The sequence below is a fragment of the Nuphar pumila genome, chromosome 14 (genome assembly GCF_984573655.1).
Source record: "Nuphar pumila chromosome 14, dmNupPumi1.hap1.1, whole genome shotgun sequence".
In the NCBI taxonomy this organism is placed as follows: domain Eukaryota; kingdom Viridiplantae; phylum Streptophyta; class Magnoliopsida; order Nymphaeales; family Nymphaeaceae; genus Nuphar; species Nuphar pumila.
This window is the reverse complement of record NC_143262.1, coordinates 54,674,181-54,962,538: the sequence shown is the minus strand read 5'-3', so window position 1 is coordinate 54,962,538 and position 288,358 is coordinate 54,674,181. Positions and strand designations below refer to the sequence as shown.

General features: G+C 37.2%; 2 protein-coding genes across 4 annotated transcripts; both read right to left on the bottom strand.

Annotated features, from left to right (window-relative positions):
• Positions 1–56,711: 56,711 nt before the first annotated feature.
• Positions 56,712–59,627, bottom strand: LOC149816844 (uncharacterized). Its single transcript, XM_089987762.1, has 3 exons — positions 59,520–59,627; positions 59,314–59,443; positions 56,712–56,975 (listed from the first exon to the last, which is right to left on the bottom strand). The coding sequence occupies exons 1-3, from the start codon at positions 59,596–59,598 to the stop codon at positions 56,876–56,878; spliced, it is 309 nt and encodes a 102-aa protein (XP_089843888.1). The 5' UTR covers positions 59,599–59,627; the 3' UTR covers positions 56,712–56,875.
• Positions 59,628–138,487: 78,860 nt separating this feature from the next.
• SS2 (starch synthase 2) lies at positions 138,488–258,212 on the bottom strand. Of its 3 annotated transcripts, none has more exons than XM_089988183.1 (9): positions 258,042–258,212; positions 257,353–257,824; positions 233,651–234,299; positions 233,377–233,441; positions 232,378–232,455; positions 232,166–232,276; positions 192,941–192,985; positions 174,408–174,581; positions 138,488–139,717 (listed from the first exon to the last, which is right to left on the bottom strand). In XM_089988183.1, the coding sequence occupies exons 2-9, from the start codon at positions 257,743–257,745 to the stop codon at positions 138,761–138,763; spliced, it is 2,472 nt and encodes an 823-aa protein (XP_089844309.1). In that variant the 5' UTR covers positions 257,746–257,824; positions 258,042–258,212; the 3' UTR covers positions 138,488–138,760. The 3 variants fall into 3 exon arrangements, with proteins under 3 accessions (XP_089844309.1, XP_089844307.1, XP_089844308.1); XM_089988181.1 differs by lacking the exon at positions 258,042–258,212 and adding an exon at positions 257,924–258,024; XM_089988182.1 differs by lacking the exon at positions 258,042–258,212 and having other exon boundaries at positions 257,353–257,906.
• Between the last annotated feature and the right edge of the window lie 30,146 nt (positions 258,213–288,358).

Below are 288,358 nucleotides of genomic sequence, written 5' to 3'. Positions count from 1 at the left end.
GGTAGGGTCCAATGACCCATGCCGTTAAAGGAGATGGGTGCCGGGGCCAAATGGCCTTTGTCGAGTTTTGCTCGACAAGAAAATGGGACAGGGACCATAGGCCCCTGTCGGTCTAGAGAGGGGTAGGGGCCATTGGCCCCTGCTGGGTTTCAAGGAAAAGAGGGGGAGTGCGGGGGCCAAAGCCCCCCCCCCCCTGTGGCTAATCAGGAGAGGTGGCAGGGGCCAATGGCCCCTGTCGAGCCTCTGCTCGACAGGAAAGGGAGACAGGGGCCAGAGGCCCCTGTCGGTCAAAGGAGGGGCAGGGGCCATCGGCCCCTGCTGGGTTTCCAAGAGGTGAGGCAGGGGCCGAAGGCCCCTGCTTCCTTTCTTAAGGAAAGGGTATGGGCCATCGGCCCCTACACGAAGGGAAGGGCAGGGGCCATGGCCCCTGCCAGAATATTAAAAAGGGCAGGGGGGCTCCACCCTCTGCCTGCTAAGAAGATGAGGGCAAGGGGGGCGAAGCCCCCTTGCCTGTCGAAAAAAGAGGAAGGCAAGGGGGGCGGAGCCCCTTGCCTTTCGAGAAAGAGGAAGGCAAGGGGGCGGAGCCCCTTGCCTGTCGAAAAAGAGGAGGAAGGCTCGGCAGGGGCTGCCGGCCACCTGCCGGCCTTCCGGCGAGCCAACGGAAGAAGAGAGGGGGAGGGGTGTTTACCTGGGCTGCCGAGGAGAAAGGAGGTCGTCGGGGAGGGGCTCGCCGGCGAGTGGATGCCGTGAAGGGGAGGGGTTCGCCGGAGAGAGTGGCGCCGTGAAGAGGGGGGGGGGGGGGTTGGCCTGCGTCGGCAAAGGGAGAGGGAGATGGAGTCGGGGGAAGAGAGAGCAGAGAGATGAGAGAGAGAGTCGGGGTTGGGGGAGGCTCGTAAGCCCTCCCCTTTTACCCTTTTTAAAGGGAGGGGCGCACACAGGGCTCGCCCCCTGTGTCGCCGGAGACCCCCCTGCCGTGGGCTGCCAGTCCCCTCGAAAAGGGTTTTCGAGGGGCTGGCACAGGTTGGATCCGGGTGGGGTATGGACCCGACCTGGGTCCATTTTTTTTTTAATTTTTTTTTAACTGGTTTTACATCCAACCCTCCTTAAAATAATTTCGTCCTCGAAATTAAATTGAACTTAACGATCAAAGTACAAGTCAGGGTATTTCTCCCTAATAGCAGAGTCAGGCTCCCAAGTACATTCCTCTATTCCATTGTGCTTCCAACGGACCTTTACAAGAGATATTGTCTTAGATCGAAGCACTTGATCTCGACGATCAACGATCTCGACTGGTCTTTCCTCAAAAGACAAATCCTTCTGAATGTCTACATCATCATAATGGATGATGTGTGATGGGTCGTGAACGTATTTCCGAAGCATGGATACGTGAAAAACATTATGGATCTGAGCGTACTGAGGAGGTAAAGCCACACGATAAGCTGCTTCACCAATTCGTTCCAGGATCTCGAACGGTCCGACAAATCTAGGGCTTAGCTTTCCCTTTTTCCCAAAATGAAAAACGCTCTTTGTGGGAGATACCTTAACAAAAACCATATCTCCTATCGAGAAGGTGAGCTCTCGACGACGACGATCCGCGTAACTTTTCTGCCGATTCTGTGCAGTACGGAGTCGCTCTCGTATCATCTGCACCTGCTGAGTGTAGTGTTGTAGCACTACAGGAGATTCCATCCTTCGCTCGCCAACCTCGTCCCAATAGAGAGGCGAACGACAAGGCTTTCCATACAAGGCCTCGTAAGGGGCCATCCCGATGCTAGCGTGATAACTGTTGTTGTACGCGAATTCGGCCAGACTGGTATGAGAATCCCATTCTCCCTTCCAGTCCATCATACACGCACGCAGCATGTCCTCCAAAGTCTGAATTGTGCATTCAGACTGTCCGTCAGTCTGAGGGTGAAAAGCGGTACTGAACTTTAAATTCGTACCCAACGCGATTTGAAGTTGTTCCCAAAACCTCGAGGTAAACCTCGGATCACGACCGGAGATGATAGATACCGAAACACCGTGCAACCTCACAATCTCACGAATGTAGAGATCCGCCAAACTGTCTAAGGACTGACTAATACAGATAGGAAGGAAATGAGCCGATTTGGTGAGTCGATCAACGATCACCCAAATCGCATCGTTCTTTCTTCGTGTCCTTGGCAAACCGACGATAAAGTCCATAGTGATGTCTTCCCACTTCCATTGTGGGATCTCCATTTGTTGCATCACTCCGCCAGGTCGTTGATGCCCGATCTTAATCTGCTGGCAAGTCAAACACTTAGAGATGTATTCGGCCATGTCTTGCTTCATTCCGCTCCACCAATATCTGCGCTGCAAGTCTTTGAACATCTTCGTGCCTCCCGGGTGAATCGTATATTTGGATTTATGGGCTTCTACGAGAATTTCGTCTCTCAAAACGAGATCATTTGGGACCCAAAGACGATTTTTGAGCCAAATGCTTCCATCGTCCTTAAGTCGGAAAGGAGTATCGGTCTGTTGTGTACGAGCCTTTAACTTCTCGTACTGCGCATCAGTCTTTTGCCCAGCAAGGATCTTGGCTAACAGCTCAGGTTGAGCTATCAGATTAGAAAGACTGATAGAATTTGATGAGACTGCAAACGGTTTCCAGGAAACCAAATCCTCAATCAACTTCCAACCAACGTATAATAGGTTGACGGAAATGCTAGAAGCCTTACGGCTGAGAGCATCAGCTACCACGTTCGCCTTTCCTGGATGGTAGGAAAGGGTGAAATCGTAATCCTTGAGAAATTCTAGCCACCGTCGTTGCCTCATATTAAGCTCCTTCTGTGAAAACAAGTACTTGAGGCTCTTATGATCCGTAAAAGCCTCGAATTGTTCCCCATACAAGTAGTGTCGCCAAATCTTTAATGCGAAAACCACTGCCGCTAATTCCAAGTCATGAGTCGGATAATTCTTCTCATGAATCTTAAGTTGATGCGATGCGTAGGCGATTACCTTACCATTCTGCATTAGGACGCAGCCCAAGCCTGTCCCAGAAGCGTCAGTATAAATTACGAAGTCGCCTTGTCCCGAAGGCAGGGCTAAGATAGGAGCGGTAGTAAGTCGTTCCTTCAGCAACTGAAAACTGTTTTCGCACGAATCGTCCCACATGAACTTAGCCTCCTTCTTTAGCAGTTTTGTCATAGGCAGAGAGATTTTGGAAAAGTCTTGGATAAATCTTCGATAATATCCAGCTAATCCAAGGAAACTTCTGATGTCACGAACATTCCTCGGTTGCTGCCAGCTTAGTACGGCCTCCACCTTTGCAGGATCTACGGATACGCCTTTCTCGGATATAACATGTCCCAAAAACATAACCTCCTTGAGCCAAAACTCGCTTTTAGAGAATTTAGCAAACAAACGCTCCTTCCGCAAGGTTTCCAAAATGATGATCAGGTGTTCGCGATGTTGATCCCAGGTCTCTGAGTACACCAGGATGTCATCAATGAACACGATGACGAAGGTGTCTAAAAAGGGTTTAAACACACGGTTCATGAGGTCCATGAAGGCTGCAGGAGCGTTGGTGAGTCCGAAAGACATGACAGTAAACTCGAAATGCCCATACCTGGTTCGAAAAGCCGTCTTGGAGATGTCATCTCCCTTAATTCTGAGTTGATGGTATCCTGACCTAAGGTCGATCTTTGAGAAAATCTTGGCATTCCGCAGTTGATCGAACAGATCTTCGATACGCGGTAACGGATATTTATTCTTTATCGTGGCCTGGTTGAGCATTCGATAGTCGATGCACAACCGCAATGATCCATCTTTCTTTTTAACGAATAAAACAGGAGCTCCCTAAGGCGAGACACTGGGGCGAATGAATCCTAGATCCATCAATTCCTGTAGCTGCTTCTTGAGTTCCTCGAGCTCGGCTGGCGCCATACGGTATGGAGCTTTAGAAATTGGCGCAGTACCCGGTAGCAACTCGATGTTGAGTTCAACCTCTCGTGGTGGGGGAAGTCCTGGTAGCTCCTCTGGGAAGATGTCTGGAAAATCCTGAACCACCTTTAGATCTCTAATCGAAACTAGTGTCGGTTCAGACTGGACGACACTGACTAAAAAGGCAGTGCATCCCCTTCTCAGGTAATGTTGTGCCTTTAGCGAAGAAATCATCTTGCTTGCACGGACCGCCTTCACGAACTTGAATTCCACCTTAGGCATCCCTGGTGGAGATAACACAATTTTGCTTTCATGGCAAAAGATCTTGGCATAGTACTTGTGCAGCCAATCCATGCCTAGGATGACGTCAAATTCGGTCATATCTAGAAGGATAGTGCAGGCCGGATAATGTCGATCTGCCAAGACTACGTCCAAAGCTGGCACGTAGGTCGCACAAATAGTGCTCTTCCCAATCGGGTTATAGACGTTGAGAGCATTATCTAACGAACTTACAGGTACGTGCAAGAGTTCAGCAAATTTTACAGAAATAAAAGAATGAGTGGCACCGCAATCAAAGAGTACGATAGTTGCTTGGTTAGCAATCAAGATGGTACCTTGCACAAGCTCGCCCTTGGTCAGCTGTTCGACCGTGGCAGTGTAAACGCGCCCCGGTGCTTTCTTCTGGCCGCTGGACTGAGGTTGTTGCGCCTGATAAGAATGTTGTTGTTGTGGTGGTTGCGGCGGTGGTCGGGGGAGCAGAGGTGCTCCATTATTCCTTCTGAGGTCGTCAGCCGCCTTCTTGCGGCACTCGCGTGCAAAGTGGCCCATCTTGCCACAGTACAGGCATCCGCCTGTAAGAAGAGGGCATGCTTGCCCGGGGTGAGGTCGTCTGCATTTGGGGCAGACATCGCCCGCCTGCTGCCGGGCGGGAGGGTTGCCCTGAGGACGTTGACGTTTGGAAGGAGGATATGACTTTCTTCCACCTTCCTTGTTTATGAAAGAGGGCGGTCGCTTGGCTTGACCGCCAGAGGGATATCTCTTTTGATCGTTACCCGCAACGGGTGGCTTCTTGCTTTGGGTGCTCTTGGAGCGTTCCCAATCCTCAGTCAGAAGAGTGGCTGCAGCAACAGCTGCGGAGAGAGTTGATGGCATGCTGTTTAGGACCCTTGGTCGGAGTCCTTCCTTTAATCCGCGGATGAATTTACCCGCCCGCTCCCGATCATCTGCAAATAAGTTGGGGCAATGACGCTCCAACTCCTGGAACCTGGAGATGTAGTCCACCAGACTTGACGAACCTTGGCAAAGTTTCAAGAACTCCACCTTTTTCCTCTCCCTCGCATGAGGAGGAAAATAGTTCTCCAAGAAAGCCTTCTTGAAAGCCTCCCAAGGAATAAACGAGTCTGTCGGGAACTGTATGTTCCGAGTCGTGTCCCACCAATGGCGGGCGGCACCCAAAAGTCTGAAAGTACCATAAAGGATCTTCTTGTCTTCTGGGACTATCAAAACTTGGAAAACTCGTTCTATTTCCAAAATCCAGTTTTCAGCTGCATCGGGGTCGGGCTTGCCTGCGAAGGTTGGAGGATCGAGCTTTAAGAACTTTTCATATGATACTGTCGCAGGGTGGCTTGGTTCTGGGGTAGGTACTTGGCTGTGCGCTTGATTTCGCATGGTGCTAGCCAATGCGCTCAACAATTCCATGATGAATCCCCGTTGATCTGACCATTCGTCAGACGAACCTTCGTTCGACCCTCGAACCATCCTTAAAATACCCAGATGATACATAAGTCAATACTTTGAAAGAGAAGAGTAATATCAAAAAGTTTATCATATTTCCGAGTAATAGAGATTACAAAAAGCCCAGCAGTGCTGGTATAAGAGGGCACTTACAAAAAGTTAAAACAAAAACTGTCCACGGGTACACAAACCAACGAGTTTATATCTTTTAGGGATGATGATGAGAGTACTTCCTCAAGTACTCTCTTGCGATACCCGTGTGCCTTAACCCACGCAGAGGGGGAAAAGGATGCAAATCCTCATTCGGGACTTCTTGCCCGTGAAGAGGAGTAGTGGGGGAGTAATGTGGCGAGGCATCCGGTGCATAGGGCGGCGAAGCCGGAGTGTACACCGGAGAATTTGGTATGTACAGCGGTGGAGCTGGTGTGTACACCGGGGAATCCGATATGTATAGCGGTGAAGCCGGAGTGTTTACCGGAGTATCTGATATATATTGTGGCGAGTCTGGGGATGGTGTGTAAAGTGGTGAGTTGGGGGAAGGCATATGAGTGGGTGGAGCGATGTCCTGAGCACTCTCTAGGGGTAATATTTGTCCATCACACGATGGTGTGTCATAAGTACCCTGGACAGAGGATGCTGTGTCTTCCAGATCTTGTGCTGCAGTCCCCCTTCTATCGTATGCTTCCCTGAGTTGACAATTATCCATCGTATGTCCTTCTTCGCCGCAGAAATTGCATCCCATCTGGGCTTGCCAGGGAGATTCTGCTTCAGAGAATTCCCGAGAAGTGTGTCGATTAACTAAAACATGATTTGGCACACGACTTCCTTCCCGAAAGTGCACTGCTGCCCATGTCGCGGCTAGCGGTGCCTGGTAGGTATCCGGAAGCGTAAAGCCCCAAGAATCCGCAAAAGTGGGAGGGGGCGGCCCGCTGGTCCAATGATCTGAACCGATAGAAGAACGCTAAAGTCTTCCTACCACAGAGCTTCTGCCCCTCACAGAACGACAGCGCTTTCTTCTTGCGCCCCTTCTGCGTCCCAATCTTTCACCATCCGGAGGGTTCATTTTCTTTGGACAAGAAAAAATCTCAAATACTCATGTAAGGTATACTCTAGTCTAATAGTATAGAAAAAGAGAAATTAAATTACTTACAGCGCGATGCGGATGCTCGATGACCAAAAATCACTGTTTCGATCTGCTCTGATACCAAGTTGTAACGCCCCAAAATTTCGAACCTTATAAATTCCTTGAAATAGTTGGAAAATACCTTTTCTTTACAGAGTTTATTTCTAAATCAGCGGAAACGATTTCTTTTAAAAGAAAAAAGACGGGTTTGACAACCTTGGGCACGTTAGCGAGAAAACAAAGATTTACCATGAACGATCTGCAATAATACTTAGGAAACCATTCCTTCTATTTAAAGAGAGTATCAAGTTTGTACAAAATTTGGGTTTCCTCAAGGGAAAACCGTATCAAAAACCAAAAATGTCCAGGAGAAACACTACGAGCAGAAACAGTGGATCCTTAAATCATCTCGCAGTCGCGCCATCGCCTGATGCACCAAATCGTCACCTGTGCCCATGAAATGGGTTAGTTTTGCGAAAAACTAGCAGGAGAGTACAAAGACAGAAAGAACTAAATTAGGCATAGATAATTTATGCAGCAGGTAGTAACGAGCAAACTAAGCAGATAGACTGGAGGAATAAGCTAAGTACAACAAACTGAAAAGGGTGTGCATGCTCAATTTAGTTATTACTTGATAACCGACCATGCGGGTACATACATGGCACGTGAGTCGAAACAGTCGAGTCCAAGCCGAGTGTTCATTATGTTAAGTATTTTAATATACCTCGGTTGTCTGACTGAATCCTATTCCTATGGAGACGACCGATGGTCGAGAGAGTAAGTCCCCAAGGCCTGATAAGGATGCATCCAACTTCTGCAGAAGTGTTAGGCTAACTTATGTAGCCCCTATCCCTCCCCCTAACCTCCGATGATAGGGGAAAAATGGGTCTTTTGCCCTTTTTGAAAGCCATAAATGGACTGTCTATCGGAGTTTGTACCCTTCGTCCTCTCTCTTGACGAAGCAAGGTTGAATTGAGCGCGATGGGGTTTCTTAGCCGTTGCCTCATTCTTCATGCTCTGGTCCATTAGACCGAAACGAGCATCTTGCCTATGAAGGCGATCCCACTCTTATATGTGTTTTCAACAACCTGCACTAAGCATTAATCGAGGTCATAAGACTCTCTCATCCAATCGTCGTAGTACTAACATGCCTCGCATGTTTAAGAAGTACACTTACGAGAAAAGGGATACAGGTCCTTAATAGGAGCCTCGGGAGTGTGTTTCGCAAAGATATAATGTTTTTTTAAAAACTATTTTAACATATCAAATCTTTCGAAACCACACACAATCTTGCCAACATAAGGCATGCGATTTTCTCGAATCTGACATCCGATGATGCAGTGTCTGGGTGCTATGTAAGTCACGACACTGGTTTTGGTAAATGGGTTTCACAAAGGAACCTATCACCCAACAACTTGGTCTTGCCCCAAATCAAGGGTTTTCCCAAAACATATCGGGTGGAAAGAGGAATAGGTATACCTCTCGAATACACTGAGTCTATGGCAAGGAAAAGAAACAAAAGATAATAATGCGAAAAGGAAGTGCCTAGGCGCGAAGCGCGACGGCAAACAGGAACTGCGAAAGCAAGGGACAAGGATCGCGAAACCGCGTCCTTGAATTAAAAGACAGTAAGTAGTAAAAAAAGCCTGGGCGCAAAGCGCGACGGCAACAGAAACAGAAAGTGCGTAAGCAAAGGACAAGGACCGCGAAACCGCGTCCTTGAATTAAAAGACAATAAGCAGTAAATACGAAAGTAAAAGCCTGGGCGCAAAGCGCGACGGCAAACTGAAATGCGAAAGCAAAGGACAAGGATCACGAAACCACGTCCTTGATTTAAAAGTATACTTATATACATATAAGTATATAAATATATCATTAAGTCCTTTCGATTATCAATTATTTAAGCTTGATTTAATTATTTAAGTCCTTGTGCAACTTCTCCTACCTTGGAGTATTGCGAGAATGAAGCCGTCTACGAACGTAAGTGATTGTCGGTTTAGTTCGCGGGGCGCGAACGGGCTCCGTTGCGTAAACTGCAAAAATACGTAGTTTAGCATGCATAAAATGAATATAGGTAGGGAGAAAGCTCGGTTTCTCCGCAACTCAATGCAGGGGTCATCGGCCCCTACCGTTGTGAAAGAGAACAGGGTAGGGTTCAATGACCCATGCCGTTAAAGGAGATGGGTGCAGGGGCCAAATGGCCTTTGTCGAGTTTTGCTCGACAAGAAAATGGGACAGGGGCTACTCGCTTAATTTGCCTTCATCTTGACAACAATTGAGAGATCCCTTTTGCAAATATTTGATTGCAACTTAGGTGACTGAGGATATATGGATTGGGTAGGATATATGGATTCGGTAGGTTCTTTTTACTGCCCAGGATATCTCCACTATCTTACTGGCAGAAGAATAATCTTTAAGAATGCGCCACAGCTATGATCAATATCAGTTCACTTATGGCTTTTCAACATCATTGGATTTTCCTTTGCCGGTCATATCAAAGATTTTTCTTTATCCTCTTGGTTGACCAACAGAAACAGCTTGAATTTAGTTCTTATTTCGCAAAAGTCTCACTCTTTTGGAAATAATACTAAAGGTAGCCTGAGATAATTCTTTGTGTGATGAAAACCTTGAGATCAACAATGACTTTTGATAGCAAATTGGCAAAAGTATTCTATAAATCCCTGATGAAAGAAAATCGCTTGATATCGAGTTGACACGTCCGTGACAAAATTCTCCTCTCTTTTTCCCCAAAAAGAGAGACTCAGGCTTAAGCCCTTACCTGAATGGGAAGCTGGAAATACTCCTCTCTTCCCTGAAAGAGTAGGTGTTTGCAAAACGGAACTTTCGAAGAGAAATTAAGTTTTCGTCAAAACTTCCTATCTCTAGGCTTCTCTTATGGCAAGGCTGCCGAGAAACAAAGTTGAGAAAGTATCACAGAGGAACGAGTCTATCATACTCCCCCTAGAAGAGGGTCCTCTGTGAAGGGTTTGGCCAAAGATGATAAAAACAGGGGCCACAAAAGAAACGAGCTTCCGTCGAAGCTCTCCCTGAAAAAGGGTTCTCTTGTGTAAAGTTGGTTGTTGTTTTTGCAAACTGTTCGCGAAGAAAACGATTCCCTTCAAACTCTTCCTGGAAGAGGGTTCTTGCGAATGGAAGATGGTTGCATGCGAAAGGAACAAGCTTCCTCGAACTCTCCCTGAAGAGGGTCCTTCGCAAGAAAAAGATTGATTTTTGATAAGATGATGACCTAAAGGTCGAGATTGAGAACTTATAGCTTGAAATGATGATGTTTGGTTAGTATAAAGACTGAACCTGGAGGGCTAACTGATCAGTCAGCCAGACACTAGCACGAGTGCTAGATACGCCAGTATGAGCACTGGATTTCAAAAAGAATGCCGCAGTACGAGCGCTGGGTTTTCGAAAAATGCACATCAGTACGAGCACTGGGTTTTCGAAATGCATACCAGAATGAGCACTGGGTTTCGAAAACGCCCCAGTACGAGCGCTGGGCTTCAAAAGATGCATACCAGTACGAGTGCTGGTTTTCGAAAATGCATACCAGTACGAGCGCTGGTTTTCGAAAAAAATGCACACCAGTACGAGCACTGAGTTTTTCAAAAGGAGGATTTGAAAAATGAGACCGACATTCGAAGATACTTGAGAATTGAGCGAGAATGATTGTCGGTGTTTCAGGATTATCCCTTATCCTGAAGGGGAAATTCAAGGAGAACTCCGCTCCACAAGTGAGCATTAAATTGACAAGGAGATCCAAGTCGGAATTTTGAGAAAATGAGGATATACAAAAGCGAAAATCCAAGTCAGGACTCAATTTTTCAAATATAAGAAATGGGTGAGAATTGATCTTGAAAAACTTGAATTCTCCACATGACAATTCATCCAATACGAGCATTGGAAAAAGGAAGTTCAATTCGAAACTTGAGACTTCAAAAATAAGAATATACAAAAAGGAAAATCTGAGTCGGAACCTGTTTTTTTTTTTTTTTTAATTACAAGAAAGAAAGTGAGAATCGGGTTTGAAAACTCGGATTCTCAACACAATGAATTGTCCTACACGAGCGTTGGATTCAAAAGGAAGTTCAAGTCGGAACTTGAGACTTCAAAAATAAGAATATACAAAAGGAAAATCCGAGTCGGAACCCAGATGAGAAGGAGATAATTCCTACCCAAGAGTCAGATTGAAAGGATTGACAAAAAAGCATGAATAGATTCCGATGATTACAAAGATTTATTCAAGACTCTTGACCCAAGATGGTCTAAACTTTGATTACTTCAGGATTTTCCCTTATCCTGGAGAAGAATGAATAAAAGATTGATACGAATTGAAGAGTTTATGGGAAGTAGTTTAGGTTTTTATCCCTTAACCTGAAAGGGATGAAAAATAAAAGATCGATAAAATTTAAAAGTTTGATAAAAACTTGATAAAACTTGACAAAATGATAAAAATGGATAACAAATCGATGAAAATTCAATTAAATCGGAAAATGAAATAGATGCAATTTAAATAAAAATAGATTAACTGAAAAATTGATAGGTTTTTCAAAAAAAGAGTTCGTCTAATCCTGCCTGCATATGACGAAGGAAGACAAGTATAGATCAGAATAAAATGCCCTAGTATCAGAGAGAAGATATGAGAATTTAATAGAAAATCGTCGCTTTATTGAGAGAGATTTTTGAAGAGTACAAAAGGCTAGGAATTTAAGTGTAAAATCTCTTCAAATGTAGGGCATTAATAGGATCTGGCAGTTCCGCCCCATCTACGTTGATCAGACGATAGGAGTTGCGAGGCAATGCTTCTTTAACCACATAAGGGCCTTCCCAATTGGGTGACCACTTGCCCTTCGGCCGATGCTTGAGATGAGCTGTCGATCTGAGCACAAGATCATTAACTCGAAACCTTCTCTCAATAACTGACTTGGCGTAGTGCCTAGCTATCCTCTGACGATAGGCCTGAGTGTGCTCTGCTGCCTTGAGTCTTTTTTCGTCTAATAGATCAAGCTGTACCAATCTCTGCTGCTGATACTAATCAAGCGAAAGTTCAATGAGCGACGCAAACTTGAGTGCGGGCTTCTGAACGTGTAGAGGTAACACCACCTCCGTTCCGTAGACGAGCTCTGAAGGAGTGGCATTGGTTGGAGTTCGAATAGTGGTTCGGTACACCCAAAGTGCATCATGCATCTTCTCATGCCAATCGCAACCCGTTTCCACTGTTCTTTCCAGAATGCGGATCAAAATCTTGTTGGTGGCCTCAGCCTGGCCATTCCCTTGGGGATAATAAGGAGCTGAGAAGTGGTGATGAATCCCGAACTTCGAGCAGAAGGTCTTCATCTTCTCATTCTTGAAATGACTGCCATTGTCTGACACAACATCGTGTGGGACGCAAAAACGGCAAAGAAGATTCTTATGGATAAACGAGACCACATGTCGGCCTTCTACCGTTCGCAGAGTGATAACTTCGACCCATTTGGTGAAATATTCTGTAGTTGCGAGGAAGTATCTGTGGCCATTAGATGCTGAGGGGGTGATTGGACCTACCACGTCGAAGGCCCACATCGAAAAAGGCCAAGGAGAAACCACAGACTGCAAGTGTGCGGCAAGCGCATGAATGGAAGGTGCGTGTATTTGACACTTGGCGCATTTCCTTACAAATTGATGGCAATCCTGCTGCATGGTTTTCCAGTAATATCCTGCGTGGATAATCTGCTTGACGAGCGTTTGATAGCCGGGGTGGCCACCACAAATTGATGGCAATCCATGGCTTTGTCCTTATCTAAGCATCTGGCATACTCAGAACTGAACCCACGACGATAGAGAGTGTTGGCAAGGATGAAATAGCGGACAGACATGCGTTGAATCGCGTGTTGCTCCTTTCTTGGCATTTCCGCTGGAAATTCACCGGTTTCGATAAAGCTTTTGATATCTTGGTACCAAGCCTTTTCTTTCTGCGCGGCTTGGTTCACTTGCTCAACTGGAATGTAGGCGGGTTGATCAAGTCTGCCGATCTCGAAGGAACGACAGGATTCACTGTCTTTAAAAGACAAAATAGAGCCTAAGCAGGCTAAGCCATCGGCTATGTGATTGTATTCCCTCTTGACATGATTGAGCTGAAATTCTTCAAGGTTGCCTATGAGAGCTAAGGCAATCTTCTGATAAGCGATTAACTTTGAATCCTTGACTTGCCATTCAGCATTAACTTGACTGACAACAAGTAATGAGTCACCGAAGGCGTGTACTCTTTTGACATCAAAGCTTTGCAAAATTTTGAGGCCTTGTATTAGAGCTTCATACTCGGCCATGTTATGAGTACATTGGAAATTGAGCTTGAGTGAATAAGGGAGCATCTCCTTTTCGGGAGTGATTAACAAGATCCCAATCCCTATACCGGACATATTTCTGGCCCCATCAAAGAACAGAGTCTAGACTGGAGATTCTCGGATGTTACAGATGCGATCGTCGGGAAAATCGTCTTCCGCCTTGATCTCTTTTGTCAACGGGAAATCCGCCAACTGATCTGCGATGGACTGACCCTTGACTGATTTCTGAGAAACGTACTCCAAATCATACTGCATCAGGAGGACTTGCCATTTCGCAATCCGTCCAGTAAGGAAAGGTTGCTCAAGGATGTATTTGAGAGGGTTGAGCCTTGACAGAATTTTGATTTCCGATGCCAGGAGATAGTGTCTCAGCTTCTGACACATCCATACCAAGGCTAAACATGTCTTTTCCATCTGAGAGTATCTCTTCTCATAATCGATGAAGGTCTTGCTGATGTAGTAGATGGCATGCTCTATCCGGCTGTCTTCCTCATACTGCGCAAAAAATCCACCACAAGCATTGTGGTTGACGAAAATATATAAAAGGAGTGGTTTTCCGAGTTCTGGCGGCTTCAGAATAGGTGGATTGAGAAGATACTGCTTGATGCGCTCAAATGAGAGCTGGCATTCTGGTCCCCATTCAAATTTCACTTCTTTTCTTAGCAAGTGATTGAAGGGCTCGCATCTCATGGCCAAATTGGAGATAAAACGCCGAATTGACTGAATACGACCTTGAAGGCTTCGCAGCTCTTTAAGATTGGTGGGAGGCGGCATATCAATGATCGCCTTTGCCTTGGCAGGATCCACCTCTATGCCTTTTTTGCTAATCATGTAGCCAAGCAGCTTGCCTGACTCTACTTCGAAGACGCATTTCTGTGGATTGAGCCTCAGCTTGTAGAGAATAAGTCTTTCAAAGACTTGGCCAAGAGCATCAAGATGATCTTCTCCTTCTTTTGACTTGACCAGGATGTCATCCACATAGGCATCCATGTTCTTGTGCATCTGATCATGAAAGATCACTGCCATAGCCCTCTGATAGGTTGCCCCGGCATTCTTGAGTCCAAACGGCATGATTGTATAGCAAAAGGTACCCCAAGGCGTGGTAAAGGAAGTTTTGGATTGGTCACGAGTGGCCAACTTGATCTGATTATAGCCTGAGTATCCATCCATGAAGGAGAACATGGCATGGCCTGCCGTGCTATCGATCAGAAGTCGATGTTGGGGAGTGGATAATCATCCTTTGAGGTGGCTTTGTTCAGATCTCTGAAATCGATACAAATCTGAACTTTGCCATTCTTTTTGGGAACCGCTACGATGTTCGCCAACCAATCTGGATATTCAATGGTGCAAATCAATCCTGCCTTTAACAAATCTTCTAGTCCTTCTTTAACTTGTGGTGCTACCCGAGGATCCATCTTTCTTAGTTTCTGCTTGATTGGTTTGCAATCCGGCTTCAACACAAGGCGATGCTCGACTAACTTGGAGTCTAAGCCTGGCATATCATCATAAGTCCAAGCGAAGACTTCCTGATGTTGTTTGAGGAAGTAGATGAGATTTTCCTTCTTATCTAAACTTAGACTGGAACCAATTTTGAGGATTCTTGGATCGTCTTCTGAACCAATATTGACATCCTCCGTTGGATCTTGAACCAACGACGATGGTTCATCCTACTTCTGAATGCTGGCAAATCTTGAATTGTCGAGTCGAATTCTGCCAACTCTTCAATCTGCTCTGTCATTTTGTTGACTTCTGCCCCTGTCTTTGCCTTGCAGATTCTGGCCGGTTTATTTTGAAAAGGGTTGGTATTGATAACGAGCTTTTTGAACGATTTAGGAGCCATAATTCCGGCAATCCTGAAAGCGAAAAGAAGGCCTTTTGAGAAAAAGAGGTAAGATATTTTTATTTAAAAAAATAGCCTTTTGTACAGAAACGCAGAATGACAACATAGACAAGGATATAAGCAGAGAATTTGTGTACACCAAGATGAACAGAGAAAACAAACTTTTCATTGATGAAGTAAACTTTGATATTTACAAGCGATCGTTTGGAGAAAAGAAAGGAGTTGGGGCGGATCTTGCCCTTACAAAATGACAGAAAGGAAAGAAAACAGAAAACACTGGCATTGTCTTCATCACTGGGCTCCCTTGACGAAGATGGTCTTTCTGCCTGATGACTGACCTGTGAAACCCAAGCCTGTGCCGGTGACATGCTGAGCGGGGACGATCGGCTCCAGAATGCCGTCTTCATCTCTGCCCAAACCCCTGAAGGGTTGGTAACCGTGCTTCATCAGAAGATCAAATCCTTTCCTTGATTTTGAGAATCGAGGAAACAGAGGGTGATTTTTAAATGAAGTGCAATCGAGGCGTCCCCCTAGCTTGAAGAAGCGAGGTCCCTGCCACTGAACTACTGCGGTGACATTTTCTGTTGGCTGGTCCTCTTTCAAATTTAGCATATCCAGACTTTCACTCAGATCAATTTCTTCGGCTTCCCAGATGCTCGGGATGTCGGCAGTGAAAGTAGGATGGGGAATCATCGGCTGCGGGAGTCGTTCTTCCGGATCCTCTCCTAGGACCGTGGTGATCATGCCTCCCTTTGACCACTTGATACACTGGTGTAAAGTTGATGGGATCGCATTGGCGTTGTGGATCCAAGTGCGCCCAAGCAACAGATTATATGTTGGCGGTACATTGACCACATGGAAGAGTACAGTGTGCACCGAATAGTTGATGAAGATCTCAAGAAATATCTTCCCCTTGGCTGTCTGCCCATGGTTATCAAAACCGTAGATCGTGATCGAATTCGGGGTGTATTCCTCTTCTTTTAATCCCAAAGCCTTGGCTGTCATCTCTGGACAGATACTGAGGTTGCTGCCTCCGTCAACGAGCACATGAGGGACTGTCATGCCCCTGGTTCGCACGACTATGTAAAGTGCATTGTTGTGGAATGAATGAGGTTTTGGCAAATCCTCATCCGAAAAGGTGATTGAAGCATTCGTGTGACGATTTGAGCCATGTCTTGTGGAGTCGTGCTAGGCTTGACTTTGATCTTTCTGAGCAAATCTTCTAGCACTTGCTGGTGCTCTGGTGAAGCGTGGGTCAGGTCCAAAATAGACACATTGGATAAAGCAGTGATTGACTTCTGAACTGACCCTGAAGCTTCTTCTTTCTTCGAAGCTGTCTTGATAAAGCGCTTCGGGATTCTGGGGACCAACTTGGCAATTTCTGCTGTTGCCTTCGTTGGTTTACTGGAAAATGCGGTGACATCCGCCCTCTTGGCAGAAGACTGTGCTTGGCGAAGGACTAGGACCTGATGTTGATCCTGAATGTCCTGCCTAGAACATGGCTGGATACTGCCTTGCAGAGAGAATACTTGCTCTGTAACGACTGAAGCTGAATGTTTAGGAAATGGTTTGGACAAGATTTCTGGTTGCTGCTCATCCTCGTCCTCAATCAGCATGTTTTTGTCAATATAATCCTGAATGATGTTCTTAAGAACAAAGCAATGCTCGATGTCATGTCCCACAGTCCGGTGAAACTTGCAGAACTTGTCAGTCCATTTACCCATAGCGACGGGAGGGTCCGCCACCTTGGGAAGTTTGATCATTCCTTTCGACATCATATATTCTAAGATGTCTTCGCGGGACTACTCTAAAGCTGAAAACTCCCGATCATAACTCCAACCTTCGTGCTTCGGCTTTTCTGGCTGCTTTACTTCTGGCTGGGGCACTAGTTGGACGGGCTGTGGCTTAACAAATTTCCCTTTCTGGGCTGCCGAGTTTATTCTTTTGGCCCTGGGATGCCCTGAGTTCTTGCTGTGATTCTTCTTGCTTTTCTTTTTGTCAGAACTACCGTTGTTGTTTAAAAAATCAGTGGAATAAGCAGCATGAGCCTTTTTCTTCTACTCAGGGTTTCCTCGGACGAAAGGGTAACCCTCATACAGGCCATTATCCAGACCGGTTTTGAGCCACTCGGCTCTCTCAATCAGTTTGATGAATAATTTGGCCGGCGAAGTGGAGATGAGGTTCCTCAGAGGCTGGGCGAAATTATTCAGAATAATCTGTAGGGCGTGCTCCTCTGGGATGGGAACCTTCATTCTGTTACAGGTGCTCCACCTGTGGATGAACTCGCTGGCTTTCTCATTCTCCATCTGTTTTAAATTGTACAGATGATTGAGGGTTGGTGAGGCTTCGACATTAAACATGAAGCGCTCAATTAACAAGTTGACGACTTTATCAAACTCTCGTAGTTTGATAGGATTAATGTGGTCTGCATACCACCTGGCCGCTACCCCTTCAAGGCTGCGAGGAAAGCATATGAATAACGCCCGATTGTCTTTCCTGAAACAGCCGCATTCGGCATAAAAGGTGGACAAATGAGCCTTGGGGTTGCTGGTTCCATCAAATTTAAGGAACTTCCGAGGGAGGTTCTCGAGATTGTCATCCCCGTCCAGGCCATGGTAAAAATCTTCACCGGAGTAGGTCTGTTTGCCCTTGCTTTTGGCCTGAATATCCTTGATAGCCCGATTCATTTCTTTCATCTGTTCTTGCATTGGGTCATTAACCGGAACAGGCTTGTTGATTGATTCAGGCTCTGCAGCGGTCTTTACAAACTGCGGTGGAGGATTCTGATGATAAACATATTGCTCTTCCTCTTCCGATTCTTCAGCTGATTCTGTTTCTTCAGAAGTGGTGTCGGGCTGTACTTTCTTTCTAACAATCCTGACTGGTTTTTTTACAGCCTTCTTCTTTGGCTTGCTTTTTAGAGCAACTTCTTTCTGACTGGCCTCCGCTTGTTCTGACATCATTTTGGTCATCATTCTTTTGAAGATGTTATACATGGCAGGATCTATATCATCTGCTTGATTCTGTCCCCTGACTGATTTGGGGGAATCCATCCCTTCGGCCTCGCTGTCGCTGTGTCGAGGAGCTGTTTCTTTTCCTGCTCTTGTTACAACCATTTTGTCAATGCCAGTGATTTCCTGTGAAGGTGAAAGGAATGGTTAGGGTTCGGAGGAAATTTTTGAAAATGTGATTTCTTTTAGGAAAAGACACGAAGGAAGGAATTGATAGACATTTTAGATAAGTTATTCCATCACCAGGGATTGGGTCATCACAAATTTTTGTGATGATTGTGTCACCCTTTTATGGCGACAAAAATGCGCCTTAAGACCTAGGCGAGGTCGTCTATCATGACGAGAGATAGTCGAAGAAGGACTATATAAAAAATGGGTCTCATCACTGGGGATGAGTTCGTAACTACATAAAACAAAGATAAGATTTGGCCATAAAAAGCTTTTTATCCGAACAAAAGTTTGCATTTTCATTAATGACAAAATTTAAATACAAAGAGAAGGTGGGTAGACAGTTTGCCACCATTCTCAATACTCTGACGATACATTAGGACTGGAAAATATCGACAAAGGAATGAAAGAGTCCCAAGTGTATTTGGCGGTGTGGTATGCTCCAGACCACTGATCCGACCGTAGATCGAACTCTGGCATGCAGCCTGTCGGGAAGTGAGTGTTGACACGAATCTGCCGCTGTGAGAACTGTCGAAGACACCTCTCTGGCTGATAATCGACACAGAAGAAAGGGCTGAGCAATCTGTAGCGTTTGTCAGGAGCATAGGTGTACCGAGGAACGATCTCTCTTCTGTTGAAGAAGTCCCAAACGATTTCCTCCTGATGCAGACTCTCGATCAAGGCTCGATACTGAATGGCTGACTTCGGCTGCTTGTTGTTGAATCTGAAAGAACTGGCTTTTGACGGCACATGTCGCAGAAACCACGACTGTAAGGCGTACGTGCATCCTTCTACCAAGATGGTTTCTCCGAGGGCGAAACGAGCTAGACCTCTGTAGAGAAAGGCTAGAGCTGCCATGGATACTGAAAGCTGACGGGTCTGCTTGCTTCCCCATCTTCGAAAAAGTTGGGCGACTCTGACATCGATGAAATTCTAACCATCCTGAAAGAATGCTAATCCTACTGTGCATAGGACCATGGCATGCTGGATTCTTTCTTTTGTTGCCCGGGACAAGGTATCAACTCCTTCATAGGCTCCATACTTGTTGTAGAGTTCGAACAGATCGATGAACTGACTTCCGTTGATCTCTGTGAGAGGCCAGGATCTGCTCCCTGTAGCTCTGGCCAATGCTTCTCGAACATCTACCCCTTTGACATTGATCAAGAATTGCTGCTCGACTGGATCATTGAACTCATCCATTAGCAAAGTCATCTCTCCCTATGAAAACCAAAACGTGTAGGTACGCGGATTCCACCGCTCTGCCATAGCTTGAATCAGACTGTCGTTGATGGTTCGCTTGCCAAATGTCGATGCCATCTCCAATCCACAATCATCCAAGTGGTCTGGGAACATACGCGAGAAGGCGGTGAACCAAGAATAGTACCACCGAGAGAAGAAGGTACGAGACTGGATGACCCGATGATCTGGGGTTCCATCCCTTATTTGATAGAAGACATGATCCCAAGGAAAGATAGCATCGGGAGATTCGGATACCATCGGAATGATACTGTGACAAAAAGAGGAAGGGAATCAGATAGAATGCAGGACTTACGGATAGACTTTTGATGAAAGAAGAGGATAAACACAACTCCTGGAAATTTTTGAAAGACCAAGTGGTTTAGGAAAAGACTTTCCAGGGCTTTTAAGAAAATTTTTGACACACAAAAGAAAAAAGAATGTAGGTAAAGGAAAAATATACACCTGGTGTTTTTGGAAAATAGAGGAAAATTTTGAATAGTACACCCAGGGTTTTTAAAAGAGGTTGATATACATAGGAGAATACAAGGAAAACATCGCATAATCATAGTTGCACAAACAAGGATGTGCACACAGCACTCCCTAAAGGCTGACTCTGTATGCAATATTTGAAATAGCTTGTAGGACCTTAATCCTAACTCTACGGTTCAGATCATCTGATTCCAATCAAGGTATGCCGATATACTCAAGCCGAAGCTCGAAATACGTGGCATATAAGATATTTCTCCGGTTCTAAGGTAAGGGCTTCCCAACATCCTTGAGCACCTACCGATATACCTCGGACTATGGCCCTTAGGTACGTGGTAGGGGGGCGCGAACCCAAATAAGTGGTCCAGTTGTGAGGCTCTCTCCCGAACTATGGTTCAGTGAGACAGCCCAGCAACGTGAAGACCGGGACAATATAGGTAGGGATGTTTTCAAAATATGATTAACATGCAATAAAATCAGAAGGCTCTAATGCAAGTCCTAAAGAGATAGATTTAAATGCAGAGAAGCATACACTTGCTTACATTGTTTACATTCAATCCCTAAAATTGAGGAGAGTTGTTTTTAAGATCTAAGTCTAATGTGATCATGGATAATCTCCTCAATATGGTCCTACCAAACCATACTTAGATCCTATATGCAAATAATGTCAGCTTAGGACAAAGTCTAGGCTCCTAAGGTTTGCATGGAAATGTAGCTGACATAGAAGAATAAAGACTTAGAAAATATTAAAGCAAAGCAAAGGCATAGATCCAACCGGACGAAGACGGGTCCCATCACAGTTGCCAAAACTGTGATCATCGCAAAATTTTTTCTCTCTTGTGGTTTTCTCTCTCTTCCTTCTCTTTTCCTTTTCTAACCTCTATTTCCTCCTTTTTGAAGGGAGAAGAATAAAAGAAAGAGAGAAGAGAAAAGGAAAGAAAGAAGAAGAGGAGAGGAACTATTTTGCGCGGTTTCACTTGACCTTGATTTGAAAATATTTAGCAAATAACTCGCCTCCGTTTTGAAAATTTGCGGGAAAAAGATGGAGAGACGGCATTCGCTCGTCGGTACGAGGTTCGACCGTTCCTGGCGCCTTTACCAGGGGTAATCGAACCAAGGATCGAATCTATGCCTTTTGCTTTGCCTAAATATCATCTAAGAATTTATCCTAAAGATCTAAATGCACAAAGAATCATGCTTGTGCAATGCAAGGATGTATGCTCCTTTTAAAAGATGTTTTGAAAATTTTCAAGTTTTATGAGATGAACTTGGTATGGGAGTGAAGAAGTGATTTAACTTAGAACTTGAGATAGATCAAAGAAGTTCTAAGTACTTGAAGTAATCAGAGTTGGAAGAATAAGTCTTGATTTTGAGAAAGAATAATTTAAAGCTTTGAAAGGAAAAGAAATTTAAGTTTCAAAGTCAGAAATGGACTTTGAATTTTGAACTTGGATTTAGGAAAGGAAATGGATAATTAGGATGGAATTGAATTTGGATTTTTAAGTTTGGAATGGATCTGAGATAATCAAATGGTACTTAAGAATAGAAATGGATTTATGGAGTTTTGGATGAGATCTGAAAATGGAATTGGATTTGAAATTTAGAATTGGGAATGAAATTGGATCTAAAGATGGATTTTAAATCTGAAATCTGAGATCCGATATAAAATTGGGTTCTGGATCCTAAGGTGGATTTGGATCTGAAGTCCGAGATCCAATTATAGAATTGGTTCTGGATCCTAAGATGGGTTTGGATTTGAAGTCTGAGATCCAATGTAGAATTTGGGGTTTGGATTCTAAAGGAGAATTGGATCTGAAGTCTGAGATCCAAAAGTGAAATTGGACTCTGGATCCTAAAGAGGAATTGGATCTGAAGTCTGAGATCCAATATGAGTGTTGAATACTGTGTTGAATATTGGATCCTAAAATGGATTTTGGAGTTATATTCAGAAGACGAGTTAAGAACTTCCAAGTTAGATTTGAATTTGGAAAATGAATTTTGAATATACAGATGAATCCCAAAGTCAATTTGGACCTTGGATTTGAAGTTTGAATTTGAAATTTAGAAAAATGAATCAAGAATCTCAAAGTTAAATTGAACTTTGATTCTGATTGGAGTTTTGAAGATAAAATGAATTTGGAATTTCAAAGTCAAATTTGATTTTTGAAATCTGATTTGAATCTGAATATGAAATGAATTTGAAATCTCAAAATTAAATTGAATTTTGAGATTAAAAATAGAATTTTGAAAAAAAAAATGAAAGGATGAATCGGATTTGATAAGGATTGAAGATAGATTGAGGGAGATATTTACATTTACTTGGAGTTTTTGAAAAGTGAATTTTTGAAAGTATGATGTAATTCTATCCTAAATGATGAATGAATTTGGAGAATTTGAAATTGGATTTTGAAAAGCTATTACATTCTTTAAATTAATCAAAACAAGATTGAAGATATAATATATTCTTGACTATGGTCATTGAATGTATTATATAATAATCTATATTTAGATTCAGGTGAAGAATAAAATACATTTGGTGCTTTTATAGAATTTAAAATAAGATTAACTCTCAATATACCCTGGCTATGGCCATTGGTATATATTTTGAGTCAATTTTAAGTTAAATTCTAATAAAAGGAGAAAGTATTTAAGGAAATATGATGAATTTTGAAAATGGATCCAGTGTGGATTCAGTGTTACTTCGTAAAAGATAAAAATCCTAAGTTTTGTCCACACCCTGACTATGGCCATTGATGTGGATCATCAACTTAGGATTGATTTACCTCTTACGAAGTGGTGCACGTGCCATTCGTGTTTCACCAATGTGAGATTTTGAGAAATAAAGACAAAAAGCATGAAAACAAGTAATTCATGGTATTTTACAATGCTCATTCATTCTAATCTATGGTTGGAAATGTAAAATTCTCATTATGATCTAATTTGTTACAATCCTTGAATCTTGGGGAAATAACATCCCTAATCTAAGAAGGTGACACAAGTCTCCCATGACTTCCCTGCAAAGGAATGAGTTAGCACAATGTAGGAGAAGATGCTTTGTTGATAGCAAAGTTGTGTGCAATTTGTATGAATCCTAACGCAAGGTGCTACGTTCATGCTGAATGGAAAAGGTACATGGCCTACCCTACATTGGTTAAAAAAAGAAAAAAAGAAAAATACACACATATATATATATATATATATATATATGTATATATATAGACACATGCATATATATGTATATAAGTATATATACAGACAATGCTGTGGTCAAATGAACATCTTCATGCAATGAGTGAAGGCAAGGGTCCGGATGGTCCGAGGTGAACCATCGTGAAAGCCATAGCAACTCGTGATGGAAGATCCGAGTTGCCCCTTGAGAGATTTAGAAGAAGAAATGTTGGTTACAACTATAGTAGTTTTTGATGAATTACTATAACAGTGGAAGACCATAGTGGTTCTGTGTGAACCACTGTGGAAAGGAGGACAGTTATAGTAGTTTTTGCTGAACTACTATAACAGTGGAAGACCATAGTGGTTCTGTGTGAACCACTGTGAAAAGGAGGACAGTTATAGTAGTTTTTGCTGAACTACTATAACAGTGGAAGACCATAGTGGTTCTGTGTGAACCACTGTGGAAAGGAGGACGGTTATAGTAGTTTTTGCTGAACTACTATAACAGTGGAAGACCATAGTGGTTCTGTGTGAACCACTGTGGAAAGGAGGACAGTTATAGTAGTTTTTGCTGAACTACTATAACAGTGGAAGACCATAGTGGTTCTGTATGCCGGGACTACTGCATATCATGAGATGAAGTTTAGTGCAACTATGCTTTTATTAACATATAAGTAACCAACGGGAAGGGACATTATGGATACTTACAGGACTACAAATATTTACGTGAGCCTAAAAGGATCACTTTGGACAAATGATTGCTATCAAATAATCTCTTGTGAAAGCAAAATGGTCAGTGAGAAAGGTAAATTGAGAACATTTGATGTAAAGAAAAAAAAAAGGGGGATAATCCTGAAGTCGATACAAGGGTTTGGTGATCCCAGCTAGCCTACATGTGCTCAAACACCATTCTTGAACTAAAAAAAAACTAAAGTGGAACAGGACCTAAAAGTCTTTCCCTATATAGAGGTGGTAGACATAAAATCAATGGCAGGAGCATTAACATTATCATGCATAAGAGATTGAGGGCGTGACTGGCACCCCTCGGCCTGAGTAGCTGTAACAAGATTCCTCATGGATGGAGGAGGTTCTGCAGCCTTTTTTTTTTCTATTAATGAACCACCAGGTTTAAATTTTTTTCCAGATTTGGCACGTTCTCTTTGTAGAGTATCCTTTTTAGCACTGTGCTCTGTTACAACTGCGAACCTGGGCTCATTCCTAATAGACCTCTGCCGTCGTGAACTAGTTTCTCCTTTTGGATGAGACATCTATCCTATTTCTTTGTGGAGTGACAGATGCTCAAGACTTGGAGCTTTCTATTGATGTTAGTGAGAGGGGCAACATTGTGACTATGAAAGCTTTTACCAGTTTTCCCTTAGCATTGTGTTTCTGCTATGGCAAGGAAGACGACTAAGAGTTGCTAAAGCAGCAAACAGGAAGGTAAAATAACTTTGATTCAACCTTTGAGAACAGTCTAACAGGGCTGTGGACCGATGATTCAGCTGGCAACCGTGAGATAAATATAAATGCAGGGAGTCAATTCTGTCAAATGAAGAAAATGGTTACTTTATTAAGTTAATACTAATGCCCTCTAAGATTGATGACTGCTTGAGGTTAATATCCCAAGCACAACTTGAGCACATCAAAGACAAATAAAGAAAAAAAAAATAATGAGTGAAATATGTTATCTCTAACAACACAAATCTCCTTCCTGAATTTTACAACAGTGATCTTGTTTAACCAACACAATGCTACAGGCACGGTAGATCAAGAACATGATATAAAAAAAAACAATGATAGTGATAAGAGAGCAAACATACCTGACGAAATTGCAGAAGCTAGCAGAGGATATCTGCATTAACGTATGACAATGAGTGAGAGGGAAAAGAGTATGCCAAAAAAAAAAGAAAAAAAAAATAATACAAAGTGTGACAAGAGAAGGTTTACCCGGACAAGTTTACCAGCTATGAGGTTAATCGATATTTGTCCCCTTTGCTTGTTTTTTTTTAGAAGGAGCTGATATCTCAGGGAACATTATCGGCGTTGTTACCAAGATTTCTCATACTTAGCCTATTCTGCAGGGATTTTCAGGTACTTACCTTAAGCAAACCAAGAGACAAATATACCACTCAATTTGGGATCCACTGGTTTAAGATGCCCTTCCGGCAGTTTATCTTCTGATGATACTTTCATATAGAGGAATGAGAGCCTTAGATTTTAGTATAGATGAATCTACCCTTGGAACAACTCTTTTATCTAAGATGCATTTATGAAAAACAATCTCAAAATACACGGATATTCAGCATTAGAAGAGACATTCTCAAAAGAGGCATGTTCAGAGGAACGTGGATCTGATGTAACTGGTGTAACTATAATGCTAAATTCAAAACATTTGAATAAACAACATGAGGATATAGACATGATATATGAATATACTTATATTGCTGGAATGACCTGAAATTAAATATCGTGATAAAGCGTAATGCGAGTAAAGGCTGAATTGAAAACCCACGAACAGAACTCACGCATTTGGTGCTGATGAAATGGGAAGTTATGGGGAGAATGGTACTAGCGAAAGCCATAAAAATGAAAGAATACTGATATAGCTAATAGATCTAATGCTCGTATGCGTGGAACACGACAGAGCTAAAAAAAATGTGGATGATGGTCTGGCATCGAGACGTCAATGGAGTTAGATGCAGTGACTAACTCGGCTGGGGATGCATTCGACTGAGCAATCGGATCTTACATTTAGAAGACTCTGCTAAAAATTCCAAAGGGGATATATTGATGACCCTTCTTACCAGTTACATTTGCCTATTACACCCATTTCTAGCATCATCTTTCATGTACAGTCTCTTATACAGTCTCCCCTCCTTGTTGCATCTATTCATCCTCTTACATTCATATCATTCGTACCTACAGCAGCCACTCGTTACGGGATGATACTTTCTCTCCTCGCTATATCAAAGCATCATCTCCCACTTTGTATTTCAACTCAAATTAAATGCTTAATCTCATACATGCATCATGTATATAAATACAAAATCATATTTTGGCATGAACACGATATCCATATACACCATTTCCTCTCCATCTACTATATCAACATTCCTCGTTTACATAGAGTATGACACCTCAAACAAGTGTATATAGATTAGCCTTTTTCCCAAGGCATTCCACATTTCTCTCTCATATATTCATGTATATTTTAATCTCTTTTTTTTAGCTTAGGATATCATACATGCATTTGTAACATAATGCTTTCCATTTTTTTTTTCTATATTTACATTTTGATTTTGCAGGAGGCATGAGAGAAGTACTGTTTTCTTTCTTAGCTTCAAATTCAATTCAATGATGTAATAGTTAGATGATCATGAGAAATTTTACATTTTCCAGCTTTTAGATAGAATGAATGAGCATTGTTAATATCATAAATTGTTTATTTTCATGCTTTTTACTTTTATCTTCTAAAATCTCACAATGGTGAAACACGAATGGCACGTGCACCATTTCGTAAGAGGTAATTAATCCTAAGTTGATGATTTACATCAATGGCCATAGTCAGGATGTAAACAAAACTTAGGATTTTTATCTTTTATAAAATAACATTGGATCCACACTGGATCCTCTTCAAAATCATTATATTTTCAAATATTTCCTTCTTTTATTAGAGTTTAACTTGAAATTGGCTCAATATGTATACCAATGGCTGTAGTCAGGGTAAATTGAGAGTTAATTTCATTTTAAATTCTATGAAAGCACCAAAAATGTATTTTATTCTTCTTTTTGAATTTAAATGTAGATTATTATATAATACATTCAATGACCATAGTCAAGGATGTATTATATCTTCAATCTTATTTTTTAATTCATTTAAAGAATAAAATAGCTTTTCAAAACCCAATTTCAAGACTCTTTAAATTCATTCATCATATAGGATAGAATTGCATCATATCTTCAAAATTCTTTTTCAAAAAAACCAAGTGATCTTGAATATCCTTCTTCAAACTCTATTTCATATCATCTATTCTATCTTATTTTCAGAGTCCAATCTGACTTTGAAAATTCAAATTCATTTTATATTCAAAATTCCAATCGAATTCAAAGTTCAATTTAACTTTGAAATTCTTGATTCATTTTCTAGATTTCAGATTTAAGCTTCAAATTCGAAGTCCAATTTGACTTTGAAATTCATTTTTCAAGTTCAACTTCTCAAATCAATTTTGAAATTCCAAATCCTAAAGTTAGAACCCAATCTCATCTTGGATCCCAGATCTTGAATCCAGTACACCTTTAGGATCCAGAACCCAATTTTACCTTGGATCTCAGACTTCAGATCCAAAAACCATCTTAGGGTCCAGAATCCAACTCCACTTTGGATCTCAGACTTTAGATCCAATTCCATTTTAGGATCCAGAACCCAATTCCACTTTGGATCTTAGACTTCAAGATCCAATTCTATTTTAGGATCTAGAATCCAGTTCCACCTTTGGATCTCAGATCTCGGATCCAATTGCATTTAGGATCCATAATTCAACTTTTGGATCTTAGACTTCTGATCCAATTCCATTTAGGATCCATAATTCAACTTTTGGATCTTAGACTTCGGATCCAATCCCACTTAGAGCTCCAGAACTCAGATCCAATCCTATCTCGAATCTCAAATCTCAGTTGCATCTCAGATATCAGATCAAAATTCCATTTCAAATCTAAATTCATCTCCAATTCTCAAAGCCAATTTCAAAATTTCTTTCTCAAGTCTAAAATTCAAACTCCTATTTTGATATAAAATTCAAAATCGATCCTTGAAAATCGATTCTAATTCAAAGTCTATCCTAACTTTGAAAATCTCAATTCTAAATTTCTCTTTCCACAGATTTATCTCTCCTAAATCCAAGTTCAAAATTTAAATTCAAAGTCCATTTCTGACTTTGAAATTTCCTTTCTTTTTCTTTTTTTCTCAGCTTCAAATCATTCTTTTTAAAAGATTTATCTTCCCAAAGGCTCTGATTATTTCAAAGACTTAGAATTACAAATGTCTCTCCTAATCTACCCCAAGTTCTAAGTTAGATTCTACCATTCAAAAACCATTTCTTCACTCCATTTACCAAGTTCATCTCAGAATCATTTATAAATTTTCAAAATGTCTTTCAAAAGAGCATACATCCTTGCATTGCACAAATATGATTCTTTGTGCATTTAGAGTTACAATAAATTCTTAGATTATATTTAGGCAAAGCAAAATGGCATAGATTCGATCCTTGGTTTGATTACCCCTAGTAAAGGCGCCAGGAACGGTCGAACCTCGTACCGACGAGCGAATCCCGTCTCTCCATTTTCCCGTGAATTTTTAAAAACGGAGGCGAGTTAAATTTCTAAATATTTTTCAAATAAAGGTCAAGTGAGACCACGCAAAATAGTTCCTCTTCTCTCTTTCTTTCTCTTCTTTCCTCTTCTCTCTTTCTTTTCTTTCTTTTATTTTTCTCCTTTCAAAAAGGAGGAAAATAGAGGTTAGAAAAGGAAAAGAGAAGGAAGAGAGAGAAACCACAAGAGAGGAAAAATTTTGCGATGATCACAGTTTTGGCGACCGTGATGGGACTCGTCTTCGTCTGGTCGAATTGATGCCTTTGCTTTGCTTTTATATAATCTAAGTCTTTATTCTAACATATGTCAGCTACATTTTTCATGCAAACCTTAGGAGCCTAGACTCTGTCCTAAAGCTGACATCATTGCATATAGGATCTAAGTATGGTTTGGTAGGACCATATTGAGGAGAATATTCCATGTTCACATTAGATTTAGGTCTTAAATACAACTCTCCTCAATTTTAGGGATTGAATGTAAACAATGTATGCAAGTGTATGCTTCTTTTCATTTAAATCTATCTCTTTAGGACTTGCATTAGAGTCTTCTGATTTTATTGCATATTAATCATATTTTGAAAACATCCCTACCTATATTGTCCCGGTCTTCACGTTGTTGGGCTGTCTCACTGAACCATAGTTCGGGAAAGAGCCTCACAACTGGACAACTTATTTGGGTTCGCGCCCCTCTACCACGTACCTAAGGGCCATAGTCCGAGGTATGTCGGTAGGTGCTCAAGGATGCTGGGAAGCCATTACCTTAGAACCGAAGAGATATCTTATATGCCACGTATTTCGAGCTTCGGCTTGGGTATATCGGCGTACCTTGATTGGAATCAGATGATCTAAATCTTAGAGTTAGGATTAAGATCCTATTTACCATTTCAAATATTGCATATAGAGTCAGCTTTAGGGAGTGTTGTTTGTGTATCCTTGCTTGTATGTTTGTGATTGAATAATATTACGTATATATATCCTCCTTGTATTTTCCAAAACCCTGGGTATATACTTCAAAATTTCCTCTTTTGTTTCTAAAAACACAGGTGTATTTTTCTTCTTCTTCTACATTTCTTCAAAAATTCTTCTGATCCTGCCTGCAAGTTCTTCAAATTTTAAATCCTTACCATTTATTCTCAAATTCCATTTTTCCTTTTATTTTCTTCTGTTTTTATATTCTTGTTTATATTTTCATAAAAATCTCTTTCCGTCAAGAGATATCCTTTTCAAAATGGTATTTTCTTTCATATTTTAGTTGATTACTCTCCCTCGTGGAGTAAACAACACAATTGTCACAAATTTTGTGGTGACTCAATCCCTAGTAATGGGATACAATTGTTTATATTTCAAACCTAAATCCTCCCTCTTGTCAAAACTTCTCCAAAAAGTTTCTTCGGTCTAAAAACCTCCTCTTTCCTCTACAGAGAGCACTGATATTAAAAAATGGTTACGACAAGAGCGGGAAAAGAAACAGATCCTCAACTCAGCGACAGTGAGGCGGAAGAGATGAGCTCTCCTAAATCAGTCAGGGGACAGGGCCAGAACAAGAAAGATGACATCGACCCCGCTATGTATGACATGTTCCAAAAGATGATGGCAAGGATGATGTCAGAGCAAGCCGAGGCCAAGCTGAAAGAGGCAGTTCCTAAAAGCAAGCTGAAGAAGAAGCCTGTGAAAAAGCAAGTCAGAATCATCAGGAAGAAGGTACAGCCAGACACTACTTCTGAGGAATCAGAGTCAGTCGAGGAAGAATCGGAAGAGGAAGAGCAGATTGTCTACAAACGGAATCCTCCGAGACAGACTGTAAAGATAGCTGCAGAAGAGCCTGAATCCGTCAACAAGCCCAAGTCTGAGGCTCCAGCAGAGGACCTGATGAGCAAGCAGATGAAGGAGATGAATCGAGCAATTAAAGACATTCAAGCCAAAGGTAAGGGCAAGCAGACCTACACTGGCGAAGATTTTTACGATGGTCTAGATGGGGATGATAACCTGGAGAATCTTCCCCGCAAGTTTCTCAAATTTGACGGGACTGGCAACCCTAAAGCCCACTTAGCCACCTTTTATGCAGAGTGCAGCCGTTTCAGGAAAGATAACAGGGCTTTGTTCATCTGTTTTCTCCGCAGTCTGGAGGGTGTAGCAGCCAGATGGTATGCTGATCATGTGAATCCTATCGAACTACGAGAGTTCGATAAGGTAGTAAATCTGTTCATCGAGCGCTTCTTATTCAACACTGAAGCCTCACCTACGTTAAATCATCTTTACAACCTGAAGCAAGGAGAGAATGAAAGAGCAGGTGATTTCATTCACAGGTGGAGAAGCACCTGTAATAAGATGAAGGTACCCATTCCAGAGGAGCACGCACTGCAGGTGATCCTCAATAATTTCTCTCAGCCCATAAGGAGCCTCATCGCCACTTCCCCGGCGAAATCCTTCATCAAGTTGATTGAGCGAGTTGAATGGCTCGAAGCAGGAATAGAAAGCGGACTTTACGAGGGCATGCCTCTGGTCAAGAATGTCCAAGATCAGAAGAAAAAGGCACAATTTGCTCATTCAGTTGATGCCTCCTGCAATAATCTTGGCAGCAGCAGCAAAGGAAACAAGAACAACAGTGGCAATGGTCCGAGAGTAGATCAGAACAAGGAGCAGAAGGAGAAATCCTTTAAAAACAATGATAAACCGCTTCTGATTGGCCTTCAGCAAAAGGGTGATTTTCAAGAGAAGCCCAAGTACATCAAGTGGGAGAAAGATTGAGTCTTCACTCCATTAGATCAAACTTTGGAAGCAGTTTTGGATTACCTTTTAAAGCATGGGATGATCAAACTCCCTAAAATAGCAGATCCTCCCGTAATCTTGGGAAAATTCAAAGATCGATTCTGCAAGTTCCATAGAGCAACGGGGCATGACACAGAGCACTGCTTCGTCCTCAAGCACATGATACAAGACTGCATTGATAGAAGTATTTTGATAGAGGACGAGTAAGAAGAGAGCTCAGCAGTCTTGACAGAGCCATTTCCAGATCACTCAAAGAATTGAGGATGCCTAAAGTTTTTCTGCATTGTCATTTTCCCTTTTTTAGTCATCTTGTAGGGGCAAGTCAGCCCAGTCTTTTTGAATCCTTTCTTTTCGAAGTTCTTGTAAATATTCAGTCTTGTTATCGAACCTTTTGCTTATCAATGAAATGTCAGTTTCTTTTATATCTTTTTGCTTCTTTTCCCTTTGACATACTGGGGCATTTAAATTTCCTGCTCTTTTCAGAATGCGGGACAATCCTGACATCATTCATGAGAGAAATGATATTACCTATGAGGGCTTTTTCAAAAATCATGAAATTTTGAAAATCTTCGTTATGACCAAAGAGTTCAAATATTCTTTGGTCCAACCTTTGTCAAAAATCAACCCTCGTGTTGATCATGTTTTCTAAAATAGTTTTTTTTTTGAACCATTGCATTTAAGGATCAACCCTTGTGTTGGTCTTATCTTCCAAAAATAGGTCTCAAATCTTGTGTTGATCATATTTTCCAAAAGCGATTTGTCAAAACCGTCATATTCAACGATCAACCCTTGCATTGATCTTATCTTCCAAAATGGGTTATAAATCATCATATTCAAAGATCAAACCTTGTGTTGGTCTTATCTTCCAAAGTGGATTTCAAATCTTTATATTCAAAGATCAACCCTTGTGTTGGTCTAATCTTTCAAAATGGGTTTTCGAATCATTCAAAAATCAATCCTTATATTGATTTTAAATCATTATATTCAAAGATCAACCCCTGTGTTGGTCTTATCTTCCAAGATTGGTTTTTTTTAAACATTATATTCAAAGATCAAACCTTGTATTGATCTTATTATCAATTTCGAACTATTGTTTTTAGAAATCAGATCTATTGTTGATCTTCTTCTTCAACAAATAAGTTTTCAAAACCATTGCCTTAAAAAATTAACCCTCATGATGATCTCTCATGTTCGATTTAAAGGATCAGATCTCGCACTGATCATTCTTTTTATGGTAGATTTTCCTTCCCCCAAAATGATTTCTCATTTATCCTTTAAATAAACATTTTCCTTCCAAAGATCCCATATGCAGGCAGGATCAGAAAAACTCCTTTTTCTCAAATCTTGTAAATCTTCAGTTAATTTTGATATCTTTATCAGTTTCATTCATTTTTATATCAAATTTATCAAGTTTTTATCAAGTTTATCAATATTTCTTCAAATCCATTAAATTTTATCAATCTTTTACCCTTTCAGGTTAAGGGATAAACCTGACCCTCGTTGTCCGAGGTGTACCCTTTCAGGTTAAGGGATAAACCTGACCCTCGTTGTCCGAGGTGTACCCTTTCAGGTTAAGGGATAAACCTGACCCTCGTTGTCCGAGGTGTTCCCTCTCAGGTTAAGGGATAAACCTGACCCTCGTTGTCCGAGGTGCTCCCATTCAGGATAAGGGAAAATCCTGAGACCCCTCGTAGGAGCAATAATGCTACCTATAAGGATTCTTTTATAAATACAAGTTTTGTTAATCTTTGTTGATTTTCTAGATTTATATCAATTTCCCTTTATTAAATCTCTTTAAATTCCATTCTTTTTCCCATTCAGGATAAGGGAAAATCCTGAAACCCCTCGTAGGAGCAATAACGCTACCTATGAGGATTCTTTTGTAAATACAAGTTTTGTCAATCTTTGTTGATTTTCTAGATTTATATCAATTTTCCCTCATTAAATCTCTTTAAATTCTATTCTTTTTCCCATTCAGGATAAGGGAAAATCCTGAAACCCCTCGTAGGAGCAATAATGCTACCTACAAGAATTCTTTTGTAAATACAAGTTTTGTCAACCTTTAGTGATTTTATAAATTTATATCAATTTCTCTTCACCTTCTTAAATTCTATTCTTTTCTCCGAATAAGAGATAATCCTGAGATCACTCATAGGGGCAACCATGCTACCTGTGAGAATTCTTTTTACAAAAATAAAATCAAATTTTTCTTAAATGTTCTACATTTTTTTCAAAGTTCTATATCTTTTTGTCTTCTCCAAGTTTATTCTTTTTATATTCTCCGTCACATACCTGGTCCACCTAAATCATAGGTCATAAATTCTAAATCTTGTCATAAATTCAAGTATCAAGTTATCTCTTCACAAAGTTCTCTTTCCCTTTCAGGTTAAGGGATCAAACCTGAACCATTGTCCTAAATTCTCATCAAATGTATATTCTTTTTCCCCTTCAGGTTAAGGGATAAACCTGAATCATTCTTTTCCTAAATTTCTCATCAAATGTCTATTCCATTTCTCCTTCAGGATAACGGATAATCCTGAAACCCCGGCCATTCCTCTTGCTTCAAATATCTTAAATAGGCCGATCTCCTTCCCGACTCTCAGTTGAAAAACTCGGTGCTCGCACTGGTTATTTTGCTAAAGTTTTCAAAATCTAAAGATCAAGTTCAGTCCTCGTGCTGTTTGTCTCTCAGAAAGTCTCAATCTTAAATCAAGTTATTAAATGAAATGTCCCAGCTACTTCGCTGGTCGTTAAATGGTTAAATGAAATGTCCCAGCTACTTTGTTGGTCGTTAAATGATTAAATGAAAAGTCCCAGCTACTTCGCTGGTCGTTAAATGATTAAATGAAATGTCCCAGCTACTTCGCTGGTCGTTAAATGATTAAATGAAATGTCCCAGCTACTTCGCTGGTCATTAAATGATTAAATGAAATGTCCCAGCTACTTCGTTGGTCGTTAAATGATTAAATGAAATGTCCCAGCTACTTTGTTGGTCGTTAAATGATTAAATGAAATGTCCCAGCTACTTCGCTGGTCGTTAAATGATTAAATGAAATGTCCCAGCTACTTCGCTAGTCGTTAAATGATTAAATGAAATGTCTCAGCTACTTCGTTGGTCGCTAAATGAAATGCCCCAGCTACTTTGCTAGTCACTAAATGAAATGTCCCAGCTACTTTGCTGGTCGCTAAATGAAATGTCCCAGCTACTTCGCTGGTCGCTAAATGAAATGTCCCAGCTACTTCGCTGGTCGTTAAATGAAATGTTCCAACTCCTTCGTTGGTCGTTAAAAGAAAGGTCCCAGTTTTTCTGGTCATTAAATGAAAGGTTCCAACTACTTCGCTGATCGTTAAATGAAAGGTTCCAGCTCCTTTGCTGGTCACTAAATGAGAGGTCCCAGTTCACTGGTCAGAATGTCCAAAATCATAAATTGCAACTAAGGGTCGTATCAAAATCTATATTGAGTAAATATTTCACATAGAAGTCATGAAAACTTTGCCAATCTGCTAAAAATATTTGTTGAATCCAAATAAATCTTACTGCACAAAAGAATTACCTCGGATTACCTCTAGTATTTTCTTTATAAAAGGTAAAACTCTTTGCAAAAAAGAGGTAAAATTCAAATCTTTTTCCTGTTGATCAACCAAAAGGATGAAAGAAATATCCTCGGTATGATTAGTGAAATAAATATTCAATGACATTGAAAAGCCGAAAGCGAATTGATATTGATCATAGCTATGATGCATGTTTAAAGACGATTTCTTGGGAATTAGACAGTGGAAATATCCTGAGCCATAAAAGAATCCATTTAATCCATATCACCTTATCCAGTTTAAAGCTGCAATCAAATATCGGTAAAAGGGATCTCTCAATTATCGTCAAGATGAAGGCGAATTAAGCGAGTAGACCCCCGGGGCCAAAGAAGATTTGAAACATCTCCAAGATGACGGAGTTTGTGACGGATCCTTCCAGGGAAAGTTTGGATCACCGTCGAGATGAAGGCGGATGTAATGGACCTACCGACAAACCCTAAATGATATTTGATTTCTGCTATCACCTAAAGACCTTTTGAGCCACCATCATACATAATCCCTGAGAAAATGAAGGATCGGAACATCTCCAAGATGAAGGAGTTTGTGACGTACCCTTCCCTGAAAAACAGAGAAAAGTCAGAACATCTCCAAAATGAAGGATGATGTAAAAAGCCCGAAAAAGCCCAATGACTCAAAAAGAGTGCAAAAAGATCATCATGGGAAAAAACACCCAGATATCAAACTGCCGAAATTGCCAGAAATCATATTTTCTCATGCAAAATTCTTTTATCAATGTCTTTTCACTACTTGCTTTTATGAAATTGAGAATATTTCTTCTCCTCTCATATCAAGGAAATGGATAGCTTCCTTGAAGAAAATCATCAGCGCTAAAATTTTGAATTTGACTCTTAAAACTGAGGAGTTAACCTCGTTGGAGAAATACTCTAGGTAAAAGAGGGAATATCTTTTGCACACATATGCACATTTTCAAGCGTTGAAGTCAACTATAAATTTATCTTATTGGCAAAATTTTCTAGATATTCTAAGAATGAAATAAGTAGTCAATATCCATTTTGATGCAACCTAGCGTTGTTCATATCTTTCAGGAGAGTTACCCCATTCAGTCGAAATATCTCTCCTGTCCCATCACGGTTTCGAGAAATCCGTATGTTTGTTCTCACTCAGGTTAGGGGTCAAAACCTGTACTTCTTGCGAGAGGTCATAAAATTCAAAAGTTGATTTCAGTCTCAGCAATGAGACACCCAAGTTCACCCCTTTTTCAAAGCTTTAGGGAACCCCATTTCCTTCCTCCTTTCACAAACCCCTTTCGGATTTGTTCGTCCAAACTCCGAAGGTCCCATCATGGTCTCTTCACTCGAGGGTTCCGTATGGTCGTCCTCTTCAGGTTAAGGGTTAAGCCTGAACCTCGCCCCTCGAGGTATCTTCCTTTTTCAGGTTTCGGTTAAACCTGAATCTCGTTTCAACGAGTTTCCCTTATTTTCGACGAGGTGTTTTCCTCCAGTCTCATCATGGTTCTTCCCATCGAGGAATCCGTGCTTTGTATATTCATCTAGGATAGGATCCTACTTGAGCTTTATCTCACGAGGCATTTGCCAAAAATGTCCCATCAAGGTCATCATATATTCCTTTCCCCATTCAGGATTTTTTGAGATATATTCATCCCATCCAGGTTAAGGGCTAAACCTGAGTCATTCTGAAAAGCTGATTTTGTCTCACCCATGAGACTTGATCGAAATTCTTATCTTTCATCACTTCAGGATCTTCACCCAAAGTCCCATCACGATTTCCTCATCTCTATTATTCAGTCATATCATTTCTGAGGATTTTGTCTCCCCCAAGCCATTCAAGGATAAAGTTTTAAACCTGAAAAACCATGTCTTTCAAATAAATTCTTCCACACCCAGTTCAGAACTGCTGACTGGGCATTTTCAAAATTTGGAGTATTATCTTTGCCACTAAGCTCGGCTTTCAACCGGCTTAGTAGCAAAGAGGGGCATCTGTGAACACCCCAAATTTTTCAAAATCTTTTAAATATTTCCTTTTTGCCCCTGATATCATTTTCTGAGCAATTGAGCCACTTTTTGACCTAAATTCCAGTTCATTTCTCAAGTTTTACTGAAATTAAATCCATTTTATATGTCTGACTTGATTTCGGATCCGGATCCATTGTCCAGATCCAAAATCTAAGTCTCGTTATCCAATTTTAAATTAAATTTACAGAAAATACCAAAAATAGTTTTTAAATAGCTTGAACAGTTCGTCCGGTATCCGTTTGGATCCACCGCATTGTATTTCTTGATTCAAGGTTCAAAACCTGAATATTTTCTCAAAACCTAGATCCAAACCCATTTTCTAAAGAAATTTTCCCAAAATAAACTCGATTTCTCAGAAAACCCTTATTTTATAAATATTTTTGAAAATTTTGCAAAATTAGTTTAAAATCCTTAGTTTTTAGAGTTTTATTTCAAAAATACAAAAAAAATGTAGAAAGTTTCAAGAAAAGAACAAAAAAAAATAAGGAAATTGAAAAAGAAAATACAAAAAAATGGCCTTTTAAAAGCACTTGTTTTTTTAAAATCGAGTTGTGAAAACACTTTTTAAGAAAGAAAAAAAAAAACTTGTTAAGGACCTTGTTTTTGGAAAATTTGATAAAAATGGGGACCCGATCTGAGAGGGGCCTAACGGCCACCTCCAATAAGATCGACCCTCAGGGGGGTCGATAGAGGATCGTTTTTTTACCTCTCCATTGTTCTTCTCTTCTCAAATACCCTCTCTTCTTCATTTCAGTTTTGAAGGGAGTCCGATAGCAGGCCACTTCTTAACCCCAACACCATTTGACGCTTCTTCTGCTTCTCCCTCTCTCCCTCCCCGAACTTTATTTTCCCCGATTGATAAAGGAGTTTGATTGAATCAACAACAATCTTCAAAGCCAAGGTAAGAATCTCTGTCTTCTTCCTCCTTTAAAATTTCTGTAGCGTTGATCCCTTGTTCTTTCCTCCCTTTTGTTTAATTATGGTTACGTTTTCCACTATTCTTCTTGGCATTTTCTGCATCTTTTGCTATTAATTGACTAAACACCGGATTTGCAAGCTCTCTGGCTTCATATTGGTGTCGAGGTCATATTCCATCACATTGGCACCGTGATTTGTCTGTTGCTCTTACAATTATTTCCTTTTAATTCCATGACATTTATCCATCGATTTCTTTGGGTTTATAATTTGAATTTGTCCATTTTCTCCTCCATTGGCCACTTATGTATGGATTCTTCAGAGCATTTTGATTTTCTGTGTTTAGCCTTTTTTTTGTGGGTTCGTTGTTTTATTTAATACATTTCCTTACCTATGGTAACCGGTGATGCCTCGCAATGGCATCACCGATTCACTGGGATTTTATTTTTATTTTTATTGTTATTTTTTATTTTATTTTTGTTTTGTTTGTAATTTTCCCTGTTTAAATCTTTCCGTTGAAGCATCGCTATAATGCTGGTTCATTTACAGTGGAATCAACTTATATGATGCAAGATTAAAGGAACATCTGTATTCCTACATTTGATTTTTTTTTTCTTCATCTTACTTCTGTCTTTTCTTTAAATTTCTTTAGGATTAGAGAATTTGAATATCAATCCGTCCGATACCTTCTCTTTGTTTCATATCATATTTTCCCTTTCTGTAGATTTTCATTTACCTCTGAGATTTATATTGGGTTGCATATATGGTACTTATCTTCCAATTTCAGCAATATTTGATGGTATTTTCTGTCCATTCGGTTAAATGAATCCCTCACCTGCGTTTCTGAAATGTGGAAATAATTAAAGAGGTTAAGTGTGTAAGAAGGTATAGAAGGAAAATGGTTTGGCTAGTGGTGTTCTCTGTGATCTGGATGAGACACCACAGACGACATCTCCCTGTCCAGATGAATGGTTGCTACAAAACATACTTTCTGGTAAGTTGTTCAGTCATGACTCTGTGTATTTCCTTACTTATATGTAATAACATTTCACGCATCCTTCAATGGCATCGGATCATCTGAACATAATGTCCCTCCTATTTTAAATTGCTATATCTTGGCTTTTAATGTTTTCATCCATAGGTCATGACTGTATGTTTTCATACTTGCCATTTCCTGTGTAATACTACAGCCACATAACCACCTCACTAGGCTGCATTTGTCAGTCCATACATCTTCCCCATCCCAACGTCCATATCCCTTTTTTTTTTTATCACCCAACATGCTATGAACCCTACAGAAAACTCAAGGTAAAAAAATGGAGACTCCAATAGGCACACTCATGCTCTGGTTCACAGAACACGTTGGGAGCCACCTGCTATTTGAGACCTTTCTATCAGCTGCTATTGTAAGAATAAAAAGGTAACTTTGATTATACGAGTTTTGGATATGAAGTAGGGTAGATCTCAGGATTATGGTGAACGTCAATAAAGTATATCTGAATTGTTGTTCATATATGATCGATCATGAACTCTCATTTTGTGGTGTATCCATCAAGGCTCATTCAGTGAATCTGCCAAGAGTTGATCAGCAGAACTGACCTGTTGGGGTATTTGAACAAAAGATCATGGTTCAACTATAGCTACGTTAACAAACAGACTATTACAGAATCTTTTTTTTTAAACCCATGAATAACTCACACTTTCTCGTTTGCTCATTGATCCATTATGGCATCAGTATTTTGTAGATGGTTAAGCTTAATCCTGGATCTGGTTTTATTTAAAGTCATCCTGCATTCATATGATTAATTCCCTTCTTATAGATCAGATAGCATCAGCCTTGTTTTCTTACTTTCACTAGTTATTCATGATTGGACGTTGAGTTCATTAAGTTAATTACATTAGCTTATATCTTATGTACTTTTTCTGGCCCTCTATGAGTTGAATTCCATTAAAGGTTCACTGGAGTTACCTTATTCTACTGATCATCACCTGTCTTTCTGCATATTTTTGGTCAAATGTTTGGACCTCTGATGTAATACTGAACTCACGTTTTGGCATTAATATTTATACTGATAGGTTGGAATAGTCTACTTGTTTTGTTCTTTTAAACTGCAGACCTGCAAAAGTATGACTCACATACCACCTTTCATCACCTATGTGCCCAAAACTCACGGCAGATATTCTCAGCCACCTTCTTCTCTTCATATTTATTCACTATCATACAATTGTATCCCCCCCCCTAGCTACCCACCAGATCATTTTCTTTAATATCATGTATTTCTGCATCAGTTGCACTTCAGACCATATCTTATCACCCACTATGATTCATATAGCATCATTCATGCTGCCATTTTTTTTCCTTTTTCATCTTTAAACCCATTCACTAGCTATACCTCTCATTTCACATACCTTAAACCTTCCACCATCTACAACTACACTGTCCATCCTCTGTAGACATCTTCCTGTCCAGCTATCACCCGTCACTTTCTGTTGTGCCTTAATCCAATGTCCACCTATCACTTATTCACAGTTGCCTCACTTCATCCCTATCAACCTTCATATCGAGTGTATAAACCTCCCAAAATCATCTCTTTCCCCTGTTTACTGTGATTACAAAGGTATATCCACTGCCTCTCTTCTCTAACTACATTCAACCACCTCCCTGCTCATCATCCTTACTTTGGTATTGTCATTATAAATCAATTAATTATACTGTCTTGCATTATCATATATTGTTCTATACTGTCCTTCACCTCATGAGTTATGCATTTGAATAAATATAGGCATCAACATCATTTTGATAACCTCATTAGAACAGAATCATCATCCACTGCCAATATTCTTTCCAGTTACATTTGCCTATTACACCCATTTCTAGCATCATCTTTCATGTACAGTCTCTTATACAGTCTCCCCTCCTTGTTGCATCTATTCATCCTCTTACATTCATATCATCCGTACCTACAACAGCCACTCGTTACGGGATGATACTTTCTCTCCTCGCTATATCAAAGCATCATCTCCCACTTTGTATTTCAACTCAAATTAAATGCTTAATCTCATACATGCATCATGTATATAAATACAAAATCATATTTTGGCATGAATACGATATCCATATACACCATTTCCTCTCCATCTACTATATCAACATTCCTCGTTTACATAGAGTATGACACCTCAAACAAGTGTATATAGATTAGCCTTTTTCCCAAGGCATTCCACATTTCTCTCTCATATATTCATGTATATTTTACTCTCTTTTTTTAGCTTAGGATATCATACATGCATTTGTAACATAATGCTTTCCATTTTTTTTTCTATATTTACATTTTGATTTTGCAGGAGGCATGAGAGAAGTACTGTTTTCTTTCTTAGCTTCAAATTCAATTCAATGATGTAAATAGTTAGATGATCATGAGAAATTTTATATTTTTCAGCTTTTAGATAGAATGAATGAGCATTGTTAATATCATAAATTATTTATTTTCATGCTTTTTACTTTTATCTTCTAAAATCTCACAATGGTGAAACACGAATGGCACGTGCACCATTTCGTAAGAGGTAATTAATCCTAAGTTGATGATTTACATCAATGGTCATACTCAGGATGTAAACAAAACTTAGGATTTTTATCTTTTATAAAATAACATTGGATCCACACTAGATCCTCTTCAAAATCATTATATTTTTAAATATTTCCTTCTTTTATTAGAGTTTAACTTGAAATTGGCTCAATATGTATACCAATGGCCGTAGTCAGGGTAAATTGAGAGTTAATTTCATTTTAAATTCTATGAAAGCACCAAAAATGTATTTTATTCTTCTTTTTGAATTTAAATGTAGATTATTATATAATACATTCAATGACCATAGTCAAGGATGTATTATATCTTCAATCTTATTTTTTAATTCATTTAAAGAATAAAATAGCTTTTCAAAACCCAATTTCAAGACTCTTTAAATTCATTCATCATATAGGATAGAATTGCATCATATCTTCAAAATTCTTTTTCAAAAAAACCAAGTGATCTTGAATATCCTTCTTCAAACTCTTTTTCAAAAAAACCAAGTGATCTTGAATATCCTTCTTCAAACTCTATTTCAATTCATCTATTCTATCTTATTTTCAGAGTCCAATCTGACTTTGAAAATTCAAATTCATTTTATATTCAAAATTCCAATCGAATTCAAAGTTCAATTTAACTTTGAAATTCTTGATTCATTTTCTAGATTTCAGATTTAAGCTTTAAATTTGAAGTCCAATTTGACTTTGAAATTCATTTTTCAAGTTCAACTTCTCAAATCAATTTTGAAATTCCAAATCCTAAAGTTAGAACCCAATCTCATCTTGGATCCCAGATCTTGGATCCAGTTCCACCTTTAGGATCCAGAACCCAATTCTACCTTGGATCTCAGACTTCAGATCCAAAAACCATCTTATGGTCCAGAATCCAACTCCACTTTGGATCTCAGACTTTAGATCCAATTCCATTTTAGGATCCAAAACCCAATTCCACTTTGGATCTTAGACTTCAAGATCCAATTCTATTTTAGGATCCAGAATCCAGTTCCACCTTTGGATCTCAGATCTCGGATCCAATTGCATTTAGGATCCAGAATTCAACTTTTGGATCTTAGATTTCTGATCCAATTCCATTTAGGATCCAGAATTCAACTTTTGGATCTTAGACTTCGGATCCAATCCCACTTAGAGCTCCAGAACTTGGATCCAATCCTATCTCGAATCTCAAATCTCAATTGCATCTTAGATATCAGATCAAAATTCAATTTCAAATCTAAATTCATCTCCAATTCTCAAAGCCAATTTCAAAATTTCTTTCTCAAGTCTAAAATTCAAACTCCTATTTTGATATAAAATTCAAAATCGATCCTTGAAAATTGATTCTAATTCAAAGTCTATCCTGACTTTGAAAATCTCAATTCTAAATTTCTCTTTCCACAGATTTATCTCTCCTAAATCCAAGTTCAAAATTTAAATTCAAAGTCCATTTCTGACTTTGAAATTTCCTTTCTTTTTCTTTTTTTCTCAGCTTCAAATCATTCTTTTTAAAAGATTTATCTTCCCAAAGGCTCTGATTATTTCAAAAACTTAGAATTACAAATGTCTCTCCTAATCTACCCCAAGTTCTAAGTTAGATTCTACCATTCAAAAACCATTTCTTTACTCCATTTACCAAGTTCATCTCAGAATCATTTGGAAATTTTCAAAATGTCTTTCAAAAGAGCATACATCCTTGCATTGCACAAATATGATTCTTTGTGCATTTAGAGTTAGAATAAATTCTTAGATTATATTTAGGCAAAGCAAAAAGGCATAGATTCGATCCTTGGTTCGGTTACCCCTGGTAAAGGCGCCAAGAACGGTCGAACCTCGTACCGACGAGCGAATCCCGTCTCTCCATTTTCCCGCGAATTTTCAAAAACGGAGGCGAGTTAAATTTCTAAATATTTTTCAAATAAAGGTCAAGTGAGACCGCGCAAAATAGTTCCTCTTCTCTCTTTCTTTCTCTTCTTTCCTCTTCTCTCTTTCTTTTCTTTCTTTTATTTTTCTCCCTTCAAAAAGGAGGAAAATAGAGGTTAGAAAAGGAAAAGAGAAGGAAGAGAGAGAAACCACAAGAGAGGAAAATTTTTGCGATGATCACACAAGGTTTTTGAGATTTATTCTAAATCTCAAAATTTGACTCTTCCTAAATTTTAAATTCAATCTGGGTTTTCAAAACCCAGACCCTTCTTTAAAAGTCCCATTTGGACTTTCAAAATCCAAATCCAAAGTTAGAAACCAATCCCAACTTGGATCAAGATTTTCAAATGCAATCTCCACTTTTGGATCTCAGACTTCAGATCCAAATTTCATTTAGGATCCATAATTCAATCCCATCTTGGACTCTAGATCTTGGATCCAATTCCATTGAGGATACAGAATCCAATTCCATCTTGGACTCCAGATCTTGGATCCAATTCCATTTAGGATCCAGAATCCAATTCCATCTTGGATTCCAGATCTTGGATCCAATTCCATTTAGGATCCAGAATTCAATTCCATCTCGGATCTTAGACTTCAGATCCAATTCCATTTAGGATCCTAGAATTCAACTTCATTTTGGATCCCAAACTTCGGATCCGATTCCATTTAGGAGCCCAGAATTCAACTCCATCTTGGATCTCAGACTTCAGATCCAGACTTCATCTAGAATTCCAGACTTCAGATCCAAATTCCATCTAGGATTCAGATTTAGAATTCAAATTCCAGCTCAAATCCCAGATTTTAAAAACTAATTCCATTTTCATATCCCTTAAATCCAATTCTATTTTTTAAAAACTCAATTTGGATTTCTCAAGTCCCATCCTGATTTCAAACTTCGAATCTGGGATTCAATTTCATTCCAAAGTTCATCTCCCTTCTAAATCTAGATTCAAAATCCAATTTCTGACTTAGAAACTTCCTTTTATCTCATCTTCAAATCATTCTTTTCAAAGTCAAGACTTATTTTCCCAAAAACCTGATTATTTCAAAGACTTAGAACCTCAAAATATCCTTCCTGATCTATCTCGAGTTCTAAGTTAGATTCAACTATTCAAAAATCACATCTTCATTCCATCATCACATTTTCACTTGGAAAGTCTTAGATTTCCAAAATCATTCTTTTCAAAAGAACATACATCCTCGCATTTCACAAGCATGATTCTTTGTGCATTTAGATTTAGAATAAATTCTTAGATAATCTTTTAGCAAAGAAAAGAGGCATAAATTCGATTCTTGGTTCGATTACCTCTGGTAAAGGCGTTAGGAACGATCAAACCTCGTACCGACGAGCGAGCCCCGTCTCTCCAATTTTTCCCGCAATATTTTCAAAATGGAGGTGAGTTATTTTCTTAAATATCTTCAAAATTAAGGTCAAGTGAGACCTTCGTAGAAGATTTATTCTCTCTCTTCTTTTCTTTTTGCTTCTCTCTTCTTTTATGCCTTTTATTTTCTCCCTTCAAAAAAAGGAGGAAATAGAGGCTGGAAAGGAAAAGAGAAGGAAGAGAGAGAAACACCAAGCGAGGAAAAATTTTGCGATGACCACAGTCAGCCACAACAATTTGCCTTTGTATAGAAAATATTGGAATAATATAACGCAAATCACGATTATAGTAACATACTATCAATTTGCAAGATATTGTTTTGTTTATTAATATCGATTTGTAAGTTATTATGCTGAATTTTCTAATCGATTTGTAATATATTATGCGATATATATATCAATTTATAACATATTATGTGTTTGCTAGTGTCGATTTGTAAGATATTTGTATTATGATATTGAAACATGTGTGTGCGGCATTTACATTGTTGCGCGATTGCGGTGGCGATTTGCGTATTCAAATCACTGTTCATTTAGCGATTAAAATTGAAATCGCTTCACAACGTCGTAGTTGTCATTAAATCGATGTCACATGAATCGCTATCATCAACACACATATACGATAAGTCATTTCTTTTATTGGCACGATAAATAACAACTTGATGCATAGTATAGTATGATGCAAGTGACGATCATGACAAGTAACATGAAGAATGATGTGCATATAGATTTATTTTTGCATGGTCAACAGGAAGAATTCCTTTTGCCTCATAAGTGCGTGTATGTACACCCTAAATTTTTCTCATCCATGCTTAGACAACCCTCCTCGTGCAGTGCCAACCCTGTTAGGTTAGTGTAGGAGTCAAACTTCGAGTCTGTTTCAGAAAATCTACCATTTTACCCACTTTTATTAGGAAAATTATCATTTTACCCTTAGGTCATCCCGGACCTCAGTCAGTCAGAGTCAACCAAGCTCATTGGTCAGTTCAGAACAGTTAGAATATCAGTCATTTCAAGCTCATCTGAGCTCACAATGAACAAACTATTTTCATTTCTGACCATTCCTTCCAAAATGTGATCATTTCTTCAGAAATGAGCTCATTTCTCACTCAAATCCAAGCCAATTGTCTCTGAGTCAGTCATTCACAGTCAATCATATTCCCCTGAGTCTAGCCTGAGCTCACCAAAAGCTCAAGTGCTCCAATTTTAGTTCAAAACCATTTCCAAGTGTCCAGGAGCCCATTTTAGCTCGTTTCAGCTCTTTCAGCTAAAATTGAGCTAAATCCAGTTAATTGAGCTAGTGTTTGAGCTTCAATTTTAGTTCTTCTCAGTACTACCAATCTTTATCTCAGCTCAAACCCAACTCAGATTCGTAATTCACTTCACACCAATGACCATTCCGTACCATTTCTCTAAAAATGGCAACTTTTCTTGAAAATTTAGTCGGAAAGGTCAGTTGAGTCAGTGTCTCATCAATTCATTTGAGTTCTGAAACTCTAAAACCCAGCTCAATCGAGTTCATTTCAGTTCAAATTAGTTCAAACCCCAATTTTCGGTGTCACTCTACCTCGGTAGAGCCTGAAAACCATTTCTTCAACCATTTTGCAAATTTTATCAATTTTAATGTTTTTTAAACTAGTACAACTGCCAATCGGGGTCTAACATCCAAAATTCTTCATTCAGGGTCTGCATTTCGCATAGCATTTCATGTCATTTCTCATCATTTCATATCATTTCTCAGCATTTCATAACATTTCATTTCATTTTCGAAGTCCAGAACTCCAGTTTTATAAATTTCAATCCAGATTGAGTTTTAAAAGTTTTCAGAAAACAATTTCAACCCTTGGGTTTCCAAAATTGACATTTTTACCTCCAAGAGTCTAAATTTGGAAATATTTTCTCGAGAAAAATAATCTGGATTCATTTCAAACTCAAATTTTCAAATTCTACACTGGATTTGCTTCTCAACAGGATATTGAACTTCAAATTTCGAGCTCATTTCAAAAACTGCCAAAAATAGCTCATTTCTTCAGAAATCTTTTTAAAAAGACTATTCTACCCCTATGATTCTCAAAACGAATTTTAAATTCGAAAAATGAGTCCACTCTGAGATGGCTTATTCATTTGCATTTCCTTTTTATTAAAAAAAAATGTTCTTTTATTCCTTTCAATTTTCTTTTTATTTGTTCATTTTTATTTTTTTTATTTTATTTTGTGTTTTAGAGAGGTGGGACCCATAAGGTGGTCGCCCAAATCTCCAGCCCCCTCTCCCTTCCTTTCTTTCCTTTTTCTTTTTCCCTTCCTCTTTCCCTTTCTTCTTCCTTTCTTTCCTTTTCTTTTTCTTCTTTCTTTCCTTTCTTTTCTTCCCTTTCTTTCCTTCTTCCCTTCCTTTCCCTTTTGCCCAGCCATTCACGTAAAGGATTCTCTTCCTCTTTCATTGTCTCATTAAACCCTAGGTAGAGGGCAATTAAAATCTAAGTTAAAAAAAAAGAAAAGGGCTCTCACGGCTACCCCTTTTTCAACCTCTTCTCTCATAGCTCTCTCTCTCTCTCTCTCTCTCTCAAGTGGTTTCAACCACCTCCTTGCAGCCATCTCCACCTTCATCAAGAGTCCAGCCGGCAGCACCTTGCTTCATCATCAACACCTAGCTTCAACCTCCAAGGGCTCTTTCGGCATCTCCACGGCGAGATCAGGTAACCTCAGCTACCCCAGCCACTTCCATCTTCCAGCCACCTCAAGCAAGCACAGTACCTCCAGCCAACCCGAGCTAATCCAAGGAACATTCAAGAAGAAGATTTTATTTTCTTATTTCATTTCAAATTCAATGTAATATCAAATGTAATAATTTGAAATAAGAATTTACATTTCTACTTAGAATAGGACTGCATTGCATATAGTTTAATTTCAGCAATTTTCAATATTTGATGTATCATTCATGCACATTTTTCCAAATTCACTATGGTTGACACGAATGGCACGTGCATAAGCTCTTATGGAGTTTATAAACTCGATGGGATTCGTATTTATGGTCATAGTCAGAATACGAAGAAAACCAAGATTTATGATCTTCGTATTAGCCACATTCAGCCTACACTCTTAGGCTAACTTTAAAAATGCACTACATTTCTCAAAGTTTCAAAAGGATTTCCCAATTCCTCAATTGAAATTCCCTTTCAAATTCATATTCATTCATTCATATCATTCAAATTGCATTATTTTCAAACTCATTTTCCAATTTCAATTTCAGAAAATTCAATTTTCTCAAGGATTTTCTAAGTCTTTCCCAAGATTGGATTTTCTCAGAATCCTAAGTTTTCAAATGACATTTCAAAGCATTTCTTAAGTTCAAATCAATATTTTCCAATGTTTTAACATTCTCAAATTTCAAAATCCCAAGTTTTCAGAAATCGACTTTCTCAGAGTTCCCATTTTCCTGAGAATCCATTTTCCATTTCAAAAGTCATTTTCCAATGAATTTCCTGACTTTCTCAGAATTCTCAAATCCATTTTCTTAGAAAAGCAAATTCCAAATCTCAAATGTCGATTTTCCCAATATTCAAGTTTTCCTGAGAATTTATTTTTCAATCCAATTTCTGATTTCCAATGAAATCCAATGATTTTCCCAGGAATTCCGTTTTCAAGCACTTTTTCAATTATTTTTCAAGCATATTTCAATTTTTCAAAACAAACATCATATTTTCTCAAACTTGCATCTTTTCAAAATTTTATAGCACAAGCCTGATTCTTTGTGCATTCTAGGAAAAATAGAGCATAATTTAGATATTTGAGTCAAGTTAAAGCACATAATTGATCCTTGGTTCAATTACCCCTGGTAAAGGCGCTAGGAACGGTTGAACCTCGTACCGACAGGCGGATCCCATTCCACGGAATTTTCATGCAAACTTTCAAAATGGAGGCGAGTTAATTTTCAAAACCATTTTCGAAACTTTGGTCGAGTTTGACTCGCGAAATTCGTTTCTCTCTCGCAAGAGAGGGGAAAAATTTTGCGATGATCACAGGTTTGGCGACCGAGATAGGACTTGTCTTTGCCTGATCAATTATGTGCTTGACTTAGCTCAATTATCAAAATCGTGTTCTACAAAATGTCAGCTTTTATTTCAGATATCATGTGAACCTAGGAGCCTAGACTTGAACCCAGCTGACATGGATTGCATGTAGACTAGGCATGGTTTGGTAGGACCATATTGAGGAGAATTATGCATGCTCACATAGACTTAGGTCTGAAAGACAACACTCCTCAATCTAGGATTTGTATGAAAACAGTGTTTGCTACTTCAAAAAATTTCAAAATCTCTATCTCTTTAGGTTTTAGAGCCCTCTGTTTGTCTGCATGTGATCATTTTTCAAAAACCATCCCACCTATGTCTACCCGGTCTTCACGTTGCTGGGCTCTCTTCTAGAACCATAGTTCGAGAGAGAGTCTCACAATTGGGCCACTTATTTGGGCTAACGCCCCCCTGCCACGTACCAAGGGCCATAGTCCAACGTATATCGGCAGGTGCTCAAGGATGTTGGGAAAACACAAGCCTAGAACTAAAGATGAAATTTTATGCCACGTACTTTGAGCCTCGGCTCTAGTATATCGGCATAGCATGATTGGACACAGTTGATCTGAGCCTAGAGTCAAGATTAGGATCCTAAAGCTCTTTCAAAATTAATGCATTTAGAGTCAGCTTCTTAGGGATTGCTATATGTGCATAATTGTTTGTGATTGAATCTATGATATTCATTTTCGTCTTATTTCTCATATTTTTCCCAATTTTTCCAAAATACTGCACAATTTTTCAAAATACCTCATTTTCCATCTTTTGTGAAATATCTCCTTTTTTCTCAAAAACCTTGGACGATTTTTCCAAATTATCCACCTTTTCTTCAAAACTCTAGGTGATTTTCCATTCTTTCGTTCCTCTAGACTTTGAATTTCTAGCTTTTTATTTTATCCTGCCTGCAATTTTCAAAATTCTTGTATTTTTCTAAAGTCTAATTTCAATCTTTCTATCTTTCAGTCCAATGGCATCTAGTCAGCTCGATTTTGTTTTTCCCGAGGGTCACATCTCCTACGAGGTGCGACAAAGTCTTCCTGAGCATCAAACCCTTCTTCCCCCGGTGGTACTATATTTGGTTCAAAAACTTCTCTCGTATGTTTTCAGACCACTTGAGTGATTGTGGGTTAGAATTGGCATCCGCAGTGGGAAAGTTGACAGTTAACGGCAATCTGATCTGTGCATTAGCATAGCGGTGGAATCCGCGCACTTGCACATTCTGGTTCCCATGGGGTGAGATGATCTTGTTGATGGATGAATTTTCAGAGATCATGGGATTGCCCGAGCCAGCTGGTCAGCCTGAAGATCCATTAGAGCAACAATTTCTAATCAATGTCAAGGGTCTGGACCCCAAAGATGCTTTAGCTCACATGACAGGGCATATATCTTGGCCACTGATTGAAGAAAATGGGAATGAATATGTGAGCCTGATCAAGATCCACCGATAGTATGGGGCATTCACTGAAGTCAGCTTGCTATCCATGACAGCTCGAGAGAGAATTCAGCATGCGATGGTTCTGTGCACTGTGGGACTCGCTTTCTTTCCAGACGGACAGAATTATGTGGATGTCAGAATAGTACAACTTCTGAGAAGATGGGGAAGTCGACAGACCAATCGTCTTTCGATAGCCATGACCGCGCTTGCTTTTCTATACAGAGGATTGACTCGCTTCACTCTTGAAGAGTCCATTTTAGTGAGGGATGCACTTATGCACTTCAGTCTTGGTTCCTTCAGCATGTGCTGACCAGAGCTAGTTCGTTCAGACATAACGGCAAGGAGCTCCTTCCAGTTGTGCGGTACCGGTTCCTGATTGATCATCTGCAGGAAGAAGAAGTGGGATGAGACTATTTTGACCGAGAGTTATCACCTCCCAGATACACCTATGCGTATGGCAAGAGATTCAAGTTGCTTGGTCCATTCTCCTATACATGCTAGTATCCAAAGCGATGCGTCAAACAATTTTCTTAGAGAACAGAAGCGCGTAAAAACTTGGCTACTATCGGGGGTTATGCCAGAATTCGACCTTGCATCAACGCAGTGGTCTGGAACATACCATTCTGCTAGATATGGCTGAGATTCTTTCATCATTCTCACTCTTTTCCCCAGTTCTCGTGTCTCTGCTGATCATTAAGAGTGGTGGCAGACTGTATATATGCCCCTTCTTTCTCAAGTCCACTATTGATGCAATCATATTTTTCCTTCAATAAAAAAATCCTTCAATTTTCATTCTATCACGTTTTGACGACCTCGCCTAGGTGACAAGGCATATTGGCAGTTGTTCGTTCTCCTCGCAAAGAATGGCAACACCATTGTCGTAATCCCAACGACGTCTCAATCCCTAGTAATGGGATATTCTTTCAAGTATCTACCAAATTCTCATCAAATATTTTTCCTATATTTATTTTTATCCTGAATCTTCATCATCGAAATTTAATCATCTATCTCATTCTGTAGAGAGCATCAGTATTCTCAAGTGGTTCAGATCAGATCAAGCAAGAAGACACCACTGTGTCAGTACATCAGTGATTTTAGAAGCAGACAAGAAGAAATGGATTCTCCAAGATCTGTCAGAAGACAGAGTCTGAATGATAGAGATGACATTGATCCTGCTACATATTAGATGTTCAAGAAAATGATGATTAGGATGATGTCTGAGCAAGCTGAAGACAGTCTCAGAAAGGCTCCCATCAAAGAGAAGACATATGTCTCATTCTCTCAGAATATCACTGGAAAGAGCAACAAGTGATTCGGCGTGTGTCTGCCCGATATTTTATTCTTGCCGATGTTCTCTATTATCGTGGATTCAGTTCTGAATACTCCAGATGCCTAGACGAAGATGAATCCAAAGAAGTCGTGCAGGAAGTACACTAAGGCATTTACGATGGTCACATCGGCTACCAAACTCTTATCAAACAAATCATCTGGGCAGGATATTATTGGAAGACTATGCAGCAAGATTGCTACCATTTTGTGAAGAAGTATGCTCTATGTCAGATACATGCACCTTCTATTCATGCGCCAGCAACATATTTGCAAACCGCCATCTCTCCATGGCTATTTTTTATGTGGGCCTTTGATGTGGTAGACCCTATCACTCCTTCTGCTTCAAATGACCATAAATATTTTCTTGCCGCAACAGAATATTTTACCAAATGGGTAGAAACAGTCACTCTATGTACAATAGAAGGTCGACACGTGGTCTCATTCATCCACAAGAATATCCTATGTCGTTTCGGCATACCACATGATATTGTGTCAGATAATGATAGTCATTTCAAGAATGAGAGAATGATGACATTTTGCTCAAAGTTCAGAATCCATCATCATTTTTCAGCTCCTTATTATCCTCAAGGGAATGGTCAAGTAGAGGCCACCAATAAGATTCTGATTTGAATCCTAGAGCGAACCTTGAAAACAGGCCGTGATTGGCATGAGAAGATCCATGATGCATTATGGGCATACAGAACAACCATTCGAACTCCAACTAACGCTACTTCGTCAGAACTTGTCTACAAAACTGAAGTAGTACTGCCTCTACATGTTCAGAAACCTGCCTTGAAGTTGGCATAACCGCTGGAGTTATCGCTTGATTAGTATCAGCAGCAGCGACTGGTACAACATGATTTGCTCAATGAAAGAAGGCTCCAAGCAGCAGAGCACGCTCAATCATATCGGCAGAGGGTAGCCAGACAATATGCAAAATTTGTCATTGAAAGGAAATTCTGAGTCAATGATCTAGTGCTCAGGTCCATGGCTTATCTCAAGCACCGCCCCGATGGCAAATGATCACCGAATTGGGAAGGGCCCTATGTTGTTGAGGAAGCATTACCCCGCAATTCATATCTGCTCATCAATGCCGATGGTGTGGAATTATCAGGCCCCATCAATGCTCAACATTTGAAAAAAATTTATACTTAAATCCGCTATTACATCCTTTGTAATTCCTCAATATATTTTCTTCAATAATGGTCAAATTCTTCTTTCCCAGTTACACTGGGGCATTATTTTGAAAATTATCTTCAAAACGTCCTGTATGCAGGCAGGATCAAATAAATCTCTCATATTGCACGCATGTGCACCCATTTACATCATTTTGCATTCATTTGCATTTGCATGCATTCATTTGCATACATATGCATCATCTTCATTTCCCCTTTAGGTTAAGGGATAAACCTGAGTTTCCCATTCAGGATAAGGGATAATCCTGAGACATCGACAAAGTCGTCCAAAAGTCATCACGAAGATGAAGATTGAAAATCTCCCATCGTGACCAACAAACACTTTTCAAAACATCAATTTTTTTTTGACCTACGAGTCAAGTCCTTTATCAAAACCATTTTTGTCAATCTTGTCAAAATTAACCTTCGGGTTATGCCTTTTCTAAACCCAGTCTAGCACCTGGTCCTTCCAAACCCGATTTAGCATCGGTCCTTCCAAAAGTCCAATATTTAAATTGGTTCTTCTAAACCCAGTTTAGCACCTGGTCCTTCCAAAACCCGATTTAGCATCGGTCCTTCCCAAAAACCAATCTTTCAATTGGTCCTTCCAAACCCAGTTTAGCACCTGGTCCTTCTAAACCCAGTCTAGCACCTGGTCCTTCTAAACCCGATTTAACATCGGTCCTTCCGAAAAACCAATCTTTGAATTGGTCCTTCCAAACCCAGTTTAGTAGTTGGTCCTTCTAAACCCAATCTAGCACCTGGTCCTTTCAAACCCGATTTAGCATCGGTTATTCTCAAAGTCCAATCTTTGAATTGGTCCTTTTAAACCCAGTCTAGCACCTGGTCCTTCCAAAACCCGATTTAGCATCGGTCCTTCCCAAAAACCAATTTTCGAATTGGTCCTTCCAAACCCAATTTAGCACCTGGTCCTTCTAAACCCAGTTTAGCATCTGGTCCTTCTAAAATCCGATTTTGCATCGGTCCTTCCCAAAAAATTAATCTTCGAATTGGTCCTTCCAAAATCCGGCTTAGCATCTGTCCTTCCCAAAACCAATCATTGAATTGTTACTTCCAAAAACCAGTGTTCATGCTGGTAATTTTTCAAAAAACCAGTAATCGTGCTGGTAATCTTTCAAAAACCACTGTTCGTGCTGGTAAAATTCTAAAAAAAAATACTCAGTGATCATGGTGGTAATTTTTCAAAAAACCAGTGTTCGTGCTAGTAATTTTTCAAAACCCAGTATTCGTACTGGTAATTTTTCAAAACATAATGTGTGTACTGGTTCATTTTCAAAATTCGATGTTCACACTGGTACACTTTAAAATTCAGTGTCCACATTGGTCCAGTTTTCCTTCAGGATTCGAGTTCCGACTCGAATTTCTTTTCCTTCCAAATTGATCTATTTTTCCTTCAGGAATCGAGTTCCCACTCGAATTTCTTTTCCTTCCAAATTGATCTATTTTTACTTCAGGATTCGAGTTCCGACTCAAATTTCTTTTCCTTCCAAATTAATCTATTTTTTCTTCAGGATTCGAGTTTCGACTCGAATTTCTTTTCCTTCCAAATTGATCTACTTTTCCTTCAGGATTCGAGTTTCGACTCAAATTTTTTTTCCTTTCAAATTGATCTATTTTTCCTTCAGGATTCGAGTTCCGACTCAAATTTCTTTTCCTTCCAAATTGATCTATTTTTCCTTCAGGATTCGAGTTCCCACTCGAATTTCTTTTCCTTTCAAATTGATCTATTTTTCCTTCAGGATTCGAGTTCCGACTCAAATTTCTTTTCCTTCCAAATTGATCTATTTTTTCTTTAGGATTCGAGTTCCAACTCAAATTTCTTTTCCTTCCAAATTGATCTACTTTTCCTTCAGGATTCGAGTTCAGACTCAAATTTCTTTTCCTTATACAATGGATCTAGTTTTCCTTCGAAGATTCGAGTTCCGACCCGAGTTTTCTTTTCCTTCTAAATTGGTCTAGAAAATTAGAGTTCCGACTCGAATTTTCTTCCAAATCCAATTCAAATGGCTAAAATTGGTCTAGAAAATTAGAGTTTCGACTTGAATTTTCTCCCAAATTCGATTTGCTTAGCTTTTCTTTAAAGGTTTGAACTCCTACTCAAACTTTTCTGCAATTTAGTAATTGGTCTATGTTATCATCGCAAAATTTTTACTTTTGCGAGTCAAACTAACCTTTGAAAAGGATTTTGAAAATAACTCGCCTCCGTTTTAAAATGCGGGATAATTCCGAAGAATGGGACTCGCCTGTCGGTACAAGGTTCAACCGTTCCTGTCACCTTTACCATGGGTAATTGAACCAAGGATCAATTGTGTGCTTAGCTTTGCTCAACTTGTCTAAATCATGTTCTATTTCCTAAATGCACAAAGAATCAGGCATGTGTTATGGATTTCAGAAAATGCATATTTGAAAACATGATGTTTGCTTCAAAGATTGAAAAATATTTGGAGAATTCTTGGAAAAGATAACACTTGGAAAATCATGAACTTAGTGAGAGAATATTTCTGAGGAAAGTGAAAATCGATTTATGAAGAATCCTTGGAGTTTTGTGAAAATCGATTCTGAGAAATGTGAAATAACTTTGGAAATTTTGATTTCTTTGAATTCAAACTTTGAAATTGAAAATATAACTTAGAAAATCGAATTTGGAACTTGGGAAATGCTTGAAATATCATTGGAAAATCAATGTTTTGAGAAAATCGATTTTTGAATAAGACTTAGAAATTTTGAGAAAATCGATTTCTCTGATTTGGAATTTGAACTTGCAAATGAATGAAATGAATGAATATGGACTTGAAAGACTTGATTTTGAGGAATTGAGAAAATCCTTTTTGTATTTTTGAGAAACGCAGTGCATTTTGAAGTTAGCCTAAGAGTGTAGGCTGAATGTGGCTAATACGAAGATTACAAATCTGGGTCTCATTCATATTCTGACTATGACCATAAATACAAATTCCACCAAGTTTGTCAACTCCATAAGAGCTAGTGCACGTGCCATTCGTATAGACCATAGTGAATTGGTAAAAATATGCATGAATTGGCATACATAATAGTTATATATCAAAGCTTAAAACTATATGCAATGCATCCTATTCTATACAGGAATTGAAATTCTTATTCCAAAATTAATTACAATTTACATCACTAATCAAATTTAAATACAGGAAATACAGGAAAATAAAGTCTTCAATGTTCCTGCAAAACTAGAAAAACTGGTTAGTGAAATTATGTTGGCTTTTCTAAATTTATCCAGTAATATCTAGAAATTACTCGATTTTGCTAGACATAAGCCATTTTCCATGATTCTTTGATATAAACTTAATAAAATATGAAATAAAATAGAAGAAATATGAAAATGATGTTTGAAATTTCAAAATTAGGGTCAAAATGACCAAAATATCCCTGAGAGCAAGACTATGGCCTTGAAATCAAGGTTTTCAGAAAGATATTTTGTAAAATGCAAGTTTTAAAATTAAAATGAAGATAAATTAAACCAAATATGATGTGACATAATTAAAAAAATGAAAATTAGGGTTTAGAATTTCGAAATTTAGGTCAAATGACCAAAATGCCCCTGATAGCAAGACTATGGCCTTGAAATCAGGGTTTTCTAAAATAGATTTTGATAAAAAACTTGAGATTTATGATTGAAATAAACATAAAATCAAACATGAAACACCCTAATATGATTCTAGACATGAAAAACCCTAAAAATACACACTTATGAACAAAAATCAAGAAATATCACAAAAATTGTGATTTTGGCAGTGTTTCAGGATCCTGCGGGGCCCTATTTTGCAATTTGATCAATTCACTACAACAAAGCAGTAGATTAGCGACGACCACATTCCGTCGTTAATCCGTCGCTAACCATGTTAGCGACGGATTAGCGACAACGCGGCGACAGTATGCTTACGTCGCGAATATTTCGACGCTAACTGGCGACGGAATAATTTCGTCGCCAAGTCCGTCGCTAATTGCGACGGAATAACGAGCGCTATATTCCGTCGCCAATCCGCCGGTACTAAACGGCGACCACGGCTTGGCGACGGATTTAATTTTGTCGCTAAGTCGTCGCTAGATTAATATGAATAGCGACAGAATCATCCGTCGCAAAAACAAAAAAAAATCAAAAAAAAATTATTTAAAAATTAATTACCGAGAACTGTACAATTTATATTTCCTGTACAATTTATATTTCCTGTAAATAAAAAACAAACCACACAAAAAAATTCATATAACAAGTATCTATAATAATTAATCGTTCCACCTTAAAACTAAGAAGTTTAATTATTTACAATTCAACAATTACAATTAGGAAAAATAAAAAAAATAGAACTTCTTCAACACAGTCCTCTAATCATCGCCAAGATTTTGTGCGTCTTCTTGTTCATTGTCTTTATCTGTCCCTTCAGCTCCACTACCCTGATTATCGCTAGCAGCCTACACAAGAAAAGAACAGTCACTATTGATAAACAAAATATAATGAAATAAATTACACACTATATGTGATTCTATCATGTGCTCATGTGTGATCTAAGGCAATAAAAAAACTCTATATGTGATTCTATCATGCTCATATGTGTGCTAAGGCAGTCAAAAAATTGAATATGTGATTATAGCATGTTCATATGTGTTCTAAGGCATATAAAAAAACTCTATATGTGATTCTACCATGCTCAGATGTGCTTTAAGGCAGGCAAAAAACTATATATGTGATTCGATCATGCTCGTATGTGTGCTAAGGCAGTAAAAAAATTGAATATGTGAATATAGCATGCTCATATGTGCTCTAAGGCATGCAAAGCCAAAAATTTTATATGTGATTCTATCATAAATGATATATAACATGTTCATATGTGTTCTAAGGCAGTTAAAAAACTCTATATGTTATTATAGCATGCTCATATGTGTGCTAAGGCAGTCAAAAAACAGAATATGTGATTATAATATGCTCATATGTGTTCTTAGGCAGTAAAAAAACTGAATATGTGATTATAGCATACTTATGTGTTCTAATGCAATCAAAAAAACTTTATATGTGATTCTATCATGCTCATATGTGCTCTAAGACAGACAAAAAGTTAAATATATATATATATGATTCTATCATGCTCATATGTGTGCTAAGGCAGTCAAAAAATTGAATATGTGATTATAGCATGTTCATATGTGTTCTAAGGCATATAAAAAAACTCTATATGTGATTCTACCATGCTCAGATGTGCTTTAAGGCAGGCAAAAAACTATATATGTGATTCGATCATGCTCGTATGTGTGCTAAGGTAGTAAAAAAATTGAATATGTGAATATAGCATGCTCATATGTGCTCTAAGGCAGGCAAAGCAACTTTATATGTGATTCTATCATGCTCATATGTGTGCTAAGGCAGTAAAAAAATAGAATATGTGATTATAGCATGTTCATATGTGTTCTAAGGCATCTAGAAAAACTCTATATGTGATTCTACCATGCTCAGATATGCTTTAAGACAGTCAAAAAAACTATATATGTGATTATACCTGAGAGGGACCTGGAATCGAAGATCCCCTATCCTGAACAGCGGCCTTGATCTCATTTCGGAGAAAGGGGGCGACGGTGTATTGGAAGTAGTTATTCAGTGATTCATTAATGATCTCGCGTACATCATCACCGGAAAGAATAGTCGGCTGCTTGGAGCTTATGTCGGCGCAAGAAGTCGGTGCGCCGTAACTGGAAGAACCAATAACTGGTGAAGTGTTCATATTACTCCCAAACCCGAACACGCGACCTTTTTTGGGTTCACCTGCTGCAGTCACCCATGCTGTAGGATCAAATGATGGATGCTGAGTAGCGTCTTCGCCATATCGCTCTACCATCTGTTACTCATATGCCTCCTACAAAATAATGTTTAAAGTATTCATTAATAATTAATGATAACATTATGATAACTTGCATATATATTGCAATGATTATTAATAGAATTAATACATACCATTGTCGTTCTCGCCTTCTCTGATACGAAGACTCTCGTGGTCTTCCGTTTATGTGTTTCTACAAACACATTCTTATATGGTACACTGCCTCCTTTTTCTGCTTCCTGCGAAGTTAAATGACAAAAGATTTAGTACACAAATTTGCAACAATACTTATAAAATTAATATTATATATTGATGAGTTACCATTTTCTTTAGGTGGCTCCCAAATGTCTTAGATCCACCTGTGTGTAGATGGGCTTCGGGCATCTTCGATCGATTTTGTGAAGCCTTCGCAGAGCGATTTTTAAATGCATCTCCCGCCCACATATCGCACATTTCATCCCAGTAATCTCTCCTGATAGTAATAGGACCATGGCCCTTCCACAGTAATGGATCATCTACTACGCCAGATGCTTTTTTTGCTGCAGTCTTCATAGTGTGCAGCATGTCTGCAAATCGATTGGCAGCCACCTTCTGCCACACCTTCCTTGCATCATTTTCTTCCACCGTAGTTGCAAAGCGATTCGAAGCCTACAAATATTTTCAGAAAGTTAGTAGACATTGCTTAAATAAATTAAATATGAAACACATTAACTATGAGGAACAACTGTATACCATGAATGAGGACCACAATCTGTCTAACACCTCCTTTGGGTACTCTTTCCATTGAGCAACTGGTCCTGGTAGATGTTGAAGAAGTGAATTCCTAATCTCCCGTACTACTTCTTGTGGCTCAACCCTCGTGCTGCACATGAATTGTTACACAGTAAATATCAATATAAAATATTTAAAAGATATGCAATAATTGAAAACAAAATACTTACGGTCGATTATCGATATACACTATTCGAATGAGTCTTCTTGTGCCAGCCTGAGAAGACCCTGTTTCCTGTGTTGGCTGTTGACTTGTGCGATCAACTGGTGTAGGTGGGTCGTGTACAGGCGCAACATCATCTGTAAAAAAATACATTAGAAATTCTCAGAATGTGCATTTGAACTAATCAAGCATCTAATTAGTTATATGATATACCTATCACAGGAGCCCGTGAAGATGAAGGTTGAGCCTGGCTACTACTGGATGAGCGACCACTATAACCTCCACGAACCATATTCTAACAAATAACATATGTCATACAATATATTCAAATAATTCACATCAAGTATTATAATGCATTCAAGTCATTCACATCAAGCATTGCAATGCATTCAAATAATTCAAATCATTGACATCAAGTATTGCACTAATTCAAATCATTCGTTAATTGCATAAATTATAATACATTCAGATAATTGAAATCATTCACATCAAGTATTACAATGCATTCGAATCATTCGTATCAAGTATTACAATACATTGAAATAAAATTTTTAATCATTCACACCAAGTATTGCAATACAACTCACATCAAGTATTACAATGCATTTAAATAGAGGTTTGTAGTATAAGATTTTGCTCACTAGCTTGAGAATTCTTCCTCGTCACTAGTTTGACTTTCTTCTTCTTCTTCTTCTTCTTCTTCTTCTTCTTCTTCATTGTTTGCTCATCCACTTGGTACATCATTTGGATCACATTCCTCTATGAATGTTTCATCAGCCAATGGAGATATGACATGCATATCATGCGCAACATCGTGACCATAAGCGAAGTCACAGACATCATCTGATTGATAGTAATCACTGTCTTCAGCTAACTCATCTTCCTGTAACTGATCATACTCGGGGTATAGTTTGGATTTCACCTTGCAAACTGCCCACCATTCATTTCTATCTGACTTTTTTATACTCGGATATGAAGTATAATAAACTTGTTGAGCTTGCGAGGCTAATATGAATGGTTCATATGTTCCAAACCTGGATTTATGATTCACCTTCACAATGCCTGAAGCTTTGTCGAGTCTTGTTGCAGTTGGATCAAACCAATGACACTTGAATACCGTAACCCTGTTATTCATGCCTAAGTAAGTCAACTCCATTATTTCCTCTATAACACCGTAGTAATCATGTTCATTTTCACCGTAGCTGCTACCCTTGACACACACGCCACTATTTATCGTTGATTTGTTTATACCGTAGTCTTTTGTATGGAATCGATAACCATTTACGATATACCCGTTGTAGAATTGCACAACTTTGGTCGGACCATTTTCTAAATCACATATTCCTTGATCTTTAACATCACCATTGCGAACCTACGCACAAACATAAACAATGATTGTGATCACGATCAATTAAGTAACTTAGTGTTGTTTATAAGTACAAAATTTATGTTAGCTTCTTTACCAACTGTTTCAACCACTCCACAAACTTAGTTTCACGTTCTTTTTGTACTTCTGCATCAGTGAGATGTGAAACTTCGTTTCGCAACTCTAGATCAAATCGTCTGCAAACCACAAATACTTATATTACCGAGTCATGTATCCACATGTAGAACATAAAAGGATTTATAATTGAGTTGCATATACATATACTTACTCGATGTATGGGTCGATCGTTGAGCAATTAAAAAGAATATAGATGTGTGCTGCATCTTGCTCTCGATCTGTCAATAGCCTTGATCGGCAACTACCAAATGCATGCCCAAGTGGTTGAAATATCGACAGCTTGTCAGCTACAGTTACTTGTTCTCCATCATCGTTACGGGGCGGGCATGTGTAACGTGTTGAAATATGAGGTTCGAAGTACATAGATGAGAAATTTGAAATCTCTTCTAAAGTGTACGCCTCACAAATAGAGCCTTCTACTCTTGCTTTATTACGAACCTTTTTTTTAGGTCGAACATGCATCTGACAAGAATATACATTTCAAATTTTAAATATCTGTCATTAAAGAGACAAATATAAAAAAACATATACCTTTCAAATGGGTACATCCATCGATATTGCACAGGGCCACCAACCCTTAGTTCATATGGCAAATGTATGATCAAATGTTCCATAACATCGAAAAATGCTGGCGTAAATATCTTTTCTAACAGACAAACAGTGGTGATGACATAGTCCTCGAGATTCTTTATATCTGATACAATGACCTCCGATGCGTACAATGTTCTGAAAAATCCGCTCAACTCAGACAATACCCCCCATATAGGTTTGTCTAACATATCATGGAATGCTAGGGGTATCAATCGTTGCATAAAGATATGACAATCATGGCTCTTCAACCCATATAATTGTCCATCGTCAATCTTCACAGCCCGAGCAATGTTAGAGACATATCCATCTGGAAATCTCAGTTGTCTCAACCATTGACATACATGTTTTATTTGATCAGGTCCGAGCACGTACTTCGCCTTTGGTTTCAGTACTTTGCCATTATACTCTTTGAGTTCCAATTCTGGTCTTTTACATATTAATTTTAAATCCATACGGGCCTTCGGATTATCCTTCGTTTTTCCTTTAATATTCATTATTGTATTGAACACATTATCAAACACATTTTTCTCTACATGCATCACATCCAAATTATGTCGTATCAATAGGGTCGGCCAATACTGTAGTTCCCAAAAAATAGATTTTTTCGTCCAATTGTGTTCCTTCCCAAATCCACGGAAGGGTGTAGGACTGCGGGCATCTGTTAATACATCTGGAAAGTATCGCAATCTTCTTAAAATCTCTATGCCAGACAATCTTGAGGATGGACCTTCCATTTCAGTTGTGCCTGCTGTAAATGCATTCTTTTGATGTCGGAACGGATGATCGCTGGGTAGAAATCGACGATGGCAATCAAACCAGCAAGGCTTCCTTCCATGCCTCAATCTAAAAGCTTTGGAATCCTCCATGCAGTACGGACAAGCCAACCTCCCATGTGTGCTCCAACCAGATAACATATCATATGCAGGGAAGTCACTGATTGTCCATAGAACAGCGGCCTTCATGTTGAAATTTTGTTTTTTGTGGGCATCATACGTGGTAACACCGTCATCCCACAGTACTTTTAATTCATCAATCAATGGCCTTAGATATACATCAAGATTTTGGCCAGGTGAGGTCGGACCAGGGATCAACAGAGACAAGAAAAGATTTGGACGTTTCATACACAAGCTTGGTGGAAGGTTGTATGGAGTTACAAATACTGGCCAGCATGAGTATGGAGTTGATCTACCCCCAAATGGATTAAATCCATCTGTACATAGACCGAGTCTAACATTTCGCACTTCCATTGCGAAGTTCTGATGAGTACGATCAAAGTGCTTCCAAGCTTCAGCGTCAACAGGATGCGTGATATTGTTTTCATCGTGTCGAACTTTATTTGCATGCCATCTCATGTGTTTAGCTGTCTTTGAAGACATATACAATCGCTGCAATCTAGGAGTGATAGGAAAGTAGCGGAGCGACTTGTATGAAACTTCCTTTGATCTCGTGCTATCATTGCCTCTTGTCTTTGGCTTGAACCGAGGATGCCCACATGACGGGCATGATATGTCCTTTTCCTGCTCCTTGAAATACAACATGCAGTGATTTGGACAAGCATCAATCTTTTTGTAACTCATACCTAGAGCGTTGACCATAACTTTCGCACGATAGAAATTTTGTGGCAATTTCTCATCTTTAGGCAACATACTCTTCACAATCATGCACAAACGGTCAAAACATGATTGACTCAAATTATACTCGGACTTCAAATTCATTAGTTGAAGAACTGCAGACAAGATAGTGTGACTCTCACAACCGTTCCAAAGTGGCTCATCAGCATCTTTAAGTAAATCATAAAATCTACTAGCTGCATCGTTTGGTGATTCTTCATCTACGGCAGTTCTTACATCACTAGAACTCATAGCAGAACCCAGTTCTGTTCCTGCAGCATCAAATATCAAATTCGTATATGGATTATCGTGCACCACATTCACCCGTGCATCAAAATCGTTTCTAAATTCTTCTCCATGAAACGTCCAGTTCTGATAATCACTCACAAAACCCTTCCTGTATAGGTGATGTCTAACGCCATGAGGTTCTACAAATCGATTATTCTTACAAATCTTGCAGGGACACCTAATCCGACCTGTGGGATCTACCGTACTGACACTCGTCGTTGCAAATTCAATAAAACTATCGACACCATCCATATATTCATGCGATAACTCATTGTCCACTATCCTACGGTACATCCATTCACGGTTTGCAGTCATTCTGTCGTATGATGTTACGAATAGTATCCTAACGAATTAAGAAAAAAACAATCAAAATGCTACGATGAAGAAAATATCAAATTTATCATGCAATATACTATGTCAAACAATAACAAGAATTTTGATGCATGCATTGATAACTTAATATTTTCATGTGCAAACTATTAATGACATGATACAATCATTTGAAGCATGCTTTTATTATAAAATTTCACATGGAAGTCAAAATCAAATTGAAAGTAACTACATGCAAGCATGGATACAATTACATCAAACATTGCAATACATCATAATCATTCATATCAAATAAATGGCAAACATGTACCTGCAGCAAACACACTTCAATATCTCACTAACTACTACCATGCTTAGCATGGACTCCGTACTCCAAAAATAAGAACACTTCCATATTTCTACATTAAAATCATGCTCAGCATGATCTCCGAACTCCAACAAAGCAGTCCTAGATATCAACAACTAAGTGAGTGTGTGAACAATAAAGTGCTGCATTCAATAAATTAAATAACATGTGATACGTTTGCATCACTTACTCACCACGGGTATTTACCCGATTTGCATTGTTTTTGTCATTTACTTACCACAGGTGGCCGAGCACGAGTTGGTTCCGTTGAAAAATCTGCACAAAAACAAAACAAATTAAGTAACAAACTAACTAATCATGAAACAAGATGAAACACTAACTAAAAAAATTAAAACAAATTAAAACAACTCTAACTAATTGAAAGAAGAGAAAAGAAAAATAGTATATATGTTAAGCCAAATCTAACTAGAAGATGCTAATTTAACAAACCAGCTATAACTTGTTGAACCAGTCGACTAACATAAAGTCATAGACAATTTCTAATCTGAACTACTTAGCAAAGGAATAGTAAATCAATCAATTAGTTTACTAGAAAAGATGTGAACTCCGTTTAACCACCACTATCATAAAGAATTCAAATAGCTCTAATCTAACTAACTGATTGTGAGAACATTAAATACCAATCTATCTAAGAAAAATATAATTATAAAAGACTAATAGATTGAAATACTCTAACTAACCAGATTTCAAGAAAACAAATTGAAGTAAAACTAACTACCAGTAGACATTAACAAACTAACAAATTGAACAACATGGACAACTTGTATATATACATTACAAAAAAAAATTCAACTTAAAATCCATATGGACAACATATATGCAAACTACACTTAAAACCATATGGACATCTTATATACACATATTACAAATTTTTTTTCAAGCTAATCACATGGACAACATAGGGATCACATAATAACTTTTTTTTTTTAAAAAAAGATCACATGGGCAGCATAGGTATCCATAACAAAAATTCTTTTCAAAACAGATCACATAGGCAACGTAGGTATCTCATAACAAATTTTTTTTCTTCAAACAAACACATAGGCAACATAGTATTCCTACTAAAGATTTTTTTTTTCAAACTGATTTACATAGGCAGCATATGCATTAAAAAACAGATTTTTTTGAAACCAATTCACATAGACAGCATAATATATCTCATAACAGATTGTTTTTTTCAAAAGCAATACACATCGGCAGCATGTTATTCCTACTACAGATTTTATTTTTCAAATGATTCATATAGGCAGCATAGGCATTCAAAAACAGAAATTTTTTTTTTTGACAAGTCACTTAGGCAGCATAACGCAGGGGGTCGACCCCCCCTGCCAGAAAGCACGGCAGGGGGTTAAACCCCCTGCCTTTCCGGCAGGGAAGGGGGTTAAACCCCCTGCCGGAAAGGCAGTTCCGGCATGGGGGGTTGACCCTCTGCCGTGCCTTTACGGCAGGGGGGTCGACCCCCTGCGTTTCCGGCAGGGGGTCGACCCCCCATGCCTTTCCGGCAGGAGGTCGACCCCCCTGCCGGAAACGCAGGGGGTCGACCCCCTCTGCCGGAAAGCACGGCAGGGGGTTAAACCCCCTGCGTTTCCGGCAGGGAAGGGGCGTACCCCCTGCGTTTAGAAGAAGAAGAAGAAGAAGAAGAAGAAGAATATTACCTGCGCGTCGCCGGACGGTGGCGGGAGGTTGACGGGGAGCGGCAGCTGGCGAACGCCGGCTGGCGAGCGGTGGACGGGGAGCGGCGGCTGGCGAGCGGCGGCGGCCGGACGGTGGCGAGAGCCGACGGGCGGCGGGAGGGAGCAATACAGCGAAACAGGGAAAAGAGAAAGAGGGATGGGATTAGGGATTTACGCGACATTTAGCGACGGCTTAGCGACGGAAAAATTCCGTCGCTAAGCCGTCGCGAAACCAAAATACCAAAAAAGCGATGGAATATATTCTGTCACTACTCCGTCGCTAATTAGCGATGGATTAGCGACGACAGAGTTCCCTCTCTAAATCCGTCGCTAAAATGGTGTTCTTGTAATAAAAAGTAGCGACAAAAACATGCAGTCGCTAATCCGTCGCTAAGTAGCAACAGATTAGCGATAAAAGTCGTTTCCTCGCTAATCCGTTGCGAATTAGCGACAGATTCTATCTCTAGCTAATCTGTCGCTAAGTAGCGACGGGAAAAATCCGTCGCTAATTAACAATTTTCTTGTAGTGATTTAGGCATCAAACGGATTCCAAATTTCATAAAAATTGGTACCTGCACTTGTTATGTCTCTGAAGTCATATTGAAATCATAAAAATAATTTTTTGACATTATTTTAATCTGAAAATTGCATTAACAACCTAAAATAAGCTATTTTAACCTAGGTCACAAACCAGTTTCAGAGTTAGACCCGAATCAGGGGTCAATCTTACATGAAAACTTCTGAATTTTTACATATACCAACTAGACATATAAGCAGAGGTTTTCCTTTTTACAGATCGGAAAAAGCATCTTTTTTTAGGGAGAAACACTTCCGGCAATCTGAACCAAAATCTAACAAATCTAACAGGGGTTAAAACAGCTACTTCGGATTGAAAATACAAAAATAAATAACAAACCTAATAAAAAATTTCTGAAATTTTAACAGTAAATAGTAGATAAAAAAATAACGAAAATCCTTTTTTACAGATCATGAATCGGATCTGTGGTTTGAGATCTATGGTTATTACAAGTCTGATTAGGGTTTTGGTAAACCCTAACGAGTTTTAAATTTAAAATCAGACTTTATGTCAGAGGAAAAATATTAAACAGAGACAAAAAATTACCAAAATTTCACAGTAAATAGACCATCTAAACATGAATCCACAACATTTTACGGATCTCAAATAAAATATTGGATGAGGAAAATAACATAATAGCAAGTTACCCTTTTGATTTTAACAACGAATTTAAAACTTTAAAAACCCGATTTGATGTCTGATTTTTCTGACAAGGTTTACGAATCCCAAAATCTCTAATCTTTTTACAGTAGTTCATTTACATATGCATGTATCACATATAAAAAAAACAGACATTAACAGTAAGTATTTCAGCCTTAAATAGCATGCTCTTTACTGTTCTAAACTTAAAACACACATAAATCTAAGAAACTTGAGAAAACATGCATTAACTAATGAAAAACAATAAAATAATCACTAAAACTGTAAAATAAAAATTATTTATATGCTGGAAAATGTGTAATAAACATGAATAAACAAATAAATAAATAAAAATTAGGGAACCAATGGCTGGAATAGCTTTTATCATGGAAACCATGAATTTAATCCATTTAATCAAATAAATCTCATGTTTTCTTGGTTAAGAATATAAAAAATAATGCAATAATCAATCCTAATGGATTAGAATCATGGAAAACAGCATGAAACAGGGTTAGATCATCTTCTTGAATTGAACTTGAGGTTCTTGAGGTTGAATCCATGGTTAAATCCATGAAAGGGGAGTTTCCATGGTGAAATCTATTGAAAAATCATAAAAAACCAATAAAAAAATAATAAAATAATATTAAATAACTCCCTACCTTGGGGCCGCAACAATGGAGGAAGGAGAGGATCTGGAGAGAGGAGGGAGACCACGAAAATTTGAGAGAAAAAGAGCCCTCTTTGACCCCCTTTAGGTCCCCTATTTATAGATTTTTTTTTACATTTGTTTAGGAAGAGTTTTGATTTTTTGGACTCTTTTTAATTGTTTTTGATAAACCACATGAGGAGGAGGATTTTTTTAGAGAATTATAACCTAAATGGACTCTAAGTAATTCCTAATTAAACCCTAGAAAGTCCAAATGTGGCACCACCTAGTATGGACCCACATTTGGTTTTAAAAACTTGAATTTAAAACCTTTAAAAACCAATGGTTTAAAACTTAAATAAAATGGATTTTCAAAATTGATTTTGACTCCTCTAAACCCCTAACCTAACTAGGACAATGACTAACCCTAGTCTAACCTTGACTTCTTCAAATGTGGCGCCACCCCGAGTGGGCCCCACTTGAATTTTCAAAAACGATTTTAAAACTTGAAAATGAGAGGTTTTTCAAAAGAGATTCAAAAGTAGACTTTGAGATTGAAAGTTTTGAAATGGTACAGAGTCTTGACTGAGTCAGAACTCCTCTATATACAGCGCCAACGGGGTGGGCCCCACATCGAAGTTTTGAAAAACTTGAAATAAATACTAAAAATGGCTTTAAAAAAGGGTTAAAATCAACAGTTGAAATTCAAAGTTTTGAAAATAGAGTTCTAAGCGAACTGGAACTCTGGGCTAGAGTCCTGGATTTATAGGACTCTGAGATTTTGGGTTTTAAAAGCCAAATGAGGGAGTTTCTGAAAATATTTTATCAAAAATGATGAAATAAGTCAGAAAATACTGTCAGGGTTAGACTCCTAACTCAATCAGGACTATGAAATAGAGTCCTGTATTAACTAGACTATACAAAATCACCTAATTTTTTAAAACAAATGAAAATAAATAAAAAATGGAGTAAAAACAAACTTCAAAACAGACTCCTGACTGGACTAGGACTCTAGGACAGAGTTCTGATCGGACTGAAACTCTAGATTTTTTGGTATTTTCTAAAAAAACAAATGAAAGAACTTGTCAAAACAATGAAAAGAATAATGAATATTGAAATAAAACAGAGTTCTAATTCAACTGAGACTCTGAGGACAGAGTCCTGATTGAACTAGGACTCTCAGATTTTTAGATTTTCTGAGAAAACAAATGAGAGAATTTTGAAAAACAGTTAAAAGCAGGATGAGATCGAAGTTTTGGTTCAGAGTCCTGATCTGATTAGGACTCTGAGAAAGAGTCCTGATTCGATCAGAACTCTAAGAATTTTGGTTTTCTGATAAGCAAATGATGAAATTTGGGCAAAGCTTTTGAAAACCAGTGAAAATGAAGTATGAAAACCAATTTTGGATAGAGTCCTGATTCGATCAGGACTCTGGGGTAGAGTCCTGATTTGATCAGGACTCTGAGATAAAATCTCAGAATTTTGAAATTCTTTGATAAAAGTGTAATAGTTTTGGTAGATTGAAAGATTTCTGAAAGATTCTCTTAAAATTGAAATCAGGATCAGAGTCCTGATCCAACTAAGACTCTCTGAACATAGTCCTGTTTTGACTGGAACTCTGAGTTTCTGACTCATTTTGAAGGATTGTGAAAGATTTGATTGAAAATGGATAAAAATAGCTGTAAAAGATTAGAGTCCCAATCTAGTTGAAACTCTTAAGAAGAGTCCTGATCCGACTGGACTCTTGAAGAAGAGTCCTGATCCAACTAGGACTCTGAAATTTTGGTCAAAATGGAGGAAATGGACAAGGGATATGACTATAACTGGTTTAAAATCAGAATGGTGTTTTGAAACGGTTCAAAAAGATGAAAATACAGAGTCCTGATCCAACTAGGACTCTAAAATTTTTGAGATTTTTTGATAAATAAAGGAATCCAGAAGCGACACCACCATAAATGGGCCTCATCTGAGAATTGAAATCAATTGAAATTGAGTTTGAAATGAATCCAGATTATTTTCTGAGAAAATATTTCAAAATATAAGGTCCTGGGGGTTGGCAAATGACATAATGTTGATTAAAATCCCAGGTTTTAAAATTAATTTTGAAAGAAAAGTTTTAAAAACCAAAGTTTGGATTAAATATTTTGAAAACAAGAGTGTTGGATCTCGAAAATGAGATGTAATGACATGCAATGCTATGCAATACAATGAAATGACATGTCGAATGCATGCAATGATATGCAATGACACATGAAATGTAAGCACTGGATGAGAGTGAAAATTTGGGGTGTTTACAGTCTAGAAGATCCAAGTTCCGACTCAAATTTTCTTTCAAAACCCAATTCATTTAGTTTTCCCTTGAAGATTTGAATTCTGATTCGAATCTTCCTTCAAAACCTAGTTTAGCACCTGGTTCATTCAAAACCCATAAGTTGAACCCTTCCTTCTTAAACTGTGATCTCTAGGCTAAATCCCTATGGAATTGATAGTTCGTAGGTCGAACCCCTGCGGAACCAATGCGATTTGTAGGTTGAACGCCTATCATACCAATATGGCTCATAGGTTGAACCCCTTTGTGAACCAAAAGTCCTTCTCAACCCAGTGGTTCTTAGGTTGAACCCCTTTCGAACCAATCTCATTCTCAAAAATTTGATCTGTAGGTTGAATTCCTACTGATCCCCGGTTCTTAGGTTGAACCCCTTTGGAACTAATCTCACTTACAAAAATTTGATCTGTAGGTTGAAGTCCTCCTGATCCAATATTCTTTATAGTCCTTAGGTCGAACTCCTTTTGGATTGATATTTTTCAGAAATGTGATTTGTAGGTTGAAGTCCTCCTGATCCAAGTTCTTAGGCTGAATCCCTATTGAACTCATGTCGTTCCCAGTGAACCAATATCATTCTCAATTGAACCAATGTCGTTCTTAGGCTGAATCCCTATTAAACCCATGTCGTTCCCAGTAAACTAATTTCTAATTTTGACCTTCGGGTCAATCAATTTCCAAATTCAAGCCTTCGGGTTACAATCTTACCAACATCAGTCATTTTCCTGCCTTCGGGTTACAACTTTATCAATATCTATCACTTTCTAAGCCTTCGGGTTATAACTTCATCAATGTCAATCAATTTTAAATCATCAAATTCAATCTTTCAATCAAAATCCTGCTTTTGAGCTGGTCGAACAACAAATCCTGCTTTCAAGTTGGTCGGTCAACAAATCCTGCTTTCGAGCTGGTCGGTCAACAAATCTTGCTTTCGAGCTGTTTGGTCAACAAATCCTACTTTCGAGCTGGTCGGTCAACAAATCCTGCTTTCGAGCTGGTCGATCAACAAATCCTGCTTTCTAGCTGGTCGGTCAACAAATCCTGCTTTTGAGCTGGTCGGTCAACAAATCTTGCTTTTGAGCTGGTCGGTCAACAAAATCCTACTTTCGAGCTGGTCGGTCAACAAAATTCTGCTTTCAAGCTGGTCGGTCAACAAATCCTGCTTTCGAGCTAGTCGGTTAACCCAAATCCTGCTTTGGAGCTGGTAAGTCAAAACAAAACCCAACTTTCGAGTTGATCTTTTATTGAGTCTTTTCAGGACTCAATTTGGTCACTGATGTGTCAACTCAGATATCAAGCAATTTATTTCACCAAAGACCCCAAGAATATTTTGCCAATTTGTCATTAAAATATTTGTTGATTTCAAAACCTTTATTGCATAAAAGAATTACCTCAAAATTACCTTCAGTATTACTTCTAAAAGGACAAAGATTTTGTAAGGAAGGATTCAAAATTCAAAATCTTTCTATTGGCCAACCAAAAGGATGAAGAATAAATCCTCGATATGTCCAGCAAAGAAAATTCAATGTTGTTACAAAGCCATAAGTGATCGATATTGATCGCAATCAATGACACATTTTTAAAGATCATTCTTGGGAAATAAAGCAATTGAAATAACCTGGGTGATACAGAAAAATCCACTCAATTTCCAAATTTCCTCCATCACCTAAGCTGCAATTAAATATTTGTAAAAGGGATCTTTCAATTGTCGTCAAGATGAAGACGAATTATGGAGTTAGACCCCCGGGGCCAAATAAGATTTGGATCATCTCCAAGATGAAAGAGTTTGTGACGGATCCTTCCAGGGAAAGTTCAGATCATCGTCAAGATGAAGGCGACTGCGATGAGCCTCCCGACAAACCCTAAAAGATATTTAATTTCTGCTATCATCAAGAGATTTCCAGCCAAAGAGCCAATAACCGTCAATATAATCCTTGAGAGAAAAGAAGGATCAGAGCATCTCCAAGATGAAGGAGTTTGTGACGTAACGTTTAAAAAAAAAAAGAGTCAAGACATCTCCAAAATGAAGGATGATGTAATCTCCAAAAAAACCCAAGAGAGCTCCAATTCTGTCAAAACAAAAAAAGTGGGCAGAAAGATCACCATGAGAAAATAATCCCATGATATCAAACAGCCAAATCTGTCAAGAATCTTCTTTAAATTTTGTGAAATTCTATTATCAATATTCTTTCACCAATAGCTTTCACGATATCAAGAATATCTTCTTTTTTGTTCATATCAAGGAAATTGATAGCTTTCTTGAAATAAAGCCAATCACAAGCAATTTGAATTTGAATCTTGATTCTATAGAGTTAGCCCAATGGAATGTAATACTCCGGGTAGAAAAGCGGAAAAATTTTCATACCAATATACATCAATTTCAAGCATTTTGAATCAACAAACAATTTTTAACATTTTGGCAATATTTTCTTACTATCTTGACAGGAAGTGAAGAGCTCGATATCCATCTTGACACATCCTGATATAACCTTTTACCTCCTTGAGAGAGTAACCTTTATCGTCTTTTGTGTTGTTGAAAGATTAGCCTTTTCTCTGAAAGGATAACCTTTATCATCTTTCGCATTGTCGAAAGAATCCATCTTTTGCGTTGTCAAAAGAATCGCCTTACTCCTTTGGATTGCCTTGTCATCTTTCGCGTTGTTGAAAGAATTGCCTTGTTCCTTTGGATCGCCTTTGCTATCTTTCGCGTTGTCGAAAGAATCCATCTTTTGCGTTGTCAAAAGAATCGTCTTGCTCCTTTGGATCGCCTTGTCATCTTTCGCGTTGTTGAAAGAATCACCTTGTTCCTTTGGATCGCCTTTGCCATCTTTCGCATTGTTGAAAGAATTCATCTTTTGCGTTGTCAAAAGAATCGCCTTGATTCTTTTGATCGCCTTGTCATCTTTCGCGTTGTTGAAAGAATCGCCTTGTTCCTTTGGATCGCCTTTGCCATCTTTTGCGTTGTCAAAAGAATCACCTTGCTCCTTTGGATCGCCTTGTCATCTTTTGCGTTGTTGAAAGAATCGCCTTGTTCCTTTGGATTACCTTTGTTATCTTTCGCGTTGTCGAAAGAATCCATCTTTTGTGTTCTCAAAAGAATCGCCTTGCTCCTTTGGATCGCCTTGTCATCTTTCGCATTGTTGAAAGAATCGCCTTGTTCCTTTGGATCGCCTTTGTTATCTTTCGCGTTGTCAAAAGAATCCATCTTTTGTGTTGTCAAAAGAATCGCCTTGTTCCTTTGTATCGCCTTTGTTATCTTTCGCGTTGTCGAAAGAATTTATCTTTTGCGTTGTCAAAAGAATCGCCTTGCTCCTTTGGATCGCCTTGTCATCTTTCGCGTTGTTGAAAGAATCACCTTGTTCCTTTGGACCACCTTTGTCATCTTTCGCGTTGTCGAAAGAATTCATCTTTCGCGTTGTCGAAAGAATTCATCTTTTGCGTTGTCAAAATAATCGCCTTGCTCCTTTGGACTGCCTTGTCATCTTTCGCGTTGTTGAAAGAATCGCCTTGTTTTTTGGGATCGCCTTTGCCATCTTTCGCGTTGTCAAAAGAATTTATCTTTCGCATTGTCGAAAGAATTCATCTTTTGCGTTGTCAAAAGAATTGCCTTGCTCCTTTGGATCGCCTTGTTATCTTTCACGTTGTTGAAAGAATCGCCTTGTTCCTTTGGATCGCCTTTTCCATCTTTCGCGTTGTCGAAAGAATTCATCTTTCGCATTGTCGAAGGAAATCATTTTTCGCGTTGTCGAAAGAGTCGCCTTATTCCTCTTCAAGAAAATTGTCTTATTCACCATTCAACTTACCATTTTCTATCTTCTCGATCAGGTTAAGGGTTAAACCTGAACCTCATTTTGATGAGATGTTTCATTTCTCGGTCAGGTTAAGGGTCAAACCTGAGCTTCGTTTCTGCACGACGTATTTTCTGTCCCATCCAGATTAAGGGCAAAACCTGAATCTCACTTCTTTTGAAGTAAATTTCTCTTCTTCATTCTCCATTTCATGTCTACCATGTTCATAAGGTCTAATTTCTTCATATTCAGTCAGATCCTTCTAACTGGGGCATTTTTATAGCCCAAATTTGGTGTGTTTTCTTTGCAACTAAGCTCATCCTCAAGCCAGCTTAGTAGCAAAGAGAGGCATCTGTAAACACCCCAAATGTTTCTCATCCATGCTTAGACAACCCTTCTTGTGCAGTGCCAACCCTGTTAGGTCAGTGTAGGAGTCAAACCCCGGGTCTGTTTCAGAAAATCTACCATTTTACCCACTTTTATTAGGCAAATTTCCATTTTACCCTTAGGTTATCCCGGACCCCAGTTAGTCAGAGTCAACCAAGCTCATTGGTCAGTTTAGAACAGTTAAAATATCAATCATTTCAAGCTCATCTAAGCTCACAATGAACAAACTATTTTCATTTCTGACCATTCCTTCCAAAATGGGATCATTTCTTCAGAAATAAGTTCATTTCTCACTCAAATCCAAACCAATTGTCTTTGATTCAGTCATTCACAGTCAGTCATATTCCCTTGAGTCTAGCCTGATCTCACCAAAAGCTCAAGTGCTCCAATTTCAGTTCAAAACCATTTCCAAGTGTCCAGGAGCCCATTTTAGCCCGTTTCAGCTCTTTCAGCTGAAATTGAGCTGAATCCAGTTAATTGAGCTAATGTTCGAGCTTCAATTTTAGTTCATCTCAGTACTACCAATCTTTATCTCAGCTCAAACCCAACTTAGATTCATAATTCACTTCACTCCAGTGACCATTCCGTACCATTTCTCTAAAAATGGCAATTTTTCTTGAAAATTTAGTCAAAAAGGTCAGTTGAGTCAGTGTCTAATCAATTCATTTGAGTTCTGAAACTCTAAAACCTAGCTCAATCCAGTTCATTTCAGTTCAAACCCCAATTTTCAGTGTCACTCTACCTCGGTAGAGCCTGAAAACCATTTCTTCAACCATTTTGCAAATTTTATCAATTTTAATGCTTTTTAAACTGGTAAAACTGTCAATCGGGGTCTAACATCCAAAATTGTTCATTCAGGGTCTGCATTTCGCATAGTATTTCATGTCATTTCTCATCATTTCATATTATTTCTCAGCATTTCATTACATTTCATCACATTTCATTTCATTTTCGAAGTCCAGACCTCCAATTTTATAAATTTCAATCCAGATTAAGTTTTAAAAGTTTTCAAAAATCAATTTCAAACCTTGGATTTCTAAAATTGACATTTTTACCCCTAGGAGTCTAAATTTGGAAATATTTTCTCGAGAAAAACAATCTGGATTCATTTCAAACTCAAATTTTCAAATTCTACACTGGATTTGCTTCGCAACAGGATATTGAACTTCAAATTTCGAGTTCGTTTCAAAAACTGCAAAAAATAACTCATTTCATCAAAAATCTTTCTAAAAAGACTATTCTACCCCTATGATTCTCAAAACGAATTTCAAATTCGAAAAATGAGCCCACTCTGAGATGGCTTATTCATTTGCATTTCCTTTTTATTAAAAAAAAATGTTCTTTTATTCCTTTCAATTTTCTTTTTATTTGTTCATTTTTATTTTTTTTATTTTATTTTGCATTTTAGAGAGGTGGGACCCACAAGGTGGTTGCTCAAATCTCTAGCCCCCTCTCCCTTCCTTTCTTTCCTTTTTCTTTTTCCGTTCCTCTTTCCCTTTTTTCTTCCTTTCTTTACTTTTCTTCTTTCTTTCCTTTCTTTTCTTCCCTTTCTTTCCTTCTTCCCTTCCTTTCCCTCTTGCCCAGCCATTCACGTAAAGGGTTCTCTTCCTCTTTCATTGTCTCATTAAACCCTAGGTAGAGGGCAATTAAAACCTAAGTTAAAAAAAAGAAAAGGGCTCTCACGGCTGCCCCTTTTTCAGCCTCTTCTCTCTCTCTCTCTCCTCTGTAGCAAGCCTTGCCTTCCTACTTAGCAGTGGTTTCAACCACCTCCTTGCAGCCATCTCCACCTTCATCAAGAGTCCAACCGGCAGCACCTTGCTTCATCATCAACACCTAGCTTCAACCTCCAAGGGCTCTTCCGGCATCTCCACGACGAGATCGGGTAACCTCAGCTACCCCAGCCACCTCAAGCAAGCACAATACCTCCAGCCAACCCGAGCTAATCCAAGGAACATTCAAGAAGAAGATTTTATTTTCTTATTTCATTTCAAATTCAATGTAATATCAAATGTAATAATTTGGAATAAGAATTTACATTTCTGCTTAGACTAGGACTACATTGCATATAGTTTAATTTCAGCAATTTTCAATATTTGATGTATCATTTATGCACATTTTTCCAAATTCACTATGGTTGACACGAATGACACATGCACAAGCTATTTTGGAGTTTATAAACTCAGTGGGATTCATATTTATGGCCATAGTCAGAATACGAAGAAAACCAAGATTTATGATCTTCGTATTAGCCACATTCAGCCTACACTCTTAGGCTAACTTCAAAAATGCACTGCATTTCTCAAAATTTCAAAAGGATTTCCCAATTCCTCAATTGAAATTCTCTTTCAAATTCATATTCATTCATTCATATCATTCAAATTGCATTATTTTCAAACTCATTTTCTAATTTCAATTTCAGAAAAATCAATTTTCTCAAGGATTTTCTAAGTCTTTCTCAGGATTGGATTTTCTCAGAATCCTAAGTTTTCAAATGACATTTCAAAGCATTTCCTAAGTTCAAATCAATATTTTCCAATGTTTTAACATTCTCAAATTTTAAAATCTCAAGTTTTCAGAAATCGACTTTCTCAAAGTTCCCATTTTTCTGAGAATCCATTTTCCATTTCAAAAGTCATTTTCCAATGAATTTCCTGACTTTCTCAGAATTCTCAAATCCATTTTCTTAGAAAAGCAAATTCCAAATCTCAAATGTCGATTTTCCCAATATTCAAGTTTTCTTGAGAATTCATTTTTCAATCCAATTTCTGATTTCCAATGAAATCCAATGATTTTCCCAGGAATTCCGTTTTCAAGCACTTTTCCAATTATTTTTCAAGCATATTTCAATTTTTCAAAGCAAACATCATATTTTCTCAAACTTGCATCTTTTCAAAATTTCATAGCATAAGCCTGATTCTTTGTGCATTCTAGGAAAAATAGAGCATAATTTAGATATTTGAGTCAAGTTAAAGCACATAATTGATCCTTGGTTCAATTACCCCTGGTAAAGGCGCTAGGAACGTTTGAACCTCGTACCGACAGGCGGATCTCATTCCACGGAATTTTCACGCAAACTTTCAAAACGGAGGCGAGTTAATTTTCAAAACCATTTTCGAAACTTTGGTCGAGTTTGACTCACGAAATTTGTTTCTCTCTCGCAAGAGAGGGGAAAAATTTTGCGATGATCACAGCATAGTTTTCATTGTCCTCTTCCTTCTTCCTTTGCTTTCTCTTCGTTATCCTTCTTCTTCTTCATCATCTTTAGTTCTTCCTCATCTTTCTTCGTTTGCTTTTCATCTTCAATATCTGATGGATCAGGCTTCGCATAATAAATATCCAACAATTTGTTCATGTCTTTTTCATTCTCAATGTTCATTATTTTTTGGTACTTTACATAACCCTCATATATATCAGATTGGCAGATGATTTCTCCAAGATTCATCCCCTCCAACGACGAAGGCTTTCTTGTCTTACGAATTGTAGACATTGCTAACCTGCATGACATATAAATTTAACCACATCATTATATGTTACAACCGCCTCCCCAAGTATATATTATTATAAATTATCACATTCGTTACATAATCACAAACATTACAAGTTGTCACAATATTTGGCTTCATAAGTTAACATCGTAGTACGATATAGCAAAATTAAGTACAAATTGAGGTAACTTCATAATTACACATCGCTACTGCATCAAACATATAAATCGTTGCTACTTCAAACATACAAATCGTTGTACAAATCACACACTTCATAAGTACATATTGTTGTAACATTTTGGCTTCATAAGTAAACATCGTAGTACGATTTAGCAAACTTAAGTACAAATCGTGGTAACTTCATAAATCATAAACACATGACTACTGCTTCGAACGTATAAATCATTGTTGCATCGAACAAACAAATCACTGCTTCAAACGTATATATCGTTGTAGAAATTGAACCCTTCATAAGTACATATTGTTGTAAATCATTAATCGCTACTGCATTAAATGTATAAATCGTTACTGTTTTAAATGTATAGATCATGAATCATAAATCGTAAATCGCTACTGCTTTAAACGTATAAATTGTTGTTGCATCGAACAAATCGCTACTGCATTAAATGTATAAATCATTGTTGCATCAAAAAAATCGCTACTGCATTAAATGTATAAATCATTGTCAAATTCAAATTTACAAATCGTTGTAGAAATTTAGCCTTCATAAGTATATATCGTTGTAATGTTTGGCCTTCATACGAATAAATTGTGCTAACTATTTTTTGACACCCAGAAGGTGGATAGGTACAAATTGATTTGTTTCAATATGAAAATAGGTGTTATTTAACATGAATAGTACAACTAGTTGTATGATTTAGCATTTAGATTTACAAATCGATTTGTTTACATAACGAAATCTTACACAAAACTCACCGAAAGGACACAAGTTTTGTTAATCCGACAGTGGAGGAGAAACACCTAGAAGGTAGATGCAACCGATGGTGGCAACGGTGCTTCGACTACGCTCCAACGACAGTAGATGACAAAAAGGGGTGCTCTGGCGGCAGCTAGGGGTGGCAAAATCTGACGCAACCTGCCAACCCGCTTGTTAGCCGAGTTAGGGTTTGGCTTAAACGGGTTCATGTCGTAAATGGGTCGACCCAGCTAACCTGTTTATTAAACGAGTCATGTTCATGTTAGGGGTATGCCATCCGGCCAACTCGTTTGACCCGTTTAATAAACGGGTTAGGCGGGAGGATCAACCCGTTTACACGAAACCGTCAACCTGCAACCCATTTATATATATATATATATATATATATATATATATATACATATAAACTTATCTAACCCTAACTCCTAACTTTACACTTTAATCACCCACCTAACTTCTTCCTACCCAGCCGCAACCGAGAGCCCGAGACCTCTCCTCTAATTGCAGATTTGCAGAAAAAAAAGTATAATATGTATTTTTTTTTGTGTTTCTAATTGTGTTATTCGAGTTAGTCAGGTTATTCGGGTCGGTTATCATATCTATGTTATCGGACCAACCCATTTGATAAACGGGTCGCCTTGTTGTGTAATCATGTCGACCCGACCCATTTATTAAACAGGTTAACCATGTTGTGTCAGGTTACCCCTTTAATAAATGGGTTGTGTTCGTGTTTGCCACATCCGACCTGTTTAATAAACGGGTCATGTTCATGTTGAGGTATTCTGACCCGCCAACCCAACCCACCAACCTGCCAACCCAACCCGATTGCCACCCCTAGCGGCAGTAGACGATGGCAAAGGGGTGCTCCGGTGGCAGTAAACGACGACAAAGGGTGCTCCCACGACAGTAGACGATGTCAAAGATTGCATCGTCAAAGGGAGCTCCTGTTACAGTAGATGGTGCATCGTCAAAGGGTGATTCAGAATGTTTAGGGTGACATATTGCGAGGAGCTCCTGTTAAAGCAGAGGAGTTTACTCCTTAGGGCGGAAACGATGATGATTTTAACCCTTTTTGGCGAGAGGACATTTTTGTCCTTTACTCAAAACATCATTTTATGGCGCTAATGGTGGGAAAGGGTACTTAAGTCTTTGCAAATGCACCGGACTCCGATGCTAAGTGATGCTGACACACACAGGGAAATGAGCCCCACATGCTTACATACATGGTACTCATTCAGACCCGAGAACACGCACCTGCATGTTTCGGGGGGAACATATAACCTGCTTCGGGCATATGCACTTTTGCCATCCGGGGTAGCAATGGTCTTTCATATCTTTGCACTTGCATTTTAGGGGGATAGTCTTGGTGCAAATGCAACTGTTGTTGCAGCATGACCCACTAGCATCGACATAGAAGAACCAACCAAGTCAACAATGTTAAGGCAAAACTCGATCCTAAAATATTTTTGGTGGCCGTAAAATGGGATTTTCAATGGGTGTTTAGTTTTGTATTATTTTTTTGTAACGACTACGGATTTATGCCTATATATATAAGTGGTAGCTGCGCAACCCTTAGGTGCTCAGCTACCTACTGGATTATGCTGGTCGTCCATCGCAGCATTGATAGACGACAAAAAAATATGAAAAAGATGCTTTAGAATTTTAGACCCTTTAGCGAATGATGGTCGTCACTAAAGGTCCCAGCGAAAAATGAGACCTTTAGTGGCGGTCAAAATATTGTCGCTGAAGGCCCAGTTTTTCACTAGGGTCTTTAGTGATAGTATTTTGACCAAAGGTCTTATTTTCCGATGTGACCTTTACTAATGGTCAAAACCCTTGCTAAAGGGTCTAAAACACGAAAAATTGTTTTTTTGGCATCTTTTTTTTCACATTATTTTTGCCATCCATGAAGGCCGTGATGGATGGCCACTGTGATTCCACTGGTAGTTGCACACCCAAGGGCTGCACAAATACCATTATATATAGAGAAAGAGAAATTGTGAAATGCTTAGGCACTAAATTGGTAGTCAATCGCGTTGGCTGTTCATCGCGTGTTGAGAAAGAAACTCAAGAATCAAGAAAAAAAATGTCAAAATGACAAGTTTTTCTATCAAAAGTGCATTAGCATCGACCAAATTGTTGTCACTAATGCTCAAACACACATTACCGGTGATAAAAATTGCTATTAAAGGTCATTAGCATCGATTTTTGTCACTGCTAATGCTCATTTTTTTCGCCCAAAACATTAGTGGCAACAAAATTGACGTCGCTAATACCCCTATGGCAGAAAAAGTATTTTTTTGTTTTGTAATGGCCATTTATCAACACACCTGATGGATGGTTAACGCATTTGACCACCAATTTAGTACATATGGATTTCGTAGCTACCAATCACTATATATCTATATATATCTATATCTATATATATATGTAGTGATTGGTAGCTGCGAAATCCATATGTACTAAATTGGTGGTCAAATACGCTGACATCTTGTTTATATATATATATATATATATATATATATATATATATATAGCTGCATCCTTATGACAATTGAGGGAGTTTCTGGTGTATTCGGGATTAGGGTCTGAGAGCTTTGTATCTCGCCTCTATTTTTTTGTATTTGCTAGTGAATTTCTTGCTTTTCTTTTGCCAGTGGATGTAGACTTGAGTGTGAGCCATGTAAATCTAGTGTCTTTTCTTCTTTTTTTCTCTTTATCTTGTGGATTGCCTCGTTTTAGTTGTGGTTTGCATAACAAAAACAATTTATGTTTTATTTTTGACAGAAAACATTTTTTTCTCACAAGGACAAAATACAATATAATAGCTACACAAAAAAATACATGAACATGATTGCTTTCTTTTTTATTTTTATTTTCTAGAATGTCAAGGAGAAGCCATTAACTTTTTTGTGGACCATGCCTTGGTTCAAAGCCCTCTGCATAAAACTCCATGGATACTTTTCCTCTGCCCACTAGAAAAACTCTTATGTTTCGGCCTGGCACACCCATTAGGTTTCAAACTAAAGATGTCCTTTCTATTATGAGTACTAGATTCGCTCTAGCTCCAATGCAAGAAGATCTAGTGGCAAGATAGGAGGCCATCTCACGCCCAACGTTATGGTGTCCTACCTAAACTGGAATTTCAAAACCGTGGTGATCACAATCAGAAGGAAACCAAAACCATGATGACCACAATCAAGAAGGAAACCCACCATACTTCCAGCCTTGTGGAAAGTTATCTAATGACCAAGGAAGGAAAGTTGAGAAAGAAATTCAAGATAGAAAGATTAACAAAGAGGAACAGGAAAGAAGAATTGTAAAGAAGGATACTAAATCTAATTCTCCCTCAAATTGTAAAATCCTAAGTAAAGGGAGTTATAGAAATTTTAAAGGGCTTGAGGGGTCAATAAGAAAACCAACCTCACATACAAGGACGTAGGCACACAGTGGCCGAGCCATGTAAAATTCGTAGGTGTATCATTTTTCTCCCTCTCTCACGTTTTCTCTCTTGCCACCGATTCTAAACCCCATTTACTTTTATCTGAGTACAAATCGACCGCCCCCCTAACTAAGGGTGTGGAGCCTGCAGGGGCTTCACTTGCACATGATTGTGTTTTGATGCTCACACATGTAACATCATGCCTACTCAAGCACAAACTGGAAAACACACACACACACACGAGAGGGTGTTGTGTGTTCTCCCCAGAACACAAATTCGCGTGTTCCGGTGTGTACAGAGGAATATCCTGGGACCCGCAATAATTCATATGCCAATGTTTCCCGCAATGAGTTTATAATAAAACAATATATAAAAAAGGTAGATATGCTTTTGACGAAAATGTCCCCCCGTAAGATACATATGCGTTGGACAAAAATGTCCTCCCGCTCCCCATAAATAGATTTGCACGTTCTGCCTTTGTTTTTAGCTTGTGTTACAACACATAGCCGCCTTCTCGTTCCTGCCTTGTGTTAGATAAAAAACATTCTCGGGTTTGTTCCTACCTCGTGGAGATAACTATAAATTGAACGACTGGTTCGATCATTGGTGGGCATCATAGGGGGTTTTGTCAGCCATCTCTTTTTACAGTCTTCTCTTCTTCTTCATTTTCGTTAGGCAGTATGAAAAAAAGAAATGACGCATAAATATTCCAACAAGTGCCATTAATGCATCGTGAGTACCTTTCCATGTCATCATGCTATTGTTGAAGAACATATGTTGTCGTGAGTGTCATTAAGGAGTTGTTTTGTTATTGCAGGTAGATTTTATCATTTCGACGGCTGGAAACTTGAAGATGTTTATAAGGCGGTAGGACCACTGCGCTGATGCAAGATCAAACTCTGGCATGATCTCTGATAGTAGATGAGCTTCTACGTGCTTCTGTCTCTGAGAAAACTGTATGGCGCATCACTCTGGCTGGTAGTAGACACAGAAGAATAGGCCAAGTAGCTTGAATCGCTTGCCACATACATAAGTATATCTGGGAGAAGATATCTGATGATCAAAGTAGTTCCATACGACTTCTTCCTCTTGGAGGTTGTCGATCAAGAATCGATATCGTGCAACTGAAAGAAGCTCTTTGCCATTGTACTAGAATGAGCTTACTCTGATCGGCACATGCTGAAAGACCCAGGACAGTAGTGCGTAGGTGTACCCTTCTACTAGGATTGATTCTCTGAGTGTGAAGTGAGTCAATCCTCGGTACAAGAAAGAGAGTGCGACCATGGCTATAGAGAGGTGGTTGGTCTGTCGACTTCCCCACCTTCGCAAAAGTTGAATTATCCTGATATCCACGTAGTTCTGTCCATCAGGAAAGAAGGTCAGTCCTACGGTGTATAAGACCATCGCGTGTTGGATTCTCTCTCGAGCTATTCTGGATAATGAGCTGACTTCTGTGAATGTCCCGTACTGACAATAGAGCTCGAGCAAATCTACATATTCATTCCCATCTGCTTCGATCAATGGCCAAGATCGGTGTCCTGTCATGCGAGCTAAGGTGTTTTGGGGGTCAAAACCCTTGACATTGATCAAGAACTATTGCTCCAATAGGTCTCCAGGCTGACCGACTGGCTCGGGTAATCCCATGATCTCTAAAAATTCATCCATCAGCAGGGTCATCTCTCCCCACGGGAATCAGAAAGTACAAGTGTGCGGGTTCCACCGCTCTGCCAGTGCATGGATCAAGTTGCCATTGACTATCTGCTTTCCCACCGTCGATGCCAGTTCTAACCCGCAATCGCTCAGATAGTTCAGAAACATACGAGAGAAGATTTTAAGCCACGAATAATACCATCGGGGAATAAAGAATCCGATGCTAAGAGCTTGATGCTGGGGAAGACCTTGCCGCACCTCGTAAGAGATGTGGCTCTCGAGAAAGACCGAGTCAAGCTGACTGGATGCCATCAAACTGGAAAATAGAAAGAAAAATTAGGACTAGACTTGGAAAAATATACGAATTTTGAAAATTGTAGGCAGGACAAAAATGAAGCTGGAAATTTGAAGTTCAGAGGAATGGAAGGATGGAAAATCACCTGGAGTTTTGAGGAAAAGTAGATAATTTGGGAAATCGTTTAGGGTTTTAAAGAAAATAAGAGGAAATATTTTATGAAAATGAAAGATAAGGATATTTTGAAAAATTGTTCAATATTTTTGTGAAATTGAAAATATGGGAAAATAAAAGGGAAAATGACTACGATACATCCAATCACATCCTGCATAAACAATTATGCGCATATAACACTCCCTAAGAAGCTGACTCTAAATGCATCAATTTTGAAATAGTTGTAGGACCCTAATCTTAACTCTAAGCTCAGATCATCTGTATCCAATCATGCTATGCCGATATACTCGAGTTGAAACCCGAAGTACGTGGCATAAAAATTCATCTCTGGTTCTAGGGCGCTTGTGTTTTCCAACATCCTTGAGCACCTGCCGATATACTTTGGACTATGGCCCTTGGTAAGTTTCATGGGGTTTCAACCCAAATAAGTGGCTCAATTGTGAGGCTTTGTCCCGAACTATGTTTCTGAAAAAAAGCCCAGCAATGTGAACACCAGGTAGAAATAGGTGGGGTTGCTTTTGAAAAATGATCACAGGCAAGAAAATAGAGAGCTCTAAGACCTAAAGAGATAGATTTTTTAAAACTTTGAAGAAGCAAACAATGTTTATACACAAATCCTAGATTGAGGAGGGTTGTATGAGACCTAAGTCTAAGTGAACATGGATAATTCTTCCTCAATTGGTCATACTAAACCATACCTAGTCTATATGCAATCCATGTCAGCTGGGTTCGAGTCTAGGCTCCTAGGTTCACATGATATCAGAAAATAAAAGTTGTCATTTTATAGAACACGATTTTGAGAATTGAGCTAAGCTAAGGCACATGATTGATCAGATGAAGACAGGTCCCATCTCGATCGCCAAACCTGTTATTGTCGCAAAAATTTTCCCTCCTATGAGAGAGAGAGAAATGATTCTGCGAGTCAAACTTGACCAAGTTTTGAAAATTATTTTTGAAAATAACTTGCCTTCATTTTTGAAATTTATGGAAAAAATCCGTAGAATGGGACTCGCATGTCGGTATGAGGTTCAACCGTTCCCGGCGCTATAACCAGGAGTAATTAAACCAAGGATCAAAAGTGTGCTTAACTAAGCTCAACTATCTAAATCATGCTCTATTTTCTAAATGCACAAAGAATTAGGCATGTGCTATGAAATTTTTACAAAATGCACATTTGAAAGACAAGATGTTTGCTTCTGTTATTTGGAAAAAGGTTTGGGAAAGATAATCCTTGGAAATCATGGATCATATTGAAAATCTCCTTTGAAATAGAAATTTGACTGAAAACTTTGAGAAAATCAATTTTTAAAATAAATTGAATACTCTTTATGAGAAAATCGATTTCTTAGTGAAATGAATCAGTAAAAAGGCATATGACCCTTTTGAAATTCTTTCATGATGCAAATTAACTAATATGAATGAATGAATGTAACTTCAAAGAATATTTTTTGAGGATTTTGAGAAAATCTTTTTGAAAAATGCAGTGGATTTTTGTAGCTAGCTGTTATCATCGCAAAAATTTTCCCCTCCCTCTGCGAGAAGGAGAAACGATTCTGCGAGTCAAACTCGACCAAAATTTTGAAAATTATTTTTTAAAATTACTCGCCTCCATTTTGAAAATTTATGAGAAAATTTTGTGGAATGGGATCCTCCTGTCGGTACGAGGTTCAACCGTTCATGGCGCCTTTACCAGGGGTAATCAAACCAAGGATCAATTGTGTGCTTTAACTTGACTCAAATATCTAAATCATGTTTTATTTTCCTAGAATGCACAAAGAATCAGGCATGTGCTATGGAATTTTGAAAAGATTCAAGTTTGAGAAATATGATGTTTGCTTTGGAAAATTGAGATGTACTTGAAAAATGACTAGAAAAGTGCTTGAAAATGGAATTCCTGGGAAAATCTTTGAATTTCATTGAAAATCAGAAATTTGCATTGGAAAATGACTTGTGAAGAGAAAATTGATTCTCAAGAAAACTTGGATCTCTGGGAAAATTGATTTTGAGATTTGGATTGCTTTTCTAAGGAAATCAATTTCTAAAATGGATTTGAGAATCCAAAGAAAAACCTATTTCAGCAATAATTCAAAGATTTTGGGAAAATCGATTTATAAAAACTTGGGATTTTGAAATTTGAGAATTTTAAAACATTAGAAAATCTTGATTTGAACTTAGGAAATACTTTGAAATGTCTTTTAAAAACTCAGAGTTTTTGAAAAAATCAATTCCTAAGAAAGGCTTGGAAAATCTTAAGAAAATTGATTTCTCTGAAATAGAATTGAAAAATGAGTTTGAAAATGATGCAAATTGAATGAATGAATGAATTTGAAAGAGAATTCTTTGAGGAATTGGGAAATCCTTTTGAAAATTTGAGAAATGCAGTGCATTTTTTAAGTTAGCCTAAGAGTGTAGGCTGAATGTGACTAATACGAAGATCACAAATCTTGGTTTTTTTCGTATTATGACTATGAACATAAATACGAATCCCACCAAATTTGTGAACTTCCTAAGAGATTGTGCACATGTCATTCATGTCAACCATAGTGGATTTTCAAAGAATATGCATGAATGATATATCAGATATTGAAATTTGCAGAAATTAAGCTATATGCAATACAATCCTATTCTAAGCTGAAAAGTAACTCTTATTCTAGGTATTACATTGTTTTTTACATTGAATTGAACAAAAAAAAAGAAATAAAATAACCAAATCTTCTTCTTGAATCATCCTGCAAAACTAGAAAACATGTTAGCATAGAAATGTAGGTTTATCTGGATTTATCCAAAAAATATTGGAAATTATCAGATATTATTTAGATGTAAACCCAAATTCATACCCCCTTTGATATAAACATGAGAAATAAGTAATAAAATTTTAAAATAAACTTGGAAATTCAAAATTGGAGTAAAAATGACCAAAATACCCCTGATGGCCTTGAAATCAGGGTTTTCTGAGAGAATTTTTATAAAATTTGAAAATTTAAAAATTTGAAATTCAAATGAAATAAAATTAAACATAAGATGATGCAATATGGTGATATGCATGAAAACTTAGAAAATTAAAGATTGGAATTTCGAAATTGAGGTCAAAATGACCAAAATGCCCCTTATAACAAGACTATGGCCTTGAAACCAGGGTTTTCTAAAATAAATTTTGCAAAAATAGGAAATTGAAATGCAAATGAGACTGAAATTAGCCTTAATATGACATGATATGTTTATTCACATGATAAAAACCCTAAAATGGCAAAAAATATCACAAATTACTGAATTTAATTTGATTTTCGCCTCTGAATTTAAAAGTAAACTAACATATAAGGTAAATGAACTTTAAATTGAGCCAAAATTGGCATGGACACCTAGACTAACCCTAAAAATAGAATAAATCTCGAAAATCTATATTTATAATATTTTTTAATATGAAAAATTAACTAGAAATCCTACAAATCATGATTTTGCCTAAAATGCTAAATCTAAACTGAATTTTGGGTACTAAACTACCATAGAAATTTTCCAAATTTTATGGAGTGACAGAGGACAGTTAGGCAAAGATTTTTTCCTTTTATAGATTATGGTTTTGACCTATGGTTGGAGCTTGATAGCTCCGTCAAGTCGGATCGGAATCCGGCGACTCTAGGATTTAGGCCAGACTGACAGGTTTTGGAAAAAATTATGGAAAAAATAGCAAACAGTAGAGAAAATAACTGAAATTTTGGGAGAATGTCCCTGATAAACATATGAAAAATCCCTATTTTTACAGTTTTGGGATTAGATAAACGGTTTGGAAAAGAGCATAGGATTATTAGAGATCTCGATCTCTGTAATTCTCAGACACTGGAATTTGATAGGCAAAGAGTTTAATTTCGGGAAAAGTACCTAGGATGTTTCTAAAATTCTAAAATTTTGGGGAATGATAGAGAGAATAGTGAGGAATGACTTTATTGTTGAAAGTTATGGCATCCAGCCTACAAATTGAAGCATCACAGCGGATTAGGGTCGGTCTAGACCCTGACAAGGAAAAATCGGGATTTTCACAGGTGTCTGAAAAACTTCAATTTTTAACAGTAATCAAATATTTTTATAAAAATCTCAAAAAATGTATAAAACTAGCAGATTCCACCATGGATCTATGGTAATTTTTAGAGAAGGATTTGGATCTCTCATGGGGGTGATCTCTGATCCACAAGTCTGCTAAAATGGGATATAGAAATTCCAGGAGATGTAAAACATATGCTAATCTTTTTTTTTTTGTGATGATAATAGTTTCAGTTTAAATCAAACTTTTTTTTGGAATTCAAGTATACATGAATCTAATAACCATAAAATTTACAAAATTTATTGACAAATAAATTCACATGAAATATCATCTGGACTTTGTATATGAATGAAATCTATGGATTCTAAATTAAACATTGATAAAACCATGTAAAATGAATAAAATGCATGGTAGAACTAATTGAGATACATATTTTTAATTATGAAATGGCATAGAATACAAAACTAAAATGAAAGTCAATGGAGTCATGCTTCAATTTTGATGTTAGCTCTCAAAATAAGAGATCTGATCCATTAAATGGATGGATCTCCACATTTATTTTGCTCATACACATAAAGAATATACTTTTTTTTATATATCCCAGACACCATAAAAGAAAACTCTACGTCATTGCAGATTCAATTTTTAAACTGGATGCACACCATCCTTACAAACCTAGCATTCACATATTCCTTTTCAATCCCACGACTTTGGCAAAACTTTGCATAAATTTAGTAAAACAAGCATCACCTTGGATCGGCTACAAAGGTGATTGTTGGATGGCTTGGAGGTTGAAGGATGGATTGGGGCGGCAGCAACAAGTGGTGGCCAGAAATAGTGTTGGCTGAAGGAAGGATGCACTGATGGTGGTGCTGGAGATACAGGTCACCAAGGAGAAGCTGAACCGACTTGATGTTGCAGACTTGTTGGGCGTGAAGGAGAAGGTGGTGGAGCCGGCTGGAGCTGTGGCTTGCGATGAGTAGCTTGGATATGATCAGCTGCAATGGGGGTCTTGATGGAGTGTAGCAGGGGCTGGAGCAAGGCTGGTGGCATGAAGGAAGAGTGGTTGTTGTTGTGTAAGGAGCTGTGATGGGGTGCCTTGATGCTGCCTTGGAGGTGGCTGGGCGTCTTGGAGGTTGAAGGATGCAAGTAGAGAGGGAGTTGGAGAGGAGATGAGAGAAGAAGAGAGTTAAGGCTGAGAGGGAGTTCTTCCACGTATGGTCTCTTGGAGAATAGTAAGAAAGAATATGTTTTAAGATGGTTGTACAATGGGGAAGGGAAAGAAAGGAGGGAAAGAAAGAAGGAAAGAAAGCGAAAGAAGAAGGAAAGGAAGGGAGGAAGGGAAAAAGGAAAGAAAGAAGAGAAGGAGGGAAGGAAGAAAGAGAGAAGGAAAAGAGGAGGGGAGGCTTGGTCGACAAGGGGAAGAAGGAAGGAAGAAAGAAAGAAGAAGAAAGAAAGAAAAAGAAAGAAAGGAAGAAGAAAGAAGGAAAAGAAGAACGAAGAAAGGAAAGAAAAGAAAGAAGAAGGAAAGAAAAGGAAGAGAGAAAAGGAAATAAGGAGAGAGGGTGCTGGTCGACCCCCTTGTGGGTCCCATAGGGTAAAAAAAAAAAGATAAAATAAAATAAAATGATAAAAAAAATGTTTACAAGGAAAAAGATTTTTTTTTTTAAATGAAAGGGTAGATATGAATGAAGTAGCCATCTCAGAGTGGGCTCAATTTCCAAATTTGAAATTCATTTTGAGGATCATAGGGCTAGAATAGTCTTTTTAGAAATTTTCCAGACAAAATGAGTTATTTTTTGCAGTTTTTGAAACGAACTCAGAATTTGAAGTTTCATGCCCCCGTTACGAAGCAAATCCAGATTAGAATTTGAAAATTTGAGTGAAAGAAATCCAAATTATTTTTCTCGAGAATTTTTTTCCAAATTTAGTATCCTTGGGGTAAAAATGTCAATTTTGGAAACCCAAGGTTTGAAATTGATTTATGAAAACTTTTAAAACTCAATCTGGATTGAAATTTATAAAAACTGGAGTTCTGGACTTCGAAAATGAAATGAAATACGATGAAATGTGATGAAATGTTATGAAATGCTGAGAAATGACATGAAATGTTATGTGAAATGCTAACCCTGACTGAAGAATTTTGGACATTGAACCTTGATTGACACCTGTACCAGTTCAAAAAGTATTAAAATTGATAAAATTTGCAAAATGGTTCAATAAATGGTTTTTGGGCTCTACCGGGCCAGACTGACACTAGAAATTGGGGTGTGAGCTAGATTGAACTAAAATGAATTGGATTGAGCTAGGTTCTACGGTTTCAGAACTCAAATGAATTGATCAGACACTGATTCAACTGAATTTCTGGACTGAATTGTCAAGAAAAGCTGTCATTTTTAGAGAAATGGTACGGAATGGTCACTGGAGTGAAGTGAATTACAAACCAGTGTTGGGTTTGAGCTGAAACAAAGATCAGTAATACTGAGATGAACTAAAATTGAAGCTCGAACACTAGCTCAATTAGCTGAACTCAGCTCAATTTCAGCTGAAAGAGCTGAAATGGGCTAAAATGGGCTTCTGGACACTTGTGAATGGTTTTGAACTAAAACTTGAGCACTTAAACTCCTGGTGAACTTAAGCTAGATTCAAAGGAATATGACTGACTATGAATGACTAACCTAGAGATAATTGGCTTGTATTTGAGTGAGAAATGAGCTTATTTATGAAGAAATGATCCTATTTTGGCAAGAATGGTCATAAATAAATATGGTATGTTCACTGTGAGCTCATGTGAGCTAGAAATGACTGATATTCTAACTGTTCTGAACTAACCAATGAGCTTGGTTGACTTCGACTCACTGGGTTCCAGGATGACCTAGGGGTAAAATGGTAATTTTCATAATAAAAGTGGGTAAAATGGTAGTTTTCTGACACAAACTTGGGGTTTGACTCCTATACTAACCTACCAGGGTTGGCACTGCACGAGGGGTGTGTCTGAAAATGAATGAGGAAAATTTGGGGTGTTTACATTAGCCTAAGAATGTAGGCTGAATGTGACTTATACAAAGATGACAAATTTGGGTTTCGTTCATATTCTGACTATGGCCATAAATAAGAACTTCATCGAGTTTGTAAACTCCCTAAAAGCTCATGCACATGCCATTTGTGTCAACCATAGTGGATTTGGAAAATTTGCATGAATTGTCATTTGTTAGATATTTGAAAATTACGAAAGCAAACTATATGCAATGTGCCCTATTCTATGCAGAAAATGTAAACTCTTATTCCAATATTACATTTGATATTACATCAAATAAGAAAAATAAATAAATAAAGTCCTCCACTTGGATATCCCTGCAAAACTAGAAAATGTGTTAGCACAGATATATAGTTTTTTCTAGATTTATCCGATAATATCGAGAAATTATCAGATTTTATCCAGATATAAACCCTATTCCATACCTCCCTGATATAAATATGAGAAATAAATGATGCTAATGCATAAAATTATAAAAATAAAAGAGTTGAAAATTCAAAATTGTGATGAAAATGACCAAAATACTACTGATAGCAAGACTATGGCCTTGAAATCAGGGTTTTCAGAAAGAATTTTTGTGAAAATGAGGATTTTAAAATTGAAATGAATGTAAATGAGAATAAAATAAAATATATGATGCTATGATATGATTATATGCATGCTAAAACCCTAAAAATGCAAAAATATCACCAAAATATTGAATTTCGCTTGTATTTTGCGCGAATCGGGGCTTCGTGGGTAAATCACTTTGATAATTTGATTAAATCACATAGCAGTTTTATTCCAAACTCTGTAAAATTTTACATGGATGACTATATTGACCCTAAAAACAGAATAGAATAATAAAATATTTTTTAGGACATTATTTTAATATAGAAATTAGACAAAACCTTAAAAAGCATGATTTTTGCTTATAAATATGTGCCTATCCTAATGTCATCCTGTTTTTGGGTACTAACTTACCATATAAATTCACCAAATTTTACAAGGTGATAGTATACAGATAGATAAATTTTTTTGCCTTTTATAGATCTGTGATTCGACCTATGGTCGGAGAATTACAACTCCTGCAACATAGATCGAATTTTGGCGAACCTAAAATCAATAAGAAATAACAGGATTTTATCTAAAATACAAAAAAATAGCAAACATTGTTAAAAAATCCTGAAATTTTAGGTACTGATAGTAGACATCTCGAGAACAAATTCTCTTTTTGACAAACCTTGTATCTGACTTACAGGCCAGGAGTTATGATCGACCTAAGTCGATCTAAAGCAACAACAATAGGTAACATGTTGTATGAAATGGTCTGTATAACCCGATTTTTTAAAAATAGCAAACTATAGTAGAAAATTCTAATAAAATCCAGTAAAATATTGGATCTCTCTATGAGAATACTTTATTTTTTGGATCATTAACCGGATCTCCCATGAGGGAGATCTCGATTTAATAGTCCAATGCTTAGAATAAGCAGTGCTCTCATAGTACCGAAAACCAGGTTCGGTGTTCTATTTTTTTAGATAGGGTACAGATTTCAAAAGAACCTAGGCTTTTTTGAAGGGAATCAATAACAAACAAACACATCTATAGTAAAAATCTCAAGATTTAACAGGAAGAATTTCTATATGAAATAACGAATATACGACACACACTAATTAAGGTCTATGAACTGCTAGGCGAATGTTAAAGAAATCAATGAAGTACGTATAGAATAATAAAATGAACTAGATCTTATGCCTAAGACATGCAGACTATATGCAAATAATAGCAAAATCATTGATGATGAGGGAGATACATAATGCATTTTTAATATTGCTGTGGAGAGAGATCTGATCCATCCATTGGATGGATCCCTTTTTTCATACAACAAAACCTATATTCTATAAAATCATTTTAATATATGTGAATCCATTTTGGATTTCATACAGCATGGATTCATGCCAAACTCATAAAAGAAAAAAATGAAAGAGGTTTTACCTTGGGAGGGGAGGCTTCGCCTGAACCGACTGCTGCCAAGTGAAGAAGGTGGTCTGTGGTGAGGAGGCTGCTGCCAAGGAAGGGAGTTTCACCGTTTAAAAGGGGTGCAACAAGTGGTTGTTAAGGCTGTAGGTGGTTGAAGCAAAGAGAAGGCTGGAGGGGACTGGAGATGGCAGACGGTGACGAGGCTGCTGCCAAGGTGACAAAGAGAGGGAGAGAGGGTAATGTATGAGGGAGAGAGAGAGAGCACTAGAGAAGGCAAGATGGGAGTGCGTGAAAGTGAGAGGGAGAGAGAGAGAGAGAAAGAGAGAGAAAGAGAGGTCCAGCTGTGTGCCTCTTTGTTGGGGATTTAGAAAGAGGAGAGGGTGGCGATAAAGAGAAAGGAAGAAAGAAGGAAGGAAAGAAAAGGGAAAGAAGAAGAAAGGAAAGAAGGGAAGGAAGAAGAAAGGAAAGAAGAGAGAGGGGAGGAAAGGAAAGAAAGGAGAGAAGGAGAAATCTGGATTTTTTTTTGTTTAAGTGTGGCGCCACCTTGGAGTGGGCCCACACGGTTTAAAAAAAAAATTCAAAGTGGGGTGCCACATTGGAGTGGGTCCACACATTTTCTAAAAAGAAAATTTTAAAATAAATAAAACCAAAGGATTTGAATGTGGCGCCACTTAAGGTGGGCCCACATTCGATTTTTTTTTTTGAAAAGCTTTTATTTGAAATTCAAATTTGGAATTAAAAAGAAAAAGAAAAGATCTTAGACTCTATTTTGGAATTTTTCTAAAAAATCTAACTTAAACAAGAATTAGTAAACCAACCCTAACCTATTTGAAATTTTCTTTTAAATGTGGCACCACTTGGAGTGGGCCCCACTTATTTTTGAAAGGGTGATTTAAAAATTATTTGAAAAACCAAAGGGAGTAAAAAAATGATTTTATAAAATTTCTAAAAGAGAATTTTGAATTAAATGAAAGATTTTTGTATTTTTGAAATAAGATTCAAAAGTTTGAAGTTTCATCTGCTTTTGCAGAGTGAGTCTATCTCAAAAACTTGAAAATCGAGTCTGAAAGGAATCCATATTGTTTTCTCAGGAAAATATTTTGAAATGTAGGGTCCCGGTTAACAAATGGTAAAATATTAATTTTGAAACCTAGGGTTTGGAATTGATTTTGGAAAAACTTTTAAAATTTGAATCTGGATTGGAAATTTCAAAACTGGAGTTCTGGACCTCGAGATGACATGCTGTACAGTGGAATGATGCAAAATGTTATGCACTGATATGCAATGATATGCAATGAACTCTGAATGAGGGATTTGAAATCTCAGACTCTTGACACAGACAAGATTTTGAAAATTCCTAGTAGAGGATGACTATTTGAGCCAAAATAGAGAAATATTGAGAACTTGAAACAAAAATTGGACCTCTGAGTGATCCAAGCTCAAGTGTCAACCCATTTGATTTTCGGAAGTCTCAGAGAATAGATCTCAATGACCTGTGTGGATGCGTTTGCGAGTGTGAGTGAAAATTTAGGGTGTTTACACTCAGGCACACTATAATCCCCAAGTGTCTTAAAGTACTGAAGCATGACCTGAGTTCCTATAATTACTCTTGCGAGGTACCACTCATGGGTTGTGCTTGAACCAAGTAGGAGTGTCTGCAGGTTCCTACCTCATCTGATGTTGATGTGAAGCTTCAGAACCATGCCCAAGAGTCTGCCATGTCCTTGGTCAACTTGCAAAGGAATAGGAACATGTTCAAGAAGGTAATGCTCGAGTGTGCACTAGAGAAAAACAACTAGACTAAAGCTTTCCATACACCTCATGGTACAACTAGGCATGGAATCATGTCAAGTTCAGTTCCAAGCTCTTCAACATAAAACAAAGGATAAGACAACCCCAAAAATGTGGATAGTGGATCAAAACCTTGTGTTCAATCCTGAAAGAGACTGACAATGGGTGAATCATTGGAAAAATGGGGTTCCTTAAGAGGCTCATCCCTGAAGACCATTTGTGTGCAAAGAAAACACACAAGTGTTGGAGTAGGCTAGAAGAAAGTATGCTGACAAAGGGAATGAATTTTTTTTCTTTTCTTCCTTTGTTTAGGACTTTAACAACTAGAACTGAGCTCGTCTCAAGCCTTGAAAACACCTCACCGGCATACTTAAACCATTTCCTTTAGCCCAGCCAAGTAAGAACCCACCTTGACCCAAGTAGGTCAAACCTGAATTCTATAGAACCATGATCATGCATTTATTTTAGCATTTAAATCATATTAACTCATGCATGATCCGATGAATAATCACATTAAAATCTTAAGTTTATCGTTAGTTTTGAGAAATCGTGCGAAAAAAATAAAAATAAAAAAAAGCAAAAATTATGAGTTAATTTGGCTATTTAGGTAGTTTAGGAATTAGTTAGTGATATTTTCTTTAGGATTTAGATTTCTAATTAGAAAAATAAATCGGCAAAATAGTTTTTTTAGAAAGTCTTAGTAGTTTACTAAATAGTGTAGGTTTTTTTTTAGTTTTTAGAAAACATTTTTATTTTAAGCCCTTTTTAGAAATTTTAGAAAATAAGTGGGGCGTTTTTTAAAACCCTCGCTCTTTAAATAACCCATGTAGGGTTTGAGAGGGGTTGGCTTCCCTTTGAAAAAAACATTTCCTCCTCTTCTTCTCAACCCCTCTCCTCCACTGGTTTTTCTTCTTTCTTCTTCTTCTCCCTCTCTCTTTTCTCAACCAGTCTATTTTGTCGGTGTGAGTCTTCTATAATGAGGAGCATTGATTCTGGAGGAAAGTCCACTTCTTTTCCCAACCAAGACCGTAAGCTTTTTTTTCTCTTCTTCTTCTTCTCCCTCTTTTCCTCTTTATCTTCTTCTTCCTTCTTTCCCTCTCTCTCTCTTTAATCTACAACTTTAAATGCATTTTCGTAACATCGGTTCATCTTACAATTTTCATTCAGTAGATTTCAAATTTGCATTGCATCCTTTTTCATTAATTTTTGTTAATTGTAACTGTGAACACCCCAAATTTTTCAAAGTTTTGTAAAAATGACCCTTTTGCCCCTGACTCTATTTTCTGAGAAGATCGAAACGATTTCAAAGCTAAATTTCAATTATTCTTCAGATTTCCTGGATTAAAATTCACGTTGATATGTTCAAAATCAATTCCGGATCCGAATCCAGTGCTTTAAAACCATATTTCTTCAAAACCCAGATCAAAACCCATTTTCTGAAGAAGTTTTCTCAAAATAGCTTTTAAATTCTCAGAAAAACTCTCTTTTTGTAAATATTTTACAAAAACACAAAAAAATATAGTTTTGACCTTTGGTTTCTCGTAAAACTCTAGGATTTTTATTCTAAAAATACAAAAAAAATAGAAAAATAACATAAAAACCAAAAAAATTGGGAAAAACTACAAGGAAAACGGATGATTTTCAAGCTTTTTGAAGCCATTTTTACCAAAAACCTCATTTTAAACCACTTTTCAAAAGTTTTTCTAAAAGGGGACCTCCTTTTTGAAATGGAGAAGATTTGCAATGGCTGCAGGCTCGCTGCCTCCCTCCATCGCAGATCTTCAAACGGCCTCCTCCTCTCTCAGCCTTTGATTCCCAACAAATTTCCTTCCTGAACCCTCCACGGCGCCTTTAAGAAGAGGCCTCCCAGCTTCTTCTCGGCATCCCCTGTTTTTCCTGGAAATCGGTATTTACCTCAAGTAGCCATTACAATCGATCAGAAAAGAAGAAAGCTCATCTCTCACAGTCCATGAACTCCTACTGATCGAGGATTGTTTTCCTGGAAATCAATTGTTTTTTACTTCAAGCATTCGTTATCAGCATCCTCGTCACTGAGTTTTCTCTGTAAAATCGATCCCAATCTACTTTCTCTCTTCAGAAGGAATAACTTCAAACGATTTCTGTTCATCCGGCAACTCCCCCACCTTTTCCTCTTCCTTGGCGCCTTCTTTGGAGCAATCGAAGAGATTCTGATTTCACTCTACAACACCAATAATCTGTATTGCTGGAAAACTCAAAGAGCAGAGAATGGCTATCTGACTGAGATTCTCACTTCTGAGAATTAATCTTCAACAAAGCCTAAAGACTAACTCAGAAAATAGGCCCTTGATTGTCTGCTAAATACTGAAAGGAACCCCCAAGGCAACTGGTAAGTATATCAATTTTGAGAGCCAAGGTTCAAGTTTATGACCAGTCTGGATAGTCATTTGGGAATCGCAACATTGAGATGTGTCATTTGCTATGATTAAAAAAAAAAAGAGGGGGGTCGTCCATAGCAAACTGCAGAAGAGGCTGCAACTTTTCTTTCTTCTTTTTCTTTAGCAAACTGATTTTTTTTTTTTGTAAATTCCAAACTATTGGAAACTGAATTCAGTTGTGCCTCATTAAACCCATGCTTTACCTGACTTAATAATACTTACTGTACATATCATACAAAGATCTCTCCACCTTTCTTCATTTATCATTTTATTGCCATCCTATCATTTTCCAGCGCTTTATAACATCCATGCAACCTGTCAACTGCGGCCAGAACACCCTCCAGCCTAATATATGCCTTTCACAACACTTCCTATTGCAGCACCTTTAGACCTGTTGCTCCCATTGTAAACCTGTGTATCCTACACCAGGGTATGCTCACTTGCACTCATTTGACTCCTGGCATACACAGTCTTTTACCAGTTGTATTCGCTCCCTGAATCATTGTGAATTGCCATCTGCAGCCATCCCCTGCACTACCAGCATATCATTGTTCCACTAGTTATATCGGGTCTCTAATGGCAATCAGGCTCTGTTTTCAACCTTAGTTATGATTTTCAGCCTCATGTCAATAGGATCAATCGAATCATAGATCTGTCGTTGCCTTGTTTGATTCACATATGAATCTTGTCAATTCTTTTATTTAACTCAGCCATTCATTCCATGTGTTGTTTACCTGGCCACTGATTCATTGGTTCCTTCATTATCTACCAAATCCACTGTCACCTTCTGTAGTCAATATATCATCTTACTATACTCTCTTTATTGAAACCTCACCAGCCCTTCTTTCTTTTATGTTGTAGCACTTATACCCAGCCTTCATTCAACCACATCCACCTATATATACCCATTCTATGTCACTAGCTCCAAATATAAAGATAATCTTCTACAGCAGGTTACATTCAGCACTATCTACCAAGTGCTCTGTTCATACCTCCAGTGCTTCCAGCTTTATGTAATTACCCCACTGATGTCACTGTTTCAGCTGTGCTCACCAAGTTATGGTGAGATCTTCATCCAATCACCTACCACATCCTCTTTTACCATCTCATCAATATGAAGCTCACCCATCTATGGCGTTTAGGCATTTGGCGCTCTCTTCAAGATGATACCTTCAGCCCAATATCCATCTGCTAAACCATACTATCTTCATCATCTTTATCCCAGTACATTCTGCTACATCATCCATAAACTTCCAGCCCAGTTAGGCATCAACTTTTAATCCAAGCACATTCACTAGCATCCATCTCCCACTAGGACCCGACATAGGCATATGTGCTCTTTCAATTATAAGTATAGCCTTGTACATCCCCATTATATTTCCATTAGATGATACCTTCCCATATCTATCTAGATCAAGGCATTCGTAACCCATGTATAACATCTAGATTTTTGCTTGATTCTCCATATTTTGCAATGTTGCTCTAAAGTTAACTCTATTTTGCAGGAAAGATATCATATCCCTTCTTAGATCAAGATCTTGTCAATTTTAAAGATTGTAATAACTTAGATTTTAATGAGAATTTATATTTCCTGCTTTAGGTAGAATGAATGAGCATTGTAAACATTATAAATTGCTTGTTTTCATGCATTTCTCCTTTATTTCTCAAATTCTCATAATGGTGAAACACGAATGGCACGTGCACCATTTCGTAAGGGGTAATTAATGTTAAGTTGATGATCCACATCAATGGTCATAGTCAGGCTGTGGACAAAACTTAGCATTTTTACCTTTTACAAAATAACACTGGATCCGCACTGGATCCACTTTCAAAATCATCATATTTTTCTTAAATATTTTCTCTTTTTATCAGAATTTAACTTAAAATTAACTCAAAATATATACCAATGGCCATAGTCAGGGTATATTGAGGGTTAATTTCATTTTAAATTCTATAAAAGCACTAAAATGTGTTTTATTCTTCTTTTGAATTTAAATATAGATTATCATATAATACATTCAATGACCATAGTCAAGGATGTATTATATTTTCAATCTTATTTTAATTCATTTAAAGAATGAAATACTTTTTCAAAATCCAAATTCAAACTTATTCAAACCCATTCATCATATAGGATAGAATTGCATCATATTTTCAAAAATTTCCTTTTCAAAATTCCAAGTGATTATCCCTCTTCATTTCTCAGATCAAATCTTATTCAAATCCAATTCTATTTCATTTCAATATTCAAAAATTCAATTTCAAAGCCCAATTCGACTTTGAAATTCCAAAATCATTTTATATTCAAACTTCAAATTTCCAATTCAAATCAAAATTCAAATTCAAAAGTTCAATTTAACTTTGAAGTTATCTTCTGATTTCAAAATCAAATTCATCCCCCTTATCTTCAATCAAGGTTTGAGTTTGAATCTCAAGTTTAAATTTGGGTTTCTAAAAAACCCAGATCCATCTTTAAAGGACCTATTTGGACTTCTCAAAACCCAAATCCAAAATCAAATCCTAGTCTCAACTTGGATCCAGATTTCCAAGTATAAAACTCCATTCCACCTTGGATCTCCCATCACGGATCCAAATTCCATTTAGGATCCAAATCCTTATTCCACTTTGGATCTCCAATCACAGATCCAAATTTCATTTAGGATCCAGACCCTCATTTTACCATGGGATCTCAGATTCAGATCCAAATTCCATTCTAGGATCCAGAACCCAATCCTATCTTGGATCTCAGACTTCAAATCCAAATTCATTCTAGGATCCAGAATCCAATTCTACTTTGGATCTCAGGCTTCAGATCCAATTCCATTTAGGATCCTAAGTCCAACCCTATCTTGGATCTCAGATTTTAGATCTAAATACCTTCTTGGATTCCAAATCTTGAATCCAATTCCATTCAAAATTCTAAATCCAAATTCCACTTTCCAATTCCATTTCATTCCTGATTTCAAATCAAGTTCCCATTTCAGATCCTAAATTCAAAATTCAACTTTGAACTCTACTCAGAATCCAGATATTGGATTCGGATTTCATCTTGAAAATCCAACTTTTAAATCAATTCCATTTTTTTCAAATTTCCCAACTCTATATTTCCTTCTGATTCAATTCCATTTTCATTTTGTTCTAAAGTCCATTTATGACTTTGAAAATTCCTTTTCTCAAAACTTCAAAAACATTTTCCAAAATTCAGGTTTATTTTCCCAAGCTCTTGATTATTCTAAAAACTTAGAACTTCAAATCTTAAGTTCTAAGTTAGGAATCATTTCTTCATTTCATCAGATTCACTTGGAAATTCTTCAAAATATTTTCAAAAAGAGCATACATCTTTGCATATTGCACAAGCATGATTCATTGTGCATTTAGACTTAGGATAAATACTTAGATAAATTCTTTGCAAAGCAAAAGGCATAAAATTCGACCCTTGGTTTGATTACCCCTGGTAAAGGCGTCAGGAACGGTCGAACCTCGTACCGACGAGCGGATCCCGTCTCCCAGTTTTTCCGCAAATATTTCAAAACGGAGGCCAGTTATTTCAAAATATTTTCAAAATTAAGGTCAAGTGAGACCCGCAAAAGAGTTTTCTCTCATTCTTTTCTCTTCTTTTCTCTTCTCTCTTTCTTTCTATCTTCTATCTTTCTCCCTTCAAAAAGGAGGAAAATAAGAGGTTGGAAAGGAAAAGAGAAGGAAGAGAGAGAATATTACGAGAGGAAAATTTTTTGCGATGATCACAGTTTTGGCGACCGTGATGGGACCCGTCTCCGTCCGGTCGAATTTAATGCCTTTTCTTTTGCTTTGATATTATCTAAGTCTTTATTCTCCAAATGTCAGCTTCATTTTCATGCAAACCTTAGGAGCCTAGACTCTGTCCTAAAGTTGGCATCATTGCATATAGGATTTAAGTATGGTTTGGTAGGACCATATTGAGGAGATTATTCCATGCTCACATTAGACTTAGGTCTGAAATACAACTCTCCTCAATTCTAGGAATTGAATGCAAAAACAATGTATGCAAGTGTATGCTTCTCTTCATTTTAATCTATCTCTTTAGGACTTGCATTAGAGCCATCTGATTTATTGCATGTTGGACATATTTTTGAAAACCTCCTTACCTATATTGACCCGGTCTTCACGTTGCTGGGCTGTCTCACTAAACCATAGTTCGGGAGAGAGCCTCACAACTGGACCACTTATTTGGGTTCGCGCCCCCCTACCACGTACGTAAGGGCCATAGTCCGAGGTATATCGGTAGGTGCTCAAGGATGTTGGGAAGCCATTGCCTTAGAACCGGAGGAATATTTCTATGCCACGTACTTCGAGCTTCGGCTTGAGTATATCGGCGTGTCTTGATTGGAATCAGATGATTTGAACCCTAGAGTTAGGATTAAGGTCCTACAAGCCATTTCAAAAATTGCATTTAGAGTCAGCCTCTAGGGATTGTTGTTTGTACATCCTTGTTTGTATATTTATGATTGTATGATATTTTATATTCCTTATATTTTTCAAAACCCTGGGTATATATTATTCAAGATTTCCTCCTTGTTTTAAAACCCAGGTGTATTTTCCTTTTCTTCTCTTAAATTTCTTCTAATTCTTTTTTATCCTGCCTGCAATTCTTCAAAAAATTTCTTTTCTATATTTCATTCCCTACCTTCATTTACAATAAAACATCTTTTTGTCAGGATATGTCCTTTTCAAAATTTATCTTTATTCACATTTTACTTGTCTATCCTTTTCAGAAAAACAAATGCGGTTGTCGCAAATTTTGGTGACAACCCAATCCCTCGTAATGGGATGTTTTCATTTTATGATTTCCTCCTTTATTAAAATTTCTTCCTGGATCCTCTCTAAAAAGACCCATTTATGCTCTACAGAGAGTATCAGCGTTATCAGTTGAAACTGGCAAAGCTCAGGAGATTACACTGCTCTAACATCCCAGTTATAAGCAGAAAGAGTAAGGAATGGATTCTCAAAAGTTTGTCAAAAGAGGGGTTCATGACAGCAAAAGTGAGATCGATCCTGCGATATATCAATTATTCAAAAACATGATGGTGGAGATATTATCTGAACAAGCTGAAGCCAATTGCGGAAAAGCTCCCGAAGAAGGAAAGACACCTGTCGCCTTCCCTCTGACTGAACACAGCCACATCAGTGCAGGAAACTCTAAAGCCAGCAGGATCATCCATCAAGGCAACCAGGGCAGCTACTTGGGAGAACACAAAAGCCAGATTGGGAAATATTGTGAAAACCATAATAGACCTCTTCAATACAGTCCTCAGCAGAAAGGCAAGAAGCAGGAAGAACCAAAGCGCAAGGATTGGAGCAAGGATCGAGATTTCACTCCTTTAGATCAACCGCTCGACACAATCCTCGAATATATGATGACCAACAGATTACTCAGGCTCCCAAAAGCCGCCAGCCCTTCCACAGTCATGGGAAAATATATAGACCAGTTCTGCAGATACCATCAAGTAACAGGGCATGACACTGAGCATTGCTTCATCTTCAAGAATATCGTTCAGGATTGCCTCGATAAGAATCTCTTTGTCAAAAACGAAGAAGAAAGGCATCCAGATCTCCTAAACATGCAAGCTCAGTCCAGCTATCAGGCAGGGGTCAACACTCAGTGGAAGTCAAGCAAGCCTAAGAAAGCAAAGCATGAGGGTTGGGGTTATGACCAACAGCTTACCCCCCTAGGCCAGCCAATCGAAGAAGTTCTTCAATACCTACTCGAGAAAGGCATGATCAAACTCCCAAAGCAGGATGATCCCTCTGTCACCAAGGGGAAATGGAAAGATCGCTTCTGCAAGTTTCATCGAGCAAGGGGGCATGACACGGAGCGCTGCTTCGTCCTCAAAAACATTGTGCAGGACTACATTGATAAAGAGCTTCTGGTACCAAAGGAAGGAGAAGAGCAGATTGCAGTTCCGCCCGAACCATTTCCATACTACTCAGAGAATTGAGAATGCCAAGAGTTTTTCGCTTTCATCCCTTTCTGTCAGTCGCTTTGTAGGGGCAAGTCAGCCCAGTCTTTGTGACTTCTTTCTAGTTAAAATACTTGTAAATATTCAGTTCTGTCATCAACTTTTGCTTATCAATGAAATGTCGATTTTCTTTATATCTTTGATATTCAATACTTTCTTCCTTTTGCTATATTGGGGCATTAAAATTTCTTTTTTTCGGGACAATCCTGACATCATTCATGAGAGAAATGATATTACCTATGAGGGTCTTTTCAAACCCCATGAAAATCTTAGTTCAAATATTTTATTATCACCTTTTTCAAAGATCAACCCTTGTGTTGATCCTATTTTTTCACAAATTTATTTTGAATCATGGCATTTCAAAGATCAACCCTTGTGTTGATCATATTGATTTCAAAATTATTGCATTTCAAAGATCAACCTTGTGTTGATCATATTTTCTAAAAATTTGGTTTTCAAAACATTACATTTCCAAAAGATCAATCCCTTGTGTTGATCTCATTTTCTAAAAATCTGATTTCATTTCATTCAAAGATCAATCCCTTGTGTTGATCTCATTTTCCAAAAATTTGATTTCATTTCATTTAAGGATCAATCCCTTGTGTTGATCTCATTTTCCAAAAATTTGATTTTAAAATGAGGGACAACCCCAACATCATTCATGAGAGAAATGATATTACCTATGAGGAGTTTTTAAAAATCATAAAATCTTGAAAATTTCTGCAAAATCTTCGTCATGATCATCGAAAGTTCAAAATATTTTGGTCAAATCTTTTTCAAAATCAACCATCATGTTGATTTTACTTTTCCAAAGTGAGTTTTTAACCATCGTCTTTAAAATCAACCCTCATGATGATCTCTCATGTTGATTCCCCTTTTCAAAGATCAACTCTAGCACTAATCATTCTTCTCGTGGTTGATTCTCTTCTCAAAATGATTTCCCAATTATCTTTTAAACATTCTCTTCTCACTTTAAAGATCCTATGTGCAGGCAGGATCAAATAAACTCTTTTCTTTTCTCAATTTTTATCAATTTTCATTTAATCTTTTATCCATTTGTATCCTTCGTTATTTTTATCAATTTCTCAATTCTTTCAATTTTGGATAAATTCTATTCTATTCTTTTACCCCCTTCACGTTAAAAGATAAACCCGATGCCTCCTTCCCATGAGGTATTCTTTCATTCTTTTTTTTCCGTTCAGGTTAAGGGATAAACCTGACCCTCATTTTTCGAGGTGTTCCCATTCAGGATAAGGGATAATCCTGAAACCTCTCATAGGAGCGATATTGCTACCTATGAGAATTTTTTTTGCAAAACAATTTTTATCAATCTCTCTTTATTTTTGTAAATTTCTATCAATTTCTCTTTTAATTTTTCCCAAAATTCTATTCTTTTACCCTTTCAGGTTAAGGGATAAACCTGATGCCTCCTTCCCATGAGGTATTTCTTTATTCTTTTCTCGCTCAGGTTAAGGGATAAACCTAACCCTCATTGTCCGAGGTGTTCCCATTCAGGATAAGGAATAATCCTGAGACCCCTCATAGGAGCGATATTGCTACCTATGAGAATTCTTTTTGCAAAACATTTTTTATCAATGTCTCTTTATTTTTGTAAATTTCTATCAATTTCTCTTTAATTTCCCCCAAAATATTATTCTTTTACCCTTTCAGGTTAAGTGATAAACTTGATGCCTCTTTCCCATGAGGTATTCTTTTATTCTTTTTCCCGCTCAGGTTAAGGGAAAAACCTGACTCTCGTTGCCCGAGGTGTTCCCATTCAGGATAAGGGATAATCCTGAGATCACTCATAGGAGCAACAATGCTACTTGTGAGAATTCTTTTTACAAAATAAATCAATTTCTTCAAACTTTCTCCATTTTTAGCAAATCTTTCATTAAATTTTATCTCCTTCTATCTTCTTAAAATTTTATTCATTTTTTTCCCTATTCATGATAAGGGATTAATCCTGAAAATTGGACCACATACAGCTAGTTGTGCTGGTCCATCTAAATCATAGATCATAATTCATAAATCTTGTCATATCCCTTCTAAATTCAAGTCTCAGGTTATCTCTTCACGAAATCTTCTTACCCTTTCAGGTTAAGGGATAAACCTGATGCATCTTTCCCATGAGATATTCTTTTATTCTTTTTCCCACTCAGGTTAAGGGAAAAACCTGACCCTCGTTGTCTGAGGTGTTCCCATTCAGGATAAGGGATAAATCCTGAAACCTCTCGTAGGAGCAATAATGCTACCTATGAGAATTCTTTTTCATCGATCTTTTTGATTTTCTAAATTTATATCAAATTCTCTTCATTAATTCTCCTTAAATTTTATTCTTTTCCCATTCAGGATAAGGGATAATCCTGAGACCCCTCAGAGAAGCAACAAGGGTACCTGTGAGAATTTCTTTCAAAAAAAAAAAAAAAAATTCATAAATTTATTCGATTCTTCTCCATTCTTATAAATTTTATTCTTGTCCCCTTTCAGGTTAAGGGATAAACCTGAACCTCGACATTCAAGGTATCTTCTTTTTCCCTTTCAGGATAAGGGATAATCCTGAAAACACCGACAATCATTCTTGTTCAAAATTTTCAAATATCTTAGAATGTCGGTCTCCTTTCCAAATCTCAATCGGAAAGTTGTAAACACCCCAAATTTTCCTCATCCATTCTCAAACAACCCTTCTCGTGCAGTGCCAACCTTGTTAGGTTAGTGTAGGAGTCAAACCCCGAGCCAGTTTAAAAAAAATACCATTTTACCCATTTTCATTTGGAAAATTACCATTTTACCCCTAGGTCATCCCGGACCCCAGTTAGTTGGAGTCAACCAAGCTCATTGGTCAGTTCAGAACATTTAGAATATCAGTCATTTCAAGCTCATCTGAGTTCGCAATGAACATACCATTTTCATTTCTGACAATTCCTGCCAAAATGGGATCATTTCTTCATAAATGAGCTCATTTCTCACACAAACCCAAGCCAATTTTCTCTGAGTCAGTCAGTCATATTCTTCAGAGTCTAGCCTAAGCTCACCAGAAGTTCAAGTGCTCTAGTTTTAGTTCAAAACCATTTCTGAGTGTCCAAGAGCCCATTTTAGTCCATTTCAGCTCTTTCAACTGAAATTGAGCTGAGTTCAGCCAATTGAGCTAGTGTTTGAGCTTCGATTTTAGTTCATGTCAGTATTACTGACCTTTGTTTTATCTCAAAGTCAGCTCTAGTTTGTAATTCACTTCGCTTCGGTGACCATTCCGTACTATTTCTCTAAAAATGGCAGCTTTTCTTGAAAATTCAGTCGAAAAGGTCAGTTGAGTCAGTGCCTGGTGAGTTCATTTGAGTTCTGAAACTCTAGAACCCAGCTCAATCCAGCTTATCTCAGTTCAATCCAGCTCGAACCCTAATTTTCAGTGTCAGTCTAACCCAGTAGAGTCCGAAAATCATTTCTTCAACCATTTTGCAAATTTTATCAGTTTTTATGCTTTTTGAACTGGTACAACTGCCAATCAGGGTTTAAAATCCAAAATTCTTCATTCAGGGTCTGCATTTCCCATGTCATTTCTCATCATTTCATATCATTTCTCGGCATTTCATGACATTTCATCACATTTTATTTCATTTTCGAAGTCCAGAACTCCAGTTTTATAAATTTCAATCCAGATTGAGTTTTAAAAGCTTTCAGAAATCAATTTCAAACCCTGGGTTTCCAAAATTGACATTTTTACCCCCGGGATTCTAAATTTGGAAATATTTTCTCAAGAAAAACAATCTGGATTTCTTTCAAAATTAAATTTTCAAATTCTACACTGGATTTGCTTCACAACGAGGTATTGAACTTTAAAATCCGAGCTCGTTTTAAAAACTGTCAAAAATAGCTCGTTTTGCCTATAAAGTTCTTTGGAAATATTTTCTCGAGGAAAACAATTTGGATTTATTTCAAACTCAAATTTTCAAATTCTACACTGAATTTGCTTCGCAACGGGGTATTGAACTTCAAAATCCGAGCTTGTTTCAAAAACTGCCAAAAATAGTTCATTTCGTTTGGAAATTTTCTAAAAAAACTATTTGACCCCTCTAATCGTCAAAATGAATTTCAAAACTGGAATTTGGACCCGCTCTAAGATGGCCCATACATTTACAATTCCCTTTTATTAAAAAAAATGTGTTTCTTTTCAATTTTCTTTTTATTTGTTTGTTTTTATTTTTTTTATTTTTTTTTATTTTATTTTATTTTATTTTATTTTGTGAGGGGGGACCCACGAGGGGGTCTCCCAAACCTCCATCCCACTTCCTTTCTTTTTTTTCCTCCATTTTCTTTTTTTATTTTTTTGCTTTCCTTCTTTCTTTATTTCCTTTCTTTCTTCTTCATTTTTCTTTTCTTTCTTTCTTTCTTTCTTTCTTTCCTCCTTTCTTTCCTCTCCCAGCCACTCACGTATACCCCCTTTTCCAGCCCCTTCTCTTCCTTTCCCTCTCCTTTCTCCCCCTTTCTTTCCTTTTCCTTCTTCTCCTCTTCTTTACTTTTCTTTCCCTTCCTTCTTTCCCCTTTCTTCCTTACTTCCTTTCCATCTTTTTCAAAGCAAAAGCTGCAGCCATAGCCATTCACGTATGGCTCATTAGATAACAATGGAAACTTAGGTTTTGATGAGATCAAAACCTAAGTTCAATACAAAAAGAAAAAGACACTACTGCTCTCATTCCAATCTCACGCATCTCTCTCTCTCTCTCTCTCTCTCTCTCTCTCTCTCTCTCTCTCTCTCTTCTTGCTCTCCCTTCAGCCATCAGTTGCAGCAGACCTTCCATGGCAGCAAAACTTCAAGCTCTCCACAGCAGCAGCCTTCTTCAGCCACCTGCGTCAACCACACTTTGACAGCAACACCTCCAGCAACTTCAGCTTCACCATCGAAGTCCCAGCACATACAAGCTGCAGCCATCTTCAACCTCTGCAAGTTTAGCCCCTCCATCATAGCAGCAACTCCCCCCTCAGCCTTCCTCTAAGGACTCCTTACTACCGTCAGCCGCTTTTCACTTTTGCTTCAGCTGTCTCTTAGTAACAACCACCATAAATCAGTCTCAGCAGAGTGATTTGGCCCTTCTCTTGGTAGCTGTCACCACAGCCGGCGCAACAAGGTGTTGAGCCACGCTTCCAAAACTCTTCATTGCAACACCATCTTCAGCCTCAGTAGTCGGATTCCCAAGGTAAGATTCTTATTCTTCCTATTTACTGTTAAATCCGTAGGATAGTTTTCTGTTAAGTCCATATGATAAGTTTTTCTTTTTTTTTGCATTACTGCTATAAATATCATGTAAAATTAATTTAATGAGAGGTTCATGTGGGTGTTTGATATTGATTTATGAAGTCATATAATGTAAAGTTTGGCTTTGTCACGACAAAGCTATACGAATGAGATGGTTCATCCGTCCAAATGGATTGAACCCCTCATTTCGATAGCTAATATAAATAAAAAGAATCATATCTCCCTGATTTTTATTTTCCTTTATAGCTTTCATGTATATTTTACGTTTCAAGCATCACATCTAGATCTATAGCATCGTTCTTTGCTTATTTCACATATTTAGATTAGTTTTATTAGTGTTTGATTGTTATTTAATGGGTTTTAGTATATGTGTATTGTTCAATCGTTATTTCATGCCTAAGTTTTGGTCAATAAATCTTAGAAATTTTATTTTAAATAGGCTCATATGTTATTCATTTACTGCAAAAATAATTAAATAAATAAATAGTTTCTTTTGAGATTCGAAACCCCATTAAATAAATCCAAGATCGAATCGGGTTTTCAAACCCTCTGGAAACTTTGAATTCCCTGTGGCAGACTTGTAGATTCGAGATCACCTCAACGGGAGATCTGAATCCCCAGTCAAAATTCACAGTGGATTCATAATTAAATTTAATAATGATCTGGAAATTTTGAGGTTTTTCCAATCAGTTTTGACCTATGTAAAAAATCAGAATTCCCAGACCCTTGGGAAAATCTTGATTTTTCTTCGTGAGGGTATAGACAAACTCTAATGCATCAAGTCCGTCCAATTCATAGTCTGTCTGCAAAAACTTTCAACAAAAAATTGTTCATAACATGTTTTCCTGTCATTTCCCAAAATATGGGGATTTTTAGAACTGTTTCAGTATTTTTTTCGAAATTTTATTTTCTGTCTGACAGATTTCAATATCCAGAAATTTCAGAGATTTGGGTCTCTGATAACAGTGTGCCCTTTTCCAAACCGTAACCCGAATCCCAATGGTGTAAAAAGACAGAATTTTTCCCTGTTTGTCAGGGACATTTTCCCATAATTTCAGTCTTTTTTCCATCTGTTTACTATTTTTCCCACATTTTCTATTGAAACCTGTCTGTTTCCCTTAAATCCTAGAGTCGCCGGATTCCGATCCGACTTGCCGGAGTGGTACAAATCCGACCATAGGTAAAAAACAGAAAGTGTAAATTGAAATAATCTTTTCCTAACTGTCCTATGTCACCCCACAAAATTTGGGAAATTTTTATGGAAGTCTTTGATATCCGAAATCCCTTTTAGAATCAACATTTTAGGCAAAAATCACAAAATTTATGGTTTTTATTTGAATTTTCATATTTCAAAATGCAAAAAAATAGATTTTCGAGCTCCATTATGTTTTTAGGGTTAGTTTAGGTCTCCATGCCAAATTTGGCTTAATTCCAAGCTCATTTGCTCCATGTGTTAGTTTATCTTTAAATTCAAAAGCGAAAATCAGGTTAAATTCGATATTTTATGATCTTTTTGCCATTTTAGGGTTTTATTCATGTAAATTAGCATGTAGAATCATATTAGGGTTAATTTCAATGTCATTTGCATTTCATATTTTTCATTTTTACAAAAATTCTTTCAGAAAACCCTGGTTTCAAGGCCATAGTCTTGTTGTCGAGGGTATTTTGGTTATTTTGACCTAAATTTCAAAATTTTAATCTTTAATTTCATAAATTTTCATGCATATCATCATATTTCATCATATTGTATTTGATTTATTTCATTTGATTTTCAAAATTCTAAAATTTACAAAAATTCTTTCAGAAAACCCTCATTTCAAGGTCATGAGGGGTATTTTGGTCATTTTGACCACAATTTCGAATTTTCAAATTTATTTTCGAAATGTCTTCATTATTTCTCATGTTTATATCAAAGGGGGTATGAATTTGAGTTTATATCTGAATAATATTTGATAATTTCCAATATTTTCGGATAAATTCAGATAAACCTACATTTCTTTGCTAACATTGTTTTCTAGTTTTGCAGAAACATTCAAGAAGAAGACTTAGTTATTTTATTTCTTTATTTTATTCAATTCAATGTAAAAAATTAATGTAATATTTGGAATAAGAGTTACATTTCTGCTTAGAATAGGGTTGCATTGCATATAGTTTAATTTATGCAAATTTCAATATGTGATGTATGATTCATGCACATTATTTCAAATTTACTATGGTTTACACGAGTGGCACGTGCACAAGCTCTTATGGAGTTTATAAACTCGGTGGGATTCGTATTTATGGCCATAGTAAGAATACGAAGAAAACCAAGATTTATGATCTTCGTATTAGCCACATTCAGCCTACACACTTAGGCTAACTTCAAAATGCACTGCATTTCTCAAAGTTTTAAAAGGATTTCCCAATTCCTCAATTGAAATTCCCTTTTCAAATTCATATTCATTCATATCATTCAAATTGCATTATTCTCAAATTCATTTTCCAATTTCAATTTCAGAAAATTCAGTTTTCTCAAGAATTTCCAAGTCTTTCTCAGGATCTGATTTTCTCAAAATCCTGAGTTTTCAAAAGAGATTTCAAAGCATTTCCCAAGTTCAAACCAAGATTTTCCAATGTTTTAAAATTCTCAAATTTCAAAGTCTCAAGTTTTCAAAAAGATCGATTTTCTCAGATTTCCCATTTTCCTGAGAACCCAGTTTCCTGAGAATCCATTTTTCATTTCAAAAGTCATTTTCCAATCAATTTCTTAGATTTTCTTAGAATTCTCAAATCCATTTTCTCAGAAAAGCATTTCCAAATTTCAAAATCGATTTTTTAAAGTTCAAATTTTTCTGAGAAATCACTTTCCAATGCAAATTTCTGACTTCTAATGAAATTCAATGATTTTCTCAGGAATTCAATTTTCAAGCACTTTTCCAATCAATTTTCAAGCATATTTCAAACTTTCCAAAGCAAACATCATTTTTTCTCAAACATTGCATTATTTTCAAAATTTCATAGCACAAGCCTGATTCTCTGTGCATTCTAGAAAAAATAGAGCATAATTTAGATATTTGAGTCAAGTTAAAGCACATAATTGATCCTTAGTTCAATTATCCCTGGTAAAGGTGCCAGGAACGGTTGAACCTCGTACCGACAGGCGGATCCCATTCCACGAAATTTTCCCATAAATTTTCAAAACGGAGGCGAGTTAATTTTCAAAACCATTTTTAAAACTTTGGCCGAGTTTGACTCGCGAAATTTGTTTCTCTCTCGCAAGAGAGGGGAAAAATTTTGCGATGATAACAGGTTTGGAGACTGTGATGGGACCTGTCTTCGACTGATCAATTGTGTACTTTAACTTTGCTCAATTATCAAAATCGTGCTCTATGAACTGTCAGCTTTATTTTTCTGATATCATGTGAACCTAAGAGCCTAGACTTGAACTCAGCTGACATGGATTGCATGCAGACTAGGCATGGTTTGGTAGGACCATATTGAGGAGAATTATTCATGCTCACATAGACTTAGGTCTGAAATACAACACTCCTCAATTTAGGAATTGTATGAAAACAATGTTTGCTTCTTCAAAAAAATTCAAAATCTCTATCTCTTTAGGTTTTAGAGCCCTCTCTTTGCCTGCATGTGATCATGTTTTCAAAAACCACCTCACCTATGTATACTCGGTCTTCACGTTGCTGGTCTCTCTTCCAGAACCATAGTTCGGGACAGAGCCTCACAACTGGGCCACTTATTTGGGCTAACGCCCCCGTGCCACGTACCAAGGGCCATAGTCCAACGTATATCGGCAGGCGCTCAAGGATGTTGGGAAAACACAAGCCTAAAACCATAGATGAATTTTATACCACGTACATCAAGCCTCGACTCGAGTATATCGGCATAGCATGATTGGACACAGTTGATCTGAGCCTAGAGTCAGGATTAGGGTCCTAAAGCTCTTTCAAAATTGATGCATTTAGAGTCAGCTTCTTAGAGATTGTTGCATGTGCATAATTGTTTGTGATTGAATGTATGACATTCATTTTCGTCTTACTTTCCATCTTTTTCCAATTTTTCCAGAATACTAAACAATTTTCCAAAATATTTCATTTTCCAAATTATGAAACATTTCTTTATAAACCCTGGATGATTTTTCCAAATTATCCACTTTTCTTCAAAACTCCAGGTGATTTTCCGTCCTTACGTTTCTCTGGACTTTGAATTTCCAGCTTTTTATCCTGCCTGCAATTTTTAAAAATTCTTATGTTTTTCCAAAGTCTAATTCCAATCTTCCTATCTTTCAGTTCAATGGCATCCAGTCAGCTCGATTCTGTCTTTCCTGAAGGTCACATCTCTTACGAGGTGCGACAAAGTCTTCCCGAGCATGGAGCTCTCAGCACCGGACCTTTCTTCCCCCGGTGGTACTACATTTGGTTCAAAAACTTCTCTCGTATGTTTCCGGACCACTTGAGCGATTGCGGGTTGGAACTGGCATCCACAGTGGAAAAGTTGACAGTCAACGACAATCTAATCCATGCACTGGCAGAACGGTGGAATCTGCACACTTGCAAGTTCTGGTTCCCGTGGGGCGAGATGACCCTGCTGATAGACAAATTTTCAGAGATCATGGGACTGCCTCAGCCAGCCGGTCAGCCTGAAGATCCATTGGAGCAGCAATTTCTGATCAATGTCAAGGGTCTGGACCCTAAAGATGCTTTAGCTCGCATGACAGAGCGTAAGTCTTGGCCATTGATTAAGGAAAATGGAAATGAATATATGAAACTGATCGAGATCTACCGACAGTATGGGGCATTTACAGAAGTTAGCTCATTATCCAGAACAGCTCGAGAAAGAATTCAGTATGCGATGATCGTATGCACTGAAGGGATCGCCTTCTTCCCAGATATACATATGTGTATGGCAAGCAGTTTAAGCTACTTGGCCCATTTTTCTGTACCTACTACTATACAGAGTGATGCGTCAGGCAATTTTCTCAAAGACAGAAGCACATAGAAGCTTGGCTACTATCATGGGTTATGCCAGAGTTCAACCTTGCATCAGCGTAGTGGTCCGGAACATACCATTCTGCCAGATATGACTGGGATTCTTTCATCATTCTCACTCTTTTTCCCGGTCCTCGTGTCTCTGTTGATCATTGAGAGTGGTGGCAGACTGTATATATGCCCCCTCTTTCTCAAGTCCACTATTGATGCAATCATATTTTTCCTTCAATAAAAAAAAAATCTTCAATTTTTATTCTATCATGGTTTGATGACCTCGCCTAGGTGACAAGGCATATTTGCAGTTGTTCGTTCTCCTCGCAAAGAATGGCAACACAATTGTCGTGATTCCAACGACGACCCAATCCCTAGTAATGGGATGTTCTTCCAATTATCTACAAAATTCGAATCAAATATTTTTCTTATATTCATTTCTATCCTAGATCATCATCGAAATATAATCATCAATCTCATTCTGTAGAGAATATCGGTATTTCCAAGTGGTTCAGATCAGATCAAGCAAGAAGACACCACTGTGTCAGTGCATCAGTGATTTTAGAAGCAGGCAAGAAGAAATGGATTCTCCAAGATCTGCCAAAAGACAGAGTCTGAATGATAGGGATGACATTGATCCTGCTACATATCAGATGTTCAAGAAAATGATGATTAGGATGACGTTTGAGCAAGCTGAAGATAGTCTCAGAAAGGCTCCCATCAAGGAGAATACATTTGTCTCCTTCTCTCAGAATATCACTGGTAAGAGCAACGAGCGATTCAGCGCATGTCAGGCCGATATTTTATTCTTGCCGACGTCCTGTATTGTCGTGGATTCAGTTCTGAATATTCCAAATGCCTAGACGAAGATGAAGCCAAAGAAGTTGTGCAGGAGGTACACGAAGGCATTTGCAGTAGTCACATCGGCTACCAAACTCTTATCAAGCAAATCATCTGGGCAGGATATTATCGGAAGACTATGCTATAAGATTGCTACCATTTTGTGAAGAAGTGTGCTCTATGCCAGATACATGCACTTTTCGTTCATGCGCCAACAACATATTTGCAATTTGTTATCTCTCCATGACCATTTTTTTATGTGGGCCTTTGATGTTGTAGGCCCCATCACTCCTTCTGCTTTAAATGGTCATAAGTATTTTCTTTCCGCAGCAGAATATTTCATGAAATGGGTCGAAGTTATCGCTTTGCGTACAGTAGAATGTCGACACATGGTCTCATTCATCCACAAGAATATCTTTTGTCATTTCGGTATACCACACGATATCGTGTCGGACAATGACAATCATTTCAAGAATAAGAGAATGAGGACATTTGGCTCAAAGTTCAGAATTCAGCATCATTTTTCCGCTCCCTATTATCCTCAAGGGAATGGTCAAGCAGATGTCACCAATAAGATTCTGATTCGAATCCTAGAGCGAACCTTGGAAACATGGCCGTGATTGGCATGAGAAGATCCATGATGTATTGTGGCCATACAGAACCACCGTTCGAACTCCAACTAATGCTACTCTGTTAGAACTTGTCTACGGAACTGAAGTAGTATTGTCTCTACATGTTCAGAAACCTGCTCTGAAATTTGCATCACTTCTAGAATTACCTCTTGATCAGTATCAACAACATCGGCTATTACAGCTGGATTTGCTCAATGAAAGAAGACTCAGAGCACGCTCAATCATATCGTCAGAGGATAGCTAGACAATATGCAAAATCTGTCATTGAAAGGAAATTCTGAGTCAATGATTTAGTGCTCAGATCCATGGCTTATTTCAAGCAACGCCTAGGTGGCAAATGGTCGCCAAATTGGGAAGGTCCCTATGTTGTCAAAGAGGCATAACCCCGCAATTCATATCTGCTCATCAATGCTCAACATTTAAAAAATTTCTATACTTGAATCCTCTATTCCATCCTTTGTAATTCCTCAATATATTTTCTTCAATAATGGTCAAATTTTTCTTTCCCAGTTACACTGGGGCATTATTTTGAAAACTATCTTCAAAACATCCTGTATGCAGACAGGATCAAATAAATCTCTCATATTGCACGCATGCGCACCCAATTACATCATTTTGCATTCATTTGCATTTGCATGCATTCATTTGCATACATATGCATCATATTCATTTCCCCTTCAGGTTAAGGGATAAACCTGAACTTCCCCTTCAGGTTAAGGGATAAACCTGAACTACCCATTCAGGATAAGGGATAAATCCTGAGACCCCGAGAGTTGTCTAAGTCATTGTGAGGATGAAGACTGAAAATCTCTCATCAGAATCAGTTGGGTAAATTTTTGAAAATCCAGTGTTCGTGCTGGTAAGATTTTCAAAAGTCAGTGTTCGTGCTGGTAAATTTTCTAAATCCAGTGTTCGTGCTGGTAAATTTTCAAAATTTAGTGTTCGTGTTGGTAAATTTTCTAAATCCAGTGTTTGTGCTGGTAAATTTTCTAAATCCAGTGTTTGTGCTGGTAAAATTTCGAAATCCAGTGTTTGTACTGGTAATTCTTCAAAATCCACTGTTCGTGCTGGTAATTCTTCCAAAAACAGTATTCGTACTGATCCATTTTTAAAATCCAGTACTTATACTGGTTTATTTCCAAAATCCGGTATTCACACTGGTATATCTTTCAAAATCCAATTGTTATTGGTCGGACTTTCAAAATCCAATTTTTATTGGTCAAACTTTCTAAAATCTGGTTTTACTGGTTAATGTTTTCAAATCTAATCCATGTTGGTTTAGTCTTCTTGCAGGATTTGAGTTTCGACTCGAATTTTCTTTCCTATGGGATTCGAGTTTCAACTCGAATTTCTTTCCCTTCTGAATTGGTCTAGAAGATTAGAGTTCCGACTCGAATTTTCTTCCAAATCCAATTCAAATGTCCTAGAATTGGTCTAGAAGATTAGAGTTCCGACTCAAATTTTCTACCAAATCCAATTCAAATGCCTGGAATTGGTCTAGAAAATTAGAATTCCGACTCAAATTTTCTTCCAAATCCAATTCAAATGCCTGGAATCGGTCTAGAAAGTTAGAGTTCCGACTCGAATTTTCTTCCAAATCCAATTCGCTTGGCTTTCCTTTAAAGGTTTGAACTCCTACTCAAACCCTTCTACAATTTAGTAATTCGTCTAGAAGATCCAAGTTCCGACTTGAATTTTTCTTTCAAAACCCAATTCATTTAGTTTTTCCTTGAAGATTTGAATTCCGATTCGAATCTTTCCTCAAAACCCAGTTTAGCACCTGGTTCATTCAAAGCTCACAAATTGAATCATTCCTTCTTAAACTGTGATCCTTAGGTTAAATCCCTATGGAAGTGATCGTTCATAGGTCAAATCCCTGCAGAACTGATGTGATCCTTAGGTTAAATCCCTATGGAATTGATCGTTCGTAGGTCAAACACCTGCAGAACCGATGTGATCCTTAGATTAAATCCCTATGGAATTGATAGTTTGTAGGTCGAACCCCTGCAGAACCAATGTGATTTGTAGGTTGAATGTCTGTCAAACCAATATGCCGCATAGGTTGAACCCCTTTGCGAACCAAAAGTCCTTCTCAACCCAGTGGTTCTTAGGTTGAAACCCTTCAGAACTAATCCCACTGCCAAAAATTTGATCAGTAGTTTGAAGTCCTCCTGGTCCAATATTCTTTACAGTCCTTAGGTCGAACCCCTTTTGGATTGCTATTTTTCAGAATTGTGATTTGTAGGTTGAAGTCCTCCTGATCCAAGTTCTTAGGTTGAATCCCTATTGAACCCATGTTGTTCCCCGAGAACCAATGTCGTTCTCAATTGAACCCATGTCGTTCCCAGTAAACTAATTTCTAATTTCGACCTTCGGGTCAATCAATTTCCAAATTCAAGTCTTCGGGTTACAATCTTACCAACATCAATCATTTTTCTGCCTTTGGGTTACAACTTTATCAATATATATCACTTTCTAAGCCTTCGGGTTACAACTTCATCAATGTCAATCAATTTCAAATCATCAAATTCAATATTTTAATCAAAATCCTGCTTTCGAGCTGGTCGGTCAATAAATCCTACTTTCGAGCTGGTCGGTCAATAAATCCTACTTTCGAGCTGGTCGGTCAACAAATCCTGCTTTCAAGCTGGTCGGTCAACAAATCCTGCTTTCGAGCTGGTCGGTCAAAAAATCCTGCTTTCGAGCTGGTCGGTCAAAAAACCCTGCTTTCGAGCTGGTCGGTCAACAAATCCTGCTTTCGAGTTGGTCAGTCAATAAATCCTGCTTTTGAGCTGATCGGTCAACAAATCTTGCTTTCGAGCTGGTCGGTCAAAAAATCCTGCTTTCGAGCTGGTCGGTCAACAAATCCTACTTTCTAGTTGGTCGGTCAACAAATCCTGCTTTCGAGCTAGTCGGTCAACAAATCCTGCTTTCTAGCTGATCGGTCAACAAATCTTGCTTTCTAGCTGGTCGGTCAACAAATCCTGCTTTCAAGCTGGTCGGTCAACAAATCCTGCTTTCGAGCTAGTCGGTCAACAAATCCTGCTTTCAAGCTGGTCGGTCAACAAATTCTTCTTTCGAGTTTGTCGATCAACAAATCCTGCTTTCGAGCTGGTCGGTCAACAAATCCTGCTTTCAAGCTGGTAGGTCAATGAATCCTGCTTTTGAGTTGGTGGGTCAATCCAAATCCTGCTTTCGAGCTGGTAAGTCAAAACAAAACCCAACTTTCGAGTTGATCTTTTATTGAGTCTTTTCAGGACTCAATTTGGTCATGAATGTGTCAATTAGACCTCAAACAATTTCTTTCACCAAGGATTTCAAGAACATTTTGCCAATTTGTCATTAAATATTTGTTGATTTTAAAATCTTTATTGCACAAAATTATTATCTCATAATACCTTCAGTATTACTTTCGAAAGGACAAAGATTTTGCGAAAAAAGATTCAAAATTCAAAATCCTTTTATTGGCCAACCAAAAGGATGAAGAATAAATCCTCGCTATGGCCAACAAAGAAAATTCAATGTTATTGCAAAGCTATAAGTGATCAGTATTGATCGCAGTCAATGGCACATTTTTAAAGATCATTCTTAGAAAATAAAGCAGTCGAAATATCCTGGGTGATACAGAAAAATCCATTCAATTTCCATATCTCCTCAATCACCAAAGCTGCAATGAAATATCTGCAAAAGAGATCTCTCAATTGTCGTCAAGATGAAGATGAATTATGCGAGTTAGACCCCTGAGGCCAAAGAAGATTTGGATCATCTTCAAGATGAAGGAGTTTGTGACAGATCCTTCCAAGGAAAGTTAAGAGCACCGTCAAGATGAAGGCGACTGCGATGAGCCTCCCGACAAACCCTAAAGGATATTTAATTTCTACTATCATCAAGAGATTTTCAACCAAAGAGCCAATAACCGTCAATATAATCCCTGAGAGAAAAGAATAATCGAAACATCTCTGAGATGAAGGAGTTTGTGACATACCCTTCCAAAAAAAAAAGAGAGAGAAAAGTCAGGGCATCTCCAAAATGAAGGATGTTGTAATAAATTTCCCAAAAACCCAAGAGAGCTCTAATTCTGCCAATAAAAAAAAAAGTGGGCAGAAAAATCATCATGAGAAAAGAATCTCAGGATATCAGACTGCCGAATCTACCAAGAATCTTCTTTAAATTTGTGAAATTCTATTATCAATATTCTTTCACCATTTGCTTTCACAATATCAAGAATACTCGCATTTTTGTTCATATCAAGGAAATTGATAGCCTCCTTGAAAGAAAGTCAATTGCAAGAAATTTGAATTCGAATCTTGATTCTACGGAGTTAAGCTCAGTTGGAGGTAATACTTCAGATAGAAAAGAGGGAATATTTTCAAAACAATGTGCATCACTTTCAATTATTTTGAATCAACAATAATTTTCAACATTTTGACAATATTTTTTAGCTATCCTGGCGTGAAGTGAGAGCTTGAGGTTCATCTTTGGCGCATCCTGATATCAGTTGCTATCCCTTTTAGGACTTGATAATGGGAGTTTTCAAGATTCCTTCCCTTCTGTTGGTATAATCTGAGCGCCTGGGCTCTCAGATTCGCACACTTCCTTATGTCCCCACTGTCCCACTATAGACAGTCCAATTTCGGCTTAAGGTTAAGCCACCAATCATTTCCTCGCAAAAGGTCACCAATTTCAAAAGTTATTTAGTCTCAGCAATGAGGCGCCCAAAATCAAACCTCTTTTCAAGCTTTAGGGACCCCAATTTCATCCTTTTGTAAAACCCCTATCGGATTCATTGTGCGGAGATCCGAAGGTTCCGTCATGGTTTCTTCCTTTGAGGATTCCATTCCTTTCGCCAAATCAGGATAAAGGTACAAATCTGAGCCTTCTTTGATGAGGTATTTCATTTTCTGCCCAATCAGGATAAGGGTACAAACCTGAGCCTCCTTTGATGAGGTATTTCATTTTTCACCCAATCAGGATAAGGGTACAAACCTGAGCCTCCTTTGATGAGGTATTTCATTTTCTGCCCAATCAGGATAAGGGTACAAACCTGAGCCTCCTTTGATGAGGTATTTTATTTCCCGATCAGGTTAAGGGTTAAACATGAGCCTCATTTTGATGAGGTATTTTATTTCCCGGTCAGGTTAAGGGTTAAACCTGAGTTTCGTTTCTACATGAGGTATTTTTTGTCTCATCCAGGTTAAGGGCAAAACTTGAATCTCACTTCTTTTGAGGTAAAAATTTTTCTTCTTTATTCTCCATTTCATATGCAGAGGCTTTGAAGAAAATGAAATCAAGAAGGGCAGTTGGCCCAGATGGTATTCCTATCGAGGCTTGGAAATGCTTGGGAGAGAAAGGTTTAGAATGGTTGACAAATCTTCTTAACAAGATTTGGCGGACAAATAAGATGCCTAATGAGTAAAGGAAGAGTACTTTGGTGCCTCTATATAAAAATAAGGGTGATATACAAGATTGCACAAACTATCGTGACATAAAACTCATGAGTCATACTATGAAACTTTGGGAGAGGGTGATTGAGTCTAGGTTGAGGAAGGTTGTCATGATATCGGAGAATCAATTTGGTTTTATGCCTGGAAGATCAACTGTGGAAGCTATACATCTTCTTAGACAACTTATCGAGAGAAATAGAGAGAGGAATAAAGATTTGCATATGGTTTTTATTGATTTAGAGAAGGCATACGATAGAGTACCCAGGGACGTTCTCTGGTGGACAATGATGAAGAAAGGTGTTTCTCTCAAGTACATTAAAATAATTAAAGATATGTATGAAGGAGTAGTAACCAATGTCCGCACTTGTGGAGGGGTGACAACCAATTTTCCTATAACGGTTGGGTTACATCAAGGATCTGCTTTAAGCCCTTTCCTATTTGCTATAGTGATGGATGAGCTTACGAGATCAATTCAAGAAAATGTGTCGTGGTGTATGTTGTTTGCTGATGATATTGTTTTGATTGATGAGTCTAGAGCTGGGGTTAATGCTAAGTTAGAATTATGGAGACAGACATTGGAAGCAAGAGGTTTTAAGTTGAGTAAGAGTAAGACAGAATACATGGAATGTCAGTTTAGTAAGCAACGAAGTAATGATGAGAGTGTAGTGAAGCTTGGTGAGCAAAAAATACCGGTGGATGATTGTTTCAAATATTTGGGATCTATCATTCAAAAGTATGGAGAAATTGATGGAGATGTAAATCATAGGATAAAGGTTGGGTGGATGAAATGGAAAAGTGCAACTGGAGTGTTGTGCGATCGTAGAATGCCATTGCGGTTGAAGAGAAAGTTTTATAGGATGACTATTAGGCCATCTTTGCTATATGGTACGGAATGTTGGGCTGCCAAGAGACATCATATTCAAAAAATGAGTGTAGCTGAGAAGCGTATGCTGAGATGGATGTGTGGAAATACAATAAAAGATAAGATTCGGAACGAGGAAATACGTAAGAAGGTAGGCGTTGCACCCATTGAAAATAAGATGAGAGAGAACCGTTTACGGTGGTTTGGACATATTCGGCGAAGGCCTAATGATGCTCTAGTTAGAAGGATGGAGAAATGGGAAAATATATTAGTTAAAAGAGGTCGGGGTAGGCCTAGGAAGACATGGATGGAGGTGACAGGAAATGATATAAATGCTTTAAACCTCACCAAGGACATGGCATTGGATAGAAATGATTGGAGGAGAAGGATTCATGTGGAAGACACATAATGATTTTCTTTTTTGGTTCATATCGCCGACCCCAATTATTTTGGGATGAAAGCGTAGTTGTTGTTGTATTCTCCATTTCATATCTACCATTTTCATCAGGGCTAATCTCTTCATAACCAGTCAGATCCTTCTAACTGGGGCATTTTTATAGCCAAAATTTGGTGTGTTTTTCTTTGCCACTAAGCTCGTCTTCAAGCCGACTTAGTAGTAAAAGGGGGCATCTATAAACACCCAAAATTTTCCTCATCCATTCTCAAACAACCCTTCTCGTGCAGTGCCAACCTTGTTAGGTCAGTGTAGGAGTCAAACCCCGAGTCTGTTTAAAAAAAACACCATTTTACCCATTTTTATTAGGAAAATTACAATTTTACCCCTAGGTCATCCCGGACCCCAGTCAGTTGGAGTCAACCAAGCTCATTGGTCAGTTCAGAACATTTAGAATATCAGTCATTTCAACCTCATCTGAGCTCGCAATGAACATACCATTTTCATTTCTGACAATTCTTGCCAAAATGGGATCATTTCCTCATAAATGAGCTCATTTCTCACTCAAACCCAAGCCAATTTTCTCTGAGTCAGTCATTCATAGTCAGTCATATTCCTCAGAGTCTAGCCTGAGCTCACCAGAAGTTCGAGTGCTCCAGTTTCAGTTCAAAACCATTTCTGAGTGTCCAAGAGCCCATTTTAGTCCATTTCAGCTCTTTCAACTGAAATTGAGCAGAGTTTAGCAAATTGAGCTAGTGTTCGAGCTTCAATTTTAGTTCATGTCAGTATTACTGACCTTTGTTTTAGCTCAAAGTCAGCTCAGGTTCGTAATTCACTTCGCTTCAATGACCATTCCGTACTATTTCTCTAGAAATGGCAGCTTTTCTTGAAAATTCAGTCGAAAAGGTCAGTTGAGTCAGTGCCTGGTGAGTTCATTTGAGTTTTGAAACTCTAGAACCCAGCTCAATCCAGCTTATCTCAGTTCAATCCAGCTCGAACCCTAATTTTCAGTGTCAGTCTAACCCAGTAGAGTCCGAAAATCATTTCTTCAACCATTTTGCAAATTTTATCAGTTTTTATGCTTTTTGAACTGGTACAACTGCCAATCAGGGTTTAAAATCCAAAATTCTTCATTCAGGGTCTGCATTTCCCATGTCATTTCTCATCATTTCATATCATTTCTCGGCATTTCATGACATTTCATCACATTTTATTTCATTTTCGAAGTCCAGAACTCCAGTTTTATAAATTTCAATCCAGATTGAGTTTTAAAAGCTTTCAGAAATCAATTTCAAACCCTGGGTTTCCAAAATTGACATTTTTACCCCCGGAATTCTAAATTTGGAAATATTTTCTCAAGAAAAACAATCTGAATTTCTTTCAAAATTAAATTTTCAAATTCTACACTGGATTTGCTTCGCAACGAGGTATTGAACTTTAAAATCCGAGCTCGTTTTAAAAACTGTCAAAAATAGCTCGTTTTACCTATAAAGTTCTTTGGAAATATTTTCTCGAGGAAAACAATTTGGATTTATTTCAAACTCAAATTTTCAAATTCTACACTGAATTTGCTTCGCAACGGGGTATTGAACTTTAAAATCCGAGCTTGTTTCAAAAACTGCCAAAAATAGTTCATTTCGTTTGGAAATTTTCTAAAAAAACTATTTGACCCCTCTAATCGTCAAAATGAATTTCAAAACTGGAATTTGGACCCGCTCTAAGATGGCCCATACATTTACAATTCCCTTTTATTAAAAAAAATGTGTTTCTTTTCAATTTTCTTTTTATTTGTTTGTTTTTATTTTTTTATTTTATTTTATTTTATTTTATTTTATTTTGTGAGGTGGGACCCACGAGGGGGTCTCCCAAACCTCCATCCCACTTCCTTTCTTTTTTTTCCTCCATTTTCTTTTTTTGCTTTCCTTCTTTCTTTATTTTCTTTCTTTTCTTTCTTTCTTTTCTTTCTTTCTTCTTCATTTTTCTTTTCTTTCTTTCTTTCCTCCTTTCTTTCCTCTCTCAGTCACTCATGTATACCCCCTTTTCCAGCCCCTTCTCTTCCTTTCCCTCAACTTTCTCCCCCTTTCTTTCCTTTTCCTTCTTCCCTTCTTCTTTCCTTTTCTTCCCCTTCCTTCTTTCACATTTCTTCCTTACTTCCTTTCCATCTTTTTCAAAGCAAAAGCCGCAGCCATAGCCATTCACGTATGACTCATTAGATAACAATGGAAACTTAGGTTTTGATGAGATCAAAACCTAAGTTCAATACAAAAAGAAAAACACACAGCTGCTCTCATTCCAATCTCACGCATCTCTCTCTCTCTCTCTCTCTCTCTCTCTCTCTCTCTCTCTCTCTCTCTCTCTCTCTCTCTCTCTCTCTCTCTCTCTCTTCTTGCTCTCCCTTCAGCCATCAGTTGCAGCAGACCTTCCATGGCAGCAAAACTTCAAGCTCTCCACAGCAACAGCCTTCTCCAGCCACCTGCGTCAACCACACTTTGACAGCAACACCTCCAACAACTCCAGCAACTCCAGCTTCACCATCGAAGTCCCAGCACATACAAGCTGCAGCCATCTTCAACCTCTGCAAGTTTAGCCCCTCCAACATAGCAGCAACTCCCCCCTCAGCCTTCCTCCAAGGACTCCTTACTACCGTCAGCCTCTTTTCACTTTTGCTAACTCTTAGTAACAACCACCACAAATCAGTCTCAGCAGAGTGATTTGGCCATTCTCTTGGTAGCTATCACCACAGCCGGCGCAACAAGATGCTGAGCCACCCTTCCAAAACTCTTCATTGCAACACCATATTCAGCCTCGGTAGTCAGATTCCCAAGGTAAGATTCTTATTCTTCCTATTTATTGTTAAATCCGTAGGATAGTTTTCTGTTAAGTCCATATGATAAGTTTTTCTTTTTTTTGCATTACTGCTATAAATATCATGTAAAATTAATTTAATGAGAGGTTCATGTGGGTGTTTGATATTGATTTATGAAGTCATACAATGTAAAGTTTGGCTTTGTCACGACAAAGCTATACGAATGAGATGGTTCATCCGTCCAAATGGATTGAACCCCTCATTTCGATAGCTAATATAAATAAAAAGAATCATATCTCCCTGATTTTTATTTTCCTTTATAGCTTTCATGTATATTTTACGTTTCAAGCATCACATCTAGATCTATAGCATCGTTCTTTGCTTATTTCACATATTTAGATTAGTTTTATTAGTGCTTGATTGTTATTTAATGGGTTTTAGTATATGTGTATTGTCCAATCGTTATTTCATGCATAAGTTTTGGTCAATAAATCTTAGAAATTTTATTTTAAATAGGCTCATATGTTATTCATTTACTGCAAAAATAAATAAATAAATAAATAGTTTCTTTTGAGATTCGAAACCCCATTAAATAAATCCAAGATCGAATCCGGTTTTCAAACCCTGTGGAAACTTTGAATTCCCTGTGGCAGACTTGTAGATTCGAGATCACTTCAACGGGACATCCGAATCTCCCCCCAAAAATCACAGTGGATTTATAATTGAATCTACTAATGATCTGGAAATTTTGAGGTTTTTTCATTTAGTTTTGACTTATGTAAAAAATCGGATTTCTCAGACCCTTGGGAAAATCTTGATTTTTCTTTGTCAGGGTATAGACAGACCCTAATGCATCAAGTCCGTCCAATCCATAGCCTATCTGCAAAACCTTTTAACACAAAAGTTGTTTCTAACATGTTTTCCTGTCATTTCCCAAAATATGGGGATTTTTGGAATTGTTTCAGTATTTTTCTTGAAATTTTATTTTCTGTGTGACAAATTTCAATATACAGAAGTTTCAGAGATTCGGGTCTCTGATAATAGTGTGCCCTTTTCCAAACCGTAACCTGAATCCCAATGGTGTAAAAATACAAATTTTCCCCTGTTTGTCAGAGACATTTTCCCACAGTTTCAGTCTTTTTCCCATCTGTTTACTATTTTCCCCATATTTTCTACCGAAACCTGTCTATTTCCCTTAAATCCTAGAGTCGCCGGATTCCGATCCGACTTGCCGGAGTGGTACAGATCCGACCATAGGTCAAAACAGAAAGTGTAAAAAGAATAACTCTTTGCCTAACTGTCCTCTGTCACCCCATAAAATTTGGGAAATTTTTATGGAAGTTTGATATCCGAAATCCCTTTTAGAATCAACATTTTAGGCAAAAATCACAAAATTTATGGTTTTTATTTGAATTTTCATATTTCAAAATGCAAAAAAAAAATAGATTTTCGAGCTCCATTATGTTTTTAGGGTTAGTTTAGGTGTCCATGCCAAATGTGGCTTAATTCCATGCTCATTTGCTCCATGTGTTAGTTTATCTTTAAATTCAGAAGCGAAAATCAGACGAAAATCAGGTTAAATTCAATATTTTATGATATTTTTGCCATTTTAGGGTTTTATTCATGTAAATTAGCATGTAGAATCATATTAGGGTTAATTTCAATGTCATTTTCATTTCATATTTTTCATTTTTACAAAAATTCTTTCAGAAAATCCTGGTTTCAAGGCCATAGTCTTGTTGTCGAGGGTATTTTGGTCATTTTGACCTAAATTTCAAAATTTCAATCTTTAATTTCATAAATTTTCATGCATATTATCATATTTCATCATATTTCATTTGATTTTCAAAATTCCAAAATTTACTAAAATTCTTTCAGAAAACCCTGATTTCAAGGTCATCAGGGGTATTTTGGTCATTTTGACCCCAATTTCGAAATTTCTTCATTATTTCTCATGTTTATATCAAAGGGGGTATGAATTTGAGTTTATATCTGAATAATATCCTATAATTTCCAATATTTTTGGATAAATTCAGATAAACCTACAATTTTGTGCTAACATTGTATTCTAGTTTTGCAGGAACATTCAAGAAGAAGACTTAGTTATTTTATTTCTTTATTTTATTCAATTCAATGCAAAAAATTAATGTAATATTTGTAATAAGAGTTACATTTCTGCTTAGAATAGGGTTGCATTGCATATAGTTTAATTTATGCAAATTTTAATATGTGATGTATGATTCATGCACATTATTTCAAATTCACTATGGTTTACACGAATGGCACATGCACAAGCTCTTATGGAGTTTATAAACTCGGTGGGATTCGTATTTATGGCCATTTTCAGAATACGAAGAAAACCAAGATTTATGATCTTCGTATTAGCCACATTCAGCCTACACACTTAGGCTAACTTCAAAATGCACTACATTTCTCAAAGTTTTAAAAGGATTTCCCAATTCCTCAATTGAAATTCTCTTTTCAAATTCATATTCATTCATATCATTCAAATTGCATTATTCTCAAATTCATTTTTCAATTTTAATTTCAGAAAATTCAGTTTTCTCAAGAATTTCCAAGTCTTTCTCAGGATCTGATTTTCTCAAAATCCTGAGTTTTCAAAAGAGATTTCAAAGCATTTCCCAAGTTCAAACTAAGATTTTCCAATGTTTTAAAATTCTCAAATTTCAAAGTCTCAAGTTTTCAAAAAAAATGATTTTCTCAGATTTCCCATTTTCCTGAGAACCCAGTTTCTTGATTATCCATTTTTCATTTCAAAAGTCATTTTCCAATGAATTTCTTAGATTTTCTCAGAATTCTCAAATCCATTTTCTCAGAAAAGCAATTCCAAATTTCAAAATCGATTTTCTAAAGTTCAAATTTTCCTGAGAAATCATTTTCCAATGCAAATTTCTGACTTCCAATGAAATTCAATGATTTTCCCAGGAATTCAATTTTCAAGCACTTTTCCAATCAATTTTCAAGCATATTTCAAACTTTCCAAAGCAAACATCATTTTTTCTCAAACATTGCATTATTTTCAAAATTTCATAGCACAAGCCTGATTCTCTGTGCATTCTAGGAAAAATAGAGCATAATTTAGATATTTGAGTCAAGTTAAAGCACATAATTGATCCTTGGTTCAATTATCCCTCGTAAAGGCGCCAGGAACGATTGAACCTCGTACCGACATGTGGATCCCATTCCACGGAATTTTCCCGCAAATTTTCAAAACGGAGGCGAGTTAATTTTCAAAACCATTTTCAAAACTTTGGTCGAGTTTGACTCACGAAATTCGTTTCTCTCTCGCAAGAGAGGGGAAAATTTTTGCGATGATAACAAAAGTCCAATACTCGTGCTGGCCCATTTCAAAACCCAATGCTCATATTGGTGTATATTTCAAAATCCATTGCTCGTGCTGGTACATTTTCAAAAATCCAGCGCTCGTACTGGTATATCTTTCAAAATTCAGTGCTCATACTGGTGCAATTTCAAAACCCAGTGTTCGTACTGATATGCCTAGCACTCATGCTAGAGTCTGGCTGATTGATCAAGTTAGTCCTCTAGGTTCAGTCTTTGCACTAACCATTCATCAAAATTCCAAAGTTTCAAATTTCAATTTTGACTTTTGGGTCATCCAATTCTCAATTTTAAGCCTCCGGGTTACGATTTCCTCAATATCTCTCAATTTCAAGCCTTTGGGTTACAATTTCCACAATATCTTCCATTTTTCAAGCCTTCGGGTTACAATTTCATCAAATGTCTATCATCGCCAAGCCTTCGGGTTACAATTTCATCAATATCTCTCGTCTTGCAAGCCTTCGGGTTACAATTTCAGCAAAATCTATCATTTCCAAGCCTTTGGGTTACAATTTCAGCAAAATCTATCATTTCCAAGCCTTTTCGGGTTACAATTTCATCAATGTCTATCATCTTTCAAGCCTTTGGGTTACAACTTCATCAATGTATATCAAGTTTAAGCTTTCGAGTTACAATTTCATCAAATATCCATCATTCTCAAACCTTAGGGTCACAACTCTATCAATGTCAATCATTCTTACCATTTCAAATCCTGCTTTCGAGCTGGTCGAACAAAAAAATCCTGCTTTCGAGCTGGTTGGTCAAACAAATCCTGCTTTTGAGCTGGTCGAACAAAAAAATCTTGCTTTCGAGCTGGTCAGTCAATCAAATCCTGCTTTTGAGCTGATCAGTCAAAAAAATCCTTCTTTCGAGCTGGTCGGTCAATCAAATCCTGCTTTCGAGTTGGTCGGTCAATCAAATCTTGCTTTCGAGCTGGTCAGTCAAACAAATCCTGCTTTTGAGCTGGTCGAACAAAAAAATCCTGCTTTCGAGCTGATCGGTCAATCAAATCCTGCTTTCGAGCTGGTCGGTCAATCAAATCCTGCTTTCGAGCTGGTAGCTCAAACAAATCCTGCTTTCGAGTTGGTCGGTCAATTAAATCCTGCTTTCGAGCTGGTCGGTCAAAAAAATCCTGCTTTCGAGCTGGTCGGTCAATTAAATCTTGCTTTTGAGCTGGTCGGTCAATCAAATCCTGCTTTTGAGTTGGTCGGTCAAACAAATCCTGCTTTCGAGCTAGTCGAACAAAAAAATCCTGCTTTCGAGCTGGTCGGTCAATCAAATCCTGCTTTTGAGCTGGTCGGTCAATCAAATCCTGCTTTCGAGTTGGTCGCTCAAACAAATCCTGCTTTCGAGCTGGTCGGTCAAACAAATCCTGCTTTTGAGCTGGTCGGTCAATCAAATCCTACTTTCGAGCTGGTTGGTCAAACAAATATTGCTTTCGAGCTGGTCGAACAAAAAAATCCTGCTTTCGAGTTGGTTGGTCAATCAAATCGTGCTTTCGAGCTGGTCGGTCAATCAAATCGTGCTTTCGAGCTGGTCGGTCAAACAAAATCCTGCTTTCGAGCTGGTCGGTCAAACAAAATCTTGCTTTCGAGCTGGTCTGTTAATCAAATCCTGCTTTAGAGCTGGTCGGTCAAAACAAAATCTAAATATTCCTTCCCAAGTTTCAACTCAAGGTCTTATCAAAGTCTATATTGAGTAATTATTCCACAAAGAATTCTCGAAAACTTTGCCAATTTTGCTAAAATATTTGTTGATTCCAATATTTTTACTGCACAAAAGAATCACCTCAGATTACTTCTAGTATTCTTTCCAAAAGGGTGAAACTTTAACGGAAAAGGGATAAAATTCAAATCTTTTTCCCTGTTGATCAACCAAAAGGATGTAAGAAATGTCTTCAGTATGATTAGCGAAAGAAATATTCAATGATATTAAAAGCCAGAAGCGAACTGATATTGATCATGGCTATGGCGCATGTTTAAAAGAGGACTTTTCTGGCAATCAGGCAGTGAAAATATCATGAGCTATAAAAGAATCCACTCAACCCATGTCTCCTCGATCCAGTTAAGCTGCAATCAAATATCTGCAAAAGGGATCTCTCAATTGTCGTCAAGATGAAGAGGAATATGCTAGCTAGACCCCCGGGGCCAAAGAGAATTTGGATCATCTTCAAGATGAAGGAGTTTGTGAAGGATCCTTCCAGAGAAAGTTCTGATCATCATCGAGATGAAGGTGAATGTGATGAACCTACTGACAAACCCTAAAAGATATTTGATTTCTGCTATCATCCAAAGACCTTTTGAGCCAATATCATCAATATAATCCCTAAAACAAAAGAAGGATCGAAACATCTCCAAGATGAAGGAGTTTGTGACGTACCCTTCCCCGAAAAATATGCACATTGTTATTTTTGAAAAACTAAGCAAATGAACAAAAGCTCAAAAATGAGCTCAAAAGTATAAAAGAGCATGCGTTAGGTTGTTTGGATAATTTCACAATCCCTAGTAGATGGAGTTTAGATCCAAGGTGTAGCGTTTGAGTTTCATATCGAAAAGGAGAGTGGAAAACTTCATGATCCTTAGTAGCTGAGAACAGACACAAGTTGAAGGTAAATGAAGGATGTCACTTTTGTGTCTTAGTCAGTATCTTTTGGTATGCATTGAAAAAGTATAAAAGATATTGACATTGCACAGAGCATAAAAGCAAACCATACGCAAGCCATAAAATAAAAATAAGTGCGAAAAAAGAAAAAGCGTGAAAATTTGAAAATTAAAAGAGCTTAAAAAGAAAAAGTTCAATGCTTAGAAGTGTGATTGAGAAAACCTGTACAGGAAACATATGAGTCAAGATGAATAAATAATAACTTGTATTTATTTAAGTTTTCGAGAATAAAACATAAATAATTGTGATATTTAGAAAAGTGAAAGAATTTTTTTTTCTGTGGTGGTATATAAAAGACTATAATTATGCTTTGATTATGTAATAACAGGATATATTCGTGAAAACAAAATCTTTAATTACCTATTGCTTGTGAGGATGTATAATATTATGCATACATGACAGGGATGTTTGTGGGTAGCATCACTGCAAACCCTCACGAGACCTTACTCGTCCACTAGGGTAACCCAGGGGTTGAAAGGGCTTGTTGCATGTGCTAAATGCAACCGTGATTCCTACGAAAGTGAGTTAGTTGAGTAGTTTTGATTCTTGCATTTTTGCTTTAGTTTTCTTGAGGACTAGCAAATGATAAGCATGGGGGTATTTGATCATGCATTTATTTTAGCATTTAAATCATATTAATTCATACATGATCCGATGAATAATCGCATTAAAATCCCAAGTTTATTGTTAGTTTCGAGAAATCATGCGAAAAAGATAAAAATCAGAAAAAAAGCATAAATTGCGAGTTAATTTGGCGATTTAGGTCGTTTAGGAATTAGTTAGTGATATTTTTTTTAGGATTTAGATTTTTAATTAGAAAAATAAACCGTCAAAATAGTTTTTTTTAGAAAGTCTTAGTAGTTTAGTAAATAGTGTAGGTTTTTTTAGAGTTTTTAGAAAATATTTTCATTTTAAGCCCTTTTTAGGAATTTTAGAAAATAAGTGGTGCATTTTCTAAAAACCCCTCTCTTTAAATAACCCACGTAGGGTTTGAGAAGAGTTGGCTTCCCTTTGGAAAAAACATTTCCGCCTCTTCTTCTCAACCCCTCTCCTCTACTAGTTCTTCTTCCTCTCCCTCCCTCTTTTCTCAACGAGTCTATTTCACAGGTGTGAGTCTTCTACAACGAGGAGCATTGATTCTGGGGGAAAGTCCACTTCTTTTCCCAACCAAGACCGTAAGTTTCTTTTTCTCTTCTTCTTCTTCTCCCTCTTTTCCTCTTTCTCTCCTTCTTCTTTCTTTCCCTCTCTCTCTCTTCAATCTACAGTTTTAATTGCATTTTCGTAACATCGGTTCATCTTACAATTTTCATCCAGTAGATTTTAAATTTGCATTGCATCCTTTTTCATTAATTTTTATTCATCGTAACCCTGTGTATTTCCTCTTCCTCTCAAATTTTTGTACTTGCATTTCATATTCTCAGTTTTCTGCATTTGATTTAGTTCAGCATCTGCATCATTTGCATTTTACCGCATCTTTCCTGTTCATCTGATTCATCAACATCATTTGCATTTCTGTGCATCATCCATTCATCTGATTATCTTTGTTTGTGCATTGCATCTGCATTTTTGTGCATCTGTTATTTTCTTTCTCTGCATTGCATAGCATAAGAATTCATTGTTGCATTGCATCAATTCATTTCAAAAGTAGGATCTGAGCATTAATAATCAAGTCTGTCGAATGTGGTTTACCTTTGCCAGAATCATCATCAGATCCGTCAGATTTGGTTTACTTTTGCCAAAATGCACTTGCATCTGTCATGAAAGCAGATCTGATCTATCGGATTTGCTGAAACTTCTCTGTTTGGACGTGAAATCCTCTTCTAAACTGCTGGAGATCCTCTGTTGATCAAAAGTTCATTCGTAAAATCCTTCTTCACGGCTACATCATTCACGACAGCTTTTAGCAACCATCTTCTTAGCAGCCATCTTGACGGTTGCTTCTTCACTGAGCACCAGCCCATCTTCACGACTGAGCACCATTTACCCGACGCCTAAGCATCTTCACGATTGAGCACCTGAGTCCACCTGAGTTACTCACGGCTGTTGTGGTTTTCACGGCAAATGAAATTTATCGTGAAGCCCTTTTCATGGCAGTGGATTTTCACAGTCTTTTAGTTTTCACAGCAGCTTGTCTTTCAAGTTTCAAGGCAGTTCAATTTCAAGTTATTTTCACTTCTCATGGTATTTCATTTTAGGCATTTTATTGCATTTTCATGACATTTAAATTTCACAACATGTTTTAAAGTCAATTTCACGGCAACCCAAGATTTTCATTACAGCATTTAGCATTCAGTTTAGCATTTGTTTAGCATTTAGTAATGTGTTTAGCATTTTGTTGTTAGCATGTGTTTTCTTGTATTCGTTTTGTTTAACATTGTTACTTGTGTTTACTTATCATTTAGCATTTAGTTTTCATTTAGTGAACATTGCATTCATAGTTGTAATTGCATTATTTTAGCATTATCATTTCTTGTTTCAATTTAGCTTTTAGCATTCAATTAGTTCATCTCGCATTTCAAGAATTGCATTTTATGCCATTTAGGCATTTTAGGTATTTTAGTCATTTTGATTTTTACATGTCTCATCCTTTCATTTTGTACCTTTTACAGTATTTTATATTTTTAGTATAGCACTAGTTGTTTCGTCTTTCTGCTTTGTGTATTCGTGTTGTGCAAGATAGCATGGAGTGAAGGCAAGTGAGCGGGATACGTGGTGGTGCGCATCTGACACGCGACACGAGGCACAAGCGCAGAAGACACTTTTACTTTTCTTTTAGAATTAGGAGTTTAATTCATTTTGGGTTTGTAATAAAATCATTTTAAACCCTCTGCGTAAGGTAAACATTTGATGTAATAGTTAAGTAGTTTTATTTTCTTGTAATTTTCTATTTTAGGCAATAAAGCATAGTTTAGTTGCATGTTTGAATACAAGTATTCTCGTGCCCTAAGTTCGACCCGAACTCCACTTGTGAGAGCCGGTTTTTATTTTTGGTGTCTGGCTTTCACATTTTTTTCATATAAAAATATTTTTTTAAATAGTTTTCACAAAACAAGACACCAAACCCCAAAACCCATCAAACTTCAAAAAATCTCTTAACCTAAACCGTGATGAATCTAGGTTTAAAATTTGGACCCTAAATTCTTCAAAGTGTCCTTAGCTTAACCCCAAAATTTCGAGATTTATTGAATTCTCAGTACTAAAAACTCAAGTTTTTAGTATAGCCTGTCAGTTCTCAAAACCCAGATTGTCCTACAACAGTCAGTTTTGCTAAAACTTCAAAAAATCATAACTCTCTATTCCCAAGGCCTTTGACCTTGAAATTTTAACTAAACCCTCTCAATTGTGTCTAAAATCATCTCCCAAAATTTTATATTTTTCGGATTCACCATTTGAAAGAAATGATTTTTCTACCACACCTTGCTTCTGAACCTGTCTAGAACCAAACCCAGTGTGTCTGACACTTGTCTTGAATTTTCACGTGACTTTGAAAATTCATAGCTCCTCGATTCCATAATCTTTTACCATGAAATTTGGACTCAATCTCCACTAAGGTATCAACAACCATATCCAAAAATTTCATGATTTTATGTTGTACCATTCAGGAGAACCAATTTTTTTGCCCAGTCCTGCCTGAACTAGCTTGTCCTACCTAACCTGAGTCCATTGAACCTAAGTTCCTTTACCTGAGTCTAACTGTGTCTAGTAAATTGAGGAAGATGGGTGTGAGGGTGCTAAGTTAATGGGTAGATAAAGATGCATGAAAACTATGTAGTGGTTTGAAGTATCTACCAAGTTTAAAAGAAGTTGAGATTCTATCTCAATCCTTGGGTGCCATATATGAAATTGCAAGTGATTCTTTAACAACATTATCTCAAGCCTTGGCGGATCGTCTTTAGAGCTGCATCTGGCAAAGTTATGATATGAATTTCAGAAGAACCGATGTCAGTTCTGCAGTGGATAATATGCCCTCCAATTATATGGACGCCATTGTCTACATTAGTTTCTTGACAGGAACTCTCAGCTTGCAGTTGCAACAACCAGAAGATTGTGTGAATGTTGTCATATCTATTAAGTATTGTGCCTTGGTAGCAAGCAGATCAAACTACCAATTTAGCAAAGGCAACTTGATTGTGACAAAGAGAGGAAGCATTAAATATGATGAAATCATAATTATGCAATAGTGGCATTTTGGGTGCCTCATCAAAATGTTTCTTGCCTAAGGGACTAGGCAATTTTCAAGGAGAATGGGATGATACAGATAATTTCTAGACCCGTATTTGAATCCACCAAGAAAGACCCAACTGGGCCCATCTCCATAATATCCATATTCAGACCCAGATCCTCCAAACTGCCCAAGACCCATTGGGCCACGTGGGGCCCACCTAGGGAGGTTGACCTCTCCAGATCCTAGTTGGATGTGAGTCTGATTATGGAGGTGCTATCAAAGTTTAGGTGTTATCTTAATAAGGTTTTTTTTAAGTAGGTATTTTTTGTTAAATGTATTTGAGCCACTAAGAAGCCTCTTAGGTTTTCTCATTTTGCATTTACTTATCTTCTTAATTGGTGAAGGCTTTATAAGCCACTTTTGGGCCTATATAAAGGCTTGAAATCTCTTGAATAGGGGATAAAAAAATAAAGAAATGAAATAGCTTCCTCCTCAAATTCGTCTCTCTCTCACATTTCTCTTTGCTTATGTTGCTTATACCAAGCTCAGAATGAAAGGCTTCTTGTAGGTCTGGACCTTGGAACATTGGCAGCCCAAGCCAAATGATGGACAATGGTCTGAAGTACTAAGGTGGATGACCTTCAGCTGGACCAACCTGCACCTAGATGACCCCTCTGACTTGCATCCCGGTAGTAGACCTTCCCAAGAGTGTTTACTAAGCCCAAGTAAGTCTAACCTACCCCTGCCTTAATCCTCTAGCCCTTCCCCTTAACTTGCCAAGCCCATAAAAGCCTACTTAGGTCCCAATTTTCTATTGTTGTGAACTATAGAAAAGGCCCACACTCTGTAACATCCTATCTCAAAACCCAAGCTTCCTTCACGCATCCTGAACCTACTCTAAAAAGAACAAGATTTTATCCTAACTCAGTAGAAAGATCTAATTTTTCTATTCAACCCTACCAGACCCAAAACACAATTCAGACTAGTCTAGACCCTAACCCGACTCCATGTTCTAGAACTCATATCTCCCAAACCATAACGAGTCAACCTCTACTCTTTTTGTGAAAACTTTTCTCTACCTATCCTAAACCACTAGACCAAATTTTAGATTTTTTCTATGAACCATTTGAAAGAAAGAAATTTTCTTCCGAACTCTATCAGAATAAGTCTAAAAACAAAACCTTTCCTTGACCAGCTAGACTCACCTAAACCTAGGCTTAACCCAAGACCAATCTTGTGGGCCCAACCTGATGCTTCCTACGTACACACAAATGCTACCAATCATATTAATCCCCTTGTCAGTTTTTTATAAGCAAACTAGGGGGTAGTCCCCTTTGGATTTTGTTGCATTTTAGGTAGGCATAGGTTAGGTTTAGGGCTTAGGTGGGCTCGATTAGGTCTAGATTTAGTCAAAGTCAAAATTGGGTAGGCTGGTTCTGACAGGTTTCAGTAGAAGAATTGGTATGCCCAAACGATGAGTATAAAAAATCTCAAATTCAGAAAAAAAAATTGCAAACACTTTAGGAAAGGTATAAACCAAATTTTAGGGTCAGGCAAAATAAGGACATATCGATACGATTTCTGGAATGGGACAGACAGACATAACATAGTTACTCAGTTTGGGGACCTTGTTTGTAAAATTGATATCTCAGAATTGAGATATGATAAAATCATGTTTTTTAGAGGGTTCAAACTAAATATCCTAAGGAAGCTTAGGTTCAAATTTTAGACCCAAGGGGTTCACGTTTTTGGCTAGGCGGTTTTGGGAAGTTAGGCTAATTTCAAGATTTAGCAGGTTTCAGGTCTAGGCATGATTGAGTCATGCAGGTTCCAGTAAGGATTACGGTCCAGATCTAAAAGGACTAGATCAAGGAGTTCTTGGATTACCTAAAAACGTGTATTATAGGGTCTGATATAGGTTTTAGGGCTCAAGGATATCAGGCGGGTTAGTGGAAGATGCTGGTGAGGTGGAACGAGTGAACTATGTGTTTTCTCAAATTGATAGGATGTGATTTTGTTGTTTTGGGTCCTAAATGACTTGACAGTTTTAGAGAAGGTAAGAGATTGGTCTTAAGGTATGATAGAGGTCAAGAGAGTTATATAAATACCTGAGATGCATTTGTAAGGAAAGTTGATTGATATAACCATTGGTAACACGACTCCTATGTCAAATTCTAAGATAAGGATCACTACCACGAAAATACATGTATGAGAAGGGCTTGGTTCCGTGAAAGGGTTGAAGAACCAACCTAGAGAGGCCTGACTTCACGTAGATCATAGAGAGCAAAGAGAAAAACATGAGAGAGATGTCTAGAGAGAAGTTTAAGAAATCAATTCAATAATCTAAAGGGGTTCTCTAAACTTTAAATTATAGAGTGGAGGTCGTGAGTCTAATTCTAAACCAACCATGACTTCACAAAGAATCCTACCAAGAACAAAAAACTTAATAAGAGAGGTGCCCAAAGGCCAATCTTTATCAAGATTCCTACATTAATTAAAACTCATAAACAATTAAGAAAAAGAAACAATTACGACTCTAGCTAATTAATAATTAATTAATTTTAAAAAGAATCCAGAAATCCTCTGAAAGTGGGGGACGTCTCATGTTTGTTTCCTAGTTCATCCCTCCTATATGGGCATTGTCATTTGGCCCTCTTTGGTTCTAACGTAGACACATATCAAGCTCTCTTTTCATGAACACGTGTTCATTGACTTTTTTACATGTGAAAAGGACATATCATCACTGCTTTTGAGTTCCACCTAGGCCTGACGGCCCTTACTGCCTGCAAGAAAGGATGTATGCATCCTAGAGCTTGAATCTGCACCATCTTCTAAAATTCAAACCATAACATTCAAACCTTATATCCCTCCAATCATGACCTCACCATCCAACTATTTCGTTCAACTATGATATTGACTCATGTAAACAAGATCTTTATTGGTTGCAGCCACATATTATGTTTGTGTAGGCACTCCCATAGACCATAGCGCACATGGCCACCCAAGTGGGTAGTGATACGTGTGAGATGATTCAGCATTCGATTACCTTGGGCCCATGCCACATCAAATCCTCGGATATGAGAGGTAATCAAATGGCCTTAGTCACTGACGGACTGATACCCAACATGTCTTATTTAAAAACATGCAAATCTAGCGACTCAGCCATCAAGCTTGAACATGCCAACTAGGGCTTGATGAACAAGCCAAACTCTCAGCTTGTTAAGGGTACGCCCATGCATAGCCCGAGCTTGTTACGAGCCAATCACCAGCTGGCGTGTTTTCTAAAAAGTTGATTTTAAGTGTGTTTTTCAGCTTGGTAATATATAAAATATATATAGGGTTAATATTTGGTGTTATCAAGGCACAAAACTATTGAGCTGAAAATCATAGGTTAAGTTTAGCATAGTTTGTTTGCTAATGATCAAACCTTGGATCATGTTATTTCAATATCAAAATATGATTTTTTTAAGTCAAAAAATTTTAGTGCATTGTGGGCCATAGATTTTTTAAGCCAATAAAAAAACCTACTTAAATGACAGAATCCCATGATTCAAAACTAATTTTGTATAGATCACATCAATAACAATCAAAAGAATATGAAAAAGGTGATTTATACTCAATAGTTTCTCGGCTTATTTACCTAAACGAGCTGACTTGTTGCTCGGTTCACCATACTCAATCTCAGAGCCAAGCTGAATGGCCAGCTGCTCGACTAGTTTCACAGCCCTAATGATAATGCTTAACCCTGGGAATGGCGTTTTCTACGACGATGTATACTAAAAATAAATAATAATTGATGAAACAGATTGACCGCAAGGCACACCTCATAACAGCAAAATGAAGATCCATTTGAAAAGTACAGATACTAAAATAGATATTACTGCAAAAAAGAAAAAAACATAGGTTTTCTTGGTGCCTTAAGAAGTGCATTTTTCTGTACAAAAAGGGAGCCTGGTGGGGAGAAAGGGTTGAAGGTGTTCGTCAACAGAACACCTTGCTTGCACATCCTGTCGGATTTCAGATGCTTTAAAGAGAAGATTTAGACTGCTGTCATCAGCACAATGGCAACCAGAGAGGGAACCATTTACTGCAATCACCAATTTTCTACCTCACACAAAAGATCACCACTGATACTTGGCAGCAATCAGAACTTCTTCATAGTTCTGAGCAGCATGATCCCAACTGAGGTCCTGCATCATTCCCCGCCTTTGAATTCCTTCCCAACTGTTCTTAAAGTCTCTGTAAGTCAACAAGCAGTTGCTCAATGCATTGATCAACCGACTGGCTTCAGCCCTTTCAAAAGTCCATCCAAGTCCAGTCTCCTTGAATGGATCAAATGGTTGTACTGTGTCTCTCAACCCACCGACAGCATGAACAACAGGAACTGTGCCATAAACCATGGCATAGAGCTGATTCAGGCCACATGGTTCAAACCTGGATGGCATCAGTAAAATGTCTGCACCTGCTGTTATCCGGTGTGCCATTTTTACAGAGAAACCAACCCACCCTCGAACCTTATCACGGTATTGGCCTTCAAATTGCCGCAGCATGTTTTCAAGATCAGATCTTCCTGTACCTAACATTACCAGTTGCAGATCCTGACTGACCATCCAAGGCATGGCCTCAGCAATGAGATCCACTCCTTTCTGGTGGTCTAGCCTCCCAATGAACCCGATAAGAGGAACATCATCACGAACTGGCAAACCCAACTCCATCTGCAAAGCAGCTTTGCACTGCCCTTTACCAATTTTAAGGGTTTCAAGAGAGTAATTGGTATAACCATCTGATTGCAGGTGAACATCACATTGTGGATTCCACTCCTTCATGTCAATGCCATTAACAATACCTCTCAGTTTCCAATCACTCTCATTTATTATCCCATGAAGCCCCCAGCCCCCTTCAGATGTTTTCAGCTCCCAAGCATAACCATGGCTGACAGTAACAACTCGATCAGCTGTTTTAATTCCAGCCGCAAAAATATTAAAATGTTCACCACCAACTGGGTCATGAAGTCTGAAAAGATCTAGATAGTGATCTGGCAGCCCTGTTACAGAAAAATTGTCCACTGGACCACGTCCCTGAATACCAGATAAAAAGCAGATTCAAGTTACAAAATTGAATGGAAACCCGAACATATGTGCAAATTTCCTTTCTCCCTTTTTTATTGAAAAGGGAAAAGAAATTTTCAAAAACAATGAGCAAAAATTTAACTTTCAATTTAAAGAAAGCTAGCTGCACCTCTGTTGCAAACTACAGCATCACATAAGGAATGGATGAACACTAACTCAAGACTTCTATTGAAGCAAAAGGAAAAAAAAGGGTAATGCATCTAGAACTAATAAAGCAAAATATCTAAAACCTTTATCACTGGCCAAACATTTTAGAAAGAACCAGTCAAATAACATATAAAGGAACATAAAAATGCATGTGATGAAAACTTACACAACAATACAACATAAAAACATTAATCTCAAATTATATTTCTCTCGAGTAAACCTCAAATACATCATAATAGAAGTGCTACTCTAAAGGTGCGCCTTCATGGATTGCATTTTCCCATACTGTTGCATCATATATCTCGCATCTAGCTCATGATGACACCATCAAGCATCATTTCAGTAAAATATTTCTCAGTCCCATATCTAGAATGAACTCAGCAAGATCAACCAAATCTCAAACCCATGAGATTCATGGTGCAGTTATCTTTTCCCTAGTTGTGAGCCATCTATAGTAGCCATTGGACATAGGAAAAAATAATTCATCATCGTCCACATATGATGTTGAATGATTTGTGATGAAAACAAATGGAAGCAACCACAACAAGTGAGCTCAAAGTTCCCCGTCCTGTGAGGAGACGCATCTTTAGCGCCCCTTTCTAGTTTGCTGTTTTACTTTCCTTAGAAGGATTAGAAATCTGAAAATTCTAAAGATTTAGAAAATTCTAGTCCCTACCAAAACATGCTCTATGAAACAACCCTGAAGCATAAAAAAGTACCACTTAATGTGTACCCCAAAAATTACACTTTATACCAGTTCCAAATAACTATGAAATTCAGAACTACCTCAAACTATCAATAAATTCCAAGTTGTGCTTCGCTCTTAAGAGAATTCCAAAAAATTCTCATAAATATCATGGAATTCTGAAGAAAAACAAACACATAGTCTCTTGCAACTCTTAAGGTCAAAAGGGATAATTCATGATTCCTTCTTCCATCCAGTGTATACCTTATTATTCTATGCCAGATGAAATGCATGTTTTGTATATAAAATACATGATGAAATGATTGGCTGATTGTTAATTAGTGCACTGATTTATGTCCTTGTTTCATCTCCTAAGGATGTATTCTCCATTAATATTGACTGCAATAAGCATTAAACAAAATCATGCATCAGAATATTGTATATTCTCCATCAAAATATTAACTTCTTTAATAGAAAATAAAAGATTACTCATTCCTGTTTTGAAATATGATACAACCTTGCAGAAATATTTACTCCAGCAATTTCTTGAGTTTAGCATATATTGGCATCCCTCAGTTAAATTATATCAAGAGATCTATTGTGCTAGACAATAATAATATTGAATTCTGCATCCATAACGCAAAACATATTGAGATTAAGAAGCTTTTTAAGTTTTATAATAAGAGTAAACAAAAGACTCAAAATGTGTTTCAATGTTTTTCAAGATTGGGTCACAAGATTCACGACACAACTAAAACATTCAAGAAAATTAGGCACTTACTTTAAAAGACATAGAATCTGTTAAAGGTTGCTGTAATATAATATCGTATATATAGATGAATAGAGTCAAAGCTAATGACAGTCAAATCTGTCCGGTTTTCAGTTCTTTATGCAATATTGTATTTATTCATGTTGTAAAGGGTACTTTAATCAAGAAGAATGTTGTAAAGGGGAAGTAGACCACTATATACTTTGTAACCCCTCAAAGAAAAAAATATATGAAGTCTTCTCTCATTTGCTTCTCTTCTTCTTCCTCTTGCATCTTGATACTTGTTTATAGTATCAGAGCTAGAACTGAGACCAGATGAGAAGATTGATAGTGTTGTTGGAGTGATGCATTGGTGTTGTGAATTGACCAAGACCTGTTGTAAAACCCACAGTTTAAAAAAAAAAATTAATTGTAACGGACCCGGGCCGGGTCGGGTCCGGACCTGACCCGGGCCCATCATCGATAGGGTTTTAAAATAACCTGACTCGAGAAGGGGATTTTGAGAAAACCCCCTTCCTGAGCGTCGCTCCCCGCCTGCGAAATCGGGCGGATTAGGGAAACCCACCGAGGGTTTCCCCATTCATCGCCCCCCCTGTGCCCTTTAAGAACAGCGTAGGAGGGTGAGGGGAGGCACGCCTCCCTCTCGAAGCCCTTCGCTCCCATTGCGCCGACCTCCTCCTTCGCTGCGCACGCCGCCGTCACCGCCGCCGCGACAACCACTACCGACCGACGACGCTGGCAATCCTATTCCCAGGTACGTCTTCTCCTCCCTCTTCAACTCCCCCCCTCTATGTCACCTCGTCGGGAGGCCTGCATACAGCGCACGACCCATACCGCGGCCTCCCACCTCCCTTATGCCCATCGGAGGCCCGACAGGTGGCCTACGGGGCCCCTGTCGTTCCCTTTTTCCTCTAAGGGTTCGCCGGAGTGCCGGCAGGAGACCAATGGCCCCTGTGACACCCTCTCTCCCCTGTGGATGATAGGGAGACCGACGGGAGGTCGGTTGCCCCCTGTCACCCCCGTCCCGATCTCTCTCCCTCTCTCTGTCGGCAGGGGTTGGCTCCCTGCCGCCTCTCGGCTGTCGACAGGGGCTGGCCCCTACCACCTTGTTGCTGTCGGCAGGGGTTGGCCCCCTGCCGTCTCGAGGCTGTCGGCAGGGGCTCAGCCCCAGCCGCTTCAATGCTGTCGGCAGGGGCTGGCCCCCTGTCGTCTCGTGGCTGTCGGCAGTGGCTCAGCCCCTGCCGCCTCGTTGTTGTCGGCAGGGGCTGGCCCTGCCGTCTCGTTGCTGTCGGCAGGGGCTCGACCCCTGCCGCTTCACTATTGTCGGCAGGGGCTGGCCCCCCTGCCGCCTCGCTGTTTTCGACATGGGCTCATCCCCTGTCGCCCCGCTGTTGTCAGCAGGCAGGGGCTCGCCCCTGTCGCTTTTCTGATTTCGGCCAACAGGGGCACACCCCTGCTGCCTCTCTCTTTTTCGATCGTCAGGCCTAACTTTCTATTCTTCGCATGATAAGTAATGTAGCGCTGAATACTCACACTTGTGCAGACTTCGCATCGAACCCCGCTCTGGTTCCGTGGCCTGAGCCTCGTATCATCTACACCCGTAGACGCACGCAGCTGCACGACATCCCGAGGTAGGGGAAAGTCGCACGAGGATTTTGGATGAATGAAATAAAATAAGACTTCTGAGATAGAATAATTATTTTACATACCTGCTTATCTGAAGAAGTATTTAACTTATGATTGTCTGGTCAGTGTTTTCCTCGTTCTGATTCTTTTGAAATTACATGTTTAATGTAAACTCTATGGGTAGACTCATTCTAGAGAGAATCGAGTAGTTTAATTGGCATACATGCTTACCTGTAGGATTACTTAACTTGTGATTGTCTGTTCTGCATGCTTATTCTTTTGAAATTGCATACTTGATGTAAACTTTGTAAATAGACTCATTTCTAGAGAGAGACCCACTGCAATTGCTATTGTAACCGAACCTTAAGACAAGTACGGTATAAATTTTACAAGAGGTCATGGAGTACTTTGAAGTGGGAAATCAACACTTTATTGATATAGATGAGATAATGTCGGCCTCCACAGGCCAATTGCTCAAAGAGCAATACATGTCATGTATGAACCAAAAGAATCATAAAACATTATATGTTGCCCTCTCATCGTAGTCGTACCTCTAGGTAGGTACGATCATACTTTTGGACAAGTACGTCCCATGTGTGTTACGATGGTTGGATGATGAGGTTGTAGCAACCTCGATGCGTGCATTTAGCACAATGCTGAGATCACATAAATGATGACAACTCGCCTTCACAGGCAAGATGCTCGAGTGGGTCTAATAGACCAGAGAATATAGAATGGGGCGGCGGTTAAGAAACTCCCGTCGTACCCATTCGACCTTCACGGTTCATCAAGGGAGAGGATGGATGGTACAAAAAGTTCGATGGACAGGTTGTTAAAAACCACCCCACAGGCAAAAGACTCGGCTTCCCCAGTCATCGGACTTAGGGGGAATTGGGATTACCATAAATTATCCTAGGTGGTAACTCCCAGGTACTTCTGCAGAAGTTGGATGCATCCATGGGCCACGAATGCCTTTGGGGATTTACTCTCTTGGTCGCTGACCATCCCCTTAGGAGCAGACTCATTCAGCCATCCGGGTTAATGAAAACACCTGACATAATATACTCCCGGATCGGTCTCGGTTGTTTCTACGTTTCGCGTCTGTGCGTACCCACATGCCAGTTAATATCAGAACTTAAAGAATATCTTTTTGAATAGTTGTAGATGATTGAGACTTACACTGCTTGAAATGCTTCAAACAATAGCTCTTTGCACATATTACACTTGTTAGAACAAATTATAATAATAATTGTTTATCTCATTAATGTCCTATTTTATTTTATTCTACTTATTTATTCGTGCACCTACTGGTTTGTTATGAAACTGACCCATTTCATGGGCAGGTGAGGAGTATGACTTCTTTCTACTGGCGTCTTGACTATGAGTTTTAGAGTTTTCTTTAGATTATGGAACTTTGGGAAATTGCTTATTTTGTAATAAACTGTAGATTTTATTAATAATCTATTGCATTATTTCCTCAATTCCTTTTTAGTAGTTGTTCATGTAAATGGTGGTCTTTCAGCTAATGTACCCAGGATTGTTGACTTGTGCTCCTTTCTAAATGTCTTCCGTTGTCGTTTTTAAAAGTAAAAACTTTAAATCTTTGAAAGGTTTTTCGATAATGTTTTCGAAATCACAAGTTAAAATTTTGGGGCGTTACACCTGCTGACTGATCATTTTGCTAATCACCTGGTATGGAAGTTTCTGATTTTGCAAATCTGATTTGAGGATTCACTAGTTTGGGATTTTAGAAGATCATCAAACCAAATTTCATTGAAATCGAAACAGTTTTGGAATTTCTATAAAATTTTCAAGATTTTCTGGATTTTGGTGGAAACTCGTACCAGATTTGAGAAATCTGTCAATTTAGACCAGATTTCTACATTTAAAGGCTTGGATTAACATCTATTCAGGTTGTTTTTCATAGTAGAATGAAAGGAAACCATTGTGGCAGCCATATTTGAGGTATGTTGGGAGATTTGACGAGTTTTTGGTCTCCTATAGCAGGCTGTAAGGAGATTTTGAGGTTTTCTTTGCACTTTGTCCCCATATAAGTTTGGGTTGGCTGTTTTTTTCTGAAACATGAGTTAGTATACCACTATTTCTATGTTTTAAGGTGTTAATGGTGATGTTTTGGCTGAAACTTGGATATCGACACTATAGTTTTGCCTAAGCCTTGCTAGTTTGGTGTGTTATCTTGTTAATTCCGATTGGGAGTGATACTTGACTCCATAATGCATATTTTGCTGGCTTTTTGTTGTGATTTGTCTATTGTGCAGCTTTGAGCACTAGTTGGAGCTTGTGAAGAGTATAGAGAAAGGGGAATCTATCCAGTTGATCCCTGTGATACTTAATGAAACTAATTATGCATATTGAGCCGAGTTTATGATGGCAGTGTTAGAAGGACATAGTCTTAGTAGCTATCTAGATGGTACGAGTGAGAAGCCTAAACAAAAAGTGTTGGAGTATAATAAGTTGACGAAAGAGTGGAGGATGAACAATGCAAAAGTAAAGTCATGGATACTTGGTTCAGTGGAACAACGCATTGCTATGAATCTTGCTAAATTCCAAGAACCAAACGATGCATGGGTTTTCTTGGAACTATAAGCAAGAGAATTGGGCAAGAGAGTATCAGTTAATGCAAGAGCTTAAAGCTCTTAAGCAAGAGAGAAAATCTATTGAAAACTTCTTTTCTGAGATTCAGCAGTTGTGGGACTCTTTCATTGATTGGGTCTAATGAGTGTCAAATGCAAAGATTGCAAAAAGTGCATGGAGTTCAGTAGTAAAGCTAAGGAGAGGACACATGTCATTGAGTTGTTGATGGCTCTGCGACCTGAATATAACAATGTGAGGAGTGTTATTCTACATAAAGCCAATCTGCCTACTCTCACTCAGACCCTCTCTGAGCTCATAGTTGAAGAGACCAATATAAAGTCTCTTGACACTCGTCCGTCTGAGGAGTCTGTATTGGCCACTACTAGGCAGAGTCAAGTTGGGACATCCAGAGGAGACATGAGTGGTGTGAGATGCCACTACTGCAAACAGATGGAGCATATGAAGAATACAAGACTAGCATTTAAGAAGAAGAGGTTTGGAGCATCCACTAATATCACTACTACTTCTAGTACTTCAGGAGATGAGACGACTCCAAGGAGAGAGGAGGTAGTTCCCTCAGTTGCAGCTACATCTTCTAGTCCACAACAAGCTAGTCAGTCTCAGTTATTGGAGGAGATGCAGCAGATTCGTCAGCTCTTAACTCAGTCATCCATTTCAGCTACCTCTCCCTCTCTTGTGCAGACTTCTCATGCTTCCTCTACTTTTGGTAATGTATTTGCAAGTATTCCTGTCGTACATTCAAGTTGGTTAATAGACTCGAGCATCAATGCCACATGATGTCAATGAGTCTTTGTTAACCAATTCTAGACCATGTGGTGGAGAAATTCACACTGCTAATGAGTCTATAATGAATATATCAAAGATTGATTCTATCACTTCTGATTCCAAAAATAAGTTGAATATTTCTGGAGCTTACCTTGTTCCTACACTTGCAAGTATTCCTGTCGTACATTCAAGTTGGTTAATAGACTCGAGCATCAATGCCACATGATGTCAATGAGTCTTTGTTAACCAATTCTAGACCATGTGGTGGAGAATTTCACACTGCTAATGAGTGTATAATGAATATATCAAAGATTGATTCTATCACTTCTGATTCCAAAAATAAGTTGAATATTTCTGGAGCTTACCTTGTTCCTACACTTGCAAGTATTCCTGTCGTACATTCAAGTTGGTTAATAGACTCGAGCATCAATGCCACATGATGTCAATGAGTCTTTGTTAACCAATTCTAGACCATGTGGTGGAGAATTTCACACTGCTAATGAGTCTACAATACATATATCAAAGATTGATTCTATCACTTCTGATTCCAAAAATAAGTTGAATATTTCTGGAGCTTACCTTGTTCCTACACTTGCAAGTATTCCTGTCGTACATTCAAGTTGGTTAATAGACTCGAGCATCAATGCCACATGATGTCAATGAGTCTTTGTTAACCAATTCTAGACCATGTGGTGGAGAATTTCACACTGCTAATGAGTCTATAATGAATATATCAAAGATTGATTCTATCACTTCTGATTCCAAAAATAAGTTGAATATTTCTGGAGCTTACCTTGTTCCTACACTTGCTATGAATTTAATCTCCGTTGGCCAAATTACTCAGCACAATTGTGATGTTATCTTTACCCTTGTTGATTGTTATGTGCAGCATCAGTCTACAGGGAGCAAGATTGGAACTGGACATCACCTTGATATGAAGCCTTAGAGGATGGTGGAGTCGAATCTTGGTGCTGCAGTTTTGAAACTTACAGTTTTGTGGCATCATCGGTCAGAGCATATTTCCAGTTCTAGATTGTAGTATGTTATGTCTCATGCTATTTAACAGTATGTATCCTTAGAGTATGGCCAGGTTAAATGTTGTGAGAGTTGTAAGCTTGCTAAGAGTCATGCTTTTCCTTTTGTGTCTAGTGAAACTGAGTCTAGTTGTCCTTTTGATCTTCTACACTAATGTCTGGGGGCCTTCTTCTGTGAGTTCAAAAGGAGGTTCTGCTTATTTTGTTACTTTCATAGATTATTGCACGAGATTTACTTGGATATATTTTGTGTAATATAGAAGTGAATTGCGTGAAATTTTTAGAAAATTTTGTATTCTTGTTGAACTCAATTCTTTACTAAAATTAAAAATTGGCGCTCAAATTCAAGGGGAGAATATATTAGCCATAAGTTTCAAGGTTTTCTGCATGACATGAAAACTATACATAAAAAATCATGCCCTTGTATCCCTGAGCAGAATGGTGCTGCAAAAAAAAAAAGAGTAGACACATGCTTGAGACAACTGGAGCTCTTTTGTTTGCCAGTTGTGTACCCAAAATATGTTGGAGCTGAGGCTGCAGGAGTTGCGATTTATCTAATCAATTGTATGCCGTCAAGTGTTCTTGGAAAAGTGACTCCTTTTGAGAAATTTTATGGCAAGAAATCTGACTATGATTTCTATAATTTGGAAGCATTCCATATAACTTCTAAAAAGATGTACCCTTAATAACACTTGATGGCATACAGTGTAAAAATATCTCAAAAAGAGATAAAGTGCACAACACCGCAAGAGGTATGTGCACAAAGGCACAAGAATACTTTAGAACAAATGTACACAAAGGTACAATAGAGAAACGCAAATGCACAAAGGCACATAAAAATAAAGAATCTCTATTTGAGAAGAATGGAGAACATAAGCTCCATGGAGTGAAAAATACAAAGGGGGATCTCCCCCATTTATAAGAAGGAGCCTTGGAGGGGCCCAACAGCTAGTGTTGAGCCCCCTCCAAGTTGACCATAGTCAACAAAAATAAAAGGAAAAAAGAAAATGAAAAAGAAAAGAAAAAAGTAAAAAATATTACAACATATTCATAATTATGAATATGCGCAAAAGTGGAGAAATGACTATAATACCCTTGTGGGTTTTACAAGAAGAAAGAGAAACATATATTTGCATATATCTAAAGATGGATACATATACATATACATATATATATATATATATATATATCTTTAGATATATGTAAATATATATATATTGTAATACCCGAAAAATTTAAGTGATTCTATATGATTTGGGCCTGGGATCCAAATTTCGGATCCAGGACCCATTAAATGGATTTTCACGAATAAACTTACCTCGTATAATCTTATATGTATATATAAGTGCAATAATTTTAATTAATTTAAATAATTCGAGGGATAACTATTTAAAATGGTGTGTAGATGGGTCCGGGATCCAACTTTTGGCTCCATATACCCATACATATATATTTTGATATATATATAATCATAATAAATTAAGGAAAACAATAAATAATTTTAGACGGATCCACTCTTATAACCAGTCCGCATCCAAATTGGGATTTGGATCCCGAGTCGCAGAGTTCGGACCCGTTACCCGAATCCGTAAATAACCCACAAAATGGTGGTTAAATTATACGTATAACGTTAATTTTAAATTAAAAAGATAATTAATATTAATTATAAGATAAAAAGAAGAAGAAAATTTTGGTACATAGGGTCAGACCCACAGTTGGATCCACACGGATCCAACTGAGGATCCGTCATTCACGGGCGACCCGGGTCCATTTTAATAATGGACCCAGCGTCGCGGGTCGCGGGCTCGTACCCGGACCCGAGTTCAATTTATAAAAGGGGGGGCCGATTACAAGAATCATGCCTAGGGCACGATTCTTGCTGAGCACAAGAAAGGAAGGGGGGAGTTACGCATGGCGTAACCGACCCCTCCGACTCTTCTGGAGGAAGAGAAGGGGAGTGTCCCGTTAAAGGGGGGAAAGCATCCCCTTCACTTCAGTATCTTCTTCCTCCTACTTTCCTTCTCTCTCTGTCATTGTGCGCACGCCGGAGAAAGAGGCTCCATCGTCTGCAAGTTTCGGCTACCAGCTGCCATCAAAGGCCACAGCGAGCACCCTCCTCCACGGCAGTGAAGAGGGGCGACACCAGCTTGCATCCTCCCCACACGGCAGCGCTGACGAGGCTCAGCCAACCCTTCTCTCACAGCGACGGCAGTCTCCGATCGCCGGAAAGGTCGCCGAGAAACAGGCACAGTGCTTCTCTTGAAATTGTGTGAGGAATCGAATATGGATTCGATTCCGTATACTGATTTGCGTTGGGAATCTATGGAACGCCCTTAGAGGGTTGTTTCCTTTCAAGAACCTTGAGGAAGGGGTGAACCATGAATCATTCCCCCATGGTCTGATTCATTTCCTTTCTTGTGTGTTTGTCTAACTTGTTTTTTTTTATTTCCTTTCTTTTGTTTGAAAAGGGAGTATCTGTGTATGAAAACGATTCTAAAAGAACGGATTTCATTTTTTTGAGATCGTAGTTTGTGTTTAGACAAATTTCATAGATGCAATTTGGGCATCGTGTCTGGGTGGGATTCACGTTCTTGGTTGGATTCGTATTCTTAGACTGGATTTATGTCAAGGCATAAAATCCATAGTCGTGGGGGTTCAAGCCGATTATGGTTTCCCCAAGTAATGGGTGTTTTGCATCTTTTGGATCGGGCCATGGTAGGCCCAGCCGACCCAGTCGGCTGGGTACTGGCCAGTGACTCGTATGATTCAAAAAAAAAATGACTAGTATGCTTGTCGAATATTGAAGGAGGTAGTGTAGTAAGTACAGAATTCTATTTGTATAAGTCTCATGTGGAGCATTTCCCTTATACCTGGAAACTTGTGATGTTGTACCTTCACAAAGCATGGGATATTTGTGTATCGGAATGGTTAACTAATGAAAGGCGTGAATTGTTTGGGAATAATCTGAATATAATTGACATTCCTAAATATGTAGTTTGTGTAAGTAATGGGTGTTTTGCATCTTTTGGATCGGGCCATGGTAGGCCCAGCCGACCCAGTCGGCTGGGTACTGGCCAGTGACTCGTATGATTCAAAAAAAAAATGACTAGTATGCTTGTCGAATATTGAAGGAGGTAGTGTAGTAAGTACAAAATTCTATTTGTATAAGTCTCATGTGGAGCATTTCCCTTATACCTGGAAACTTGTGATGTTGTACCTTCACAAAGCATGGGATATTTGTGTATCGGAATGGTTAACTAATGAAAGGCGTGAATTGTTTGGGAATAATCTGAATATAATTGCCATTCCTAAATATGTAGTTTGTGTAAATTATGAAGCTTGTCCAATCCTAAGCTAGGTATTGGTCTTGGCATAAAGGGTCAGACCTCTGATCGTTTTGTGGGCGCGGGAGTGTGATCTTACATTCTGTCCAAAATCAGATTAGGTGAGTGAGAGTTGACCTTGTATGCACATATATACCATTTTATGTTAAACTGCCCTGCAATGATGCTAATAGGCGTTAATACAATAATATGTATACTCCATTTTTTTTAGTCTGTAGGTGACTTGCTTTTGCTGGCCTATAGTACAAATGAACAAAGAAAAAGGGAATCGACCTTTCTGTCCAGAATTAAGAAAAAGGAAACCTGAATAGTTAACAACTGAAATTTTTACTGGGAAAATACTTGTTGGGTACCCATCTTCCGTGGGCTGTTTCAGGGCCGAGCAGAAAATGAAACTTCTGTTATAAAACTGTGTGTGTGTGGGTTGTACTCACGCTGAAATCGTGAGATACGCAGCTTGAATTCGTGTGGGGACACGTGCATTAAGCTAAATTGTGTTCGTAATGGTTGATTTTATTCATAATGTTAATCTTGTTCATTCATGATAGGTTGATAGTGATGCTCATGCATGAAAGTTGTCAAGTCTGTTTTTGTATTGCATACATAATTGGGTTTGATGGACAGATTTATCATGGGGTTTGTGTATAAGTACCATGTAAATGTTTCTTGAAACCCTGAGCTTTGGATAATGATCTGATCATGTTGGTCGATCCTTATGTGCATTAAGATAATTGTGCAAACTGTATTTTCTTTCCTGAAAATCTATGATGTTTCAATATGATTGGTTGATATGTGCTGGCTGGACTGAATTGACTATATTTCTAGCTAGGAGGTTGGCGGGTCTGGGATTGGTAAGCCCGACTAACTTCCCTAGCATATGACAAAGCTTACACTTCTGCCCGGTAATTGGTAATTGGTAAATGTTATTTTTGCATTTCATGACACTGGTTGTGCAATCATGAATGTGACCATGACTCGATTACTGATTTTCTTCTTGAGCATGTATGCTTGATGAATATGTAAAGTTTTACATGTACACTCACACTCAAAGGAATTGTGCATTGGTTAATACACGTATATGATGTAGGTACCACATATAGTGAAAATGCATAGGAATGAGTAATGACATGTACATGTTTGGGTTTATATTTGCGTGAGTACACATGCATTTGGCACTTTGGCTTAGTGTTATGAATAAAACACTACTTTTGTTTTGTTATGCGATGCATTGATGGCCTAAATAGACCGTCACCGGCCTGGAGAGTCGTGGGTTTGGTTCTTTTCACATATGTTTTTAACTGCATCACTTAAACCACATAAGTTGGTATGGCACACTACTACACTGTTTTAGTTGTTTATACGGGCTGAAGTCTTGTAAAGGTCCCCGCAAGGAAGGATGCGGGTTTTCACTTTACTTTTGCATATGGTGTTGTAAACTTAAAGAATTGACTTAAATAAAAATAGTGTAATATACGTTCTGGGATATCTCATCTGGAGTATGGGAATCTTAGAGATCCGGTCTTGGGGAGACTGTAAGGATACAAAAACTCTCTGTGCTGTAATTTTGTCCTCTGAACCCGATATTGAGGTTCTTTCTCCTGACCACAGTTTTAGGAAGAGTCCGTCATTTTACCCGGGAGTGGTGTGTTTGACACAGCTGTTGTTTATGGTACCAAAGAAGTGGCACATGTAGGCGTGGGCTCTTGTATCCCCGACATTAGATGTGGAGGTCTAATGTTCCGAAGGTGATTCGGTCGAGGGCTAAGTTGAAACCCAGTAATAAAATACAAATTGTGTGCTAACCTACCCTAGGAACCTACTTGACCTCGGGGATTGTACCTGTTTGGTGTATCCGCGGGCAACGGTAATTAAAAAGAGAAACTTAAAGTTGTGTGCATTTAATAGGGCATCCATATGCAAAGGAAAAAGGAAACTTAAAGGTAGGATAATGAAAGAACTCATGCATTGAAAAGAAATCATGCATCTTCTTGTTATGCATTAGATCATGCATATTTGAATTGTTCTCTACATCATGACATGATATGGTGGTGATATGTTATTTACTTCCTAAAAAGCATGCTGAAAGATCTTATTACTTAGTTTTGTATACGCTCATGCCTTACTGTTTTATTTTCCTGCTTAGCATGTGTAAATGGTTGCATATATGGTTACTTGAATTCTGCAAATCTTATATCTGCACTCACTCAAATCATTACATGAAATCTTATCCATGTTCTTTGTCTCACCTGGTTTCTTTAGAAGTAGTTGTGCTCAGAATTTCGGTTCTGACAGGGGACATAGTGGCTCTTTCTTTTATTTCAATCTTTCTTGCTTTTTCAGTTGCTGCTTTATTTTCAATAAAATAAAACATTGTCCGTGAAATTTACTCTTATTCATAAATAAAGAAATTGTTTTGGTTCTTATAGATGATGGTTGCAAGTTCGTTTGTGGTGTTTGGGCTATTCAGTTGGAATTGGAACTGTGAGGACCCCGGGTCTCTGGGAAGTTTTTCGCAATGATTAAAAAAAAAATTATTCCGCATTTTCAAAGGGTATGAATTGGGGTCGTTACATATATAAAAGAGATACATTTTAACACCCTCCCACAAACTTAGGGTGAAATGACCGAAAGTTTGCCAAGGAGAAAGTTGAATCTGGGTGAGCAAAGCGCTTTTGTGAAGAAATTTGTCAACTGATATTCTGAAGTCAGATAAGGAAGGTCAATGACTTTTTGTAGGTATGCTTCTCTAACATAATGGTAGTCCATCTCAATATGCTTTGTTCACTCATGAAAAGTGTGATTTTTATATTGCACTCTTATTATCACAACACAATTTTGTGAGTCCTTGGATTTGAATTCTCATGTCTTGCAGCAACTGATGAATCCAGACAAGCTCCATAGTTGCTGAAGCCATGGCTCAATATTCTGCTTCAGTGGATGATAAAAACACCTTCTGTTGTTTCTTGCATCTCCATGAGACCAGTGATTCTCCTAAAAAATACAAAAACTTGTGGTGGAGTGACGGTTATTTGGGTCACCTCCCCAATCAGAGTTAGTATATGCAATTAAATTTAATTATGAAAATGAAGAAAGAAACACTCCCTTATTTATGGTTCCCCTTATGTATCTGATAACTCGGAGAACGGCGCCCATATAGACAGATGTAGGGGCATGCTGAAATTGACTTGCAGTGTGTACGCGAGATGTCGGGCCTTATAATGCTAAGGTACATTAGTAATCCTACGAGTTGCCGGTAAGGAATAGGATCATCCAAGGGTACTTCGTCATCAATCTTCATTTTGGATCCTACAACTTCAGGAGTCTCACAAACCTTATCGTCTGTGATGTCGTATCTGTCAATAACTTCGCACGCAAGTTTAGTTTGTGATAAAAAATAACCCCTATGAGAATAGGCAACTTCAATGCCTAAAAAATATGTCAGATACCCTAAGTCTGACATCTCAAATCTTTCTTTTATTGTATTTTTGATACTTTTGATCCCCTTGATATCATTACCTGTAATCAACATATCGTCAATATATATAGCAATAAAATTATAATTCCTGCATCAGACAAGGCAGTGTGAATATAGCATGAAATAAAACCATGTTGTACCATTATTTTGTTAAATCGATCATATCAAGCCTTGGGGGTTTGCTTTAAGCCATAGAGTGTTTTTGTAGACGAATGACTTTATCTTTGGGTACATCCATGCTCGGAGGAGCATCCATGTAAACTTCTTCATTTAGATCTCCATTTAGGAATGCATTTTTTTATATCCATTTGGTATATATTCTATTTTTTAATGGATGCAATAGTGATCAAATATCGGACGGTAACCATTTGTGCATCAGAAGCAAAAGTTTTCTCGTAATCGATACCATATTCCTGGCTATAACCTTTTGCAACAAGTCGTGCTTTATATCTTTCAAGACTCCCGTCACTCTTAGTTTTTACCTTAAAAACCCACCTACAACCTATTGTTTTCTTTCCAATTAGTAGAGAATGAAAAATCCAAGTTTTGGCTTTCTTGAGAGTTCTAAGTTCATTATCCATTGCATCTCTCCACTCTATTAATTTTTTTGCTTATTCAAAATTCCTAGGTTCTTCGTAGGAATGAATGGCACTAAGACATGCCCTATGTTTTAGAGAAAAAGATTCATAGGATATAAATCTAGAAGGATTTCTCCTAGATCTTTCGGTTCTTCGGGAGTGGTTTAAGATAGGTTCATTTGGTTCACTATACTTTTCAATTGCACTTCTAAATGTATTTTTATCTCTATGTGTGTATGTAATTGGTTCATTAATCGTTTCTTTTTCACATTGAATAGGTAGTGGAATAATTTCATTCATTTGTCTGTTATCAATCTCTTCATCATCACTAGAAATATCTTCATTTCTAGATAATAATTCAAACAAGGAGTAATTGGCATCATCTTCAAGAGATTTATGTTCATTAAATCCACTCGTATTTTCCAAAAAGGTTACATTTCTTGAAACAGATAGTTTGTCATTTTGAATATCATAACACCTAAAATCCCTTTTGTGTTTCTGAATACCCAAGGAATGCACAAGGGATGGCTTTGGGAGATCATTTATCATTTTTTTCAGTGAGGACAAAACATTTACAACCAAAAATCCTTAATATGTTGTAGTCCGGTTCCTTTTTATGTAGAGCTTCAAAATGAGATATTTGATTCAAATTTTTGAATGGAAGACGATTTATAAGATAAACCGAAGCAAGAGCCACTTCGGCCCAAAATCTTTTTGGTATGTTTTAAGAGATAAGTAAGGTCCTAGTGGTTTCAATTATATGCCTATGTTTTCGTTCGGCCAAACCATTTTGTTGAGGTGTTTTAGGGCATGATCTTTGATGGATAATTCTATTGTTTTCAATATAACTATTAAATTCATTTGAGAGGTATTCTCCTCCGGAATCGGACTTAAGAATTTGAAGTTTACCATTAAATTCATTTTGTATCATCATATGATAGACCTTAAAGGTTGAACAAACTTCATGTTTATGTTTGAGAAAATATATCCAACAATATCTTGTATAATCATCAACATAAATAACATAATAGGAAAAACCTTCCTTGGATACAACGGGTGTCGGTCCTCATACATCCGAATGCACAATTTCAAAAGGCTTAGTCGAAAACATGGTTCATTGTCCAAAAGGTAAGCTTCTCATTTTCCCAAGAATACAATCATTACAATTGAAGTTGTCTTTACATAAATTTTTAGCAAAATGTAAATAAGAAAGATTAACAATATTTGGATGCCCAAGGCGCTTATGCCAAACATTTATATCTTTATGTTGGGCAATATTACAAAATGAGTGTTTTGGAATTTAGAGAAATTCCATATAATATAGATCTCCTTTCCTAGAGCCTTCCCCAATCAACTTCTCGGACCGGCGATCCTGTATCCAATATTTATTTGATGAAAATTTGATATCACACCCATGATCCGATAGTTGAGAGACTGGAAGCAAATTTAAATTTAACTTTGGAATAAATCTAACTTAAGGGATAAAAAAACCTTGTTTTTCAAAATCTTCAATTCCTTTAATTTCAAGAGAAGCACCATCCGCAGTAGAGACAAAGGAAGATGATAAATTTTGTGTATTTAGAAAGAGCAAAAATGTGTAGAGTCATATGAAAAGAGGCACCTGAATCCAAAAGTCAAAGAGTCTTAACAAGAGGAGAGAAGATTGACATGGCGGCCCTGAAAACAGATCCCTTGAGAAGAGGTTGAAGAGCTTCCATGATTTGATTTAGAGATAAAGTAGCATTGTTGAAAGTTGATAATCCCTCCCCTTCGAATGATTGGAATGTTGTAGACATAGTCACCATCTTTTTCCACTTTGGACATACCGGTTTAATATGACCCAGTTCTTTGCAAAAGTGACATATGATTTTGCTATGGTCTCTTCTACCATATTGCCCACCATTTTCTCTTCCTCCTTGATTTTTGTTGAAATAAGGGGGTCTATAAGTTTTCACATTATTCCCCGGTCTAGAAACAGCATAGACTATCTCATCTTCTTCTTTAGAAGGAACGACCAACACACTTTGATTGGTTTTATTCATTCCCAATCTAGTTTCTTCTCCACTCAATTTGGTAAGCACATCTTCTATAGGTAGGGAAGAGAAGGAAGACAAAAGAGAGGATCTAGTTTGCTCGACCTCGGGTCTAAGCTCATTTAAGAAATTGAAAAAGTGATCCTCTTTTAATTGTTTATGTCTTAACTCAATCGCCTCTCCGCTCCATTTGGGTTCTTGAAGAGCAAGTTCATCCCAAAATGGTGGATAATTCGGCAAAGTATTCTCTAACAGACATTTCCCCTTATTGGAAAGTTAATGCCTTCATTTAGAGATAATACTTGTGAGATAAATCTCTTGAGGTGTACATTCTCTCAAGGTACTCCCATACTTGAAAAGCATTCTTGAATTTTAATATATTTGCATTTATCCTTGTTTCAAAGGTAGAGAAAAACCATGAAAGAATCTTGTGGTTCTTCATTTCTCATTCCTCATGCCTTTTGTTGTACTCTTCAAAGACTTTTTCTCTCTCTTCACCATCAAGAACCTTAATTTCACCCTTTTCAAGAACGGTGATTTTAGGTTCGGGAATGGTGCCTTTGACACATCCCCTAAGGCCTTTTCCCTTAATATGAGCCTCCATGTTGTCGGCCCAAACATGGTAGTTAGACCCATTCAATTTAAAACCAAGGGAGAAATGCGAGTCCTTTTCACCCATAGAGACAACTAAGAGAGAGTAAGTCTTCAGAAAGAGAGTGAAAAACTAACCTCCAAGGATCTTCTTCAATTTTTTCTCATCAAGCAAAATAGAGTAAAGGATGAGCACGTTCTTTGAGACAACCTTCAAGAATAGCACAAACACCAAGCTCTCTTTTATAAACCTTGCTCTGATACCATGTATAAATATCTCAAAAAGAGATAAAGTGCACAACACCACAAAAGATATGTGCACAAAGGCACAAGAATACTTTAGAACAAATGTACACAAAGGTACAATAGAAGAACGCAAATGCACAAAGGCACATAAAAATAAAGAATTTTTATTTGAGAAGAATGGAGAACATGAGCTCCATGGAGTGAAAAATACAAAGGGGGATCTCCCCTATTTATAAGGAGCCTTGGAGGGGCCCATCAGCTAGTGTTGAGCCCCCTCCAAGTTGACCTTAGCAAGGTTTTAAAACCCGTGACTCGGAACTCGACTCGTTCTTTATTGACTCGTGACTCGACGGGTCAACTCGGTGACTCGGACCGGGTTTTGTTAACTTTTGATTTTAAAAGAAAAACAATATATAATTTGTCTAAAACCATGTTTTTGAGTAAACATAGTCTCCAAATGTCTGTAAGAATATAAAAACAACTGCAAAGAGCTATAGAGGTTTGCTTGAATAATTGAATTTGATATCTATACAAGCACTTTGACTAATTCATGACTTGAATTAGAGGATTTGGTCACCATGAGTTTAGTCTGCTACTACCTAAGGTTCCTAAAATGGCCAATCATATATGCTAGCTTGTTTTAAAAGTTTTAATTCCCTCTCTAACAAATCCATAAATGTAAAACAGGGATATATGTGCATATTGAAAGTTTACAGAATGCCCAATATCAACATAAATAAGCAATTTTCTCATGTATAAAACTATGCAGGAAATATATTAATGGCACAACTATAAAAAGACTACTAATATTTGAATATGTACAATGCTTGTTCACATAACAAATGGATGATGAAACCTAAATGTGACTTCCCACAGGCACAGTTGACCCGCCATATATAGTGAGAATCATTTCTTTAAAATATTTTGCTAGAATAAGTTGATAACACAGGGTGAACAGTAGTTCGAACAACATGGTGATTTTATTCTATGGATTTAAATGCTTTTTTATCTTTAAATGATTTTTATTTTTTTTATACAAAAATCTGGGGGTAACCCTTGTTAAAATATATGTACTTATATATTTCGAAACTGTAATTTGAAACTCAAAAAACAAATTTCAAACATCCCAAAACTCGCCCAAGTCAGGCCGAGTCAGGCCGAGTCAAGCCGAGTCAGGCCGAGTCAAGCCCGAGTTTTGGCAAACCGAGTTTGCCTTGCCGGGTTGACTCGCTGGAGGGGCGAGCCGAGCCGAGTCAACGAGTTGACTCGGCGAGTTTTAAAACACTGGACCTTAGTCAACAAAAATAAAAGGAAAAAAGAAAATGAAAAAGAAAAGAAAAGAAAAAAGTAAAAAATATTACAACATATTCATAATTATGAATATCCGCAAAAATAGGAAAATGACTATAATACCCTTGTGGGTTTTACAAGAAGAAGGAGAAACATATATTTACATATATCTAAAGATGGATACATATACATATATATAACATATATATATATATATATGTATATGCATCTCTCTTTAGATATATGTAAATATATATATATATAAAAGAGAGAGACATTTTAACATACAGTTCATTTGATATATAGCCAACTAAACTGCATCATCTCAATAAACTTTTGGCACACAACCTCCACGTAAAAAAGCTCTTGTTGTCTCCAAAAATATGTATATTATTCCTTTCAGCTACTCCATTATGCTCAAGAGTATAGGGACAAGATTTTTTTATGGACAATTCATTTTTCCCGCAAGAACTTTTCAAGCACAAATCTAACATATTCATCACCAAAATCAGTTTAGAGAGTCTTAATCTTAGATAAGAAGTTTTAATTATGACATAAAACTTTTTGAAGATTTCAAAGAGTTCGCTTCTACTTCGCATGAAATATGCCCAAGTATATCGTGTGTAGTCATAAATAAAGGTGACAAAATATGACGAACCCTCCTAGACAAGGCTAGTGAGGGACCCCATACATCAGAATTAACATAATCGAAAGGATACTTAGCTTCCCTAACTCTAGTCCCAAATGGCAAGGCATGACCCTATGCTAGCCTACAACTCTCACACTCCTACGCATGCCTTGACACAACTAACTTCGACCCACCTAAACTACCAACATACACCAAATGTTGTAACCTAGAATTAGAGATAGGACCTAATCTCTGGTGTCACAAAACTGCACAATTGCATCTCCCTGACTAACACCATATCTTCTTTGTATACTCAAATCTAACCAATCCAGGTAATATAAGTCTCCTCTCCTATGGCCAATCCCAATCATTCTTCCTAACAGCTGATCTCGCACAACACAATCAATAGGAGAGAAGGTAACAATACAATTAAACTTAGTAATTTGGCCAACAAAAATATTATTCATTGCAAGAGGAGGGACATGATAAACCTATGAAATATTCAATTTACTCCCAACACAAGAATTGGGAGTAATGGACCCAACTTTGGATACAACCATGGAAGAGCCATCTACGGTGCAAAAGGTACCACTGCAAGTCTTACAATTGGCTAAAATAGACTCATTAGCAATCATGTGGCATAATGCGACTGAGCCTATCAACCAACCAAGAGGTTTACCAGAAATACCTGCACAGGCAATGTCGAAAGAGGAAGTGGGAACAGAAGAGAGAGCAGGAGAAGGGGCAACAATGAGCAATTGAGTTAAGTGCTGCAACTGAAGAATTTGATGCTGCATTTGTCGCATCAACTCCAAAATCCGTAGTTGACTCCCACCAGAATGATTAAAAGAACCTTCTACAAACAAGTCAAAAGGCTGAGTATTTCCACTATCATCCATTTGCCCATTCTTGTCCCTAAGATTCTTTCCAATAGACTATGTCGTATGGCCTCCACTCTTCTTTTTCATACGCCTCATTTCTTTGAAATAGTGACATCTCATACCACTCATGTCACCTCTAGAAACTCCTGACATAGAAATTCTCTCATCACTGAATCTACTATTCTGACAAACAAATGCATAGATCCCATCAAACTTTTCTGGGCCAAATCGAATCAAATCTCCCTTATCCATCACAACCACAACCTCCAACTACAAAATGATTTCCTATATTAAACTAACAATAACTCTTATACAATAACTAAGAACAATGCAAGGGGAAACCAATCACCACACCATCCAAGCCACAAATCTATATCAACTCCAAAGGATTTGTATCCACACAAGATACACCCCAAATACAATGGTATCCACAATATCATCCCCAATATGCGAAATTAATCTTGTCAAATTTCACGGGAACAAGCTCAATACCTTCTCCATTTTCACCACAAAACCCCTAAACTACAAAATGCGAGTCAAAATTGTTTTGTTTTCAGCTCTTTATACACTATTGTATTTATTTACGTTGTAACTGGTACTTTAGTCAAGAAGAATGTTGTAAAGGGGGAGTCGACCCTTGTATATTTCATAACCCTTAAAAGAAATATATATAAAGTCTTACTTCTCTCATTTTATTCTCTTCTTCTTCCTCTTTCATCTTGATACTTGCATATAATCCATGTTTCAGACCAATGCTCTGCGACAGAGAGGACATTGAGGCTCAAGGTCAATGTTTGTGGATGTTATCAAAATAGTATTGCATCATCAACAAATTTTGAGATCTTCAAATAAGGACATAAGAATATAATGGTGCAGGAGGGGAAGAAATGGAGAAGAATAGCAAATCTCATAGCTATGAGGAGACTCAAAATTGCTCGCGTTAGGGATGTTCTTACTTACTTTAATGCTGGCATTAGGATTTGGAACATTTTAGTGGCATTAGGATTTGGAACATTTTAGCATTTTGCCACTGGTGCATAGAATGAAATAAGTTGATAATATCAATGAGAATATAATAACTTATGGATAGAGAATACATCATTACAAAAATACCTCAAAACAGCAGGGCTTATATCACATTTCTTTCACTTTTTTTCCTTTTCTGGGTAAGTATACGAGGGGATTTCCCAAGAAAGACTGTTAGGATTTGGAACATTTTACCATTTTGCCACTGGTGCATAGAATGAAATAAGTTGATAATATCAATGAGAATATAATAACTTATGGATAGAGAATACATCATTACAAAAATACCTCAAAACAGCAGGGCTTATATCACATTTCTTTCACTTTTTTTCCTTTTCTGGGTAAGTACACGAGGGGATTTCCCAAGAAAGACTGTTCAGCAAGGATAGTATGAATATTATTAATTTAGTGACTGCATTCAGCAGTCAATGTTCTGATTAGGAACTGTAATGGTAATAAGAGGCAATACACAAAAATGATTAGCATCTATAAAACATTTAACTATTATTTTAAGAACAATTGATGGACATACAAGCTATTTTGTTGCTTTTGTTAAGTCTTATTTGAATTCCTTAAGTTGAGTCTACTATTGCATTAACAACTCCCTACCTAACCTAAAAAGGGTGCAATCCATATGCACAAGTAAATGAGCCTCTGGTATTCATACTAACAGCTTTTAACATTCTTCATTTTGTTATCTACAATTGCATTTTTTAATCTAATTAGAAAAACTGACAAGAAGATTCTTGTATCCTTCGCACAAAAACCGAAGTTTGTAGAACCACCACTGATCAAAACACCACTGGCCATAGGCAACTACAACTACAAGTCTACCACTATTGCCATCATCACAATGTTTTTATTGTAATGAAACAAGAGTCTATCAAACATAATGCCAACAAAGGGCTACAAAAGTGCACAAACACAATAGGGTCTCTAATGAACCAATTACAATCTCATAAGATTACAAATAACAAGTAACAACCAACACAATGTAAGAATATAAATTATATTGAATAATGAAAATGCTTAGAAAAGCATTATTGATTACAAGGGGAAAGCCCCTATTTTTAGCCAAACACAAGGGAGAGTGGGGGCAGCCCAACGACTAGTTGGGCTGCCCCAACAGCCACAAACAAAAAACAAAAATAAAGATTACAGAAAAAGAAGAAGAAAGAAAAGAAAACAGACCTATAGGCCAATCCCTATTGCAATGTGAAATTATTGAAATGAATATTTCAATTTACACACACGCACACACACACACACACACATATGATCCATACAATATATTTTAACACTTCCCCTCAAACTTATGATGAGATCACTAAAAGTTTGTGAAGAAGAAAAAGAAACCGAAATAGAGGGAGAGCTTTGGTGAAAAAGTCTGCAATCTAAAATTCGAATGAAACATATGGTAAATCAATCGTCCCCTTCAAGTGTTCTTCCTCGAACGTAGTGACAATCCATTTTGATATGCTTTGTTCATTCATGGAATGTATGATTGTTGACTATATATGTGACACTCTAGTTATCACAACATAACTTTGAACTTTGAAGGTTCTAAAACATCAACTCCCATATTTGTAAAGACCGCAACACACGACCTCGGTTGTTGTTGCAGTCATTGCCATGTATTCAGCTCTTATAGAGGACAAAGACACCTTCTCTTGCAGTTAGAATATATACCATATTTCTGTAAATACCTTTTTACAACCAACCTAGCTTTGTATCTTTCTAGGGATCCATCACTCTTTGTTTTGATCTTAAAGACCCACATGCATCCTATTGTCTTCTTGCCCTTGGGAATGATGGATTTCTCAGTCTTAGCTTTATGCAAGATATCTAATTCTAAGTTCATAGCATCCACCCATTCTTTGATGTCATTAGCTTCATTATAGTTGGATGACTCATAATATGAATGAATGGCTAGAAGACATGCCCTATAATTGAGAGAAAAAGATTCATATGAAACAAACCTACTTGGGGTTCTAGATATTTGTTCCAAAATTCTAAGACTAGGTTCCTCTATTTCAAGAGGTTGACTATATCTCTCAAGTGCACATGGATGCTCTCCATTACTATGTCTAGAATAATGCATAAGATCATGAGTAGGTTCTCCGCCAACGCTAGATTCATCCCTTAGTTCAGTATTGTTATTTACTTCATTATCATCATTTTCACAATCATTAATCTCAACATTTGCCTTAAGCAATAAGTCAAACAAGAAAGCATACTCGAATTCTTCCTTAGGTTTTTCAAGATCAAATTCTTTTCCGGTTTCAAGAAAAGTGGCAAACCTAAATACATAAAGTTTGTTATTTTTTAAATCATAGCATCGATAGCCTTTTTGGTTATCGGCATATCCAAAGAAAACACATTCAATAGCTTTGCGGAGAGTTTATCATATTTTTCAAGGAGTACAAAGCATTCACATCCAAAAACCCTTAATCTTTTCAAATCGGGAATAATTTTAAAAAGTTTTTTAATTGGAGACTTATTTTCTAAGATTTGAGAAGGCATTCTATTTATTTAACAAACCACAGTGAGAGCGGCTTCAACCCAAAACCTTTTTAGAACTCCTTTTGAAATAAGTAAAGTCTTAGTAATTTCACCAATATGATGATGTTTTCTTTCGGCAATACCATTCTGTTGAGGAGTCCTAGGACAAAAATTTTGACGCAAAATACCATTGCTTTTTAGATAAGATTGAAATTCATTTGAAAGAAATTCTCCTCTTGAAGATTTTAATATTTGTTTTAAATTGATTTCTTACAAGATTATTAAAATCTTTAAAACATGAAAACACTTTAGATTTGAATCTAAGTAGATCCATGTATGTCTACTCAAATCATTTATAAAAGTAACATAAGATGAGAATCCACCTTTTGACATAATGGGAGCGGGACCCCATACATCCAAGTGTACCAATTCAAAAAATTTATTAGATAAAGAAGTTCTAGGCCCAAAAGGTAACATTTTCATTTTTCAAGTATATAATCATTACATACATAGACTTTTTCCTTACAAGATTTTTCCAAAAACGGAAAGAAAGTTTGGATATACTGTTAAAATATATAGGTTATCATATATATATATATATATATATATATATATATATATATATATATATATATATATATATATATATATATATATATATACATTTCACATGTATATTTATATTTATATAAAAAAATTATTTGTCTTTTGAAATGCCAACTAGGGGCAATTTAGTGTTTTTGTCTCTAGGTAAATATCCATGTCCACTAGGGACATTTTTGGCTTTATATTTTTTTCTTTATTTGATCAAGGGCAAAAGGGTCCACCCCTTAGAGTCATTGGGACCCTCTCGAAGGTCATAAATATGGTAGTTGCGAAGCTCCCCTTGGTCCCCATAGATGTATAAATAGGAGTCTTTGGCCCCTTATTCTTAATGCTTTTTCAATCATTTTCAATATATTGATTCTTTATATTTTAGTTCTCCCTTCTCAGTGTTTGGTGATTTGCCCTTAGTGGCTTATTGTATCTTGTCCATTAGTAGCATCTTGTTTATGTGTGTGTGTCTATGTCACATGGGAGCGGGAGCGGGTGCGGGTGTAGGTGCGGGGATGCGGCACTTCCAAAAAACCCAGGTGCGGGGTTGCGGCAAAATATATATATATATATATATATATATATATATATATATATATATATATATATATATATAGGAACTATAACCAGTTTTTTTTTGCTAGTGTGTTTGTTTGAAGACTTGTTACCCACGTTCTGCTTGTTGTGTACTTTGTCGCAACGGGACAAAATTGATGAACCGAAAGGATTGGCAATCTGATCGACCCAGCCTACTGCGTTCTGCTGACATCCATGATTCAATCATGTATGAAACTCCCTGGTCTTCACGAAAAAAAATATAAGCGAAAGATTTGATGTGGTTTGTTGGAGAGAGAGTCTTCACGAGGCCTACGGCTCCACCGCCACTGCCACACCACTGCCTAGGGTTCTTCAAATTTCATTTTATATACAGTTGCACACAGATCTCCAGTCTGGACTCTGAATGACAGCTAAAAGAAATTTATTGGATTTGCCATGTGAAAAAGAGAGGTCTACACCAGGCTACGGCTAGAGCACCCATCTTGTCAGGATAAAAGTGAATACTAATAGCCACCAAGGCTACCACCACCATTATCATTTATTATGGAGAGAAAAAATCCTTGACGAAGAAAGATCTGGATGGTTGAAGGATAAAGACTTCAAAAGGCTCTTGAATTTTTGTTTTAATTTTTGAGGAAGATGGATCATCATTTCCAAGTTAACAGTATGTTTTCCAATGCTGTGAATTCATTGTTTGGAGGCAGGAATAGCATGGGATGCTAATAAATCTCGTCAGATGTTGTGGACATAAGTGCCCCTTTTATAAAACAAGAGCAGCAGCAGCAAGCAGGCATCGGTTGTTCCGTCCGTTTATATTCTCATCACTACCTGCAGGGATCCAGCAAGGGGTGGGGAGAGGTGAAGAATCTAGAAGTCCTCGTCAGGGAATAGGCAACTCTAAAGAGACCAAAGCTATCAAGGCCAAAATCAAAATCAAAATCCAGCAAGGGGCGGGTCAGGCTGAGCGGTCAACTGTCAGCAGAATTTTTTTTTTTAAATTCTGCAGCCCATTTCACAGTGCAAAATTTTTAAAAAAATCAAAAAATTAGACCAAAATGACCCTGGGTGCGGTCAACGCACCCAGGGTCAGGTTGACCGCACCCGATGCCGCACGCGCACCCGCATCGCGTCGACGCGGGTGCGGCACCTGTCTGGCCGAATCCCTGTGACATAGGTGTGTGCCTTCTTTGTAGTCACTTTGTGACATTGTTCTTGATACTTGTGTTACATTACATGGGATTAGAACCCTTAGGTGTTGGAACACTCGCATGTCTCATTTTTGTATTGTTTTTAAGTGTGCTAAAGTGTCACATACTTGTTCTTTTCTTCCTATCTTCTGCAATGGCAGATAAAGATGCAAAGATTGATCTCTCATCCAAATTGAATGAAAATGCATTCAATAGCTTTGGGGGAGAAGTCTTAGTAGTTTCAACGCTGATGTTTTCTTTCGGCAATACCATTTTGTTGAGAAGTCCTAGGGCAATATTTTTTATGCAAAATACCATTGGTTTTTAGATAAGATTGAAACTCATTTGAAAGAAATTCTCCTCCTGAATTGGAGCGGAAGATTTTAATAGTTGTTTTAAATTGATTTCTTACAAGATTATTAAAATCTTTAAAACATGAAAACACTTTAGATTTGAATCTAAGTAGATCCATGTATGTCTACTCAAATCATTTATAAAAGTAACATAAGATGAGAATCCACCTTTTGACATAATGGGAGCGAGACCCCATGCATCCAAGTGCACCAATTCAAAAATTTTATTAGATAAAGAAGTTCTAGGCCCAAAAGGTAACATTTTCACTTTTTCAAGTATACAATCATTACATACATAGACTTTTTCCTTACAAGATTTTTCCAAAAACGAAAAAAGAGTTTGGATATACTGTTAAAATATATAGGTTATCACATATATATATAGGTTATCATATATATATATATATACATTTCACATGTATATGCATATTTATATACAATTTTTATTTCTATCTTTTCAAATGCCAACAAGGGGCAATTTAGTCTTTTTGTATCTAGGTAAATATCCATGTCCACTAGGGACATTTTTGGCTTTCTTTATTTTTTTCTTTTCTTTATTTGATCAAGGGAAAAAGGGTCCACTGCTTAGAGTCGTTGGGACCCCCCCAACGTTCATAAATATGGTCATTGAGGAACTCCCCTTGGTCCCCAAAGATGTATAAATAGGAGTCTTTGGCCCCCTATTCTTAATGCTTTTTCAATCAGTTTCAATATATTGATTCTTTATATTTTAGTTCTCTCTTCTCAGTGTTTGACGATTTGCCCTTTGTGGCTTATTGTATCTTGAACATTAATAGCATCTTGTTTATGTATGTGTGCCTTCTTTGTAGTCACTTTGTAACATTGTTCTTGGTACATGTGATGCATTACATGGTATTAGAGCCCTTAGGTGTTTGAACACTCTTGTGTCTCATTTTCGTATTGTTTTTAAGTGTTCTTAAGTGTCACACACTTGTTTTTTCTTCTCTTCTGCAATAGCCGATAAAGATGCAAAGATTGATCCCTTATCCAAATTGAATGAAAACACATTCAATAGCTTTAGGGGAGAGTTTATCATATTTTTTAAGAAGCAAAAAGCATTCACATCCAAAAACCCTTAATCCTTTAAAATCGGGAATAGTTTTAAAAAGTTTTTCAATTGGAGACTTGTTTTCTAAGATTTGAGATAGCATTATAAAGCACAGTGAAAGCGGCTTCAATCCAAAACATTTTTAGAACTCCTTTTGAAATAAGTAAGGTCTTAGTAGTTTCAACAATATGACGATGTTTTCTTTCGGCAATACCATTTTGTTGAGTCTTAGGACAAGATTTTTTATGCAAAATATCATTGCTTTTTAGATAAGATTGAAATTCATTTAAAAGAAATTCTCCTCATGAATTGGAGTGGAAGATTTTAATATTTGTTTTAAATTGATTTCTTACAAGATTATTAAAATCTTTAAAACATGAAAACACTTTAGATTTGAATCTAAGTAGATCCATGTATGTCTACTCAAATCATTTATAAAAGTAACATAAGATGAGAATCCACTTTTGGTTTTGGCCTTTGGGAGTTTCTCTCGGTCACTGGCCGCTCCCTTGGGATTTCAGTCTCAGTTAGAATGTTCGGGTTAATAAAATACCCTTGAATAATATACCCCCGAACGTTTTCTTCTGAGATGGTTGTCTTGGCCCGCGTGTACCCGTGGGATAAGAAAAGATAAACATCAATTAGAACAGTTAGGTATCACTGTGATGGAGTCATTAAAGAGACATTTGCATATTCTTTTAGCAAGCTTTATATTCGGTGTTTGTGATGAAACAACATCCTAAAATGTGCAGATATGAGATAATTGAATTCATATTGTGGGTGTTACATAGATGTTATGCATGTTACTGTTAGTGTTGTGGCAGAATATGCTTTAATGGTTTAATACCTTACTTGCTTAATTGTTGTAGTTGCATAAAATGTTTTACTTGCTTAACTATAATTATTGCATAATCTACTTCTTTATTTAGATATGTGTTTGTTGCTGCTATTGCATCGACTTCGTTATGTGCTTATGTATAGGCTGAAAATCACACACGACACCCACATCACATACTTGACACATGATCTACTTGCAAGAAAAATTAGAGTTTTCCTACTTAGACGTGGTAGTCTAATTCCTATAATTTTTATCATTTTCAGGCACAGAGTAGTTCTATGAGCGAAGCGGGATGAGGCGCTGACCAAGACTTGATCTACTTGTTCCTTGGCGGTCCTACTTTCTTTCGGATTGGAATTTTTATTTTGAGACTCATAATGTGAAAACTCTGATGTTGGATTCTATTATTATTGAAATAAAAAAAAATAAATGGTGTGGTTTGCTTTTACCTTCCTGTATCATTTTGAAATGTTTAACCCTGAAAATATTAGTTGTTTCCGCTATATATATATATATATATATATATATATATATATATATATATATATATAAAATCCTCAAAAATCTGTGTTAAAATTTCGGGGCATTACACCAAATGCATTTTTTTTTATTCATAGCTGGCAAACCCGATGAATCAACTCGAGAATCGCCTGAGTCAACCCAGATCGGACCCCAACTGGATCATGATTTAGGACTGCCGATTCACATGCCTTTTATTTGTTTTTTTCATGCATTTTTTAATTTAATGCATAATTCCCATAAAAGAATACTTTTTATAAAGAATTATATGTTTTTAAATCATAAATATTAATACTTATATAGCTTAGTCATTGATGTCATGTGCTAAATTTAGTGATTATACAATATGAATTTTGATTTTTTCCATATCTTAACACTAAAAAGTGTGTAGTCCTAACTCGTCCGAGTTACCGAGTCGACCCGCAGACTTGCGAGTGAAGGGTTGGGCATCGAGTCACAAGTTTGCCAACTATGCTTTTATCCAATCCAAGCATTAACTCTTTTAAATCATTTGTTTCTACGATTGATGATACATCCTTAGATGTTAAAGGAATAGGAAACCTTAAAAAGATTTTGAGTAAAGACATAATTTTATATTCCAAAAATTAGAATTATTCCAAAACTCAATTTAAATCTTTTTTCGATTTCTCAAATATCCGATCTTGGTTTTAGTGTCTCTTTTTCACCTACAAATTGCTATATGCAGGATCTCTGGTTCGAGAAGTGGATTTGGCAAGGTCATAGAAGAGGAGACCTATATTATATGGATTTTTTGTCTTTGCCATCTAAATCTTTTTGTAATCATGTTCAATATAAAGATGTTATCACTTGGCACAAAAGGCTTGGTCATCCAAATGTCTCTAAGTAATATATTTTCCCTTTCTTAGACAAATTTTGTAATGAAAAGGAATTTGCATGCAATGATTGTATTCTTAAAAAATGCATTATCTTCCTTTTCAATATAACAACTTCATTTCTAAAAGACCTTTTGAGCTAGTGTATTTGGATGTAGCCGGCACCCGTCATATCTAAGAGAGGATATTCTTATTATGTTGTTTTTGTTGATGATTTCACTGGATACAATTTGGTTTACTTTCTTAGGTTCAAATCCGATGTTTTTTCTATTTTTAAAGAATTTCATATCCTTGTTCAAAATCAATTTCAAAATAATATAGTTATTTTTAGATCAGATTTCGGAGGAGAATACATGTCAAACGAATTTCAAATTTATCTCAAACAAAATGGCATTATTCATCAAAAATCTTGCCCCAAAACTCCTCAACAAAATGGTCTTACCAAAAGAAAACATAAGCATCTTATTGAAACTACAAAAAATATTCTTATTTCTAAAAAATGTTTCAAATTTTTTTTGAATCGAAGTCATTCTTTCCACAATATATCTTATAAATAGGATGTCATCTTCGTCTCTAAAAAATGTTTCTCCTTTTGAAAAAGTATTCAAAATATCACCAGATTTCAAAAGGTTGACAATCTTTGGTTGCAAATGTTTTGTTCTTTTTCAATGACAAGACGAACTTTCACCAAAAGCTCTTGAATGTGCTTTTATTGGCTATGGTGAAAATAAAAAAGGATATAGGTGTTATAATGTTAAAAATAGCAAACTTTATACTTCAAGAAATATGACTTTCTTAAGGATCAAAATGGATTTGAATATCAAAAACCCAAGGAAGATGTTGATTATTTTTTTTACTTGTTTTATTACCTAAAAATAATCCTAATAATTCTAATGATATGATTTGTAATAATGCAATTGCTCGTGATAACAACTCTCCTCAAAGGGATGATTCTCCTAATGAGAATCCTAATAATATTCGTGTGTATACTCGGCGTAAGAGAAATAAGCATCAAAACGCTTAAATCAGATCTGGGCCTAGATTTAGATTTAATTTAATCGAATTAGACCTTAACCCAAACCCATATCATTGAATGAGACCTAGGTCCAAGCCCAGGTCTCATTTCATTCAGCCAGAGAACCAAACTGACACCTGGCCATGTAGAGCTAGGTGTTTGAGTTAAGTCAAACCAAAGAGACACATGGCCCTACATGTCAGGCTTTAGTAACAAAATGCAAGAGAGAGAGAGAGAGAGACGAACCCAGCCCATCAGGGCTGAGTTTGACAGAGCCAGGGCTGAGAGCCAAACCCAGCCCAACAGGATTGGGTTTGACACTTGCGGCAACGAAGGGAAGAGGAAAAGAAAGAGAAGAGGAGGAACAAGAGGAGAGAGAGAGAGAAGAAGAAGAAGAAGACAAAGAGAGATACCTTGCAATCGTTGTCGTCGGAGGAGAGGAGGGGTCAGGGAGGGCCGCCATGGAAGAGCAAGAGAGGAGGGGTCGAGAGGGGAGAGGAGGGAGATATCGTGCCCTAATCCCCCGCCCCGCCCCGCCCCCTTCTTAGTTCTTTTTTTATTTTTTATTGGGTCCAAAATGGACCCGGTCAGATATGACCCTGGGTGTGATTGACCACACCCAGGGTCATCTTGAATGCACCCGAAACCGCACATGCATCACGTTGCGTCGACACGGGTGTGACACTCTGTTGGACGACGCACCTCTTTTTATAAGATCTATAGGTACTTCGCTTACCATTTTGCTCTTATATGTTGATGATATGACCATCACTAGGAATAATCAGAAGAAAAATGAAGAAATTAAAATTATGCTTAAAAAATCTTTTGATATGGCTGACCTTAGTTTTTTAAGGTATTTTTTAGGTATTGAAGTACCATATTCGCCAAGAGAATACATTTTATCTCAAATAAAGTTTCCAGCTGATATTATTGCATATTCTGGTTGCATATTCTGGAATCACAAACATAAAATATGTTGACACTCCTGAAGTAATAAATGCCAAAATGAGAGCTACAGACACTCTACTACATGTTTTTATGTGTTGTAAGTGATTCTCTCATTTCCTTAAGATGCAAAAAGTAGCAGAAAGTGTCTTTATTTTTCTCACAAAAGCGAAATATAGGGCAATGGCTACAACAACCGAGGTCGTGTGGATAAGATCGTTACTTTCAGATTTGGGTGTTGATGTTTCAGAACCTTCAAAGTTATGATAACAAAAAGGTTTATATACCTAGCCAGCAATCACACATTTCATGAATGAACAAAACATATCAAAATGGATTGTCACTATGTTCTAGAAGAATACTTGAAGGGGACGATTTCTCTGCCATATGTTTAGTCCGAATTTCAGATTGTGGACTTCTTCACCAAAGCTCTTCTGCTACCAAGTTTTCAGTTTCTTCTTAACAAACTTTCAGTGATCTCACCATAAGTTTGAGAGGGAGTGTTAAAATAATTGCATCTATATACATGTATTTATACATATACATATATCAGGGGCAGTTTGGTCTTTTTATGTATTGTAATATATATAATCCAATAGGGATTGTACAATCTTTTTTTGTTTTTTAATTTTCTATTTATTTTAGTATGTAAATCAATATTGACTGATTGGGAGCAGTCCAACTAGTCATTGGACTGCTCCCAACGGTCATAATTCTAACTGTTGGAGGCAGTCCAACGGCCTTTCTCCTTTTTGAACTACATGTATTGCTCTATAAATAGAGACTCTTGTAAATGTAGGGAAATGCTTTTCTAAGCATATTTGTTGAGAATACAAAGATCATTATTTTTACATTGTGTTTTATTAAAGCTTGTTGTTTAGAATCTTAGATATCGCTTTTATGATATTGAAATCAGTCCATTAGAGACCATATTGTATTTGTGCACTTGTGTAACCCTTTGTTGGCATTGTAATTGTGCACATCTCGTTTCATTTTAAAAGCATACACAAGAAGGCTCACAATATAAAGAATAAGATTTTATTAAACATCACAAGCATGCAAAATACATAACTTACAAAGAGGGGAAGACCCCTATATATACACAAGAGAGAAGAGAAGAAAAGGTAAGAAGAGCCAAAAGAAAGAGAGAGAGAGAGAGACCACTCCCAACAGCTAGATTTCTAACCGTTGGAAGGGTCTAACAGCTAGAAATCTAGCCATTGGGGGCTCAGCTTAGGTTGACTAAGTCCAAAACACTCCAATAAAATAAAAAAGAATGAAAGAAAGAATATAATAAATATATATCCGTATGTACATATATATATATTTATATATATATATGTACAATTTAACAACCAGACTTACTATTTTAGGGCTTAGATTATTCAAATTGGGAGAGAGAGAGAGAGAGAGAAGATTTTGAGAGGTAAAAGGGAGGTTTGAATGAGAGAAATGAGAGAGATGGAGAGAAATCTCAATTACTTAGTAAACTAAGCAAGAGAATGACTTCTCTAGCTAAGGAATTCCCAACTACTGAACCAAATCCACTCGAATAGACTAAAGAGGTCAAGAGACTTCAGAGAGCTCAATTCAATGGACCAAAGATATCTCATGAATACATATGCTCTTATTTATAGGCCCATACCCCTTCCTAGGTTTTTCAAGGAAGCTACTAACAGTAAAAAGACCTTATTTCCCCCACATTGCAAGTATATCTCATGTACAAACCCCCGAATGGGTCGCGGACCCTAGGAAAAACCACCATATCAAACCCCATGAACCCAACACAAAGTAACATCGAAATCCAATGCTAGTGGATATGGTAACAATCTTTTTATGCAAACTTTAGTAGATATATCCTACAAGTTATGGTATGCTTTTTAGAACACTGGTTGATATTTTTCTGGAAAAACAAATTGCAAAAAATATCCTAAGATACTCCCTTGCTAAGACTATCTTGATAAATAATAGGAGGATTCCATAAATATAACCAAGCAAAGAATCAGAATGTCATACTAGAAAAGGAAAAGAGAGAGAGAGAAAAACCTGAGACATATTTCATACTCTTCTACTGTTCTACATTTTGAATCTTCCTCATCCACATCTCTTTCATTAATTATGTTTAACCATGACCCCTCCTTAAGATTTTTACCTAGTTGAAACTTTTTTCATTTGAGACAAAACCACTTCTTCATTTTATGTAAGCATATCTACCAATAACCTTAAAGGTATTGCATTCAAAACTATACCTGTATGACTTCACTGTGCAGTTGATTGTATTAAAAGATCCTAAACCTAAACATTTAATTTACCAAATGAAGGACATTCATGGAAAGTAGTTAAATCAGAATAAAACACTCAAGTGTGAATCAGTAGAGAAAATACAAAAACCTTGGCTTAGTATAAACTCCCAATTAGTTCATTAAGAAGGATGAAAATCATCATGCAAAAATAGGACTAGGAAAATATACCTGATGGGCAATATTGTGAATGACAAGCACAGATCGGGTATATTTCATCAAGCCATGGTCACGATAATACGCCTTCAGATAAACTGGCAGCAATGCGGTATGCCAATCATTTGCAATGAACACTAGATTCCCATCTCCATAACAAACACCACCACATGGAACATACCAAGGAACCTAAAGAAACAACCTCAGTCATATGTCCAAGAGATAAATAGAGTTAAAATAATTCAACTTATATCGTGTGTGTGTGTGTGTATGTGCGTCGATAATCATTCATGTGTAACGTATAAGAATAATATTCATCCTAAAACTGATATACAAATCTTTTGGAATATCAACATTTCTCATAAAGTAGAATATTTTATCAAAAATAAAGAGAACTTAATTCATATGTAAGTAAATATTAAGAAATGTGTCAAATGAACACAGTCATCATGCACTATATGAGAATTATAAAATTATGATATCAAACCGGTCCACAAAGTTGTTCAGCTTCAGCTTTCCTGGTTATTTGCAGAACAAAAGTTATGGACAATCTCACTCTTTCTTGTACTCATTCTCAGGCACTTTTAGTTCTGAACAATTCTTGTACTAATCCTCAGACTCATTTAGTTCAACCTTCATCTCTCCAACAGTCATACAATACATATGAGATGCTGAACAATATTAGATCCCCATGTCATGCAAGCTTCATTTTTCACAAATGTTGTGCGATAAAGTGCAAACTGGCTGATGTTTTCACCCAAAAAGGCCAGTCTACTTTTGATTATGACTCAATCTCATGTCATGCTGAACTAGCCAATATGAAAGACGTTCTTGTCTGTTTTCACTCTAAATAGTTGCCTTCTCATCCATTCTTCAATTGTAATACGTTTTAGAAGAAAAATAAATTAACTAAGCAAAGCACGGAGATGAAAAGCCACCCAACATTACAAAGAGTAGGAAACAGATGAGAAACTAGGGGCCTAACCAATTGATATCTCAGCTAGGCCATTGATCAATATACAAGAGGATCGAACCTTGTAAGCGGGGTATCCTAGAATCTGTTTCACTTTCAAATCAGGATCACATTGACGGGGCTGGACTCAATCCGAGCACTACAATTCCAAACATGGTTTAGTAGGGAACCAGGTTTGGATACGAAACAGAGAGGATTTCAGTCTAATGAATGGACCATTTTGGGGTTGGTAGGACAGATGATGGTGACAATTAGTGGTGCAATGGCAAATGAGTGCTTAAGGACAGGAACTGTTTGATTTTAGAGGAGAGAGAGAGAGAGGAGTCTTTCCTTTTTTCCATATCCAGCTTGTTACGCCCACGGAAATAATGGGAAAAATCAGATACCATTGTCAACTTATCAGAAGACTATGGATTTGAGCCATAGCACATGGTTTCATAAAATCCATATGATTTTCCTTATCAAAATCGTGTCACATGGATAAGGATGTGGGAACAGGACACATTGTGGATATGCTTGGTATGATGCTATAATTCTCAAAATTTTAAACACTGGACATGGCCATACACAAACACAAATGTATGTATGCATGTGCAAGGATAAAACGACAGCTCTAAATCACTATAACTAGGAACATCAAATAATGAAACTAAGTTGAAATTGAAACGTAGTATAATTATTGAAAAAATTTAAAAGAAAAAGAATTCATGTGAAAGTAAAATGAGTAAATAAGATTGTAAAAGGAAATAGATAAATTAACAATGCAATGTTGATTGTGTGTAAGATTGGTTTGACTGTATCCTATAAGTATCCTGAAGTGTTCGTGAAGCATCCAAGTGCCATGTTATGTTGACACAGGATACACATGCTAAGTGAAGTGTATGTGTAATATAGGAGGAAAGTGCTAGACAAGTCAAATATGAGGCAGTAAAAAAAAGAGAGGTGGTCTGGGCTAAGTGGAGAGAGTGCAAGAAGCAGGGAGAGAGATATAGGGATTGGTCATTAGAGAAAAAACGGATGGGATCAATGGATCTTAGGGAAAGAGATAGGGATTCAGCAGGTCTATGGAAATCAAGGATGAAATGGAGGCTTAATGAGGGTTGAGAGAGAGAGAGAAGCACACCTCAACCTTACACAAAACTCATGCATGCATGCACCCAAGACAACAGTACTTGAGGTCCAAGTCTCCAAAAAGCGAAGCTCAAATTTAATTGATTAAATCTAGATTACACGAGGCTTACGGATTTTTATAGAGAAAGGTCATGAAGGATAGAGATGTGCAATGAGCCGGGCGGCCCGTGGGCCGGCCTATATATATATATATATATATATATATATATATATATATATATATATATATATATATATATATATATATATATATATATATATATATATATATATATATATATAACTCCGCCTGTGTATAACTGTTTAGTTATACACTGCCGGTCCCAAGCCCGGGTAAAGAAGGAGGGTTGCGGTAGGCCTGTGACAGCCAGCATAAAACTTAGTCATACCCTATGAATATGAACCAATATGAGAATTTCGTTGGGGCGTTCCCTACTGAGCGACGCGCTGTACTCTATAGGCCCGGAGGCAGTGATAAATGGGCAAGGGTTGCTAGGTCGTCGCCCAGAAGTGACGCGTCACACCGGCGCCCGAGTGTGGTGTCAAATAGGCAAGGGTTCCCTCACTTTGTTGGACGGGTGGGGGTAAAGAAGTTAGTCCAAGACCATAAACTTAGGTTAGCCTCTTGGAACATAGGGTCTTTAACAGGTAAGTTGGTAGAGTTAGTAGATGTTATGTGTAGGAGAAAGATTGATATTTTATATCTACAAGAGACCAAATGAGTAGGTGAGAAAGCAAAAGTGATAGAACCTTGGGGATATAAGATTTGGTATACAGGAATAAATAGGAATAGGAATGGAGTAGGGATTGTTATGAGTCGTGAGTTTATAGATAATGTAGTTGAGGTCCGTAGGAAGGGTGATAGGATTTTACTTATTAAATTAGTATTAGGTACAGATATTATTAATATTATTAGTGTTTATGCTCCTCAAGTAGGTTTAGATGATTCTATTAAGCGTCAATTTTGGGAAGATTTAGATGGAGTAGTACAAGGGATATTTTATGGAGAAAGGCTTTTTATCGGCGGTGACCTTAATGGGCATGTAGGCATTAGTAGGGATGGTTTTGAGAGTATCCATGGAGGCTATGGTATAGGAGAAAGAAACGAAAGTGGAGAAAGGATTTTAGATTTTGGTTTGTCCTATGATATGATCTTAGCAAACACTTGGTTTAGGAAGAGGGAGTCTCACTTAGTTACATTTAAAAGTGGGGTTAATACGAGTCAGATAGATTTTTTCCTACTTAGAAAGAGAGATAGGGGTTGTTGCATCGATTGTAAGGTTATGCAGGGAGAAAGTGTAGCTACACAACATAGAGTCTTAATTTTAGATCTTAGAATTAGACAATGCCGCAAAAGGGATAGACATAGGATAGATCCTAGAATTAAGTGGTGGGCACTGAAAGGAGCTAAACAAAGAATGTCTGTAGAGCAGGTAGTTAAGGAAGTTGATTGGTGTCTCGAGGAGGATTCAGAATCAATGTGAAATAAGATAGCGGGTGGCATGAGAAAGGTGGCTAAGGAGGTATTGGGTGAGTCTAAAGGCGGTGCACCGCTAGGTAAGGATACATCGTGGTGGAACGAGGATATCAAATTAGCTATTAAGGTTAAAAGAGAGTGTTATAGAAATCTAAGTAAGAGTCGTGATAAGGAGAATTTGGAGAAGTATATGATAGCAAAGAAGGAAGCTAAAAAAGTAGTTCGGAATGTGAGGGATAAGGTATATAAGGAGGTTTATGACAAGTTGGATACCAAAGAAGGCGAGAAGGATATTTATAGGCTTGCAAAGATGAGAGATAGGAAATCCAGGGATCTGGGTATGGTTAGATGTATCAAAGATGAAACACAAAGGGTTTTAGTCAAAGATGAGGAGATTAAGGAGAGATGGAAAAATTATTTTGATAAGCTATTTAATGAAAGTCATGCTCAGGATCTTGGAGACTTCTCTATTCCTTTTCATGAGATGAATCGTGACTTCATGCGCAAGATTCAAAAGAAAGAAATTGCAGAGGCTTTGAAGAAAATGAAATCAAGAAGGGTAGTTGGCCCAGATGGTATTCCTATCGAGGCTTGGAAATGCTTGTGAGAGAAAGGTTTAGAATGGTTGACAAATTTTTTTAACAAGGTTTGGCGGACAAATAAGATGCCTAATTTGTGGAGGAAGAGTACTTTGGTGCCTCTATATAAAAATAAGGGTGATATACAAGATTGCATAAACTATCGTGGTATAAAACTCATGAGTCATACTATGAAACTTTGGGAGAGGGTGATTGAGTCTAGGTTGAGAAAGGTTGTCATGATATCGGAGAATCAATTTGGTTTTATGCCTGGAAGATCAACTATGGAAGCTATACATCTTCTTAGACAACTTATCGAGAGAAATAGAGAGAGGAATAAAGATTTGCATATGGTTTTTATTGATTTAGAGAAGGCATACGATAGAGTACCTAGGGACGTTCTCTGGTGGACAATGATGAAGAAAGGTGTTTCTCTCAAGTACATTAAAATAATTATAGATATGTATGAAGGAGTAGTAACCAATGTCCGCACTTGTGGAGGGGTGACAACCGATTTTCCTATAACGGTTGGGTTACATCAAGGATCTGCTTTAAGCCATTTCCTATTTGCTATAGTGATGGATGAGCTTACGAGATCAATTCAAGAAAATGTGTCGTGGTGTATGTTGTTTGTTGATGATATTGTTTTGATTGATGAGTCTAGAGCTGGGGTTAATGCTAAGTTAGAATTATGGAGACAGACATTGGAAGCAAGAGGTTTTAAGTTAAGTAGGAGTAAGACAGAATACATGGAATGTCGGTTTAGTAAGCAACGAAGTAATGATGAGAGTGTAGTGAAGCTTGGTGAGCAAGAAATACCGGTGGATGATTGTTTCAAATATTTGGGATCTATCATTCAAAAGTATGGAGAAATTGATGGAGATGTAAATCATAGGATAAAGGTTGGGTGGATGAAATGAAAAAGTGCAACTAGAGTGTTGTGCGATCGTAGAATGCCATTGCGGTTGAAGGGAAAGTTTTATAGGACGACTATTAGGCCTGCTTTACTATATGGTACGGAATGTTGGGCTGCCAAGAGACATCATATTTAAAAAATGAGTGTAGCTGAGATGCGTATGCTGAGATGGATGTGTGGAAATACAATAAAAGATAAGATTCGGAATGAGGAGATACGTAAGAAGGTAGGCGTTGCACCCATTGAAAATAAGATGAGAGAGAATCCTTTACGGTGGTTTGGACATATTCGGCGAAGGCCTAATGATGCTCCAGTTAGAAGGATGGAGAAATGGGAAAATATATTAGTTAAAAGAGGTCGGGGTAGGCCTAGGAAGACATGGATGGAGGTGATAGGAAAGGATATGAATGCTTTGAACCTCACCAAGGACATGGCATTGGATAGAAATGATTGGAGGAGAAGGATTCATGTGGAAGACCCATAATGATTTTCTTTTTTGGTTCATATCGCCGACCCCAATTATTTTGGGATGAAGGCACAGTTGTTGTTGTTGTTGATATATATATATATATATATATATATATATATATATATATATATATATATATATATATATATACATATATATAGGCCCGATTAGGCCCACGGGCCTAATGGGGGGGCCGTGGGCTGGAGTTTTCCCAACGGGTCGGCCTGAACCAGGCTTTTGGCCTGGCCCAGCAATTGACAGACCGGGACGTTGATCGTGACGACCCGGTCAATTAGCGGGCTGGGCTGGGCCGGGCCGTTGCCCACACCTAACGAAGGGCCATTATGGGTTGTTCATCTCAAGCATCCCTTCAGGGTTCCAAGGTACCTCTTGAAATGCTCAATCCTATTCCCATGCATCATGTGACCAAGGATACATCTCCTTTGTGATGACTGCTGGCCAGAACAGGCGCCAGTCCCAGACCGACCTATATTGGTTAGGCCCCAACCCCTTAGAATAAGTTTTCATGTTATAACCATTTTTACTTATAATCTAGTTGGAATTTGCAATGAAAGTCATTTTAATTCAATCGAACCTCATAGGCATGTTCAACATAGTAGATTTGGTACGGAACTATGAATCCACACCTGTATCATGTTCAACCCGTTAGAATAAATTTTCATGCTATAACCATTTGTACTTATAATCTAGTTGGAACTCTCAATGAAAGACATTTTGACTCGCTCTAACTTCATAGGCATGTTCAACATGTAGATTTGGTATGGAACTATGAATCCACACCTGTATCATGCTTTTCTATAAAAAAACATGGTTTTCAGTAAAAAAAATTGGTGAGTTTATGTTGTCAACTTTTGCATGGTCAAAAAACCTACACACACTTCAGGTTCTGACCATCCAAAAGCTAATGCCTACCAAACTGTGCAGGTAGATCACATCTATGAGGTTAGATATACCAAAGTAAATTAATAAAAAAAATGGGGTTCACTAAGTTTAACTGTAGGTATAATCTATTATAGCAATATTAATTATATATATAGATCTGAATTACATAACGGATCCCAAGATCCGGTCCCAAGTTTAAAGTGGAAGTCATTAATCCATCTAGAAGCAATTTCATTTCCTTTCCTTCATATGGTAATGCCACGCTAATGTTGTCTTCCATGTTATTTTAGTCATTTTAGTTGTTTTCTCACCTTGGGTACATTTCATTCTTTATTCTTTGTGTATAGTTCATTAGCACCATATTAAGTGGCATTGTTGTAATTAGTTATGTTATGTTGTCCCAAGGAGATCACCTCCAGCTATGGATCGGGACCGTTGAACTTCGGTGGGCTGTTTTCCTTCTCTTTCTTCTTCTTGTTTCTTCAAAAATTAGGGTTTGAAATGGCATTGTCTCGTGCGAACTAAGGATTTTCTGTTTTCACTCATTGTCGGGGATCGATTCCTTTTGTTTTCGTGCTCCCTACCCAGCCGCATCCCTCCCCCGCCCCATCCGTCGCTCCTCCTCCGTGCCCACCTGCATCCAATCCATCTAGAAGCAATTTCATTTCCTTTCCTTCATATGGTAATGCCACACTAATGTTGTCTTCCATGTTATTTTAGTCATTTTAGTTGTTTTCTCACCTTGGGTACATTTCATTCTTTATTCTTTGTGTATAGTTCATTAGCACCATATTAAGTGGCATTGTTGTAATTAGTTATGTTATGTTGTCCCAAGGAGATCACCTCTAGCTATGGATCGGGACCGTTGAACTTCGGTGAGCTGTTTTCCTTCTCTTTCTTCTTCTTGTTTCTTCAAAAATTAGGGTTTGAAATGGCATTGTCTCGTGCGAACTAAGGATTTTCTGTTTTCACTCATTGTCGGGGATCGATTCCTTTTGTTTTCGTGCTCCCTACCCAGCCGCATCCCTCCCCCGCCCCATCCGTCGCTCCTCCTCCTTGCCCACCTGCATCCCTCCCTCCCACCCTCCAAACCCCTATGGGGGGAGGTCTCATTCAGTGCTTTCCTGCAACTCGCCGGAGTCGCGATAGAGTCTTGGTCGTCGTCGGCTCCAAACCCACAGGTTGAGCGCCGTCTCTCCCTATAATATCGCGTATTTTCGTACAAAGTCATTTTATTAGATTTTTAAAAATTTGGCTAAGTTTGGAAGAAAAATCGTTTGAGGCTCGATTTTTAGACTGATGTCTGTGAGTCTGAGCTTATCCTAGGTCCCATCGACAAGGTCGTAACGAGCTAATCGAAGCGTGAGAAAGAATTTTATTTTCGACCTTTAAATTCAAGAAAAATTCGAGCGAAATTCAGGTTATTTTCGGGCAAAATTCGAAATTTGATATTCGTGTAATATGTCGTTGGATGCGTCTCAGAATCCTGAGCGCAACGACATTTTATTTTCCTTAATTCGGGCTACGTTTGGTCCAAAAATCACATTTTTCTAAAAATTTGGCAGTTTGTCAAAATAGATCTGGAGTTGGATCCAATGCATATAATCTGAATTATTATGGATTTGGATCTTATTTAATACCTACTTAAATCTGAATTTAAACCAAATCTTGATCCATTTTCGTTTTGGGTATCGGTTTGGATTTATTGATCCGGATCCAAATCCAAGCCCCACGTTTTTTCAGCTTTAAATTCAATATAAAGCTTTAATTTGGGGTTTAATATGGTTAAGAAGCCTTCTGGGTTAATTTAGCTATATTTTAAAGTTTTTAGATACTTTTAATTAATTAATATTCAATAATTAATTAATATTCAATAATTAATTAATTAATTAATTAATTAAATTATATTAATTACGAATTTTATTTTAGGGTCGTTTAGGACTTCTTAAAAGAGTCCATATACATGCCTTAGAAGGCTAAAGAAAGCTTTAGAAAGAGTTCTAAAAGACTTGGAAAGTTTTAGAAAAAAAAAGTAAACATGGAAGTTTTAAAAAACTTGGAAACTAGAGAGAGTTTCCCTATTTTAAACTCTCAAGCCCTTTTAGAAAAGGCTGGAGAAGAGGGAAACGTCACCCAGCTCTCACTTTCTTTATATTAATAAAAAAAAAAGAGAAAGAAAGGAAGAGGAAGAGAGAGAGAGAGAGAAGAGAGAAAGAGGAAGAAAGGAAAATAGAGGAAGGAAGGAAAAGAGAGGAAGGAGGAAGAAGAAGAAGGGTCTTCTTCTCCCGCCCATCCGTTCCTTCCACCGTTGTTTTCTTTGTTTTTCACGTAAAGATGTAGGTCTTCTCTTTTGGATTCAATTGAGAAATCGAATGCCGGTTCGATTTTATACAATATCTTGGATAAAAATCCATGGAAAACGTGTATGTGATGATTTTCAAAAAAAGAATACATAGATCTTTTTTCTATGGCTGTATGCATGATGTTTTTTTTTCATTTTTCCATTAAATAAAATTTTGTACATGTGATAACATAATTTTATTTGGTGGTAGGAGTGGTTCTTTTAGAACACTCTTTGATGAATATCAATTTTTATGAATGGATTTATGCTATGGACCGAGTAGATGCCTGAAAATATATGTAAAACTATGTTGTATTTTTTTCAGAAAAAGTGTGTATAATGGTATGTTTATTGAGAAACTTGATTATGGATGCATTATTGAATGAGTATTCTTGAGTAAGCTTAATGCTCATGTTATATTTCTGAACATGCTCATGCTCCGATTTGTTTTGTAAGCATATGTGGACCTGATCATGCTTTATCAGGTGGAGCTGACCTATGAATCTTGTTGATGCATGACTGTGCAAGTCTGATCATATATCCAATATGTTTTTATTCATGAGCTATACATTGTCCATACATGTGAAGAAAAGAAAATTTTATTTTTCCCCTGTAGTGCAGGGGACATTTTTTTGGTCTCACGGTCTGGCCGAACAGACTAGCCAAGCATGGCTTGGCTGGCCAGGTCTGCCAGGCTCGGCTGGACTGAGTCCAGCAGACCTGGCAGGGCATGCTGAGCCACAGGGCTCAGCCGAGTGACTCGATTGAGCCGGCTCAGGTTCAGCAGCAGAGAAAAAAAAAAAAGGGGGATTTTTTTTAAAAAAATAAAATTTATTTAAAAGTTTGCTTTCTTTTTTTTTTAGTTTGTGGGGCTGCCAGCCATGTCCTCATAGAGGCTTGGGCTGGGCCTATGTATGGGCTGTCAGGCCCAGCCGATTGGTTTCGGCTGGGCTGGCTCGGCTAACCCAGGGCTGGCAGGGACTGGCCAGACCCAGTCCAGCCCTTGGGCAGGACTGGGACAGGCCTGGCAGTCCACTGGCAGGCTCGGCCAAGGTCTGCCCAGACCAGACCTAGCCGATCCTGTTCGGCTGGGCCTGTTTGGGACCCCAGCCGACTAGGTCAGTTGGGTGTAAACCTTTCAAAAAAAAAAGGGAAATATTTTTTGATATAAGTATATATATATATATATATATATATATATATATATATATATATATATATATATATATATATATATATATATATATATATATATATGTTTTTACTACTGGTTGTGGTTTAAATCGGTGATTTGGGTTGAACATGTATATAGATATTTTTTCGGACCTGGTTATGGGTGTGAATCAGGGGTATAGTACAAAAAAAGGGATCTTTTAATAAAACTTTTTTTCAGTCAGCCGAGGGAGGCTCGGCTGACTGCCAAGCCCTGGTAGAGCATACACAGGCCCAAATCGGGCCTGTGCATGGTCTGCCAGACCCAGCCGAATGTCTCGGCTGGGCTGGCAGCGCCTTGCCAGGCTCAGTCCAGCCTCTTGGCTGGATTGGCGCAGGCCTTCTGTCAGGCCCAGCTGGGCCTGATCAAGACCCCAGCCGACCGGGGGTCGGCTGGGTGTTAAGACTTCTTTAAAAAAAAGGGGAAGGTTTGGGTATTCAGTTATGCGTTTTAATTTTTTTCAGATTTGTTAATTAAATTAAAACTGGTTTGTTGCTTACAAAAGAGGGGGGTTTTGTTTTGTATGCATGGCAATATGCTATTTCAAGTGGTTTCAAGTGCTAGTGTATACTTAAAAAGAATATACTCAGTCATGTGAGTAGTTTATAGATTTTTGCTAAGTGTGGTGCATTTACAGGCTATTTAATAGAAATCTTCTTATGCTTTAATTTGATTGTAACATGCTGGATATGAATGCATGTCTGGTTATATGTTATTAAAAAGTTTGTTTTAGTGCAGATGCTTACATGATACGAATGTGTGCAGCCATGTAATTAATTTCCAGATTTGTGTTGTGTGCATGTATGTTGATATTAATACATGTTATGAATGAAAAGTTTCATATGCTTAAACTGACATGCTAGATTATTATGCTTTATTGAGTTATTTCAAGTGCACGTGCATACATGAAATTGATGTGTGTTACACATTGTACCCAAATGCATGTGATCACTTTTCCAAATTGAAGTGATTTGTGAAGGAAAGCATGTTTATGGAATGGTTTCATAAAAGTGCATGTACTTATATGGGAACAGATACATATGAATGCTATATTTCATGCACATTGTTAATTGGTTAAATTGGTATATATGAATGTGCATTTGAAGGCATGTTGACATCACTGCAGATTTTGCACGTTCATATGATTTTTGCATAGGGTGCATCGATGATTGAAATGAATCATCGCGAGCCTGGAGAGCCTTGAGCTTTGGTTTGCTCTTTATTTACTTTTAAATGCATTACAAAAATCACATTTATTTTTATTGTTATTACATTATATTGCACTGTCCTATGTGTTTCCACGGGCGGGAGTCATGTGATAGCTCTCGCAGGAGTAGATGCGAGCTTTTGCTTTTGCTTTTGTATGTTGAATTGCAAAACTTAATAATTGACTTTTAATAAAAAGATAATGAATAAGAACAGTTAATATACGTTCTGAGATCTCCCATCAGAAGAATGAGGATCTTAGAGATTCGGTTTTGGGGGACCACGAGGATACAAAAACTTCGTGTGTATTATTGATTATTCCTGAACCCGATATTGAGGTTCTCTCTCCTGGCCACGGTTTTAGGGAAAGTCTGTCACTTTGCCTGGGAGTGGTGTGTAGACACAGTTGTTGTTTTGGTATACCAAGAAAAGTGGTACTTGTGGATGGGTGGTCTCTAGTGTCCTCGACATTAGATGGTTAATCTAATGTTACGAAGGTTGTTTCGAATGAGGGCTAAGTTTGAAACCCAGTAATAAAATACAAATTGTATGTTAAACTACCTTGGGAACCTAACATGACCTCGGGGATTTTACCCGTTTGGTGTATCCGCGGGCAACGGTAATTAAAAAAAAAACTTAAATTTGGTGCATTTAATAGGGACATGCATATGAAAAAAATATTTTAATAAGTAATAATTTACTCATGCATTGCACAGAAGCCATGCATATTCAGGATATGCATTAGATCATGCTTGTTTACCTGTTTCCTTAAATGTTAAATATTGGTGAATGATTAATGCTAAGTCACAGAGACTCGGCAAAGCAGGTGCCACACCCGCGTTGATGCGACGCGATGTGGGTGCGCATGCGGGTACGGCACCGGGTGCGGTCAACACGACCCTGGGTGCGATCAACACACCCAAGGTCATTTTGGTCCAATTTTTCAGACGTTAAAAAAAACAATGAAAAAGTTGGATTAGGGCAAAAAAAAATTGCACTAATCTCCTCTCATCTTCTCTCCGCTCCCGCGCAACTCGAGTCCTCCCGACGCCTCTACCCGACGCCACCTCCTCTCCCTCGTCGCAGGTACCCTCTAGCTCCCTCTCTCTCTCTTCTTGTGTCGGCAATGGAGGGGTCGAGCCCCCCCCCCTCCTCTCGCTCTCTTGTTGGGTCGGCAGGGGAGGGGTTGATCCCCTCCCCCCTCTCGCTCTCTTGTTGGGTCTACAAGGGAGGGACTGAGCCCCCCCCCCCCTCTGCTCCCTCAGTTTTCGGCAGGGGAGGTGGCCGAGCCCCCCCCTCTCACTCTCTTGTTGAGTCAGCAGGGGAGGGGCCAAGCCCCCCCTTGCTCCCTCTGTTTTTGGCAGAGGAGGGGCCGAGCCCCCCCTCTCGCTCTCTTGTTGGGTCGACAGGGGAGGGGTTGAGCCCCCCCTGCTCCCTCTGTTTTCGGCAGGGGAGGGGCCAAGCCCCCCCTCTCGCTCTCTTGTTGGGTCGACAAAAGAGGGGCTGAGCTCCCTTTGTTTTCGGCAGGGGAGGGGGTCGAGCCCCCCCCCCCCTCTCGCTCTCTTGTTGGGTCGGTAGGGGAGGGGTTGAGCCCCCTTCCCTGCTCCCTCTTATTTCAGGAGAGGGGCTGAGTCCCTATTTTTTGCAGGGAATATATATATATATATATAATGTTTGTATAATTGATTTGAAATTTTGAATGTATTTTTTTTATGTTTTTAGGATAAAAATGACGAATAAAGGGAAAGGACTTGTGTCATCCTGATTCCAACATTTGAGTTCTGCTGCTAGTTTTGCTGATAGTTGTAGTGGGACTAATGAGGTGGGCCACTATGGGTACATGTAGATAAACTTACAAAAACTGGAGGAGGTGGTGGAAACAAGAGATTTCAATGCAAGCTCCGTGAAAGAGATTTTGTTGGGTCTTACACAAGACTGAAGGCTCATTTGTTGAAGATACCAAGACATGGCATTTCAGGATGTAGAAAAGTTGATGAGGCAATGCAAAGACAATACAAGAAAATACAAGAAGAATATGAGAAGAGAAAGACCATTTGCTAGCCATCAAGAAGATGCTGGAAAAAAAAATTCAATGTAGGAGGTAGAGGAACGATACAAGTATCATTCAATACATATGGAAGAGAAGAATTGGATAGAAAAGTTGAGAGGTATTTTCATTTTAGTTCACTCCCATTTAATGCGGCTAGAAATCCTTATCGGAAGGATTTAGTATCATCCTTAGAAAATTGTAATTTGGCTGGCTATGTGCCTCCAAGCTCAGAAAAAATACGAACTACACTTCTTGCAGAAGAGAGAGCAAATGTAGAGAGATTGTTGGAGATTAAAAAATATTCATGGGAGCAAAATGGAGTTTCTATTGTATCTGATGGATGAACAGATATTCAAAGGCGTCCACTGATCAATTTCATTGCTTCTTCGCTTAGTGGTCCAGTATTCTTGAAAGCAATTGATGCATCTGAAAAATATAAAATGCAGAGTATTTGAAGGGGTTGTTTATAGAAGTGATAAAAGAAGTGGATGATCAGAATGTTGTACAAATTATTACAGACAACGCTCCAGTTTGTAAAAATGCAGCGTTGAGTTTGGAGAGTGACTACCCTCATATTTTTTGGACTCCCTGTGTTTAGAAAGAAATGTCAAAAGCATTAGAAATCTTGTTGTTAACCACCATCGTGCTAATGTTGTATTTAATAGACATTCTGACTTGAAATTGTTGAAGGTCGTTAAAACACGTTTTGCATCCATCATTGTGATGGTGAAGAGGATTAAAAAAGTGAAGAATGCTTTGGTTAGTATGGTGACCGATGAAAATTGAACATTCTATCGTGCTGAAGATGATGTCAAGGCTCAAGAAATTAAGAATGTCATTATTGATGATGAGTTTTGGGACAAAATAGTATATTTTCTTTAATTTGCCCAACCTATTTGGGAAATGTTGAGAAAAGTTGATAAGAATGAACCCATGCTTCACAGAGTTTATAAAATGCGGGATAATATGATTGAAAAAATATAAGTTGTTGTTTTCAAGCATGAAGAAAAAAATCATGCATTAGATGATTCAGAATTTTTTAACCATATTCATTCAATTTTAGTCAGAAGATGGGATAAGAGCAATACTCCTTTGCATTGCATGATACATTCTCTTAATCCAAAATATTATGCAAAAAAGTGGCAAGTAGGTGGTATTAGTCGTGTCCCTCCAAATCTAGACCCAGAGCTATCAAGAAATAGAAATATGTGTATGATAAGACTTTTTCCTGAACCATATCTTCTAAATCAAGTCATACAAGAGTTTGGAAAATTTTCATCTTTGGGATTATATAGACCAGCATTATTCGCGAGAGAGGAAGATAATATAGATCCTATCACATGGTGGTCAACATTTGGATCAGAAACACCTCTTCTCCAACGTCTTGCATTACGATTGTTATCGCAACCTGCTAGTTTATCTTGTTGTAAAAGAAATTGGAGCACATATTCTCAAATCCACAACGTGAAGAGAAACAAACTCACAAGCAAGCATGCATTATATGTTCATTCAAATCTTCAACTACTTTTGCGAACTAATGATGAATACATGTACTAATTTGCTCTCTTAGTTATTTGATTCTTTATTTTTTAATTTTTCATTTAAATATATGTTTATTGTATTTAACATTTTCAAATTGAGTTTATAACGCAGACAAGGAACATCCAAATTTTGGGATATAAACTAATAGAGTGTGATTTTGAGGGAGACCATGATTTCAACATGACAAACATGGATTTGTCTGAGCTCAGTCTTCCTTCTAATGATGCATTTGATGATGAAGAAGAAAATTATTAAGATCCATTACTTTTGGTATGTAATTTAGTTTTTTTCTGCTTTACTTATTTGATCGATATTTAGGTTGATTTATGTAATTGCTTTACTTATTTGATTGATATTTAGGCTGATATATTGTATGCATGATGAATGGTATTATGACAATGTTAACTGTTAAAACTTTAAAATTATATATATATATATATATATATAATATATAATTACATTTTTGCCATGCCGCACCCTCACACCCTAGGTTTTTGAAAGTGTCGCACCCTCGCACCCACACCCGCACCCATGTGGCTTAGGATTAATGTTGTTCCCTAATGCATGTTAAATGATTGTATTGCTTAAATTGTGATATATGTTATGTATTAAATGTTCCCTCATGCTTAATAATTGTTCTTTATTGCATGAATGAATTATGAATTTATCATAATTGTATCCATCTAAAATATTACATGAATTATTATTTGTATTCTTTATGCTCATTTAATTCATTAGAGGGATTTGTAAGCAGAATTTCTCAGATTTTTGACACCGTATTTCTGTGGTTTTTCGCAGCTGCAGAGGATCAGTGAAGTGACTCGCTTCTGAGAAAGCTACGAGTTATACACGTTTGTTAGATCGCTTCACAGATGGACAGCGTGACTCTATTTTTCTTTGCTTTTTCTTTAGATTTAATTGTTCATGCACTCTAATTCTTTTTATGCAATTGTCTCGAGATTATTATTTCTTACTTACAACAACAACTACGCCTTCATCCTAAAATAATTGGAGTCGACTACTATTTCCTAATTAATAAAATTTTGGTTTGCTACGGTGTAGATGATAAATGTAAGATCATTTATAGTTGGTTGGGTTATCCAATGGTGAGTAGAACTATAAAGGCTCTGGATCTCCGTGAATGTTTCTGTAATGATAAAAAAAAATATGCATTTTCAAGGGGTACGAGTTGGGGTCGTTACAGGTTTGGCATCAGAGTCACCACAAAATCTTACACTTTTATCATTTTTTAGCATTGTTTTTTTTTTGTAAGTGAGCCCTATCGTGAAGTGTCAGCAAGTCGTGTCTCGTGCTCCAGAGCAGTCTCCTTCACTGGCAAGATTGTTCAATACTTTTACTTAAACATGTAAATTCTTGTACTTGATTGCATTCATAGTTTAATTCAAATTTGAGGTGACTTAATATCCTTGGTGTGATTATATGGATGTATGTGTACGGAATCAATCCTAAGAGGGTAGGATTGATCAATGTATAAAATTCTAATAATTATTCATAATTTAAATGTATACCCACACCTTTTCGGTACGTACTAATTTCGAGAATGAAATTCTTTTAAGGGGATAGGGATGTAATATCGCATATTTTTTTACTAAGTCATTTTATGAGATTTTCAAAAATTTGGCTAAGTCTGAGAGAAAAATCGGTTGAGGCTCAATTTTTAGACTGATGTCTTTGAGTCTGGGCTTGTCCCAGGTCCCATTGACAATGTCGTAACGAGCCAATCAAAACGTGAGAAAGAATTTTATTTTTGACATTTAAATATGACCAAAATTTGGGTTATTTTGGGGTGAAATTCGAAATTTGATATTTGTGTAATATGTCGTTGGATGCGTCTCGAAATTCTAAGCGCAACGACATTTTATTTTCCTTGATTCGGGCTACGATTGGTTCAAAAATCGCATTTTTCTAAAAATATAACAGGTTGTCAAAATGGACCCGGAGTTGGATCGGGTTGGATCCAATGCATATGATCCAAATTATTATGGATTTGGATCTTATTTAAGACCTACTTAAATCTGGATTTAAACCAGATTTTGATCCATTTTCGTTTTGGGTATGGGTTAGAATTTTTTTATCTAGATCCGGATCCAAATCCAAGCCCCACATTTTTTCAGCTTTAATTTGGGGTTTAATAAGGTTAAGAAGCCTTCTGGGTTAATTTGGCTATTTTGAAAGTTTTTAGATAATTTAAATTAATTAATATTCAATAATTAATTAATTAATTAATTATATTAATTACGAATTTTATTTTAGGGTTGTTTAGGACTTCTTAAAAGAGTCCATATACATGCCTTAGAAGGCTAAAGAAAGCTTTAGAAAGAGTTCTAAAAGACTTGAAAAGTTTTAGAAAAAAAAAGTCAACATGGAAGTTTTAAAAAACTTGGAAACTAGAGAGGATTGCCACTATGTTAGAGAGGAATTTCTGAAATGAACAATAGAGTTGCCTTATATGTCATCGGAATACCAGCTTACAACCTTCTTCACCAAAGCATTGTCAACACCCCCATTTTATTTTTCTCCTCAGCAAACTTTCAGTGATTGCACCATAAGTTTAAGGGGAGTATTGAATATTTGATGTATCCTTTGTATTTCTTCCACATATACATGTGTTTATGTAGTATATGTATACATTATTATGTATATTATACTCTATGTACATATATTATACAATATATATTTGTATTATATTTTTTTTATTATCTGCTTGAACTAGCTGTTGGATTCTAGCTGTTAGGCATGCCTAACGGCTAGTCTAACACCGTTAGAATTGCCTAACAGTTAGTAGGCGCTCTCTAATTGGTCCTTCTTGAGTATAGATATGGGTCTGTAGCCCATTATTTTGTATGCTTTTCTAAGGCATTTTATTAATAAAATTTAATATAGTTTTTTTGTGTTGCTCTCTCTTGATTGCTCTCTTGTGCCTCAGTGTTTTTGTTATTTGTCTTTAGTGGCTTGTGTATTTGCCCATAGTGGCTCGTGTATTTGGCTATGGAGCCCATTGATATACCTTGTAATTTTGTGTCATTTCATTACAAGATTGAGTAAAAGTAAGATACTACAATCCATAGGAAATCTAAATCAATATCATATGAAAACCGAGCCCAAACTCAATTTGAATGGGATAGGGTTGGGTTCAATTTTTAGACCGTTCAGATCTAGGTTTCATGTGACCCTAGATAGTCTAACCCTGTTACAACCAAGTAAATAGGCCAAAAATGTAATTGCAATAGCATAAAGATAAGGGCTACCAGCGGCATATTTTGTAAGGGTGAAATGAGAATTTCAGCCCATGAATTAAATGTAACCCAGGGTTCAGCTAACGGTGGTTAGCCAATGAGAGATTTGCTTAATTGCAACAATGATTTGGTGGACACTTGAAAAGCTCAAGAAGTTTGGCGTTTGCATTAATTGGAGGGAAAATTTGGAGATTAATTGGAAGTTACTCTAAATACTAAGAGCTTAATCAAGCTCGATGGAACTGATCGACTTAAGCTTAATCCAGCTTGATGGGATTGATTGAGCTCAGAACATAAATGAGCCTCAACTTATGCCGAAGCTTGGCTTAGTTATATACATGAATGAGTGCAAAAGGACTTAGACAGGACAGTAACTTGACTCATTGCGCACCCTTATTTCCAATATGTCATTCATCGCCTGAAGTGGCACCATTGCTACTAAAAGTATACAGACTCAACTTATTCATAATTTATCCTAAGTTTAATACATACCTCCACTGCAACTTTGCAGAACAAGACCATGCGCTTCAAAATTTCCTACAACAAGGCAAAAACCAAATTAACTACTGACAAAAAATTCTACCAAATAAACTTTGATTATAATGTACCAAGCATAAACACATATACAAGTACATAACACGCAAATGCAATTTATGTACAAAAATAAATAAGTAAACAAGATATATACAGGGTGTACCATCAGATTGCCAAAAGGTCCAACACAAATTGGATTTTTTGCACTGCTGATCATGCGCGATCAGGAGTACAACAAAATTTGTGTAAAAACAGGTCTTTATTGGCAGTCATGACCACTGCAGCATCGCTAAAGGGTGTTTTTTGTAACACCCAGCGTGTGATGGTGCATCCAACTTTGTTCTTTTAGGCATCCCATGCTATATATATATATATATAGAGAGAGAGAGAGAGAGAGAGTAGGTGGTAGCTGCCTACCGGGCTTTTGAAGTCTTTTGGGCATTCTATATGCTTGATTTTATAGGGATCGACTCTTAATCGTCCAATTCCAACATGCAGGTATGTTTTTACAAGGTTTAAAAATCGATGTTCTAAACTTTTCATAAATATTGAAGGTTTAAAAAATCATGATTTTTATCAGAAAAGCATGATCCAAGTGTCATTTTCTAGCAAATTTACCATGCTGAACACACCTGCAGGGTCAGATGTGTAAAACAACCTGAAAATACCCATTGGCTCATGGTAAGCTAGCAGTATGCCAGAAAAATGTGTTCAGCATAGTCAATTTGTTAGAGATTGACCCTTGGATCACGTTTTTTTGACAAAAAAATACCTTTTTTAAGGTGAAAAATTGGTGTTATGGCCATTGGTTTTTGAATCACTAAGAAAACTTGTACACACACCGGATTCCGATGATTCAAAAGTTTATCCCCACCAAACAGACCATGTAGATCATATTTACTAGGTTAGATCCACTTAAAAGAACACGAGCAATAAGATATTGCTCATTTCAACTCATTGATACCGTATGCATATCCGCACCAGAGACTTATCCTACATAGCATTTGCTACCCTCGTGGATAAGGAACTCCTTAGTTGGAAGCAGTGTTGTTAAAAATGTGCCTCACCTCAAGGTGAGGCCCCTTGTGCCTCGAGCCGCATGTAAAAAGTGCAAAGCCCTTGAGGCTTTTTTTAAGGGAGGCACCCGACCGTAATTAGGGCCGAGGGCCTCTCTCTCTCTCTCTCTCTCTCTCTCTCTCTCTCTCTCTCTCTCTCTCTCTCTCTCTCTCTCTCTCTCTCTCCCTCTCTCTCTCTCTGATACAGCGAGAGAACGGGGTTTAACCAAGTCTGGGTGCCGACGCGGAGGGGTCTCTCACAACGCACGAGCAGTCATGCAAGAAATGAATGTTGCTTAAAGAACAGGCTGAACGTTGGGGATCTGAACCTTCGATCAACCTTGATTATTTATTTAAAGAAATAACTACACTTGAATAATGATTGAATACTGAGAATAAATTCAAGAAAACTGAAAGTAACGACTGAAATGAAAAAAAATATAAGTGAAGAGATCAAAAGGCTGTTGTAGGCTGACGTGACAGGAAAAGAAAAATGCAGAGGAGAAAAATATTCTCGAATCCAGTCCCCTTGCGTAACCCTAAGGCTAGGCCTATATAGGCTTTGTACCGGGTCTGGATCTCGGTCCCGGAACCCGGGACCGTGAGGACCCAATGCTCTCAACTCCTACTGGGGTTGTTCACGTGCGTTGTGTTGCTTCCATTCTTCGCTCGTCGGGAGTATGTATGCAGGGGTGTATCCCTGCATCGTGACACCGTGTTCGAGGTCGGATCCAATACCTGGATCCGATCGTCAATCCCATTGTACAGGTCTGGTCCCACGCCTGGATCACACTGTAAAGGTCTGGCTCGATCCTGCACTGCATCATTCTCCCTTGGTTGGGAAGAAGTCGGCTCTGACGACTTGTTGTCACCACAGTAAGCATATAGATCAGACACATTGAAGATAGGCGAAATGTGTCAATCTTCGGGCAGTTCAAGGAGGTAGGCATTCGGACCCAATCGTCGGAGGATCTTGAAAGGGCCATGCTTCTTAGGACTCAACTCACCATAAGTACCTATCGGGAAACGCTCAGGATGCAGGTAAACCTATACTAACTGACCTACTTGAAACTAGACATCACGACGACCTTGGTCCACAAAAGCTTTGTAAGCTTCATAACTTTCAACAAGTTTGGCTCGAACTTGTCTGTGAATATCACGCATGTACTCAACGGCATCAAATGCGTCTGGGGCTGGGTGTTGGAGACTAGACACAGGTGCTAGATCTACTACATGGGTTGGTGAATGCTCATAAACCACTTAAAAATGAAACTTGCCCGTGGACTGGTTGATGGAACTATTGTAGGCGAACTCGGCTTGCGGCAAGACTAAGTTGCATGTTTTGACATTCTCCCCAACTAGACTCCTCAGTAGGTTCCCTAAGGTCCGGTTCACGACTTCGATTTGGCCATCGATCTGTGAGTGGTATGCACTGCTGAACTGGAGTTTGGTTTTCAATAAGGCCCATAATGATTTCCAAAAATGACTCATAAAGCGAGTGTCACGATCTGAGGTGATCGTGTGAGGCAATCCATGAAAGTGGGCCACGTCCTTGAAGTAGTACAAGGCTACTAACGAGGCGTCAGTGGTTCGCTTACACGGGACAAAGATAACCATTTTGGAAAATCGGTCAACCACAACTAAGATGGAATCAAAACGACGCAAGGTTCGGGGAAGACCCATAATAAAGTACATGGAAACGTGTTCCCAAGGCCGCTCAGGGATGGGCAAAGGGGTATAGAAACAACTATTCTGACGTCGACCCTTGGACACTTGACATACTCGACAACTTTGGACAAACTTGACAACATCTTTGTGCATTTCGGGTCAAAAGTATCGTTCATGTAACAGTGCGAACGTCTTATCTTGTCCAAAATGCTCAGCTAATCCCCCCTCATGCAACTCAGAAATCAATTGTAGTCTAAGAGAGAACGCAGGCACACATAACTTATTACCTCGAAAGAGGTAACCATTATGGATAGTGAATCGTGGGTCTGTCGTGCTGGTAGAGGAGAGGCACCCTTCCGAGACCTGCTGAAAATCAGGGTACGTCGGGTACAACTCCTTGCACTGCTCAAACCCAATGACCTGCACAGACATAGCCATTAAAAGACTATTTTTTCTGCTAAGTGTGTTAGCTACCTTGTTCAGAGTACCTGATTGATGGTGAATCGTAAAAGTATACTCTTGCAAGAAACTGACCCACTTGGCGTGTCGCGCACTCAACTTCTTCTGATTGTTTAGATACTTTAACGCCTCATGATCCGTGTACAAGACGAACTCCTTATAAATGAACTAGTGCCTCTAATAACGAAGGGCTTGAACAACAACATAAAACTCGACATCATAAGTAGAATATTGGCATCTCGACTGAGTCAGCTTTTCACTAAAGAATGCAATAGGCCTGCGGTTCTAACTTAGGACGGCACCAATTCCCACTTTAGAGGTGTCGCACTCAACCTCAAAAACTGTGCTAAAATCAAGAAGGGCTAGGACAGGGGCACTAGTCATTTTTTCTTTGATGAGTGTGAAGGCTTTGCTCGCAGCTGAGGTCCAATAGAAGCTAGTACCCTTTAGGCACTCCATGATAGGGGTCATGAGGGTGCTAAAATTCCTCACAAATCGGTGGTAGAAGGTGGCCAACCCATGGAAACTACGGATCTCTCTTATAGTCTGCGGGGTAGGCCACTCTACAATAGCTCGGACCTTGGCAGGATCAGCCTTCACTCCATCAGACGACACAATGAAACCCCAAAGCACCACGCTTGACGTCATAAACTCACACTTCTTGGCATTCACATAAACCTTCCCCTTCCTCAAAATCTCTAGGACTTGACGCAAATGACTCAAATGATCAGACAACAAAGAACCATAGACCAAAATGTCATCAAAATATACTATGACGAACTTCCCTATACAAGGACGCAACACTTGGGTCATCATGTTCATGAAAGTACTCAGGGCATTTGATAACCCAAACGGCATGACTAACCACTCAAACAATCCATCATGTGCCTTGAATGTCGTTTTCCACTCATCCCCCTCTCGGATACGGATTTGGTGGTAACGAGGCGTCAGTGGTTCGCTTACACGGGACAAAGATAACCATTTTGGAAAATCGGTCAACCACAACTAAGATGGAATCAAAACGACGCAAGGTTCGGGGAAGACCCATAATAAAGTACATGGAAACGTGTTCCCAAGGCCGCTCAGGGATGGGCAAAGGGGTATAGAAACAACTATTCTGACGTCGACCCTTGGACACTTGACATACTCGACAACTTTGGACAAACTTGACAACATCTTTGTGCATTTCGGGTCAAAAGTATCGTTCATGTAACAGTGCGAACGTCTTATCTTGTCCAAAATGCTCAGCTAATCCCCCCTCATGCAACTCAGAAATCAATTGTAGTCTAAGAGAGAACGCAGGCACACATAACTTATTACCTCGAAAGAGGTAACCATTATGGATAGTGAATCGTGGGTCTGTCGTGCTGGTAGAGGAGAGGCACCCTTCCGAGACCTGCTGAAAATCAGGGTACGTCGGGTACAACTCCTTGCACTGCTCAAACCAAATGACCTGCACAGACATAGCCATTAAAAGACTATTTTTTCTGCTAAGTGTGTTAGCTACCTTGTTCAGAGTACCTGATTGTTGGTGAATCGTAAAAGTATACTCTTGCAAGAAACTGACCCACTTGGCGTGTCGCGCACTCAACTTCTTCTGATTGTTTAGATACTTTAACGCCTCATGATCCGTATACAAGACGAACTCCTTATAAATGAAATAGTGCCTCTAATAACGAAGGGCTTGAACAACAACATAAAACTCGACATCATAAGTAGAATATTGGCATCTCGACTGAGTCAGCTTTTCACTAAAGAATGCAATAGGCCTACGGTTCTAACTTAGGACGGCACCAATTCCCACTTTAGAGGTGTCGCACTCAACCTCAAAAACTGTGCTAAAATCAAGAAGGGCTAGGACAGGGGCACTAGTCATTTTTTCTTTGATGAGTGTGAAGGCTTTGCTCGCAGCTGAGGTCCAATAGAAGCTAGTACCCTTTAGGCACTCCATGATAGGGGTCATGAGGGTGCTAAAATTCCTCACAAATCGGTGGTAGAAGGTGGCCAACCCATGGAAACTACGGATCTCTCTTATAGTCTGCGGGGTAGGCCACTCTACAATAGCTCGGACCTTGGCAGGATCAGCCTTCACTCCATCAGATGACACAATGAAACCCCAAAGCACCACGCTTGACGTCATAAACTCACACTTCTTGGCATTCACATAAACCTTCCCCTTCCTCAAAATCTCTAGGACTTGACGCAAATGACTCAAATGATCAGACAACAAAGAACCATAGACCAAAATGTCATCAAAATATACTATGACGAACTTCCCTATACAAGGACGCAACACTTGGGTCATCATGTTCATGAAAGTACTCAGGGCATTTGATAACCCAAACGGCATGACTAACCACTCAAACAATCCATCATGTGCCTTGAATGTCGTTTTCCACTCATCCCCCTCTCGGATACGGATTTGGTGGTAACGAGGCGTCAGTGGTTCGCTTACACGGGACAAAGATAACCATTTTGGAAAATCGGTCAACCACAACTAAGATGGAATCAAAACGACGCAAGGTTCGGGGAAGACCCATAATAAAGTACATGGAAACGTGTTCCCAAGGCCGCTCAGGGATGGGCAAAGGGGTATAGAAACAACTATTCTGACGTCGACCCTTGGACACTTGACATACTCGACAACTTTGGACAAACTTGACAACATCTTTGTGCATTTCGGGTCAAAAGTATCGTTCATGTAACAGTGCGAAACTCCTCGATAAAGGGTGGGACGCCTGTGGGAACGGGCAACGACGTACTCATAGACGGTTTGGCCACCAAGGCATAACAATAATCATCCTCCCTATAATGGCTTAAGAAAGTCCGGTATGATAGGCCCGCAAGCCGGGGAACTCGCTTAGGCTTATCCACAATGGGAAAACTGGTCTCCTTGATAGGGAGAAGGATTATTTTATGACCCTTAAAAATAAATGAGTATGTGTTTCTCCGGCCATCGTGAATAGTCTTGCGGTCAAACTGCCAGGGACGTCCCAAAAAGAATATGACACGCACTCATAGGGGCCACATCACACCACACCTCATCGTGGTAATTCTCCCCCATACAGAACCGAACTAGACAACGTTGGGTAGTGGGAACCTCGTTCCCTCTTTTAAACCACGCCATCTTGTATGGTTGGGAGAATTTTTTCGTTTTCAGATTTAGGGTGGACACGACACTCTCGAAAACCATGTTCTCACAAGCCCCAGTGTCAATGATAACATCCCACGTATGCCCCTCACAGATGCACCGGGTTTTAAAAATGTTGTTCCGCAACCATTTTGCAGGGGCCGACTCTCTGGGTGCGGTCAAAACATGACGGATGGACAACAAATTTTTGACGTTGCCGTCGAACTCTACGACTTCCCTCTCATTCTCTCTCTCGACCAACGACTCACCCTCACTCTCACTATCGGATGCTGACTCAACAATACCCTCGATGAAATGGGTGTTCTTGTTCACGGTGGGGCACCTGGACGCTACGTGTCCTAACTCCTGACACCTAAAACAACGGATGATAGACTCACTAGGCTTGGCCTTGGATCTTGTATGGTATGTTGGTCTGGACAAGTCAGACTTGCTAGGGTCGACTCTTGGGGTGGGCTTTGAGTTTTCCTTCCTAGAAGGGCTCGCTCCCCTGGTTGAGAAACTTGACTTGGGTCGACTGGACTGGTCACTCCGGGAGACTCTGTATTCCTGCCTCATTTTCAACTTTTCCTCCACATTCATGGCATAATTGCTGGCCTGATCTAATGACTCGGCTGTGACACAAATGAAATCATCAGAAATAGCAAAACGGAGACCAGAAATATACCTCGTGACCTGCTGGCGGGCGATTTCCTCGATCTGCACTCGTAGGGATAGACGATGGAACTCAGCAGTGATTCTGCCACGGTACGGGTGCCTTGACGCAGGGTCAGGTACTCCTTGTAGGCTCTCTCGGCGTGGTCTGAAGGCACAAACTTGGACTGCATCAACCTCTGCATCTCCCGTGTTTGCACGCGCTCTTGCCCCTACCGTTCCCTCGACCTTTGTAGCTCAACGCACCATGTTTGTGCTAGGCCCCTCAACCGAGCGGACGCCAGAGAGACACGACAGCGCTCAGCCACGGAGTGGTAGTCGAAGAAAAACTGCACTGTGTAGGCCCAGTCGAAGAACTGCTCTACGTCGAAACGTCCTGCGAACTTTGAAAGGTCTAGCTTCACCCCGTAGGTAGAGGGGTGCTCTGGCGTTCTCTGTTGGCAAGTCTCCACCATTCCTGCAGGGTACTCGTTCCAGAAAGTGTGATCATCCAACACGGCCTCGTCACTTTCTTCACGGTACTGCTCGCCTGGAGGCTGGTGCTAACGAGCCCCAAAGACGTGGGGTCGGTGCTCAGGTCGCACCGGTCCCTGCTGAATCTGCCTCGATCTGGCCCGCCCGTGGGTGGGAACCATCTGCGGTCGGCGTTGAGGCACCGGTATAACAGGAGGTCCTACTAAAGGTTGAAGGGCTACTCGGTTCATGGGTTCTAGGTTGGTTGGAATGGGGTAATATGGGTTACGACCGAGCCACCACGCATGAGCTTCGGGAGGGATGCTAGGTCAGCCCCGACTTGGATTGATGCAGTCGTGCCTGCAGCCTGGCCCAGCGTCACGCTCAGGCCCTGCAGGCCATGGCTTGTAAAGAAGTGCCAAATGAAAGAGGCGAAGTCTCCAAGCGAAAGCACGCACATACACAAGAGGCCACAAATGGGCAAAATAAACCACAAAAAGTGGTTAAGCACACAAAGAGGTAAAAAAATATATGTTTCACTCATAGAATGCTTCACAAGAAGCTTAAGAAATACATGGGGCCATGCCCCTTATTTATACACAGCAAGGGACCCAAGGAGGGGCTCCCATAGAGTCGTTGGAGCCCCTCCAACGGTCATATTTATGACCGTTGGAGGGGTCCAACGACTCTATGTGGACCCCTCTCAAATGAATAAAAAGAAAAACTAAAAAGTAAAAAGAAAAAGAAAAAAGAAAGAAAAACATATCAATGATATGCGTGTACAGGTGAAATGACAGAATTACCCCTATCGGGTATTACAAAATAAATATATATATATATATAGAGATAAACACATAGACATATATATCATATATATGTGTATATGTCGTAATCTATATATATAGATATATATATATACATCATATTTTAACACCCCCCCTCAAACACACGGTGAAATCACCGAGAGTTTGCTAAGGAGGAAGTAGAAGCGAGGCGATGGCAAAGCTTTGGTGAAGAAGTCCGCCAACTGATATTCGGTAGGAACATATGGGAGTTGAATGGTGCCCCGTAAGAACTCATCACGAACATAATGACAGTCAATCTTAATGTTCGTTCATGAAAAGTGTGATTGTTGGCAATATAGATAGAGCTCTTGTTGTCACAACACAGCTTTGAGGGAGTTGAGAATGAGACACCCATATCTTTAAGTAAGCTTCTTAGCCATATAATCTCAGTTGTGGTAGTGGTCATCGCACGATATTCTGCTTCGGTAGATGAGAGAGAAACATTATGCTGCTTCTTACACCTCCAGGAGATAAGTGACTCACCAAGAAACACACAATAAGCTGTGGTAGAAATACGATCATCGGGGTTACCCCCAATCGGAGTCAGTATACGCAAGTAAAGTAAGAGGTGAAGAAGAGGATAAGAATACTCCCTTAGTTATGGAATTTTTTAAGTATCTGATAATCCTCATTATCGCTGCCATGTGAGTAGTAGTAGGAGCAGTCTAAAATTGGCTTGCACTATGAACTGCATATGAAATGTCAGGTCTGGTGATAGATAAATATGTTAGAGATCCAATCAATTGACGGTAAGGCGTGGGGTCTGCTAAAGGAGTGTCATCACTAGCTCTCATCTTGGCATTGATCACTTCTGGAGTCTCCACCCTTTTGTCATCTGTCAGCCCAGACCTAGCAATAATGTCAGAGGCAAGCTTCATCCGAGATAGGACATACCCCTTGGGGGAGTATGCAACTTCAATTCCTAAGAAATACCTTAGAAAACCCAGATTAGACATATCAAAATTTTTCTTAAGAATATTTTTAATAAGGTCAATACCTTTCTTATCATTACCTGTGATAATCATGTCATCAACATATAACAACAAAATTGTTATGTATTCATTAGAAGATTTAACAAACAAAGCAGTATTTGTGTAACATGAGGAAAAACCATTATCAAGAACTACTTTGCTAAAAAGATCATACCAAGCTTTTGGTGCTTGTTTAAGACCATAGAGAGCTTTGTTTAATTTTAAAATATTGTCTTTCCCAATTTCTAGACCTAGCGGAGGGTCCATAAGAACTTCTTCACACAGAGTTCCATTTAGGAACGCATTTTTAACATCAAGTTGATATATCGGCCATTGTTTGATGGATGCTAAAGCAATTAGGGTTCGTACACTAGTCATTCTGGCTACAGGAGCAAAGGTTTCTTCATAATCAATCCCATATTCTTGGGCGTAGCCTTTTGCAACCAAGCGAGCTTTGTATCTTTCAAGAGACCCATCATATTTGGTTTTGACTTTATATACCCATCTACACCCAATTGTCTTTTTTCCTAAAGGTTGAGGAATAATGCTCCAGGTTTGGGCTTTGTTCAGAGCCTCTAATTCGATTTTCATAGCCTCAATCCAATGTGGATGATCTTTAGCTTCCTTGAATGAGGTAGGCTCATGATACGAATGTATTAACATGAGACAAGCCCTATAATTCGGAGAGAAAGATTCATCAGACACAAATTTTTGTGGTGGCCTACTAGTACGAGAAGATCTCCTAGGTGGATTGTTGTCCATAGATTCTTCTAAAGTGAAGTCTTGAGAGTATCTGTCAATAGTAGGTTGATGTTCATTTCCTAACCGCCGGGTATATACATTTATATCATTAAGGTTTTCATTTTGGGAAACATTATCATGTTGTGGTATATCATTATAATGTAAAGTGCCATCACAAGTTGTATCACAAATAATTGCCTCAGGGGACTCAATTCGAGGAGCTAAGTCGAATAAAAAAGAATAATCGATGTCTTCCCTAGATGTGTGGATATCGAAACCATTTTGTTCTTCAATGAAGTTACATTTCTCGACACATACAGTTTATTGTTTTGAATATCATAGCATCTATAGCCTTTTTTATTCTCACGATAGCCAATGAACACACATTCAAGAGCTTTAGGTGACAACTTATCTTGTCCTTGACTAAATACAAAACATTTGCATCCAAAGATTCTTAGTCTATTAAAATCTGGAATAATTTTAAATAATTTTTCAAAGGGTGAAACATTTTTTAAAGAAGAAGAGGGCATACGATTTACAAGATATGTTGCGGTAAGAAGAGCTTCGGCCCAAAAGTTTTTAGGAACATTTTTAGACACAAGAAGAGTTCTTGTGGTTTCAATTAAATGCCTATGTTTCCTTTCTGCAAGACCATTTTTGTTGCGGAGTTTTAGGACAAGATCGTTGGTGCAAAATTTCATTTGTTTTAAAATAATTTTGAAAATCTTTAAACATGTACTCACCTCCCGAGTCAGATCTAAAAATGGTTATATTATGTTGGAATTGATTTTGAACAAGAGCATGAAATTCTTTAAAATTAGTGAAGACATCGGATTTATTTTTGATAATGTAAACCCATGTGTACCTAGTAAAATCATCAATAAAAGAAACATAGTAAGAATAGCCCCCTTTGGACATAACGGGTGTCGGTCCCCATACATCGGAATGCACAAGTTCAAAAGGCCTTTTTGACATAAAATTACTATGTGAATAATGAAGAGAGTGAATTTTCCCAAGAATACAATCATTACATGTAAATGTATTTATATTACAAAATTTTTCCAAAAACGGAAAAAGGTACAACTTGGAAATACTAGGGTGTCCAAGTCTCTTATGCCAAGTCTCAATATCTTTGGATTGAACATGATTACAAAATGATTTGGATGGCAAAGACAAAAAATCCATATAGTAAAGGTTCCCTCTTCTATGGCCTTGCCCAATCCGCTTCCCGGACCAGAGATCCTGCACATAGCAATGGGTTGGTGAAAACGAGACATTACATTCAAAATCGATAATTTGAGAGACGGAAAAAAGATTTAGATTAAGTTTTGGAACAATTCGGATTTTGGGAACAAAAAATTATTTGTTTTGGTCATAAGTTTTCTCAAGATTTCCAATGCCTTCAACATTCAAAGATGTTACATCGACGGTGGATACATACGATTTGAATTTATTGAGACTTGGTTTTGACAAAAGTGATGCATTTGGAGTCATATGGAAAGAGGCACACGAGTCAAGAATTCAAGAAGTCATACCTGGTGTTGAGAATAGGTGGTTTTAAGTAAAGTTATTTTATAGTAAGTGGTTTTAAGTAAAGTTATTTTATAGTAAGATGCTTTTGTATTTTTTTTTTTATAATTGGGGCTTTATTGTAATTATGCTTTTAAGCCTCTCTCTATTTAACATAGAGAGAGGCCCTAATATCGATATGCAGTTCTGAGTTTTTTCTGTGCAACCGTCTCTCACTCTCTCTCTCTTCCTCTCTCTCTCTCTATCTCTTCTCTCTCTAGGTCTCGGTTCTTTTTGTACATGGTATCAGAGCACAGCCGATCGTGGGAGCGTGATCGACTGTGACGTGGGAACGTGATCGAAGCTCAGCCACTCGTGGGATCGTGATCGACTGTGACGTGGAATTTTTTTTTGATCGAGCGTGATCAAAGCTCGATGTGATCGAGTGTGATCAAGGCTCAGTCGATAGTGAAGGCCATCTTGAGCGTGATTACATCTTGATCGTGATCAAACTCCTATCCCATGAGTAAAAGAAATCAATACCTAATCAGGTCAGCGATGAAAATTAATTTTTTTTTATCTGATGACAGATCTGGTCATGCTACTAGTCGTGGATGCTTGTTGTGGGTTTGCAGCTCCTTGTTTTTTATTGTTTCATGACTACTTGTTGGGAGTTTGATTGCTGTTGGCATAGTTTACACTGAAAATGTTGTGTGAGATATTGATATCGTTGTTGTTGGGAGTGTGATTGCTGTTGGTAATTCTATATATGGTTGGGGCCCTGTTTTGTTTATCTGGATATCGTTGCTGTGGGAGTTTGATTGTTGTTGGTACAATCTACTCTGGCTATCGTTGTTGTGGGGAGGTTGATTGTTGTTGGTATAATCTGGATATCGTTGTTGTGGACATGTTGTGATTTCAGGTCGTGACTTTCTGCTAATTTTTTTTTAGCAGCATCCAACACGTAGTGGTGTTACTCGTGAAAAAAAATGAATGACTCATTGTCGAACTGTATATGTCTGGGGAGCTGCCCCTGTTATGAAAAATGTTGCTGCATATGCAGACGTCATGTTAGTGGTGATTCACTGACGTGCTGAATTACTTTTCTGTTTGTGGGCTGCAGCTCACTACTGTCGTGGGATTTTTTTGTTTGTTCGTAAGTGAACAACTGCTGCTTGGAATATCAGTTGGTGTGTGAGTGTAACACACGGTTTGTTTTCTGTTTAGTTTGGAGACTGTCTAGTTTTTTTTTAATCAGAAGTATGGCTGAAACTTCGAAATGTGATTCAAAATTGGAGCATATTGGAGAATATAAGGCATTTGTCAATTCATTTTCGTACGGCTCGTCTGTAAGGTTAAATGAAACTAACTATGCCAGGTGGTCCAGAACATTTATGATGTCGGTATCTGGACATCGTAGAAAACATATCTTGTTGCAAGATGAACCCACTGAAAAGGTGGAAAATATGTTACCTGGGATGAAGATAATGACATAGTTATGTCATGGATTATGAATAGTGTCGAACCCCATATTGCAGATGGTTTAATTTATTATAATACAGCCAAGCAGATGTGGGACAATCTTCGAGATACATACTCACAAGAGACTAATGTGAGTCGTATCCTACAAGTCGAACAGGAAATATACAATTTACAGCAGGGAGATCAAACCTTGGCCCAGTACTATGCCTCAGTAAAAGCTGCTTTTGAAAGACTTAATGCTCACAGACCTCTCTGTTGTTCGAAACAAAAAGATCATCAAGAACGAACTATGCTTGCTAGGTTTCTTACAGGTTTATCTTCAGAATTTTCTGTTGCAAAAGTCCAAATGTTGACTGGTTCAGATGTACCTACTCTTGCTGAGGCATATAACCGTCTAAGCAGACTTGTGATATCTCTTCCACATTCTCAGCCAAGTACTCAATCATCTGCCTTAGTTGTCTCATCTGGTTATGGACGTGGAAATCTTCAGAACATCAGAGGACGAGGTCGTGGACGAGGTGTGGGAGACAGAGGAAAGCTTCAATGTACATTCTGTGGAAAATCTGGACATTTAGAAGATCGTTGCTGGGATAAGCATGGTCGACCAACCTCCTCTTCATCAAAGTCATATGCTCCTAAAGCTAATATTACTACTCTCAAGGCAACAAAGGCACAAGAAAATATATCTGCAAGTGACAGTAGTATAACTCTCAGTCGTGTTGAATATGATGAGTTGATAGCTCTTCGTCCTTTGAGTTCTACCTCTCCTGTTGCTGGTGTTGCCTATTCAACCGGGAATCTTCTTCATCCGATTGACCGTAAGTGGATTATTGATTCTGGTGCATCCAGGCATTTGTGTGGCAATTCCCTTGCTTTTTCAGATCTAAAGGATATTAAGGCTCAGCTTGGAGTCTCATTAGCCGATGGGAGTACCTCCCCGGTTGTTGGTCAGGGAAATATTTCTATATCCTCCTCATTACAGTTGAAAAATGCTCTTCATGCTCCAAAATTTCCTCAAAGTTTACTTTCTGTTAGTTGCCTTGTAAAAGAACAACACTGTAGAGTAATATTTGATCCAATGGGTTGTCATTTTCAGGATTTGCTGACGGGGAAGAAGATTGGTGGAGGCTATGAAGAAAATGGAATCTACTACTTACATCATCCAATGGGTACTGCTCATGCTGCAGTGGAACATTCATTTAGTCCTATTCAGTGGCATCGTCGTCTTGGTCATCCTTCATTGTCAAAGCTTCGTTCGGTCTTTCCTCAGAGTCCCTCCACCACATCATTTCAGTGTGAAGCATGTCAGCTGGGCAAGCATCATCGAAGTTCGTTTCCTTCGAATCAGAGTCAGTCTAGTAATAAAGTCTTTGAACTTCTTCATGCAGATGTATGGGGTCCTAGTAAGATTCCTACTAGGACTCAGTGTCGATACTATTTAGTTATTGTTGATGATTTCTCTAAGTTATCATGGGTGTTTTTAATAAAGGAACGATCTGATGTTCCAAATATTATCAAATCTTTAATTCTTGAAATAAAAACTCAGTTTGAATCTATTGTCAAGATTGTTCGCACTGACAATGCTCTCGAGTTTAAATCAAAAGGTCTGTTACAATTTTACCAAGATAATGGCATCCAACCCCAAACTTCCTGTGCTTATTCATCTCAACAAAATGGGGTGGCTGAGCGAAAACATCGTCACCTACTTGATGTTGTCAGGACCATTATGATTCAATCAAATGTTCATGCAGCATACTGGGGAGATGCAATTACAACTGCTTGCTATCTGATCAACCGCATGCCCTCCTCTTCTGTGGGTGATCAAATTCCAATTCATATCCTAAAACCCAATACCCCTCTCTTCTCCCTCTCGCCCAAAGTGTTTGGATGTGTTTGTTTTGTACACAAACTTGGCCCTGACCGTGAAAAATTAGCTGCTCAAGCTACAAAATGCATATTTATAGGTTATCCCAAAAATCAAAAGGGATATTGATGTTATGATCCTACTTCTCGCCGAGAGTATGTCAGTGCGGATGTATCTTTCTTGGAATCCACGCCATATTACTCTCATACCGGTTCCCCGCTGCAGCTTGATCCAGCTGAGTCTTGTCCATTACCTATACCTCCTTTTCCCTTGGAATTCGTGCCCTCATTCCAGAACCACACTTCATCATCTTCCAGATATCATAATCCTCCATTGGTATATGTGCGTAGAGATCCACCTCCGCAAGTGCCTCCATCTTCTTATTCCCCTGAGGTAAGTTCTACTGAAAATAATGATCTTCATGATGATGATAACAGGCCGATTGCTCTACGCAAGGGGACAAGACAATGTACCTTATATCCCATATCTCATTTTGTCTCCGAAGCCAGAATTGGAAATCATATGAAATCTTTTATTTCAACTTTATCTGCTGAAAGTATTCCTCTGAACTATCAGCAGGCAGAGCTTGATACTCGCTGGAAGCTGGCTATGCAAGAAGAAATGGATGCCTTAATATCTCAGCATACTTGAGATCTAGTTGATTCCCTAGCAGATGCTGACATTGTTGGATGTAAATGGGTATATACGATAAAGTACAAATCTGATGGTTCAATTGAACGGTACAAGGCCAGATTGGTAGCCAAAAGGTATACTCAGACATATGGTATTGATTTCTTTGAAACTTTTTCTCTTGTTGCACGGATGGGTACCATTCATCTTCTTCTCTCAGTAGTTGTTCAGCATGGGTGGAGCCTGTACCAATTAGATGTGAAAAATGCATTTCTATATGGGGACTTATCTGAGACTGTTTACATGCAACAACCTCCGGGATTCGAGGTTGAGGGGGAGTGTCAGAAGGTGTGTAGATTAAAAAAGGCAATTTATGGCTTGAAACAAAGTCCCCGTGCATGGTTTCAGAAGCTGTTTGAAGTAATGTCATGTTTTGGCTTTAATAGGTCAGCAGCAGATCATACACTATTCATAAAGAAAACTAGCTCTGGCATAGTTGTTATGGTGGTATATGTGGATGACATCATTCTTACAGGTAATGATGTGAAAGCTATTGAAGCCACAAAGGCTCATCTTCAAAAACACTTTGTTACAAAAGACCTTGGTTTACTCAGGTATTTTCTGGGTATAGAAGTTGCCAGGAGTCGTGAAGGGATGGTTTTGTCTCAACGGAAGTATGTTCTTGACTTATTAAAGGAAACAGGAATGTTGGGAGCTAAACCAGCAAATATTCCTATGGACCATAAAGTTCAGTTGTTTGAACAAGGGTCAAAACTGGTTGATAGCAAAAGCTATCGCTCCCTAGTTGGGAAACTATTGTATGTAACTGTGACCAGGCCGGATATTGCTTTAGCAGTAAGTAAAGTCAGTCAGTTTATGGACAAACCAATTGAGGTACACTGGAATGCAGCTATTATGATTCTCAGATATCTAAAATCTTCTCCTGGAAAGGGGTTATTGTTCCAGAAAGGTGAAACTCTGGATATAGTGGCCTATTCTGATGCTGACTATGCAGGATCTGTAGTAGATAGAAAATCTACCACAGGATTTTGTGTGTTCCTTGGAGACAACTTGATCTCTTGGAGAAGTAAGAAGCAAAATGTGGTTTCTAGGTCGAGTGCAGAATCAGAATATTGGGCTATGGCCCAAACAGCTGCTGAATTGATGTGGGTTCGTACTGTTCTTCTTGATCTTCAAGTGAAGGTTTCCTCTCCCATGACCATGATGTGTGATAACAAAGCTGCAACATATATAGCAAACAATCCTGTATTTCATGAGAGAACAAAGCACATTGAGGTTGATTGCCACTATGTAAGGGATATGGTTCAAGCGGGTCATATCACTACCAAATATCTAAAGTCGGAAGACCAAGTTGCAGATATGTTCACAAAACCTCTTGCCAGACCTAATTTTTCAAAATGTTGTGACAAGCTGAGCATGATTGATATCTATGCTCCAGCTTGAAGGGGAGTGTTGAGAATAGGTGGTTTTAAGTAAAGTTATTTTATAGTAAGTGGTTTTAAGTAAAGTTATTTTATAGTAAGATGCTTTTGTATTTTTGTTTTTATAATTGGGGCTTTATTGTAATTATGCTTTTAAGCCTCTCTCTATTTAACATAGAGAGAGGCCCTAATATCGATATGCAGTTCTGAGTTTTTTTGTGCAGCCGTCTCTCTCTCTCTTCCTCTCTCTCTCTATCTCTTCTCTCTCTAGGTCTCGGTTCTTTTTGTACACCTGGAAAGGAGGAGAAGGCGGCACCGGAAGTGGAAGGTGAAGAGGATGATGTAGAGGTGTTCATCTTTATAAATTGTTGAAGAGTTTTGGTTAGATGAGCGATGGACTCCTTTATGGCACCATCCTTCTTTGAATCTTCATTGATGATTGGAGGAGTTTCCCCCACGGAAGCCACCTTCTTTTTGAATTTAGGGCAATCGGGACGAATATGACCCGATTCATTACAATTATGACAAATGATTTTTCTTCCTCCACCACCATTATTCTTCCAAAAATGTGGTGGTTTATATGATCTTACATTGTTGCCAGGTCCAGACACGGCATGCACTTCATCAACATCTCTTTTCAAGGCCAAACGGATTTCTTCTTGACATAAATCGGCCAAAATATCGCTTAAAGGAGTAGAGGCCCTATGAAAAAGAGATCCTCTAAGTTGCTCAAATTCGGGACGAAACCCATGAATAAATTGAAAGAACCTCTCTTTTTCCATTTGCTCTTGTCTCATGGCAATAGCACTTCCTTCCCATTGTGGTTCGAGAAGGACAAGCTCATCCCATAAAGAGGATAGGGCACTATAGTAGTCCCTAATACTCATATCACCTTGCTTGGTAGCTCTTACCTTTTCTTGTAGAAAAAAATGCCTAGCAAGGTCTCTTTGGGTGTACATGTCTTTTATAAAAAACCATGCTTCATTAGCCTTTTTGAATTTTGCAAGATTTGCACAAATCTTCAATTCAACATTGTTCATGAATCATGCTAAGATTTTAGCATGCTCACTTTCCCAATCTTCCATTTTAGAAGAGTAATCAAGAATAGCTTTTTCTTTTTCTTTTTCTTCTTCGTTCAATGCTTTTTCCTCATCTCCTTCAAACTTAGTTAACTTCAATTGTGGTTCCAGAATGGTTCCACATACGTAACCCCAAAGCTTTTTACCTTTGAGATTATTTTCCATAGCGGCCGCCCACATGCAGTAATTGGTCCCATCCAATTTGAATGAGAGATCGATTTTTGCATCTTTGTTGGTCATTTATAGAAAAAGAATTTTTAAGACAAGAGAGAGGAGAGGTATTACTTGTCAAGAGAGGATCCGATGAAGCCTTCTTAACCAAGGCTCTGATACCATGTAATGAAGTGCCAAATGAAAGAGACGAAGTCTCCAAGCGAAAGCACGGAAGCACGCACATACACAAGAGGCCACAAATGGGCAAAATAAACCACAAAAAGTGGTTAAGCACACAAAGAGGTAAAAAAAAATATATATTTCACTCATAGAATGCTTCATAAGAAGCTTAAGAAATACATGGGGCCATGCCCCTTATTTATACACAGCAAGGGACCCAAGGAGGGGCTCCCATAGAGTCGTTGGAGCCCCTCCAACGGTCATATTTATGACCGTTGGAGGGGTCCAACGACTCTATGTGGACCCCTCTCAAATGAATAAAAAGAAAAAGTAAAAAGAAAAAGAATAAAGAAAAAAGAAAGAAGAGAAAGAAAAGCATATCAATGATATGCGTGTACAGGTGAAATGACAGAATTACCCCTATCAGGTATTACAAAATAAATATATATAGATTTATATATATAGATAGACACATAGACATATATATATCATATATATGTGTATGTGTCGTAATCTATATATATAGATATATATATATAAATATACATCATATTTTAACATGGCTGGCTTGCAACCCCTTGGTCGTGGCTCGAGGCTAGGCCTGCGCACCCAGGCCGGTGTTGAGAGGTCCTTCAATGACCCCCTGGTTCGACTGGAGGGCTCCGACCACCTGAGTTGCAGTCGTGACAGAGTTCAGAAACGGTACCATCTGCTAGAGTGTCACGCAGTCGGCATCCAAGTGCAGGCCCCCCTCGGTGCCATCCGGTTGCACAGCAGGTTGGCGGGGGTTTGGGTGGACTTGTTCGAGCGCCATCACAGTCGCAGGGCCTGCAGTATCGCCGTCCAATCCAACACTCGTTTTCAGCATGGTCGTTGTGTGCGTCTCCACCGACGACTCAAGAACGACGATCCGTCCTTCGATCCTATCCAAACGCATTGACATGCCAGCTACGTCCTTGCTTACGCGTAGCAGATTTTCCTGGATCTTCATCATCATATCGATCATCCGCATCATGGGATCTTTGTTGACAGTACCTGATCCCTCACACTCCTTCTCACTCGCAGGACCGTCCCTCGCTTCTTGCGTCATTCCGTCGACCGAGGGGTTGTACTCTGATACCACTTTGATGCAGCGAGAGAACGGGGTTTAACCGAGCATGGGTGCCGACGCGAAGGGGTCTCTCACAACGCACGAGCAGTCGTGCGGGAAATGAATGTTGCTTAAAGAACAGGCTGAACGTTGGGGATCTAAACCTTCGATCCACCTTGATTATTTATTTAAAAAAAATAACTACACTTGAATAACGATTGAATACTGAGAATAAATTCAAGAAAACTGAAAGTAATGACTGGAATGAAAAAAAATATATAAGTGAAGAGATCAAAAGGTTGTTGTAGGCTGACGTGACAGGAAAAGAAAAACGCAGAGGAAAAAAATATTCCTGAATCCAATCCCCTTGTGTAACCCTAAGGCTATGCCTATATAGGTTGTGTATTGGGTCTGGATCTCGGTCCCGGAACCCGGGACCGAGAGGACCCAATGCTCTCAACTCCTGCTGGGGCTATTGACGTGCGTTGCGCTGCTTCCATTCGCTGCTTCCATTCTTCGCTTGCCGGGAGTATGTATGCAGGGGTGTATCCCTGCGTCATGACACAGTGTTCAAGGTCGGATCCAATACCTAGGTCCAATCATCGATACCATTGTACAGGTTCGGTCCCACACCTGGATCACATTGTAAAAGTCTGGCTCGGTCCTACTCTCTCTCTCTCTCTCTCTCTCTCTCTCTCTCAACAAGAGGAAGAAGAAAAGAGGTACGCAATTTTTTTTCCTATTTTTATCTCTTCTTCTTCTTCTTCTTCTTCTTCTTCTTCTTCTTTTTCCCTTTTTTTCTTTCTCCTTCCCTTTTCTTTTTTTCATGTTATGTTTTCTCCACCTCTAAGCTCTCGCTCACCACTCTCTTTGTCTTTCTTCTTCTTCTTTTCCTTCTTTTTTTCTTTTTTCTATTTTCAGTTACGCTGCCAATAGTGTGTTATGTTGTGTAGTTAATCTTGCCAATCTTGTACATAATCATGTTTTTCCTTTTATGTTGTATATTTTGTTGTCAATCCTGTTATGCTGTGTAGTTTTTTTCACAGTTATATAATCTATTTCTAAGTTATATAATTAGTTTCTCAATTATATAATCAGTTTTTCAGTTATATAATCAATTTCTCAATTATATATGTTATATATTTAATTAATTATATGAATATGTGTATATTTGTGTGGAAAACAGATATGCATAGACGTTAGGACATTATATTTTGTTGTTAATCCTGTTATGTTAGTAGTTTTTTTCACAGCTATATAATTTGTTTCTAAGTTATATAATTAGTTTATCAATTATATCATCAGTTTTTCAGGTATACAATCAGTTTCTCGGTTACTTTTACATGTTAATCTCATATTTTTTAGTATTTATTTGAGATTTTCTATTTTTTATTGGTTGTTGCTTCATCAATAAAATATTTTTTTATTTATATTTTTAGATATTTTTTATAGTTTTTTTAAGTTTTCAAAAAAAAAATTGAGGCTTCCGCTTTACACCTTGCCTTAGTTGCCTCAACACTTTTCACAACATTGGTTGAAAGTAATAGGGGGGTATTGTTTTGATCAAATATGACCACACCGATGTCTTCAATATAGTCAGCATAGTAGGAATTGACCCTTGGATCATAGTTTTTCGATGTAAACTTATGTTTTTTTGAGGTTTAAAAATTTGGTGCATTATAGGCCGTTGATTTTTCAACTTTCAAAAGAACTAGCATATATATCAGAAAACCATGATCCAAAGGTCAGTTTCTACAAAACTTAATATGTAGATCGCATCTGAAGGGTCAGATGTGAAAAAAAACTAAAAAAATTAAAAAATTACATTTTGCACTAGGGGCTTCCTTACCCATGAGGGTAGCAAACTTGTTAAGATTAGCCCTCTAATATATATACTTGTATATATATAAACCGGAATACCCATCAAGGGTTTTCTGGTCCTTTTACAGTGTAATAGGCTAATGGGCTGATTGTATATTTTCATTTTTTTTTATTTTTGTAATGATGTGATATGTTGGGCTACTACCTTTGCCTCCTTTGTATTATAAATAGGACTTCAAGCCCATATAAATTTTAATGCCTTTAGAGCATTTCCTTTAAAACAAGAATATTTGTTTTGACCCTTGTGTAGGTAGCGTGGCTTGATCAAGTGTTATTTTGGTTGTTTGTGTTATTGTAAATCCATAAGGAATATTTATTTACTTTTGTGTTATTTCATTACATGGTATCAGAGCTTTGTTGCTCTTGAGTTGTTATTAATTCTAAAAAGCCAAGAGGAGGATTGTGAGATTGGTAGAGCATCAATTTGTGGGATCGTTGCATCGGGAAGTGCACTATCAAAGAGCTCCTCAACAAATCTTTAATTATCTTCCTTTCTCTCTTTATCTCTCTCTCATTATTATAAAACATGGAGAACAAAAGAGAAGTGATCATCTTCATTCTCGTGCGACTCAACTATGTGATGTGGGCATCCATAGTGAAACACAAAATATGAGAAAAATGGTGTATGGGATTTGGTTGATGGTACCGAAAGAGAGCCTAAACTTATACTTACCAAGATTGAAAATAGAAATGAAGTGGTTATTCAAAGAGAAGAGATGTCTAAGGTCGTCACCGAATATGAGAAAAAAAGAGTAGAAGATAAGTCATTCCAAGATAATTGGATGACTCATCAATAGTGTTGACATCAACAAGTGCTCTAACTTAGCAAAATTTGACTTCGCTAGAGATGATGGAAGTATCCTAAAGATATATATAGTCTCAAAGATATTGCTCACATATGCAATGTGCAAAATAAAGTGAAAACTATGACCCAAAGATAGATGAGCATTAGGGAATATTACAATGCTATCTCTCTTCGTTGAGATGAATTGGCTCTTTTAGAGCCAAAATGGCATTGCCCCCAAAATGTAAAACTCCATGAAAAACAAATTAGAACGGAGCATTTCTATAAATTTGTTAATGGGCTTAGACCCGAATTTGAAGGGACCAAGTCCCTTCTTCATAGAGGTGTACCTACCATAGTTGAAACTCTTGAAGAGTTAACTATAGAGGAAAATAGGTTGAAAAAAGCATCTGCTTCAAAGGATGAAGAATTCGTGTTGGATACGTCAAAGCCCGAAAATCACACTAGGAGTTATAAAACTCCTCACTTTGTAAAAATAATGAGAATGGAAGAAGTTAAAGTGATCATGAATACAAGAAAGGTGGCAAAATAATATGTTACCATTGCTATAAACCGGGACACATAAACCTTTTTGCCCCAAAAGAAGGAAAGAATATCAAAGAGAGACTTCGATAAAACCATCCATTAAAAAAATGGTGTAGACGACTCAAAATGCATCGACTCATTATCTTTGGCGCAACTCATAGAGGCACTACAACCAATATTCAAAAATCAAGCTTCTTCCTTCTCAGAGGGGAGCCAAATCTACAAGTGGTGACCCTGGTAATAATTCTTCGATCCTTGACTCTGGTGCTTCTTTTCATATGACTTCAAATGAGGCCATATTTTCTGAATGTCATACTAACACAAATAATTCTTATGTTTCAATTGTCGATGAAACTTCCTTAAAAATAAAAAGTTTGGGGGTTTTCAAAAACAACTTTCTTCATACCAAATATTAGAGTAGTACCAAAATTGAATTTAAACATCTTATCTGTTTCTCAAATTGCGGATCATGGATATAAAATTTTGTTTTCATCTAATGATTGTTTAATACAAAATCTCGAGTCAGGAAAGTCGATTGGGAGAGGCCATAGAAGAGGTGATCTCTATGTTATGGACAATCTTGAGTTATCAAAATATAACTTTTGTAATTTTGTGGAAAAGAAAGATATAGAAAATTGGCACAAAAGAAATTTTAGTGTACATTTGTTTGTGTAAATTTTAGTGGCATCCTAGTATGCCCAAATTACTTTTGTTTTCATTTCTTACAAGCTATAACGAAAAAAAATCTGTTTGTCAATATTACATTCTTGGCAAAATGAAATCTTTACCCTTTGGGCCAAGATATTTTATATCTAAAAAAGCATTTGAGTTGGTATATTCGGATGTATAGAGACCGGCTCTGGTTGTATCCAAATGAGAAGTATCTTATTATTTTGTGTTTGCGAATGATTATAGTAAACATTCTTGGATATATTTTTTCAAATACAAATATGAAGTATTTGATTGTTTAAAAAAATTTATTGTTATACAAAGACTCAATTTAGAATCAATATTAAAATCTTTAGAACCGATTCTGAAGAAGAATTTGTGTCAAAAGAGTTCAAAAATTATCTTAACTTACATAGGATTATTCATCAAAAATCTTGTCCTTATATTCTTCAACAAAATATACTAGCCGAAAGGAAGAATAGACATATTATCAAGACCACTAGAACACTTCTTATATCAAGAAATATTTCAAAAATGTTTTGGGCCGAAGCCGCTCTTATGGCAGTTTATTTGATAAATAGAATGCCTTCAAAAAACATTGAAAACATTTCTCTTATTGAAAATTTATTTAAAACATCTCCCGATTATAAAAGGTTGAGAGTCTTTGGTTGTAAATGTTTTGTCCCTACCAAACAAAATGACAAACTTTCCGCAAAACAATTCCTTATGTTTTTTTAGGCTATGCCGAAAATCAAAAGGGATATAGATGTTATGACAGTAAAAGGATGTGATAACATTCATGATGTGCATGAGTGTCACAATGAGGACACTCATGATGCACATGTGAATGTGAATGAGGGTCTTGATGGTATAGATATATCTCATAATGAAATTCAAATCTATACTCGACGTACCGAAGACCATCCATCATGTGCTTTAGAAAGATATTTTCAAAATCAAGATATAAATTCTCCTAGTGTTAGAAAATCTATGAGAATTTCAAAGGCTCCTAGTAAATTTGTATCATATGATTTTTTTGAACTTAGGTATAGATCTTGTCTAATGGCTATACACTCGTATATAGAACCAACATCTTACCATGATGCTAAAATTCATCAAGAATGGATTAAGGTGATGAACGGTGAATTAGAAGTTTTAGAAAAGGCAAAAACTTGAAAAATTCAAACATTACTTAAAGGAAGGAAAAGTGTAGGATGTCGATGAGTCTATAAGATAAAACTAAAAGTGATGGGATATTAGAAAAATATAAAGCCAGGCTAGTAGCCAAAGGATCCAGTCAAGATTATAGGATAGATTATGGCAAGACATTTGCTCCAGTCACTCGAATGCCATTGTTAGAACCCTTATTTCTATCGCATCAATTAAAAAATGGTCAATCTTTCAAATGGATGTAAAAAAATACTTTTTTGAATGGTAATCTGAATGAGGAAATTTACATAGATCCTCTACCAGGTTTAAGTTTAGCACATGGAAAAATTATTCGGTTACGAAAAGCATTGTATGATCTAAAGCAAGCCCCTAAGGCTTGATATGATCGATTCTGACACTACATTGTTTGTTAAGTCTTCTAATGCAAGAATGATAATATTACTTCTTTACGTTGATAATATGATTATCAGAGAAGGTGAAAAGCAGGGAGTTAATCATATCAAAGACATGCTCAAAGATAACTTTGAAATTATAGATCTTGGCTTTTTATGATATTTTCTTAGAATAGAAGTGACTTACTCAAATCATAGTTATTTTTTGTCGCAAACTAAGTAAGCAGCAAAGATTGTTAAAGAAATCGAAGTACATATGCTCAAATTCACAACATTAAAATAAACAAACTCACTAGTAAAAGTGCAGAGGATTTGGTTTATGTTCACTTTAATCTACGATTAATTTCTCGCCGCACCAAATATGAGTATAGGTACTTTTTTTCTTTTGTATTCAAAGTTCGTATTTAAATATTTGTATTCAAAGTTTGAAGTTAGGTACTAAGTTAGTCTTATTTTGATGCAGTTATGGACCGTCCAAATATTGGGATATAAATCCAAAAGATTCTGACTTGGAGGGAGAACATGATTTGCATACTCTCAACATGGACTACCTCGATCATGTTCTTCCCTCTAATTCAGTCGATGACGTAGATTTATGATAAGTTTTGTTGTTATCACACTCACGAGCTTCTTTATATGTTATATTTTGGTAAGTTTGTGTTGTTACTTCAATAGAATTACTTTTTTATTTTTTCTTTAAAATTTATAATCTTATTATTGATATATATATATATATAGTCGTGTCCTCGTGTCCAAAATTTTTTAAATTGCTCTGCACCCGTGTCGCACCCGTACCCGCACCCATGTGACATAGTATATTATATAGGATACAAGATTTGTGCTAAATATGGCACGGTGATAAATGAAACATTTATCGAATTTCCTGTGTTTTTTGGAAATTCCAACAATACAGATGTAATCTATATGCTTGTTTTTACAGGAATCAGCTCTTGGAGGATTTTATTTCAATGCATGGATAGGATTTTATAAGGTTTCAAAAATCAATGGCCAACAATTTTCATAAATTTACGAGTTTCCAAATACCATTTTTTCATCCAAAATGCATGACTAGTAAATCAATTCCATCCAAAATGCATGACTAGTAAATCAATCATGTTGAACACATTTGTATGGTTAGAATTTTGAAAAAAACACCGAAAATCAAATAAAATGTTTTATTTATCATTGTGCCATATTTAGCACGGATTCTATATCCTATATATATATATATAGAGAGAGAGAGAGAGAGATGGGTGTATCGTCGAACACCCATCTCGTTTGACACAGATCGGATGTTTGCACTGCTGATTGTGCACGCGATCAACGGTGAAATTTTTTTTTGCGCTGAAGAGGTCTTTAGCGTGGTCAACGACTGCCGCTAAAAGCCATTTTTCGTTATAGTTGGAGTGTGATTGCCTGTCCGATCTTTTTGGGGCCCGACTATACTCTTGTCTATCTATCTATCTATCTATATATATATATATATATAACATTTGGTAGGCACCATTAAATACAAACACCTATAGATCTCCCATGTGCAGGTTTTTTTTATCCAATTCGACCTCATGAATGGATTCAGCATGTTCAAAATAGTGGGAGCCGGCTTTTGGATCATGTTTTTTCGACGAAAAACATGATTTTATGACCCAAGGAAGTATGCACATTTTAGGCCATTGATTTTTGAAGCCTTAAAAAATCCTGTTTGTGTCATAATCGGACAATTCAAGAGCCAATTCCCAATAAGTTAAATATGTAGATCACATCTGTAAGGTTAGTTTCATGAAAAACAACCAAAGAAATGAAAAAAAAGGCAATTAGTAGGCAATGGTGACATGGCCAAATGTAATCCCTATATATATATATATATATATGCTACAATCGACTTAGCAAGGTAGTGGAACCCCTTTTTTGGTATTTTTTCTCACATCTGACACCATAGATGTGATTTACATGTTTTATTTAGTGGGAGCCAGCTTTTGGATTGCCGGAACCCAGCCTGCATACAGTTTTTTCCAGCAATCCAAAAATCAACGGCTATGAATGCATCGATTTTCTCAATTCATAAAAATATGTTTTCTCCTCCAAAAAACATTATCCAAGGGTTGGTTCCTACTAAATCAAACATGCCGAACACAACTATGAGGTTAGATTGTGTCAAAACAACTCACATCATGAGATTCCAACTCAATTGTAGGTAGAATCGATTATAGCAAATATAAATCCTATATATATATACAGTGATTGGTTTCTCCTAACAGTAGGAGGGTATGGACAGTCTCAATTTTCACTTTTTATAGTTTTTTTGAAATCTGACCTTACAGATGTGATCTAAATGGTTAGTTTAGTAGAAATCAGCTTTTGAATCATCTGATTATGACATGTGAACAAGATTTTATAAGGATTCAAAAATCAATGACTTAGAATTTTTATGAATTTTAAATATAATAAAATCATATTTTTCTATCGAAAAAATATGATCCACCAGTCGATTCCTAGCAAATGGATCATGCTAAACACATCTCTGGGGTTAGGTTTACCAAACATGGCCTGAAACATCAATAATCATCATTGTCCACACTGTATGGATGGTTAGAAGGAACCAATTTTCCTATATATATATATATATATATATAATTTTATCATTGTAATGTATATATACATTATATATGTATAGTAATAGGTAAATATGTCTTTTCTTCCTGTAATAGTTTCTGTCCTCTAAGGGCAAATTTTTCTTTTTCTTTATTTTTTATTTTGTATTGTCTTTATCCCAAAGACCAAGGGCATTGAGGTCATTCACCTTTAGAGTCGTTGGGAGCTCCCAACGGCTATAAATATAACCGTTAGGATGCTTCCAACGACTCTAATGGTGAATGACCGCAATGCCCTTAGTCTTTGGGATAAAGACAATATAGCCGTTGGGATGCTTCCAATGACTCTATGGGAGCTCCCCTTTGGCTCTTATTTTTGTATATAAGGAACTTTTTGTCCCCATTTCATTCTCTTAAGCATTTATGCTCAATAAAGATGAATATTTTTTATATTTTGTGTTTTTCTATGTAGTTATTTAATGTTTTATATGCACTTAGTGTAATGAAATGGTGGTCTTCAACAAATGCACAAATAACTCACAAACAAGTCTCTATTGGAGACACTACAAGCATGACCCTTGAAAGGGTATACAAGGAAGAACACTTGAAAAATAAATAATACTTTATTCATGAACAAAATGCTTAAGAAGCATGGTTATTTACATTGAAGGGGTTCACCCCTATATATACAAAAAAGTGGAAGAGAGAGGAGAGCTCATTTTGAGCTCTCCAAAAGAGACGTTGGATTCCAACGTCTCTTAATATAGCTGTTGGACTACAGTCCAACAGCATTTATTATTATAGTTGTTGGACTATAGTCCAACAGCATTTATTATAGCTGTTGGACTACAGTCCAACAACTATTTGCACAGTCAAGTTCCAACAGGAACTTGACTGGATCAAATATCTAGTTTCTATTGAACTAGATGCTAAAAAAGAAAATAAAGAAAAATAGAAAAAGAAAATAATAAAAGAAAATATAATAATATTAAATAATATATATATATATATATTACAGTTTACATTTTAACACTCCCCCTCAAACTTACGGTACAATGAGCGAAAGTTTGTCTAAAAGGAAGTGAAATCTGGGAGCAGCGAGAGGCTTGGTGAAGAAGTCTGCTAATTGATATTCTGATGTAACATATGGCAGATCAATGGTTCCATGTAAGTATTCCTCTCTGACATAGTGACAGTCCATCTCAATGTGTTTAGTGCGCTCATGGAATGTCCGGTTGCTTGCAATGTAGATCGCACTTTTGTTGTCACAGCACATCTTTGAAGCTTGCGTTGCTTTAGCTCCCATATCCGCTAGCAATCGTCTGAGCCAAACAACCTCCATAGTGGTGGTTGTCATGGCTCTGTATTCAGCTTCGGTGGAGGAAAGAGAGACTTTCTGTTGCTTCTTGCAACTCCACGAAATTAAGGTTTCACCTAAGAACACACAAAAACCAGTAGTTGAGTGTCTATTATTGGGATCACCTCCCCAGTCAGCATCAGTATATGCAATTAAATTTAATAAAGATGAAGCAGACAAGAAGAGTTCTCGTGAAAGAGAGGATTTTAAGTATCTAATAATACGCAAAATCGCTCCCATGTGCACGGAGGTGGGAGCATGCTGAAACTGACTGACTGTATGAACCGCATGAGTTATATCTGGCCTAGTAATGGAAAGATAAGAAAGAGCTCCAACAAGCTGTCTATAAGGAGTAGGATCATCAAGAAGTTCTCCATCATCAATTTCCATTTTAACATTGACAACTTCTGGAGTGTCTACTTTCTTATCATCTGTAATTCCAGACCTGGAAACGATATCAAGAGCAAATTTAGATTGAGATATCAAATACCCATGAGGGGAATAAGCAACTTCAATGCCTAAAAAATATCTTAATAAACCTAAGTCAGTCATTTCAAAGTGAGTTTTAAGAAGAGATTTGATATTTGATATTTGCAACTCCCTGTTTGTCGCCTCCAGTGATGATCATATCGTCCACATAGAGAAGAAGAATAATGATGCCTGCATCAGATTTCTTAACAAATAAAGCAGTGTCAGTTAAACAATGTTGAAAACCAATATCAAGCATAACATGACTAAATCGGTCATACCAGGCTTTTGGAGCATGTTTAAGACCATAAAGAGCTTTTTCTAGACGAAGAGCTTTACCCTTAGGGATACTAATACCAGGTGGGGCTTCCATGTATACTTCTTCAACGAGATTCCCATTCACCAAAGCATTTTTGACATCTAATTGAAAGATAGGCCATGTTCTAATGAAGGCCAAGGCTATTAAAGTTCTAACAGTGGTCATACGGGCCACAGGAGCAAATGTTTCTTCATAATCGATGCCATACTCTTGGGCATATCCTTTTGCTACTAAACAGGCCTTATATCTTTCCAGGGTCCCATCACTTTTGGTTTTGACTTTGTATACCCACCTACAACCTATAGGTTTCTTACCCGGAGGAATATCTTGTATCGTCCAAGTATTGGCCTTTTCTAGTGCATTCAATTCTATTTTCATGGCTTCTATCCATTCTATATGATTTTTTGCTTGAGAATAGGATGATGGTTCAACATATGATTGTATTAATGTAATGGTGGCCCTATACGTGGGTGAAAAAGATTCATAAGAGACAAATTTTTCTGGAAGTTTAGAGATTCTAGACGTTCTTCTAGGTGAGACTTCAGAGTATTTTTGTAATGCACATGAAAGATTTTGCTCTCTACGTCTTGAATATTGTAGACTAACATCCCTATGGATTTGCTCTTTATTATCATCATTTCCAACAACAATAGGACTTTGATCATTGTCAAGGTCACATCCAACATCACATTCATTGGATTTTGAAGTTGGATCAATTAAAAACGAGTATTCAGTGACATCCTTGGATTTTTCAAATTCAAAGAAGCTTTCTTTTTCCAAAAAAGATACATTTCTTGACACATATAATTTGTCATTTTAAAAATCGAAACACCTGTAGCCTTTTTTATTATCAGCATATCCTAAAAAGGCACATGGGATTACACGAGGAGAGAGTTTGTCATTTCTGTTGGTGAAAACAAAACATTTGCATCCAAAGACTCTTAATCTAGAATAATCTGGAGTTAAATTAACAAGCTTTTCTATTGGAGTTGTATTCTTTAATGAGGAAGATGGCATCCTATTAATGAGGTAGGTGGCAGTTAGGACCGCTTCAGCCCAAAAACTTTTTGGAACTTGATTTGCAATTAGCAATGTCCTAGTAGTTTTCATAATGTGCCGATGTTTGCGTTCGGCTAGGCCATTCTGTTGTGGAGTGTGTGGACATGATCTTTGATGTGTAATACCATGTAAATTGAGATAGTCTTTGAATTCGTTGGACATAAATTCTCCCCCTGAATCAGTGCGAAAAACAGAAATATCATTTTGAAACTTATTTTTAACCATTTTATGAAATATTTGGAAGTTAGCAAAGACATCAGATTTATGTTTAAGAAAATAAATCCAAGTATGTCTAAAAAAGTCATCAACAAAAATGACATAATATGTATAACCACCTTTGGAAATAACTAGTGCAGGGCCCCAAACATCTGAATGTATTAACTCAAGTGGTCGTGAGGAAACAAAAGTTCTACTAAGAAATGGTAACCTTTTCATTTTGCCAAGAATGCAGTCTTTACAAGAAAAATTTTCAGAATTACAAAATTTTTCCAAACTTGGAAAATATTGAATTTTAGACATATGAGGATGGCCAAGCCTTTTGTGCCATAAATCCAATTCTAATTTCTGAATATTATAACAAAATGCATTCTTGGGTAATTCCAAAAAGTCCATGTAATAAAGTCCTCCTTCTCTATGGCCTTCCCCAATCAGCTTCCCTGACTGGCGATCCTGTACCCAACAACCATGAGAAGAGAAGGAGATATTACATCCATAATCAGATATTTGCGAGACAGATAAGAGATTCAAATTAAGTTTAGGGATATATCTAACTTCTGGGATAAAAAATCTTTTGGATTTTTGAAGATTTTCAAAACATCCTATTCCTTTTACTTCAAGAGATGTGCCATCGGCTGTAAAAACCTTTGACACACTTGAGTTATTTTTAAGACATTCGGATAGACTATTAACATTTGGGGTCATATGAAAAGAAGCACCGGAATCTAAAAGTCAAGGAAAGTTACCTGGACCGGAGAAAGATGCAATTGCCGCTCCAGTTGAGGCTTCGGTTGAGGAGGATACCCCTTTGAGAAGAGGTTGAAGGATTTCCATCAGTTGAGCCATAGACACAGGTGCATCTTGATCTTTTGACTCAGATTCAACAGATGCAACTCTTTTTTCTTCTCTTCTTTTTAACTTTGGACATTGAGGCCTATAGTGCTCCGGTTCATGACAATGATGACAAATAACTTTTCTTTTATCAAAATCGCCGTTTTGCCTTCCAAAATGAGGCGGCTTGTAAGTACGAGTATGATTCCCCGGTCTAGATACAGCTAAAACGGAGTCATCATCAACTTTTGGAGTACTTTTTCTAAGTCTATTTTCCTCCATAGTGAGCTCTTTTATAGTATCAACAATAGAAGAAATTTTTCCACGATGTAAAAGGGCCGATTTGGTGGATTCAAACTCCGGCCTTAGACCATTCACAAATTGATAGAAATGTTCCATATCGAGTTGCTTTTGGCGAAGCTTGATGTCTTCGGCACAATGCCATTTGGGCTCAAGAAGAGCCAACTCTTCCCAAAGTTCGGACAACTCATTATAATATTCTCGAATAGTTTTATCTTTTTGAGTCATTGTCCGAACTTTATCTTGTAAATTGCATACATGTGCAATATCTTTAAGGGAATACATGTTTTTGAGGTATTCTCAAGCCTTATCGGCATGATCAAACTTAGCTAGACTAGAGCATTTTTTAATGTCTATGCTATTGATGAGCCATGACATAAATTTTGCATGCCCTATCCTCCATTCTTTCCATTTCTTTTCATAAGTGGCTAACGCCTTACTCTTCTCTTCTTCCGTTAGAGGAACCTCTTTATCACCCTCTTTCTTGGTAAGAGATAGTTTAGGTTCCAAATCGAAACCATCCACTATACCCCATAAACCTTTTCCCCAAATATGGTGATTCATAATCGAAGCCCACATTACATAGTTAGTATCATTTAGCTTCATAGGAATGATGGTAATCTTATCAATGTCATTCATCTATTACAAAGGTAAGAGAGGAATAAATAGGAGGAGAGAGAGAGAAAAATAAAAAGAAAAGAAAAAGAGTAGACAAAGGAATAAGAGAGGATACAAAACCAAATTTTTTTGTAGCACAAGTTCGCCTTTCTTCAAACAAATCTTCTTGAGCCAAGAACAAGGTGATGAAACACCTTTTGTAAATGTGGCACGGAAATCGAGGCGGAAACACTTCAAGATCTAAGGATTTCGTAGCTTTGATACCATGTAATGAAATGGTGGTCTTCAACAAATGCACAAATAACTCACAAACAAGTGTCTATTGGAGACACTACAAGCATGACCCTTGAAAGGGTATAAAAGGAAGAACACTTGAAAAATAAATAATACTTTATTCATGAACAAAATGCTTAAGAAGCATGGTGCTTTACATTGAAGGGGTTCACCCCTATATATACAAAAAATTGGAAGAGAGAGGAGAGCTCATTTTGAGCTCTCCAAAAGAGACGTTGGATTCCAACGTCTCTTAATATAGCTGTTGGACTACAGTCCAACAGCATTTATTATTATAGTTGTTGGACTATAGTCCAACAGCATTTATTATAGTTGTTGGATTACAGTCCAACAACTATTTGCACAGTCAAGTTCCTCTTGACTGGATCAAATATCTAGTTTCTATTGAACTAGATGCTAAAAAACAAAATAAAGAAAAATAGAAAAAGAAAATAATAAAAGAAAATATAATAATATTAAATAATATATATATATATTACAGTTTACATTTTAACACTTAGTGCTTGTGTTGTTGTCCCTCGTTAACTATTGTGTTGTCCCATAATGGACTTGTGCTTATGCACATTGTGATTGTAATCTTGTAAGCCCTTAGTAACATTGGTTTGTACTTACACTTTTGTGATTGCGATCTTGTAAGTCCTTAGTGGCATTGTTTTTGTACTTTCCGCTATTTCATTACATGGTATCAAAGCCAAGAAATTTTTCTTGGCATTTTGCCTTTTTTGGGTCTTGAGATTCTTTGGTTTGAGTTCATGCTTTGTGAAGGATTCATAATCGTGGTGTGGCTTGGATTCAAAGAAAATCTAAACCTAATATGGATCTTATATCTTTGAGTATTTCTTGTGTTATCTATTTCATGTATTATACATAAGGAAGCACTTATTTTGTTTTAATATATATACATATATTTGTTCTCTTTTATTAAAAAAAATTAAATGTTTTTTTAAATTATCATTGGACTTATTTTTATAAGGTTTATTTGTTTAATCTTGTGAAACTAGATATATATATATATATATATATATATATGTATGTTTTTTAAATCATGTTTGAATCTTAATTTTTCAAAACTTCCTTTATTTGATATATATGTATACAATCTTGTATGCTTGAGCATGTATTGTTGGCATTTAGATGCTTTAGTTGAACAAGTCATGATTATAAATGTAAAATTATTCACATTTATTATGGAACTTTGTTTTGTTCTTTTTTGAAAATTTGTCATATATTTTAAAATAATTTAAGATACTTTAAAATAATGGTGTTGTATGTATTTCACAAATATGATCTTATGAAATTTTGCTTAAACTTGTGTTTAATCTTTCTTGGTGTATTAAAAGTATCATATGAAAGTGTTAAAAATTATGACCTAGCTTATGAATAAATAATTTTTATATTGATATTTGATCCTTGTGCACTTATGATTGCCTTACATGATGAATAAGATTGTTTATTCGTGCATAAGGTATTGAGAATAATTTCTCATGAGAAGGCATTCACTTTAATAAATGTCTTTTATAGTCCTTTTGTGGGACAATAGTTACAATATTAGGTGTTGGTATTTATGATTATGTTATTTTATTAGTCTCATGGCATGTTTTGCATGGAATTCAAATATTGTGTTGCATACTTAGTTTTTAATAAAATATTAAGTTGAGGATCTAGAGAGACTTCTTTGTGTTTGCTCTTTATGAGTGTTATATATGTTTTTCTCATGGTCCACTTTAGTAATTGTCCATTATTGATGGACGTACTTGTCCACTCAGATATTTGGTAGACATGTGTATTCTTAATTCAAAGACTCTTGATTCATTGCATACTTGTTATTTATAAAATATAAATTTTTATATTGTGCCTTTAGTGCCTTAATCTATCCTATGTATATTTTTTTTATAAGATATGTGGTTTTAAGTTATTTAGATTATTTGCATATACATGAGTTTTTTTTATCTCTTTATGAGTATACATGAGTAGTTGTACTTGTGTATTTACTTGATTTTTTATATAGTCCTTTGAGAATCTCTATATATGTTTTAGCCCCCTTTAATGTTATATGATAATCTAAATTGAGTTATCTCCCTATATAGCTTGCTTATATTGATATTGCATATGATTGCATCAATTGTGATCTTGTTGTGCATATGATTGCACTATATTAATTTGAAATTTCTGTCTACCGTTATTAGAATTTGATTTAAAACTTTGTTTTTTTTTAAATCGATTCTTATATATGAACTCACTTATTTGAAAATTATTTTTCATGAGTATTTATTACCTTCTTGTGACATTTTTGTTGTCCATCACAAACTTTTATATGATGCATCATTTTTCTTGGCCTTATTATTGTTGAATCAGAGATGTTTTTTGGAATGAGTTGTGTGCACCTCGTTTTATATCAGTTTAGATTGTCAACTTGTAGTTTGGCTCTAACTGAGAGTTATGTGATCTTTGATTGTATGAGTGTGTTGAATCATTCATTTTTTTTTTGCTATTGTCTTTATTATGGATGGTTATAATTATGTGTATCTATGATGGTTGTCTATTTTTGAAACCATGGTGTTTCGAAAGATTGTTAAAGATTGATATTCTTGGTGACATTAGCTTGTTTTTATTACAAGCTCTCTTACCTCAGGTATTTTTTCTCCTATTATGCCTCTTATCTAAGTGTCATTATATGTAGAAAAGAGAAGTTTATTCATACCCTAGCGTGTGTTTTTAGCCCATTAGTGGCATTCTTATATTCTTGTTCTAGTAACTGATACACTAATTTTAAGTGTCATTATATATAAACAAGGGATGTTGTGTTTTAATGTGGTGAGTTATGTGCACCCATTGGTTATACTCTTGATTTAGTCGTTGATACACTTGTTTTGTGTGTTATTATATATAGATAAGAGTTGTTTATTCATGCTTTTGTGTGATTTTTGGATTATGTGCTTTTTATAGTCGCTGATACGCTTGATTTTTCATATTTGGAGGCCTAGTGAGGTGATTGCTTATGGTGGTCAAACTATTGTTAAAGTTTGCAAAATATCACTTTTTGATATTTGTGAGAATTTAAATCTCTTCATATTTTTTGCAAATTGGTGTTGATTTGCAAATATCATTCTCTTTGTTAGGTGAGATTTTTAAAATCTCTCTTTGAAATTTATGAACTTTTACTACTTGTTTTTTCCTGTAGGGAAGATGTTTATGGATAAAAACTTCAAGCATTTTTGCATACTCATAATAATCTTATTCTTTAGATTGTGAGCCTTCTTGTGTGTGCCCATTTATGGGTTTTGAGAGTGGGTTCCTTAAGTAAACACTTGTGTATTGCCCACTTGATATTGATAGACACTTTGGTTCGTAATTGAAGGCTACTTGATTCTTTACATTAAATTCATGTATATTATGTGCATTTTATTGATAAAAATAGTTATCTTTTTATTGTCGTTTTATATGCATTAAATATGCTTTAATTGCATGGTGCATATATGTATTTCATATTAATTAAATTGTTCACATTATTGTATGCATGAATTTAATTAACTCTTCTTTTTTAGGCCTTTTTTTATTATATGCATGACTGAAATGCTTAGGATATTATTTATGCATAATTGTTTATCTCTTCATGATGCATCATATCCTTTAATGATCAAATTTTCTTATGATCAATGTTATGTCTTCTTGAAAAATATATTGATTTTAAGATTATGGTTCGATTTCATAAAAATTGATCCTTATGAAATACTTCCCTTATCTTTCTTAATGATTATTTAACGTTTCTAAAGTTATTACTACTTTGTTTGAAAATTCTATTCTTGTTTTAAAATATATTGATTTTAAATCTTTATAGCTATTGGGCTAGGATATTTTCTTTGTGTAGTTGGAACATTTTGGTTTATTCTCTCTACAGGCTCTTAAAGATGCGATGGACTGAGAAAGAATATCTTAAAATGCATTATATCATGAGGATAAAGATAGCCGATGAAGGCGTTTGGGGATGATCACCAATAAAGACATTTGAAAACATGTATTTGCAAAATTCTCTAATAAGGCACGAAAATAGTTATTTCCCAATAAAGACTCTTAAAGACCTGGATTCTCCCCGTTGGTTCTTTTTTTTTTGTATTTCCAAATTTTCGGTATAAGTCACCGTAAGTTTGAGGGGAGTGTTAAGATGTATGTATATATATAATGTATATGTACATTATATATATATATATATATATATTATTTTATCATTGGAATATATATATATTTAATGTATATATACATTATATACATTATATACATTATATATAGTTATTTATCGCTGTAATAGGTAAATACCCTTTAGGGGCATTTATGTCTTTTTCTCCTATAATAGGTTCTGTCCTCTAGGGATAGATTTTTCTTTTTTCTTTTTTTATTCCCAAAGACCAACGGCATTGAAGTCATTTACCCTTAGAGTCGTTGAAAGCATCCCAACGGCTATATTTATAGCTGTTGGGAGCTCCCAACGACTCTATGGGAGCTCTCTTTTAGCTCTTCTTTTTGTATACAAGGGACTTCTTGTCCTCATTTCATTTAATGCTTCTCTTAAGCATTTATGCTCAATAAAGATGAATATTTTTTATGTTTTGTGTTTTTCTATTTAGTTCTTTAATGTTTTATATGAACTTAGCGTTTGTTTTGTTGTCCCTTGTTGGCTATTGTGTTGTTTCATAGTGGACTTGTGCTTATGCACATTGTGATTGTGATCTTGTAAGCCCTTAGTGGTATTGGTTTGTGCTTATGCACTTTTGTGATTACGATCTTGTAAGCCCTTAGTGGCATTGTTTTTGTATTTTCCGCTATTTCATTACATATATAGAGAGAGAGAGTCACTAGAAATATGAGAACTAATGTGTGAACCGCGATTTTCATGGATCTTTTCTTCTTTTCTCTTGAATCTAACTGTATGGTTGTGATCTACATGTTTGGTTTTACAAGAACTTGCTCTTGAATTATCCAATTTTGATGCATAAACGAGATTTATTTAAGGCTTTAAAATCAATGGCTTATAATCTTCATAAATACTCAAGCATTCGAAAATACACAATCCAATGGTTGATTCCTAGCAAATTCACCATGCCAAGCACATCCTCATGGTTAGATTTGCAAAAAAAGTGTTGGAAATGCCCATATTTCTAGTGACTCATATATATATATATATATATATATATAGAGAGAGAGAGAGAGAGAGAGAGAACTGAACATATTAGGTCTCATTTCTCGTTCTGCCCCATAGTTTTGAAGCGTTTTATGATAGATCTGAACCGTTAGATGTGTTTAGCATGCTCAATTTAGTGGGAATCGACTCTTGGATCATGTTTTTCAATGGAAAAACATGTTTTTATGAGCCGGGAAAAATTGGTACCGTCATAGCCATTGATTTTGGATCACCGGAAAAACCTGTATAAGGTCAGATTCCGGTGATCCAAAAGCCGGTTCCCACTAAACAAAACCTATAGATCACATCTGTAGTGTTAGATATGAGAAAAAATACCAAAAAACAATGATTTTTGAGGGGGCAGAAGGAGCGCATTACTTATATATATATATATGTGTGTGTGTGTGTGTGTGTGTGTGCTTCAGAAAAGAAGATCCAGAAAAAATGGTGTTTATTCATTTAACATTTAGGGTTCAAATATTGCATAGGTGCCTCAATCACTCAAATACCAAAAGTAATCCATTTCAAAAGAGAAACAAATACAGAATTCATCAAGTCCCTGCATCTGGTCAGAATTTTCCCTATAGCTAATGGCAATGATATGCAATACTAACTCAAAGCTGAAGCATTTTACCATGGTAAACTTGACAGATCAGGAAAAGGGTAGGAAAAAAGGACTGATACTGGGAAATGTGACACCAAATATTACACATCACATCTAGGATGTACAGAACCAAATAAGAACATGAAAACAAAGACCATTTTCAAAAAATCATAATTATTGAAATGCAGGAAAAAGGAGTTCATCTCATTCTTTCATCTGGTTGGCAGATTTTCCCAGTAAGTGAAAGGATGTGATATATGACACACTCAAAGTTGATCCATATTACCATGATGCTATGGTTTACCTTAAAAATTAGGTGGACAAAAGAAGGAAAAAAAGGATCCATAAAGAGAAATGCTGCATCTAAAAAGGCTCACTATATATCTGGTGGAAAAAAGCAAACACTGATGAAAACAAAACCATGTCTTATGAAACTCGAAGTTTCTGAACTGAAAAATGAAAGATCTTAAGCAAAAACAACTCACTAAATGTCCTCCACCATATATATCCCTTGCATTGTGGTGAAACATATGGTTATCAATAAATACAAAATCCACTCCATCAATATAACCATGGTGATAATTTACTTCAACATCCTGCAAGACAAGGATCCCATGACTAGTTAAGATAGCATAGGCGCCAATGCCCGTGTGTGTATGTGTAGAGAGAGAGAGAGAGAGATGAGCTACAACATTACCTGCCCAGCGACATTGTACCTTTTGTTTATCCCTGTATGTTTTGCTTCACGGTAATCACCATATCTTGGTGCCACAACCTACACAAAAGATAAATAAGTTGTTAATCGAACTACACATACATTGCTAACAGAAACTTGATTAGTCAGAACCACTTTAAAAAAACGAGTTTCATATCAAATCCAGTAAGGAGTAAGGACAGATAACTCTCTCAGAAGGAATCAAATCTTTATAGTTATTGAGTACATAATGATTTTTGCGTGAAGGATTACAGCATGTTTTTGTATACCATCGTAACCAGATACATGGTGAGTGAAGAAATTTTTTTGCTTGTGAAATAATAAATAGTTGCTAGCTTCTCAAATAGGTCCATCATGTAATTCTAGATCATCATGAGATTGGATTAGCACTGATTAATGTTGCAGGATATGCTTAACGTTTTCATAAAACCACTTCTTTCTTGAAAATAAAAGATATTTTTGAGGAATTATGCATAAAACCTAGAGGAGTTATAAGTTCATTAGGGTTCATACATGTGCAACAGAATGAAGAATGAAAGACTAACAAGCCCTCAATTTACTCTCTCACATAATAACTAGGATAGGGGACATGGCTGTTCCGATGCAGTCCTCAGTTGAGAATAGTGTCTGAAGATACGATCACAGCAGTTAACCTTCTCCTGTTAGAGCTTATAAAATGAAAATACACAAAATATTATCCTTTATGACATTGAGACTTATTGTTTAATTTTTGTAATAATTCCTTCAAATTTCTGCCTTCTCCCTTCCTTTTCAATGTTCTATAATATTGTAATGTTGATTATGTTCACTGGGGCCATAAGGGGAGGGGTATAGTGTATAGAGTATGTGAGCGCATGTGTGTGTGTGTGTGACAGTACATTTTACCCCATTTCTTATCAACATCATATATCACGAGATACCTCTTGCATTTAATAATGATCTCAGACAAAACAGGCAGATTTTATCCAGATAATATCTTACCATAACTCTATGCCCACGCCTAGCTAGAGCCTTAGGTAAAGCACCCACCACGTCTCCTAATCCACCTTTGGAAATGCAAAATCTATTAGCAGACAATCAGCTACAGAATCAAGTTATCAAGATAAATACAAAGTTGATATGAGAATTCCGCAACAGGGAAGAAAGCGCGAGCAGAAGATAACTGTACATGAAATGAATGGTGTCCAATATGAGAAAGAAACAGAATGCACAACCAGGTAAAGATAAAATCCACAAGTGGGACAATTTATGATACCAGTTTTTGACCAAGGGGCACATTCCGCAGCTACCACTATGATGTTCATGACATTTACCCCAGCCAAAGGAGGGGATTTTGCATCTTCCTCCTTGGAAGATATTTTCGGTTCTCTATTGCTTTCATTCAGGGGATCCCTCGAATCTTCTGACCCAGAAACCTCATTGCCATTCACATTATAATCATTAATTGGCTGTGTAAGAAAAGGTGGCAATGGAGCAGGTTCAGGAGTTGGACGGATTTCTCTTAGCTGTTCCCTCAGATCAGCTTCAACAGAAAAAGATAAATAGTCTTGATCTTTTCCCGGTTCTTGAGAAAAGTAATCTTCTGAAGTTGAACTAACTTCTCTAAACTGTCCCACCAAACCTGCTTGCACATTAACAGATTCATGCTGTATAGCTGTTTTGGGTTCTTGCTCAAAATCTGCATCGGTACTAAAAGAGGTTGAATCTGCAACTGAAGCTGGGAGAAACTTATCAGGATAGACACCACTATCAAATTTGCTATCAAGAACTCCATGGTCTCCATCAGTTTGAGCAACTTCCAGACTGGAGGAAGAACTATTTAACTTAGTGGAATCAGAAAGGTCCTGTTCAGCATTAATAATACTCTTTTTGATAGATGAAACAAGTTCCCTTCTTTCTGCAATCTGCATTTATAATAACAGATTACACAGAAAAGTTAGTGTTAAGACTTTTCCATTAACGAGACCAAACACATGTATAATCAACTTGCAGAATACACTATAATGTTGCCAATTTAAATACCCATCTTGTCATTTCTTAATGAGACAATTGCTTGTGATAGATCTTGTGAAAATCTTAGCAAGTTTCTGGAGAAGGAAACAATAATATAAAAATATAAAAAGAAACAAGAATTTAGCAATATATTGTTCATAATCATAAAAAAAAAGATAGAAAAGTTAAACGATGTTGAAAAACAACAAAGATACCACATATAAGTTGCTTAAGATTGAAAAAACCAACATCAAAATGTTAAAATAAAATCACAAATTTCTAGTGAAATTATCAAGTTCCTTTCAATAGTGAACATTTTGAAAATATCACAATGTTTCACCCAGTGTTATTAAAAATGCGCCTCAAGGCGTAAAAAGCACACCTCGCCTCAAGGCGAGGGCCTTTGTGCTTTGAGGTGCAGGTATAAAGCGCAATACCCCTGACGCGTGTGCCTCATAGGCCTTGAGGCGAGGCGCGCCTCAGACTGAGGCGCACACGCCTCGATTTATTTGGCTTCCAAGCCCTTATCTCACACTGTTTTCAAGGGGAAGGCTTAAAGGCTTCCATATTAGTGATATCTCCATGTATCTCCATAGCAATAAAGGCGAAACACGTTGCATTTCACAATCGTTGCGGGCCAACATACTTCCAAGATCGTTAACCTCTGTAACGGTTTGAACGCTGGAACGTTGGAGCCGATTCTCAATGATATGGAGCATGACCCAGGGTCTGGCCCAGCATTGCCAAGTGGGTATTCAAAAGTCCAAAATTGGTTCATTGGATAAGGCTCTCATAGATGAAATATGGAGGAACTGCAATTACGCGGTGCGTCCAGCAATAGGTAGAGCAGAGGGAATTATAACACGAGGATTTGGTTGGTCTGTGGTGAATTTGGGAGATTTCTCAATTTTCATTCTTTTCCTGAATGGTGATCCCTTATCATTCATCTTAACGGCAGTCTATGAACAGTGCATAAGTGCCAGTAAAGAACTTTTTTGGAGGGAGATTGAAGAGGTTGCTCAAGTATTCACCCCCACAAACTTTGAACTGTTGGTGTGGAGGGTGACTTCAACTCACTCTTGATAGTTGACGATTCCAATGGTGTGCAGCAATACACAAGGAATATGCGGAGGTTTGCTAAATTTTTTAGATGTCAAGTCTATCTGATATGCCTTTTCAGCATTAAAAATAAATTATAGGCTTAATAATCTGATACGTGTGTTTGACAAAAAGAATAATTATGTAGAAATCCCTACTTTGCATGTTTTCGGTTTTGATGAATTTTTGTATCAAGGATATTGACAGAAATTTATTTATGTTAAGTTCTATAACAGGATATAGATGTATTAAGCCTAATGACAGTTTTGAATTTTTGTGTTAAGCACATTGACAGAAAGTGATCTATGTGTTAAGTTCCAGGGCAGTTTTGATTCTTTTTAGAAAAGAATAATTCATTTGTTTTTTGTCCACAAGGATGCTTACTGATATTCTATGCTGCAGTTCATGCGCAGAATAATTCATTTGTTTTTCTCATATTTTTTTCAGTATTTATTTGAGATTTTTTATTTCCTGTTGATTGTTGCTTCATCAATAAAGATTTTTTTTATTTATAATTTTAGATATTTTTTATAGTTTTTTTTAAGTTTTTAAAAAAAAAAAAACTTTGAGGCTTACGCTTTACGCCTCACCTTAGATTTTGGTGGAGCGCCTCGCTACGCCTCAACGCTTTTCACAACACTGGTTTCACCTTTTAAATTGTTAGTTAATTGACTGCAATATTTTCAACATACTGCTGGTATCTGTGTATATTGAAACAAAGGGATTTCCAGAATAATCTAAAAGTATGGGGATATTTTTACATCCAGAATGGTTAGAACTGTGGTAACTTATATATACACACATACATACACGTATACATATAAACATACATGTAATAAGAGTGATGAAAACCTAGAACATGCAATATGTTAAATGGGTTAAAATGGGTTTATTAAGAATGTATATGTACATACGGGTCCAGATTTGGACCCGTATCCTTGTAACCTCACATGATAGATGATATCTGGAATATCGGGTCTGGATTGAAGAATCCAGTGTATTATATATATCAAGGAATACGGCATGATTCTTATTGATTGAGAATTGTGCTTCTCGTGGCTACCTCCTCCCTTCTCTTCCTTACAGCAGTGATATAGAAGATCAAAACTACAGGTGTGTGATTCCTTAGATGGTATCAAAGCAGGTTGAAGCCTAACGATTAGGTCGGTTTCCTCCTTTTTCTCTCTTGTTCTAAATCAGATTCTATTTTTTTCATTTCTCAAAAAAAATCGATTTGATCATATTGGGTCATTTTCCTTTCAGCCATTCTTTCTCCTTTCAACGTCAATATAAATCTGATCGTGTCTGATCAGATTTGTTCTCCTTTTTTTTCTTCAAAAGGTTTTTCTTTTTCCAATATCGATTCAGGTCACGTTATTTGATTTTATTTTTTTTGAATCTCGATCGCCACCCAAATCTCTTCTCTTCGTCGGATCTGATCATTCTGATCAGCTCTTATCGTCTGAAGGCAGATTGAATTAGATCTGCTTGCGGCAAATCGATTTTCCCCTTTATTCACAACATTAAAATTGAATCTGATCATATACGATCAGTTTTCTAAATTCTGATTATTCTTCTGCTCTTGTTTTACATATGTTCTTTTTCAGACTAAAACATATTTGTTCTTTTTCTTACCTACATTGTTGGATCATTTTTTAAAAAAAACTCAAAGCACAAGTTGATATTTTCATATTAGACTTGCAATCGTTCCATTTCTAAGACTTTCAACCTTGCAAAATCATGACTTCTGCCAAGTCTGTCTGAAGAACTACAGCACGACTGTCAAAAAAAAAAAAGTGGCCGGACAGGCTTGTATTGCTGGGTCAATGAATTGTTGAGGAATTGAACCAAAGTTTTTTTCTCTTTATCTCTTAATCAATCCTTTCCTTTTCATCAACTCGTGTTTTCTCATTCTTTTCTTTAGTCAACTTGTTCATTTATTTTTTTTATGAATTCTCCATCACTTCCGTCCAGTTTTCTTGGTCAACTCATATCTAAGAAATTGAATACCTCTCATTTCTTGACCTGAAAGAGGCAAATTTTGCCTTTTATTCGTAGTTTGGACCTCTCTGGTCACCTCGATAGAACGATTCATGCACCTTCCGAGTTCCTCCTGCAGGAAGAGCAAGATGATAAAGGGGAGGTTTCTAATAAACTAGTTAGCAATCCAAAATTTACAGCATGGAAAAGAAAAGATCAGGCGATTGTGGCTTACATTACCTCTACACTTTCTCAATAAGTATTAGTGGCCATTCCAGATGAATGTTCAGCTAAAGAACTGTGGGAGATACTAGAGCAGACCAATTCACAGATTTATGAGGCTAAGATTCTTCATTTAAAGAGAGAGTTTCAGCTCTTAAAGAAAGAGAATTTATCGGTTATAGAATACATAAACAAAGTCAAGAGCATCACAGACCAATTAGCGATGGTGGGATGTGTTATTCTGGACAAAGAGAAAGTTCAACAGGCACTGAATGGTCTTGGATCTGACTATCACATGTTGGTCACCTCTTTTCTATGCCTTCCTTCATTGCCTAACTTTGATGATTTGAAGGCGAAACTCCTGCAGTATGAAGTTACTATTAGAGGTGAGGAGTTGACTTCCAATTCCAGCAATCATGAGGTCCTTGTCACAGGCACGGTGGCAGGACGTGGTCGTGGACGCTTTCAAGGTGGACGAGAACAGGGAAGAGGTAATCAAGGAGGTTGTGGATTACTTCCCATGCCTAACATGTCACCCAACTCATTCTCAGCTAACCAATCTTTTAGACAGATACCAATGTGTTTTCAATGTAATAAAAAAAGGCACATTAAGGCAAATTGCTAGCATAATCCACAAAACAGAGGCAAATTTGGTGGTGTTTGGCCTTCCACTAGAGGACAAGCAAGGGATGAAAAGGAGAATGTGAAGAACCTCTTGATTTCTGCCCTTTTCGAGTTAAGTTTCAAGCAAACTGAGCAGGTGACTTGGTACATTGACTCTGGGGTTGTTGCACATATGACAAGTGACGTTGGTAAGATTTCACAACTCATTCCTTATCGTGGTAAATTTAGTATTAAAACTGGAGATGGTGCCCTCCACCCTATATCCCATGTTGGAAACATTTCTCTTCCACTCCCCAATTCTTCACTTCTTTTATCTTCTTTTATCTGATGTTTATCACTCACCCAATATTGTTAAAAATATTATTTATGTTTCTAAACTTATCGATGATACTAATTCTTGTGTTGAATTTACTCATTTTGTATGTGTCAAGGATCTTCTCACGAAGAAGACGCTCGTTGAAGGAGAACAAGAAAATATGTATGTCCTCAAGGAGTCTCTTTCTGCTCGTGCTGCTCCAATAAATCCACAGCCAGTTCAGCCAGTGTCATTTAAAAATTGTTTTAGTCTGTCTCGATATAATAAGTCAGAAATCTAGCATCGTCGTTTGGGTCATTGTAATTGTTCATTCATTGAGAAACTTGTGTCTAGTGTGTAAGATTGTGCCCACCGTCGCTGGGTTGGTGCAAAGAAAGGAGAAGACGCCTGTGAGAGAGAATGAGGTTGCGGCAATGAGTGGTACGATCCTTAAAAAAGGATTGTGCCCTATATGTTATACTTATATTAAAATTAGATTGGGTTTGGATATTACATTATATTACATTAGATCCGGACCCAATACAAACAATAGAATAAATACATGGATTTCGGGTCCAGATCCAAACCCATAATAGGTACAATGATACAACGATCCAGTCAGTCTTAATATCCTCTCTCAAGTTGTGCATGGTCATGCACCATAGACAACTTTCTCTTTAAGAACCAAAATTGTATGTTGGTAAGACCTTTAGTGAACAAATCTGTCACCTGATCAACCGTCCCAATATAAGCAGGTTCAACTTCCCTGTCTTCTACTTTTTGCCGAATAAAATGTTGATCAATCTCTATATGCTTTGTACGGCTGTGATGAATAGGATTGAAGGAAATCTGGATGGCACTCTGATTATCACACAAAAGAGTAGTGGGTAGAATGGTTTCTCCTAATTCTACCAACAGATGTCTCAGCTATGTAACCTCTATTGTAGCTGCTGCCATAGACCTATACTCAGCCTCTGTACTGGATCGTGCAACTGCACGTTGTTTCTTGCTACTCCATGCTATTAAGTTTCCATCAATAAAAACACAATAGCCAGTCACTGACCTTCTGTCATCTGGATCTCTAGCCCAATCAGCATCTGCATACACAATTAGTCTAATGTTGCTCTCCTTTGGTCTTAGATTGATGATAAACTAAGTCATCCCCAAGTGTTCCCTTTAAGTACCGAAGAATTCTCTTGATAGCATTCATATGTTTTGTGCGTGGATCATGCATGAATTGCGAAACTTGATTCATTGCATATATAATATCAGGTCTAGTGAAAGTGAGATATTGAAGCATACCCATCTATGTCACAGGGATTCGGCTAGAAGGGTGCCGCACCCGCGTCGACGCAACTCGACGCGGGTGCGGGTGCGGGTGCGGGTGCGGGTGCGGTCAACCCGATACTGGGTGCGTTGACTGCACCCAGGGTCATTTTGGTCCATTTTTGTTTGGATTTTTTAAAAAAAAAATTTGCCCTACGAAATGGGCTGCAGAATTTTTAAAAAAAAAAAATTGGACAGTTGCTTGTTGTTGCTGCTCTTGTTTTATAAAGGGGCACTTGTGTCCACGGCATCTGCCGAGCTTTGTTGGCATCCCATGCTATTCCTGCCTCCAAACAATTAATTCACAGCGTTGGAAAACATACTGTTAACTTGGAAATGATGATCCATCTTCCTCAAAAATTAAAACCAAAATTCAAGAGCCTTTTGAAGTCTTTATGCTTCAACCAACTAAATCCTTTTTCGTCAAGGATTTTCTCTCTCCATAATAAATGATAATGGTGGTGGTAAAGTAGAGCCTTGGTGGCTATTAGTATTCACTTTTCTCCTGACGAGATGGGTGCTCTAGCCGTAGCCTTGTGTAGACCTCTCTTTTCCACATGTCAAATCCAATAAATTTCTTTTAGCTGTCATCTGTGTGCAACTGTATATAAAATGAAATTTGAAGAACCCTAGGCAGTGGCGTGGCTGTGGCATCGTAGGCCTGGTGAAGACTCTCTCTCCAACAAACCACGTCAAACCTTTCGCTTATATTTTTTTTCGTGAAGACCAGGGAGTTTCAAACATGATTGAATCATGACAATCAGCAGAGTGCAGCAGGCTGGGTCGATCAGATTGCCAATCCTTTCAGTTCATCAATTTTGTTCTGTTGAGCTAAAGTACACAACAAGCAGAACGTGGGTAACAAGTCTTCAAACAAACACACCAGCAAAAAAAACTGAACCCCGACCCACGTCGGGGGAACCCCCGACCCCTTTCTATATATATATATATATATATATATATATATATATATATATATATATATATATATATTTACATTTTTGCCCCTGCCACACCCCTGCACCCGGGTTTTTTGGAAGTGTTGAATCCCCGCACCCGCACCCATGTGACATAGATACCCACGAGGCTGCGATATTGTCTGGGATCTCCATATGCCTCCCCATCTAGAGCACTGAGTTTATGATTCAATACACTAGGAGTGAACAGAGGTTTACAATCCTTCATACCTGCCTTATCCAGTAAATCCAAGGTATATTTGTGTTGAGTTAGCGAAAGATATCTATCCCGCCGGTCTACTTCAACCCCCAAGAAATAACGCAGAACCCCCAAATCTTTCATCTTAAACTTTCGACTCAAGAGAGTCTTTATAACTTCTATATGTTCATCAGAATTCCCAGTGATAATAATATCATCTACATATATGAGAAGTAAAGTATTGACCTGACGATCTCGAAAAATGAATAAGGAATTATCGAGATAAGATCGAATGAATCCATGTCGTTGAACTTCGACAGAGAAGTTATCGAACCAAGAACGAGAGGCCTGCTTTAGCCCATAGATGGCTCTTCGTAATTTACAAACATGAGTGTTGGGACTGCATTTTGCATAACCAGAGGGCTGCTCCATATACACTTCTTCTTTCAGACTGTCATGCAAAAATGCATTTTTGACATCGAGTTGACTGAGAGTCCAACCATATTGAACCGACAAAGATAAAATTAATCGAATCGTTCCCATCTTGACCATTGAGCTAAAGGTCTCATCATAGTCTTGCCCATATTCTTTAATAAAGCCTTTGGCTACAAGTCTCGCCTTGTAGCGTTCAATGGATCCATCAGGTTTGTACCTGATCTTATAGACCCATTTAGAACCTACAACATTTTTGTTTGAGGGTCTAGGGACAATCTCCCAGGTTCCACATTCATGCAAGGCTTCTATCTCCTCATTCATGGCTTCAATCCACTTGGTTGACATGTATGCATCCGAGAAGCTGACAGGTTCATCTTGCTTTTCAATCTGAGAAACAAATAATTGCAGATCTGTAGAGAAGTTATAACTGACTCATCTCTCAATAGGATGGCAAATTCTTTCAGTTCGTCTGGGCTGCACATCAATTGGCTGATCATTATTCTTGTTTCGTCGTACATAGACGATTCCTTGAAATTTTGCGGCATCTGAAGTAGATATGCTAGGAACCTGCACATTTCTTAATTCTTCCATCTGAGGTTCAATACCGGTCTCACTCGGTTCAACAGGTGGCGTGTGACATGAGGAAGCATCATATGTCTCTATCTGGTTAAGCAACTCAGTGGCAAGCCACGGCTGGTACCACTCAACGGCCTCGTTGTGTCCATCTACACTTCCTGAGTGTTGAACAATGGTTTCATCAAACACAACATTTCGTGAGACTCTGATGCGATGAGTGATGAGGTCATAGCATCGATACCCTTTGTATTGGTCAGCATATCCCACAAACTTGCACACACATGCCTTGTCCTGAAACTTATTTCGTTGAGAGCTATCAATATGAACGTAACATATACAGCCAAACACTCGCAACTCATTATAATCGGGTTGAATCCCGAAAAGAGCAAAATAAGGGGATTGGTTCTTTAGCAATGTCATGGGTAGACGATTTATGATATACACACCTGAGTGGAAGGCCTCAGTGTAATGAAAAGAGGCGGAAGCACCAATAGAGCAAAAAGTCACTCTTTAAGAGTGACTACTAGAACCAAGAACACAAACACCCAATGTGCACACACAAAACTCACAAATATAGAAAATGACTTAAAGTCATAAGTTGGATGTTATTGAAGAAAGGAAGAGAAGGGTGTAAAAAAACCATACATTTACAAGGGGGAACCTCCTCTTTATATAGAGGAGGGAAGCACTAAAGGGGAACCATAAAGGGGGCTCCCTTCTAGTCGTTGGGAGCCCCAACGGTCATAAATATGACTGTTGGGGCCCCAACGACTAGATGGGTGGGGCCCCTTTATGATTCCAAAAAGTAAAAGACAAAAAGAAAAAAGAAAAAAGAAAAAGGGGAAAAAGAGAAAACGGTAAAAAAGAAAAATGTACATTTGGAATTACCAAAACACCCCTATCGGGTTTTTGGTTTATACAAAATAAAAAAAGGCTATATTATGTATATATACATATATACGTATATATACTTATATATATACGAATGTATATATAAGTATATGTATATATATTTATATATACATAATTTAACACGCCCCCTCAAACTTTACGGGGAGAAGACCGAAAGTTTGCCAAGAAGAAACATGAATCGTGGAGTTGAGAGCGCCTTGGTGAAGAAGTCAGCCAGTTGATACTCTGAAGTGACATATGGCAATGTGATGGTCCCTTTGAGATACTCGTCTCGAACATAATGACAATCCATTTCGATATGCTTGGTCCGCTCATGAAAGGTGTGATTGCTGGCAATGTATATCGCACTCTTGTTATCACAACAGAGCTTGGTGGGAGTGGAAATGGGAACGCCCATGTCGCCAAGAAGACTTATGAGCCACACAATTTCCATAGTTGTCATCGCCATAGCCCGATATTCAGCTTCTGTAGATGATAATGAGACCTTCTGCTGCTTCTTGCATTTCCACGAGATGAGAGATTCACCTAAAAAAATGCACAGACCCATAATTGAGATACGATCATTGGGATTACCTCCCCAGTCAGCATCAGTAAAAGCAGTCAATTCAAGAGATGAGGAAGAGGATAAGAAGAGTCCCTTAGAGATGGTATTTTTGATATATCGCACAATTCTCATTACAGCCGCCATATGAACCGTAGTAGGTGCGTGCTGGAACTGGCTCGCTGCATGAACTGCATGCGCAATGTCTGGACGGGTAATGGATAGATAGGTGAGGGATCCAATTAATTGACGGTAGGGTGTTGGATCTTCAAGAATAACACCATCTTCAAGTCTTAGTTTCGAATTGATAACTTCGGGAGTCTCAACTTTCTTTTTATCAGATATTCCTGATTTGGTACAAATTTCTGCAGCTAACTTCATTTGAGATAAGATGTATCCTCGCGCGGAATAAGCCACTTCAATTCCTAAAAAATATCTCAAATAACCAAGATCAGACATATCAAAAGTATCTTTTAACATAAATCATTTACTCCCTTTTTATCATTCACAGTGATGATCATATCATCAACATACAGCATAAGCATAATAATGGAGTCACTTGTCCTTTTAACAAAAAGTGCAGTGTCAGTATAGCAAGATAAAAAACCTAAATTGATTAATACATTATTAAACCTGTCATACCAAGCTTTAGGAGCTTGCTTAAGTCCATATAAAGCCTTTTTTTAATTTTAAAACTTTTCTATTTAAATTCATACCTGGAGGCGGTTCCATATAAACTTCTTCATTTAAATTACCATTCAAGAAGACATTCTTAACATCAAGTTGAAAGATTGACCATTTTTTAACAGAAGCTATAGCAATAAGGGCTCGAACACTAGTCATTCGAGCAACTGGGGCAAAAGTTTCATCATAGTCTACCCCATACTCTTGGGCATATCCTTTGGCTACCAACCTAGCCTTATATCTTTCTAATGAGCCATCACTCTTAGTTTTAACTTTAAACACCCATCTACATCCAATGGGTTTCTTGCCATTGGGAGGATCAATGATTTCCCAAGTTTGCGCCTTTTTAAGGGCATTAAGTTCAAGTTCCATAGCTTCATTCCAATGAGCATATTGTTTACCATCATTGTAATGAGATGGTTCATGAAAGGAGTGAAGAGCAAGTAGGCATGCTCGATAGTTAGGAGAAAAAGAGTCATAAGAAACAAATCTATTTGGTATCTTGGGAATGCGATTTGATCTTCTTTGAGAGGTTTCTTCTATCGACTCACTTTGAGAAAATCTTTCAAGGGCATAAGGAGGATTTCTTTCATGCCTTCTAGAGTAGACTTGTATTTGTCTTGAAGCATTTTCTTCTAAGTTTTGATCATTATTTGGATGTTCAACAAGATCTTCATTAAGAGGTTCACTAGGATCAACATGATCATCTATGATGTTTTCTTGAGGTAACAAGTCAAATAAGAAGGAATAGTCAACATTTTCACTTGGTTGATGCGAAAACCCGTTTTCTTCTTCAAGGAATGTGACATCTTTTGAGATATAAAGTTTATTTTTAAGTATGTCAAAACATCGATATCCTTTTTGTTTTTCGCCATATCCCAAGAAAATACATTTAATAGCCCTAGGAGAAAGTTTATCATTTTTGCGAGTTAAAACAAAGCATTTACATCCAAAAATTCTTAATCTTTTATAATCGGGAGACATATTGTAAAGTTTATCAAATGGAGAAAGATTTTTCAAAGAGGATGAAGGGATTCTATTGATGAAATATGTTGAAGTTAGAACCGCTTCGGCCCAAAAGTATTTTGGGATATTTTTTGAAATCAATAATGTTCTTGTAGTTTCTATTATGTGCCTATGCTTTCTTTCCGCAAGATCATTTTGTTGCGGAGTGTTGGGACAAGAACGTTGATGACAAATTCCATTTTCTTTTAAATAGCTTTGAAAATCATTAGACATATATTCTCCTCCTGAATCGGACCTAAGGATAGATAGATTTCCCAAAAATTGATTTTTAACCATTGCATGAAATTCTTTAAAGAAGGAGAAGACTTCGGATTTGTGATTTAGGAAGTATATCCATGTAAATCGAGTGAAGTCATTAATAAAGACCACATAATACGAAAAACCTCCTTTAGATAAAATAGGGGAGGGTCCCCATACATCGGAATGAACAAGTTCAAATGGCCGAGTGATAAAGTAACTTCTTTGAGGAAACGGAGTAGCTTTAGATTTCCCAAAAATGCAATCTTTACAAGTCATGTGATTGTCTTTACAAGTATTGTTCAAAAAAGGGAAAAGAGACATTTTTACAAAATTTGGATGACCAAGTCTCTCATGCCAAATACCAATACTTTTGTCTTTAACAAGATTGCAAGACGACTTAGATGGAAGCGTCGAAAAGTCCATAAAATAGAGATCACCCCTTCTATGGCCTTGCCCAATCAGCTTCCCTGACTGGAGATCCTGCACGGTGCAATCTTTAGGTGAGAAAGAGACTTGGGCATCCATGATCAGTGATTTGGGAAACGGAAAAGAGATTTAAATTAATTTTTGGAACGATTCTTACTTTGGGAACGAAAAAGTTTTGAGAGTTTTTGAAGTCAAGTGTTCCAATACTTTCAATTTTTAATGACGTTTCATCGACCGTTGAAACATAGGAGGATATGGATTTAGAAGAAACATTTGAAAGAGAGTTTTTATGAGATGTCATATGAAAAGAAGCACCAGAGTCTAGAATCCACATACTTGGAGGTGATGAAGAGTAGGCGATGGCGGCTCCGGATGTTGAAGGAGAAGACTTGAGAAGGTGTTGGAGAGCTTCGGAGATATGATTAAGAGTTTCTTTGATATCTCCTTCTTTGGTACTTTCTTCCTTCTTTGGAGAACTTTCTCCAACCGCGGCAACCTTTCCTTTGAGCTTTGGACAAACCGGTCTAATGTGCCCCGGTTCATTACAATAGTGGCATATAATTCCCTTTCTAGGCCCATTGTTATTTTTGTTAAAGTGGGGAGGTCTATATGCTTTAACATTCGATCCGGGCCTAGTAACGGCCAAAACTTCATCACTTCTAATGCTCATGCCAAGTCGAGTTTCTTCTTGACATATCTCAGCAAGGGCATCTTCAATAGGAAGGGCTTTGCTTCTATGGAGAAGAGATGCCCTCACTTGTTCAAATTCCGGGCGAAGGCCATGAAGGAATTGAAAAAAGTGCTCATTTTCAATTTGTTCCCTTCTTAGCTCAATATCTTGTGGAGCAACCCATTTAGGCTCAAGAAGAGCAAGCTCATCCCAAAGAGGGGTTAGAGAGCTAAAATAGTCCCGGACACTCATATCCATTTGTTTGGTGGAACGGGTTTTTTCTTGACAAAAAAATTGTCGAGCAAGATCCTTTTGGGTATACATACCCTTAAGGAAAAACCAAGCTTCATTGGCCCTTCTAAATTTGGCAATATTAGCACAATTTTTAAGGTCTACATTGTTCATAAACCATGCCAAAATTTTGGCATGGTTACTTTCCCAATCCTCAATTTTGGATTGATGTTCATTAATGGCTTTGATGCGCTCATCGCCATCTAAAGTTTTTTCAACTTCATTTTCAATTTTTGTAAGAACAAGAGAGGGTTCGGGAGTAGTTCCCATAACAAAGCCCCAAAGTTTCTTACCTCTTACATGATTTTCCATAGCGGAGGCCCACATGAGATAGTTGGACCCATTTAGCTTAAAAGAAAGCTCCACTCTAGAGTCACGTTCCATCGGCACCAAATATACTTCCTTCAAAACTTTGAGAGGCACGCGTTCCAAGGTGACAAAAGAAAAGCCCAATCACCAACCGAGCTCTGATACCATGTAATTAAAAGAGGCGGAAGCACCAATAGAGCAAAAGGTCACTCTTTAAGAGTGACTACTAGAACCAAGAACACAAACACCCAATGTGCACACACAAAACTCACAAATATAGAAAATGACTTAAAGTCATAAGTTGGATGTTATTGAAGAAAGGAAGAGAAGGGTGTAAAAAACCCATACATTTACAAGGGGGGACCTCCTCTTTATATAGAGGAGGGAAGCACTAAAGGGGAACCATAAAGGGGGCTCCCTTCTAGTCGTTGGGAGCCCCAACGGTCATAAATATGACTGTTGGGGCCCCAACGACTAGATGGGTGGGGCCTCTTTATGATTCCAAAAAGTAAAAGACAAAAATAAAAAAGAAAAAGGAAAAAGGGGAAAAAGAGAAAAAGGTAAAAAAGAAAAAGGTACATTTGGAATTACCAAAACACCCCTATCGGGTTTTTGGTTTATACAAAATAAAAAAAGGCTATATTATGTATATATACATATATACATATATATACTTATATATATACGAATGTATATATATATAAGTATATGTATATATATATTTATATATACATAATTTAACACTCAGTCCACAAACTCACGGGAATGCGAGTGTCATGCAACATACTCAAGGCACTTTCTACAATGTGCCAATGTTTTCTTTCCGCCACACCATTTTGTTGTGGTGTATGTGGGCAAGATATACGACGACTTATTCCATTATCTTGAAGAAATTCAATAAATTCCTTTGATAGATACTCACCTCCTCCATCACATTGAAAATGCTGAATTTTAGATGAGAATTGATTACAGACTGAAGCGAAAAATGAATGAAAGAGTTTGAACACTTCAGATTTATGTTTCATAAAATAAATCCAAGTATATCTGGAGTAGCTATCAATAAAGGTTACGTAATAACGACTATCAGATAAAGAAGATTGTGGGGCAGGACCCCAAACATCAGAATACACAATTTCAAAAGGTATTGAAGCTCTTTGATTTATTGAATTAAAAGGAAGAACATGACTCTTGCACATTTGACAACTGGAACAAAGTGAAGTATCAAACTCAACACTCAGACTAGACTCTGGAACAAGTCCACTCGACACAAGTTTCTTAATGAAGGAACCATTACAATGACCCAAACGACGATGCCAAATCTCTGGCTTATTACACTGAGATAAATTAAAACAATCTTTAGACGACACTCGCTGGACTGGCTGAACGACGGATGAATTTGATGAAGCACCACGAACAAAAGAAGAAAGTTCCTTGAATATATACATGTTTCCTTATCGTTCTCCTTCAACGAGCGTCTTCTTCGTGAGAAGATCCTTAACACATATAGAAGAAGTGAATTCAACAGAAGAATTAGTATCATCAACAAGTTTAGAGACAGAGACAATATTCTTGACAATACTTGGAGAATGATAGACATTGGACAAATTTAGAGAAGAATTAGGGAGGGAAAGGTTAACATTTCCAGTGTGAGATATAGAGTGAAGAGTACCATCTCCAGTTTTAATATGAAATTTTCTGCGATAAAGAACAGGTTTTAAAATCTTACCGACATCACTTGTCACATGCGCTGCAGCCCCAGAATCAATGTACCAGGTTCCTTGCACATTCTGCTTGAAGCTCAAACTTGAAAGAACAGATATCAGAAGATTCTTCACATTATCCTTTTCATCATCCTTCGAGTCTTCTCCTATTCTTCCTCTGTGAGAGAATCCTGCACCATTGAATTTTCCCTTGTTCTGTGGATTGAACCAACAATTAGCTTTGATGTGCCCCTTTTTGTTGCATTGAAAACATGTCGGTATGTTTCTAGAGCTCTGATTCCCTGGGAAAGAATTAGGTGACACGTTGGGCGTAGGCAATAATCCCCGTCCTCCTTGACTATTCCTTCCTTGTCCACGTCCACCTCGAAAGCCTCCACGTCTTCGTCCTGACATCATCCCTGTAACCAATACATCATGGTGGATGGAGTGCATCTCTTCTCCTCGAATAGTAACTTCATATTGTAATAGCTTCGCGCGAAGATCCTCAAAACTTAGTAAAGAAGGAAGACATAGGAGGGATGTAACCAGCATGTGATAATCAGATCCAAGACCATTTAGTGCCTGTTGAACTTTCTCTTTGTCAGGAATTTCACAACCCACCATGGCAAGTTGATCAGTGATGGTCTTGACTTTATTCATGTACTCTGTGACTGACAAGGTTTCCTTCTTTAAGAGCTGAAATTCTTTCTTCAAATGTAGGATTCTGGCCTCTGAAATCTGTGAATAGGTTTGCGCCAACCTCTGTCATAGCTCCATAGCAAAGCATTCATCAGGAATGCCCACTAATACCTCTTGGGAAAGAGTAGAAGTAATATATGCCACAACCGCCTGATCATTTCTCCTCCATACTGTGAATTCTGAATTACAAACCAATTTGTTGGAAACCTCCCCTTTATCATCTCTCTCCTCTTGCAAAACAAACTCTGGTGGTGTAAGGACAGATCCATCAAGATATCCAGAGAGATCCAAACTCCTAATAAAAGGCAATATTTGCCTCTTCCAAGTTAAGTAATTCGAGTGGGTGAGTTTCTCGAAAATAAGTTGGCCAAAGAAGCCAGATGGAAGAGAAGGAGAGTCCACGAAGGAAATAAGAGTAAATGGAATTGAAGAACGGGGAATATATCAACAAGACAGACCCACAAGTTAGAGAAAAAATCGATGTTCACGACCTTTTTGTACTGGTCAGAAGCTCCACAGATTATCGCAGACTCCAAAATGTAACGTCAGGTTTGACAAAATTGGGTATACGAGTTCGAAACTCAATAGATGTTGTAAGATGAGAGTTCTGACGTGGAGAGTCAGAATTGATGTTAATGCAAGGTAGATGCACCAATCAGATCTGACAGATCTAGGAGCAACGATGAAGGGGTAAAAGAATTATTTTTTTTTTTTGTGTTTGCAATAGGAAGAGACGAACTCAGATCTGGAACAAAATCAGATCTGGAACAAAATCAGGTCCGGAACAATAGAAGATGGAATGGAAATAAAGAATCAATGAGAAGAGAGGCAGATCTGAAAAATCAGATGTAAGAATCGATAAAAATAAATAATTTTTTTTTTTGCAATAGGAAGAGACGAACTCATATTTGGGACGAGAACAGATCTGGAACGAAATCAGATCTGGAACTAACACAGATCTGAAAACCCAAAGATTGAATAAAGAATCGAAAAAAAAAATTGCGTGGTTTACTAACCTGGAACAAAAGATGAATCTCTCGAGTTACTTTCTGGAATCGGATTCACACCCTTGAACTGAAATCAAATGTGAACCCGCTCTGATACCATGTAAGATTGTGCCCACCGTCGCTGGGTTGGTGCAAAGAAGGGAGAAGACGCCTGTGAGAGAGGAGGCTGTGGCAATGAGTGGTACGATCCTCAAAAAAGGATCGTGCCCTATATGTTATACTTATATTAAAATTAGATTGGGTCTGGATATTACATTATATTACATTAGATCCAGACACAATACAAACAATAGAATAAATACATGGATTTCGAGTCCAGATCCAAACCCATAATAGGTACAATGATACAACGCTCCAGTCAGTCTTAATATAGCGGACTTGTTCCACAGTCCAGTTTGAGTATTGAGTCTGATATTTCCCTCTGTTCCAGTTGCCATTTATGTAAGAGTCATGTTCTTCTATTTTACTCAATAAATCAAAGAACTTCTGTGCCTTTTGAAATTGTCTATTTTGATGTTTTGGGACCTGCCCCACAATCTTCCTTATCGGGCAGTCGCTATTATGTCACTTTTATCGACAGTTATTCCAGATATACTTGGATCTACTTTATGAAACACAAATCTGAAGTGTTCAAGCTTTTTCGCTTAGTTTGTGCGTTAGTTTGTAGTCAGTTCTCATCTCAAATCCAACATTTCCAATGTGATGGTGGGGGAAAGTATCTATCAAAGGAATTTACTCAATTTCTCCAGGATAAATGAATAAGTCGTCGAATATCTTGCTCGCACATACAGCAACAAAATGGTGTGGCAAAAAGAAAACATCGGCACATTGTTGAAAGTACATTGAGCATGATACATGGCACTCACGTCCCTTTAAGCTTGTAGACAAAAGCTTTTCATTCTGCTGTGTATATCATAAATCCACTGCCAATGAAATTACTTGTGAATCAATTTCCTTATTTTACACTCTTTGGGACTCACCCTGATTATAATGAATTGCGAGTGTTTGGTTGCATATGTTATGTTCATATTGACAGTTCCCAACGTGACAAGTTCCAAAACAAGGCATGCAAGTGTAAGTTCATTGGTTATGCTGATCAATACAAAGGTTATCACTGCTACGATTTCACTACTAATCGCATCAAAGTCTCACGGAATGTTGTGTTTGATGAGACTCATACTGAGAGCCCAGGAAGGGTAGAAAAACACAGCGTGAATGATGAAGGTTATCAACTGTGGCTTGATGCTGAGGTGTTTGATCAAATGGCTACCCACGATGCTCCCTCATGTCATACAATACCGACTGAACAGAATAAATCTGATGTGTGTTCACAAAGGGAAGAGACGTCGACCACGCAGGATACTATGCCTATCGTTTCAGATATTACCAAGTTTCAAGGAGTTGTCTATGTACGGCGAAATAAAGACAATGCTCAGCGAACCGATGTGCACCCTAGAAGGCCAGAGAGGATTCGTCATCCTATTGAAAGATGGGTTAGTTATAACAACTTCTCTACAGACTTACAGTTGTTCATCTCCCAGATTGAAAAACAGAATGAACCTATTAGTTTTTTACAAGCATGTATGTCACTCAAATGGGTTGAAGCCATGAATGAGGAAATAAAAGCTTTACATGAGTGTGGAATTTGGGAGATTATTCCTAGACCATCCGACAAAAATGTTGTAGGCTCTAAATGGGTCTATAAAATAAAGTATAAACAGGATGGATCTATTGAACGTTATAAGGCAAGGTTGGTGGCAAAAGGTTTCACTCAAGAATATGGGCAAGATTATGATGAGACTTTTAGTCATGTGGTCAAGATGGAAACTATTCGATTAATTTTGTCTTTGTTGGTTCAGTATGGATGGACTCTTAATCAACTTAATGTCAAAAATGCATTTCTGCATGGTAGCCTAAAAGAAGAGGTGTATATGGAGCAACCCTCTGGTTATGCAGAATATAGCCCCAGCACACATGTTTGCAAACTATAAAAAGTCATCTATGGGTTAAAGCAGGCTTCTCATTCATGGTTTGACAGTTTTTCCCTTGAAGTTCAACGATACGGTTTCATTTGTTCTCACCTCGATCATTCATTGTTTATTTTTTGTGATCGTCAAGTACGTACCTTGATTCTTATATATGTGGATGACATTATTATTACTGGGAATTCAGATGAACATATAAAAGCCACGAAGGACTTACTGAGTCGACAGTTTAAGATGAAAGATTTGGGAGCCTTACGTTATTTCTTGGGAGTTGAAGTAGATAGACAGAATGGATCTCTTTCATTAACCCAACACAAATATACCTTGGATCTGTTGAAAAAGGCAGGCATGATAGATTGTAAACCACTATCCACTCCTAGTGTATTAAACCACAAGCTCAGCTCTCAAGATGGGGAATCATATAAAGACTCTAAGCAATATCGTAGTCTCGTTGAAATGTTTCAATACCTCACCTTCACCAGACCAGACATTGTGTATGCAGTGAACCAAGTGTCACAATTCATGCATGATCCACGAACAGAGCATATGAACGTTGTTAAGAGAATTCTTCAATATTTAAAAGGCACTCTCGGAGATGGTCTAGTTTATCATCAGTCCAAGTCCAAAGGGGAGCGACATCGATTAGATGTTTACACAAATACAGATTGGGCTGGAGATCCAGATGACAGGCGATCGGTTTCTGGATTTTGTGTTTTTCTGAATGGGAACTTGATAGCGTGGAGTAGCAGGAAACAACGTGCAATTGCACAATCTAGTACAAAATCTGAGTACCGGTCTGTGGCGGCCGCTATAACAGAAGCTACATGGCTGGGACATCTTTTGACTAAGATCGGAGAATCTATTATGCCCACCAATCTCCTTTGCGATAATCAAAGTGTCATACAAATTGCTTTCAATCTCATTCATCACAGTCGTACCAAACATATAGAGATTGATCAACACTTCATTCGGCAAAAGATCGAAGATAGAGAAGTTGAGCCAGCTTATGATACCACGGTTGATCAAGTGGCGGATTTGTTTACTAAGGGACTTACCAGCGTCCACTTTTGGTTTTTGAAGAACAAGTTGTCCATGGTACGAAACCATGCACAACTTGAGGGAGACTATTAAGAATGTATATGTACATACGGGTCGAGATTTGGACTTGTATCCTTGTAACCTCACATGATAGATGATATCTGGAATATCGGGTCTGGATTGAAGAATCTCAAACCCGATCCGATCAGTGTATTATATATATCAAGGAATAGAGCACGATTCTTATTGATTAAGAATCGTGCTTCTCGTGGCTACCGCCTCCCTTCTCTTCCTTACAGCAATGATATAGAAGATCAAAACTACAGGTGTGTGATTCCTTAGAGGGTTCTCTAGCACTTTTTTTGCAAGTTTACCTTGTAGATGTGTTTGGCATGGTCGATTTGCTAGGAATCGGCACCTGGATCGTCTTTTCTTGAGGAAATTTTTTTTCAAGCCTAAAAAATTTACAAATATTTCAAGCCGTTGATTTTTCAAACCCTATAAAAACCTATCTGTTTGTTAGAATCGAACGATCTAAGAGCCAATCTGCATGAAATCAAGCATGTAGATTGCATATGTATGGTTGGAAATTAGAAAAGAAACAGAAGAAACCCCAAAAAAGCCATTTAGCATGTTTCAATTAGTATATTTCACTTTGTAGGTTTTAATCACTTCATATATATATATATATATATATATATATATATATATATATATGTGTGTGTGTGTGTGTGTGTGTGTATTGGCTACACTCTAGAGTACCGTACTCTCTAGCGAAATCTCATAGATGAAAGTTTTATTTGATGAATCCAACTTCATGGATGCATTCAGCATGGTCCATTTATTAGAGAATGAACTCTGAATCGATTGATTTTGACAAAAAAACGTGATTTTGTCAACCATGAAATTTTGGTACATTATGGACAGTTGAATTTTTGTAGGCTACAAAAAACATGCTTATACAATTCAATTCAATTCAATCGTCATTAAAACATGATTTTTTTCAACCACGAAATTTTGGTGCATTATGGACAGTTTAATTTTTGTAGGCTACAAAACACATGCTTATACAATTCATTCGGACAATTTAAAACATATTTTTGACTAAAGAAACCATATAGATGATATCCATAGGGCTTATCCACCAAAAAAAAACAACAAAATGTGAAAGAATGGAGTGTTTCTACCAGAGTGTACAGTACACTCGGGGGTAGCCAATCTCTCTCTCTCTCTCTCTCTCTCTCTCTCTCTCTCTCTCTCTCTCTCTCTCTCTCTCTCTCTCTCTCTCTCTCTCTCTCATATATATATATATATAGAGAGAGAGAGAGAGAGAGAGATAGATATAGATATATAAAGTGATGAAAACCTACAAAATGAAATATGTAAAATAAAACATGTAAAATGGGTTATTCAAGGTGATGATGTCAAATTTTGCTTATCCAATAAACTTACCAACATATTTTGATTTTCTTCAATTATTCTCTCTTGGTTACAAGTTTGCCTCTATTTTCCAATTACTGGTTGTATATTTATCACTTTTATTTAATAAATTATTATTGCCATCAGGGGTTTACGGAGCTGCTAACTATGCCAAATGTGCTAGCTATGGCATCATTTTCCTGCACTCCTGAAAAACATCCTCACAAGAGGGGTCCGGACTCATAATCCTAGTTAGTGCTTTTAAAAAGGCCTTTTCCAAAGAATGAATTTTTACTTCTTCCAAAGCTTAAGGAACTCCCATAACAACAATCCAGGTCATACATATAGGCGATATTTTGACAATATCACTATAAATTTATAAAACAATATTAACGGCAAAATATTGCAATATTTTGAAATATCAGAAATTTATATAAATCGCAATAATATCATGATATTATCAGTTACTTTACTTTTTTACATCTTTTTTATATCTTAAATATGTTTTTCTCCTTCTTTTATATTTTTTACTTATGTCTTTTATTATGTGAATTTTCATATCTAAAAAAGTTATTTTCTTATTTATTTCTGCTATTTTTAAAAAAAATTAAGTGCCAAGTTTTTCCCAAGATTTATCAACTAAAACTATATTGTCGCAAGAAATTGCCTTGCAAGATATAGCTAACGCCTATATATATATATATATATATATATATATATATATATATATATATATATATATATATATATATATATATATATATATATATATATATATATATATAGATATATATATATAACATGGCGAAATGATTTATACTAAGAAATAGGTTAGATATCTAGATCGTGGAATAGTGAAACTTCACAGCACTTTGCAACCAAATTTGAAGAAACAAATGAGATGCACTAAAATAAAATCTACTGCTTTTAAAGTTTCATGTAAAACCAGGGAAAGTTGATTTGCAAGGCAGTATTTGACTTCAAGGATCGGCAGTAAACTCACATTACCATCTTTGAAAAACATCTAGTTCAGAATCTCGTTAAGATAGCTTTGACCATTTTGAAGATTATCTGGCAGTAACTTTTAACAACAGAATTTCTTTCATCCTCCTACCTAAAGAGATGACCTTTCTGAACTAAGGCTCCGTATGGGGTCTGGTAGCCAGAGAGAATTTATGGATTTGGAAAAGTGGAAGCCAATAATTCCTGGAATGAGCAGCTACCACCTCTAGGTGGTAGTTGACAATTTTCAGTGAAAATTTAAAGGACGGATACCAAATTGAATCCCAAACTCTCAATGCCCACCGTAGGATTGTCAGAGTGGAAATAGTGTTCTTTATTCTACCATAGAAAGCAGCTAAAGTCCTGCTTTTGATGAGTAAACGAGTCCATCCCATGGTTACCAGTCGAGGAAGCAGGAGCGGGAAGCGATATGGGAAGCAGAAGCGGAAAACTTGGCACTTTCAAAATTTTAGGAAGCGGGAAGCGTGGGACGATTTAAAAGCGAATCAAGAATCATCTCGGAAAAGACCTAGGACGCGAACTGGAAGCGACCTAGGAAGCGAAAAATAAAAATAAAAATACAAAAGAAAATGAAAAAAGGGGGGAAGCGTGCTTCCCAAAAAAAAATCAGCGCTTCCCGTGCCACGCTCGCACTTCGGGGAAGCACGCTTCCCCACTAGGCTAGGCGCTTCCCGTAACTCTGGTGCATCCTCAAGGTGAGCTACACAAGCTCGGCAGTAGGGAGGGCCAACCTAATCATTAACCATAAGATTTGGTATAGATAGCCATAATAATATACTCCCATGAATTTCAGGAATTAGGAGGCATTTATCTTTAACACGGAGAGAGAATGTTACAAGTTTCTTTGACATGCAGCGTGCAGCCAAGTAAAGCAGATGCAAGGAAATGACTAGCCAAAATTTAGAAGTATACAAGGAAAAGATGCTGTAATTCAATCCTCTCAATAATCGACAAAATAACCTAACAGAGTATTTCCTCACAGATGAGAACTGAAAAATGCTAGACCAATTAAACCTCTTAGAATCCAATGCACAAACAGATAATGCAGGCCAGACAACAGGGTCCAAAAATATAGTTAGCATATCGTCTGCATACATACTTGTTGGGCATACAGCGCTTAATAACATGCTGCCAAGTACATGAAAAGTTGAAAACACAGACCCAAACTAACTAAATTACCAAGGTCGAACTGCACATATACTCGTTCCCAATTTTATATATATATATATAACCTGACCAATATCAAACATGTAAAGGGAACAACAGAACTCTGCAAAATTCTACCTGCTTAAGTAGGTCGTTCTGCATGGCTAAGACCTTCTTGCTCTTCTCGATGGTCGCACGCAGCGCCTCATCCGCACTGCCTTCATCGTCTCCTTCTTCCCCAAGGCTTTTCTCCATTGCCTTCGCTCCAGGCCATCCGTTCCACGGCTTCCTTTTCCTTAGCTTCCCTTTGCAATACCCATAATCCAATCTTGCAGAAACACCCCTCAGCAGACCCTTCCCACCCAAGATGCCCGCATTAGCTTCTCTTACAAAGCCCACACTTTTGGTGGAATTAATGCATCTTCGGCTCCGGCAATGAATAATATGGCATTGAAACGATGAAGAAAGGTGGGTGGAAAGGATGGAAATGTCCGTTCTTTCAACCAAAGAGAAGCTCCCCAGATTCACCATCTTTGGTATAATGCCCAACCAATCGGAAATCCAGAATCCAAAAGGGGAGAAAAGAAAGAAAATCCAAGTGGGGAATCGTCTGCAAGAACCGAGAAAAAGGTGGTGAAAAGGGGAGTAATGAGATCTCAGAAAAAGAGTAAACAGGGAAGAATAATTAAGAAAAACATGGAATACATACAAAACGTTGAAAAGCAGAAAAAAAGAAAAAGAGCGCGGAGAATAAAGAAGCGGAAAAGAAAAATTGCTGGTGATCAGATGAAGAGGACCCACAGGAGGAGTTGAAGCAGAGGCATTACCTAAAGGGGACCTTAAGAAATGGAAAATTTGTGGTAGGGATTGGCCGAAACAGATGCAGAGAGAGATTGGAGATCAGAATCTGTAACAAAAAAATTACGAGAAAGAAAAAAGAATAGCAAGAGAAAGAGGAAAACAATATATATATATGAGGTGTAGGGCAGAACCGAACGGAAAACGTGGGGAATGAAAAATATTATTTTAAAATGGATCCTTTCGTTTTATGAGATGAGAGGAAAAGAAATGAAACCTGAAAGGTTGTGTCGTCCAGCTTTTTGGTATTTCTTTTTAGCTTGGAAAAAGTAAAAGGCCAAAAGAACCATGTTGGGACACGTACAATGATGAATGTCTGTGCAACGTAAATTTTGGGATGGTTTTTTACTCAACACCGCCTCTCCTCCACGTTGGTTAGCTGTTGTTTTGACTTACTTGTTTAATGCATGCATATTAAATTAAATACTCGTTTTTTTATCTTTTTAAACGTGAAAATTTGCCTACCGATAAAGATTAAATATCGCCAATAAGATCCCAAAACCCATTTAATCAGGTTTACCAATGTTTTGACTAATTGAAGGGTCAGATTTGGTTTTAGGCTTTCACATCCAATTCTTAATCTTACTTCAAGATTGACGTTTCAACCACAAATTGGATCTGGTTAGAGATAAGAGCTGGCTACGTCAATCAAGGTTTGGTAAAGGTCTTTTCCATCAGTATAAGGATGCCTATGGATCAGATTTGGGTCAATATCCGACAAATCCAAAACTCTGTAGTCAGATTCACTAGAACAATTTGGTGTCCAATTAATGTTCAGATTTGGGTTTACTACAGTTTTACATCCGGATTGGAATCTGAAGCCTAACCAAACCCAAATCTGATGAACAATCTGAATCCAAATTCATGTAAATCATGCATTGTGTTTTCCCATCTAACTCCAAATCTGAATTTGCTTAGGCAAATTAAGTGGGATTCAGTATTTGACATGTCCCTAATTGTCCAACTGATGCATCTGGACGGCTCGAATCAGTCCGCGTCAAAGCCAGAATGCGAGCTAATCCTAGCGGTTGATCGGACAGTTAAAATTGAATGCAAGGTGGACGCCTTAGTAAGTCAAATGATGGGACCCAACCAAATGTAACTCTCCAACCAAAGTTTAGGCATTCCCTGCACCAAAACAAACCTCAACCAAACCTAGCTGATTGGGGAATCCAACAACACCAACTCCAGTGCAACACTTTCAATACTTTACACTAAGAACCCACCAAGTATTGATGACGATCAAGCCGTCAAGATATTCTCGCTGCCCTAATAAGGGTATGTTTGCTTGTCGTGTGGAACGTGCCCAAGTTCATGAACTTCTACTACCTTTCTATTGAATTTCAAACATAACTGGGTAAATTCACGAGTGCAATGTGAAACACAGCATTGTTCATTCCTTGGGCCAAATTCTTGGGATATGTTCCTTTATCCCATTTGTAATGTTAAATGGGTCGAGTAAGCACCCCTTGGTTGGTTGTTTTTGGGTTTTTTTTTTTTTATGACTAAGAACCCTTGTCAAAGTGAGAAAAACCCAATGCTATCATAATTGGTTATGTGATTTTCATAATGAAGGCGATTATGGCGGTACTTCAGTTAACCATTGCTATCATAATTGGTTCGGACCGGATCAGCTTGAATCAGCCAATTCCAATTCCAATTCGTATCAGTCATTCAGCAACTTTCTTGAAAAATAGCCGAACCATTTTTCTTTTTCTTTTTGGTTTTTATGATAATTATAATATTGATTGGCTTTTTGGTTCATTAGGCATTAAATTCATATTTTGGGATTTGATTCTACCCTTTAAGTCATTCTTTTGTATTTTCATAATTTTTCCTGATATATTGAAATTCTATTTTTATTGATTTTGTGTAATTTTAAAAGGCCAGAGACATTGTCCCTTGAAAGGTGTTTAACACCAGTCCCAACACATTGTTTCAGCAATGTGACTGCTCTCAAACAGCGAGAGAGCATGGCAGAAACCACAACACAATGGCCGATTCAAGGCTCCCAATCATATAGCCTAAATTTACCTGATGTAACAAAAAACTGTATCAAGGGTTGTGGTGCCTAAGACAGACCTTTATTAAGAGAAAACACCATAAATCCGTTAGGAATTGTTTCAAATGAGAAAGTTCTGGAAGATGCATAATAAGATGTGAATGATACATGTCCATAATGTTGGGCCTCAGCGGCAAGTTGCTACTGCTTCCTGATTCATTTGATATAAGGCACTATTGTGAAAATCCCTGCTAGCTGTATACTCTTTAAGCAATTTTCTTTATTTTTGTTCTGATAGGTGGTATCCCATGTGGTAAGAGGGGTGGGTCCTGTGTCAAGCTGAAGGCCCAGGATAAAAAAAAAAATTTAAAAATTCTTTATTTTTGTTTTTTTTAAAAGCTACACTAAGAATTTAAAGTCTTCTGGTAAATTTGAGCATTATTTTACGCCAACGAGAGCAGCTGGTACATGTCACCTTGTGTTGGGACATTGCAGGTTCAAAAAACTAATATATATATATATATATATATATATATATATAACAAGTTCTTCCTTCAGTTCAATCTATATATACCTTGCCATGTTAAAGTACTGGGGAAGAAATTTAAACTGCGGGACGTTCCCCCCTCTATATTTGGTAGATGGGTTTAAAATGGACAGGCTAAAATTGGATCAAAGTGGTCCCCAGTGGAATGTGCACATTCAACTGACTAGTAAGGGAAAGTGACGGACGCTCACATGCCACCAGTAGCTTGATGCAGCTATGTAGCAGCATACTGCATATAGGTCCTACTTTATTAAAATGGTAAATGCTTTTCTGTAATAAGCCAAATAGCTTAATGTTGCAAAAATAAAATCCGTTTCAAATACGTGCATTTCCCACGGTGAAACTGGCTTGTCTCACACGAAAATTGCGCTGGCGACTGTGTTTTCAACAAACATCACGCATCCTTATTTCTATATAATTTTTGTTTCAACCCCTGTTACGGTGAGAACGGGGACAGGCTAAACTAAATTTTTAAAAAATTTGAGGGAAGAGGGGCCCCCAACTCTCTCTCTCTCTCTCTCTCTCTCTCTCTCTCTCTCTCTCTCTCTCTCTCCTGCAGCCAGCCGAAGGCCGACGAGGGTGAGCCGACGCAGGACGAAGTGGCACCAATCGTCACCAGCGCCCGTGGTGAGGCCGACGACGAGGGTCCCAAGCAGCTTGGTTCCCTTTCTTCTTCGTCTCTTCGCTTTTTCGTTTTTCTTCTTCTTCTCCCTTCCTCTTCGTTTTTTTATTTTCCTTCTTCTTTGTTGTTGTTTTTCTACTATTCTCTTTCGTTCTTTAGATATTAATGTTTTTTTTTCTTCTTTTTTGTTCTCCTTCTTCATTCTTCATTATTCTTTTCTTGTGTATGTCCTCCTTCATTCTTCGTTCTTCTTCTTTTTTAAGGCATTATTCGTTCCTCTTCTTTTTTCATTATTTGATTTTCATGATTTTTCCTTTGATTTTCATAGATTAGGGATTTGAATCAAATTTCTTAAATTAGGGTTTTTTTTAGTTAATTTGATTATGATTTTTTCTTTGATTAGGGCTTTGAATAAAAAAAATTTAATGAAAGTTTTTTATAGTTACTTTGATTATGGTTTTCTTTGATTTAATTAGAGTTTTTTTTTGTTTTTTCATTGATTAGGGTTTTGAAATGAATTTCTTAAATTAGGGTTTTTTGTAGTTAATTTGATTAGTTTTTTATTTTCTTTAATTAGAGCTTTGAATCAAATTTTTTGAATAAGAGTTTTTTATAGTTAATTTGATTAGGGTTTTCTTTGATTCGATTAGAGTTTTTTTGTTTTTGTTTTCATTGATTAGGGCTTTGAATTGAATTCCTTAAATTATGATTTATTTTCTTAAATTTTAAGGTTTTATGATTTAATAAGGTTTGATAATTTGATCTTTATAGTTAATTTGATTTTAAGGTTTGATATTTTTAGGATAAACTTTCATAATTAGATGTAATATGTAATATCACATATTTTCATATTTAGTTGAATTCATAAACTATTGAAATTTTGGCCAAGTGTTATAGAAATATCGGTAGAACACTCGATGTTAGGTTATGATATTTGATTCTAGGCTTGGCTCAGGTCTCACTAACAAGAACTAAACGTGCCAAACAGGATATGACAAAAAAATTTGTTGTCAACCTTTAAAATTAAGTATAATTTGAGTAAAATTAAAGCTAGATTTAGGTAAAATTCGAATTATAAATCGTTAGATGTGAATCAAAATTCTGAGTTCAACGGTATTTTACTTTTATGAATTCGGGCTACGGTTAGCCCGAAAATCATATTTTTTTAAAAAAAGGCTTGTCTCGATGGGATTGAGTCTATGTTTGATCAGACTGGATCTGATCTATATGATCCAAATTAATATAGATCTAAAATCAGTCCAAGACCCAAATTAATTAGGATTTGATCCAGCTTAGGATTCATAAAGATTTTGGATATGGATTTGAATTCTAAATCTAAGATCCAAAATTCAGATCCAATGCAATTAAAGTTTTAAAATCAATATAAAGGGTTAATTTGAAGAAATGTAAGGTTAAAAAGACTCCCAATGGAATAAGGTACCCTCTAATTTTTTTTGAGAATTTATTAAATAATAAATAGTTATTATGTAATTATTTTAATATAAAAATAAATAAATTCTTAAATTTATAGATAAGATGTTGTTAGGGTTTCTAAAGGGGGTGCCACCCTCTAGAAGAGTCCATAATTGTTGTGAGATAACAAATAAATAAAGAAAAAAAAAGTGTTTGAAAAAAGTCAAAAGAAATCTAATGAGATTAGGAAAGGGAGTTGGAGATAGACTCCCATACAGGAAACTTTATCTCCAACCCTTATTAGAAAGCCCTAGAGGGGGGCGACACTGTCTAGAGGCCTCTTCTATTATATAAACTAAAAAAAGAAAAAAAGAAAGAAAAGAAAAGCGCGCGAGAGAGTGAGAGAACTCATAGGAGAGAGAGGAGGAAAAGACAAGAAGGAGAAGAAGAAAAGAGAAGAAAAAGAGGAAAAGAAGGAGGATGAACTTTCTTCCTCTCTAGCCTTCTGAAACTTTTTTCAGTCTTCTTTCAAGCTTCAAAACAAGGTACATGCTTCTTTCTTGATTTAAATGGGTAGAAATAGCATAGATGGGATTTATGTAATATTTTTAGTGGAAAAAAGGGAAAAAAGAAAATAAGGTGAAAACTCAATTTTTTATTAGGAGTGTATATATATATATATATATATATGCTAGGTATGTATAGATATATAATATAACCAATATTTCATTATGTCTTAACAGATCTAACCCATCATGTGTGTTGCCAGATTTGGATAGATCCGACGAGACAGTTTGATACATGAAGATGAATAAATGAATATTTATTTTCTTCCCATTCTCATGTTCTGTTGTATAGATAGAAATAAGAATATATATATATTGGTTGGGTAAAAAAAGAGAGGCGATAGTGAGCTCAACGATCTATCTCGACTGGGTTGGGTGGTCACTTGTCTGACAAAGCCCACCCGACTGTCGGTTGGGAAGAATCAAATAGAAAAAAAAGAAACTTTATAGGCTTATGATTAAGCCCAGTCAACTGTGTTGGTTGGGCCGATTCTAGAGTAGTGAGCCCAACCAATTGTCGACTAGGCAGCCACATGATTGTCAAAGTCCATCCGACTGTGTGGACATGTTTGGATAATTATGTGATCACAAGTTCACGATGGTTTTTGCGTAAGGTGCATCGATGGTCAAGTGTGAATCGTTGTAGGCTATATGGGCCACAAGCAAATATTGCTCTATGTTTTGTTATATGCATCACAAAAATCAATTTGATATTTATTAAATTTCTAAACTAATTACACTGTTGAATATTGTAACGGGCTGAGGTTTCGTGTTGTATTTTGCATATTATTTTACAAAATGAATTTTGTTATTATGTTTTGCATGTTGATTTGCAAAACAAAAAACATGTAAAGAACTTGTTTTTTGACAAAAAGATAAAATGAATGAAATAATATAATTAATGTTTCTTCCTAGATTTCACTTCTACAGTGTGAGAATCCTCGATTGTGGTTTTGGGGAACCATGAGAATACTAAAACTCTGTGTGTGATTTTGCCCCTAAACCCAACTAGGTGGTTGAACTGCCGACTACGCTTTTAGGAAGATTCTACAACTTTGCCTGGTGGTGGTGTATAGACATAGTTATTTTTATTGGCATACTAAGAAAGTGACATTAGTGGATGTTGATTTTTCTAGTGTCTCGATATTAGATATTGAATTCTAATATTTTAATGGATGGTGCTGATTCTCGATAACGGTCGAGGGCCAAGTGTGAAACCTAGTAATAAAATATAAATTGTGTGTTAAGCTTTAAATCGTTTCAGCCTTTTATCATTATTTGTGCAAATCGTTTCAGTCGTTTATCAATCATTTCGTAAATCGCAACAAGAAGACAACTCGTAAAAGCAAATCATAATTTTTATAGTATACAATGCTAAATGCTTGTTCATTTTTTATTTACGAAGGCTAATTATTACAATGATTTGTTCAGTGACATTTGTGTGCTATACTTATTAAAATAGATTTATACATTTATAGAATGTCATGTTATAGAAAAGAATTTTAGAATTACAACAAAGAATTATAGAATCTCAACAAATAATTATCAGGACATCAATTTGTATTTATGAAGTTATTGCGACAATGATATCAATATATTTATAAAACCCTAATATAGATATGTGTAAAACCATATTCTATGTAAAACCCTACCCGATCCGACCAATGTCTATGTCTAAAACCCTAATCTATTTAACCTCTCTTCCTCTTTTTTGCGGCAGCACAACTTTTTCTTCTTCTTTTTTCTCCTCCGCCTTCGTCTTTTTCTTCTTCTTCTTTCTTGTATTTTTCTTTCTTTTTTTGTTCTTTCTATATGTGCTTGATATTTGGGGTTTGAAGCTTATACAGAATATAACGACCATAATCATCCTCAATCGTTGCCGCCATACCGGAGCAAGTTGTAAACCCTCCAAATTTTCTTCGTTCATCTCTAGACATCCTCTTTTCAGTAGATGCCAATCCCCTTAGGAGTCTAATCCTAAGTCTATCATTGTTTAGGTGTCATTTTACCCCCTTTATCAAAAAATTTACCATTTAACCCCTAGGTCACCTTAGACACCCTGTCTGTTAGACCCAACCAAGCTTATTTTAAGTTCAGAACAGTTAGAATGTTTGTCATTTCTAGCTCATCTGAGCTCACGATGATCCTTTTAAATCCAATTTAGCACTAGTCCTTCCAAATCCAGTTTAGCATTGGTTCTTCCAAATCCATTCTTAGCACTAGTCTTGCCATATTCAGTTGAACATTAGTCATTCAAAATTCAGTCTTCGCACTGGTCTTTCAAAATTCAGTCTTCGTACTGGTCCTTTTACAAAATCCAGCTTTACGTTGGTCCTTTAACCAAATTCAGCTTTGCGTTGGTCCTTTTACAAAATCCAGCTTTGCGTGGTCTTTTTACAAAATTCAGCTTTACGTTGGTCCTTTTAACCGAATCCAGCTTTGCATTGGTCCTTTTACAAAATCTAGCTTTGCATTGGCCCTTTAACCAAATCCAACTTTGCGTTAATCCTTTTACCAAAACCAGCTTTGCATTGATCCCTTTTACCTAATCCAGCTTGATGCTGGTCTTTTACCAAATCCAGTTGTTATGCTGGTCCTCTCACCAAATTCAGTCTTGTACTGGTCTTTATAGAATTCAACTTTCGAGTTGATCTTTTATCAAATATCAAGTCTTTTCAAGGTCCAATTTAGTCATGAATATGTCAGTTAGACAACAAGTAATTTCTTTCACCAAGGATTTCAGAAACTTTTGCCAAATTGCTACCAAATTTTGTTGTTGATCTCAAAGCTTTATTGCACAAAATTTCACCTACCTTCAGTATTTCTTCCAAAAAAGACAAAGCTTTTGCGAAGAAAGAACCAAAATTCAAAGCCTTTTCCTGTTGGTCAACCAAAAGGATAAAAAAAAATCATCGATATAACTAGTAAAAAAAATCAATGACGTTGAAAAGCCACAAGAGAACTGATATTGATCATAGCTATGACACATTTTTAAAGATCGTTCTTCTGATAATAAGGTAGTGGAAATATCCTAAGCGAAAAAGAATTCACTCAATCTCAATATCTCTCCAATCATTCAAGCTACAATTAACTATCTTCAAAAGGGATCTCTCACTTATCGTCAAGTTGAAGACTGATGGATGAGTTAGAACCCGGGGCCAAAGGAGACTCAGATCATCTCCAAGTTGAAGGGGCATGTGACGTGTCCTTCTTGAAAAAGTTTAAATTATCACCAGGTTGAAGATTGATGCAATGAACCTCCCAACAATCCCTAAAAGATATTTGATAAATGCTATCATTAAGAGATTTTCAACAAGTGATACCACATTATCAATATAATTTCTGTGATCAAAGAAGACTCAAATCATCTCCAAGTTGAAGGAGCATGTGATATGTCCTTCCAAGGAAAATCAGAATATCACCAAGTTGAAGGTTGATGTGATGAAATTGTCGTCAAATCCCAATAGAGCTCACTTTTCATATCTCAAAAGAGTGCAAGAGATCATTAAGAGATTTCAATCAAAGAGACAACATCATTAATATAATTCTTGGGACTAAAGAAGACTCGGATCAGCTCCAAGTTGAAGGAGTATATGACGTGCCCTTCCAAGGAAAATCAAAATATAGCCAAGTTGAAGGCCGATGTCATAAAATTCTTACCAAATCCCAAGAAAGCTCAATCTCTATGTCTCAAAAGAGTGCAAAAAGATCATCATGAGTAAATCCCAAATATCAAACTGCCAAGAATTATCTTTATTCATGTGAAATTCTTTTATCAATATCCTTTCATAGATCACTTTTATGATACCGAGAGCAAATTCCTTTCTTTTTATATCAAGAAAATGAATAGCTACCTTGAAGAAACCCAACAACAATAATCTGAAGTTGGTTCTTGATTTTACAGAGTTAGCCCAGTTGGAGGTAATACTCTAGGTAGAAGAGAGAATATATTTTTGCACAAATGTGCACATTTCAATCATTTTTTAATTAACTACAATTTTTATCATTTTGGCAATCTTTTTCTGCTATCCTGACATGAAGTGAGCTTGATGTACATTTTTGATATATCCTGGCGTTGTTGTTATCCCTCTTTAGGACTTGATAATAGGAGTTTTCAAGATCCTTCCCTTCTTTTTAATATGAGTGCACGGGCTCTCAGATTTGCACACTTCCTGGCGTTCCCCACTATTCTGCCATAGACAGTTCATTTTTCGGTTCAAGGTCGAGCGAACATCTATATTTCCAGCAAAAGGTCATCATAAAAGCTATTTAGTCTCAACAATGAGACACCCAAGATCAATCTTTTTTCACAGCTTTAGGGAACCTCCGTTTCATCCTTTTGCAAACCCTCTCGGATTCTTTATGGAAAATTCGAAGGTTCCATCATGGTTTCTTCTTTCGAGGATTCTATTTTCCTGTTCAGGTTAAGGATCAATCCTGAACCTCATTCTTTTATGAGGTATTTTCCCGTTCAGGTTAAGTGTCAAGCCTAAACCTCGTTCTTCCATGAGGTATTTTCTCGGTTAGGTTAAGGGTTACACCTGAGCCTTCTTTGTGAAGTATTTTCCTTCCTGTTCAGGTTAAGGGATAAGCATAAGCCTCATTCCGATGAGGTGAATCTTCTTCTCCGTTCTTCATTTCATATGTATCATCATCACCAGAGCTAATTCGTTTATACCGAGTCAAATTCTTTTAATTGAAGCATTTTTATAACCCAAATTTGGTGTGTTTTTCTTTGCCACTAAGCTCGGCTTTCAACCAACTTAGTAGCAAAGAAGGGCATCTGTAAACACCCTAAATTTTCCTCATTCATCTTCAGACATCCCCTTTTTAGTAGATGCCAATCTCCTTAGGAGTCTAACCCTAAGTCTGTCGTAGGTTAGGTGTCATTTCGCCCTCTTTATTAGAAAAATTATCATTTTATTCCTAGGTCACCTTAGACACCCTGTTAGTTAGACCCAACCAAGCTCATTTTAAGTTCAGAACGATTAGAATGTCTGACATTTTTAGCTCACATGAGCTCATGATGAGCAAATCCTGTTCATTTCTGACCATTTCAACCGAATCAGGTTCATTTCTTGAAAAATAAACTCATTTCCATCTCGAATCTAAGCTAATTGTCTTTGAGTCAGTTAATTCCAGTCAATCCTGTTCCCCTGAGTTTAACTTGAGCTCATCGAGAGTTCAAGTATTCCAGTTTCAGTTTAAATCCATTTTGCATAGTCTTGGAGTCCATTTTAGTCCATTTCAGCTGGAATTGAGCTAAGTCCAGTCAGCCCAACTAGTGTTTGAGCTCCGGATTTAGTTTATCTCAGTATGACTAACATTTATTCCAGCTCAAACACAGTGCAGTCTCATTACCCATTTCACTCTAGTGCTCATTTTTCACCATTTCTCTAAGAATTGTGTCATTTCTCAATAATTGAGCCTAGGAGTTTAGCTGAGACAATGTCTTTTTAGTTCCTTTGTGTTTAGAAACCCTAGGATTCAGTTTAAACCAGTTCAAACCTCATTCTTCAGTGCCACTCCATGCCATGCAGGGCAAAATCATTTCTCAAATCATTTTTGTTAAACATCATTTTTATCATTCTCCAAGCTAGTACAATCGCCAATATAAGCTCAGATCAATTCCTTTTCTGAAATTTTAGTTATATCCGAGACCCAATTCACATTTGGATCGGATCCAATATCAAATCTGATGTTCAATTATCAATTCTCATCCTCAGACAAGAATTTTCAATTTTTTATCTCTGCCAGGGGTCTGGGACTTTAAATCCCTCATCCAGGGTTTGCATTTTGTAACCATTTCATATTATTTCGTATCATTTCATGACATTTCTTGTCATTTCATGTCATTCTTGAGATCCAGCACTCTGGTTTTTCAAAATATCAAATCCAGACTCAATTTTAAAACTTTTCTTTCGAAATCAATTTCAAAACTTGGGTTTTAGATCAATATTTTCTATTTGGCCAACCCCCAGGGCTTTACATTCCATATTTCAAAAACATTTTCTATAGAAAAATGATCTAAATTCATTTTAAACCTAATTTTCAATTCAATTTCTAATTTTGTCAAATTTCTTTAAGTGGGGCCCACCCTGCAGGGGGCGCCAAACCCTAGTTCACTTCCATGTTTTATCTATTTCAAAAAAAAAAAAAATCATAAATATAGGTGTCTTTTTAAAGCTTTTTGAAAAATCTTGTTTTAACCCCTTGATTTTCACCCTTTTTAAAATCGTTTCAAAAATCAAATAAGGCCCACATTAGGTGGTGCCACATTTGAATGATGTTTAGGTTAGTTTAGGTTTAGTTAGTGTTTTACTTAAGTTAGAAGTTTAAAAAATTAAAGTCTAATTGATTTTAAAACTCTATCTTGATTTTGGTATTTTAACCTTGTTTTAAACCTTTATTTAAAGTTTTAAAAACCAAATGTGGGCCCACATAGGTGGTGCCACATTTGAGAATTTTCAAAGTTCAATTAGGAGTCAATTATGATTAATTAGTTAGAGTTTTAATAAGTTAGAAACTCTCCAAGGAAAACTGCCCCTTTTTTTTATTTTTTTTAAACTCTTTAAAACAAATCCAACTCTTTAATTAAGAGTTTTGAAAATCTATAAATAGTACACCCTAGAGGTCGACCCCCTATCTAATTCTCTCCCTCTCTCTAACCATTTCTCTTATCTCTCTCTCTTTCCACCTCCATTGTTGCAATCCCAAGGTGAATCTCCTTTCTATTTTATTTTTTTATTGCTTTTGATTATTTTTTTAGTAGATTAGTCATTGTCGCCCCTATGTGTTAGATTTTTGTACTCTCTTCATTAAAAAACTATAAATATGATTCAAGAATATGATATAATGCTTTCTTAATATGCTTTACACGTTTTTAATCCGTTAGAAATGCTTAGATCATATTTGTTTTGTTAAATGTCTGAAAAAGAACGAGATTCAACCCTTCTATGGATCAAATCCCTCTTTTAATGGCTAAATCAAATTCGTGACCATGCTTCCCTGATTTTTCATTTTTGTTTCATCATATTCATGTTTATTTTCAGTTGTTCATGCATTAAATTATGATCCATAGCATTGGTTACACATTTTTAGTGTTTTAGCATGCTTAATTAGTTTTATTTTGTTCTAGGGTTTTAGATTCCATATTTTCAATTCTGGCTATTTGTTAATGCAATTATTTTACCAATCTATATTTGTTAATTAAATCTGATTTTTTTATGGTAGAATCATGCATATGTCCACGATGTGTAATAAAAAAATCAGATTTTTTGAATGTCTGTAACCCTGTTTTCAAAAATAAAATTCAGAACCTATTTTTTTAAACTAAGAAAATGTTGTGAAAATCCAGGAGCATTTTTCTGAGTCTGTATCTCCCTCATCGGAGATTGTATTGACGGTCTGTAAAAAATCTCATGTTCATAAGAGTGTCTAGTTTATTTTGTAAAAATTTTATAAATTTATACGATCGATTTCTATTTTTTTATCTTGAAATCTATCCCTATGTTTCTTGAATTGTCAGGCCGGTTAAAATCTTGGTTCGTCTTGCCGAAATGATTTCTCTCTAACCGGATATCGTATCAACGATCCGTAAAATGGGTTGTTTTTGTATCTGTGTATATTTTCCATGGTCTGATTGTTATAAATTTTTACCATTATTTTTTATTTTCTTGAAGCCCGAGACCAGAGTTTATGTTTCTTGAACCTTTAGTCGCAATTCATAGGCAAGGTCATCTTGCCGAGGTCATATCTCCTTAACCAGAGATCTTTTCTCCAATCTGTAAAAAACCATGTCTTTATCTACATGTCTACTACTTTCTGTAAAATTTTTATTATTTCTGATTCTGATTTGTGAAATTTTTTTAAACCTGAAACTGAATCTATTTTTATTGCATCATTATGTGTAGGCCGAAATGAGGTTCATATTTTCAGAGTCGTATCTCCATAACCAGAGATCGTATTTCAGATCTTTAAAAAGGGTTATCTTTATTAATCTATCTAGTTTTTCTTTGTCAAATTTCAAATTTTTTTGCTACTGTTTGATATCTGATTCTGTACTGACACCGTGATAAGTAAAAAATCGTATATAAAATTGCATATTTTCCTTTTTTTATTTAATGTTTATATCCAAAATAATTCCCAAGATATATTTTCCAATTGCATATTAATTTTAGAGTTATTAGAAGTATTCATGTCAATTTTTATAATTTTTGGAATTCATTTGATATGTTATTTAGTTATTTCATAAACACAGGATGCACGCAGAGTTCTAATTCAACTGAAATAAGGGCAAAAATTGATAATTTTCCATTATTTTATCTTTTTTTATAAAAAGTTTTATATTTTTAGGATTTTATGATGTTCACAATCATGTTAGGGTGCTCTCCACCTGATTTGGCATCATTTTAAATCTGTTTGATCCCTGGATTAAGCGTATTACAAAAAAACTTTTTTGAAAACCCCTATTTTTAACCGTGTTTTGCAACAAATTTTAATTTTAAGGGTATTTTGGTCTTTTTTCTCTCAATTCTGATTTTTTATGCTGTTTATTTTTATTATTCATTTAGTCATACATCATCTATTATGTTATTTAATAATTTTTATTTCAGAAAAGCATGGAAAAAGCTTATATCTTGATAAATTCCTCAATTTCCATATATTGTTGGATAAATCCAGAAAAGCTGACATTTTTGCTACTAACATGTTTACTAATTTTGCAAGAAAGCTCTAGATGAGATCTTCTTCTATTTTTTCCTTTTTCTTTTACTTAATTTATTTCAATTATTGATGTAAATTATAATTGTAATATTGGAATAAGATTTCTTTTTCTGTATAGATTAGGGTTGCATTTGCATATAGTTTATTTTCAGTATTGTTAATTGTGATGGATGATGATTCATGCATACTTCAAATCCACCATGGTCAACATAAATGACATGTGCACCTATTTCTAAGGAGTTAATAAACTCAATAAAATTCATATTTATGGCCATAGTTAGAATACAAATAAAACTCAGATTTATCATCTTCTAAATTACAAACAACCTACACTCTTAGGCTATTTTTAGAAATCATTGCATATTTTCAAAAAAACTTTTCCAAGTATTTTCTCCTTTAGAACCAAATGAGATATATTCAATACATATTCATGGCCATAGTTAGGGATATGTGGTGAGTTTATTTCTTCTAAATTTTATAAGGCAGAAAAATCCTTTTATAAATGAGTTTCTCAAATTCTTGAAAAAATACTTTTTTTTACAAATTGCATCCATGCATCATCTGGGTTTAGATTGCATCATAAAATAAATTCACAGGGCCACACGCCCATCCCTTTTGATCTATTTTATAATTTCACTTCAGAAAAACTGATTTTCTCAAAGTTACCCAGTTTTTCCTCAAAATCGATTTTCCAGGTTTTTCCTTTTTCCAAATACTTTTCTAAGTCCAATTCACGATTTTCCAAGTTTCATTTTCTTCAAAAGTATTTTCCCAAGTGTGAAAAATGATTTTTCAATCACCCGTTTTATTCCAAGAATTTCCAAATATTTAAAGCATACATCATGTTTCAATCTGCATTTTCCAAAGTTCATAGCACATGCCTGCTTCTTCGTGCATTTAGGAAATAGAATATCGATTTAGATAGTTGAGCAAAGCAAAGGACATGATTAATCCTTGGTTCGATTACCTCTGGTTATGGCATAAAGAACGGTTGAACCTCGTATCGATAGACGAGTCACATTCTAGAGAATTTTTATACATTTTAAAATAGAGGTCAGTTATTTTTAAAACTTTTTCTAAAGGTCGGTTTAACTTACAAAAGTAAAATTTTGCAATGATAACACAAGCACAAATATTTTGCATGATAGACAGTGGGTGATGCTGATGACCATCTATTTGATCTATTTCTACTCCTAATCTGCCTAATCTTCGATATACTTCAAGAAAAGTATGCTTCAGTGGTGCGGGCTCCATACTTCTCTCTAAAGTAGTTCAAAACAGTTTTTGATATACTCCATTGTTCGCAAACCATAGTTCGCAGTTGAAAAAATATCTGCCAAATGATGCAGTGGGCTGCTATTACTAATGAGGTCATTTGCTTGGAGAGAATGTATCCTCAGCTACACATAGAATCGCTTTGCATCAAGAAATGAACTTGATGATGAACAATATGGATGTTTTGGTGATCTCTTCTGTAAAAATGGGAGTCTCTAAAAGATTGATATGCGTTTGATGAAAATGTCCTCCCATAAATAGCTTTCCACACCTGGATTGCATTAGAAGCACATCACTATTTGGACGTGGGTTTCATACTGGTGATTATATATGTCTTCTTTGATGATGATGGTCATGTATTGTATCTAAGCCAAACCATTGGTCATGATATATTGTAACTAAATACTAATATTTTTTGTAAATGAATGTGGTTGTAAATCATGTGTATTTGTAGTTATAAAGTTACCACGACAACGAAATGTCTTTGTATCTTTATGAATGAAATTGATTTGTATCGTTGAAGTTATCTTGATTTGTACTTTACTAATTCTAAATGGGACATCGATTTGTACCGTTGAATCAATCATTGTGTAAATCACTATAGAACATATCATACAAATTACTATAGCACGTAACCTTCATACATACAAATCATTTAAGCCTTTTATCAATTTTTGTGCAAATCACGGCAGGAAGACCATAAAAGCAAATCATAATTTCCATTGTACATAACGCTAATCGCTTTTACGATTTTCATTTACGAAGGGCAAACATAACAACAATTTGTGCATATAGACAAAGCTCGTAAAAGCAAATCGCGATAAGACAAATATTGTTATTCAATGAAACTTAAAGAATATTGATTGTAAGTTGATTTGTATTTATCAAGTTACCTAGATTTGTAGTTCACCAATAAACAACGTATCAATTAATTTTTTTTTATCTTTTTTGCCTATTATCAGTCATTATGTAAATCACGATAAGACAAATCCTTGTACATATATTGTATTTGAATCGTTATACAAGACAATATCCTATAGCGATTTACAAAATGACGTATATGTCGGAGACAATGATTTGCCTTTGCTACAAATAACAATCCAACTTATTGGCGTGTTTAGTAAAATTAAAATTTTATCTCAACCCAGAGAGATTTACATAATTTGTGTACACAGTTTTACAAAATTTGTATATACAGTCTACAAAATCTATTAGAAATCTTTGTACATCATATTACTCATAGGGGGGTCGCGTTGTTCGTTTCCTTCTAGGTAATCTTGCCGGTTGAGTTTTTTCTCTTTTGCAATTAGAAACTCAGTTATTTTTTGCATAGTTTTGTGCGGAATCCAGGTATATCATCCTGTAACAAAAAGGTAATGTGACACCAATATATTAATTGAGTCCCCAATAACAGAGGATAACAAAACATGTTTAAGTGTAGAGCATACAACATCAAAATCAGGTTCTCATCTATTGTATATTGCTTAAATATACTTCATTACAAATATGCCACAATCGACACCATTATTTTTGTAAAGGAGCATCGTGTGCTGAGCGAAACTTCCACTCGCCAATGTTGACACCCAAAACGTCTTTGACGAATCCCTCTTGTGGTTAATGCAGAAGTAAGTAAATTATGGGCCACCATATAAGATATGATACACTTATAGATAGAAACTTACCAAATACATAATCTCATGTTGTTTACCAGTGTGAAAGTCCAATGAGTTGTAGCACAATAGTTGTTTTTTCCATAAATCCATCACGTATAAGCCCCAATGCTCAAAAGTTTGTCAGAGTGTAGGAATCAATATCTTCAAATCGATACAATATCTTGCAAATTGCTAATACAAATTGTGTTAGGAATGTTATGCCTAAACCTTGGATAAGAGGTTTTTTCACTTACCTTTTCACTTGACCAAAAGTCTCCGCTGTGATCATCGTTATCCCAGCATGGTAGTCTATCTTGAAATCCAATGGAGTATGACATTCGGTGGACGAAACTCTATTGAATGAAACAGTGATAATAGTAAGATTAAAACACGAAGCAATAAGAGTAAATCAAAAAAGAAAATAAGCATATAAGAGAACCGATATACCATCAAATATGAGGTGACGACACGTCTAGTATTGGTTGTTCTGTTGCTTTGAATATACATGATGAAATCAGATATAGTCTGTTTGCAATAAATATGCACGTGTTAACATATATACCCATGACATACGTAAATATATAACTGATAGTGGTTTCATACGTACAAAATTACTGATAGTATTTTTTTCTGCAAATTCATCTTGCAGCCGATTGATGTTATCTTGGAGCTCTTTGCTGAGTTTTTAGGCACCTTTTTTTGTAGATGTTCCACTAACATTAGCAGAATCTTCAATAAACGATATTAAAATTCCTTTATATAGTACATAATAGAAATAGAATATACGCCATAAAAGAGACAAATTTTGAAAAAACTCGTGACGAGGTTTAGACAACATACGCCTGATTCGCCATCACTGGCCGTATAGCTGTCATCGTCTCCTTCCTCATCATTTATACCTTCTTTGTGATGAAGTAGGTTATATGTTCGACCCACAAACATGTCGTTTATAAAGGAAACGTCAGTTCATCTGTTTCTTACCCACGAAGCAAAATGAAGCGACACTCTCCTGAACTTGTGCGATATGTCATTCATTTATAAAGGAAATGTCGTTTTACATACCGCTTGTTTTAAAAAATTGCACGTAAATAAATTTTATTGTACATTAATTAAATTAAAAAACATCATTTCATCAGCCTTTTACAAAACTCGGCAACTAAGTCTCAATTTTCATTTACGAAGGGCAAACATTACAACGATTTACTCACATAGACAATGCTCGTAAAAGTAAATCGCTGTAGGATAAAAACTGTTACTCTATGAAACTTAAAAAATTTTGGTTGTAAGTCGATTTGTATTTATCACGATACCTAGATTTGTAGTTTACCAATAAACATCATGTTGATTTGTTTTTTCTATATCTTTTTTGTCTTTTATCAGTCATTGTGTAAATCGCGATAGGACATAAATCATGATAGGACAAAAACTGTTATTCTATGAAACTTAAAGAATTTTGGTTGTAAGTCGATTTATATTTATCAAGATACTTAGATTTATAGTTTACCAATAAACATTGTGTCAATTTATTTTTTCTACATCTTTTTCATCGTTTATCAGTCATTGTGTAAATTGTGATAGGACATATTGTTCACATAGACAAATCTCATAAAAACAAATTGCAATAAGACAAAAACTATTATTCTATGAAACTTAAAGAATTTTGGTTATAAGTCTATTTATATTTATCAAGAGACCTAGATTTATAGTTTACCAATAAACATCGTGTCGATTTATTTTTTCTACATCTTTTTCATCTTTTATCAATCATTGTGTAAATCGCGATAGGACATAGATCGCGATAGGACAAAAACTGTTATTCTACGAAACTTAAAGAATTTTGGTTACAAGTCGATTTGTATTTATCAAGATACCTAGATTTGTAGTTTAACAATAAACATCGTGTCAATTTGTTTTGTCTACATCTTTTTTTGTCGTTTACCAGTCATTGTGTAAATTGCGATAGGACATATCATTCACATAGACAAAGCTCATAAAAGCAAATCGCGATAGGACAAAAACTGTTATTCTATAAAACTTAAAGAATTTTGGTTGTAAGTCGATTTGTATTTATCAAGATACCTTGATTTATAGTTTACCAATAAACATCGTGTCGATTTATTTTTTTTACATCTTTTTCATCTTTTATCAATCATTGTGTAAATCACGATAAGACATATCGTTCACATGGACAAAGCTCATCAATGCAAATCGCGATAGGATAAATCTTTTCCGCTTTATGTCTGTGGTTGTATAAATTGTTACAGTGAAATCGATTTGTGTAAATGGGTTGTGTGATGGGTTTAGGATTTGGTGGGATGACATGTATTCGATTGTATGATGGGTTTAGGTGGGGGAGTGATTGGATTGGGTTGGTTGTGAGACACATTTAGTTCTTATGAAATCCAAACCCAATCTAAATTATTATATATAAATATATAGAGATATATCTACGTATATATTTTTAATTAAATTTATTTAGTTATCAAATGAACCCAAATTCTATTTATTTAATAGGATCCATTTGGAATCTAGATAGATCAAAAACTTTAAACCTAAACCCCAAACCCCAAAATCTAAACCCTAAAGCCCTAAACCCTAAACCCTAAACCCTACAACATAAAACCTAAATCCTAAACCCTAAACCCTACAACATAAAACCTAAACCCTAAACCCTAAAACCTAAACCCCTAAAACCCTTAAAACCCTAAACACCAAAACCTACATCCTAAATCCTAAACCCTAAACCTTGAACCCTAAACCCTAATTCTAAATCCCTAAACCCTAAACCCTAAACCTGTAAAACCCAAAAACCCAAACCCCAAACCCCAAACCCCAAACCCCAAACCCCAAACCCCAAACCCCAAACCCCAAACCCCAAACCCCAAACCCCAAACCCTAAAACCCTAAACCCTAAATCCTACAACATAAAACCCTAAACCCTAAACACCAAAACGTATATCCTAAACCCTAAACCCTAAATTCTAAATCCCTAAACTCTAAACCCGTACAACCCAAAAACCTTAAACCCTAAACCCTAAATTCTAAAACCCTAAACCCTAAATTCTATAAAAAAATTGGTGTACAGATTGTGATAGAGCACCTTCTATAAAAAACAAATCGAGATCTCTTATAGAACTGGTTGCAAGCCAAACTGTATCAAGCAAATCACAATAGCACGTAGCCTTTATACATACAAATAGTTTTAGCCTTTTATCAATGTTTGTGCAAATCGTTTTAGCCTTTTATAAATCAATGTGTAAATCACAATAGGAAGACAACTCATAAAAGCAAATCATAATTTTCATAGTACACAACATTAAATGCTTGTTCAATTTTTATTTACGAAGACTGATAATTACAATGATTTGTTTAGTAGCATTTGTGTGCTACACTTATTAAAATATATTTATACACTTATAGAATGTCACATTACAGAAAAGAATTCTAGAATTACAACAAAGAATTATAGAATCCCAACAAATAATTATTAGGACATCAATTTGTATTTATGAAGTTACCACGACAATGATATTACTTTGTTTGTCTTTGTGAATGCTATCGGTATATTTGTAAAACCCTAATATAGATCTATGTAAAACCTTATTCTATGCAAAACCCTACTCGACCCATTGTCCAAGTCTAAAACCCTAATCTATTTAACCTTTCTTCCTCTTTTCCGTGGTAACATAACTTCTTCTTCTTCTTCTTTTTTCTCCTCCGCCTTCGTCTTCTTCTTCTTATTCTCCTTCTTCTTCTTATTCCTTGTATTTTTCTTTCTTCTTTGCTCTTCTGTGTTCCTTCTACATGTGCTTGATATATGAAGTTTGATGATGATTATCTTCTGTGTATACAAGGAGTGATGCTGATGACCATTTATTTGATCTATTCCTATTGCCGAACCCTCCATCATTCACAAACCATACTTTGTAGTTGAAAAAATATCTGCCTAATCTTTGATATACTTCAAGACAAATATGCTGCAGTCGTGCGAGCTTCATCTTCTACACGTGTTGGTATCCCATACAATATGCAGCATTGAAGCAACATCACTATTTGGATGTGGGTTTCATACTGGTGATGATATCTGTTTTCTTTGATGATGATGGTCATGTATTATATCTAAGTCAAACCGTTGGTCATGATATATTATAACTAAATACTAATATTTGGATGTGGGTTTCATACTGGTAATAAACTGCATTGCGTATTAATTAAATTAAAAAATGTTGTTTCATCTACCTTTTACAAAACTCATCACCGCGATAGGACATATTGTTCACATATACAAAGCTTGTCAATACAAATCGCGATAGGACAATCAGTATCAAGCAAATCGCAATAGCTCGTATCATTATAGTGAAATCGATTTGCAACTAAGTCTCAATTTATAGTTTATTAAGTCTAAACATCGTGTCGATTTGTTTATTATTTTTCTTTTTTGCCTTTTATGAATCATTTATTATATAAATTGCGATAAGACATATTGTTCACATAAACAAAGCTCATAAAATTAATTCATGAAAGGATAATCGGTATCAAGCAAATCACGATAGCACGTATCGTTATAGTGAAATCGATTTGCAACTAAGTCATAATTTATAGTTTACTAAGTCTAAACATTGTGTCAATTTGTTTATTGTTTTTCTTTTCTGCCTTTTATGAATCAGTCATTGTGTAAATCGTGATAGGACATATCGTTCACATAGACATAGCTCATAAAAGCAAATGACAATAGAAAAAATATTATTATATTATGAAACTCAAAGAATTATGGTTCTAAGTCGATTTGTATTTATTAAGTTACTTAGATTTGTATTTACCCAACCTGACCCGACCCATTGTTCTAGTCTAAAACCTTAATCTATTTAACATCTCCTCCTCTTTTCTGCTGCAGTGTGACTTCTTCTTCTTTTTTCTACTCATCCTTCTTCTTCTTCCTTGTATTTTTCTTCTTCTTTGTTCTTCTGTGTTCTTTCTACCTATGCTTGATAAATAGAGTTTGATGCTAATAACATAATTATTTCATATCGTGAGGAAATATCTCAATAATTTTCGATGATGATTATGGTGGTCATCTTCTGTGTATATATCAATATATTCATGACACATACGACTGCAATATATTTGTCATGAAGTATATCGAAGCTTATGCAGAATATAACAACCATAATCATCCTCAATCATTACCGCCATATCGGAGCAAGCACAAATATTTTGCATCGATATATTCATGCTTGTTGGAATCCATACCATATACAGCTTCATCAGCTCTGCCTCGAAGCTTTCTGACCCTCCATCATTCACAAACCATCATTCACATTTGAAAAAATATCTGCCTAATCTTTGATATACTTCATGACAAATATGCTAGTCGTGCGGGCTGCATCTTCTCTGCTTATTGGGATCCATACCTTGTTCAGCTTGTTCAGTTCTGCCTCGAAGCTTTCTGCACTAGCAAGTTGGATTTTGTGCACATCTGGATTGCACTCGAAGAACATCACTATTTGGACATAGGGGTGATGCTGATAATGATGTCTGTTTTCTTTGATAATGATGGTCATGTATTATATCTAAGCCAAACCATTGGTCATGATGTATCGTTGAAGTTACCTTAATTTCTACTTTACTAAGTTTAAACATCCTATCAATTTGTTTATTGTTTTTCATCTCCGCCTTTTATGTAATCATTGTATAAATTATATTAGGACATATTATTCACATATACAAAGCTCATAAAATTAATTCGCGATAGGACAATCGGTATCAAGCAAATCATGATAGCACATATCGTTATAGTGAAATCGATTTACAACTAAGTCACGATTTGTAGTTTACTAAGTCTAATCGTCATGTCAATTTGTTTATTATTTTTCTTTCCTACCTTTTACGAATCAATCATTGTGTAAATCGCGATAGAACATATCGTTCACATAGATATAGCTCGTAAAAGCAAATTGCAATAGGAAAATTATTCTTATATTATGAAACTTAAAGAATTGTGGTTCTAAGTCGATTTGTATTTATCAAGTTACCTAGATTTATAATTCACCAATAAACATCATGTCGATTTGTTTTTTTTTTCTACTTTTCGCCTTTTATCAGTCATTGTGTAAATCACGATAAGAGAAATCATTGTGCATATATTGTATCTGAATCGTTATACCAGATATTGTCCTAGAGTGATTTACACAATGACATCCATATTGTTGAAGTTAACTCGATTTGTTCTTTACTAAGTCAAAACATCGTGCCAATTTATTTATTTTTCTTTTTCGCCATTTATGAATCAGCCATCGTGTAAATCGCGATGGAACATATCGTTCGCTTAGACAAAGCTCGTAAAGATAAATCGTAATAAGATATTCAAACAAATTTGGTTCGATTATTTGAAGAGTTTTGGTGGGATGGTTGTACTGATCATGATAGAACACCTTCTATAAAACATAAATTGTGATCTCTTATAGAACTGGTTGTAAGGCAATCGAAATCAAGCAAATCGCTATAGTACATAGTCTTTATACGTATAAATTGTTTCAACCTTTTATCAATGTTTGTGTAAATCACGATATGAAGACCTCGTAAAAGCAATTCATAATTTACGCAGTACACAATGCTAAACGCTTCTTTAAATTTTTTTTTATAAAGGTCGAACATTACAACAATTTGTTCAGTGGAACTTGTGTGTTACGCTTATTAAAAAAAGAATCATACATTTATAGAATGTTACATTACAAAAAAAAAATTATAGAATTACAACAAAGAATTATAGAATTACAATACATAAATATCAGAATAAAAAATCATATAATGTTTATTCAGTGGCACTTGATGACTCAGATGGACTATGACATACAAATTGTCTCTTTCTTTTTCTTGGTAGACTCTCTTTCCTCGGCGGCCTCTTGGTTCCCTCGAACTTATTATAAACATTGGTCATCATCTCTACCAGTGTATCATATTGTGACTGCATTTGTCTCCCTAAATTCCTCTCCTGCTTTCGTAACTCCTTATTCTCCCTCTCCAACATCTCTAACCTTGTGGCAGAGATTACCATCTTTTTTATCAACTGTGTTCGCTCCTCGTCATGTACTATAACTGAGAGAATCATTGTTGTAGCTGGAGGGACACGATGGACGTGTTTTCTACACTGAGAGACGACATGATGGGGGACAGGAGGGACACATGGGTTCCCAACATTTTCACGTTGCTTATTCTTAATCTCCAGATTTTGACGCATGGGTTTCTAATATTTTTTGAAATAGTTGGGGTCATATTGTCGTTCTTTAAAATCATATGCTATAGCACGAACACCTCTTTTGTTTCAGCTATCCAATTATTCCCTGAAGCGTTCATGCCAATTTATGTTCCTGACCCCATCACTATTCATCATCTTTCTCACTTCCACAAGCTGCTTTGGGGTAGATTGTTCCAAGCCAGCTTGTAGAAGAACTCGACTACCATGCTGTAACTCGGCTTTATAATTGCTAAACAACCAAATATCACAGCCAGACAGTCTCACAGCCTGAGCAACAACCTCTTGGTTCTCGTCCTCCCCATCTCCATAGGGTCTCCACACAACCTGTACATTGGAGATTATGGTTTAAGTATAGACATAATTATTCATGCTAATGAATGCTAAATATTAAAATAATTTATAATAATGAGTGCTAAATATATTACAACAACTGTTACTAATGAGTACTTTATATTAAAATGATGTACACTAATAAATGCTACATATTACAATGATTTACAATAATGAATGCTAAATGCTAAAACGATAACACTTTGTACTAATGAAGAAAAAATCCTACAACGATCATTACTTAAGAATGCTAACGATTATAACGATTTATACTAATAAAAGTTAAATGCTCAAGCGATAACGATTTGTACTAAAGAATATAAAATCCTGCAACGATCATTGCTTAAGAATGCTAACGATTACAATGATTTACACTAATAAAAGTTAAATGCTAAAGCGATAACGATTTGTACTAAAGAATAAAAAATCCTTTAATAATCATTACTTATGAATGTTAAACATTAGGACAATTTGTACTAACGAAGACAAAATTCTGCAGCGATGATTACTTAAGAATGATAAACATTTCAATGATTTATACTAATGAATGATAAATGCTGAAATGATTGTAAACAATTTTAAACCATTTACCTCATTTAATTGCAGACCATCTAAAATGAACTTAGCATTATCTTTCTTTACATTTATTCTAGCCCATCAACCGATCTTTAAAAAACCATAAATAGTAGGGCCACACTGAGGACGCAAGGCGGCAATATGCTCCCACAACCAGACCTACAAAATCAATATATTAGTAAGACTATAACCTTCAATGATCTTAGTCTACAACTATAAAATATGTAATAAATAATTACCTGGGCAAATGGCCAAAACCCTGTGACAGTTTTTGTATCCTTACTCACACGGTAAAGTTGATTGTACAAGTGTGCGAGCATAGCAACACCTCATGCATAGTTGTCAACTTTATCTAAGTCTTCCAAGAATTGCAGTCACATGTAACTTATCCTTGAACCGGATAAATCAGAAAATAAGGTAAGTCCAAAAAAATAAAGAAGGAAGTCGCACAACTCTTGGTCAGCTCTTTCAGATACATATGTAGCGGACTGACCTTCCCATTTATTACAAAAAGAAAAACTTTCATCGATATAGAATTGCTTCCATTAGAAATACATTGACTCTAGTCCTCTATCGACATTCCTAGAAGGACTGTGCACTTGTCCCTTGCATTATAGTTTGAATCCCGTAATAGGACAACACTTCTATGACACTTAAGGCCCGTAATCTGTGCCACATCTTTTAGGGTCATGGTGATCTCAAAAGAATTAAACTGGAATGTGTTCGTCTCATGATTTCACTTATTTACTAGGTGGGTCATGGTGTTCCAACACATTTTAAAATAATGCTGGTCTAGAAAGACGTCGAAGTGCATTTTGTAATCGATCATTCTGTTATTCACTCAGCTATCCATACCACGACAAAACTACAGGCCACTAATACTGCCATCTGAGCTTTTCACCTGCTGCTTTACTTCTATTTTGACCTCCCTGTAATACAAAAAAGTATATTATTCATATGAAATCAAAATTAGTCCTATTTGTACTTCTACACGTCGTTGTACACAATAATCACTATAAATAATAATCGTTGCACACTCTCTATCACAGTAATCGCTATACATAATAATCGCTATCACAGTAATCGCTATACATAATCATACCTATAACAGTAAATCGTTCACAGTAATCACTATCATAGTAATCACTATACATAGTAATCGCTATACATAGCAATCACTATCACAGTAATTGCTATACATAATAATACCTATCACAGTAAATCGTTCACAGTAATCACTATCATAGTAATTGCTATACATAGTAATCACAATCACAATACATAATAATACCTATCACAGTAAATCGTGATAGACGGGATCGATTTACATACCTTGGTCACACTTTTCTCCTCTTCATCCCCTCCCTCCATCCTCTGCCTTTTTTCTTCCTTCCTTCACTCCTTCACCTCCCTCCTCTGCTTTTCAATTTCTTCATTTCTTTCTCTTCCTCCTCCTGCTTTTTTCTTTTTTCTTTTCCTTCTCTTCCTCCTCCTGCTTCTTCCTTTCTCTTTCCTTATCTTCCTCGTCCTCCTTCTCCTTCCTTTGCCTTTCCTTCTTTTTCTCGTCTTCCTTCTCCTTCATTTGCTTTTCCTCATCCTCTTTCTCCTTATCCCTCCTTTGCCTTTCCTTCTCTTCCTCATCCTGATGCTTCTTCCTTTGCCTTTCCTCTTTCATCTTCATCATTTGTCTTTCCTTTTCTTCCTTCTTCTTCTTCTTCAATTTCCTTTCCTTCTCTTCCTCCTCCTTATTCTTTCTTTCCCTTTCCCTCTCCTCCTCCTCCTTCTTCATTTGCCTTTTCTTTCTTTGCTTTTTCTCTCCTCCGCCTTCTTTCTTTGCCTTTCCCTCTCCTCCTTCATTTGCCTTTTCTTTCTTTGCTTTTCATTCTCCTCCTCCTTCTTCCTTTGTTTTTTTTTTCTCTTCATCATCCTTCTTCTTCTTCATCATCTTCCGTTCTTCCTCATACTTCCTTTTCTCTTCAGCCTCAATATCTGATGAATAATGCTCTGCATTATACAATTCCAATGCTTTGTTCCTGTCTTTATCATTCTCAATCTTCATTATATTTTAGTACCTTTCATAACCTTCATATAGACGAGACTGACGGATAATTTCTGTAATAGTCATCCCATCGAATGGTGGAAAATTTCTTGTCTGACGAGCTTTAGACATTGCTAACTTGCACAACACATAAATTTAACCACATCATTATATGTTATAACCGCCTCCCCAAGTATATAATAATACAAATTATTGCATTCATTAAACAATCACCAACATTACAAATCGTCGCAATATTTGGCTTCATAAGTAAACATCGTTGTAAGATTTAGCAAACTTAAGTACAAATCGAGGTAACTTCATAAATACACATCATTACCACTTTAAATGTATAAATCATTGTTGCTTTAAACTTACAAATCATTGTAGAAATCACAACCTTCATAAGTATATATCGTTGTAACGTTTGAGCTTCATACATAAACATTGTTATATGATTTATCAAACTTCATTACAAATCATGGTAATTTCATTAAATCGTTATTGCTTCAAACATATAAATCATTGTTGCATCGAACGTACAAATCGCTACTGTATTAAATGTATAGATCATTGCAACATTCCAACGTACAAATCATTGTAGAAATTTAGCCTTCATATGTACATATCGTTGAAATGTTTGGCCTTCATAAGAATAATTTATGCTAACTATTTTTCGATGTCCAGAAGGTGGATAGGTACAAATCGATTTGTTTTAGTATGAAAATAGGTGTTATTTAGCATGAATAGTACAACCAGTTGTAAGATTTATCATTCAAATTTACAAATAGATTTGTTTGCATAACGAAACCTTACACGAAACTCACCAAAATGATACGAGTTTTAGTAATTCGACAATGAAGGAGAAACACCCAAAAGGTAGACGCAATCGATGGTGGCAACAATGCTGCCACTGTGCAGACAACGCCAAAGGATGCTCCGACGGTAGACGATGGCAAAGAGTGCTCCGACGACAGCAAACGACGTTAAATGGTGCTCTAATGGCAGCATATGACGACAAAGGGTGCTCCGGTGACAACAAACGACGACAAAGGGTACATCGTCAAAGGGAGCTCTTGTTACAACAGATGGTGCAAACAGAACGTTTGGACTTTGAAGAGTTGACATCATCATCGACTTTTTAGATGACAAACATTTTTGTCCTTTTCTCAAACCGCCGTTTCCCTTTTTTGTATGAAGGATATTTTTGTCCTTTTCTCGAATCATTGTTTCATGACGAGAATGGCGGGAAATAGTACTTAAGTCTTTGCAACTGCACTAGACTCTGATGCTAAGTGATGTTGACACACACGGGGATACAAGCTCTACGTGCTTATATACGTGGCACTCATTCGAACCCCCGAACATGCACGAAAGCAAACAATGCATCTTTTGTGAGGGGGGGGATATAACCTGCTTCTGTTTTTGGTGTTTTTGGATGTCGACGTTCAGAAGGATACGAGGGAAAACCCTGCCCTGGTCCCATCTCTTTTTTCTTTTTTCTTTTGTTGATGAAAATGCACGAAGGAAATACACCGAAACGACACCATCTTATATGAGATAAACTAAATACTATAAATGATGTGATTGTGGGCCTAAACTAGCAGTTCTATCATATCTGTGAGTGGTCGCTTGAGCTGGCAGGAAGTACAATAATTTCGTGTGTCGTACAAAGGGAAATTTAAGTAATTTCAACAAAGCATCCCATGCAGCTTTCAATAAAGTCCAAGCTAACAGGGGGATTAGTTTGAATTGAATAACGAAATTCCGCAAAAATCACAAGCATAGTTTTGCACCTCAATCATAAGTTTCAGTCGCTCAGGAGATTTTAGGGTCACATATTAAGGTAATAGCACAGAATCTCCTCTTGCAGGATCAGTTATCGTGTCCAATAATACATGCTTTCTGCTTTGAGAATCTTGAGACAAATACAGCAGCACCTTACTGTATTAGTTTTGGTTTGTAATATCTTCCTATTAGCGTTATATGTAAGTTCAAGCAGTTCCTTGATAGTCAATAGCACAAATATCAGCCACATTCACACAAGGAGAAAAGCATTAGTTGCTGTAATATTAATTTCTGCACAGTTATAGTGTCCCAAAATATCGCACTTGTAATTACAGTGATTGGTCTAAGTTAATTAAACCCAACATACCATGCAAGATGTAAAATAACTTTTTGCATATGATCGTAAGAACAGGCGTGGTGTTCTAAATCAAGTGTATCACAAACAAGAATTATTGGTTGATTTACCTATTTGGGAGTCTAAGGTCCTTCAAAAGAAACACATAGGACTAGACAATGGGCATTATAATGAGTATGCGTGCTTATGTGGTCTTGTTAGGAATGAACGTAGAAACTTAATGATTGGTCTTAATTAATTAAAGCCAACATGCTACCCAAGCTAAAAAATAACTTTGCATCTGATCAAAGGTTCAGAGTGATGTCATGATGAGGTGTATGCAAGAAAAAATTTGGTAGATTTATCCATTCTGGAGTTTTAAATCCCTTCAAACAGACACATACCCAAATTGGTTTCCATATATATACTTTGAGTTAGGGAAATCCCGACTTTGTCAAACATAAGTTTGAGTATGTCTAGGAGGTAGGAATGTACAGGAATAAGTGAGAATATAGTAGTTATGAGAAATCAAGGTTTTAATTCCTATGATAGATTGTTTGTGATGAAAATATTTGTGGAATATTGAAAAATAGGAAGGAATTAAAAAAGCTCTTCAGGGACAAACTTGGGATTTATGATATCAGGTAAGATCTGTTTAATTAGGATCACAGGATACTTTTTATTAAATAGGAAGGGTTGTTGCACAAAATATGCTTTTAAGTAATGGTTTCATAGATCCAAAATCTATCTGTATAATAAGAAAAATCATGTAAGGAAGGGGATTTTTATTTGTCCAAATTATACTTCAATACCCAGAAATTATGACACTTCATTGGCCATTACTTTCCAAACCCTTGTTCTGCAATCCTTCATAGAGCGAAGACAATTGATGCAATCCTTCACTGGACATTACTTGCAAGTGTTGGGTATTGAAAACCCCTTCATGTCTGCCCAATGAGATGGAATCATAATGATCTCTGCATCACTTTGGAGTAAAAATCATCCCTTGTAAAAGATTATATCAGCCTTCACTTGATAATGGGGGTGGTTGCTTGGGTACTCCTTGAGAAATTCACATGCTGCTACTCAAATTCACATGATATTGCTGTTGCGCTCAATTTACATAAAAAAAAAATGAAATTGTATTAGAACTAAGCAATTACA

Excerpts from the sequence above, each read along its gene's own strand:
- SS2 (XM_089988183.1), bottom strand. The coding sequence starts at position 257,745 with ATGGTGAATCTGGGGAGCTTCTCTTTGGTTGAAAGAACGGACATTTCC. Across the intron at positions 233,442-233,650 it reads TGCCCCTTGGTCAAAAACTG|GTGGATTAGGAGACGTGGTG; the intron begins GTATCATAAATT and ends GCATTTCCAAAG. Across the intron at positions 232,456-233,376 it reads GGCGTGGGCATAGAGTTATG|GTTGTGGCACCAAGATATGG; the intron begins GTAAGATATTAT and ends TCTTTTGTGTAG.
- LOC149816844 (XM_089987762.1), bottom strand. The coding sequence starts at position 59,598 with ATGGTTCGTGGAGGTTATAGTGGTCGCTCATCCAGTAGTAGCCAGGCT. Across the intron at positions 59,444-59,519 it reads TTCACGGGCTCCTGTGATAG|ATGATGTTGCGCCTGTACAC; the intron begins GTATATCATATA and ends ATTTTTTTACAG. Across the intron at positions 56,976-59,313 it reads GTGTATATCGATAATCGACC|GCTGCTAGCGATAATCAGGG; the intron begins GTAAGTATTTTG and ends TTTCTTGTGTAG.